Source organism: Vulpes lagopus, chromosome 9, assembly GCF_018345385.1.
Source record: "Vulpes lagopus strain Blue_001 chromosome 9, ASM1834538v1, whole genome shotgun sequence".
NCBI classification, from domain to species: Eukaryota; Metazoa; Chordata; class Mammalia; order Carnivora; family Canidae; genus Vulpes; species Vulpes lagopus.
In genome coordinates, this window is record NC_054832.1 from 52,644,661 (window position 1) to 52,921,776 (window position 277,116).

At 39.4% G+C, this 277,116-nt stretch overlaps 1 protein-coding gene, 1 long non-coding RNA gene and 2 pseudogenes across 7 annotated transcripts; 2 read left to right on the plus strand and 2 right to left on the minus strand.

Annotated features, from left to right (window-relative positions):
* Positions 1-20,302: 20,302 nt before the first annotated feature.
* On the minus strand, positions 20,303-52,983 carry ZBTB10 (zinc finger and BTB domain containing 10). 2 transcript variants are annotated; one of them, XM_041769160.1, is made up of 6 exons: positions 51,899-52,983; positions 41,561-42,446; positions 28,700-28,798; positions 25,938-26,009; positions 25,459-25,631; positions 20,303-25,192 (listed from the first exon to the last, which is right to left on the minus strand). In XM_041769160.1, exons 1-6 carry the CDS (start codon positions 52,877-52,879, stop codon positions 24,887-24,889), a joined length of 2,517 nt encoding a protein of 838 aa, XP_041625094.1. In that variant the 5' UTR covers positions 52,880-52,983; the 3' UTR covers positions 20,303-24,886. The 2 variants fall into 2 exon arrangements, with proteins under 2 accessions (XP_041625094.1, XP_041625093.1); XM_041769159.1 differs by having other exon boundaries at positions 25,833-26,009.
* A 718-nt stretch (positions 52,984-53,701) lies between these two features.
* LOC121498931 lies at positions 53,702-193,543 on the plus strand. 5 transcript variants are annotated; one of them, XR_005989948.1, is made up of 7 exons: positions 53,702-56,140; positions 62,259-62,337; positions 64,435-64,704; positions 76,090-76,245; positions 95,825-96,061; positions 101,582-101,616; positions 132,331-135,180. It is a non-coding gene; the product is annotated as an uncharacterized LOC121498931 (long non-coding RNA). The 5 variants fall into 5 exon arrangements; XR_005989951.1 differs by lacking the exon at positions 76,090-76,245 and adding an exon at positions 84,209-84,382; XR_005989950.1 differs by lacking the exons at positions 76,090-76,245; positions 132,331-135,180 and adding an exon at positions 193,163-193,543.
* On the minus strand, positions 104,963-105,459 carry LOC121498930 (annotated as a pseudogene).
* LOC121498929 lies at positions 180,032-180,490 on the plus strand (annotated as a pseudogene).
* Positions 193,544-277,116: the final 83,573 nt, after the last annotated feature.

Sequence of the window (277,116 nt, forward strand, 5' to 3'; positions counted from 1 at the left end):
TGCATGGAGCCTGCTTCTCCCTCTGCCTATGTCTCTGCCTCTGTGTGTGTGTGTGTGTGTGTGACTATCATAAATAAATAAAAATTAAAAAAAAGATTTATGTGCACTGAATAATTTCTGATGCTCTTTGAAAGTATTTGTGGCATGCATTCCTAATGATTTGGGGGAGGAAATCCATTTACATGTACATAGACTTTCTTTGGACCCCATCCATGGAAGGTTAGATGTGCAGATACTAGAAAGATATACAAAGTATAGAAAAGCCAGAAATGAAGGAAGTTGCTGGGTTTTTAAAAAAGATTTTATTTATTTATTTGACAGAGCACAAAAACAAGGGGAGAAGCAGCAGAGGCAGGGGGAGAAGCAGGCTCCCAGCTGAGCAGGGATCCCAGTGCAGGGCTGATCCCAGGACCACAGGATCATGACCCGAATTGAAGGCAGACACTTAACCAACTGAGCCACCCAGGTGCCCTGAAGGAAGTCACTCTTAAACATCTAATTATAGAACTAATGTTTAATGTTTAGTCTAGAAATGTATAGTATATATATATTCATACATATATATATGAATCAATATAATTCTTTTTTAGTAATTTCAAATTTTGAATATACTTTTACATACTTGCATCATGTATTTTTGGTGTTTAAATATTTAAATAAAACTTTTTAAAAAAAGATTTATTTATTTATTCATAAGAGACAGAGAGGCAGAGACACAGGCAGAGGGAAAAGCAGGCTCCATGCAGGGAGCCCGACGTGGAACTCGATCCCGGGACTCCAGGATCATGCCCTGAGCCAAAGGCAGACAGACGCTCAACCACTGAGCCACCCAGACGTCCCAAACATTTTTTTTTTAAGATTTTATTTGTTTATTCATGAGAGACACAGAGAGAGACAGAGACAGACAGAGGGAGAAGCAGGCTCCATGCAGGGAGCCCAATGTGGGACTCGATCCTGAGACCCTGGGATCACGGCCTGAGCCAAAGGTAGACACTTAACTGCTGAGCCACCCAGGCGTCCCTAAATAAAACATTCATTGATAGAGATGATGAAATGTATTTTTCCTGGGAAGTAGCAAATGCAAACTACACCAACAAAATATTCCACACTTGTGTTTATTCAAGCTAACACAACAAGGTAAAATGAAGACTAAATACTGTTTTTTTTAAAATTTGTATACGTCTTAAGACTCATTCTCTCACACGATTCCGTAACAGTGGAGGGATCATGGGGAACATTTTCCTTACCTTCAGGTAAAAGAATCTGACGTTTTACCAAGAAAAGCAGCATGTTAACTTTAGGATATGAAAAAATATCAGCTTTCCTTTCCATCACACAGAGAGCTGATAAGAGGAGGGATTGAGATAATGAGGAATAAATTCCTGGTACTCTGAATTGTCAAATTTGTAAATAGCCAAATACAAAAAAAAAAAAAAAAAAAAAGCCTAGGGAAATATTAAAACACATAAGCCCTATCACTGTACTTTATTTTTTTTTAATTTTTATTTATTTATGATAGTCACAGAGAGAGAGAGAGAGAGAGAGAGAGAGAGAGAGAGAGGCAGAGACACAGGCGGAGGGAGAAGCAGGCTCCATGCACCGGGAGCCTGATGTGGGATTCGATCCCAGGTCTCCAGGATCGTGCCCTGGGCCAAAGGCAGGCGCCAAACCGCTGCACCACCCAGGGATCCCTATCACTGTACTTTAAAAACAATCTTGCTTTGCTCCAAGTTACAGGCAGGTAGAAGCCCGTGGGGGCAGACCAGAGTTCTGATTATAATCACAAGGTCTATATTTCTAAATTATATACAGGGGTTAACACACTAATACCAACTCAACCACCTAGATTTCTGTTCTCCTCCCTCCGTCCTAACATAGAGTGAGGACCAAGAAAGGACACTGATTGGCCCCATCCTGAATTGTAGGGATAAAAAGGAACATTTAGGGGAACTGAACACCAGAATTACCACAATGGATTGAAGAAAGACAGAAGCTGTGGTGAGATTTTTTTTTCAAGCAGAGTTTTTTTTTTCATTGAAGTGTAATGCATACAGAAAAGTATACACATTTTACATATAGGTTTTGATGAATGTTCACAAAATGAAAACACCCCTATAACTATCACCAAGATCAAGAAATGAAACATAACATTTGAATTTTTAAAAAGTTCTCTTAGGTCTTAACTGGCTTCATTTGAGACTCTTTTGGGGCAGTATTCTATATGTACTACTTCAATAAATAAATTTCCTTAAAATGATAAAATTATAATCACCAGTGCTAGTAATCAAAGAGTTAATTTAGTCTTTTAAATAATAAATACAGAAATCTTTTGGTTTTCAAGAATTCTCATTCTAAGAAATATTCATTTAAAAAAAATAGAAGGAAGCAAAAAGGATGTGAAACTATTCTCAGAATTTAAATGTCTTCCCACCATTTGTTGCTCAGTAGTCTGCACTCTATCTGTCCCCGTGTCCTGGGGTTTTCTTCATCACCTTATTCTCTACAGTGCTATAGAATAAGCAATGACTTGATAATTATCTTTTATATGTTGCTGTATTTTTATTTTTACTTAGAAATAAAGTTATAATTGTAACAAATAATAGCAATTCCAATATGTTTTAGCAAAAGGGAAGAGGCTGTTTTTTTCCCAAGGAACTATTTTCTGTTTCTTTTTTTTCACCTGTCTCATATTTTATTGGTTAAAAACCAGTAACGGGGGCTCCTAGGAGGCTCAGTGGTTGAGCATCTGCCTTTGGCTCAGGTCATGATCCTGGAGTCCTAGGATCGAGCCCCACATTGAGCACTCTGCTCAGCCGAAAGCCTGCTTCTCCCTCTCCTATGCCTTCGGCTCTGCCTACTTGTGCTCATGCCATCTCCCTCTGTCAAATAAATGAAATCTTAAAAAAAAAATGTTTTAAATAAAAAACAAGTCACAGATTCTATCCTTACTTAAGAAGAGACCCGAGTAAGTATTCTCTAAAGTAAAAGTACTATATGTTTGTGTTAAAGTTTTGGAAATACCAAAAGAAATTATAAAGAAAATGAAATTGTCCACAATCCCATTAATCAGGAATAACCACTGCAAATGCTAAGACTTTCCAGGTTTTAATTTTTCTGTGAATATATATATACTTCTTTTGCACAAAATTAAGAACCTCTGTGAATATATACTTCTTTTGCACAAAATTGAGAACCTCTGCCAGTTACGTATACTGCTTATACTCACTTACCTTTACAATCTTACGTGTTTCTCATCAGAAAAACACATAACAAGAAATGTAAGTGAAGTTAAACTCACATGCTACTCAGTAGTAGTTCACCTTGAGCAGAAGAGGAAGGCTATAGAAATAGAGCATCTCTGTGGAACCAGAAAGAAACAAAACAAAAAGTCCTAATGGCCAACTCCACCTGCAAACCCATAGATCTCATTTGGGGAATGATAAATCTCAATAATAAGAACAGATAAAGAACTTAGTGGAGCTTTAGAGAGATTGACATTTTAGCCAGTTTCTCCACGAAGTGTCACAGGTACACACATAAGCTATACAACAAATGGGGAATCCCTGGGTGGCTCAGCGGTTCAGCGCCTACCTTCAGCCCACGGCCTGATCCTGGAGACTGGGGATCGAGTCCCACATCGGGCTCCCTGCATGGAGCCTGCTTCCCCCTCTGCCTGTGTCTCTGCTTCTCTCTCTCTGTGTCTCTCATGAATAAATAAATAAAATCTTAAAAAAAAAAAAGAAAATCTATGCAACAAGCACTTTCTGTATTACATTTTATCTCTTGTGGGAAATTAATAAGAGACCACCTAAGAAATCATTTAAAATGTGAGATAACTATTTAGAGAGTATTCTGAGATTATTCTCTAGGACTGTCTTTCCACAGTTCATGGGTTTCTCTGCAATTCATAAACATGAAGCACAGTTTCAAAGGTAACTGAATCTGTTAAAAAGCAAAGTTAGATTTTAACATGACAAATTCAGATGTCAAGACTTGTAATGGAGAAGAGGATATGACAATAAAATTGTTATCTAACTTGTTGGGACTGAAACCAAGGTGAAAGCGTACTAAACTCAGATCCTCTGACATGAATTTCTTCTAAATAAATTGCCAAGCAATCTTACTAACAATTTGGGGATTTGCTTACTTTAAGAGAAATGTTGAAAGGAAAATACAGGGCTATTTTAATAATTTTGAATTGAGGGTGGCCTTTCTTTTTCTTTCTTTCTTTTTTAAGATCTTATTTATTTATTTATTTATTTAATTTATTTGAAAGAGAGAGAGATAGAGAACATAGGGGGAGGAGCAGAGGGAGAGGGCGAAGCAGCCTCTGCTGAGCAGGAAGTCTGATCCCAGGACCCCAGGACAAGACTGAGCCTAACAGAGACTTAAGGACTGAACCACCCAGGTGCTCGGAGGAAAGCCTTTCTATACAAGACACTAAAGGCAGAAGCCTAAATTTAAAAATCCATACAGCAAAAAGGTAATAGATAAAACTATGTTAAAAAGGTTTTTTGACTGTATGTATTGTATCACAGAAAAACATATCTCTGTCCACTGCAGGGTTTGTTTTTTTTAAGATTTTATTTATTTATTTATTCATGAGAGATACAGAGAGAGAGAGAGGCAGAGACACAGGCAGAGGGAGAAGCAGGCTCCATGCAGGGAGCCCGATGTGGGACTCGATCCCAGAACTCTAGGATCAGGCCCTGGGCTGAAGGCGGCGCTCAACCGCTGAGCCACCCGGGCATCCTTGTTGTTGTTTTTTTATAATGTAATTAATTTGTTGAGCTTAATTCATTCTGTGCCTCGGACTATGCTGGCCAATTTGTAATTTGTTTTGAGTGGGATATGGATCTTGTAGAAACAGGCCTTTGTAATTACATCAAAATAACTTCTAACAAGGTTTTTATTGAATACCAAAAATTATACTTAATTGGGGTGGCAGATAAATTATAAGGATCCAGGCTAGCACTGCTCAGGAGCACTTACAGCCTTTGAAGACTCCCTAATCTAGATTTAAATTCTGATCCTATACTTGCTAGCTGGGAATGTATTTACCTTCATGACCTACAGTTTTTAAACCTGTGAAATGGACCTAAATATCCACTATACAAGGTTTATATGATGATTAAACAAGAAAATGTGTATTAGGACTTTGGCAGAGTACTTGGCAAACAAAACATTTCTGAGTACATGGTCACTATTAATGCTCAGTATTCCTTTGTAGCAGTTGCTGAATTAAAAAAATAGCAATATTTAAGCAGTACGAACTATAAAAAAGAAGCATGTACAGAAGCTTGGGAATGTGGCTTCCCAAGACCATAATACTATGGTAACGTCTTTGTCTTCAATATCAAGTCAATTTTGTCTCAGTAAAAGTATAAAAACATCAGGAAAATTTTACAAGTAAAGAAAGAAATGGAATTCATAAAATACACCACTGCATTCAGTGAACATGTTCAGTTTCTGGAAAAGCAAAATCATTGTGATTCTAGACCAGAAATGAAGGTGTTCAGCCTCCCTCTAAATTTTGTGGTTTTAGGATTTAGATTGGAAATGTATGACATTCCTGAGGGATTTTCTGTACCATCCAAAGAACAGTTTTCAAGAAGGTTAGTATCTAACTGAAGGAAACTTAGGTGTGACACTGATACACTTCTTGGCAGAAAATGAGAGCTTTGAAGGGAAGCATTCAGCTATAGAAGTCAGCAAGCTCTGGCCCAAATCTGACCTGCCGCTTGTTTTTGTATGATTAGCAAGCTAAGAAGAGGGAGAATGGTTTTACATTTTTAAAACGGTTGAAAAAAAAATTTTTATGGCATGTGAAAATTATATGAAATCAAATTTTGGTGTGCATAAGTAAAATTGTAATGGAACACAGCCACACTCATTTGCTAAAGTATTGCCTATGGCTATATTCCCAATGCAGTGACAGAGTGACCAGTTTTGATAGAAACCATATGGCCCATAAAACCAAAAATATTTACTCTTTGACACTTTACAGAAAAAGTTTGCTGACCACTCGACTCAAGGTAAGCTTAGGTGGAAAGAAATACAAATGGCTGTTTTAATAATTTTGAAGTAGAGAAGGTTTTTCTAAACATACAATCAGGGCGGCCTGGATGGCTCAGTGGTTGAGCATCTGCCTTCAGCCCAGGGTGTGATCCTGGGATCCAGGATCGAGTCTCATATCAGGTTCCCTGCATGGAGCCTGCTTCTCCCTCTGCCTGTGTCTCTGCCCCTCTCTCTCTGTGAGTCTCTCATGAATAAATAAATAAAATCTTTAAAAAATAAACACAATCAAGTATAAAGCAGTTGTTAAAATGATGAAGTAGACCTATATTATTAACATAAAAAGATGTTACTATGTGGTTACATGAAAAGAAGCACAGATTATAGAACAGAGCATATAATATGATCACATTGTTTAAAATATAAAAATAGATTAATCAACTGATTGATAAACCAATTGATAGATTATGACAGGGTGATAATTAACGTATTTTGCTACCAGTAGGCATAGACACCAAACCACCAGAACAGTTACCAGTGGTAAATAATATGCTTATTTATTGCTGTATATCCCTGAAAACCAGCCCTGGAAATAGACATATATGCATAAATGTTATTTGGAAGAATATACAATAAATGATAACAATGACTGTTTCTGAGTATTGAGATTATGGGGAATTTTTCATGTCTCTTTTTATTTATTTGTACATTTCTGTATTTTCGTGCATGTGTGTGTGTGTGTGTGTGTGTATGTGTGTGTTTAAGTAACAGCATCATTACCCTTATCAGGAAAAAAAAGAAGCTATGTTTTTTTTTTAATTTAAGATTTTATTCATTTATTCATGAGAGAGAGAGAGAGAGAGAGAGGTAGAGACACAGGCAGAGGGAGAAGCAGGCTCCATGCAGGGAGCCGGATGTGGGACTTGATCCTGGGACTCCAGGATCAGGCCCTGGGCCGAAGGTGGTGCCAAACCACTGAGCCATCCAGGGATCCCCAAGAAGCTATGTTTGTTTGGAAAATGAAATAAAGCAACCAACTGATCAAAGAGCACAATTTCCATAAGCTCTGAAATGGAAATGATCTTTGTTTCCTAAAATAATAAATGCTTTGATTTATATATGATTTATCATATAATATTCCGATTAAAATAAATGTTTATTGGAGAAAATTTGGAAAATATAGTAAGGGATAAAATTTATCCAAAAGTTAACATTTTTGTGTATTTATTTACAGTTTGTGTCTTTTTGTCTTAATATTTAGATAAGATAATACACTAAATTATCAAATATTCTTTGAAAATATTACTTGGTACCTAATATATTTATTCCTACATGACTGGAATATGTTTGTTTTTTTAAGATTTTATTTTTAAGTAATCTCTGCACCAAGATGGGGCTTGAACTCACAACCATAAAATCAAGAGTTGCATGCTCTACCAACTGAGCAAGTCAGACACCCCTATTCTTTCTTATAAATAACACTTTGAAAAACATTCCTGTATAAAAGTCATCTCTGCTGTGGGACAGTTTTCTTGAAGTGCTTTTGGGGGGCATAAACATTTTTTAATAACTCGTGAAACATATTACCAAATTGCTTTCCAGAGAGTCTCTTCTAGGAGTCATGATAATCTCAATTAACCTCATACTTACTAATTTAGAGTATTACAGTTTTAAGAAATAACATGATCCATTTCCTAGAATCTTTTATCTTTCACCAGTTACACTGAATTATTTTTGTTTGCTTATTTGCCATGTAAATAGTATTTTGATGGCAAGTGCTATTACCATAGCACTATCCTTTTTTTTTTTTTTTAAAGATTTTATTTATTTATTCATGACAGACACAGAAAGAGAGAGAGAGAGAGAAAGAGAGGCAGAGACACAGGCAGAGGGAGAAGCAGGCTCCATGCAGGGAGCCCGACGTGGGACACGATCCCGGTTCCCCAGGATCACGCCCTGGACTGAAGGCGGCGCCAAACCGCCAGGCCACCGGGGCTGCCCACCATAGCACTATCCTGATGATAGTTATGCAATAAATTATGGGCCAGAAATTTTATGGTTAAGGAAGAATTTTTTCTGTAACTCTCTTAATTTCTGTAGATTTTTTTTTTCCAAAAAAGTGATGGCCATCTATTAATCCACCACATGGGAGTATTCTGATATTACAGTATTTTAATTTCAGTTGTTTGATCCTGGAGACCTGAGATCAAGTCCCACATCGGGCTCCCTGCATGGAGCCTGCTTCTCCCTTTGCCTATGTCTCTGCTTCTCTCTCTCTCTCTCTCTGTGTGTGTGTGTGTGTGTGTGTCTCATGAATAAATAAATAAAATCCTTAAAAAATAATAATAATTTCAGTTGTTAAAGTGATAAAGAACTTTTGGTATTTATCTTAGGCCTAGATCATAATCATTATACTAAATCATTAAGGAAAAGAACTATATCAAACATTGATATTTGCCATTGATATATATGTCTATAAGTTAACATTCAAAAGGGCTTTTTATTTCTGTGGAATATTTTCCATGCAGTTAGTATGTGGTAGCATCAGATAACTGCAGTGGCCTGGTTGTTTACTTAAAAAAAACACAAGGGCCAAAAAAAAAAAAAGAAAAGAAAAGAAAAGAAAGAAAGAAAGAAAGAAAGAAAACAACACAAGGGCGCCTGGGTGGTTCAGTTGGTTAAGTGTCTGCCCTCCACTCAGGTCATGATCCTGGGGTCTTGGATGGGGTCCTGCTCCCTGCTCCTCTGCTTCCCACCCCTATGCCCCTCCCCAGTGGCCCTCCCTCTGTCCCTCCCCCGTGCTCATGCTCTCTTGGGCACCTGCTTTCTCTCTCTCAAATAAATAAAATCTTTTTTGAAAAAACCAAACACACACACACACACACACACACACACACACACACACACACACACACAAACAACCAAAACTTTAACTTTTAATGTTTAGGCTTAGATGCTTTAATAAAGCAACTTAGAACTATGAAGGGGAGCAATCTTTTGAAACACATGTAACTAAACCTTTCTCACCGAACCTGAAGTGCTACCAAACACCATTTAATATAATCCTGATATCAATATATATATATATATATATATACAGAATCCTGATATCATCTCCAGTCTTAATTTATACTGTTTCTTCCTACATTTCTAAAATCTTATCCTAGAATCACATAGTTTTTTAGTTGGCTTTTCTCTCTCTACTTCATGTATGCTACCAATCCTAATTAACATTCTTCCATGTACTAGAATCACTGGCTTTGGTTGACTTTTTCAGTAAGCCCTGATCAGCTACAAATAGGAAAGCTCTTCTATTTTCTCATTTGACAAAACAAAAACCAGGAGAAAAGAGGCACACGGAGTTCACTATACACTGCAACCATAGATCTTTCCAACACCCTCACCAGCAGAAAGTGGTTCTTTCAACTCTCTTCAAAGAAATTCCTAGTTGGAGAAAAAAAAAATAAAAGAAATTCCTGGTTGGTAGCATTGTCATTGGACCCAGCCACTATGATTCATTCCCTTCAGCACTGCTTAGTGATTTCTACTTTTACAAATAATTGGAAAGAGAATGCATCAAAGATAGCTTTTAGGGAGGAACTTTTTATTCATAGAACATTTAATACATACAAACATTTTTATGAACAAGGATCTAATGGGTTGCATAATAATGGTCATGTGAAGATCATTCCAATATACTAATGTGTTTGTTGAATGAATGTTAAATAATTTTAACATTGGCCCTGTCTGCCTCAAGTGTGGGAGAGTGGGGGGATGGCACCTTACATTTCCCGAGATTTGAATCCAAAGTCTGTCACCTGTAGCCATGACCCCTTGGGCAAGCTAATATCCTTAAGCCTCATTTGTAAATAGGGATAATAAAATGCTTAATCTTACTGGTTTTTAAGGATTAATGGATTAATATTAGAAAATATTTAAAGCAGAGGCTGGCATATGATAAGCACTTTATAAATAAAAGCTACTATTATTATCACCCATGAATATTTTAAAATTAAGTTGGCAGTTAAAATTAAAAAAAAAAAAAAAACAAAACACTAGGCCAGGACACCTGGGTGGCTCAGCAGTTGAGTGTCTGCCTTTGGCTCAGGGTGTGATGAGTCCCACATCGGGCTCCCTGCAGGGAGCCTGCTTCTTCCTCTGCCTGTGTCTCTGCCTCTCTCTCTGTGTCTCTCATGAATAAATACATAAAATCTTTAAAAATTAAAAAAAAAATTTAAAAACCCACTAGGCCATGAAAGCACAAGGAATAAGATAAAAGTAAAGCTGTTTTAGAGGTCTGGTTGAGGGCCTAGGGCCCCACCTACTCTACACCAGCTAACTCCACACCCAGAGAGGCATCTTCAAAGAACCCCTACAATCCTAGAGCACAGTTTGAAAATCCCTGAAGAAGGTTATTTAGAAGGACAATGCTCCTCTTTTGAGGGTTGCTCTGCATTCTTAGCCAGTTAGCTTAAATAAGAAAGGTCATAGGGCAAAATGGTCAAATTTAAGGTAGAGAGTGATACACTAGGCAGTAAATTTACACGGTTACCATTAGAATAAAACATTTTTAATTGACATTATTTTTGGCAAATAAGATTAACATTCACATCAGGTTAGTCTGAGGATGAAGTGAATCCTTAGCTTTGTATTTATATCTAAAACTGGATATAGTTGAAAGAAGTTAGCCAAAGATCAGAGAAAGGTAAACAAGGAGCTAAAGTAGTACCCGCTGAGATGAGGGTAGACAATGTGTGACTGCCTGTCAAGCACAAATGCAAAAAGAGAAAATACAATGTTCAAACAATGGATTCACTTTGAAAATTCACGTTACAGGGACGCCTGGATGCCTCAACGGTTGATCATCTCCCTTGGGCTCAGGGCATGATCCCGGGATCTGGGATCGAGTCCAGCATTGGACTCCTTGTGAGCCTGCTTCTCCCTCTACCTATGTCTCTGTCTCTCTCTCTGTGTCTCATGAATAAATAAATACATCTTTTTTTAAAATCCACATTATATATACTTTTACTGTATTATTTATTTTAAAAATGAATATTGTTACTAGCAATTTTTTTTTTGTTACTAGCAATTATCCTACAAAATATTTTCTCTTTAAGGATGGATTTTAAAATAGAAATGCTTTGGCTGTGTTTGAGGAGTTCATGCTAATTAGTTTAGTCACTGTATAATACAATAGTATTATGGTAATTTTGATCACTGTGAAGAAAAAAACAGGGACACCTGGGTGGCTCAGCGGTTGAGCATCTGCCTTTGGCTCCAGGCATGATCCCAGAGTCCTGGGATCGAATCTCATATTGGGCTCCCTGCAGGGAACCTGCTTCTCCCTCTGCCTGTGTCTCTGCCTCTCTCTGTGCCTCTCATGAATAAATAAAATCTTTTTTTAAAAAAAACAAAGAGTCTCTAATAAAGCTAAAGAAACATACCTAATCTGAATAATAATGATCTCATATACCAAATGGACACATTAAAGGAAAATTCTTTTATTACTCACCAGATTTACTGCTCAAACATATAAAGTTCACATGAAACTCCATCATTTATTCTGAAAACTTTCTAAATCACATCTTCAAATAATGAAAATTTTTGCTTGAGGAATCATCTTTCGAATATAGTGCACCTCGTGAGGCTTATGTAAGTCCCTTCTCCTGTGTCCATGAATGAGAAAGCCACATAAATGAGTTGTGGCTTTACTTCTTAGAAGCCTTGGAAAGCTTTCAACTCTGAAACTAAAATATCAAAGGGCTTAAATATATACCATACTCTCATTATCCATCCCACAATGAAAATACTTTTAAATATTCTTAAATTATTACACTAGAACTCAATTATATAGTCTTTAATTTCAATTGCTTAAGACTTGGCTTTACTGTCAGGCTTGAGTTTGGGTTTCTGCATGTACTTGTGGCTAAAAAGTAAAACTGATGCTGTTTTTTTAAGACCTGCAAAATGCAATTGTCTTATTGATCATCTCCAACAATGAATTATGTTAATAAAGGTGAGAATATAAGAAAAAAGATTCCATTAAAAAGCAGGACATTAATGACAGTATGATAGATTTGGAAAATTCTCAAATCAGATTTTTCAAGTCACTTCCTTTATACATGCACAAAACAGACATATATAGTGGCAAACAATCTAAGTCAAAATTTTTATCTGCTTGCAGAAAATACTATACATCTGCATCATTTATGCTTAGTTTCCCCAAAATGGCCATTCAAGATCTAGATTAGAGTCACAGCAATACTATAAAGAAACTGCTTACATTAAACTTAAAGCTATAACCAGTTGGCATGTCAGTAAGTGATAAATGCTTAAAGAGTGAAAACATCCTCATCTTCTCTCATATCCATAAATGGCTGAAAATGGCAATGACATTCATCACCTACTCAGGATTCTCAGATCTCTTCTAGGATTTTTGCTGAGACAAAGATGAAGGATATGGTGGTAACTTTCAAACAGCATGCAATAAACTTTACAAAATGTGCTTTTCTAACTATTTTAATGGAATTTCCTGATTCATATTTCTAAAGTTCACACGTTGAAGAAAAAATATGCTAAGGAGCATTCAGTACCTAATGGCTACCCTAATAAGGACAATATTCTCATTCTTCCATCAGTGACATAAATGTACTAGGACTGTACTCATAAATTTTTTCAAAATAAGTATAAAAATAAAAGCAGCCGTAATTATAAATCTATCTTGCTGCTTAAGGAGAGGACTAGTTTGGGCCTAAGGGACCTGAAGTTTTATAAGAACTTAATAAAAATGAAAAATTTCTCCCTTCTTTTAGAATATGATCTAAAATGCGATTAAAGGAAAAAGTAACTCTCATCCTCTTTGTAATACATTTTATAAAGGGAGTTAAATCGTTAAATTTATACATGTTAAAAATTACACTGCATTTAAAATCAGTTAATTATAAAATTCTTGAAAGCCCAGGATTAAGCAACATTTAAATTTTTATATCAAGCTGCAAACTTAACCTTATCTTGGAGAAGCAAGTTTAATCTATGTTAAGTGTTCCATACCAGTGCCAGCCAATTAATATTCTACTTTATGAGAATTATTTTGGATGCTTTTCCTTAAAAATCTTTTTTTGGGGGCACCTGGACGGCTCAGTTGGTTGAGGGTCTGCCTTCGGCTCAGGTCATGATCTTGGGGTCCTGGAATGGGGCCCCACATTGGGCTCTCTGCTCTGCGGGAACCTGCTTCTCCCTCTCCCTCTACCGGCTGCCAGCACCTTACCTGCCCTCCCCCCCGCCCCCCGCCCCGGCCCAGCTTGTGTTTTTTATCAAGTGGATGAATAAAATCTTTTTTTTTTTTTTAAAGATTTCATTTATTTATTCATGAGAGACACAGAGAAGGAGAGGCAGAGACACAGGCAGAGGGAGAAGCAGGCTCCATGCAGGGAGCCTGACGTGGGACTCGATCCCAGGACTCCAGGATTATGCCCTGGGCCCAAGGCAGATGCTCAACCGCTGAGCCACCCAGGCGTCTCAAATAAAATCTTTTAAAAATTAATTTAAAAATAACTCTTGGGGATCCCTGGGTGGCTCAGCAATTTAGTGCCTGCCTTGGGCCCAGGGCATAATCCTGGAGTCCTGGGATCGAGTCCCGCGTCAGGCTCCCTGCATGGAGCCTGCTTCTCCCTCTGCCTGTGTCTCTGCCTCTCCTTCTCTGTGTCTCTCATGAATAAATAAATAAAATCTTTAAAAAAAATAAGTTTTGGGGCATCAATTTTTTATATTAACTATTTAATTCTTAGCCTTAAGAGTGAGATGCTAAACTGGAAAAGGGTAAACAGCATGGGTTTCTGATATTTACAAGAATGAAAGTATATAATACTGATTTTAGGAATGGGAAAAAAAACCTTTTTAAGACTATTTAACTTATTTGAGAGAGAGAGTGGGAGTGGGGAGGGAGGGACAAGGAGACTCTGCACAGAGCCCTGTGCAGGGCTTGATCCCATAACCCTGAGATCAGGACTCGAGCTGAAATCAGGAGTTGAAGGCTCAAATAACTGAGCTCCCCTAGGAGCCCCTAGGAATGGAAAAATTATAAGCTCCTAAGCACTCTTCAATTATGGTATACTCACCCCTCTCTTCCAATTTCGACTGTTATGTAGACTATTACATGGAAGGATGAGAATCTGTGAATTAAGAGATGGAATAAGCGAATTTCAACTCTACTCAGTTTAAAGACTAGAGAAGCATCTCCAGCTAATATGACCTGCAATGTGAGGTAATGAGCTGGAGATGAACATTTATGGAATGAAATCAAGCAGAGGTGGGGTAAGCATGTGTAGAGTACTTGTTCCTAAGGTTACTACAGTTCAAAGAGTCTATTGGTCTGTCTAGTTAACAGATACATACATGTTAATTGATGTTGATACAGTAATAGTCATAAGTGTTAACATGGTTGGATGCATTAAATATCTTTGAAGAAACCAACATAGTTTTTCTAAAGGTGACTTAGCTATGCAGTATCAGCTCATGGTGCCACCCCATACAGTAAAATGTTAAATCTAAAGACTCTTGAGGTCATCCAAGAGACATTAAAGAACTACGACCCAAATTAGGATTGTGATTAAAATCCCTTGTTTCTAAACAATGCATGGTGTCACTTAAACCAATATTTGTAACCTCTGAACAGCAGTCAGTGATGAGAGTCACCAGGGCTTGTCATTGTGATCACTTTTGCTGAATTAGAACATCAAGGGGAGGAACACTGGGAGAGTGCCCTACATAGAACTTCAGGGGATACTAATACTTATGGGGTCAAGTAAGAGAGTCATATGAAGGAAATTAGTCATTAACAGAACTAAATGCTGCAGAGATGAGGATGTTGCAATGAGTCATTAGTGTCCTTTATGCAGTTTCACTCAAATATTGAAGTTGCAATTGAGATTGGAGTGAATGGACTGCCCAGAGAGTATAACCTGCTGCATTCTTGTGACTATGTTCTTCTCAGAGTTGTATCATGTCCTTTCTGAATATATTTGATGCTGATGGGTCAGTCTTATTAGAAGAGCGACAAAAACTTCCTAAATTTAGAATCAGACCTCTGTTCTGATTAAATTGGGCTTTAATAATAGGAACTCTTGGAACCATTTGAAGTCCACGTTGAAACTTTATTTTTATTGATTTTTATTATTTTTTAAAAGATTTCAAGAGAGAGCACGCACCCACACAAGCGAGGGGAGGGACAGTGGGAGAAGGAGAGGGAGCTGAGCAGGGAGCCTGTACTTTGAGCAATCCCAGGGCCCCCGGATCATGACCTGAGTTGAAGGCAGACACCTAACAGACTGAGCCGTCCAGGCACCCCGGGACTGTGTTTTAAATTTTTTTTTTTTTAATTTATGACAGTCATACAGAGAGAGAGAGAGAGAGAGAGAGGCAGAGACACAGGCAGAGGGAGAAGCAGGCTCCATGCATTGGGAGCCCGACGTGGGATTCGATCCCGGGTCTCCAGGATAGCGCCCTCAGCCAAAGGCAGGCGCCAAACCGCTGCGCCACCCAGGGATCCCGGAACTGTGTTTTAAATAAAAAATTTGACTATGAAGAATTGTGTTCTATATTGGTTCATTTGACAACGTATTTAGTAAAAGCCTCCTGTTGCAAGAAACTGAGCAATGTAAGACCACAGGACTATCTTCATAGGGCTTATGATGGGGAATTAGTATGTCTGAAACAATGACAGATTTCCAGTTCGGTAGTCTTCAGTTTTGAGAATATTTCCTCAGGGCTTGAAAGTATTTTTCAGGTCAGACACTTTGGCTCATTTACTCACAAGCTTAGCATTTTCAAGCTATGTTCAAGATGACTGAAAAGTCTAATTTACTGACAACTTTTATGAATGGAGCTATTAATGAGACTCCCAAATAGTTTACATTCTAAAGGCTATGTAAAGTCAGTACTTAGATTGAGGCCTGATGTAAAATAAAAGCATCTTTTAATATGGGATAAAGTGGAAATAAAAAGGCCTAAATTAGACAGTCCTACTGTCTAATCAGAGCCAAGATGGTAAGGTTTTCATCCTTCCCAGCTAAAATGGTGCCACCAAGGTGTGAGATCTTGTTGCTATGCCAGGTCTGTAATTCTGGAAGGAAAAGAATTCATTGATATTAAGAAGGCACATCATTCTTTGATGTATCTACTGCAAGGACAGAGATAGCAAGAGAGAGAGAGAATGAATGTGGAGTAAAGCGAGAATTTAATAGATCAGGGGTCAGCAAAGTGCAGCCTACTGCCTAATTTTCTAAGTAAAACTTTATCAGAACACAGCCACGCTAATTTACATGTTGTCCATGGCTGCTTTGATACAACAGCAAAGTTGACTAGTTGTAATGGGAACCTTATGGCCCGCAGAGCCAAAAATATTTACTATCTGGTAAAAAGCTTGCTGACTCCTGCAATTAGAATCCTGACCAAAAAGCAAACTGTAATACAGGCAAACGTGCAAAGACAGACTGAAGTTTGAACACTGATTAGATATTTGATATTGAGACTCTGTGAGGTATAAATACTATGCTAAAGAAAAAAAGCTGCATCAAAATGGAGTATGATACTTACAGGCTATGCCTTTCCCTAAGAATTAATTCGGAGTGTGTGTGTGGGGGGGGAGAACTATATAGAAGCTTGCAATTTTATCCTTTGAGAAAAGGGGATATTCTTTCCCTATGCCAAAAATAAGTGGACTGAACATTAATCCCAAGGGCCTGCAATTGTACTGCTTTACTGGATAGGAAAACTCTAGGTTCGAGTAACTTCATCGTCTCTCCCAACCTCCACAGAGGAGGTAGACAGTTTCCCTGAGTACGTAAATGGATCCTCTGAAGAAAGAGCTTGCCTAATCTTACAGACTTGTCCAATATAGTCCTGGTCCTACAGAACTAGGAGGCACCTAGAAAGTAATATATTCCTATCTCAGAAGAGATAACAAACATTTGTTTGCCACTTAAGACAGAAATATTAAGGTCCACACAAAAGTTATATGGGAAGCAACTCCTTTTCCTCTGTAATTTTAAGATATATCTTCAAGGTACAAGTATTTTCTCATTTTATGTTGAAGGGAGACAATACAAAGTGCTGTGTATGCATTTTCTTAATCTGCACCACTTTATATTTTTAGTTATCCTGTCCACAATTCCCAGTCCTTCCTAAAACCACTGAAATGCAGTCTTTTTGTTCCTTGCTAAATTCTGAATCTTTTCCCACTGCAAATCTGCTTGTAGTAGATGAACTGAGAACAGGAGTGAGGTCATTATCGGTCACAGGTAACCAATTTTCTCACAAGTGAGTCTTCGACATTTATCTGTTGAATAATTTATAACCAAGAGAGGAATCCATAGGCTAAAATAGGAGCTCCCATTTGGAGTAGGGTATAAGTCACTGTGTAAGTAGTAACAAAGAAGGGCCAGAAAACAGACTGCGGTACCAAGTTATCTACCTTCAGAAGGCACAATAGCCAAAGTTTAGAATGAATGGCTCCAAAAACCTGCCTGAAATCTAATGTAGGATTCTAACAAACATCTTTAAGCCTATGAAACAAAGTCCTAAAAGCAAATTTAAGAATGCCAATAAAAAAATCCATGCCAACACAAAAAAGGGTTTCAAATCTCAATTGCCATGGGTGAGGGTAATTCCCTGGACTCAGTACCTAGACTTCCTCTTCTTTGGAATGAGCTAATTGATTTAATGCTTTTGATGGCAATTACTAGAAAAACTAGTGCGGTAAAACCTACTTTGGAGAATTAATTACCCGTGTGTCTATGTAAATGCCAACATCCCAGTTTAGGAATCCAGGTCTTACCAAGAACAGAGAAAAGGGTGAGGGTGGCATGGGTGACATAAGTACTAAGTTCCATCTTCCACATTAACACACATTTGTCTTTCATATGGTAAAATATAAATGCCCACTCTACACAGCTCTCTACAAGACAAAAATCATTACCAGCAACAAAAGCATCAAACCTAAATGCTTTATTGCTACATTGTTGCACTCTACATCAAGGTGAAACTTTCTCTAAGGTTTTCACATCTTCCTTATATACACTGAATGTTAGACATTTAAGATATTAGTGGTGACTATACCAGTCATTATTTCCAAACAAAACATTTTGTAGCAAACAGCTAATACTTAAAGCTTGTCACTAAGTATTCCAAGTTATGTGGATGGTGTTAAAAAAAATCAAAAGGCTACTTGCACTGAGACTTCTATAGTAGTATTTGCTATAGGTTGGTGTTTGGTCATGATGTCTTCAGATACAGTCACCTGGGGGAGTACTGAGTAAAGTCCCGAGGGCTCCTCCATACTCTGTGCTTGTAAACCAAATTAGCGTGTTAACTATATGCCACTAGATACTAGCAATATCCGTAAAAATAGATGTCACATCTTTTAATAGTCATTTAGTGAACAACATGTTTTCCCAAATCTTCAATCACTTATTGAACAAGTTTGATACAGGTAAAGAAATGAAAGTTCAGAAATCCTAGATCCCAAAACGGATTGTAAAGTCACTGTAGGAACCTCTCTGGGGAATCAATTCCTTATTGCTCTTTCAAAATTTTCCAACCAGAAACATTCTGCAAATATCTTGCAACATTTTATGTTTTCTTACTGACTATTGAGACAGTGGGCTAAGATGATCTTTCACTAATATTATAAAACATAACATATGCTTGGATGATAGTAATTTCTTATTGCCAAACTTTGGCTGTGTTGGAAAAAAGTATCTAGCTGGCAGTCACAAGTATGGTATCAATAGCATATAAAGGAGGCACAGTGCAGTCATACAGCCTATTTTTTAAAATTCAATTTAATGAATATATTTCCTGTTCATTTTTTAATTTCCTTCTTTAGCTCAAAATTCAGAAAAAGTTATGACAAAGACTAAGGTCTGAAGGACCTTTAATTTTCTCATCTAACCATGGATCCAGTAATGTAACTTCCTACACCACCTTCCAAAAATTGGTCCATAAAGCTAAACATCATTTCTAAATTTCCAGTGTTCTTTTTTTGGTGTCAAATTTATGCATGATTTTGTCAACGTTATTGCTAAGCAAAACAAAAACCTAGTTAACTACAATGGTCCAAAAACCTACACACACACACACACGTTTAGGTAGAAATGTTTGGTCTGTATTATCTTAGCCAAAATGTTTGTCAGGTATTCTTTCACTTTCCCTAGAATACTTCAACAATAGGAGACTAGGTTTCTTTCCCAAGCAATCACATTTCATCTTTTGATAATTATTAAAAGCTGCTTTTTTAATCTTGAGACAAGTGGTCCAAATCCTTACCTCTCAAAGCCATAGAGAATATATATCTAATTTTTTAAAGACTTTATTCATGAGACACACAGAGACAGAGAGACACAGGCAGAGGGAGAAGCAGGATCCGCCTGGGGAGCCCGATGTGGGAGTTGATCCCACGCCCCTGGGATCAGGACCTGAGCCGAAGGTGGACACTCAAAACACTGAGCCACCCGGGTGTCCCGTATGTAATTATTCTGCCAAGTGACAGTTTTTACAATTTTAAAGCACCGTGCCGGGCAGCCCAGGTGGCTCAGCAGTTTAGCGCCTGCCTTTGGTCGAGGGCCTGATCCTGGGGCCCCGGGATCGAGTCCTGTGTTGGGCTCCCTGCAAGGAGCCTGCTTCTCCCTCTGCCTGTGTCTCTGCCTCTCTGTGTGTCCCTCTCATGAATAAATAGATCAAATCTTTAAAAAATAAAGTAAGACCCTGTGCCTTATGTGTTACATGGGCAGCCTTCTCCAAACACGACTCACTTCTTTAGTAAAGTGTCTAGTCATTTCTATGATTTCCTTTGTTCTATTACTGCCACCACCACAAATTACTAAAAGAAAAAAAAACAGAAAAATGTATTGTGTACTATTAAAGTTTCAAAGAGTTGAAACATACTTATAATTCATTAGCCTGCTAATATGCAGTAAATATGGGATAAAGTAGCTTACCTTTTTTTTTTAAACATACATTTATTCATTCATGAGAGACACAGGCAGAGGGAGAAGCAGGCTCTCTGTTGGGGAGCCCGATGCGGGACTCAATCCCAGGACCCCAGGATCACGCCCTGAGCCCAAGACAGATGTAAACCTTAAGTACAAAGATATCTGAATTATACACAAGTCAAAGTTTACAAAGGTGTTCCCCCCTACCCCAATTAGTCTAACTAAATCAGTACACTTTCAATGCAAAGAAATCTGAATTAAATGTCAGAGTCAACAAAATTCACAAAGCCAGAAGCAAGTTTAGTGCTCACAAGTTTATATTTTTAGGTTTGATAAAGATTCTTGTGTATTTTCTAAATACACAGACAAAACAGGTTTGGAAGTTTACATACATGTCTTAGGACACTTATACTAGGTAGGTAAATTACATTTAAAAAAATTGGTCTTCGTAAAAGATCTTCCCAAAGAGCTTTTACAAACAGCAGGCAGAAGAAAGCGTTCTTTTATGTTTACAGTGTTTAAAATGCTGATTCTCCCATTTCATGATGGCCTCAACCATCCCTCTCCCCTAAACCCAAAATCTTGTTCTCAATAGCCAGTGTACTCCAAATTAAGTACCCAATGTCATAAAATCCAGGGCTAAAAAACAACTTGTAAAGTGTGCTTATCCCTAACACATTTTAAACTATCTAAAACTGTTCGACTTCACTTGAAAGCAGGGATACAGCAGGAAAAAAACTTTCCACTTTAAATCCTAAAGTGACTACAAAAAAACACCTGTTAGTTCTAAGCACATATATTATGTATCATAGTTAAGTTTAAGGATCTGGGTGACTGAACGGCACAAAAACTGGGGTTCACATCTAGTTCTTCATTTCAAAACCATCCTTTCAAAAATAAAAACGCCATGGCCAATTAATAGCATGTGCTACACTGAGGTCAGGTATCTTATTTATAGTCAGGTGACAAAACTGCTGTACTCAGAGGAAAAGAGTGATAAGGATATTTAGGGGACGAAAGATGAGGCGCTCAAATTCCTAACAAAGATGGTTTACAGGGAAAATAGGTCTCCATACACAAACTCCTTTAAAGCACTGAAATTTTATAAAAGTTGTTCAATGAGGCAGTTAATAGAGCCCCATAAAAAGAGCATGGGCTTCATTCAAAATCAAATTTGGTCAAAACCCAGCTCTACCATTTAGTACCTGTGTTATATTGGGCAAGTTACATTATGCAAATCTCTTGGAGCCTTTCTTTTCCATAAAATGGAGACAGTAGCACCTACCTTATTGGGAATTAGATAAAATGTAAAGCGCAAATGGCACATGTAGGCACTGGGGGAAAAAAAGTAGCTTTTGGAATATTATTCAGAAAAATAAACTTTAAGTTGACAAAAATCCTAAAAATATAAAGTTTACCAAAGTTTTGAAATTTAGGATATTTTCAAACTCCTCTTCCATCACACTTTTCCCCATGTTATACTACTCCAGTCATCTTCAGGCATTTTACACTTTATGAATATAGTTTTCCCAACCCTGATGCTTTCACTTTGTTTCTCCCCCTTTCCTCTTGGTTCGCATCCACTATTAAACTAGGATGTATTAGGCCTCTATTATGTACCAGACTGTGTTTGAAGCGCTTTACGTGAATTAACTCCTTCATCTTACTCTTCTCCATCAGGAGGGCTCTGCCAAACCCACCTAGTGTTTCCTCCCCCCACCAAATTTCAAGGCTATTCATTAGTGTTCAGTTTCCCTTTCCTACATTTTTTTAAGCTCTTAATTGCTAGGGTGCTAAAATAAGCAAAATATCTAGTGAATATGAAAAATGAGGGCCAATAATAATGACAAAGCGGGGACCATATGAAAGTAACTGTCTCTGAGAAGCCTAAGAATACATGATCTTAGTTTGGATGAGAGGGTCTGTTACTAGAGTGAATAGAAAAAGTTTATATTCTTCTTCATTAAAATTACAAGCTCTAAAATAGGTTTCATTTAAAATATAAGTTACAAGAGAAAAATTCAGCAAATGTGTGACACATAATTCTGCCAAGGCTCCACAGACAAAATTATGAGTATATCATTGTCACCTCTGAGACCAATCATAAGTTCTTACTATCTATCAACTTCCTGAAATTGTACTGTAAGTCAGAAAAAGAATATACTTAAAAAAAAAAAATAGAAACGTCCAGTAGTATACCTTAGTACTAAAACTATTTTTAAAAAAAGACCTAGAAGGGAAAAGGCAGTCCCTTGAGATCATGAAACAAAATAAGTTAGGCAGTCAGCAAGTAGAAAAATCTGTCAATTCTGTTTCTGGTAAAATGCTTACTTTAAAGAAGAAATTTTTATATAGGCTGAGGCTAATATATTCAGAGTATAAACATTATTCCTTTGGATTACCTTTCTAAAAACAAACTTTTAAAGTATCATATTTCAGTTGACTAAAAATATAGCCAAATCTGTCACAACACAACATAAAAGGTAATGGACAATTATAGAATATTTTAAATTAACAGTAACAAGCCATCTACATCAAACCTTATTTCCAACTAAAACCAAAACAAAAGCACAACAATCCCGTAGTGTACCAAGTGTGTATTTCAATTTACTGTATGCAATCTAACAAAAATTTGGTCATAATTTACCAGATATACATAAATGATTTAAGTAGTAAAAGAAAATTCAGTTTAAAGAGAGTTAAGTTCATATCTTGAGGAAAAGTAAAAGTACATTAAGAATGTAAAGCCAAGTCCAGTTTCTATGCAATAAGTGAACTGTAGTCTAATAAAGCAGATTTAGGTGATTTTCAGATATATATCTTTTCTCTTTAATATATATTTATATATAGACAGATCTACCAATTGTAAACTATGGTTTATTTTAAAGGAGGGGGATAAATGGGACGAAAGAAATCTTTATACTATACTTACATATTCACAAAGCAGAACATTTTACGTTTAAAATACTTTTTCATTCATAGTATCTTTGCCCAACTAACGTCTACTTTGGACCCCACCAGAATTACATTATACTCATTTGTCTAGAACACTGAGAATAAGATGTACTCTTCAGTCTTAAACAAAAATCAAACCAAACTATTCATGTCAGTTTTACAGTTATGTAGAAACTACAATAAAGTTTAGATGACAAAAGATGTATCTAACCATTGTAACTGTACTTTATATCTTTGATTTATCCAAGCAGAAACAATGTCTAACATTAAACCATTATACTACCAAAACTGGAGACGAGAAAACTTGTCTCTTAAAAAAAAAAAAAATCAATCTTCAACTTTGATCAGATGGAGCACCAAAAGGATTATGTCTGTCAAAGTGTACTTTGCAATTTTTCCACACAAATAGCACAATTTAGTGACCTGATATAAAATAGGAAAATATACTCAATTTCTTTTTAAAAGAAAGCTGAAAATATGATATCCCTCAATCTTATATAATATACAATGTTCCTGATAAATGTCATGCATGTTAATTTAATTGTGAAATGCTGCTGTGAGTTCAACAATCAGCTAATTCATCTGTCAGGAGACTAAATAAATATAACTTCAATTTTATATCACCTCTTGCACCCTGAAGGATTTTAGTCAACAGAACAATCGTAAAGCCTATTTTATTTTGTAAGATTTTTTGCAGACTGTTGAATCATAGTGACTACCAGAAAGACTATATATGAAGATGTAGTAACTTTGAGGAATTGAAAAAATAATTATCTATCATAATTTCAAAACACTCAATATCCCGGTAAGTATCAAACAAAAGAGAATTCACTTTTTGTGTTATTTTTAATGGTAAAAAGGGCACAGGAGTAAAAACCTGATATTTCACTTATATTGCATAACAAGCTAACCAAACTGGACATGGAGGTCAAATTACGAAACAAATCATTTTACTTATTGTTTCTATGACTTTTCTTTTGATTAGATTTCTCTTTTCAAATAGGACTGAGGTATAGTACACTGGCAAAAATAAAAAGAGGCAAACAAGAATAGTGCCAAAGTAGCAGATACTCAAAACCGAATACCATGTCAGAAGACGTCATATAATAACCATTTCAGATTAGAGCAGCAGGAGAAAGTTATTTCTAAATCATAATCATTTTAGTGGTATTTGTCAACTTCGCCACGTTAACTTTGTAACATCATTTCTTCATTTGTGAAGTAGTAAAATTCATGTCAAAAAGGAAAGGGGGAATGGAGGAAGTCAGTTAGTTCATTCCAATAAATTACCTCTCCAGTTCTTATAAACATGCCCATCAGCACAAAATTGAGAAATAATACCTAAGACTAGAGGAGACTTGGTTTAAGTTATGAAGCAAATTAAAATGGAAAAATACAGAAAAGTAGAACCAATGGGGTTGAAAAGGCCCCTCCCTGAAAATCTGTATTAAAAAAAATAAAATTAATAAAAATAAAAATAGAAACAAAACTCTACTAGTACAAACTAGCCTGAGTGGTTTGATGGACAGAGTAATTGGGTCAGCTGTCACTGTAGTCTTATAAATGGATTTTCTTCATTCATGTTAAAGTGGCACATGAATGTAAGCTCTTTAAGGATAGGTACTATATATTCGTAGGACCCAAATAGTTATTGTATATCCTATAAATAAAAAATATTTTTACTTTGATAACTGACTGAAGATGTGGGGACTCCATGTAATCCAACCACAAGGTTGTTTGCTGTACAGTCCTGTGCAAATATAAAAAAAAAAATTTTTTTTGCTATAAGGCTTTTTGACCCTACAGTTTTCACAGCAACATAACTACCATCCAGCATGTACCATATTTTGCAAGCCTTCAAGTTCAACAATTCAAATTGTCGATTCATATTATGTCCAAATGCAGCATCCTTGAGGAGTATAGGTCAGTTAATCATCTAGAGACATACAAACATCTCCTGATTCATCCCATCGAGATGGATCATTCTGATCTTCTCCATCATCAACCAGCTCTTCATCAGCTTCTCCTACTTCATTCTCCTCATATTCTTCATCCCGAGGGAAATCTGTGTCCTGTCCCTGATCTACACCTTCTTGTCCTCCTGGTTGTGATTTATCTGCACAGTCTACACAAACACCATAGCGTCGAGATCCATGTCTTATTCCAACACTGGCTGCTAACATGAAGATCTTCTTACACACCATACATTTGTATTTTTTATCCTTTTTATGCACCTAATTGAAGGGGGAGAAATCCAATATAAGGACAGTATAGACAATAACGCATTTGAACCAATCAAATTAAACCACCTGTTTAACAATGGTTGAATGTATACCCTTGTTTTTCTATATGAAGCTCAGTTCATAAATCATATTCTTTGTTTAAAACAATTTGTTTAATAATCCAAGTTCTCTAAATTTTAGGTAACAATGTTAAAATACCTTAAACTTCACTAACATACAGTTTATATTAAAGATCAGTTATATTTAAAGTTACTTACCAGGGAATGTCTTTTCACATGTTCTCTGCGAGTAAACAGTTTTCCACAAATATCACAGCTAAATGATCTGACTCCCGTATGAATGAGCAAATGCCTTTTTAGTGTTCGTCTGTATTTGGCTACATAGCTACAATGAGGGCATTTTAACTTGTTCATGATTAGAGATGATTCACCTTTGAAAATAAAAAAACACACACACACAAAAGCAATTATATATTAAACAGAAAACTTGCTATCAAAAGTTTGTCTGTCCCTGAGAATAGGGATTATAGGACTACCAGTATTTTGATTTTTTTAAGACCCAGAATATGGAAGCTTTTAATTGTGAAAAATCATTTTAAAATTCTGCAGATGTTTAGTTGACTAATACTTGCCATTTTCCCAAGTTTCTTGTTTTGGCCAAGATTCGGGCAATAATCCATACTTGAAATCGTTTGAAGCACCTGGTATCAATCCATACTTGAAATCATTTGAAGTACCTGGTAGCAGTCCATACTTGAAATCACTTGAAGGGCCAGGCATCAAGCTATACTTGAAATCATGTGAAGTACCTAACAGAAAAGTGATTTTAATGTAATTATGGTAATAAAGATATTTCTTATTAGAATAAAACAATATAGGACATAAAATTTATTATATCTATGCAATATTATGATAGAACAGCTCATTATAAATAGCTGGATAAAAATCTCTACATTGTAATCTAAAACCGAGACGTCTTCATACTTTATTATCCTAATCGTAATACTCTAATTACAGGCATCTTAAATAGAAAAACTAAAATTTAAAATACTACCAGAGAGAAAAATTTGGTAAAATAAATGTCAATATTTAATAGTGCATGGAGGCCACATGAAACTTTTAAGATTTTATTTATTTTGAGAGAGGACAGCACAAGCAGAGGAAAAGGGAGAAGCAGGCTGCCAGCTGAGCAGAAAAGCCCGATGTGGATTTCTATCCCAGGATCCCGGGATCTCGCGACCTGAGCCAAAGGCAGACACTTCAACTGAGCCACTCAGGTGTCCCAAAACTTCTTTTTTATACTATATTTCAAATATATTCAAAACAGAACTCTCTCTTAATAGTTACTTTTAATTATTCTATCACTTGAGACTACCGCCCTGAAGCCCAGCTTTGGAACAGGAGAGCTCTACATTGCCCCCAAAACAATCACATAATCTTGTCTTAAGACTAATCAGTATGGGGCGCCTAGGTGGCTCAGTCGGTTAAGCATCTGCCTTCAGTTCAGGTCATGATCTTGGGGTCCTGGGATTGAACCCCACATCTGGCTCCCTGCTGCTCAGTTGCCTGCTTCTCCCTCTGCCCCGCCACTGCTTGTTAGCTTTCTTGCTCTTAAGTAATTGAGTTTTCAATAAAGATATTAAATCTCTACCCCTACTTCATTGTTCTCATTCTTTATAGCTGATACAAAAATTCTTATGGTAAAAATAATCTATTGTACAACTCACAAAGACCACTCTTCAACCATATTTCTAAACCAAATATAAAATACTTATACCATTAGCAATTTTTTGTACAAGGAAAAAGTCTTCAAGATTCAACCCCACTGTTAACTGCTCATTTCAAAACTTTTTGTTAATTCTTTTCAACAGTTGGGAGAAACCACCTTAAGGCAATTTCTTTTCTTCAGAATTAGGGCTTAATTTTGGTCAGTGCATACATATTATATTCAGAAGCTTCTGAAAGCTTGAGTACTTCTAGCCACCCCCTGCCCATTAATTTAAGGAATTCCAATGCTATGAGAAGTTGAATCAATGAACATCCATATTCCTTTTGTGTGCCTTTGACAAATGTTAATTTTGACACATGTACTTTCTCTGTGAACACACACTTTTTATGTATTATTTACTCATCACTTTACCTCTCAATATATAGCATTTATTTTCTAGAACCTTCTCCTACATAACCATAGTACTTTATCATATCCACAAAATTTAAAATTGTCAAACTATTATTTAACCCATACTACACAAATTCCAAACTGTTCTTCAAATGTCCCCCTCTCCCTTTTTAAAGACTTTATTTATTCATGAGTGACAGAGAGAGAGAGAGAGAGAGAGAGAGAGAGAGGCAGAGAGAGAAGCAGGCTCCCTGCAGGAAGCCTGATGGGGAACTCGATCCTGGGACTCCAGGATCATGCCCTAAGCCAAAAGCAGATGCTCAACCGTGGAGCTACCCGGGTGTCCCTCAAATGCCCCTTTAGTCATTTTAGAACTCTGATCAGTCATCAAGATTGACCATGCATTTTGGCAAGTATACTATGAAGGTGATGTTTTGTGCTGGCTAGTGCGTTACATGTAGAGGCATGGTATCTCTGCTGCTTTCATTATAAAGAAATCTTTTCCTCTTTGTTTAACTGAAGTTATCTGGGATGATAGGGAAACTATGTGAATATACTATAACAGCCTTTTGCATTGTGGGATAGCCAATCAACAGTGGCTTAATATCCATGGATGATTTTTTAAAAGATTTTTTATTTATTCATGAGAGAGACAGAGAGATAAGACAGGCAGAGAAGCAGGCTCCCTGCAGGAAGCCCAATGTGGGACTCGACCCCGGAACTCCGGGATCACTCCCTGAGCTGAAGGCAGATGCTCTGAGCCACGCAGGTGTCCCTCCATGGATGATCTTGAATTATTTCCTGTGGGGTATTTTTCATTTCTGTCATTATGTATTTATTAGCTTGGCATTTTTCTCTAAAGAAAGTTTTTCCCCTTCTTTATACTTACTTTGTTCTCTGGAATATTTATGGATTCTCTGCCTCTATGTGAAGGATACTTTTCCGGAAGTACAAATGACAGAAACATCACTACTATAGAATTAACATTTTCTTTAGATTACCATACTATTATTTTACATCAAAGCCAATTAAAATACGTTAATCAGCCAACTGGATAATTACCATTTTCATCCTACGTATATACTAGCAGGAAGCCACCAGCCCTATTAACTTAATTACTTTTGGTATTTAAGAATTTGAAAAGCTCTAAATAAATGGCTCTCCCAAACAGTAAGAAACACCCATCCATTTGTATTTACCAGGTTTCCAAAGTCTTATCATAAACATAGCTACCATGGATCCAAAGTATTTTCATATAATACTCTCCCTTAAGGGAGAGAAACTGCAATAGGTCCTTAAACATGTACACAATCACTTCCCAATCTTCAAATCCTCTCAAACATACTCTTACTGTACTTTTGTAAATCCTACTATACCTACCAGCATCACCTCCATCCTGACTGGAGCCGGCTTCTGCCAATAAATTTGTATTCACATTCCTATCACAATCTGGCCCTGAGAGTAGAGCACCATCCAGATCTGAAAAGGAGATGTACAATAATCTGTTACTTACAACCACACTATAACCATCATCAACCACTCCCTGCTTGGTAGTTTCTTATGCGGACTAAATAGAAAATTATCTATCTGCAAGTTATAATACCTACTACGTGCTTAACGCGATTAAGGCATAAAATCAGACATGGTTTTCAGCCACAAGAACAAGCACACACTCGAGAGTAAGAACAGTGTACTGAATAGGAATAAGCTTTAAGAGGCAGGGTGAATTAGGTTACTGGCTATGTGAGCATGTGCCTCAATTTCCTCATATGCTTCCAAATAGTTCAGATTTGATTAAAAAAAAAATCAAGTCAGATAATCCAAGTCAAGTGTTACAAATTACAGCGTTTGGCACCCAATGACAGCTGCTACTAAGCACATGTATAAAATGTTACTGTTTCTGTATTGATTCAGAAGTGAAAAAGACCAATTAAAGCTAGAATAGTAAAGGAAGATTTCAGAGAAGATTAATTCCTTAATCTTAAAATATGGAAAGGATGTAGAGAGGCAGCTTAAAACAAAATACATACTAATGAGATGAATGCTTTTGGTTCCATCTGTTAATTTCTTTTAAATCTATTCCATCCTTTCTATTTCATTATCACTGCCTTAATTCAGAGGTACCCATCATTGTTCCCTTGGATTAGTGAATTACTAAAATAGTTTCTTGGTATCCTTGCTTCAAAACATAATGCTCGTACTTCTGAAACATGAATCCTAAATCTTCAACAGTTCACCAGAGCTTTTAGGCTTGCCCTCAAATTCCTTAGTTTAGAATACAAGGTCCAAATATTTGGGTTTCTACTAGTGAATCTAGCATCATCCCATTGGTACTATCTACTCTCTCAAATGTTATGTGAAAAATATTTTTAAAATGCCACTTTTTATGGACAATCTTTCATCTCCCTGTCACTTAAGACTCATGTTTGATATTACCACCCCCACCACTCTGGCTTCCCAACACCAAGATTAAAATAATAAAGGAAAAATTTTTTTAAATTCTGTTTACATAAGCAGGTATTGAATTCAAAAAATTGGTGGGCAAATGAAATAGAATGCCACTCAGTAATGGTTCTAGTGCATAATTTTAAAACCCCAAATCACTTAATAGATCTAGCACTTATGTTCTAAGAGACCAGTTGGATTACATCATAATGGCACAATAGAAGGAGATCCTCAAGCAGGCATAGACAGGTCAGAGTGCTACAGATTAAGGTGAGGATTTTGGCCTTTACTCTTAAAAGTAGTAAAATGATTTTTAAAATGGCATTAAAAAAACTATTCCTGGTATCATATGAATGAATTAAAGGAGGAAAAGGAGATATAGGGAGACTAGTTAGAAAGCTCTTTATAGAAATTCAGTTGAGAACTGATGGTGGCCTTGACTTGGTTGATTGTAGTGGCAAATGGGAGGAAAGTAGATTGTTTGAAGCAGAACTAAGAAGTGCTTGGTAAGACTGAAAATGGGAGAGGCAGTGTTTGAAGGCGGGAGCGAAGTTTCCATCTTATACCAATGGCAGTCAGGGAACTCTGAAAGAGGACCAATTTTCGGTAGTTAAGATATTTAGTCTGACAGACCTTAAGAGGTAGTTTGGATAAGCTCTAGATACTGCCTGAGACCTGGTCTCAGCTCTGTCACATCCCAGGTGTGTGAGTCGTGAAGCACATTATTTTGCTTCTCTAACATAGTGGTTCTCAAAGTATAGCTCCTAAATCAGCAGTATCAGCATTATCTGGCAACTTGCTAGAAATAGAAATAGTTTCAGGTCCCATCCCAACCTACTGGATCAGATACTTTGGAGGTGGGGCGCAGAAATCTGCATTTTAAAACACTCTCTAGGTGATTCTGATTGCCTACTAAATAAAGACTGAGAACTGTTTTATTGTAAAGGCAGGGAAATTATCAGGAAAAGAGCTATGCTGCTTTTAATTTATTATTATTATCTAAGACCAAATGAGATAATAAATGAAAAGTGCTTAGCTCCTTGCTTGGTATGTAACAAGGTCTCAAAATTTTAACTTTTTTTTTTTTCACTTAAGCTCTGAAGTGGAGAAATCAGTACCAAAGGCTATATACATACAATGCTTAAGCTGGTGATAAAAATGAGTTTTCAGGATGTTTGGTAAATAAGGTCATGTAAGTAAACAGATGGTGACCATGAAGAAAAAACTGTGACCAATATATTGAGGAATCTTAGCATTTAATAAACTGTAAAATGATGCAGAATTTAGGAAAAAAGTATTTCAAGGAAAATTCCACTCCAACAATGCTGCCAAAAATTTAAAGTAAGGATTGAAACATGCATTACTTTCACCCAATAAATGCTGAGCACCCAGGAGGCCAGTGATGAGGCCAGATGATGAGGTCAGTGCAACGGACTCTAGTAGATCAGTGGGGCAAGGAGAAAAAGTAAGAGTGGCCTGTGTTGTGAGCAGAAATGATGAATTATGATATATAATACAATTTGAGAAATTTGGTTGCAAATGGGAAGAGTGAGAAAGCCTTTTTTTTTAAGGTGAAAGTACAACATTTAAACGCTGAAATGAAGAAGTCACTAAGAAAAGGAGAAGTTAAAAATACTAAAGAAATTCAACGAATTTCTGGAATCCAGAAGCAAATGTTTAAGTACTTAGGAAAGGGATCCCTGGGTGGCGCAGCGGTTTGGCGCCTGCCTTTGGCCCAGGGCGCAATCCTGGAGACCCAGGATCGAATCCCACATCGGGCTCCCGGTGCATGGAGCCTGCTTCTCCTTCTGCCTATGTCTCTGCCTCTCTCTCTCTCTCTGTGACTATCATAATTAAATTAAAAAAAATTTTTTTTAAGTACTTAGGAAAGACAGCAAAGACAATCAACATATAGGGAGAAGTCAGAAGACAGATACTTAATGTCATTCATCTGCCAGCATTTATTTTCTCTGTAAGGTGTAATATTAATAGATGAGGTTATTGCCTAGAATAAATGTGCTGAAAGTCAGTAAAATGAACAAATATTTCACGTGTAGAAGAGGAACAGTAAATAAACTCCTTTACCTGTTTCCTGAGAGGTGGGAGGGATACTGGTTAGGTTTTATTTTCCCAGCATTCATCCCAATGTATGACAAAACACTTTTCAAACAAGGGTTGTTAAATGTTGGTTTGAATACTCTGCCCTCTGCAACCTCTATTACTAGTTCAGTTTTAGTTAATGGTTAAAGAAGAATAACTTGTTTTCTGGTATATAGTAAACACAAAAACATACCCTTAAACTGAAAATAGTTAATTGAAATTTAGTGGCTTTTTTTTTCCTATGAAAAGCTGAATATATTTCAATAAATAATTTAAATCGTTCAAACAACTGTACTAGGTTTCCAGCTTTTTAAAAAATGTCATTATTCTGGAGTGTACAGTCTGCTCAGAGGGCACTTCTTAAAATTCTGCCAAGTGGGTTTGTAAATACAGACAGGGTGTTTCTATTTATGTAACATTCTATAGTGATTTGTTGAGGCTTCCTCAGCTGGTTCTTAAAATAGACATTTCCTGTCTTCTACCCTACCTCTTTAAGTATTAGAATTTGTGATCTTTAATCCTACACCAAACACAGAATACCTCAACCTGAAAGCTTAATAGATGACAAATATATTTTTCCTGTTTACAAGGTTTCTTCTGGAAAACAAATTCATAACTATGCTACAGATATCAAATCTCTTTTGAAAGATACGACGTGGTTCTTGATTTCAAAAACAAATCTCAGAATAGGTGAGCTTTTCCAGGTTGACAATCAACTTTCAGAAATAGCACACTTAACTCATGAATCAATACAGACGTGGTATCATTGTTGTACCTTATTAGAAACCAGCCAAACTGCCTAGCAACTCATTTCTAATCAGTTGATCTAAGTGGGATAGAAATGAGGCAACCAACCATTCACTTGAAACAGAAATTAATTTTGCTTTAGTAGGAAGAGAAAGCAGTAACTCTTGGTCATCTTTTTCTCCAAAATTACAGGATTAAAAAATAAACTCAACTATACTTGGTTTTTGACATTCGTGACCTTCCCATGAAAATCTGTCACTTGATTTAAACTTAGCAAAATAGAAGACCTTTTTGAAGAGCTATTAAAACAGTTTCAGGAGGTAACTATCTACACTAAAGGTATGGACCTGGCACACACACAAATCAAAAACAAAAAGAAAAACAATCTGCCATACTAGAAATGAGAGTGAAGAAGTTAAAGTACATCCACCTTTAATTAACCTTCGTAGTGATAGGAAGGTTATACTTTTTTTTTTTTTAATTTTTTTTTAAATTTTTTATTTATTTATGATAGTCACAGAGAGAGAGAGAGAGGCAGAGACACAGGCGGAGGGAGAAGCAGGCTCCATGCACCGGGAGCCTGATGTGGGATTCGATCCCGGGTCTCCAGGATCGCGCCCTGGGCCAAAGGCAGGCGCCAAACCGCTGCGCCACCCAGGGATCCCGAAGGTTATACTTTTTTGCTAATGAACAAAAATAAACCTTACACTCTACGTTAAATCAGCATTCACTTTACTAATTCCTTTATTTAATAAAACCATTTCCAAAACCTCAAGTCTACCTAGATATCAGCTATCGTTCTTTATAGTTAGTACATTTTTGTCTATCCTTGAAAGCAATCTTCTCTTCCGGTTCATTTAAAAATATTCTGATTAACCATGTTTTGCATGTTTTAAAAAGATCTTTTTCATAGATTTAAAAAAAATCAATTGAACAGTAATGAAAAAAGAATGAGGCTAAAAAAAAAAACAGTATAGTAAATCTCTCAAAATTTATACCAACTTTTTCTCCCATAAAAATAGAGTGGCAATGTTTGCCCACATCACAAAGTTGCTATGAAAGTGACATCAGTAAATGAAAACACTAAGTAAAATGTAAAGTACAACATAAATCTAGGTGTCATCATGCTAGGTTAATCTTGGTGCTGATGGTTATACGTTTCTCTTGGACCACAGCAGGTTTGCAATGCTTCCAAGTCATCTGGTAAGATAATATAGTACAGCACCTGCTTGTTAAGTGCTAAACAAAACTAAGCTGGGAATAAAGAAGGTTTCCCTGACCATTTTATTTTGGTTCTCAAAATTGCAGAACAGAGGCAAGTGCAAGTGCAAGTGCAGACTTAGATTTTCTTAAATGATAAATATTCTTGAGAAGAATGGAATAAAGATGACCTCAGAAATCAAGGTTTTAGAAATAACTCCATTGTACAAAAAAAAACTCAGAGATTCAGTCTATCCCCACTTTCATTTTCACATAAATATGTCAACATCAAGTTTCTTTTCTCTGAAGACAGTTTCTGAACTTTTCCTTTTTTTATAAACAGATAATTTTTCCTCTTCATTCACTGCGATCAGGTTTTTCCATTTTTCATTGGAGTAAATTCACTTACAAATTTGCTATATAAAGCACCCTTGACAGTTCCTGTAGCACCCCAGAGACTAAACATATAGTTTCCATTCACACCCCACTGACTCAAGTGACTGCTCCATCTTAGACTACACTGTTTCTTCTTTGCACTACTCAAACAAGGGTGTTATTTCTGTTCTTGCTAGTCCTTAAAAGGTCCACCCAGATCACTCCCCACCCCAATCTATTTGTTTTTTCCCAGAGGCATATTTTAAGGGACCAAAGTTCTAGTTAAAAACCTCCCATTGCCTCAGTCTGTAAAATACAATCCACAAATTTGCCATGTAGAACAAGGAGAATCACTATCTGGCCTAACCTATCTGCCAACCTCATTTCCCACCACACTCTTTTTTCTATTCGTTTACCTACTTACCCTGATTTCTTGCTACCTTGTCATCAGTGAATGCCCTTCTCCCTCTCCTGGCAAACACCTACACATGATCCAATTCTTATTACTGCTTTTTCTATGTAGCTTTCTCCAACTCTTCTGAGCAGCTGGGAACCTCCCGCTGCACCCCCTGCCATATGTACTATTTTAACATTTGTCACTGCAGTGGGTATGTTTCTACCCCACAGCAATCTTATGAACAAGTTCCAGGTAAGGGACTCCTCAATCTTGACATCAATATCATCTGGCAAGATGCTTTTTTGGGAGGACTTAAAATTTTAATTGCCAAATTCCCTATTATGATGTGGAAAGCTATTCTGGTATCCCAGAAAGTACTATTTTGTTAGAATATAACTTTACACTTTTGAGTGAAGATTTAAGACCAGCTTCCCATCCCAGAATATTAAGACTATGTCAGAAATCAAAATTTCAGTTTTGTAGATGTCTCAGGCATTGACACTGAAAGGATTTAGACAACTTGATACTCTCAGGCAGGACTCACAAAAAAGCTCTTATAACTCATCCACAAGGCTTCTTTAACACTCATCTGGCCACACAGATTCTATTTCTTTAGGGTTTTTATCTAGCAGGTTAATAAAAAATATAGTCATCTCGGGATGAATACGGCAGACAGGGGACATAAGAACACTAAGCAGAGGAAAAAAGAAGGAAAAAAAGATGGCAGAAAATTCCTACTACTGTCTAGTTACCTACTATCATCTTCCTAAGATTAAACATTGGAAGATTTTTAGAGATTAGTATATTCTACAGCCCATTAACTACTGGTGTACCTTTATTTTTTAAAATGAACATCAGGCCTTCAAACTACCATTTAACATCCAATTTTACTATTTTCTAAGAAAAGTGACTTAGCATTATCACTTGTAGCTCATCGTTCCCTAACATTAAACCAAAAGGATGTCTGAAAGGCAGAGCAGAACAGCTGGAACACCCTAAGATTTAAAAACACAACTAATCCAGATCCATAAATCTATCTGAAATGCTTAGAAGAAGATGTAGAATGCAGCAATTTTCAGATTTTAGAAAAGTAGTTAACTACAATACTCCCAGTGGGGTCTAGGGTAGCATCCTATAATCAGAACAGTATTTCTGCAACAAAACATGAATATTCACATTTAAAGGAATGAGTAAAAGATAAAAATAGCTGGGTTTGCTGCCAACTGAGTATCAGGTTTTGTTGCCAAAATGATTAAGAAAAAGCTCTGGGTAGTTTTTACTGGATTTCAAGATGTCAGAATTATGAAATTTTTCTTTCTTCCCATTAGAGACATTATGTGGGATACACTCAAGGCTAGTTATAGCTACAAAACTGAGTAGTAACAACACTGAGTCCAATGGCCACATCTCTTTAAACAAAGCTAAGTTCCATGGTTTTTAATCATATTTAAAATAGGTTTTTAGAGATTTTATTTTTTCATGAGACAGAGAGACAGGCTGAGACAGAGGCAGAAGGGGAAGCAGGCTTCATGCAGGGAGCCTGAAGTGGGACTCGATCCTGGGACCGCGGGGTCAACTCCCTGAGCTGAAGGCAGATGCTGAACCGCTGAGACACTCACGCATCCCTTTAAAATAGTTTAGATGGTAAATTTACATGGCATGGTCAAAAATATTACTCTCAAGTGTGATAGCCAGTTTTAAGAACTGTAAAAACTTAATCTTTCAGAAAACATTTTAAGATTCTGCAACATCTGAAAATAATGCCAAATATCAATCCAAAACATAGAAGTGCTGGTTAGTAGATAACTCAGGAGTTCACTATAAATAGAATAATTCATTACTTCAAATATGACTTAGAATATATTCTCTTAGAGGTATTTGGCTTGTGCATTCTGTTCTCAAGGCTGTCTTCTAAATACTCAAATTATGTGCTTTCTAACCAAAGCTAAATATGTGAAGCTGAAACCTGATTTCAACTCTACTTTTATAAGAATTTATAAGAACTAATAAAAATTTTCAAATGTTATTAAAAACTGTTTTCCCCAGAAGTACATATGAAAGAAAGGAACCTTTAGATTTAAAAGAACACTAGGGCAGACTGGGTGGCTCAGTGGTTTAGTGCTGCCTTCAACCCAGGGTGTGATCCTGGGGACCAGGGATAGCGTCCCGCATTCAGGCTCCCTGCATTGAGCCTGCTTCTCCCTCTGCCTCTCTCACTCTCGGTCTTTCATGAATAAATGAATAAAATCTTAAAAAAAAATTAAAAGAGCTCTAAATTCTTTGCTAACGTAAAATCACCTTGCATCTGAATGTTTGTATGACATTGAGAAAAAATTAAATCATCTATATAGAATTATATCAGCTTTTATTAAAGATACAAAACTCAATCATATAATCTACTGCTTCATTTCCTAGAAAATGTTTTTGAGGAGACTCTTTACTATATTACATAGTCTCAACTATATAAAACCCCACTGGAGAAATTCCTTTCAAAATTCAGTACTGGAGAAGTTTGTCATCCTCCAGAATTGGCATGTTTCCTCCTTTTGAGAGGCTGCTTAGTATTTTAGAGCCAATTAAAAGCTTAATTAGGGCAACCATATTAATACTCTTCAGTAGCACACTTAACTTCTTTACTGCTGTATTTTGTTTTGCTGATGTTCAGTCACTTCAAAAATGTTTGTTCAAAATGATGTATGTGTGCATAAATTAAATGTGTACACATCAAGAGCAATTATTTACAATAGGTGCAACTTACTGGTGTAAATGAAATAACAGAAAAATCTAGATTCAGAAAACCATGTTCCTTAACGATCACAGGGCATCAAAAGATCAACAATGAGATTAACGTGACTTGCTCTGATTAAAACAGCATGGGGCAGCCCCAGTGGCTGCAGCAGTTTAGCGCTGCCTGCAGCCCAGGGCGTGATCCTGGAGACCCTGGATCGAGTCCCACGTCAGGATCCCTGAATGGAACCTGCTTCTCCCTCTGCCTGTGTCTCTGCCTCTCTCTCTGTGTGTCTCTACGAGTAAATAAATAAAATCTTTAAAAAATAAAAAAATAAAACAACATGTGTGAACACACTATAAAAACGACTTTGGTGTTATATTTACTCCTACAATTTAATTTCTAATCTCAGATTTTTATATGCTTTACTTGCCTGAAATTTGTTTTCTGGTTGTGAATCAGCAAAACAAGGATTTGAAATCTTTATTATTACCAGAGTAATTTCATTAATGACACCTTTTTTCCTGTTTTATTACCTAGAATTCTTTCCTGACAGTTTTAATTATTCCAGAAGCTTCAATAAAACAGTAAAAAGAACAGAAGTTTATATCTAACCTTTCCTAAATTCTACTTTCAAGTATCCTCATATATGAAAAATGATTTGAAGCCAATTACAGTAGTGAGTCAAGTAACAGCTATGCAAGTTTAAGATAAAATCCACCTAAATAAAATCCCTGATATTTGTGGGTATACCTTATCTCAATATCTTAGATCATATCTCACATATTACAACAATAATTCCCTACAACATCAGAACACGAGCTTCAACATTATGTGGCAAGAAAATATTTAGAGTCTGTGGTTTACAGACTTTAGGCTTAAGAATCTGGGGAAGTCATAGTTCTTAAAGGGATTCACAAATCTGAATATGCCAAGCATTGCTCATAAATCATATCAATAACTTTCTATGACTTAAGATATTTACAGAGTTTTAAATTCACTTAAAAGCATCTATTTCACAGTGCATTTTCAATATTTTCTCAATAAATGGAAACAAAGTATAACCTAATGATGGTGCAGTTCATAAAAATGTTTGAAGTTTTAAAAGGACCCATTTTTTAAAAGACTGAGGCTACCAGTTCATTATTTGCAACATTTTAACATGAGACAGTCTTAAACATGAAACCTGCTCTATTTTTACTAGCTCAATGACCTTGAGACAGGCCTTAACCTTGATAAACACAGACCCACTGTGTTCTATATTGGTCAGAATTTGCCTGCAGAGTTCCACTTAATTTTGTACACCAAAATTTCTGGGTGAAAAACATAAGTTTGACTCTGAGAAAAAAATGGTAAAGGGGCTTGGAATTCACTTAGCCCAGAAGAAAAAGGGACCTCAGGGCAATATTTATTATCTGTAATATCTGAATAGTTGGTTATCAGGTAGATTAGAGGTTAGGCTCAGATTATACTACTCAAAAATGGCAGAATCATGAAGGAAAAAGAATGAATTTTGGCTCAATATAAAATAACTTCCTAATAAGTATCATTCTACACTGAAATGGGCTGCTTAAAAGAGTATTTTTTAAATTATTCAAACAAAAAGGGCAACCTGAGGCTATTAAGACTACCTTTCCCAGAATTTAGTAAAAAGCACCCTGCTGGAAAACCAATTTTAAATAATCTCAATAGTCTAATTTTGAAGGGATCTATAATGACAATAGTTGTACTTTTGTACAACTATTCATAATTATTCTATAAAATAAATACTACACTCTAAAGATGAAATTGAAGACAGGACTTTAATTTTTAGATCATGGTCACGTAAGTAGGGAGGTACAGAGATCATCTTCAAATCGTGACTCAATTTGGGTTGTCAGTGGATCTCAACCTGCACTTTCAGTGTAATCACCTACAGAGCTTATAAAAATTCCAACAACCAGGCAGTTTCTCAGAACCAATTAATTCCATCTTTACCAGAAAGACCAAGCAGGGACGCCTGGGTGGCTCAGCAGTTGGGCATCTGCCTTTGACTCAGGGCACGATCCTGGAATTCCCCCAGGTCGAGTCCTGCATCGGGCTCCCTGCAGAAGTCTGCTTCTCCCTCTGCCTGTGTCTCTGCCTCTCTGTGACACGTGTCTCTCATGAATAAATAAATAAAATCTAAAAAGAAAGAAAAGGAAGGAAGGAAAGGAAGGAAAGAAAGGAAAGAAAGACCCACCAAGCATCATGGTCTGCAATGTTCCCAAGTGATGTCAATATGCATCCAAGAAAAATTAAGACCCACTGCTCTATTCCAAGGTTTGGCAATGAAGGTTTACTAAAGCATATTCATGTTCATTTGTGTTTACTTTATGTCTGGGACCACTTTCATGCTACAATGGCAGAGTTAAGTAATTGACCTAATGACCAGCAAAGCCAAAAATATTTACTGTTTGGTCCTTTACAGTACAATTTGCTAACTCCTGGCTCTGTATTATATCCTAAACATAATATTCTTATAAGATCTCCTTTTTCTCTCATTCAGTGAGATTCGATTTAGAGGCACTAAAAAGTTGCAAAAAGTTCAACAGCTGGAATACAGCACATTACTGATAAAATCAAATGTCAGTTAAGCAAGGTTCAGACACCAAAATGATACCCATAACATAATAGAATTCTTTTATAAGATATAAGAGATAAATTGAAAGCATGTAAGGCTAGAAATTTATCATCTAACTAATCCTTCAATACAAACTCAGCTGAAGGGGTGCTTGCAGAGTTAATAGCTAGTAATGTTATTTTTAAGGTATGCATTGGTTCAACAGTAATGCTTCTTTGAATCACTCCAATTTATATGTGGCATTAAGAATTGGGCTATAAGCTGATTAGTTTTACCAATTACTACCCCCCAAAACCTGCTTATGCCTTAAATCATGTATGTGTTTGTGTATTTAAAAAACCCCACAGGGTTCCCATTACACTGTTAAAAGATTAATCTCTGTAGCAGAAAAACAATGTAGCTTATTTTTGAGAATTGCTTCAAAGTCTTCTATAAGAAAAGTTAAGCCAAAATAAAGTGATGCTAAGAAAACCTACCCTTAATACTTTAAAGAAACTGCCTCTGGGATTTTATTATTAAACAACAGTCAATAAGTATGAGGGAAAAGATCAGTAAATAGTATTCATCATGCAGGCATGTTGATTTCCACCTAAGTAAATCTGAAAACCAATGAACACTAAATTCAAACCTAGAAAACCAAAACATTTCACAGTACTAAGGCATTCTGCTTTTTTGAGAACCAAAAACAATGATTCTTTTTAATGAAGTACTCCACCCCCAGATAATCATCATCATGTAAATCAGACACTGAATAGTTAACAAGGCTTTGAGAGAGCAAAGCAAATATTAAATCATAAATGACAGTGGTAGACATATACCTCAAGTATGGGGTCTGCATAGGAAAACCTCAAATCCACTGCGCTACTTCTTCAAATAAAATTTAGGAAAGGACAAGTTTCAAATCTTTCTATTTATACTCTGTAACAATGGTCCCCTACCCCATTTAAAAAAAAAAAGTCCACAGTAGAAATGTGATATGCTATGATTTTGTACATACGCTTTTAGTTGTATTAGTGAAGGGAAAGGTCTGAGTCCCCTCTTTAACAAATGAGAATGAAAATGAGGCAACAACAAAAAAATGAGGCAACAGTGGAACAAATTCAAAACATTTCAGCTTCTGTAATATGTATAGTAAGAATAGAGCAGTAGCTCTAAACAAATAATAATCCCACCATCATTTTCAAAATTCTATAAAAACACTTAAATGTTTAATTACAAAAAAAAAACTGGAAATAAGAAATGTTAGATCTCAAAAATATTCTGAAATGACAAACTGATTATGTTCCAATTAAGATTACATTATTTTATCTTTTCCAGCACTGGGTACAAAAAAAGGGATCACAGCGCCAAAGATCAGAGAAATCAAAGAATTATAAATGAAGAAGAGCCCACAGGGCCACTTAATAATGTAAGTTAAAACCTGATTATTAACACAAACTTTGAGAAACACATGCTGAGAGGAAAAAAAAAAAAGATATATCAAAATTATACCAGTAATTTTCTCCTTTTTATTATGAACACTCAAATTTAATATTTGTGTATTGCATTTATGGTTTAAAAAATACTTTGAAAATATACTTCAAGATTATATGCAACCATAATTCATAAGAATGAAAATGGAGATATCTTTGTATATAAACCATTTACCTGGTTCTTCCTTGATGAATGATAAATCTTCTTCTGGATAGGCAACAGGTGGCTGCATCACTGAGCAATCTTCTAAATTTGTTTCATTAGGTGGTATATTATAAATAAATCTCTTTGTAGTTTGGTTTTTCCTCCTTGTTTTGCCAGTCTCTTGAATTCCCTGGGAGCCCATATTATTCCAAATAAACACTTTTGTTTGACCTTGAGATTCATTTTCAGCCAAATCAGGTGAACCATCCTGGACCCAACTACTGTCATTCATTTGGTAGTTTTCTATTTGGCCCTCGTCGACGTTACAACCATCATTTTCAATTTTTACGTTACTTGCCAAATTGGTAAGATTCCGTGTTGCCCAAAAGCTGGCAATTTTTTGATCCCGTGATGAAGATAGACCATCTCTATTAACTGGTTTTCTATTATTATAGTCCACAACTACAGACTCTGGAGCTTCGGATTTAATGCTTATATTTAAGGCATCTTTAATGAAATTTCGGCAAGTTTGAACAACTTCACTCATCTGAAGATAGCTGGCCACTGTCATCACTTCAATGGCATTTTGGCTTGTGAGCACCAGGTTACCAGAATACAAGAAGTCCAAGATGACTGAAAAACCTTGAACTGCAGCAATATCTAAATGGGTAGTATTGTTTTGGTTAGGGCTTTCTTTGTTTGAAAAGCAATATAAAGTCTTAAAGAAACGGCTGCCTGCAACCAGGATGTTCTTATGAGCTTTAAAGATTTTTCCGCTCACCACGATGCTGACATCGCAAAGAATACCTTTCTTTCTTTGTTCATTTAGTTGTCGAAGAAGTTGATAGCAATAAGAGTTCTCATTTGGCCTACTATTAAAGTCACAGTACCCCTCCTCTGATGGTATTTCTGACTCCTGTAATTAGATGGAAAACATTAATATTAAATTTTATTTCTTTAAATCCCCAAATGAAGGAAAATATCAATATAACTTTTTAAAAAGCGCTAATCAAATACACTAATTCATTAGCAATCATGTATTGAGTCTGTAGCATTCACAATCCCAAATATTGAGAAGAAAAGTGTGAAGAGCTTGGCACAAGTCACTATTATAAGGGAAGTCAAACATCTGAATGAGGATCAGCAGGATTTCATTTAACATGTATCATGTATAATCCAAGGACACAGATTAACAATTATTTAAAATTAAAATAGCAATTACTTTTTTATGAAAATAAAGTTTCATATGTAGAAATCAAATTAGTTTGCCTCTTCTCTTTAACTGCTAGGAGATGCAGTGGTCTTTTTTTTTTTTTTTTTTTTTTGCAGTGGCCTTTCTGACTGAACTTAAACATGTCCAAGTTAAAATGCTGGGTATTAAAAAAAAAAAAAAGTTGGGTATTTTTATCCTATTTAACACTACTAAAAAGGTAAATTTTAGGTATTGGCAAACATCCAATCAAGTAGTTCAGGTCAATGAAGTTAGTGAAATCTAACTAAAGATAAAGTTAAGACCCTGATAGGGAGGGGGGGAAAAATACCCTGATAGGAAAATATATTTCAACTATAGGAATATCCACCTATATAATTTCCCAATCAATTTTCAAAATGACTTATCTTTTTAGGGGCATAAATAGTAAATATAAGGTAAAATTCTTGAGGTCAATTCCTTTCTGTTTTTTTTTTTTTAAAGACTATTTTTTTTTTAAAGATTTTATTTTTTAAAGTAATCTCTATACCCAAAGCGGGGGGCTTGCTTGAACTTACAACCCTGAGAACAAGAGTCACATGCTCTACCAACTGAGCCAGCTCGGCACCCTGGCACTCAAAATTCTCAGTTTATAATTTTCTTTCCTATCCATCTGACATGTATTCATCATAGTTCTGTTTAGCATCACTAAAGTTATGGTAATTCCTATAAAATAATAGCACATTTTAATAATATCCGTTAGATAATTTTTTCCAATCAAATGTGCTTAGATATTTCCAATAGAAATGACTGAAAATGCCGATCTTAAGTGTTAAAAAAAAAACCATATTTTCTTTGTATAAAATATTAAATACAGGCCATTTTTGTAAAATAAAGACACACACTTCTATGACTATATGGCATGGGGAAAAACATGGAAAGGTACATACTCGATTGTAAACACGCTGAGAGGACTGATATTCTTGGAGAGGAAGAGAGGAAGGGAGACTCCAAGAAAAAAATTGAAAGGTGTTGGGAACAGAGTTAAGACTGCAAAAGAATTTTCATGGAAATAATATTTTAATTGGTGGTGAGATTCCTAAACAATCACAAGTCCATTTAACCCCACATGGGTATGGCTAAATTACAAAAATATTAGGTTTAAGTCTGAGTACTAAACACAGGAGGCCATACATACAATAATTTCAATTCCCTTGAAACTAAACCAGGTCACATGGTTCATTTAAGAAGGAAAATATCAGAATTCCACGTCCCTTCAGTATTCCACAGGGGTAATGGAATAGTACACAGATAACCCTGCGAACCTGGGGTATATGATCACTATTGAAGAATGCATGGTAAGTCATTGAAGAATGCATGGTAAGTCGAGATTTTCCTTTTCGTTTCCAACTGACCCTTGGCAATCTATTACCTTGTGAGTGGTTCAGGCCCCTAATGCCCTTATACTGTAACACTCTATTCCCTCACATTCTTGATCATACAAAAAAGCCTCATGCTCTAAATTAGCTATTTTTACCTCCTATGTAATACCCCATCTTCAAAAACTGGTAAGAGCCAAGATCTGAGTCAAATAAGCAAAACAAATAATTCACATCAAAGTTCCAAATTTTTGCTTTTGAAGGTGTGAAGGAAGTGCGATTAAAAAAGACTGTTTTAACCTTAGAGCTCACATAAGCCAGTATGTTGTGAAATATCAAATGCTTTACCAAAAGGGAATGAAAAATCTGTGAATATATAAAGAGCAAAAAAAAAAAACAATACTAAAAACACCTACAATTAATGCTACAATATAATTTTCTTTTTTAATTTTTATTTATTTATGAGAGAGAGAGAGAGAGAGAGAGAGAGAGAGAGAGGGGCAGAGACATAGGCAGAGGGAGAAGCAGGCTCCATGCACCAGGAGCCCGACATGGGATTCGATCCGACATGGGATTCGATCCCGGGTCTCCAGGATCGTGCCCTGGGCCAAAGGCAGGCGCTAAACCACTGCGCCACCCAGGGATCCCACAATATAATTTTCTATAGAAGTATCATACTGTTTACTTGATGTCCCTTTTGAGACTATTTGAATAAAACTTTTTACTAATTTGCTTATGCTTGCCCCTCACTAAAGAAATATCCCAAGTTGAAGAATCTTCCATTAATGCCGGCCTGAAACTAAGCTCTGCTATGCATGCCATACCTGCTCAGCAAAAAGCTCACTTGGTTCAAAGTTCCGATGTTGCAATAACAGTATAAATACTTGGAAGAAACAACAATTTTAAGCACTGATCAAAATTTGGCAGTACATCATGAAGTATTTGTGGAAGCAGTGAATCCACCTGGAGTTTATACATCTGGCAGTTCAAACCTTTCAGAAGGAGACTATGTCTAACTGTAGCAGTCATTTTTAGGCTATGGTCACTATGTTCTGCATTTTCTGGGCCCGTCCCAATTTCTGAAGTTCTCAGCCATTATCAGACCAAATGTCCTAATTCTTAAAAATAACTCAGACAAAAGCCTATCCACGAAAATATTTGCCCCTTCTATTTTAACACAAACTATACAAATCAAACAAAACTATTCAACCACAATTTTTTCTCTCATTACTGTTTTACAAGAATAATGTTCTTTGCTTTTATGAGCAACACCACCAGTTTCTTTTTCACTACTGATTACAGCACTGTCCCTTGTTTCTGTAGCACCTACTAAATACGCTCTTCACAATGAAGGGATCCAAGTCAAGAGTATGTGTACTCTCAGAGGGGAGTATTATTTGGGCATTTGGGTAAAACAGAGCTTAAATAAGCACACTGCATTAAAACAAACTGCTGGTATTTGCTGAACTAAATAAATTAAAATCTTATCTAAACAAAAATCTTTAAGTAGTTCCTTAAGAACTCATACCATCTCTGTCTCTGGTTCCTTCTTTAACATTCTGAATGTGCACTCTGAATATATGGATAACATGAGTTCGCTGATATGTAAAAATATACTGATGAAAATATTCAAGTGTTTCTAGAACTGGTATTTTCAGATGTTGGGAAACTTTTCTGTTCCTTTTCCCAAAATGGAAAACACAACTTAGCCCTGACATTAGTCTAAAGATTTTAGGAAAATGGACATTCAGACTTCAAAAATCAGACAATGTTACAATCAAAGGTTCTACAAATGTGAAAAGTCTTCAAGCCTTTTATTTGTGAAGATGCCCACAAGTAAAATTATAATTTTAGATCTGGAACAGACCTTAGAATGAGCTCTTCTAAAATTATTTAAATCAAAAAATTAAATACATAACATCTTTAAATTTACTTCCAGAGAAGCTAAAAAAAATAGTATTTTATTCAGAGGAAAAAGCTAAGGGCTCCAATATCCTGACTTCACTCAATTATTAATAAGCATTAAGTGAATGCCTACTTTAGATAAATTCTACAACTGGGGGCCCAAAATGAGTAAGTATAGTTCACAACTTGAAAATCACTAGTGGGCAAGACTCTTAAGGTACTATAGAGTGTAACAAAGTTATTAGGAGAGCAGAGAGGAGGTTTATCTCGGAGGGCAGTGGTGGTGGGGTGCTTTTTGGAAGCAAGATCTGAGCAGAGCAGAAGATGAAAATTGAGAAGGGAGGATGAGCATTCTAAGTAGATAAAGCAGTATAAAAGGAAACAAGACCATCTTAGGGCATCCTCACAATTCCAGATTTATGAAACAACCTCAAGGTGGTCCCCCCATCAAAGCCCAAGAAATTCAAGTATACACTTAAGGAACATTTTTTGAGGCAAAGGTCTATAGCTTCCATCAGTTACCAAGAAATTCAAATTCCCCCATAAGATTAAAAACCACTATGACAGGTGCCTTACAGAGCTTTTAAAGCAGTGATCTGATTGGCTGGGAAGATGTAAGAGATGGCTATATGACAGTAAAGTAGAGGATTAATATCAGGGAACTAAAACTAAAGATACTGTGACCAGGGGGAGGTAGTGTTAACAGTGCAACAAATTTACAAGAAACCAGGACCTTAACTAACCTACGATGGATAAATGTTAAGGGAAGGGGAGGGGGTGATGAGTCAGAACCTGGAAAAGTATCTGGAAGATAAAAATCAACAGAACTTGAACGATCTGGGACACCTGGTGGCCCAGCGGTTGAGCATCTGTCTTTGGCTCAGGGCGTGATCCCAGGACCCAGGACTGAGTCCCACATTGGGCTCCTTGCAGGAGGCCTGCTTCTCCCTCTATGTCTCTGCCTCTCTGTCTCATGAATAAATAAATAAATCTTAAAAAAAAAAAAAAAAAAAGAACTTGAACAATCAACTAGATGGAGGTTGGAGAACCATAAAGTCAACCTTCAGCACCTCTAGTTTGGGATGCCAGAAAATGCCACCAACTGGCAGAGAACCCAAGACCACCATCCAATCTTCTCCTACCCTTATGAGAAAAAGAGTTGGAGAGAGAACTTCAGTTGCAAACAGTGAGTTCATGTGTCGTCAATCCACAAAGGATAAGAAAATACTATTTAGGTAAAAAAATCAACAAGTAATTAGTATTTACTTTCCCTACCCAGGATTATAGTCCTTTCAATAAAGGGATTAGCAGGAAAAAAAAGGCATTTCCAATGCAAAACATCCAAGTGTAAACGGAAAGCATTAAAAAACAATCTTTATTACTTTTGTTGCAGCAGCCCACTGGAATGCTATATTGAAAGAGTAAAAACATTCCACCTCCAAATCCAAATCTTAGGGAAAAAATGGGAAATTCTAATTCTATAGGTCCAGTGGTGGAAATCTTCAGGTGTTTTTAACCTCCAGGCTATTTTAGATTATCAAAGCTATACTTTTTTACCAGCTCTCTTCTCAAAACATAACTACACAGGTATCTCTGAACAGCAACATATTTTCTTCGTGATCCTCCCATTTAAAACTGCTAGTTTGCCCATTTTAGCATGACAAAAGACCCTCCATAGTTCATTACCTATTCAAACCTGATTTTTCATCCTGCTCAACAACCAAATTAACCACTTCTCAGACACATCAGTTTTATTTTGTTAATGCTGCTTCCAATTGAAGTGCCAGGAATGCCCTTCCTTCCCTGTTGAACACCTATTCATGTAACACAATGAAGTTCAAGAGCCAATTATATAAGCTTCTCCCAAACTTTACAAGTAGAATTGATGACATCCTTTAGTGTTTTCACTGTAACCTGAAGATACTTCTAAAATGGTACATGTCATTTTACTATATCTGTCTCTTCTTACCCAGTCATAAGTTCTTTGAGAGCAGAAGAAACGTCTCACAAGTTTCATCTCCAGTGCTTTGGATCTACCTAATGTAAGTAAATTTAAGAGGAAGAAAGAGGAAGAAAGAAGCCAATCCTAGATCGGCTTTGACTATAATGGATAGTCGAAGACACTACTAAAAGGTCAGAAACACGAGGGAAATGAACCAGCTCAATCAAACATAATGAAAGTTAGAACCTATATAAATAATATTACACAAAAGGCTTATTTCCTGGGCCAGACGTTCTTTATTTGAAGTAGCCTACAACCCAGTGTGGAGTCCTAACTCGCAGGGCTTTGAACTCGACCGTGAGATCTAGAGCCCAACACTATCAATATTTTCAGACTTTCTTCCTAAATTGTTAAAAACAAAAAAAGCCCTTAAGCCTTATTTTTGTCAAATAGAAAGCTGGTAAACCACCTCACTTTTGCTTTAGTTGCTGACCAACATATTTTCACTAGTAACGTCAATCAGATCACTGATTTAAACTCAATATTTACTTTCTAGAAAGATTAATGAAATTTATTAATAGTTTCAGACTTGGTCAACTGGCAAGAGGCGACAAAATGTGTGATCTACACTATGAAAATTTCACAATTGGGTAGAAAGTGATCCAAACCAAGAGACAGTGGTAACCACTGTTATTAAAGCAATTTTAAAAGTCCTCTGGACCAAATGGTCAAATCCTCTATGAGCTAATCATTGAACTCCCCTCAATATAGACAGTTATTACTCAAATAAAAACTCTGTATCACCCTTTACATCCTTATAAAGAACATAGGGCTCTCTCTGAAATAGAATACTCAGAAAACATTCTGAGAGCATATTTTAACTCTTCCATGAGCAGTCTTGACAACCAACACCCAATTAACAGAAGAACAACAAACTTTTAAGGAATGTGCTATTAATTCTTTGGTCCGATTTAATGAAAAAGAATTTTTCTTACTTTCAGAAAGCCTAAGAAAAGTAACACTTAGTGAAATTCTAAGATTTAGCCAGTCTCCTCTCAAAAATCATCCCTCTTAAAAAAAACAAAACTAAACAAAAACTGGGGAGGAGTTGAGGGGAATAAAGGGTGTGAACTACCCTTAGCCTCAAACTGAGTTCTTGCCTGAAGAACTCCAGAATTCTCATTTTCAGGACAGGAGAAAGCTATTGTAAGGTATTCTTATGAAGTGGTGAAAGAATTTGAATGGATGAGAAAGTCTCAGAATGTTCAGAAAACTAGATGGCCAGTCTCTGAAGGTATGAAAAGGAGAACTGGTTTATTCTCCTGAATTAGGATTGATGCCATGAGATAAAGTGGTTTCCGAACTGTCAAAATTTGTAACGCTGAGACATATGATACCAGGCTACCAAAAATACTTGTTATAGCTATCAGTAACAAATATACATAATGATAATAAACAATGGTTAGCATTTACTAAGCGCTGGCAGATATACTTCGCACATACAGGGGAAGTACAAGTTAACTCATTTGCCTGCCAAGAAAGATGATTAGGATTCAGGTCCCCCTAACCTTAAGCCCAAGAATGCTCTTACAGATTGTGTTATACTGCCTCCTGCAGGTAGTCAAAGGCTACAGGGCAAGGGGGAAGAAAAAAGGCCAACTGAACTCTGCCCATATGAGTAAGTCAATTCTAGAACAGGTCACTCATGTTAACAAGACAAAGAGATATGTTGGTGGTACCTGCGGTAACACTAATAAGGTCAACACCCAAACTAACGTTACAAAGAAAAATGGAAAAAATAGGATCAATTCAGAGTGGAAACATCCAAAATCCAATCGAGGAAACCAATATATATCCTTAGATATACAATTTCCTAAATTTACTAATTGTCCTCAGCCTAATGAAAAGAATGTCCTAAGATGGTGTGCAGATTCTACCTATAAAAAGATTATATTTTATCTTTTAAGGAGTCAAAGGGAAAAGGAGGGATAATTCAAAGATCAAATTTAGAAAAGATTTTACCTAGGGAATGAATCCCCTGATCCAGATGATAACGCCTAGGGGAGAAGGATACACCACACGAAATCTATCGTAAGGTTATCCAACTAATTCCCCTTCCTCTGATTTCAGGTTCACTAAGCAGCTAATTATATTTTGCATTCCCATTCAGATTGGTCTACAGGGACAGACTATGCTGATAAGAGTAACTGGCCCACTGTATGTTAAGAACATTCCTTCTAATTGTCTTTTTAAAATTTTCCGAATAACCGACCTGCCATTATTTAGAAAAGTACGCTTTCATTTTCACAAGTCCCCCATCTCCATCATCTCACAACTTATTAACTCTTTAAAGCCTCTGACTCTGCATCCATATAATAATAGTAATAAAAAAATAAGATAGCGGAGTAAAGAAGGTAATGTGTACTTGGCATACAGGACACAAGGAAATGTTATATTTCACTCCACGGCACAAGCTCACAAAGCTAGTAATTGTACAAAGCTGAGATCTGAACCCAGATTTATTTCAAAACCCATTCTTTTTCCATTACAACATCCCCTATAGGCTCTAGTCTCCGTTATCATCAAGGACTCTAAGGCTTAGGACAATTTACTTAACTTTTTGGGACTGTACATCTTTGAGTGACCTTCCTTGTAGGGCTTAGGCAACTAAAATTTGTGCAAAAACTATTGCCATTCTCCACTGGGAAAAATAACCCCATGCTTTAAAGTTAACTTCAGAAAAACTACCGTGCTTTGGGGGTTATGGGATAGCACCTAATTAACTCCAGTGTAAGTGTTCTGAACAGCAAGATTACCCCAATAAACACATAGCAGGACTAATACCTAAAAGCTGACTTTCTCAAGTCAATGACTGGCTAACCAATACAAAAGAATGAATTCCATCTACCACACAGGTTGTCTGAAAGTATTACAATGAGAACTGCTTGACATCTATTTTGGCTTGAAAAAGAATTACCAAATTGGCAAGCCTACTATCTTTAAACTGGAAATATTAAAACAAGAAATAACAACTAGAGTACAGCTTATCTGTTTTGTAACTGAGGATTTATGCTTTTCAAGGAGTTCAGTGAACACATCCTACACCAGCCTACTACCTGATAGAAATAATAACCTCATAAACATCTGCAAAGTCTAAAATAAACTGCATGTACAGGGAACTTTTAAAAAAAGGGATTTCAGAAAAATCTCAGCGCAAAAGATCTGGGTAGTAGAGGAAACAAGTAAAAACTCCAGTAGTTTACCAAAAGCATGCCTCTGGTAAGAAAGTTCAACAGAAAGTTCAAGGGAGAGGAATTTAGTAAAATTATTCACAAGGAGTGTTATCCAAATAGCTTCCTCTACATTTACATGCTGCTCTCATATTTCACATTATCCCGACCTGATGTAAAGAGTTTTCTGAGTTGAATGTTTTCCTGAAAGGGTTAGCGTCAAAGGTTAAGGAAATTGTTTAATTCATTCTTCAAAGAGTTGCCATATTTGACTTCCATCAGCACGCTGAACGACTATGAAACATTAAGGCAGCTTTTCTAAAAAATCACAGCTAATAAACATTTTTGGCCGCAAAGTCAACCTTTTAGGGTTAAAGCCTTCAACCTTGCTTTCTTAAACTTTAAGAACGCAAATCTGATGGACAAAGAATGGAGTCAAATAAATAAATAAATAAATAAATAAATAAATAAATAAATAAATAAATAAAATCAGCGCTACGGCTGGAAAATTGTCATTCCATCCCCCACCCCCCAACGCAGAGGAACTTCTGAAAACTTGTTCCCAGGCTCCCTAAGCCCCCCCTCCCGCCCCCCACGCATCAGCTCTCCGCAATGCCACGACGGGAACGATGCCTTCACCCAAGAAAGTGGTGGGGTTTTCTAGCCGATAAACCTCCTCCCTAAAAAGATCTGGAAAAAAGTAAGGAGCGGGATATACTGTACCTGGGCGTTGGCTTCGTGGAGTTTGTGCTCGGTAGAGACGTGGTGTCTCAGAAGCAGGGTTTTCTTGTAGTTTCGGGTCCCTCGAGAAAGCTCGTCGTGCCCCACCGGCGGAAGGTCCCCGCTTCCCCCGTCCTCAGGGGTCTTCTGGCACCAGCCGCAGGACATAAGGCCAGTATCCTTGGAATACCGCAGCCAGGGGAAATCTTTGAGCCAGGAGGTCTGGAAGGAGCACTGGAGCTTCTGCATCAGGGACTTGGGCCGCGCGAGCGCGAAGTGCTGGACAGTCTCTCCTTCGCCAGCGCCCACGCCGCTGCCCTCCGCTTCGTCCCCGCCATCGCCGCCCGACCGCCTGCTGCTGCTGCAGCTGCCGCCTTCCGCCCCGCTGCCGTCGCCCAGGCTCGCCCCCTCCTCCTCGTCCTCGGTGCTGTCGCTCAGGGACGCGCCGTCCTGCATCAGCTCCTTCCCCTCCAGCGCGTCCAGCTCCAGCTCCACGGCCGCGGGCCCTCGCCCATTGAAATGCCTCAGGGGCCACGCCGAGGTCTCGGGCCGGCCGCGGCTGCTGCCATTGTTGCCGAGACCCCCGCCGCCGCCGCCGCCTCGGAAGGCCAGAGTCCGACGGTTCCTCTCCGCTAGCAGGGGGCCCCCGGCGCCACCGCCGCCCAGCGAGGTGGGGCCGCCCGCGTCCTGGGGGAGCAGCGACTCCTTGGCTTCCTCGGCGGCGGCGGCGGAGGCCTCCGGGTCTTGGGGCTCCAGGCCCTCCAATTCCGCTTCCTCGTCGGCCCCCCGCCCATTGAGCTGCGGAGGCGCTAGCGGCTGGGGCTGTCTCGGCTGCGGCGGCTGAGGCCAAGCCGAGGCCTCCCCGCCCGCGTTATTGTTCGTGGAGCCGCCGCCGCCGCCGCCGCCGCCGCCGCCGCCGCTGGCGGTGACCAACCCGCCTCCTCGGAACGCCAGCGTCCTGCGGTTCATTTCACTGAACGACATGGCGCGCGCCGCCGCCGCCGCCGCCGCCGCCGCCGCCGCCCGGTGCCCCGGCTCGCGCCCGGCCTCGGGCCGCGTCCCGCGCGCTCCCCGCCGCTCCCCCTCGGCGTCGCCCCCGCCCCCGCCCCCGGCGTTCCGGTCTCGCGCGGCCCGGCCTCGCCCTCGCCCTCGCCCTCCCGCCCGGCCGCCCGGCTCGCGCTCGCTCCCGGGGCTGCCTCACGCGTCCGCCGCCGCCGCCGCCGCCGCCGCCTCGTCCTCCACCCCCGCCCCCGCGGAGAGCCCCGGGCAGCGTCCCGCGCGGAGAAGGGGGCGGGCGGCGGAGAGGGCAGCCGCGAGCCGGGGGGCGCGCGGGGCCTTGGAAGTTGAGAGGCGGAGTGCGGGGGGACCCTCCGCTGCCCCCGCTCTCGAGCCGCGCGCACACACACCGACCCTGCCTCCGGCGCGCCGAGGAGTCCCGCCGCCGCCGCCGGCTCCCCAGGCGCCGAGCGCGGGAGGCACGTTAGGCTGCCGGGCTCCGCCACATACCGAGCCGACAATAAAGCCGGCGGAGCGTTTCCGTCCGACCAGGCCCCGGCGGAGGTCGAATGGCAAATGAACAACGGACCGTGCGCCCACAATGCACCGGGGTAGCAGTAACCGCTGGAGGGGGAAAGGGTGGGGGCCGGGCTGGGGGAGGGGGGCTGGGCTTGGGGCTGGGCCGGGGTGGGGTGGGGGCGCCAGGGGACCGGGAAAGGGGCCGGGCCGCGCCTCCGGCCTGGGGGCGGGGGTGCGGCCGGGGCGGGGGGGAGGAAGTCGGCCGGGGGCCGAGGGGCGGGGGGCGGGGGGGACAAAAGGCCGGGCGGGCGGGCGGGCGGGCGGCCGGCCGGGGGTCTCGGCGCGGGGGGGGCGGGCGTGTGCGGCCGGGGCCGGGGCCGGGGCCGGGCTACGCGGAGGACAAACAGCTGGCGGGTGTCAGGGTCTGGCCGCCTCCCCGCCGCCCGCACGCACCTACCCGCGCCCGGGACGCACATTTTTTCCTTCTCTCGCCACGAGTTCACCTGGGACTTTGGCACTACCCGTGCGGTGGGGAGCTGCGCTTCCAGCCTTGTCATTTGCTATCGGGGGGGGGGCGGGGGGGCGGGGGGCGGCGCCCGAGGAAGTGAACTTAATTTTGTTCCTTCACAAAGACCGGCCCGGGCGGTGCGTCTCACGCGAGGAGGTTGCGGCCCCCGACACCTCCCGGCCCGCAGCCCGGTGCGCGCGAGGCGGCACCTCCGGCCCGAGGCGATCCTCATTTCAACAGAAAATGCGCCGCCCCGAGTGTCTTATTGCTGTGATGAAATGGAAATTTAAATAAAAGGTCGAACACGTGCGTTCGCTGGGAAGTATTGACATGGGTGTTACATCACCACCAGCCAATCAGAGGCCCGCAGTCGTGTTTATACTTTCTACAACCACCTTGTGAGTATTACAGTATGTCATAACGTTATAAATATTAGGCAGGGTTTTCCCCAGGAGCGGGGAGGAGTCGGCTCAAGACCGACGCCGTGTGCGGCTCCCGGGGATTGTGAAGCCGAAGGCAAGGATTCGTTATTAAGCTTTTTAATTTTTTTATTTTTTCGAATTGTTTACGTTGCATCCGGCATTTAGAATGGTTAGAAGAACAGCTGGAGCTAGGAATGAAAACTCAAAACCTCGGTCGAGTCTTCTCCCCGCCCCCCCCCCCAAAAAAATTAGGTTTTCCAACCTAGAGCCCTTTCTCCTTCTATATTCTTGACATTTTAGTATGCTCAATTTCGAAAATTCTAAAGGGTCTGGACTCGTTCTACTGTTTTTAACACGTGAAACTGAATCTTCAGTTACTTCTATTCAAGCCTATTTCAGGCTCAAAAAACAAAAAAAGACGTTCTCAAGCTATGGGGAGGCTCTTTGACTTTTTGAAGGAATATAGTGACGCTGAGAGTTCAATCGCAAACTAATAGGAAACATGTTCAAGACTACTCTTGAAAAAGGAAGGAAGGAAAAAAAAAGGAAGAAAGGACATTTATATGGCAGGTACACTTTTTACCTTAGTATATGTTAGAATGTGCATAGAAAAACTTGAAAATATGCGCAGACTCTTAAACTTACAAATTGTTTATTAGAGGCTTTAATCCTCTTCATTATGTATTGATAGGAAATTATATGTTTAATAAAGAGCCTGTGTTTTTTATTATTATTTTTTATTTATTTATGATAGTCACAGAGAGAGAGAGAGAGAGAGAGGCAGAGGGAGAAGCAGGCTCCATGCACTGGGAGCCTGATGTGGGATTCGATCCGGGGTCTCCAGGATTGCGCCCTGGGCCAAAGGCAGGAGCTAAACCGCTGCGCCACCCAGGGATCCCAAAGAGCCTGTGTTAAACAATTTTTAGGCCCTCTAGTTTTAGGATTCTGTTTCCTTGAAATTTCTATTTTTAAAATAAAGACATTTAAAGATCTGAATATGTAATGTGGAGTATGGAATATGGTATAGTGTCTCAAGATTAACGGATTTCCTCAGACACATTATAAAATACCAGTGGTATTAACGTTTTTCAATGGATAAACAGATGCATTCATATTGAGACTCATACTGTTGATCATATGATTCAATCATATATTCAATCAACTTCCTGTTAATTCACTATGATCTTAGTGTCTGTATAAGTGAACAATATTATATATCAAACAAAAAAATGTTAGTTCTATCTTAAGGTGAGATGTGATTTTAATGTAAAGCACAATACTATTAACCTGCCACAAAAAGATTTTGGCTTTGAGTTATTTTTCCAGTAGTAATCATATTGTCACCTGCCTACCAGTCAGTGATCAACAGCTTGAAATTCTGATTGAGATCCTCAGATCGGTACTGTTTGTGGTTTATTGTTTTTGTGGGTTTTTTTATTTATTTTTTTCCTTTTTATTTTGGATTTTTAAATTTTATTTATTATTTATTATTTTATTTATTTTTATTTTTTATTTTTATTTCTTTTAGTTGTTGGAAAGTCTGAGGGAGTAGAATTGTGACACTGACTTAATTTGTACCTTGGAGAAGAGAGGATTCTGCTTGCTTGGAGGCATATAATATGTCCCTTCCATGGATATATGGAAGAATGTTGTAATAATAACTGTACTTTGTCCTTAATGCATTTTTTCAATTCCAGGCACTTTGCAAATAAATGCATTATTTATTGTATTTTAACCACTGCTGCCTCCCCCATGAAAATAATTATTGAAGTTAATTGCTTACCTAGGATTAAGGTAATGGTAAGTGAAAGTGGACTTAAGAATTTTTATTTCAACTTTACAAATTGTTTTCACTCCCAAACTATTAAATTCATAGCTTTGCTTCTTTTTCATTTATATGTCTGGTACGCAATAGGCACTATGTAAGTTTATGCTAGTATTATTATTTTCGCTTTCTGGTAGCAATAGTCTCCAGAAGTGTTTGAATCCCTCTCTAATGGTGTGAATTGTGTCCAGACTGTATTTTTCTCAGGCATACATCTTACCTTCTATTTTGTAAAATCCACCTTTGTTTTCTGTCTGGAATTATAATTTAAACTTGGACGAACTATGAATGAACACTAGATTCAAATGGTACAAATAAATGACTTAAGTTCTAGGACTACTGAACTTCTCACAGCCAAATAGCACTGACTGGGGGGTGGGGTATGTTTATATTTTTATCATTTTTTCTGTATAGTTATGTATTCAGTTGTCTTTCTCTAAACCTTAAGGAAGATGGAATCAGAAGCAAAGTAGAAGAGCAGAGAACACACAAATGTCTCAAAACAGCCCTACAAGGGAACTTTGAGTAACAGAAGGGGATCTCCTGTTCTGTAAATGGAGTTTTTAAGAATTCCCCCACCCCTTCCAGTCTCCTGCTAGCAAGCAGGGATCTGTTCTCCCCTTAGCCCCTACATTTGCTGTTGGGGCTTCTACCATATTTAAGGGGATTCCCCTTTATGCTTACCAGGGGAACCCCTCAAGAATGGGGCATTCCCCAACCAATTTATCCCCTAATTTCACTTTAGGCTATGTAAAAGTGCTGTAGGCTACCTTGACCCTGTCCCACTATAACTGCTGTGAGGCTGAGATCCTATGCCTTGGTCAGCGGATCTTTGATAGCCAAACTTGACTGTCATTTGCTGCCTTGGTAGAGGCACGTTGCCTCTTTGAGGTTCTAGGGACAATGACCTATGATTCTGTCTGTGGGTTTGACATGTGTCATCCACCAGAATGAAGTATCTGAAAATGGTAACTGAGTGTTACTCACTCCTACAACCCCCTGCCCCAATCTCAGTTGGGTAATAGTAGACAATTAGCAAATGTTTGTTGAATAATTTATCTTTCCTTGCAATTTGTTTTGGTAGGCAACTTCTTCTGTTTCTTCTTTTTTCTTTCCTTACTAAGTAAAAAGCATATTTTTAAAGGTATTGAACTAATGTTTCCATTGCATTTACATTAAAAACAATCATATATATGCCATGGAATAGTCTATCTTAAAAAAAAAAAAAAAGGAAATCTTGCCATTTGCAACAGTATGGATAAAACTGGAGGATGTTATGGTAAGTGAAATAACCCAGACACAGAAGGAAAAATACTACATGATACTACTTTTATGAGGTGTTTAGTCAAACTCCTAAAAGCAGAAAGTGGAGTAATGGTTGTCAATGGTTCGGATGGGGAGAGGGAAATGAGAGATACTAAGTCAAAGGGTACAAAGTTTCAGTTGTGCAAGGTGAATAGTGTTGGACATCTACTGTATAACATAGTGCCTATATTTAATAATACTGTACTGTAGAGAATTTTGCTAAGAAGGTAGGTCTTAAGTGTCCTTATCACAAAAAAGTAATAAAGTGAGCAGTAGGAAACTTCGGAAGGTGATGGATATGTTTATGGCATAGATTGTGGTGATGGTTTCACAAGTGTATACTTATTTCCATACTTATCAATATGTATACATTAAGTGAGCAAGGTGCCTGGCTGGCTCAGTCAGAATAGCATGCCACTCTTGATCTCAGGGTTGTGAGTTCAAGCCCCACATTGGGTCTAGAGATTACTAAAAATAATAATAATAATTAAACTTTGAAAAATAATAGAAGAAACAAAAGGTTTAAGAAATATATACGTATAGCTTTTTGTAGGTTAGTCATGCCTCAAGAAAGGGGTTTAAGCCAAAAAAGCAATGATAATCCTGTAGTTGAATATAAATAATATTATTAACACCATTTCTGTGTAGCTTACAGTAAATTACAGTCTACACAACTGCCTTGTAAGTTAAATTAAGGCAAGTATTATTATCCTCATTTAACAGAAGAGGAAACTCAAGAACAAAAGTTAAGCAACTTGCTCAAGATTACGGAATGAGGCAAAAGTTGTACTTTATGTTTGAAGACAACCTCTAGTCTAGGGCACCCTTCACTACTAAAATACACATGATACACCATATCTGCATTATTATAGGCTTACACTGAATTTTAAGCTTTTTTTCATACTTTAAACATCTCACAGGAGAAAAAATAAGAAAAAAGATCACTCATTTCCAAAACTATCCGCTATTATGTAAATACAGTCTTCTTTTCCTGTGCCTGGCTAAAATTGTTTTTTGGTGTTTATGAATTGGGCTTTAGCATATTTGTGCTTGTATTATTAATATGATTTACTATGATTAAATATTTTTAGTGTAATTTTAATGGCTATGGATATACCATAATTGATTTAACCAGCCTGCTATTGTTGAACTTTCCATTTACAGGATTTTTGGCCATTATAAACAGTTTTTTATTGACTGTCCTTAAAACTAAAACTTTGTGTCTATTAGAGGATAAATCCTAAGGGAATTTCTTGCAAAAGGGAATTTCTTGTAAAATAAACATTTTAATAAAGTCATTAGTATCATTTGATTGTCCTCCAGAAATGCTCTCAAAAGTGTAAAAAGTACCAAGAGAAAATACAACTAGGGAAGTATTTTTATAATATTGGGCAGTGAAAGACCTAGTTCTAAGTAGAACACATAAACAGGAGCTTTAAAGAACAAGACGGACAGAATTAACTATATAAAATTATAAAACTTTTGTTTTTCAAAGACATAATAAAAAAATTTTTAGGTGTCCTGGGAAAAAGAAATCTGGGATAATATATGACAGTCAAAGGCTTAATATCCAGCAGCCCAGGTGGCTCAGTGGTTTAGCACCGCCTTGGGCCTTGGGCCTTGGGCCTTGGGCCCAGGGCATGATCCTGGAGATCTGAGATCGAGTCCCGCAACAGGCTCCCTGCATGGAGCCTGCTTCTCCCTCTGCCTGTGTCTCTTGCCCCTCTCTATCTCTCTCTGTGACTCTCATGAATAAATAAATAAAATCTTAAAAAACAAAGGCTTAATATCACTAATATACAAAGAGCTCTTACGAGTCAATAGGTCAAACATATATAGTAGAAGAAGAAGAAAAAGCACAAAAGACAGAAAACTATATAAGAAGAAATACAAATAATTAGAAAGTATGGGAAGATATGCAGACTTGGTCAGTAATCAGAGGAGTGTACATAAAAATACCAGTGAATATGTAATTTTCTAATTCATTAAAGGTATAGTAAAATAAATGGGAATGTAGAATAACTTATCTGGTAGGCTGTTTGGCTATATATGTACCAAAATAGAAAAAAAATATGTATCTTTTCACCCAGCATTTTCCTTTCTAGAAATGTATCATAGATAGGCATATTAAGGCATTTTCCTTTCTAGAAATGTATCATAGATAGGCATATTAAGGCAAACATATGCAAATCTAAAGAAACTGAAGACTTGGGGCGCCTGGTTGGCTCAGTGGTTGAGCATCTGCCTTTGGCTCAGGTCGTGCGTGATCCCAGGGTCCTGGGATCAAGTCCCATGTTGGGCTCCCCGCCGAGAGCCTGCTTCTCCCTCTGCCTATGTCTCTGCTTCTCTCTGTGCAAGGGTGTTCATTATAGCACTGTTTATAAGCCTAAAAAACTTAAGTTTCCATCAGTGTGGGGGCACATGCTTATAATGAATTGTTGACCAACCATTAAAAAGGTTAATGTGGTGTTTTATGAGTCCAAGGCTTATTGTTGAGTGAAAAAGGCTATATATTAACACATATAATAGGAATAATTAACTCATCCAATTAATATTTATTGATACTATGGTCCCTAGAATATATGCATAAGTTCATATGTGAATACTAGCAAGGAAAGTAGTTTAAAAGGATAAGGATGATCACCAGAATGGAAACAATAATTATCTCAGTAGCTGAATTTCAGTTTCTAAAAAAATTTCTTGACACACTTTCTGTACTGCTGTATATTGAGAATATAATTTATATTGGATATGCAATCCAAAAAAATCAATAAAGCTATTTTCATTTTGGGAGAAAAAGTTAACTTTGATAATTGATGACACGCTTTTTCCCAGGACTTCTGGGAAGGAGTATTATTCATTCCTCCCCCACCCACCCCACTCTCTGTGAACCCATTTTGCCTTGCCCCTAAAAGATAAACAAAAGATTTAAGAGATAAAAACCAGTGTTTCTTTTCTTAGAAAATCCCAATCCCTTTAAAACCTGATTTTTGAAAGTCTGAAGTTTACATGCATATGTTCAGAGAAGCACCTATCTCAGTAAACCGTACATTCTCGCCCTGCCCTCTAATCCATTCCTACAGTGAAGCCAGTAATCTTTTCAAAATGCAAATCTGATCCTATCACCCCACCCACACTCATGCTTAAAACCCTACAAAGGTCTCAGTTATTTTCTGTTGGTCTACCTATCAAAATGCTTTCTAAATGCCTGTAATGTCGAGTAGGCCTTTCATACTCCAGCCCCATGCCTGGTTTCCTCCGACCTCTTAACATTTTCCTCCCAAAGCTAGCGTTTTTCTTTCCTTCATGTTTGCTCTGATACCTGCCTGGCCTTTGTACAAACTGTTCCCTGTCAGTAATGTTTTCCCCTCCTTTCTCCTAATTAACTCACATTCATCCTTAGATCACTTCCTCAGGGCAGCTTTTCTTAATCACCCACACCCACCAATATTCAAATATCCTGTTGCAGATTCTCTCAGGCTTTTCTAATTCTCCTTTACAGCATTTGTCATAATTGCAATTTTTAAACATGTAATTATTTGATTATTGCATGTTCCCTCAATAAACCAAAACTACAAGAGAGCAAGGAATATTTCTGGTTTTGCTCAATATTGTATTTCCATATCTAGAAACAGTGACTGTGAACATCGCAATCAGTAAGGATTTGTCAAATGAATCAATATATGAATGTGTAAATTTGCAAACACTAGGTATACACAACCTTGAACTTACAGAATAAACTGATCAGAATAAACTAGAAGAAATACCGTAGATATTAAGTGTTGATAATATTTACGTGCTGTGCAATGTAAGGCATTTCTAAAAGTATACAGTTGTAGGAAGATTGAAGTCTTTAAGAACTAAAGCTAGTAAATAAAAATAATTCTTTTTTTTTTTTTTTTTTGATAAAAATAATTCTAATTACAACTACTACACCAGGTCATTAAAAATATACACAAATGAAATGTTGCTTTATCTGTGAAGTTACGGTTTTAATAAAAAATATTTGAAACTTCAGGGGTGGTTGGCTGGCTTAGTTGGTAGAGTGTGTTACTTGATCTCATTGTTGTGAGTTCAAGCCCCACATTGAGTGTGGAGCCTACTTAAAAAAAATGTTAAAAGATAAAATAAAATAAAATAAAAAATAAAAAAATTTAAATTTAAAAATTAGGTGAGTAGCATTTAAAAAAATACTTGAAAAATCAGAATTTAATGATAGCTGACCATTTTGTGATTGCAGTTTCTGTTTTAATCACAAATAAGGGTTAGTTCACCATTCTCTGAGAAAGATGAGGTAAAAAATAAAACACCTTCTTTGTATATGTGAGTTGTACAAAAATATATGATTTTTACCATGTGAATTTTTGTATCAGCTATAAAGAATGAGAACAATGAAGTAGGCGTAGAGATTTAATATTTATCTTTATTGAAAACTCAATTACTTAAAACAACGTATACATTATCAATTTTTTTTTCAAAGATTTTATTTATTCATGAGAGACACCGAGAGACAGGCAGAAACACAGGCAGAGGGAGAAGCAGGTTCCCTGTGGGGAACCCAATGCAGGACTCGATCCCAGGACCCCAGGATCATGCCCTGAGCCAAAGGCAGACGCTCAACCACTGAACTACCCAGAGGTCCTATGTTATCAATTTTTATAGGAGATCCATCCCAAATAATTAGTTTATAAATACTGTTTGGTTTACAAACTCATTTCCCTGATAGGTTGATTAACTAGACTCTGATCAGTAGCCGCAGATTTCACACTAATCCACCTCTTTCATAAGTTTACAGATACAAACCAGCTACCTTCAGAAGGATCAGGTGTGAAAACATGGAAGGGAGAAAGATGCCAGGGCCATAAAGGTACAGTATTATGAAGAAATGTCCTAAAGCAGGACATTCTACACAACTTCATGCAATCATTTCACAGGGGGCTTGAATTTCCAATAAGTTAACTTCCTCCCGCCCAAAATTTGGAGGTAATGAGGTAATGACAAGGTCAGAAAATACCACACTTTGAAGTTAATAGGCCTAGTCCCGTGCTCTTCAAACTGAGGTGTGCTCAGCTCTGGAGGTCTACAAGGAATTTCTAAGAGATGTGTTAGCAGTACATAGATGTTTTTTAAAAGAATTAGTAGTCAGGCTTCCAACTTCCATATGCACTGTTTTTCCAAAACTGAGCTGCTAAAGAACCAGTCTTCCCCTGCGCAATCATCCTTTTCCCCTTTCACCAAAAAAAGGCACACCTTTCCTCTAATCTTACTGTGTTAACATTGCCCCAGGACGGAAAAGTGGCATCAGAGACAAGTAAAATGTCCCTAATTACTTGGTAGCTACACTTTTGCAAATGGTTTTCAGCTTTAGCTTTCAACAAAACTGAAGAAGGACTTAAACCAAAGTGTCAGTTAATCATTAAAAGTGGTTTTCAACAATAGATCACTAAAGGTTTTTTACACATAACTTGGAGGGAGTTTAAAGAATCTTGTGACGTAGCAAAAACAAAACCCCTTCTATTCCCGTCATAATTTTTTGTGAACAAATATTCTCAGCACTTCTTCAGAAGAAGAAAAAAAGGAATAGAATGACAAACCCTTTCTCAGCCCAGCAAACATATTCTTACCACATTAGTTAGTTGAAGAAACTTGGCTAATTAAAAAATGTATTTTCAATACATGTTTATATCATGTTTAATATTAATACATTTATGTTGCTTTGTCCAAATGTGCACTAGTAATTATAATGGTAACTCATTTCAGGGTATAACATTTAGGATTATAGAAATTTTTAAAAATTGAATTTCAATTGATAATAGACTTCTAAGTTTAAATGTCATAAAACTGGAAATAGAATGGAAATAAAGAAATAATGTAAAGTTTTCAAATGTTAATATATTTTTAAATGAATGATGGTGGGTATTAAATAAATATGGAATAAGATTCCATTGGATGGATTTTCTAAGATATTTTATTTTGTAGTGTCAATATTTATAACATGTCAGGAATGACATTCATTACAACAATTTAAACTTATAATGAAAATATTTCAGGTGCTACCTTAAAAATGTATAAAAGGGTACATAGTATTTCAGAATTATTTTGGGGAGGACACTGGCCTATTATAGTGAAATGGAAAAAAAAACTAGAAAAATTTTCATAAAGTTAATTTTGTTCAATTTAAAAGATTATCTTAAATTATATACTTTCTCATTGTTTAGACTTAATATATGTTTTGAAATTTTGATGTTAATGGATGGTAACCTTATTTTTAATGTTCTTTTCTTCGTTTTTTCCTTAAAATGCTTTTAAAAAGTTATTTTTACTAACTCAACAAAATTCAAAACCCTGAGGGAACCACTGGTCTAATAGAATGTAAAGAGGAATGTTTATTTTATAAAACAATATTCTGGAATTACCGAGGAATGGAGATAACCAGTTTACTCCCTAGTTTAGTGAACATAGCCAACAAGCACTTTAGAGACTTTTTTTTTTTTTTTAGTTTTTATTGTATACTAAATATTTATTTATTTGAGAGAGAGAGGAAGAGGGAAAGGGAGAAGCAAACAACCCATTGAGCAGGGAGCCCAACATGGGGCTCAATCCTAGGACCCTGGGGTCATGACCTGAGCTGAAGGCAGACGCTTAACCAACTGAGCCACCCAGGTGCCCCCCAAATTGGTTTGAGATAGTGTCCAAAATCTAATATATCTCGAATATAGTGAATGAACCCAGTTTTGGGATGCCCCAACCTGAGTTATAGATCTGAGACCATATTATTTGAGTTCAACAAATTATTTCTATTTCTCAAAATCCTAAGCTAGTGGATCTTCTGAAGACTTTTATCATAAACTACAGATTACATACCCACCAGCCTCCCAGGTCTACTGAGAACTCAGTAGTCATGATGAAAATAATTTCATAAAAGATGTAATGATAATCTAAAAACCCTTAACACAACTTACAGAAATGAAGACGAAGCCCTTGCAAGCATTTGTGATCAACCAACATAAAATTTGCCTCAAACTTTGAGATATTACTCCTGCAACAAGAGCCATAAAGAATGGCCGCACCATTATGCCTCTGTTCTCAGAAGGAGTGGACCAGACAGCATGGGTGGAGAAGGAAAACTCCATAAGTGCCTTTGGATCAACTGCTCAAAGTTGTTGCACTACTTACTACTTGCAAGGGGTTAGCGGAGTCTTCTGCATGAACAAGGATAGTTGGCATGAGTGAGGTAAGTTGTTTTCCTTTTGGTGAAATGAGAATCAATTCATTAATTTTGGCTTGATAAGTTTTTTGACTGCTCTGAGATACATTCCCCCAGGCCAGTCACAGTCAGTGTTGTACTGTGCAAAGTTATTATGCCTCACTGGTCAGTGGAACAATTAGGCTCACTGAACAAGTACAATTCAGGTCCAGGCTACTTTTTTTCTTCTGTTCAAGGAACCTAACCTAACAACCGTGGGATTCTGTTGTTGACTCTTTAAATATTTCAGGATTTTCAGGTTTGCTCAAGAAACACAAATTATCAATTTGAGATTCAGAGACTTCTTCCTGCTTATGTGCTTGATACCACATTCGTTAATATATTTATGCCTACAAAGATATCCACGAATGATGGGCTTATGGTTTTACCGTAGAGGACTTCAGTTTTCATCTTCCAAAGACTTGAGAAAATTACTTTGTATCTCTAGACCCTAGTTTTCTCGTTTCTAAAATGGAGCTAATAAGGACACCTGGGTGGCTCAGGGGTTGAGCATCTGTTTTTGGACCAGGCCGTGATCTTGGAGCCCTAGGATCGAGTCCCACATTTGGTTCCCTGCATGGAGCCTGCGTCTCCCTCTGCCTGTGCCTCTGCCTCTCTCTGTCTCTGTATGTCTCATGAATGAATAAATAAAATCTTAAAAAAAATAAAAATAAAATGGAGCTAATAATAGAAAGGCAGTAACCTTATAAATGTGTTGTGAACATTTAATGAAATTCTATATGTAAAGCACTCAGCTCAGTGCCTAGCAAATACAAGCCAACAAATTAATTTATGCAATTCTTCGAACACTACATGCCAGGTAGTAGAGATGGGTACCAGAGATAAAATAGTGAGCAAGAATAGACAGTTCTGGGATCCGTGGGTGGCTCAGCGGTTTAGTGCCTGCCTTTGGCCCAGGGCATGATCCTGGAGTCCTGGGATCGAGTCCTGCATTGGGCTCCCTGCATGGAGCCTGCTTCTCCCTCTGCCTGTGTCTCTGCCTGCCTCTCTCTCTCTCTCATGAATAAATAAAATATTTTTTAAAAAAAGAATAGACAGTTCTTGCTCTCATGATGCAAGAGGAAGAGGAAGTTGACCATCAATAATCACGAAAACAAATGTAAAGAAGAAGGGAGGAGAGATGAAAGAGAAAAATGTGGTTTTGGAGCTTATAATAACACTTGGCATTTTGAGAGTGATCAGAGATTTCTCTGGGAAAGTGGTATCTGAAAGATAAGTAAGAGTTAACTCAGAGAAATGGAAAAGAGAGATAGCCTTCCAGCCTGTTTAGAGGCCTGGAGAAGAATGAGGCTTGGAGGATAGAAAGCAAGCACCAGTGGATGGAGCAGTTGAGGAGGAAGCAGGATGTGAGTAAAGGTAGGCTTGTGATGAAGTGGATGTGATCCATTGAAGAGCAGTTTTAAGTTTGTTTTTTTGATAAGAACAATGGGAAACTGCTAAAGGACTTTTGAATGCGGTAGGAAAAAGGGACAGCATGAAGCACCATGATCAGATATGGATTTTCAGATCATCTTGGCTGTAGATAACGGATAAGATGAGGACTAGAGGAAATAGAGGCTATTGTAAGAGATGATGAAAACTTGGACTAGATTCATAATGGTAAAAGTGGAGAGAACACAAATTTAAGAGATATTTTGAAGGGAAAGTTTATATAAGCTGGTGATGGATTGGATATGGGGATTAAAGAAGAGTAAAGTGTGGAGGATGACTCTTAAGTGTCTGACACCAATCACTAAAACAGATAACATCGAAGAGCAAAGTTTGGGGGTAAAGTTATGAATTCATGTTTGGAAATTTCATTTTGAGTCTCCTTTGAGATATTTATGAGAACAGGTTAAGTACACTAGAGCTCATAGGATATATATGTATCATAGATATACATATATGCATACACACATTCACATACATTTATGTCATCTGTGGATAAGTGGTGACTTTTGCACCTGTAAAATGGGCACACTAATCCTGCCTCACAGGAGTGTTGTAGGAAATTAGTTGGAGAAGATGCACATAAAGTGCCTAAGTATATGTGTCAATAATTGTGCCAGGCCAAGAGATGGAGGAAAAGGCACTAGGTCCAGTAGTAGCAAAGTGATATGGAAATGCCTAAGGAAATTATGCAGGGAGTGTCAAATGAATGGCAGCCAGAATCTAGTGTGATAAACACAAGAGTTTGCTATATACCACTCTTGAAGGTTGATCACTAGATTCTATCAGTAAGCTACCTAGGTGTTTTCTAAATGAGCAATTACTGAATCTGAAGTCTAGGAAGGCTCTTAGACTAGCTACGACATTAAAGTATTCAAGGCAAGTTTTCACGGAAATTCATGAGCATTTATTGAGGGTTGCTAGTCCAATGTGGAAAGGTCAATGAAAAATTCCTGGCGCTGAAGAGAAGTTGAATACAGAAAAAAGGGAGGTGGTATGTTCTAGGAGGAGTGAAGAGTACTGAGACTTTAACAAAGCACAGATCTGTAAAAGCACAGCCGGATGAAAGGAGTGAAATTCTCTTAGAATTAATAACATTTGGGGAGTGATTATAACAGGGTATGATAATGGATAGGTTAAGGGGCCAAATGATGGAAACCAAGTAAATAATGGGATCTATCAGAAAATTGTAAGCAGGGAAATGCTTGGACTTGCTTTTAGATAGAAAGGTTCACACCAAGATACAGACCAAGCATGGAATTGAAGATTGGAAGAGATAGGGTTATCAGTTATGATGCTATTGCAGTAGAACAGGTAAAAGACAGAAGCCTGATGTCCAGGGGGCATTTGGAAAGTAGTCTGGACTGGAGATACATACAGTATATAGACTATACTATACTATATAAATATTGTGGTATACCGTAGTATATGCTACACATACTGTAGTATAATGTGTATATACTATATACACTGTAATATCTATTATACATATAATATATAAATTATGTATATTATATGTGTATCCCCAAACATACTTGTTATGATTATCAGCTTATAATAGGTAATTTAAATCAATGTAAATAAAATTAATTTTAAGGACAAAGTGAAAAGAGAGTTTAAGAAGGACCCTCTGAAACAGCATCATTTAAGGAATAGGTATAATAAGAGGATCCTGAGGTCTCTGATCCAATAATCCTCATTCTTAAAAGTTCTTTATGTCTAACTTAGATATTTCATGCTGTAGCCAAAGTCTGTTTCTTCTCTCCACTCTCCAGTTAAGATAGAAAGCAACTGTTCATCATCTTGTATATAACAACCCTTCCTATGCTTGAATACTGTTATTAAGAAACCTGGTAGTCTTCTCTAACTTAGGCTAAATAATTTCTAGCTCCCATTTTCCCAACCCTTTAATCATCTCTGTGACTCTCTGTTGAATCCCTTCCACTTTCTCCACATCCCTCTTTGGCTTGTGGAGTCCGTTGCTGGATGTTGTGCTTTTGAGATTCACTTTGAGGATCATGGAAAAACTTTCTTAAATTTTTTATATGGTAAATTCGTGCATTCCAGTGCTATGCTTGGATTTGCTCCATGTCAAATACAGGATTTGTAGTAAGCCTGTTATTTTGGCTATTTGTGCCTAACTGGCTAAATTTTTGTATCTGTTGTTAACGTTAAATCCTTGTTTATTGTAACATTTCGAAGAGATCATTCTCAATACTGTGATTGAATGAAATATGTTTATGTGCCTGGTCTCAGTTTGGGTAGGAGGTAAAAGCTTTGTACTCCCACATACTTGCATAGGATGACATAGATGAAGCACATGTTCTTTTCCATCTTCCCTTTCTTGTTTAAGCTGTAGAATCAGATTAAAGTCTGAATGTGAAGGAACCTCACTTGTTCCACATATCTGTCCCCAATACTCCATTGTGAGCCCCCTCAAGGAGGAACTGAATTCTGGTTATCTTTATATTCTCACTTCACTTTTTTATCTCCAGGAAAATCACATTTGATGCCTGCCTTAGATCAAGTGTGAAAAGGGAAGGTCTTGACCAGCAATGGCAGTCACGTTCCATCTTGCTTGTCAGCTTCAATTGACTGATAGCAATTTAATTATTGCTGATTAGAAGGATTCTGCAGCAGAGTCCGAGATCATCAAAAAATATTATGGCAAATTAGAATTGTCGAAAATTAGAAATGTAAATTGTCATAGCAATTGTTTACCTTGATTGGACATGGGACATAGGAGAGGAGGCACAAGTAGCCCATATTTGCTGTTAAAAACAATATGCCTTCATTCCTATGCAATGCCTTGGTCCCAGACAAGTAATGGCCTACTTCTATGAAAAAGAAAATAGCACTTTGTTCAGTTTATAGATCATAGTGAAAACAACAGAAGATCTCAGAGGTCATGGCCCTACTTAAAAAAAAAAAAAAAAATCCACCCACTCATTTGGTCCAATTGCATAAGATCTATCTTTAGTAGCTCTTGGAAATTGTGTCAGTGCTAATCTGCATGGTTGCCACACATGATTCTAAAATGTCATTATAAGAGTTTTATTCATGGTTCTTTTCTTGAAGCTGCTCAGAAAATAGTTTTGATTTAACTTAAAAGAAAACAAAAATTGGAGTTTTAAAGACTAATCAATTCAGCTGCTACTTTAAAAGTTCCATAAGAAATCTTATGGAACTATTGCTAATTGTTACTTTGTTAGCATGTTGTCAAAAGATATATTAATAGACAACTGAATCACTAAAAATTTGGTGATATCTCTGCTAGACAGGTAGAGTTTGATAAAAAAAACTAAACTAAGAAGTAGAACAAACCTGAAGAATTATTATGTTAGAGGGTATTGTTGTGCCCCTGGAATGTAAGAGACAGTCCTGATGAACTGTCAATATATTTAATTTTAGATATTTTGTTTGTTTGTCTGTTGTTTTGTGCTTCTTCACTTAATATGAGCCTCCATCTCTAAGACTCAGAAGATAACCTCAAAGATACAGAAATTAATGATGAATCAAGTAGATTGATCCAGTCATGGGGGGTATTGGATCTAAAGTCCTCAGTTAATGGTGAAGATAAACACTCTAAAAGTATAACTTCACAGTGAGTTGAGAGGGAAAAATTCTCTTTACAATCTTTCTGAGTTGCTTGACCCATTGACATGATTTTAACTATCACTTGATAATGTCACTAAGTCTACAGCTGTACCTCAAAACTTTCTGCAGAGCTGCTGATTGGCTGCTACATCTATGCTTCAGTTACATCTCAGACTCAACAAATCTAAAATTTTTGAAGTCATTACTTCCTGTGAAACCTACTCCTTCTCCTATATTCTCTTTGTACTTGGTATGGTGCTACGCTTCACAACTGTCTTTATCTCTCCCATTTTCTGTGTGTCCCATATTCAATCAATCACCAACTTTTATGCATTTTACCTCCTAATTAGTTCTTGAAGTCTTTTGTCTTTAACTCTTCCATTTTCTGTGTGTCCCGCATTCAATTAATCACCAACTCTTAGGCATTTTACCTCCTGATTAGTTCTTGAAGCCTTTTCCTACTCCGCACCTCTGCTATCACTGTCCTAATTTTAGGCTCTCATCTCTCATTCTGAATACTACAGTATCCTTTAACTAGTCTTCTAGTCTCTGGTTTGGCCCTGTCATTATCTTACCATTTTTCTCTCCCTATTTAAACATTTCAGTGAATCATCATTGCTTGTGAGATAAAGTTCAAGCTCCTTAACATGGAATTCAATAATTCTATGATCTGGCCTCCATCTGACTTTCTGTTTTAATCTCTTATCATTTCTCTCCACTTCTTATCTTACTTTGCTCTCTAACAGTAGTGCTATTTCTATCTGGAACACCCTCCTTTCTACCCTCTTTCTCATCATTTGATTAATTACTAATTATTCTTTAATAAATAAAGCCTACCTCAGTTATTATCTCTTCCTAGAAAGTCTTTTCTACCTACCTACCTACAGATAGACACACACACACACACACACACACACACACACCTTTTTGCCTTCATAAATACTCAGGACCCCTACCTATCATTACCCTTACCACATTATATTAACATGCAGAGGTATGAATTTCTCTTCACCACCACGCTGCTACAAAGTCTCTAAAGGAACAGCATCTCTCATATTTAGTTTTGGACTATCCATAACAGACTAACATAGTGTCTTTCACTGGCAATTTTTCTGTAGATGTTGATTGAAAAAAATGACAGTGTATCATTATTAGTGCATGCAATAGAACACAATTACAAGCAATAATATCAACTTGAATTTGCAACAGATTATATTGATATAAATAATATAAAATATAGTGACTAAGCAAGGATAATAACTCTTGTTTGTACTTTTAAATCCCCTAGAAATCACTGAAACCTACAATTCAAGGGAATATAGCAAATATGAATAAGTATAATTATATAAGCCAAATTATCATAAATGACTAAGTAATATATTTAAAGGTTGCTAACCAAATTAGAACTATTAAATAACACACTTCTAAATAAAAGTATTTTGATCAAAAAAAACACTTTCCTGGAGAAGTACAAGCCCCTCTTAGAAGGGAAATCTGCAAAAATGTATTACTGTTATTCAAAGCACAGGACAATTAGAATCATCAGTATTACAAAAATAAAAAGAATTTCTAGTTATGCCCTATTCTTTCCTTCCTTGCTAGTCTTCAATAAAATACATCATTTGAGTTCTAAAAGTATATATTTTTCTCTCATTAATACAATTTCCATTTTGAATGAAAAGTTTTAAGTTAATTATAATATTTTTATTTTCCCTAAATTATCTCCTGGGCCTCCTCCCACCCACAAAAAGGAACCAAGATTCTAAAATAAAATGAACTGGATAACAATTTGTTGTTTGTGGGAGTCTTGGAATCTAGGCCTTCCCTTGCCTGGTAACTTTCCCTGTTTATTCCCCCAGGTTAATTATTTTTCCTGCCAGCATGTTTTATGGTTGTGCATGTTTTTAAATTGTCTACAAACTTGTGCAACAAGCTTATTGAAAAACCTTAAATCTTACAAGACAACTACAATTTTTTTTTTAAAGACAACTATAATTTGAAGGTCAGTTAAGTTTCAGTTTTGAAACCTTTACTAATATTTTCGTTTTTAGAAAGAAAATCATGAAAATACTTTGCTTATTTTGGAATACCTGGTGAATTTTAACGATTCATTCTTTGAATGTTTTGGTTATTGTGCATTCTGTTTTTACTAGACTATAAGTTATTCATATTTTGCTCACAGAAAATTATGCAAGCATATGACCGAGACTGAAATACCCATCTGCCCAATCTTGTTTGATTAGTAGGGATGTTGGATGAACGTTAGCGCCCTCAGAGACTTCAGTAAGAGGATACTAAGAAGTTGGAGGGGCCGCAGTTTTCCGTTAGAGGTCTTTGTTGTCTCATTTAATTTTTGCTGTAGATAAATTTAGAATGAGATCATTTAATGGAAAATTTAGTTTTCATGTCTAAGGGACAATCTGAGTAAAAGGTGCCTCTTTCTTGAACTCATATGAAACAAAAAGATGCTCTGTCTTAAATATGTGCAATTATGCCTCTGTGCTTCTTTCTAAAGGACCTGTGCCTACTTTCTAAAGTGTTATTATTTTTTAATAATAAATTTATTTTTTATTGGTGTTCAATTTGCCAACATACAGAATAACACCCAGTGCTCATCCCGTCAAGTGCCCCCCTCAGTGCCCATCACCCATTCACGCCCACCCCCCGCCCTCCTCCCCTTCCACTACCCCTAGTTCGTTTCCCAGAGTTAGGAGTCTTTATGTTCTGTCTCCCTTTCTGATAATTCCTACCCATTTCTTCTCCCTTCCCTTCTATTCCCTTTCACTATTATTTATATTCCCCAAATGAATGAGAACATATAATGTTTGTCCTTCTCCGATTGACTTATTTCACTCAGCATAATACCCTCCAGTTCCATCCACGTTGAAGCAAATGGTGGGTATTTGTCATTTCTAATGGTTGAGTAATATTCCATTGTATACATAAACCACATCTTCTTTATCCATTCATCTTTGGATGGACACCGAGGCTCCCTCCACAGTTTGGCTATTGTGGACATTGCTGCTATAAACATCGGGGTGCAGGTGTCCTGGCGTTATTTTTAACACTCATTCTCTTTCAGTTCGATAAAGTCAAAAATCTTTAGAGATTCAAGAATTTCATATAGGTTTATTTTTTTTAAAATTAACTTTTACAGTCAGAATAATAGTTCATGAATGTCAAAGGTTCTTAATAGATACGTGTTGAATGAGTAAACAAAGCAACCAGTCAATGACATGAAAAAGATGATATGCTTTAAAATTTTCAGTGTAATCTTTTAAATATGTTATTCTGGACATCTGTTGTTTTGTCAACCAAGTAATTGTTCTTCTCAGGTAGCCCCTCCCTTGATTCCTAACAGAACTGCCAGGTTCCCATGTGACACTGCTGGACATAGTGGTAGACACTTGAAACAAGCTGGTTCAATAAATCCCAGGATTTTTGAACTTTTGATCTAGAAAATAAGGTCAGTTGCTTTCTAATGGTTGAAATTATGAGGCATAAAGTCTGGCTGGTGTTAGTGGTAGCTTAGCAGTCTGAAATGTGGGCTCCAAATTAAAAGCTTGCTGTGGCCAAAGGTGGGACAATATGGACATCAATAAAAATAGTAAATGCAATGGATTGAAACAGTCAAATATGTTAGAATCGATGAGTTTATAATGCTACCAAGAAATACTAGTTGGGTACTTTAGCTAGGGAATCAACTCATTATTTTGAATACTAGTTAATAAAGGAAAAAATTAAGGATTTACATTGCCTTCCTTAAATTTACTGTACATTAATTAAGATAGTTAAATAGTTAATGAAGAAAATTTTAATCTATAGAACTATTCCAGCTAATAAACAGAGAAGGAATAATAGAACAGATTATCCTCAACTGCAGGCCCCGTGATGGGCTATTTGCAATATAAAATCTATTAGCCATCCGTGGTTATTGAGCACTTGAAATGGGGCTGGTCCAAAGCAAGATGTGTTATAAGCAGTGATGTGCTGGTAAATGTTTAATTACTGGCTATCTGAGATGGAAAAAACATGCTTTGTGATATTTGTTGTGGTGTAAATACTACCACCATAGCCAATGTTTAGCTATCAATGGGATGTCGTGAATGTAGAGTTCAGATGACAGCTTTCATGGGCCAGTGCAAGCAGGTTCTAACACATACCAGCTATGAATGGAAAAATCACAGGACTTTGAAAAATTATATGAAAGTAAGAATATAAAATATCTCAATCATTTTTAATAAGTGTTGAAATGATAATATTTTAGATATATTGAGTTAAATAAAATATATTATTAAAATTATTTTCACTTTTTAAAAATAGGGGTACTAGAACACTTAAAATTACATCTGTGGCTCATTATATTTATCTTGGGCAGTGCTACTATGGACAGTAATCATCACTAACTGCCAACATACCAGGTAGATAGGTAGATAGACAACCAGTTATTATGTGACTCCTGAAGGAAGTATATAACACCACCTATGAAGCAGCCTTTTCATAGAACCAACCCTGTTACAAGATCAATTTTTTTAAATAATTACTAGGTTAATAGGAAATACTGAAGTCAGAAGAACATGTTCAATGACATCATAGGGCTGTAGTCAGTAAAGTCTAGGATGTAGGATATACCGTAGGACCAAATTTCTTCAACAGATACGTACATTACAAGGGAGAGAAAGAGAAATGAAGGAGGACCTATACAATAAAAGAGACTTGAGAAACTGTCAACTGATTATAATTTGTAGACCTTACTGGAGTCTTAAACAAACATATTGTATGAAAGAAGTCCTATTACGAAATTTATGGGACAACTGGAAATTTGAACACTGACTGGATAGTTGATGATATGAAGGTTTTGTTGTTAATAGTTTAGATGTGATGATGGCATTTTTATTATTATTTTTTAAATCCTTATTTTTTAAGGATAAACACTATTTATAGATTAAATGTTACCATGTCTGGAATCGCTTCAAAATAATATGGGAGAAGATAAATGAGTGGGGTTATATATGAAACAAGGTTAGTCATGATTATTGTTGAAGCTTATCAGGCATAGTATGTTTACTATTAACATGTTTAAATTTTACCATAATAGAGTTTTTTTGAATTTGTAAAATAGTTAGGTATAAATGTATTTCCATCTTTTGTATATGTTTGAGCATTGGATCTCCTACGTACAGGAAAGTGTTTGAGTACTTAGAGGTATATGAATCCTTTGTCATTTACAAGGAATGTAATAGGTATCATGTATTATTCCGCTATATATGTATTTTTAGAGCAATAATAATATTCTTGGTGACTGTCCCCAAAAGTTATTTCTAAATTCCCATTTTACTTTTGTTCTTATGTTTTATGCCATATGTCAGTTTCTATTTCAAATATAACTATTTAGGCCTTATCTAACCTAATAAAGTGTAGGTTCTTAAAAAGAGAGAGAGAGACTTAAGAGATATGGTGATCAAATGTAATGTTTGGATACCATTTGGAACTCAATGCAAATTAATCACCTGTAGGAAAAAAAGTTATGAAACAACTAGATATTTTAATATAGACTGGACATTTGATGACTTTTAAAAGCGATTTTATTTATTCACGAGGAACAGAGAGGCAGAGACATAGGCAAAGGAAGAAGCAGGAGCCTCCCAGGGAGCCCAATGTGGGACTCGATCCTGGAGCTCTGGGATCATGCCCTGAGCCAAAGGCAGATGCTCGACTGCTGAGCCATCCAGGCGTCCCTGGATATTTGATGATGTTAAGAAAATGTTAATTGTTAAGTGTAGGGACACCTAGAACCAAAGTGAACATAAGTTGAAACCAAAGTGAACATAAGTTGATGATTGTTACAGCGTGTGTGTGTCCTAGATTGTCATAGCTAGATTAGTCCATTCACAGGATTCATTGTACTAGTCTTTCTACTTTTGTGTATTTATTTTAAAAATATCCCATAATAATAAGTTAATGGGCTCTGGCAATAGACTGCTTGGATTTGAATCCCAGCTGGGCCCTTGTTACGCTTATGACCATGAACAACTTACTCAGAGTCATCATCCTCATCCATAAGATAGAAATGTTATTTGTATCTACCTCATAGTATGAAAATTAAAGTAATTAACATAGAAGTAGGGAAGGAGGTAGATGTGAAAAGGCACAGAGATTTGAGACAGTCCCCCACTGTCTCACTGACTTGATGTGATTGAAGTCCTGGTGTCCAACTCCCCAAGCCCATATTACTCTCTTTAGGTCCCATAAAACACTCCAGAATCCTCCTAATCAGTTCCTCTTTTTACTCAAATAGGTTTAAATTTGTGTCTCTGTCTCTTGCAGCTTAAACAGTGCCAGCTAATAGATAAACATATACTTTCACTCTAATATCCTATGAATTTGAAGTTTGCTGTGTGTGGGCTGGGAGCAGCCTGTCTTTGACTGGTTACTTCTCTGGAGTTGCTACTTGGGCTCCAGGATGGTAGCCTCTCAGCTTGGGTAAGGGTATTTTATATTTAGATGAGAACTTCTTTTGTTATCTGATTTGTTTGATTGAGTCTTAAGATTAACTTGACTGCTCTAAAATATTATCTATCTAGATGTTTGTCTGTTTATATATCTGTCTATATATCTGTCACCTATTTTTAAATATTTCCTTAATTCAACAAATGTTTGTTGAGGGTTTTCTGGTGCTGGGTACTCTGGTAGAAACTGGGGGAGATGGCAGAGAAGAAATCAGAAGGTCTGTACTCCACGCATCTTATACTTCAGGGAGGGTATGATTTAAGAGTACATCTGACTGCACTAGCAGAAATTTTTCCTGAGCATGGAGATAGCTCTGGGTCTCACATAAAGTGAAGTTCACAGGGGCAGCCAGAGCAGGGCCAGAATTAGGTTGAAATGAATAGAGGTACTTACTTCAGGTGTGAAATTTGAGGAACTGCCAAAGGACTTGGTAATTAAGATGAATAATGGTTTACTGTTATTTGGGGGGAGGGGAGTGCCCTAAGGTTATTTATTGATAGAATAAGTTCAGAGAAAAATTTCAAAGCTTAATATTCAAACTTCACGGCATGTCATGATCTACAATTTCATTTAAATTAAAAGATTTAAGGTGGCTTTGATTCTTCCAGGAGTTGTATGTCTGAAATAATAATACTTTGTTTTTTAAAATTCTCTAGAGCCAGTTAACTTCCAGAGTATCATGATTTATTGGGGGACATGAAATTGAGACCATTTTTATCTCTATTTATTTTATCTACACAATAAATTACTGTAAAGATTAGTAGTATTTTATAAATGAATATAATTTATGGGACTACTCACTAAAAATTTATTTTTACTCATTGGCATGACAAATTTTTAAAAGTTTAGATCAGGGATTTGTAACTAGGAGCAATCTGGCCCCCACCCCCTCTTCCCAAGAGGGGCAGGGTCCCATACCTCCAGGATCCTCTCAAAAAAAAAAAAAAAATTGGGATCCCTGGGTGGCGCAGCGGTTTGGCGCCTGCCTTTGGCCCAGGGCGCGATCCTGGAGACCCGGGATCGAATCCCACATCAGGCTCCTGGTGCATGGAGCCTGCTTCTCCCTCTGCCTGTGTCTCTGCCTCTCTCTCTCTCTCTGTATGACTATCATAAATAAATAAAAATTAAAAAAAAAAATTAACAGAGATCACTATTACTATTCTCAGCCAGTGAGTTTCAAATCTTCCTTACTCACAATGGGCTTATACAGCACATCCCCTACCTCATTCTTCACCTGCTTACTTCTGCAAATTGAATTTATGATATTCATTCCGCATACAATACTCCTTCCAGCTGGGGTCTCAATACCACTAATTAATCCCAGTTTCTTACTCACTTTGGAAATACGGCCAGTCATTCTAAAAACCTTCATATCTCTCATAAGCTAATACAATCAGTCATCAAATCCTATTTATTCTATCTCCTAAATATTTCTTGAACCCATCCCATTCTCCCTACACAATGAGATACATTGCCAAGTCTCATCTGTACTGTTGTAATGACCTCACCCTTGACCCCTCTGCCCCTAGTAGTCCTTCTGCATTTAAATTGATTTCTATCCAATTTGTTTTCCACCAAGCAGATGTAGTGATTTCTTTAAAATACAGGTCTGGTGTTGTCCTTCTCTGATTTAAAACCCTTCAATTCTTATTCATTGCTCTTTGGGTAAAGCCCCAAATCTTTAAGTCCCTGTGTTTTTTCATTCATTCTATAAATAATTGTTCTAGGTACCACTTTCTTTCAACTTATTTGTAGTTCTTGTTTATATTTCTCAGGATATCGTTCATAACCAAACAATTCGTAAAGTTTTTTTTAATAATAAATTTATGTTTTATTAGTGTTCAATTTGCCAACATATAGAATAACACCCAGTGCTCATCCCGTCAAGTGCCCCCCTCAGTGCCCGCCACTCAGTCACCCCTACCCCCTGCCCTCCTCCCCTTCCACTACCCCTAATTTGTTTCCCAGAGTTAGGAGTCTTCCATGTTCTGTCTCCCTTTCTGATATTTCCTACCCATTTCTTCTCCCTTCCCCTCTATTCCCTTTCACTATTATTTATATTTCCCAAATGAATGAGAACATATAATGTTTGTCTTTCTCCAATTGACTTATTTCACTCAGCATGATACCCTCCAGTTCCATCCACGTCGAAGCAAATGGTGGGTATTTGTCATTTCTAATGGCTGAGTAATATTCCACAATTTGTAAAGTTTAAGGTTTCTACCCAAACTTGCGTGCTAGTCACTGTACACCTACCACTTACTAGTTGTGGGGATTTAAGGCAAGTTAATTAGTTATATAATTAGAGGGCTATCATGAGGCTTAAGTAATAGAAGGATAATAAAACAATTCATAACACCTAGTTGGAGTTCCATGAATTTTCTTTTCTGTCTGGCTTCCATGGTTAAGGAAAAGGGACTCAGTCCTTGTGCCCTCCAGGGTGTGATTCTGAATCCCTTTTCCCTAAACACTAATCAGATAGGTCTCTGGGCTGAAATTCAAAGAGATCTCTCCAGTTTTAATCCCTTATTAACGTAATGAGTAATTAAGTTTTTTGTTTGGTGAGTAAAAATTGGGCCTGAGTTCAGTAATTTAGGCTGTTATCTATGTGCTTAACAAAGGAGAAAATTATAATTTTCTACAGATCTTATTCCATCTTTCCCACAACAATCAAATACAAAATCAACTTAGTGGTAGGATATGGAGTTGATTCTTGAGCCTGGAAGCCCATCCGTTAAGCTGTTCTGCTAATGCAGGCATGAAGTGAGGAGGGCCTCTTGGCAGGACTAGAGAGAGGGGAGAGACAGGAGAAATATCCTAAAGGGAGGCTTTTTCTGATGATTAACCTAAAGTAGCTACTCTCTATTTACCATTTTGTTCTAATTTTCCTTGAAGCACTTAGCATTATCTGACATTTTTCTTGTTTACTTCTTTGTTTATTAACTGTCTCCTTCCATTAGAACGTAAGCTCCAAAAAGTAAGGAACCATGTGTGTTGTCTTTGCTATTAGAGACCTAGCACCCAGAGCAAGACATAGCATAAAGTAACACTTGGTATATTTGTGGAATGAATAAATTGTTACTAGAAACAAGAGGCAACCAAATATAGTCAAAGTAATTTCAAAGTTTAAAGTGTGATCAAGGTAATAAAGTACCAATAACAAGGAGACATATTCTTATAGAAGGAGTAAGGAGGTTTTTATTTTACTTTGTTTTCTTGTAGGGGGAGATATGAGTTTTAATAGTTTTAGACATGTTGAGTTGAAATGGTGGGAAATCCTGAAAGGTGAAAATTTCCAACAGATGGCTATTTACACTATGGGATTAATTTTTTTTTTTTTATTCTATTTTTTTTTTAATTTATTTATTTATGATAGTCACAGAGAGAGAGAGAGAGGCAGAGACACAGGCGGAGGGAGAAGCAGGCTCCATGCACCGGGAGCCCGATGTGGGATTCGATCCCGGGTCTCCAGGATCGCGCCCTGGGCCAAAGGCAGGCGCCAAACCGCTGCGCCACCCAGGGATCCCTGGGATTAATTTTTAAATTGAGATTTAAACAAAACAAAACAAAACCCTCTTCTGGTCCAGGCTCTGTCCTAGGTTGTAAGGACAAAAGATGAACAACAAGCTTTACTTTGGGGGCCCATAACTAACAGGAGGAAATAGATAACCAATTATGATATAAAAATAAAAGTTTCAGTAATATAATGATAGACAAAGTGAAATGGGAACACAGAGGAGGGAATATATTATAGAAGTCCAGGATGTCTTCCCAGGGTGAAAAGATGAGTATTAAGTTCTAGGAAAATAAAACTGGGAGGAAAGCCCTGAGTTTGATAGTAGTATTCATGTATAACACATGGTATATGCTCCACAAATCACTGCAGGTGACCAGTGGGCATGAAGTAAGGTACTAGTTCATTTAAAAAGAGAGAATCCATATCATTGTCTATTTTGCTGATATTAGCAACCATACTTCTATAGAATTTTTAGTAATATAAGAAAATGTTTTTACTTAGACTGTTTTTAAAAAGTAGAATATAAAATTATGCACACAATTGGATTCTAAAGATTTATTTTTTTTCATTTAGAGTTTCCAAATGCCTCACAAAGGGAATATATTAATCACGCCTCTCCCCATTTATAACCAACACGTTTACCAAAGTAGCAGAAATAAAATAGGAAAACAAAGAAATGGAAGAGGGAGATATATAAGAATATTAGTCATAATTGTCTCAGAATGGTGAGGTTATGTGTGATTTTTGTTTCCTTTATACTCTTCTGAAATGTCAAGTTTTCTACATGGAACTATAATTGAAACATGAGAAAAATAGATTCCATTTACTTGCTCATTAATTCATTTAACAAATAAGTATGTGTTTAGCGCTTATTACGTGCTTAGCACGTGCTAAAATTAGAAGCTTGGAGGTTATTTAACATAAGCAATTTGTTTGAGTTATTAGAAAGACTCAGAGAGGGGCACCTGAGTGGCTCAGTTGGTTAAGCGACCAACTCTTGGTTTTGGCTCAGGTCATGATCCCAGCGTCCTGGGATCAAGCCCCAAGTCAGGCTCCCTGCTCAGCGGGGAGTCTCCTTGTCTCCCTCTCCCTCCAACCCTACCCCTACTAGCATTCTCACTGTCTCTCAAATAAATAAATTAATTAAAAAAAACAGAACTCCTAGGACATATGACAACCTTAGGTAGATAGGTAGTAATCGGACTCAAACAGGGATCACTCTCCTCTGGTTCTGGACTTTCTTTTTTATCATCTTAACACTGTGCAGGAAGGAGTGATTTGACCAACCACATAATCAAATAGCAGTATGTCCCTTACTGGATATCCTTCCATAATGTATCCCTTGTTACACTAACTTCACATTCTGCATTCAGAAGTTCTGTTTTGTAAATACCATTTCTCCATTCTGAAACTTTTACAGGCTGCTCTTTCCCTCTTGGAAAAATAAATAAAGTTTGGACTTTTCTACCCTGACATTCAAGGCCTTCTTTAGTCTGGTTTTTGCATATTTTTAATATATTACATTTGGTCTGCTCATTGCTTATATACCGAAAATAACAAACTTATCATGTGTGATTTTCATGCTCCATGATTATTCTCAGCTTTCCAAATATTATTAAGTAATTTTCTCAACAGAGGTGTGTGGTCAGAGGGAAAGACAGCTAGTGGCTAATCAATGAACAGGACTTAACCTTAAACTATAGAACATAAAAGTTTAGCTTCTGTTGGGTCTCTACTTAACAGGTGTATGATCATTGGTAAATAATTTTGTCTTCTTTGAAAAGCCTATGCACATTATAGGATTATTGTTCATTTCTTCACTTGTAAATTCTCATGTAATGAGTTTTTTATTACATATTTCCTATTCACCAAGCTCTGTGTTGGGGTCTGGGCATTCATCAGAATCAGATGGGCATAGTCTCTGTGATCCTGGATGTTCAGGGAAAAGACAAAAGCACCGAGTAAACTAGTCACTACAAATTGTGACAAATATGAAGAAAACAATATGAGAGCAAGAAAGGGAAATTAGGAAAGAAATAGTATGATAATATTTTAGCAAAAAAAATGAGGGGGAAGTAGCTTAGCTAATGGTAGGGAATAGGTTTTTTAAGTAGAATATTATGTACAGAACCCTGAGATGGGAAAGGCTTTGTAATACTCGAAGAACTAAAAGAAGACTCTAGCCAAGAATGAAGTGGAGAGGACAATGGTATGAGATATGCTGGAGATGGTCAGGGACCAGATCCTTAGGGCCTTACAGGCCATAATAAAACATATAAATGTTATTCTAAGGGTTAACAGATAGCAGGAGGGTTTTAAGCCAGGGAATGACATAACTGATTTACATGGTCTTACTTTAAATGGAGAATGGAATGAAGAAAAATCCAGTAATTGTAACCCAAGGCAGCAATAATGAAGGCCCAGACAAAGGAGTGACAGTGAGTATAGGTAGAGAGAAAAGGAGAGAGAGAGAGAGAGAGAGAGTAGACATACTTAAGACATATTTTTGGAGGTAGAAATTGTGAGGACATTATAGAATAATGAACTGGACAAATTAAGTAAACTACAAAGTACTGTGAACACTTAGAGTTTTACCGCCACCCCTCTGGGCCTTGTGGAACTGAGAGGGCAATAAGGATTTCTTCTGCTGCCAGTGAGGCTTTCTTGTGTCTGCTCTTTGTATACATACTGGATCACGTATCCTATCCAACTAAATCTGCTCTTCTAAAAAATTTACCTTTTTCTTAAACTCATTTATTCAAAAACTATTGAGCTCTTAGCATAAAGGTAAAGGATTTGAATATAAGTTGATCCAAAATATGATTTATATATTGTTTTCATTCAAAGATATTCTTTAAATACAAAAGAAGCTCCTTTATCAAACTATGAGAATTGTGTGCTGGCATAAGCAAAGTATGTTGATGGAGAATATAAAAACAAAATCATAATTTGCACTAGAATTTAAAGTTGCAGAGACTCAGTATTTCTATATCTAACTAAGGAATAATGAGCTGTGTAAAGATTATTAAAGATGACCATTGCATAGAAATAGGTCTTTGATTTTAGAATCTTTATTTTACCAATAAAATGTAGTACTGTAAATTAATCTTAGTGAATTTCCCTACCTTAGTAAGCTCAAATATGCTTCTAGACAAGTCCCCCTACCTACCAAAACAAAATGAAAGATGCTTTTTTTGCTCCAGTTTAACCTCATTGTTCTTTGAGGAGGTCCTGAATTTCAAATAGATCCAGTCATTCCAAAATAATGATAAAATCTAACCAATCTACCTACTTCAAGTTCTAGCCTTTGTTTAAAGTAAGTGGATTAACATTTTCATTGTTGGGATTTTCTCCAATCTAGGTTTGATAGGTTATCAGCAAAAAAAAAAAAAAAACCACCATGGCAGTCCTCCTTAGCTCATTCCCCTCACTTTATCCTCCCATTCCTAAACCCTTTTCTTTCTTATAAGATCATAGGATTCTTTTTTTTTTAACAAGGCAATGGTCTAATACCTCCCTTTAATCACAGTTGGAAAAGTTTTTCTTTGTTGAGAAGCTTTTGACAAATGTTTGCCTAATATTATTTTTAAGTGCAGATGTCTCTCTAAATTTTTTAATATGGAGAGCATTAATGATTTCTGTTCTTTCCCTATCACTTTTTTTATTTTTTTTTTTTTTATTTTTTATTTTTTTTTATTTTTTTTTTTAAATTTTTATTTATTTATGATAGTCACAGAGAGATAGAGAGAGAGGCAGAGACACAGGCAGAGGGAGAAGCAGGCTCCATGCACCGGGAGCCCGACGTGGGATTCAATCCCGGGTCTCCAGGATCGCGCCCTGGGCCAAAGGCAGGCGCCAAACCGCTGCGCCACCCAGGGATCCCCCTATCACTTTTTTTAGAGCACTTGTAGTACGAGACAGACCAAAATAAAATTTTCAAGAGTTCATGCTTCTAACCACCCCAAGGGGTGGCTCACTGGTCTCCTTGTGCTTCATGCCTAAAGTTGTCTGTTTTCCTATGTAATCTTTTTCACTTCATTGGCCCCAAAGGAGCAAGTAACCTAAGTCCTTTTAACACGTCTATACATGTTATTTGGGAATAGGAAGACTGTTTCAATGCCATGATCAGTCCTTGGCATCAATAGATTATACCTCCTTTTCTTTTTTCCCACTTCTTCATGCTCTGGTCAAGTATACATTCTCTCTCTCTGAATGTTTCCTAGACACTGAAATGTATAGCTTACATAATTTCATTATCTCACCAATAATGACAAATTGAAAAGCAATTATGGTAAATATTGATCTATGTTCTCTGATATGCAATGTAAAGTCATTTTATATGTGTAGATATATAAAATATATTCCATTTATTCCTGTCTCTCTTCCTCCGTCTTTTTTTCCTCCGTCTCTTCTGACCAGATCTCAAGTTCATATCAGCTGTTAGCAACAAGACCATTCCTTGCACAAGGAAACACATCTACATTCTGACAAAAATGGTCTTCTAGGAATGGCAGTTTTAACTTATATCGTTGACTTTCTAAGCCTTTCCCCTTGGAAGGTGCCGGAAGTTTCACTGTCAGCATGGGGATAAAGGTAATTGAGAACTTTTGAAACTGGAGAGGCAGTTACATGCAGCAGAGCTGGCCCAGAAGCAGCATTTCAGAGGGTGGGTTCTTTCCAGTCTGAGCTGGAGAATCTGAGCAAGAAGATACTTACTTAGCTTATCTGGGCCTCGGCTTCCCTTTCTGTTAAATAAGAATAATACTTTATAGGTTCAAAAGTATATCAGTGCACTTTATAAAATATGTTAATTGTTGCTATCACTCAGTTAAAAGTAAAGGCAACAACAAAGTTTTAAAAGTAAAGGCAAGGGGATCCCTGGGTGGCGCTGCGGTTTGGCGCCTGCCTTTGGCCCAGGGCGCGATCCTGGAGACCCGGGATCGAATCCCACATCAGGCTCCCGGTGCATGGAGCCTGCTTCTCCCTCCGCCTGTGTCTCTGCCTCTCTCTCTCTCTCTGTGACTATCATAAATAAAAAATAAATAAATAAATAAAAAAAAATAAAGCATTTAAAATAAAATAAAATAAAATAAAAGTAAAGGCAAAAATTATAAATAAAGAAATAAAAGTAGGAATTTGAAAAATCAAACTTTGGAGGCTCTGGTCCAACAATACCTTGTCCTAATCTGAATTTCCCACCTTTCTGTCATTAACTTGCTTTGCATTCCTCCTCTAAACATATGTGTGAAATAATATATATTCTCAGTTGTGTTTTTAAAGAGCTCTACAAATACCTAGAACTCATTAGTCATTCACAACTAGAATGTTTTAATGGGAAGTTAAGGCAACTACACTGAGAACATAGAGGAGTTTTATTAAGGAAGAACATAGCAATCATTAGGAAATACGACATTTTCAAGGAATTGGATCAGGCCCAAACAGAAGGAAGCAGTGAGGTCTTGGGACAGCACTGGGATCTTAGAGAATCACCAGCAGGAGAGAGAAACAGGGAGAGAAAGGTGGAGATAAGACAGACTTCACATCTTGTAGAATTTTCCTCTTTATGTAGAAAATGGGGGAAAGCTCTCTTTACTTCTCTATCCTCAGTAATTCTTCTAGGACTCAGAATTCAAGCAAGTAGTGTATATATATATATATATAAGATTAACCAGGTTTTTGTGCACTTGCCTAGGAACTCAACCATCACAGTGTTTCTGAAAGAAAAAATGTATTCCAACTTCCAAAGAGCCAACCCTCAAATGCATTTTTGGAATGCAATCTGTTTGAAAGTGAAATAACCAGGCAGCCTGTATAAGTTCTCTTTTGAAAGAGTTTGCAGTTAGAAACATATCAGCTTCTGTGAAAAACTGTTTTCTAATGGGGGCTAAATCTTTTGTAGCTATCTTATATACTTTCTGGAAGGAGATGGACTATAAATATATACATGAGGTGTATAGATTAAAACATTTAGGTAGATTTTAAGATTTTCAAGACATAGCTGTAGAATACTTTCTCCATATTCAGACATCCTGGAGATCTTTTTTTTTCCCCCATAGCCCTGAAATCAACTATTTACTTTAGGATATAACAGGCCTTTCTTAAATATATCTTAAGAATAATCTCATCTATAATAAATCATATCTATATGAAAAAAAGCTCGGCAAAACGTGTAATACTGTAGCCATGTCCATGGTTTATTAAACCCTCTCTGGAGTGTATAGAATCACTTATACTTACAATTTAAAAATTAAAATGGCAGGTTTGGGTGAAATAATTTCCAAGGTTCAACAAGTATTTGAACTTTTTCCGATCAGGAGAGTTATAACTTAGAATTTCTCCTATAGTAATTTTACTCAGATAAATGATATGAATAATGAATTATTCATTACTAAATTATGCCAGCCAACTTATTCTTTTTACACCCTAGCTTATGACTGCAACCCTAGTAAAATTCGTGTTCAAGAAAAGAGATAACATATCTTTCTTCCTAAGGGTAGTCACCCATAAGTAAGGTCCAAACCAGGACACTCTTCTCCAGAAAAATGCTAAACCAGACACTAAGCATAGAATAGGACTAACGTGGGAAATCCTGACTCTGGTACCCAAGGCATAGTTGTGCTTTGGCTGCCCAAATTTCCTGCTCAGCACGGTGTGATCTGAGAGGAGGTAGCGTGAATTAGTGCAAAGAACTCACTGACCCAACTGATTCAGGTTCTCTGCTAGAGAACTGACACATCATCCACCAGCTCTTTATAACAGGAAACTGGAGAAAGCTTTCCTTCACCTCCATCTTCCAACCACTGATTAAATCTTGCTATTTTCACTTCTTACTTCCATCCACTTCTATTCACTCCACTATCACTACCTTAGTTCAGGTCATCATTGTCCATCACCTGCATGATCACAGCAGCTTCCTATTGGCTTTCCATTACATCCTGACCCCTCCAATCCATTCTTCACATCAGTGCCTAACTAGTCTTTCTCAATTGATCATTCTCCTTCTTAAAATCCTTATTGGGTCCCCATTGTCCTCAGATCAATCTTTGCCTTGTCCTGTAAGACTGTCCATAATTGGATACTTCTCTCCAGCCTCCCCCTTCATCGCTCCCTGCCCACTCCACCTGCACACCATGCTTCAACATATTGAATTTTACCCAGTTCCTGGAATGCACCTCCCATTTAACAATATTTTGCTTAAACATTTCCTCCTCCATACTCCCCATTCTAGCCCCCCATCCCACTCCTGTGCCTGAAATTCCATCTTCATTACTTACATCTCATCTTAGAAAAGGCTACCAGAAAGCCTACCTCCCTGTAAGCCCCTAGTCCTTCTTATGCACTACCATCAAAATAATCTCTACTTCTCTCCTCAGAGCTCGTATTCAAACTGTGGGTTGCTTCTTTGTCTGAAATCCCACTGGACTGTGATCTCTGTGAGGGCCTGCACTTCAAGTTTTCCTATCCTTGACTTTCCAGCAACCTGTTTTACACAACACATCAAGAAAATCTGTTTGCTTCCAAAAATGCCAACCTGACTTTGTGCACATTCCTAATCCCCAGCTTTCAGTCCCAATTTTTATATTTTTTTTGCAGATCACAGTAAATAGCTAATCATACCATCTTGACTCATTCATTTTCTCCCATGCTCTAGGGCTTCTCCTTCAGTGGAAATGAATACCATGTACCTTATGAGTGCCTTAGGGCAAACAACATATGGAAAGGAAAATTGGCTTATTGCCATAAAAAACACAAACTCAGCAGATTTTTCTTTCCTCCTAAATTTAACTCAATGAAGAAAAGTGCTTACATCACCAAAGCTTCAGAGACCCCAGGGAAGTCACTGACAGCTGATTTCTCAATCTCTCCTCAAAGTACTGTAAAGGGCAAATGCCTCCAGTTTTAGGATCCATGCATTCACAAATTGGTGAAGGTGCTTAAAAATCATAAAATACTATGTAGAGATTCATTAAGACATGTTTATGATCACTATATTCTTATTTCAAATTTAAGACTGTCCTTCAAACACAAAAAGATATAGAAGCATAGGCTCCCCCTCAATTGGAAGAATACCCTGGAAGCACAAAAATTCAGCTATGTGAAATAGACAATGAGGATAAGTTAGAGCAAACAATATATATAGTGATTCAAGTATGAAGATGGCAACATCCATCCCTGGCTAAATGCAACCACTTTTCTATGAGCTCTATCTCAGGTCATACCGTTTTTAAAATCTCATGGCCAGACAACGACAAACTAGATGAAATGTTGTCATTTGGAACCAGTGTGCCCAGAGTTTAAAAGAAAAAATTTTTGCCCCTTGGATCCTAATTTCAGTAACTCATTTTTTCTGTGGATATTTATTTAAGGCTGGTTGAGAAGGGTGCTGTGATGGTCCAAGCTACTATCAATACATAATTGACTAGAGCTGTTTGAATAATTGATCATATTTTAGGTAACTGTTTAGTATACTAGTATTCTTTCTGTATTTTGAAATAATTCATTTTAGAAATTACTTAAGTATCTGGGAAACACAAGCGCTTACTTACATGCAGCATAGGTTAGCACTCACTGTATCTAGTAATTTAGATTGTGAGTAGCCTACCCTGTCCACTTTTTTCCTACTGCAATTAAGAGGAAATCTCATAATGTCCCATCCTGAGTGATCTGGTCTTGCCTGTTTCTCCAGTTCCACCTCGTTCCTTGCCCAGTATGCTGTATCCACACTGAACTTATTTCAGGTCCTCAAACACTTGAGAGTCTTACTTGGCTGGACCTTTTGCACATGCTGATCAGTCTGGAATGCTATGCTCTTGCCTCTTTCCTGGCTGGCTGCTTTATAGACCTTAGATATTAGTCTAAAAGTAACTTTCCTAGAAAAGCCTTCTTTGACTATCTGTTTCCTCTCTCCTATTTTTCTCTAACATAGCCCCGAGATTTTCCTTTCACAGGGCTCATACAATTTGTTACTATTTGTTTGTGTGTTGTCTCTTTCCTACTAGACTATAAACACCTTGAGAGCAGGAGCTGCATCTAACTTATTCATTATTGAATTCCTAGCACATGGCCTAGCACAATGCCAGGCTCTCAATATGTATTTATTGAATGAATGTATGAATACTGGATTGGAAAAATACACATAATGTTAGTTCTGTGAATTAGGAATTGCTTTGTATGGGTTTATATTCTATTAATCTCAACATATATTTAGAAGAAATATTCATATAGCATCAGTATTGAATCATACATACAAAGATATTCAGACTTACAGTAGTAAAGATGATTTTAAAATACTTTTGAAGAACACCAGTTCTCCAAGGATTTGTGGTCACTAGAATAGATGTGGAAGGTTTAGAAGATTGTGTTAAATCTTGCTTATACTGTGACATAGCCTGGAAATCATCTTAATCATGTTTTCATTCTTTCAGTCATTTTTTTTAAAGATTTTTATTTAATTACTTGACAGAGAGAGAGAGAGAGAGAGAGCGCAAGTACAAGCAGGGGGTGGGGAGAGGGAGCAGCAGACTTCCCACCAAGCAGGGAGCCCAACATGGGGCTGGATCCCAGGACCCTGGGATCATGACCCGAGCCGAAGACGCTCAGCCGACTGAGCCACCAAGGCACCCCTCTTTCAGTCATTTGAAAGAGATCCTTGGTAAAAATGTTTTCTTCCTGAGACTTTTTAAAGCATAAATAGTGTAAATTTTCTCTCTTCAAAAAGTCCAGTAAATTCAAGTAGTTGATTCTAATCAGTTGAGGTTTTTTCTGCACCTAACAATCACTGGTCTAATCTTTGCTTTTCTGTACTTATGTAAAAGCGTAATTTAACTTTCTTTAACTCTTACTAGATGCTCTAGAGACCAAGATGAGTTCCCTATAGTAGGCCATGGCCCAACAGGAAACATGCATAAACAGTTATTTATAATTCAGTGTAGTCAAGCGAGGGAGTTATGCTCTCAAGAACTACTTCAACCAACTTGAGGGCATCAGAGTCAGTTTCCTACAGGAAGTGGCACATAAAGTAGAACTTCAAGGGTGCATAGAACTAAACTGGGAGAAGTGGAAATAAAGGGCACAGCATGCACAAAGACAAGAAGCATTGAAACAAGAAGTATTTCACTGTGTTCCAGGCATCATAAGCAGTTCAGTGTCCCTGGAGCATAAATTTTGGAGGAGTGGAAACTGTTGAGGCTCGAGAGGTAGTCAGGGCCAGATGCAGGAAAGGGAGCTTGTATCTTATTAGGGCGCTTGGACTTTATACTCTAGGCCATGGGGATCCACCAAACGGTTTCATGGGAATTGTTAATAGTTAATCTCTCTGGGAATATATCCAAAGGAAGTAAAAACACTAACTTGAGAAGATATATGCACCCCCATGTTCATAGCAGCATTATTTATAATAGCCAAGGCATAGAAACAATCTAAGTATCTATCAATAGATGAATGGATACAGATGTTGTCATATATGTATATATATCTATATAGACAAATATACGGACACACAATGGAATATTACTTAGCCATTAAAAAAAGAGAAAATCCTACCATTTGTGACAACATAGACAGACCTTGAAGGCACTATGCTAAGTGAAGTAAGACAGAAAGACAAATACTATATACACACTTGTATGTAGAATAGAAAAAAACAAAACCCATATGAAGAGGTTAGACTTGTGGTTACAGAGGAGGAGGATGGGAGAGGAAGAAGGAATTGGAGGAAGGTGGTCAAAAGGTACAGACTTCCAGTTATAAGATAAATAGAAGGAAAGGATACGATGTATAACATGATGACCACAGCCAGCACTGCTGTGTGATAGATAAGGAAGTTGTTAAAAGAATAAAACCTAAGAGTTTTCTTTTTTCTTTTTTTATACTGTATTTATATGGAAGATGGATGTTATCTGAACGTATCATGGTAATCATTTCACAATGTATGTAAATCCAACCATCGTGCTTTATGCCTTAAATTTATACAGTTATGTATATCAATTATTTCTCAATAAGACTGGGGAAAAAATAGTTAATCTCCAAGAACATGTGAATTGAAAAATTTTATGTAAATTACTTTCCATTTTTACACTACTAGCAGTTGGAAGAGACATATCATGAACAAAAACTTCAAAAGATTTACAATTGGGCACTCTTAATTGTGTTTATTCCAAACACTTTCCACATCAAAACGGATGTTTAAAATGAATAAATTTGATATTGTGAAGTAGTCCATCTTTAGTCCTGATGTTTATTAAATAGAAAGATTCAAAAATCATCCAATTATTCTTGGAAAATGTGCATGAATGTGTGGTATTTGGAACTCTATTTTAGAACCCAAATGTCATAGACATCTGGACACAAAAATTATGCAAGAGAGACCTTTAGAAATGTGTTACTAATTATTGACTCTTCCCTGCAACAACACAACTGAGCCTTTGTTATACGCACTATGTGCAGTACTGCTATAGACTGTGGCTTTTCACATTATGGTTTATTTTCATAAGATATTTCTCATAACTAGCATCACAAAACACTCCATGGAGTTAAAAATAAGGCTAGTAAGCCTCACAAACAAATGAATTATGTTAGCAGTGATGAACAGACTAAACAATAGCTTAGGAAAAATTGTATAAGGGAAGTAGAAGAAATATGATCAAGCTAACTGAAAATATAGGCAACTAGGAAAATTCAGGGTGACTAGCTATAATGGAGAGGCCATGTGCAGTTGCAGAATCAGTAGAACTGGACTTATGACTTACCAAATATGTCTATTCATCTCTCTGTGCCCTAATTTATTATCCATAACAAAATGATAGTGCTTTGTAGTATTAAGGTCTTCTTCTATTGTAAAATATAGATTATAAAAGTTTAAAATACCATGAGTTCAGCTACTATTAAGTACCTACTATATGCACTAGGGACAGTTCTCAGTGATAGTGTCTAAGAACCAGGCAAGATCTCGGTTCTTATAGAGCTTAAATTCTAGTAAGGAGGAAAGACAAGCTCTTTTTCCTCTAGTTGGGAAAGAGCTATAAATAAAATAATTGTAGCTAGTAGCAGGAAAATAAGACAGGATCATATTCTAAAGAGGAACTGGGTGGTCTGGGGCAACATTACAGAGACAAGCAGGGAATGGCTAAGACCTAAAGAAAGAAAAGCATCCAGATTTGTGAAATCCAAGAGCCAAGACATTCCTGCTGGAAGTTCCAGTGCCAAAGACCTGGGTAGGAAACAGACTAGACTTCCTTTAGAAACACAGAGAAGCCAGTGGGGCTGGAATATAGAAATGAATGGAAGGAGGACAAGAAAAAAGGTAAACTAAGTCATGTAGATCCTGACAGACTATGGTAGGAAGTTTGAATTTTATTTTAAGTGCAATGGGCAGCACCAAGAGTAATTTAAGCTGGAAAGTATCATGATCTAATTTATTTAAAAATATCATGTTGGCCGCCGTGTTGGGGCTTCATTGCAGATGGCACAGTGAAAGCAAAGAAACCAATGTCAGAGGCTATTGTAAAATGCCGGGTAAGAGACAATGGTGACTTAGACTAGATGAAGAAAGAGAGGCCTGAAATATGTTGAGTGGTGATATATTGTTCTAAATCTTTGTATTTAAATGTCTTCAGTGTTAATGTGATATTTTAGAAGGTGGATCAGATTAACTCATAAATTTTGTAACCTTGATTTAAACTCAATGAAAAATGAAGGAGGTTAGTTAGGATAAGATTAATACCAAATAAATGTCATTTGCTCTGAAAATTTCTTTTTTTTTTTTTTTAATTTTTATTTATTTATGATAGTCACAGAGAGAGAGAGAGAGAGAGAGAGAGAGAGAGGCAGAGACACAGGCAGAGGAAGAAGCAGGCTCCATGCACCGGGAGCCCGATGTGGGACTCGATCCCGGGTCTCCAGGATCGCGCCCTGGGCCAAAGGCAGGCGCCAAACCGCTGCGCCACCCAGGGATCCCCCTGCTCTGAAAATTTCTATACTGAATTTGGTGCCATATGTATTTGGGGATTTTCACCCAGGTTTGCAAATAAAGAAAAATGGGGAATTTAGAAGAATAAATCATATATCTTTATGATAATTTGACCAGCATGGATTCCAGTAGAATTATATATTTTTAAATATGAATTTATTATTTTATGAAGCATTACAGTAGATATTTTCAAAAGATGGTCTCCTTACTTTGAATAATTCCCTCTAAGCCAGTTTGGCACAATTAAACAACTGGGACTATCCTTTAAAAATATATAAAATGTACCATTTCTGTTGCAGTTTCATTACATTTGTAAAGTAATACGGAAAAATAAACTGGCCAGTAACAGTAGAAAATCAAGATGTGGGGATCCCTGGGTGGCTCAGCGGTTTGGTGCCTGCCTTTGGCCCCGGGGCGTGATCCTGGAGTCCCGGGATCGAGTCCCGCATCGGGCTCCCGGCATGGAGCCTGCTTCTCCCTCCTCCTGTGTCTCTGCCTCTCTCTCTCTCTCTCTCTATCATAAATAAATAAATAAATAAATCTTTAAAAAAAAAAGAAAAAAAATCAAGATGTGTACTCAATTCTAAGAGAGCTAAGGAATAAAGGATGTTAAAATTACCTGCTTCTTATTTAAAGATATTAGCATGCTGTATCAAAATGTATAATATAAACATAGATACTTCTTAGGTTTACAAAATGTCATTTGTAGGCTGCTTACTTAAAACTTGGGAATAATTTTCCCATAGAAATAATATAACCTCCCAGGCCAGTCCAAAAAAATATGTTTAACCAGTATATCACTATGTAGTCAAATATTATTGAGTGGTACCATACGTTAAGGTTACAGGAAGCATAAGGGCCTCCTTATGTAAGAGGAATATGAAGAATAAAAATATTCCCATGCTTTCTCTAGATATAGGCATAACTCTGGAAAATTACCTTGCCATATAATAATTTTGGCAACTCTGCTCTGAAAGTACTGGCTCTGGGCAGCTCAGGTGGCTCAGTGGTTTAGCACCGCCTTCAGCCCAGGGCCTGATCCTGGGGACCGGGGATCAAGTCGAGTACCATGTCAGACTCCCTGCATAGAGCCTGCTTCTCCCTCTGCCTGTGTCTCTGCCTCTTTCTCTGTGTCTCTCATGAATAAATAAATAAAATCTTTAAAAAAGTCCTGGCTCTTATATTACTTGCACACCTACTAGTTAGTTGAACCCTATTTTGTATACTCCTCAAATTGCTCTTTTCCCTCAAATTATCTGCCTCCTCTACTCGCCAAATTATTCTGGTTTTTCTTCAGTGTCATTTAAAAGTTAGGAAAGCAATCTGACTAAACAACATATTAATCTATAAATGACTGGTCAATAATTAAACTTCAGAACTATGTGTACCTCAAAAATGGATGCCTATTAGCCTGACTGAATTCCTAACATAAATTCAGGCATTCTGGTAAAGTAAAAGGATTTTACACAATATGGGATAGCATATATTAAAGAGAAAAAGAATGGAGCTGCATAATTTTTCCTACTTTCTTTACTTCTAGAGTCTCAGCTCCATGTACAAATTCCTTGATGTATTTTTAACCAAGTTGGTCTTTATTACAGTTCTTTGAGTGGGTAATGCCCTGTTTACAGAAGAAATTGATATATCTCTACTTTTCTCAGCCATATATCAATAATCCATCCCATTAGAACATAGCCCTGTTGAGCTTTTTCCCCCAACCAGGGCTAAGTACCAATCCTTCACTCATCTAAGAGTTTTTCCCCTCCACTGAAATGGTTCTTGAAGTCTTTCACGTTTTCTATAAAGTTTTCCTAGGCAGGTCAGAGAACAGAGAACAGTAACTGCATATATGGTGTCACTCCGTCTGGAGCTGAAGACACCTACATCTTTGCCTCCTGTTTGGTGATACATAGTAGAAAGACCAGTTTTTGTGTTGGTGCTGTTACTAAGCTTAAGCAAATCATTTCCATTTTGTGTGTCTGTTTCCTTATCCAACTGGAAGATGGACATGTGTGTATAGGGAGTTGTAAGGGGTATGTAATACCTGGTCATCTTCTCTACCAAATTGATATCCAGATCAAATAAAATGATTTATGTGAAAACTCTTTGAATAAATAGAAAGCACTGTATTTTAAAACACAGCTATTTGTTGAGCTCTCACTGTGTCCTGGCAGTGTTCAGTATTTCTCTATGCTTTATATCATTTAATCAACAAACAAGAAGGTATTGGTAACTCCATTTTACAGAGGAGGAAATGGAGGCTTAGATCAGTTAAATGCCAAATGTCCAAAGGATGTGGGCAGATCACTATAGTCCTATGGCATGTCAGTGGTAGAGCTGGGCTGTGAACCCAGGCCTGTCTGGCTCCAGTGCCTGTCTCTTCACACTGGATTATACTGCAACCCATTCTACACATGTTAAGTCAGTATGAGCTGCCTCATTTATTTTTATGAACCCTACATACACTTATCCCTAAAACATACACTCTAAATCCAATTTATTAATTTTATGGTGACTTACTCTACCAATTTTGCTGTTCATGTGTTACATGTTAATGTACTCTGTAAAATCATAGACTTCTTTAAGGTCCATTTTCTCTAGCGTTATTTATATAGTTCTTAACACAGATGTATAAGCAATCTTTCTAAATATTTTATGATGAGGAGGAGGAAGAATCAAGAATCTAGGTTGGGGGAGGGTGAATGAATCTATTGAAAAGGGTTCACAAAACAAATACTCCTCACAGGAACAGCTGAAAGTTTTAATATTTCTAAGTGGCCAGCTATAGTATAGTTAAGCACCAAAATATGCTAATATTGTATAAAGATAATTTTAAAAATTGTGTGTGGGTAGTGAGTTGTGAGTCACATACTGAAAGAGGCTTAGCTTTTTTTTTTTGTATTATATAAATAATTGGAATCACATTTCAGAAAAGCGTCCAAAATAGAGCAACTAGGATTAAAACTTTAAAAAAATACACTAAATAATTTCTTTTTTCTTAGAAGCTGGCATTGATTTATATCTATATAGTAGATCAAAACCAAGTATATTTTATCTCTGTTATACAGGTGTGAACATAATGCAGATAATATACAAGTTATGCCCCTCAAGGCCATAAATAATTGTGGCCAACCTTGGACAAGAAGTCAGGCATCCCAAGAGTGGAATTAAAAAAAAAAAATGAAGTCAAGTCCTGAACTACACAGAGAATACCGGTACACACACTCTCTTCTGAGCCTCTGTGACCACGGAAAACCACGGGGGAGATGATGTGAACAGAGAGCCTCTCTTTCTAGCCTCTGGCAGTGAGTAATTCTACCCAATATAACTTTATGAAGGTCACCTCCCATCTTCTGCTTTTGAGTAGAGGCAGAAAGAGAAATGTTTTGAAGGGTCAGTATGAGAAAGATTCAGCTCTTCATGTTTAATTTTGTCTCTTCTTTAAAACGTCATCTTGGGACTGTAGTTGTAAAGACTATCATGTGTCAGGTATAGTCAATATCGAGGGAACTACCGTTAGGTACTTCGAGAATGCTATTGCCTAGGAATGAAAATCAAAAAGTGTAAAAATATGGAGGATAAAACCTGTCTTCTGTAGATGAAACAGATCGTAATTGAATTCCTGAGAAAACTGCAACCAGCCAAGTCTTAATAAGGGTGTTCGCCTTACTCCTCAATCTACCTGTAAGGTGACTGAGAGGAAGTGAAAATCCTAACTTGGCCAGGACGAAAGGCCAAGTAGCGAACGTCAAGAGTAAGAGGGGTGAGTTCTGAGGTCACTGTTTACTATGCACTGTCTAAACAAAACAAGATAAAACAAAACAAGTCAAAATTGTTAGCAGACTGTAAGAATCTAGGCAGTGGGAAAGACCAAACCATCTCCCCAAACAGACAGTAGGTAGTGTTTCTCCTACACTGGTCAGGAAAAAGTCATTTACCCTACCAGACACAGGGTGTCCAGGTCCTGAAGAATAATTGTACTCTGTTACAGTGAAGTCAGGGATATTTCATCTGACTTTTTTTTTTACTTCTTATGGTCTGGAAGAAATGTCTTATAAGCCTGGCCAGTTTCCCTTTGCTGTGAGTCCACACTCAACAAGTGGCACTCTGATTTCTAATTTTACCTCCTGTTTAAGGCAGGAGTACATAGGAATAGCAGGGTATCTAAACATGTCTAGGGATCCCTGGGTGGCGCAGCGGTTTGGCGCCTGCCTTTGGCCCGGGGCGCGATCCTGGAGACCCGGGATCGAATCCCACGTCGGGCTCCCGGTGCATGGAGCCTGCTTCTCCCTCTGCCTGTGTCTCTGCCAATCTCTCTCTCTCTCTGTGACTATAATAAATAAATAAAAATTTAAAAAAAAATAAATAAACATGTCTATATCTTTTATTGTTAATACATTTGCATTTTGTTTTATATCTCAAGCTTTTATGGCCGTTGAGAGTCATAGCTATACCTAATAATTTAGTCAATTCACGTTCATTTTCAAAGTCAAATTTCTTAGACACACCTAGACGTATCTGGACTAAAATCTAAAACACGTGATCAGAGCAGAATAAGGCAAGTAAGTTGGTCAGCTAGCTTTTCTCTATGATTACTTTATGCTATAACTCCAACAATAGGAAGAAGATTTTTGTGGTAAATGAAACAATCTTTTGTACTTCATGACTGAAGACAAAGAATGAGCAAATGCTATAGGTGACAGAGGCAATAAAGCTGTTTCAACTCCAGGCATCCATCTGGCTTTTGAAAACATTTGCATGTGGGGTGCCTGGGTGGCTCAGACAGTTAAGTGTCTGCCTTCAGCTCAGGTCATGATCCCAGGATCCTGGGATGGAACCCTGCATTGCAGGGGAGGGTCTCTGCTCATCAGGGAGCTTGCTTCTCCCTCTTCCTCTACTTGCCACTCTGCCTACTTGGGCTTTGTCTCTCTGTCAAATAAATAAAGTCTTTTTTAAAAAATCGCATGAGAGTTAAAAAATTTTCAAGTTGTCTGCATTCCCAATATCATTTAACATAGCTAAAGACTATTATACAATATTAAAGGATGCAATCAATCTTTAAATTATGTGTCCTATTTCATGTTAGACATTTTGTACAATGTCTGGAAATCCAAACTGAACAAGGCATACAAATAAATAAAACGATCAATGATAAATTGTGAGAGTGTGTACAAGGTGTAGTGATGGCAAGAGAAAGAGAAGTCCCTGCTCTTGGGGCTAAGAAAGCTCCCCTTGAGCTAGGTTTTGAAAGAAATGCAATGTACTGCTCTCTTGGCCTAGGAGGAGAAAGGGAATTCCAGGTAGAGGAAATAGCTGGGAACCAAAGCCTGGAAATTATGAAACAGATTGGTTTGCACAGCACATTGCTGGAATATTGTTTAAGCAATGGGAAGAGGTAGAAGGCATGCCTGTTAATGACTTGTTCAAGAGGGGGTTGGAGGGGTTGTTTGTTGATACTGAAAATAGGGAAACAGCATGACATTAAGAAAAGTATAGTTGTCATGACAAAAAGGCAAAGGTGAGCAGGAGAGAAGGAGAGCAACAAAAAGAGTGTAGGTCCTGAATTGAGGCAGTTGTAATGAGACTAAAAAAGAAAAGGCAGGTTTGAGAATGGTTTGGCAGCTAGAATCGGTAGGGCTTGGTGACAGATTGTATTTGGGGGCGAGAGAGGGAGGAACTAGCATAACGCCCAAATTACTGGCTTTGGAACATAGGGATCTTTTATTATATCTTTCTCTAAACCATTATACATTATTCATTGTGAGATTGAAGATGTGCCTTAGTCGGAAACATCATTCATTTCCGACTAAGGGAATCCCTAGATTAGAAATCAACCCCACCTACTCCCATCTATGCTTTTCCTGTCCATTTTGTGCTTTTCTCAGGAAACTATGAGATCTGGCTCCAGGGGAATAAAACAAAAACAAAAACAACATGTATAACTAAAACAGACCTATTGTCCTAGAGAAAGAAATATGAAAGCCAGAAGATACAATTAAACACATTTGGAATGCTTAGAACTAAGTGTCCATGGCTTTATCACAGACTGTAGCTGTACTCTGCCTGGGTTTCATTAAGCATAGAAACTGGCTTTCAATAGCAAAAATGTAAAACCTTGTTCAAGTTACAGGATAACCAGAGACTTGTGCTTGAAAATTTAGATATATATTAACAAAATTCCATCTTGACTTTTTCTATTGGATAAAAATAATAAAGCAAATATATAATATTCTAAATATGTATTGCATTCTCATATTAAGGATGTTTGAGGGTTAAAAGGTTTACAGGGATATCATTTCTCAGATTTTGCTCAGAGTGTCATATTGCTTCATATCTTGTCTCTGTGTGGCCATTAGGGAGGCATTCTAGTGTCATGGTTGGTAAACTAAGCCCTGGAATTAGATTGTCCCAATTCAAACACTGGGTCTGTCACTTATGCCTTTGGGCACTTCATCAGTTGCCTCTATTATCTTCTCTCTCTCTCTCTCTCTCTCACACACACACACACACACACACACACACACACACACATACACACAAAACTAATAATATCAACATGATCCCTGGGTAGAGCCCAGTTCCAATAGAAATACTAGACCGGATTTGACTTCAAGAAATATATGATCTAATTCAGTGGTTCTCAAGCTTTATTGGGCATTTGAATTACCTGGAGGGCTTGTTAAGACACAGATTGCTGGACTCATCCCCACATTTTCTAATTTAGTAGATCTGGGATGGGGATCAAAAGTTTGCATTTCTAGCAAATTCCAGGTGATGGTCTGGGGCCCATATTTTGAGAAATACTGATCTAAGTGAAAAGAGAATTCTTTAGAAAAAAAGAAGAAAGTCATAATAGTACTTAGAAGACATGAGTATACAGTTTGTCATGACACTGTTTAGGAAGCTAGACTATAGATACTGGGAATCCAATGGTTGATGAACCATTCGTTTAAGTGAGAATCACTAACTTTGTTTTAGTGGTAGGATGACCTTGAGTTTCCACCACTGTAGGAATTCATTCACATAATTAGAGTGTGCATTAGCCCCCAACTCAGAGAAACCAATTAATTCAACTTACCTTTTCCAGTATTTCAGGGTTTTATGCTTGAACCTGAACCAGACCAAAGTATGAACCACTAACTGGATATACCAGACTAATTTGTTGAACTTCAGAACTAAATTAAATCCCAGATACCCTTAAACCTTTCCCTCAATTCTGAACCAAATGAAAGAGATTTGTTTGTTTAACAAACAAACAAACAAACAAAAAAAAAAGTGAGCTGGTTCAAATTAGAAACAAAACTTTTAGTTTTTTTAAAACAATTGAAATCAAAGAATATATTTCCTAACACACCAATTCATTAAAAGTGAAAGGAAACAAAACAAAATGTTGTTTAAGATATTCCTATACTACATAATAAGTAGTTGACTGAAGTGCTAAAATAGTAAATCCTGCTAAGAGTCTGGGTCCCAGCAAGAAAGAGCATTCCACTCACAGGGTTCAAATCAAAACACTTTAATGAAAGACTCCTTACAGTGATGTGGGAAGGGATTTAAGGAAACAAAAGAGGGATGTTGGAGTATCAGAAGACTGGCAACAGCAGAAAATCATGACCAAGGGGTCTAAGAGGCTGAAGAAGAACATGGCCTTTACTCAGCCCAGTGAGAAGAGGAGGCATGGAAAAGAGGCTGTCAGGCTGGAGATTTAGGCCTGGAGAATGCCTCCCCTCCCACCTCTGTGTATCACAACATACACAAAATAGAGTTGCTAAATCAAGAAGGAAATGGAGAAGAAATACCTCAGCCTTTCCCTCTTCCCAGCCTCTGATCACTTCCTGATGCCTCCCCCCCCTGTCTGAACTGAAAATCTGGTGTCTGTGGAGTCCAGTGGAGCCCCGGTGACTGATCTGCAGGGGTCTGCTTTCTGACAGGGCAGGGCAAGTGGTGGAGGGCAAATGGAGATTGACCAGCACAATCTCTCTTTTTACTAAGATAATGCTAGACGTTAGATGAAGTATTAGTAACTGAGTTAATGTATGTAAAATTCTTAGAAAAGTCCCTGGCAATAAAGAAGCACCATACTCTCAAAGTTAGCTATTATTGTTGCTACAGGCTGCCACTGTTTTGTGGATAAGGAAACGAAGGCTCATGGTCTTTAAGCAACTTCTCGTTGGTTAGCACTAGTGACAGAGCCCATGCTCAAATCCAGGTTTTCAGATTCTAATTTTGTATAAATTCTGCTATGAAAAATGACTACCGTAACATACAAGGTAATGTGTTGCATGCATAATTAATTTTATAATTTCTTGCAGAAAAAAAAGCATCTTTACTCTCTGGACCTGACTAAAGAAATCTGAAACCAGATTAATACCTTATATAAAAAAAATAAAATAAAATGAACTTCATTTCAAAGATATTTCTGCACATATAATAATAGTTGAAGTAATAGTAATGATGATATTAGTAGTAATAGTAATAGCTGTTAAAATTTTTGAATGTTTATTTTATGTCTGGTACTATGCTATATTTCATGTCTTATACTAATATAACCACGGTATGGTTTTTTTAGTATATTGACACACAATGTTACTCTAGTTTCAGGTGTATTATTCTATGCTCACCACAAGTAGAGCTATCATCTGTCACCATACAATGCTATTACAATACTACGGACTATATTCCCTATGCTGTACCTTTTATCCTTGTGACCTATTCATTCCATAACTGAAAGCCTGTATATCTCACTTCCTTTTACCCATTTTGCCCATTCCCCTCCCCCCATGTCACCCATTTTTGATTTCCTGTTTTTCTTTATTTTTTTTCAGCTTGGAAATCATCCACTTGGAGGATTTTGCAATTGGTGAGTTAAATATGTTTTATCTGAGTCTGCTGGCCCTTGACTGACCATTTAAGGTTTTATAAAATCATTTTAAATGTAAAAAAAAAAAAAAAAAAAAAAAAACCCTCCCAGATAACAATATATTTTTTTCCCTATAACGGTTGGGAAACGTGTTTATCCCATTATCTTGCCATGATACAACATTAGCCCTAAGGTCATGAGTTGGCCATGCATTCAGTATTTGATTACATGAAATAAGACATCTTGAAAATAAACATAGCTAGCTTATTTGTGTCAAGTCAGCTCTTTTGGCAACAGATATTAAACAATGAGATAACCATTTACCCTTAGGTCTTTGCATTTTAGATTTTTGGAGTTTCAATTCATAGAAGGTATAATCAACAAGCTGAAAAGTAACATGTACATTTTCAGTCAGCTAAAGAAACAAACAAGAAATGTTTGTTTTTTTTTCCCCTGTGGGGATGTTTTCTACCCTGTCACACTATCTGTCAATTTTTCTCTGATGATGGAGCAGTTATCAGACAAGGGCACTCTAACCAGTGCCTCATCATGAAATTTCAGTTCTTTCTTGGCAGTCAAGTTTCAGAGTTGTCACTAAGAGTCTGTGTAGCAGTAGCATTAGAGAGATGGCTCTATTTTGAAAATCAACCGCATGAAAGAAAACAATCTTAGATGTGTGCCCTATGCTTCACTTCCTGTTTTGTCATCTACTTACAGCACGGGTTGGCCCAAAAGAAATTACCTAGTTATAGTATAAGTCGAACCATATGAAAATCCAATATTTGGCCAATAATTGATTGCTAAATGCCAATTTGATATCAGACGGCAGTGTCTTATGTTTGTCCTAATAGTTCTGATACTGATTGAAGCAGTCCATGCCCATGGAACAGTGACATTTCATTTGCAGCCTCTTATAAAATTCACACTGTTGGTAAACATATTGTCTTTGCACATTCAACAAATGAGGGTCACTTTTAATTTGTTCCCCTGAAATCTTTTGTTGAGGATTTCAGGCAAATATGAACATCCAAGAAATCTGTGCAGTGGAGATTTTAAGGTGTCTCTAAAGGGTTTATATGTGTAAAGTGTCTGACCAAATTCCTGGCATATGATAGGTACTCAGAATAATTGAGTCATTAGGTCTATCTAATGGTAATATAGTAGCATACTGTGTGATGTGGTCTTTACTTGTGACACGATGCTGTTACATGCATGATTTTACTTAGGGTCAATTTTCCCTAAAAACCTATTATTAAGACAGTCAACTGACACATCAGATCATGTTCCAAGTTTAAAGGGTAGTATTGCATTATTATATAAATACTCTTCCAGTTAGCAGAGAAGATGAAAAGAAAAAGAAAAGAATTTTTTTTAAGCATTTGTATAAACTGGATATTAGAAAATGTTATGGTTTATTTTTTCTGGTGAGATTGGTAGGTGATTTCTTACCAGTGCCTGTCTTTTAGTGAACTTGAGGAAATGAAATATGTGATTAACAAAACATCAGTATTTATAAGGAGTTTTGGAGAGCAAGATACTGATTAAGTAATTATAGTGTTATACTCCAATTCTCACTTATTGTTTGTACCCAAATTCTTATAATATGACAGGTTTACTCAAACTTACCCTGTAAGTTATTTTCTCTTTGATGTTACTATCACTGCTCTTAAATACAGAGGAAAATGTGTGATGCAACAGGCGGATGGGTAGATGAGTCAGCTGGCCGTGACAGCTGTACACATGGTCCACAGGTGTTTGTTTGGCTTTGGTATACTTTATAGGCAGAAGTTTTTAAAGGGTCCCACACCACTTTACAAATCTATTTTTTCTGCAGTTCCTTTGTACCAACCACATCTAGAGAACAGGCCCTAAATTTTAGAAGTTTTAACCTCCAGAGGAGAGGAAGTTGGTTGATTTCCTCAGCAGTTTGGAGCCAAGTCAGATCCCAGGACTTTGCAGGTGCAGATTTACAATGCAGATTAAATTTCAGCAGGTCTGCGGCCTGAAGCACTGCTTATTTAATAAATTCATTAAATGCTTTTAAATCTAAAATTAAATGCTTTTAAATCTAAATAAATAAATAAATAAATAAACAAATTCAGAGGACGTCCTGATGCTGTTGCTCAATGGACCACACTTTACTTTGAGTAGCAAAGACATTTCTACTTTTTTAACTTGCTGGTATCTTAGAAGTAATGAAACCAAGCTCAAGCTCACCACCTTCCTCCCAAAACCAGACAGTCTTCCTCTTGAGTTCTTATTAATTTGTACCACTATTGATTCTCCACCAAACCTCAGAGTAATGTGAGGCTCCTTATTATGCCTCCCACTATCACATCCAAGTCAGTTTTGAAGTTCTGATTCTCCACGCATGTGTATGAACCCCTTTCCTTACTTTTCATCCTGCTGCTGCTACCTGGACCAGACTCTAGGACATCTCATTCCTAACTGCTCTGTCAGGGCCTCCCATCTCCACTCCATCAACCCAGCTCCATGCACAACTGCCATTCTAAAAGCAGTGCTTATTTGTAATAATATTCTGCTGATAACTCACCTGGAATAGAGTCTAGAATACCTTTTTTGGAACGTCAAGGCCCCCGCTCCTGCTCTTCTTTTTCCATGCTGATCTCTATGTACATTCTTTTACGTGAACCTTAGGGCTTACCTGAATACCTTTGGTGCTTTCAGCTCTCCTGACTGTCCCAAGTTTCTGTGTGACTCTGAGAGTCATATAAATGCTACAAAATGTCATAAGTATCTAAAATAGCCTAGAGTGAACAGCTTTGTGACACAGGTGGCATTTCATTGGGCCTTGAGGGTAATAAGGATTTCTACAGAGATTATTAACTGTTTCTTCCTACATTTCTTTATTATTGGACTTATGTAATGGACACTCATCATTTAAGAAAAGAAATTCAGTAAGTTTAAATTTTCAATGAATAATAACAACAAAAGAGCATCCCTTGGGCCTCTGTTCCCATTGCACAATCCACAACCAAGCAGGTACCCCATTGCAACTATTTTTCTTGTTTCTGTTTTACACCAAGCTTCTCCCCAGGAGGGAGTGTGCCTTGTTCATCTCTGTATCTCCACCATTGAGTGTAGTGTGTGGTACAAGGTAGGCATTCAATCAGGAGGATCCAAGGTTTAGAGCCTGAAGTTTATACAATATAAGAGCCCCTCTTTAAGAAATAAAATTGAAATTTTTCTCTAAATTTTCAAAAACATAAGATCTTGAGAAATATATTGCTAGGGCCCCTTATAGAATCTCAGAAGGGTGGCATGCAAATGTGGGGTTGGGTGGTGGGGGGGGGGGGGTAGATTCCAAACCTTAAACTACTTTAGCTCCATAGTATAGCCACCTCTGCTGCATTATTTTTTTTTTTTCTGTTGTCATTGTTAGGTTAGTATTATTATTTTAATGAAAGAAAGATTGAGTGTTAATTCTAAAATAGAATATGAAAGGATTCATGGGTGCCAGGCAAAGATCATGGTCAGGAGTGCAGAATCTGCCTCCACAATGGGACCTCTTCAGTGGTACTTGCCTAGCCACTCATGTCTGAGTTCCCTGTAGCAATGACAGTAGTTGAAAAGCACTTAAGCTGCCAGCACCATAAAAGTCCCAGCGACACCCCATTTCTTCACATTGACATACTTGATGTAACACCAGTAGTAACCTCTTTGAAACACTCCAGCAGTGCCTTTGGGGTAAAATCCCACATCAGAATCCAGGTTGGCCGTTCTCCTAGTTTGACCTCCATGAGCTTCTTCTCCTTCACTGATGTGAATGACACCATCTTGGAGTCCTGGGTGTCCACTATCAGACTGAGTGAATCTTGTTGATTCATTTGTAATTTTCACATCCATGATCCTCTCTGAACATGGGGCATCTGACATACATCTGAGGGTGTTCCACTTTTAGGAAACCAACTTCCTTTAGGTTACATGCTGCAAGGGCACTTGCATTTCTTGGACTTAGTAGGAATTTCAGAGACCTCCTGGCATCATCTTTAACAGCACAGACTTTACTAACAAATGTTGCAGTGAAACTAGCAGTTTTCAAACTCTGTTTGTATTTTGAAATGAAAACATTGTCTTTATAACACCACCATTCTCTAAGTCTTTCAAAATGTGTTCCAAATATTTCCTTCTAATTGGAAACTTCCCTATGAAATCATAGAGTTTGAATTCAGTTTATATTCTTTTTGATGCTTTTCAAGGGCACATTCCTTATAGCTAGTTTTACAAGAGGGAACACTTCTTGTAAAAATATGAGAGAACTTAGTAGTTTCGTGTAATTAAAAATATATATGTGTGTGTGTGTATATACATGAAGTACATTTTGTATATATGTATTTTATTTTTAAGTATTTCAGAAAAAGTTTCTGAGATTCATTAATATTTGCTATTTGTGTGAACAGGAGTGGCTGAAAGGTACATTGGCCAGCATCTCCTTATCTAAAGTTGGTTCCCCTACTCCAGCTACGCTGTTGTCACCCTGTTTGTTGCATTCATAGCACTTACACCAAACTGTTACTCTCTGGCTAATATCTTTGTTTATTGTTTATCTAGGCACCTCTTAGATAATGTGTAAATACTCTTCAATGTCGACTGTTCTTTAATGACACTACTGGTGCAAAGACTGTCCCATTTCCCACCAGGTTTTTAGATTCCAGGTCTGCAAAATTCTGTTTGAGAAAAGAACTGCTCCCCCTGGTTGATTTGTGTATGCTTCTTGCATCAGCTCCAAAGGGTAAATTTATGAGAACCTTTCAGCCCCCTCTTCCTCTCAGCTGCCAGCTGACTCCTTCCCTTGCCCTTCTACTACCTCCTACTTAACACTTTAGTTCTGCCCTCCAAATAAATCAACCTGATAGTCCTTGAGTGCCTTTGTTCACTTCCTTTCCCCTGGATTGCTTTTCCCCCCAATCCTTGCCCAGCCCATGTGGAGGAAAAATTTTCCTTTTTAGTAGCCAGTTATCTTGGACAGACCTCTCTGAACCTCAGTTTATTCATCTGTAAAATGTAGATATTAAGGGTACCACCATAGGTGGTATCTCATAGTAGGACTTCAGTAAATGACAGCCATCATCATCGTTGTTGTTTTTATTATTAATTTCTTTCGGGCTTCATTTCTTTGGGTTATCTTCAGTAATTGTTTATAATTACTGATAATTTGAAAATAACTTTAGAATCATTTGTATGTTTTACCTTTTTTTTTTTTTTTTTTTAAAGATTTTATTTGCTTATTTGAGAGAGAGAGAGAGCACAAGCCAGGGGAGCAGCAGGGAAAGGGAGAAACAGGCTACCTGCTGAGCAAGGAACCTGATGCAGGACTTCCATTTTATGACCCTGGGATCATAACCTGAGCTGAAGGCAGATGTTTAACTGACTGAACCACCTAGATGCCCCTGTATGTTTTACTCTTTAGTTACGTTTAAACTCTTTGAAAGGACATCTACCGTTACTGCTTTATGTACACTGCTATGTGCATATGTGCTGTGTATCTAAAAGCAGTGGTTATCTGCAGTGGGATTAATCCATAGCACTTGAGGAGTGTCCTAAAAAAAGTACAAAATGTATCTTCTGCTTATTTGTGGGTATTCTGCTCTTGCTGTCTGTATAATATAAGTGCCTCTTCTAGATTTGAGGCCTTCTAGAAGCTTTCCCCAGTAAAGATAATAAGGGGAGAAACTTTTTACATCTCTACCTTCTATAAGAATTTCCCTCAATTTTTAAGTTATTTAACATTTTTTTAATTTCAAATTGTGCCTAGAGTTTCAAGATTTAATGCGAGATTTAATGACCCTACAAGATGGCCTTCAGAGAACTAAACCGGAAACAGCAAATCTGTAGAGTGGGTGATAGGATTAACCCACCCTAGGAGATGATATATGAAGTGGAAAGGATTAGGAATAGTCAGATTTTTTATCAAGGAGGGAGCAGGGTAGAGGAGTCATGAAAGCTGTTACCTAATCCATTATACTACATCCTAACAAAGAAAGAATATGTTAATTGAGAACTGGCAGGAGGTGATATTATGAAATCCTAAAGAAAGGAAAAGCCATTAATTAAAATTTTGGACAAAATTAAATCAAATATTCTTTTGGAAGGAGCTAGTCAAGAGATACTGAACTGACTACACAGGAATCATCTTTCTTTTTTTTCTTTTCTTTCTTTTCTGTTCTGTTCTGTTCTTTCTGGGGTGGAGCCTGATACAGGGTTCTTCTATCTCAGCACCCTGAGATCATAACCTGAACCAAAATCAAGCATCTGATGCTTAACCCACTGAGCCACCCAGGCACCCCAACCACACAGGAATTATGGACATACTCTGTAGATGGGTGAGGATGGCTCTGAAATTTGCATGGTCTGCATAAACTAACTCCTGAGACCATTCATCTCTCTTGGCTTCCTAAGCAACCTTCCGAAGATTTATTCAGCCTCCTAACACCTCTACCCACTGATAACTGGAATGCTCTCTAGAAAATTTCCTTCCTTCATTGGAAATTTGCACTCTAATTTAACCATAAGTTCCTTGCAGGGACAGATCCACAATTTGTGAGGGACAGATCCAGAATTGTAAACATTTCTGGAATTAGGAGGGGCTCTCTTTGAGAAAAATAATACAAAATGTCAAATAATGAAACTGCTTCCAGGGTGTTGAAAGGGACGAGCACAGGCAAGTGGGCCTGAAGCTTTACCTTCGTCAGCATCACAGTGAAGCCACTGGAGTTGGATCAGTGCGGGTTCTGAGAGACCATCTGCTCTGGGTGCACCATCCTGCAAAGCTGAGGGCCAGACCCAGGGAGCCCCTCAGCAGCAGCCTCTCTTTCCCACAGACTTTATCATCTTAATTATAAAAATTACAACAAAGGAATCAAACTCCCACTGTTTCTTAAAAGGATTTTGGCACTTTAACTTTTTATGACCCCTTCTACCTATATTATCATCCTGTTTGAAGATACAGAAACTCTCATTTCTTTTTTTTTTTTTTTTAAGATTTTATTTATTTATTCATGAGAGACACAGAGAGAGAGAGAGAGAGAGGCAGAGACACAGGCAGAGAGAGAAGCAGGCTCCATGGAGGGAGCCCTACGTGGGACTCGGTCCCAGGTCTCCAGGATCAGGCCCTGGGCTGAAGGCAGCGCTAAACCACTGAGCCACCCTGGGCTGCCCAAAACTCTCTTTTCTTAACTCTTCCCAGATTCTGTCCAGTTTTCTGTATTCCAAATAGACAGCAACATTACTACATAAAGTACAAAAGAGAAATCTATGCAGATATAACAGTGCCCAAAACAAGATTTAAATGTCTATGGACCAGAAAGAGGAAAACTTAGAGCAGTGGGCATGATGGGAGCCATAGTTTATATTAAGATGCATATCTAGAAAGCAGGGCGTCACAGACACAGCCCAACCCAGAGACTAGGAATTGAGCCATGTTCAATTTGGTCCAAAAGCTATTAGGCGGGATGGAGTAAGGTCGTGCATGGTGTGGGTGCATGAGTAGATTCATGGTGGCCCAGGTGGGGTGTCAGAGCAAGGTGAGTCCATGTGAAGTCCATGTGTAGTGTGTCCATGTGAAGGAGCTGTCTGGTATGGGGGTTGGTGAAGAGCGGTAGTTGTGTTAGCTACTAAGGAAACATTACATTGACTGATCAAGTAAGAAAATACTAAGGATAATGGTGTTGGGTTGGAATTGAAGATTGGGATGTGAACTCATGGTTTTCAATGGACAGATGAGAGAGAAAGAAAGGAGAGGTATTCAAATACATATATTCCTAGTTTTGTCCACTGAAAGGGACAAATGGCACCCCAATGGCATTGAGAATATCTAGCATTCGGATCTTAGTTGACTTCAGTACTGAGGGAAAGAAAGTACAAGTTGAGCTCAGAACCTCTTCTAAAACCTGAAATAAAAAGTGCTCAAAGAATGATGGGGAAAAAAAAAAAAGAATGATGGGGACACAGAGACCATCTTGAAGGGGCTCCTACTGGAAAAATGTGGGGTAATTTCAGCAAGAAAATGAATAATAATAGTACCAGACTATAATGCATTCAATAAAATAGGAAACCATGAGTTCAAACAGATATAAAAAGATAGTAAATAAATTAATAGTTTGATGAGTGATACATAATCTCAAAACCTCCTCACAAAATATTTATTAAAAGTAATTTCACAGTGCAGAAGCCAGCCAGCCAGGAACTTTTTTTTTTTTTAAGATTTCACTCATTCATTCATTTATTCATTCATTCATGAGAGACACAGAGAGAGAGGCAGATACAAAGGTAGAGGGAGAAGCAGGTTCCCTGCAGGGTGTCTGATGTGGGACTTGATTCCAGGACCCCAGAAACATGACCTGAGCCAAAGGCAGACCGTCAGCCACTGAGCCACTCAGAAGTCCCAACCAGACAGGAACTTAAACAAGTGATTGAAGTTAATGTCACCAGTAGTGGTACAAATACAAATCTGATGGCACTTGAATAGGATAAAATGAGAATGCATCATTGCTTCTGTGATATTCCTGCCTGAGATGTATAACAGGAACCTAATCATGAAGAAGCATCAGACAAATCCAAACTGAAGAATGTTATGCAAAATAAATGGCCTATGAATATTGCAAGTGTCATACTTACATAGTCAAGGAAAGACCAAGAACTGTTCCTGATTGAACAAAACTAAGAAGACATGATAACTAAAAGCGTCACCTGTTTTGCAATATCTGGATTTAGAACTGCCTCTTTTTCTTACAAAATGCATGCTCTAGGATAATTGGAGGAACTTGAATAGAACCTAAGAATCATATTAAAGTATCAATATTAATTTCCTGATTTAAATGGATATGTCTCCTATATATAGGAGAATGTTTTTGTTTATAGGAAATACACACAAAAGTGTGGGAGAATAATGGAGCATAATGTTAGCCAGTTACTCTCAAACAGGTAAGGAAAAATAGTTTTTTATATTGAAGGTATACATTTTCTCTGAGTTTGAGATTGTATGTATATTTATGTACTTCTTTGCTTTCGTGTGTCTAGTGTTTTGAATATCCATGTCCAGCCAAGTCCCCTCCAAATAGATTTCAGTAGGAACTATCAGCTGTGAGCAATGACCTTGGGAAAAGTGATTACTTTTGCCATGCTACAATGAGAAAAGCTTGTTTTTCTTTTTAATGACAATGCGTAAAATGCTCAAGATGCTTAATGAGATGGGTATCTTTGACAGGTCACCATGCCCCAGTCATACAGACTCAGCACTGCTACCCTAGGTAAAGGCCATCCTGCAGTATTTTCCAGAAGCAGGCACGCAAATGGTGGTAGGATGAGGGACACCAGTGATGCCTTCTTCCTCTGTAACTTTGTCACTTTGCATATCATGTGATCAGAAGAGCTAATGATTTTAATGATTTAATATCAATCCTAGCAGGTCCTCTTTTGTTTGATTCTTCTTTTATTCAACATATTTTTATTGTGCCCCACCCCACTATGTTACAGGTCCTATAGTAATCTTAGAGATACAAAAGTGAAAAAAACGCCCTCAACAGTTTCCACTGGGAACAAAGGAGGGAGTAAGATGAGGAAGCAAATATTTACTATCTAAAGAAGGAGTGGGACACATGGGGGAAACTGATGGTCTCTGAGGAAGGCTTTACAAAGGAAAGTATTATGAGCTTGGAATTAAGGAGTAAGGTTACTTCAAATTTTACCAAATGTTTAGAAATTTCAGTTATATTTAGGTGACTTTTTTGTATTTGGACAAAAAAGAAAAACTAGAAGGAAAAATGGGGGAAGGAAGGGAATAGGAAAGAAACAGCAGTTTTAAGGAAAATACCTAAAGAGTGAAAATATTGTGTACATAGCTTCAACTACACGATGCTACTAAATAAATCCTTTTAAAAGTAGATTTGGTTGGGGGACAGCTACATGGCTCAGTCGGTTGGGCATCCAACTCTTGTTTCAGCTCAGGATGTGATCTCAGGGTCATGAGACTGAGCCCCCTGCATTGGGCTCTGCACTTGAGATTCTCTCCTTTTCTTTCCCTCTGCCCTGACCTCTTCACTGCAGGGTGCTCTTTAAAATAAAATAAAATTTATAAGTCCATTTTTCAAGAGATAAAGAAGTAGATAAAATAGTGAGTTGTCATGAAACAAATAGATATATATTTTTAGAGCTTTATCTTGTGTTCTCAGGTACCTGTTATGATCTTTGTGTTTTAGTTTTATTTCATTTTACTTTTTTTTTTTTTTTAGCTCAAATCATTCTCCACAGGGTTCTCATTCCCAATTGCTCTGTCACTGCCCACTCCATCTCAGAGGTGATATTCAATGCCACTCTGAAGACTCCTGGCACTTGACTCATTTCTAAAGTTTCTTTTTAGTTTTAAATCTCCCAAAGCTGTAACTCAGTTGTCAGCCTGTGGAAATGGATCATTTGGCACTTTTGAAACTTTCTCAGTGATTTCCTAGGGACTTAGCTGTCCTACAGCTGATGTCTTCTGTGTCTGATCCCTTTGGGAATGCAGTGGACTAGGGGGCTCTTGGACTCTCCAGTAGTTGAACTATCTTTTTTAGTTTCACCAGAAACATTCTGGACTTTATCACTTCCTTTCCTTCTGGCCTGATATTTGAAAGCCACATTGGAGTTAACTAAGGGCCAGATGTCTAATGCTTTTCTAACAATCAAGTTACTGTGAACCAATGATGTAAAAACAGTCCTAAGCTATAATAATTCCCAGCTACACAGCTTGGTACTCCTCATTTTTAGTATTGTGACTATAATAAATGTAGGTAAGTATTGTATCTTCCTTATGTTATCATCATCATTTTTTTTTTTTTTTTTTTTACTTTTTTACATTTGCTTTAGAATTGTACTTCACTTTCTTTGAATTGTTTCCTATCTTTGGGGGCCAGGATCTTGTTTAGATCTTAAATTATTATTCATGGCTCTGAAGACTTTTCTGGATAAAAGTCACTTTATCTCACCAGAGAAAAACACTGTCCCCTCCACATGGAATGGAGTAAGCCCTCGGTATTCAGAAATTTAACATTTTTTGTAAAAATGCCTCAGAGGACTGTGCAGAAAGCATATAATTTTGCAGGAATGGAGTTTAATCTCAGGCACAGGGTAGGAAGAAGACACGTGTAGTGAGAAAAAAGATACGGAGTGAGTGAGATGGTGCACTTCTGGGATGCCTGGGGAAATAGTAAGCAAACCTGACCTTGCCATCTTCCTTATTCCTTTGTCATTCAAGGTAAAGATGGAGAGGGGGTGGAGTCCCCAGCACAGCACCAAGTTTGTAGATGTTTGGGGTCGTGAGGATAGGCATAGCATGAAGGCTTAGCACCAGATTCCACTCACAAGGAGATAGGGGGAATGCAGTGCCCAGGCTCCACTCATAATTTGGCATTGTTCTTGTTTTTGTATCATTGTGGCCAAGAGAAGTAAAGAATATTAATAAATTTTTAAGTGTGCATTATTCAGATTGACATCATTGTTACACATAGTATAATGGTTCTTACAAATTTGGGGATTTGGGAAGCTCTCTGGGAAAATCCTTCCAAAAGTCAAAAGTCTAGATTCTAGAGTCCACATCAAACTCAGTTATCTTCCTGTCCATTGGCACTGCCCCCAGTAACCCAATGACCCAAGTTATCATGGTAGTCACCTTGTAACCAGTCTCCCTGCATCCACTTTAACTGCTCCTGCCCTCAATTCCAGTCCATTCTCTTCAGAGATACTTGTTTTTTAATTGAAATTTTTATTGAGATAATTGTAGACTCACATGCAGTTGTAAGAAATAATACAGAGATCCTTCTACCTTTTGCCCAGTTTCATGCAATGGTAACATCTTGCAAAATTATAGTACAATATTACAACGAGGATATTGACATGATATAATCCTCCAGCCTTATTCAGATTTCCCCAGTTTTACTTGTATTCACTTGTGTGTGTGATGTGTGTATATCTGTAATTCTATATAATTTTATCTTACATATGTCCACCATCACAGTCAAGATAGGGAAGAGTTCCATCATGCGGAATCTTCTTGTTGCCCTTTTATTAACCACACCCGCCTCCCTTCTTCCCTCTATCCTCCTTCCCTAATCTACTCTTTATTCCTAAAATTTTTTCATTTCAAGAATATTAACTCAAGGAGAATCATATGACATGTAACATTTGGCCTTTTTTACACAGTATAATTCTCTGGAGATTCATCCAAGTTTCTGTGTGTGTCAGTCATTTATTCTTCTTCACTGTTGAGTAGTATTCCATGGTATGATGGATATACCCCAGTTTGTTTAACCAATGAACCATCCATTGAAAGACATCGGAATTGTTTCCGGTTTGGAACTATTAGAGATGAAACTGCTATGAACATTCATGCATAGGTTTTGTGTTAGCATAAGTTTTCATTTCTCTAGAATAAATGCCCAAGACTAAAATTGCTGTCTTGTGATTGCAAGTATTATTCTTTAAGAAACTGCCAAACTGTTTCCCAGAGTGGCTATACCATTTTACATACCCTTCAACAGTGTATGAGTGATCCAGTTTCTCCACATCCTCATCAGCATTTAGTGTTGTCACTATTTTTTATTTTAGCCTTTGTGACAAGATGTGTAGTAACACCCACTTGTGGTTTTAATTTATATCTCCCTGATGGATAATGATTTTGAACATCTTCTAAGTTCTTATCTGAAGTCATCAGCTTCTGCGCAGTGTCCCAGCCTCTCTTCCTACAATTCAACCTGTACTTTCTAGGTGACAAAACATCAGGACATGAGGCTGCAGGCTCTGGATTATGTGGGCTTTGTGTGTCAAGTGCTAAAGGAGCTTTGAAGGGTCTGGAGAACCTCATGACCATATCTGTATTTTGATTGTCCCACTGAGGAGGACAGTCAGGAAGACTGTGAGCCAGGAAGCTATTACAGGGAGAGGCATGAACTCAGGCAATGGCAAGGGAGAGAGGAAGAGGAGGTGGTTTGACTGATAAATGATAACTTGTTTCAATAGAACTCAATGACCAAGTGTAGAGGAACAAGGACAGGATGGGCAGGGAGACTGGAGGGCGGGAAAGACATCTGGCTTGGCTCCCTCGACTCTCTGGTGCTACTGCTCACCAAAACAGACCATTGAGGAAGAGGTGCCATTTTATGTGGAAAGATGTTAGGTGTGAGGTGCCTTACAGGGCAGCCAATGGAGAATTCTGATAAGTAGGTACATGTCTAAGTCTGGGTCTCAGATTGCACATAATTTAAAAAACAGTTTTTGGGGTGGGGGTGGGGGTGGTGCCTGGCTGGTACAGCATGTGACTCTTGATCTCAGGGTCATGAATTCAAACTCCACTTTGGGTATGGTGCCTTCTTACAATAAAAATTTAAGTAAGTAAATAAATAATCAAATATAATTTTCCATACACAAATCACTTTTAGAAGTGATTGTTTCACCTTGGAAAATTGAAAATGTTGAGACACCCAAGCTACTTTTGCTGTAGGCTTATGTTGGAAATTATGACCATCACAGATCACTTTGCATCCTTTGTTCAGGGCTATGGAAGAACAGTAAGGCTGGAAAATACTGATACTATAATTCCATTAGATCTAGGGAGACCAGAATACAGGACTAATTTTTTCAATGGAAACAGAACTAAAATGAACTGTAGAATTCTGCTCCTAGAGCAAGTGGGGTAATCTCAATTTAACTCTAGTGCACAGGACTTGGTAACTGATATTGTAACCTGGAGCATGAGAGTTCATTGGCATTGACATAACCCACAGTTTTACTGAGCAAACAATATGTGAAAAGTGGCCCACCACAGAACACACATGGGCTACTATTTGGTATTTGTAAGGAGGAGAACCAGGAGAGGATTCATGGAAGCCTAGACCACCACAGAAAACCTGAAGCTAACTGGGAACTTGCATCTGCTCCTAGGCCACGAGGGCAAAGAGCTGTGAGGAATAAAGCTGTCCTTTTTGGCAAAGAATACACTGTATCTTGTAAAGTCTCAGTGACAGGGATGCAAACAGCAGCTGGACTTGCCGGTAGTACCATTCAGCCAGGAAGTACAGTGAATACACAAAATCCAAAATGATTTCCATAGGTTGATCAGTTACACTTAACATTAGAATTGATTAATTTTTAAAAACCACACCACGAATAACAACAGCAAAACAAACAAAACCCTGCAAGTACAGATGAGAAAGATGTGGTCAAGTAGAAGCACATGTAAAAAAGACTGAGGAGTTTTGATTATCTCAGTATGAGTCAGCCGTGTACAATGAGGGTGCTGAAAAAGTTAACATGGATTTGAGCTACATTCAGAGTATTGAGGATTCGGGGCGGGGGGGACAGTTCTCTCCCACAGTATGTTGATAAAAGTGGGATTCTGTGTTTAAATTACATACATGGAATATTTAGTAAATGCTCGCTATCAATCAGGTTATGGGCTAAATGTTTCACATGATCCTCTTAATTCCACACAACAAGCCTTGGGTCATGTCCTGTTACTGTCTCCCTCCCATCCAGCGCGTGTAGATAAGGGCATCATCCCTCCATGGCATTGGACCTATATGTAATCTGGCTAGGGGCAGGTCTAACTCTTAGCTGGGAGCAGATTACCAAAAGCTTGCTATTGGAAAACAGCAGGCCAGTCTTTGGCCATACCACCCTGAATGCTTCAGATCTCATCTGAAAGACAGCAGGCCTGAAGGAAACCGGGAGCTGGGTTGAGAGGATCTAGGAAATCTAGCACATGAGAAACTGCTGGAAGAACAAACACTGTTCAAAAAAAAGAGAGAAAGAAATAGTTGAAGCACGTGAGTCAGAGAAGAGGAGTGAGATCATGCGGCACAGCCCCAGGAGGCAAAATAAAATCAGCTAGGTAAAAGAACACGGAGGTGAATCGGTCTACTTAAAGATAAATTTTCTGTTTAAAATAATCATGGATATCTAAAAATGGAACTGAGTGCCCACCTCTTCTGGGACTCTAGCAGGAAGAAAATGACCATCTAACGGGAAGAGGCCTCTGGACCCTCAATACAAAAGTAGCTAATGGTGTGAAATTGCCCTTTTCCCACTGCTTGCACAGAGCCCAGTTTTTTAAACAGTGAAAATATGTCTACATGACAATATTCTATAATCTGGTGCTTTATCTGGTGAAGAGAAAAGCTCAGGTCAGGTCTTAAACAGCAGGAAATACTAGTAGTAGTTGAGTATTGGAAAATTTAGTGCAGAGAAAATGGAGAGCAAAGTATAATTTCTTTTCAGAAGAAAACAGGAAGTTAACAACTGATTTATAGCATCAAAATGAAGATCTTGTATCTCCCTTGTTGCTTTGATAAAAATACTTTGATAAAGATATAATAAATGTATGATGTTGTAAAACAGTCTCTTAAAAGCAAAGTTAAGTAAGGGACTTCTACCAGCTTCTTCTAAAATAATTTAGCAGAACCTTCACTTAATGATATATTAGGATAACATATAATGTCATACAGATTCTACAGATGGCCTTTGGCTCTCTTTGCCGTACTAATCCCAGAGCAAACAAAAACCTCATGATTAGCGGTAGTATTTCCACTTCTCAGCAAACTTTCTTGAAAGAATAGATATTGATAAGAACAGCACTTAACCATTTTACTGCCCATTGTAAATTAACAAAAGTAAATTAGCAATTAAAACTCAGAATTATTCATTGCAAGATTGGCAAGCATTCTTTTTCTAGTGGTGGGGTTCTTTTTTTCTTATCCTAGAAGTCTGATGGCAGCCAGGTAGTATTATTCTAACTATCAATGTAAACTAATAATGAAATTAATCTTTCATATATTCTTTCATGTATATTTGTTTAGAAGTAAGAACAATTCTGTTAGTTACAAAGTTTTTTTTGTGATTCCAAGTTCAGGCTCAAAGCAAGGGTAACCTTGCACTTAAATATGAGAAGAATGAGAATTTGGTTTGTAACTAGTCTGGTTCCATTTCTTTTTGTTAGACCTCAGCAGTCTCTTCCTCACTGGCTTCTGTTATTGTGTGCTCAACACCCCACCTTCCACAAAGCAGAGAGGGATATCTGCCTAATTGACCAAGGATTGTCATTTCTCTTTGGATAAAATCCAGACTCCATCCCAAGGTTTAAGGTTGTGAATCTCAGCTCATGCCACTTTTCCTTTGATCATCATGCCCCAACCACATAGTTTTTTCAAGTCCTTGATAGTGCCTTCCTCTCTTCTACCCTACAGCCTTTAAATTTTCAGTTTCCTTTTACTCAAAGGAACCCCCATGGCCAAAGCCACCAGCCACTGCTTCTATCCCAATTACCTGTTTATTTCCTTCACAACATTTTTTTAATATAAATTTATTTATTTATTTTAGAGAGTGAGAGCTCAAGGGGAGAGGCAGAGGGAGAGGGAATCTCTAGCAGGCTCTCTATTGAGCGAGGAGCCTGACATGGGGCTCAATCCTATGACCCTGAGGTCACGACTTGAACCAAAATCAAGAGTTGGATGTCCAACAGACTGAACCACTCAGGTGCCCCTCCTTCACACCATTTAGAGCAACTTATAAATGCCTGTATTTGTTTGTTGGGTTGTTTTTATCTGACCCCAACTAGAGAGGTAAGCAGGACTCATATTGCATGAAGGTCATGTTGAGAAGAGACTTGACCCCAAAAGAAATGCAGAACCAGTGAAAAGTTTTAAACAAGAGAGAGAGAGAAGAATGAAATTATATTTGCAGTGGCTCTGGAGCAGAACAATTTGAAGAGTGAAGTTTGGAGGGTAACAAGGGAGGGAGCCCCATCAGGGTACTTACTGTTGGGGTAGCATAAGCTGGGAATGGTTAACATGAACTAGGGTGGAAAGAGGTAGATGGGTTTAAGAGATAGTTAGCATATTGCATCAACAGACTAGAGATTTTATGTAGAGAGAAAGAAAGAAGGAGAAATCCAGATGATACCAGGTTTCTGGTTTGGGCAACTAAGTGGATGTTGCCTTTCCTGCCATGGGAACATAGAATGAGGAGCACTCTTAGGAGTCAGTAGTCAGTAAAGTCTTCGTGGGATATACTGAGAGTGAGGAGAGAAGTGAGGGGGTAGCCCATTGAGAGTCAGAATCCCCCCGAATATATCCAGCTTAGGGATATATTCTATTCATATCTTTTAAAATATATAAACTAATATTTTTTATTAATTGCAATGTCAACAAATGGCAGCCAAAAGAGTATTAAGAGTATTAATACTTAGATCTAAGTTCATTGGGGGTGTAAGAAAGCATAGTGGTTAAGAAGTATGCCTGTTGTCAAAGTCAGTAAGAGTCCCAGCTCTGCACTACTTATCCATGTACTCTGTGAAAGTTGCTCTGCCTTTTGGGGTATCAGTTTCTTTATCTGTCAAAGGCTATTCTTTGACCTACTCTTGGTGTTATGCAGAATAAATGAAACAATCTCTGCAAGATGTTTAGCGCATGCAAAGTGCTGCATAATGTTAATTATCATCAATATCACCATTACCCTTTACTTCAAAAACATCTTCCTGTACTTTATTTATAGGAGAGGAAGAAACTACTAGCCTACTCCATTATCTAAGGGCTATTAATTGCCTTTCAAGGTGATTCCAGCTCAGATACATAACATGATGTCATAGAGGGCTAATTTAACTCCATTCTGGGTTTTGTTTTGTTTTTTTATAATATTTTTTGATAAAACTTGGGAGCAGAACTATAGACATTCTGACTAAATTTACACAGATGTCCACAAAAGGCTACAGTTACTTCACAAGGCAAAATCACCACCCGCCCCCATAAGATACTTGAATGATGTTCCTAGCTCTAAGTATACAAACTTTAGTCACAACTGAGACACAATCAAAAGTGAAAAATGTAGTAATAGAAAGACATCTGTTTGTGACCGTGTTTGAAGGCTTTTTTCTAATAGATTTGTGGTACTGCATGAATGGCGGAGATAACCTGCACTAGATGACATGACTACACAATTGGAATATTCTGCATCAAAGCGAATAAACTGTACAAACATTTATTCAGGCAACAGATGATACCGTTCTGAGAAAAGCTTCCCATTTTGTAGCTTTGTGCTATTGGAACACTATGAGTTATAATTAACTACTGATGTTCTTGTTAGTTCATTACTCTATGTGGTGTTCTACCCTTCTCTCTCTGTCTCTTTTTTTCCCCCTCTCTTTTCTTTTTTTTATATACTGTTTTAGATATAAACCATACTTTTCTTCTCCCGGGCAAGAAAATAAAAAACTAGATAGCAGGAAGGAATGAGTATTTGATTGAGAAGACAAGTAACAGATTTAAAAATTAATGTTCTTATAAATTTTGTTCCTAACATTTTTCTGATACTTGGTAGAAATTTGAAGGTGCACATATATGACGTCAGGAAATAGTTAAAAATTCATTTCCATTTGTTTAAGCAAGAAGAGTGGTTATCCAGTAAGCGGCAGCAAACAGCTTATATAGATTCATCTCTTCTGATTTCCTAACTCTCAGATTCTTATGAATGAAGCAGAATCATTGATCGAGCAAACGGAAATAAACTTGAAAGTAGAGGATGCACATTATGACTCTCCTAAGAAGCAAATATGAATCTGTCACTGCCTCTTTTCCAAGAAGTTTTTCAGGGCAATAGAGTGTACTGATGCATGAGCCCTCAAATGACAGCATAAGGCATTTTATGCATGACTTAATTCTTTTTTCAGACATAAAGAACAGATTCTGATGATTTTCTGTGATCAATTTAAATTCATAACACTGCATCACCAACATTTAGGAACTGCAGAGTACTTGTTTAAAGGATAATTAAAAGTGCAAAATGCTATATGATTGTCATGGTCACTCCATGTCCCAGATTTTTTAGAATAGTCCTAATTGCAAAGCTTCTCTCTTGTTATCCTTTAATTTACTCTTTTTTTTTTTTTATCAGACTGCATTTTTTTTTTTATCAGAATGCATTCCGGTTTAGAAAATATGTCTTTAAAAAGTCCACTGTTGTTCTTAGGTAGATTTAATATTTTTCCAGGACCAAGAACTTGTTTTTAAAATATCACATAAATTTTTAAAAATTATATAAAGCAAAGTAAATTGCATTCTTACAAATTATAGGAAAGCAGCCTGAATAGATTGGCTCTTGGCATAGACTGATTACTTTAGGAATTTTCATGTTATTGCAGTGGTATTAATACACTGGGATTTTATGAATGCCAGTTCCACAAGCACAACATGTAGGCACATGGAAGTATTTTTTTTAAAGATTTTATTTATCTGAGAGAGAGAAAGATCAAGGCAGAGAGAATCGTAAGCAGACTCCGAGCTGAGTGCAGAGCCCGACACAAGGCTCAGTATCCCAACCCTAAGATCATGACCTGAGCTGAAACCAAGAGTTGGACACGCAACTGACTGAGCCACCCAGGTGCTCCAGAAGTATTTTGTAAGGACATCTAAGAAGTACCCTTTTAGTTTAATTCAATTCTTGTTGCTGTTTCTTAGAATCTGAAAGAAAATGTTAAGTTCTAGAATGTACATGATACAAAGTTGCTCATCAGAAACAATATATTTAGACTACTCTTCATTCTAATGGCCACAAGATGCCCTGGAAAAATGCCTTTAAACTAGAAAGGGTCAAAATTTTTATGATAATTTTAATATAAAATTCCTATATTGCTGAAAACTGAGTTGGATTAAAAGTGAACCTCCAGATAGCCTCTGTAGAAATGCAAGCTATGAAACAATTTGAAAAGTGTATCAATTTCAAAATGCTTTTAAGTGAGTTTTGAAAAGAGGTGGTTTAGCATACAGAAATGCTACCTCCTTATTTACATTAAACTTACCAAAGAATTCAAAGCTTGTTAGGTATATTCTGCATAGACAGTCAATATGGTATGCTTTGCAAGTAATGTTGTTTGCGGATATTGTTTTAAGGATCATCCATTGTGTTTTTTAATTATTGTTCAAAACTAATACTTACTTGTCATCAAGTACTTTGCACCATCATTTGTCTGACACCTGCAACCTAACTCACTTTCCTACTTATTCTGTGTAAACTGGCTTACACAAAATGTCTCCATTCCATTCATCCTTTTTATGCTCTCAAGACTGAGGGCTTTTTAGGATGACATGGTTTGTAAACTGAAGAGGTCAGAGCTGCCAGATGATGGGCTGGAATATTGTTCCCTTACCAGAACTTTTCCTTCCCTTCAAGGCAAGGGGAAGATCCAGAGACATTTTCAGTGATTTTGTAGTTTCATCCTTATTTAGCTCAACAAAAATACAATGCTCATAATGGTAAAGTGGAAAGACCAGGGATTTTATAGTCCTACAAATCAGGGTTTGAGCTCCTGTTCTGTTACTTACTGCTTATGAACTATATTCAGGGTAACTCTGAGACTCAGTAGTGACATCTATAAATGGGGACAATACTAAGCTCATACAATTTTTCTTTTTTTCAAGATTTATTTATTTATTCATGAAGACACAGACTGAGCGAGAGAGGCAGAGACAGAGGCAGAGGGAGAAGCAGGCTCCTCACAGGGAGCCTGATGCGGGACTCGATCCCAGATCCCAGGGTAGCGACCTGAGCTGAAGGCAGGCTCCCAACCACTGAGCCACCCAGGTGTCCTCAAGCTTTAGTACCTGGCTCACAGTAGGCTCTGGATAAATGTTAGCTAATTTGTTTTAAAAAATTATTATAAGCAGATGAAATACAACATAAAAGGGAATATTGAAGTAAAACATCTTTTGTGCCCACACAGTATGTTACAATTGGAAAAGTATGAGATTTAGTGGCCAACCTGTCTTCATCAGATTTCCCAATCAAATGAGCATCATTTTTCTGATCTGTGAAAATAAGGGTGATTATACTGCCTCATGGAGTTATTGTAGTATAGTTAGGCTCAAGGTGTCTATATAATAGATCTTAGTTCCCTTTTTCTTCCTTATCCTTTAATACTCTTTTTTTTTTAATTTTTTTTATTATTATTTATGATAGTCACAGAGAGAGAGAGAGAGAGGCAGAGACACAGGCAGAGGGAGAAGCAGGCTCCACGCACCGGGAGCCCGATGTGGGACTCGATCCCGGGTCTCCAGGATCGCGCCCTGGGCCAAAGGCAGGCGCTAAACTGCTGCGCCACCCGGGGATCCCTAATACTCTTTTCATAGCATATTTTCTGCCCACTCCTTTTTGGACAGAGACCAACATATAATTTTTTTTTTCAACATATAATTTAATATCACTCTCATAATGTTTGAAGAATAAGAGAGTGGAAATCAAACTTGAACCAATTTAGATTCTTGCTTATATTTCCAGTAGGAGAAATATATTTATATTGACAGTAACATATTTATATTACCTGTGGGTCTACACTCCTAGGCAGATGAACTGAGGACCGTAATATGAATGAGTCAAAGATGCCCATAAGCTCCATAATTTCTGATTTGCAGCTGTTCTGATTTGCTGATTGCAGCTCATTCATTCAACTTATATTCACTAACTGCCTACTATGTACAGGCATTGTACTAAGGGCTAGTTATGCAACTATGAATAGAACAGTATTACCAAGAGAGGCATATGAGACAAATTATTATAGCAAATTATTATAGCAATATACATATATCTATATATATTCAATTTATTTATTTAAGAACCATTTGTTGAGTTCCTATGGAATATTGGGCACCCTTCTAGTGCCTTGGATACAACAGGAAAGAAGAGAGATCTAGTCCTTGAATCCATCAAGTTTATAATTTATTGGGAAAGACACATGATTACTCAAGTGGTAGCAATAAAGGGTTCTAATGGCGGAAGTATGGAGATCTATGAGGAAACTTAATCTAGTGTATAATCAAGCAGACCTTCTGAAGGAAGTAATGCTTAAGCTGAGAACTGAAAGACAGATAGCAGTTAGGCAGATAAAGAAAGAGGGATGGAGAAAGAAAGTTCCAGGTAGAGGTAATAGTGCATGGGGAAGGCCCAGGGGCCATAAGGAGTTTGGCATATCTAAGGACCTGACAAAAGTCAGATTTGACTAGACAGAGAATGTGAAAGAAGGGTTAGATACAGGTATTATGAAAGGACAGAAGATGCACTTAGCTATGCCCACAATGTCGGCGAAGGATGCCAAGAAGGGAGAGAATTAGAACTGAAGCATCCTTGCCAGCAGAACAAAGGAAGGTGTGAGCATGTCTCAGAGAGGGGTATTAAATACCCAAAGATGAGAATGAGACCACCACATTCTGGAACTGTAGCTCACAATTGTGATTTAAATGAGCATGGATAGTGTGGAAAGTGATGGGAAAAGACAGAGAGGGGTCAAATCATTAGGGACTTTGTTTTAGGGAAGTTGGACAGGATGCTCTAAACTAGGATGGGGTTCCAGAGGATAATTTTAAGGAGAGAGACAGATGTGCAGAGAATTGTGTGCCTGGGAATGTAATAAGAAGGGTGAGTTGCAGGGTAGGCCAGACCAGATATAAGACCAAATGGGAGGTTAGTGCCATCATTTAGGCAGGATATAATGATGGTATAAGAAGATGGGGAAATGGCAGGCTGGGGGTAGTATTCAAGATTTTTTATGTAGTGTTAGCAGATCTTGATCACTGATTATATGAAGAGATGATAAGCAGGTGAGAACAGGCATGGCTTTAATCATGACGCCAATGAAGAGATAACTGTGGAAGGAAGGTGATTTTGGAGAAAAGATAGATTTTTGCAGTTAAGGAGATAGTGAATTAAGGTGTCCATGGGACATCCAAGTGTGAACAGTCTGCAGTCAGAGGTATATGTTGGTCTGGAACTCAGAAGTCTGGATGTGGATTTGGGTGTCAGTGACAGTGACTGTCTTTTGCCCTCTCTCTCTCAAATAAAATCTTTTTTTTTTTTAAATGTTCATAATTAGTAGCCCTTCTTTTTTTTCCAACTGGTTGAGAGCTGCTGATCTGATCCAAAGAGGGCATGCATTGAAGAGAGCAACAGAAATGTAGAATGACTAATGCAAAGGGAAAATGGAAAGGAAATTGCCTAAAGGTCAGTTTTAAATGATTGAAATTAGACCTGTATTCTTCTTCTTCTTTTTTTTTTTTTTTAAGATTTATTGATTTATTGATTTGAGAGAGAGCAAGCACAAGGAGAGGGAAGAAGGAGAGGGAGAGGGAGAAGCAGCCTCCCCACTGAGCACAGAGCCCAATGCGGAGCTCCATCTCAGGACCCCAGGATCATTCTCTCAGCTGAAAGCAGACCCTTAACAAACTGAGCCAGCCATGTGGCCTCTTGTTATTTTTAATGGTGGTACAAGCAGACAACATTCTTAAGCAGACAGTGGGACAAAGTGGTTAGAAATCTGGGCTGCACATGATTTTTCTGGACAACAATACAAATTGGGAAGCATACCATTATTTACAAAAGTACCATGCAACGCATCCCATAGGTTAGTAGCTGTTGTGCCACCACAGAGGATGCAGTGCTCACTGAGCTGTAGGTAGACAATAATTATATAAACTCTGCGATGTTTATTGTCAGGATGCCCTGGGAGCTCTAAAAGACTCACAGGTTTGCAAATGTAATAAGGTTAGACCCCTCCAGAGAGCCATCACACAGTAACTTGGAAGGGCACACATATTTTCAAAATTAATTTTTAGGTCAGAGCAAGAGATAATGGGCGTGACCTAAAGTGTTAATACGGCAGGAATTGCCTGTGTCTGTTTTAAGGACATCATCTAACCCATCCAACCAGGCTCCTTCAATAATTAATTCTATTCCTGGGAGAGACTTGAAAATCCTGGTGAATGTGTATGGCTACTCCAGCCTAGAGAGGTTGGTTTACTCAGTGACAGGATTTATTGGATTTTAAAATGTTTTCCTTTTTGTGATTTTTCTGACCCAGAAATATGCTTTTTATTTTAGCAGCTCTCAAAAGAGCTGACTAAATGACAGTCTCCAAACAATCACTGTTAACTGTAAATCAAAATGTTATGTTTCCTCAGTTATGCTAAGATTCTTCAGTTTGTTTTCCTTCTATCACCAATGAAGTATAATCCACCACCAGAATGATGATTAAAGGCATTCTACCAAAAATATTTACTCCTTCCTGTGGCAAACACTTGTCATCTCCAACTTAAGTTGAACAGCCCTTGCTTAAGTGTCATTATGCTTGCTTCATGAAATACAGGCATCTGGAATTTATTCTCTTATTCTCTTTCTAATTATAGCTTAATTTATTAACTACACATTTTTAAAAACGGTTATTCTTAGTAGCTTTCACCATTACAAAATATACTCGAAGTATTCATTTCAAAATAATATTGTTTTACTCTTCTGAGGGGCAGATATCACACTTATTTTATATAATCTCTCTACATATACACAACTGTATAATTTCTAAAGTTATGTTTTCTAAAATTACCTCCCTACCCCAGCATCCCCCCATCTCAATTAAAAAAAAAAAAAAAAATCTCACCCTCTCATGGCAGTCTCTGCTACATGGCAGACCTTGTGATGACCTTTAGAACTGGAAGTGACCTTGGAGATAATTTTTTTTTTTTTACCTTGGAGATAATTAGTTCAATGGTCATCAACTTTGCAGCATATGAGAATCTCTTTAGGGTGCCTGTTTGAAGAGTGGGTTTGGAGACTCCAGTCCCAGAAATTCTGATTCAGTAGCTCTAGCGGTAGAGCCTAGGAATGTATTTTTTTAAAAAAGCACCCCAAATAGTTTTGACCCCATAGATTACACATTTAAAAACCCTAATTGCTCTAAACTCTTCTTTTTAAAAAAATTATTTATTTATTTATTTATTTATTTGAGAGAGAGGCACGTGCATGAGCAAGAGTGTCAGGGGAGGGACAGAGGGAGAGGAAGAAACAGGCTCCCTGCTAAGCAGGGAGCCCTACAAGGGGCTCAATCCCAGGACACCAGATCATGACCTGAGCCAAAGGCAGACACTTAACTAACTGAGCCACCCAGGCACCTCTCCTCCTAATTCTTCTATAGGTAAGGATGCTGAGGGTAGAAGATAAGGCTTGCCCATGATCTTTGGTGATCTGATTAATATAATTTATCATCAAAGTGTTTCCACAGCGGTTCTTGACATCCCTCTACTTTTATTCTAAAAGAACAGGAATCAGAACATGGTTGCCTTCTTATGAAGTTTCCATTCTTGCCTTAAGGGGTGAGGGTGGGGTTGGAAATTTTTGAAAAAATGCTATTGCTCTACAAAATAATCAAATGTTGGCATCATCAGAAAGCAACAACCATATGGGGCACCTAAGTGACTTAGTCGGTTAAGCATCTGCCTTCAGTTCAATTCATGATCTCGGGATCCGGGGATCCAGCCCTACATCAAGCTCCCTGCTCAGTGGGGAGTCTGTTTCTCCCTTTCCCTTTGCCCCTCCTCCTGCTTCTTGCATGAGCTCATTCTCTCTGTCTCTTTCTCTCTCAAATAAATAAATAAAATCTTTTTTTAAAAAAAGCAGCATCTTAAATGTATAATGTATAATGTTTTCATGTGGCCGTTTAACAATATTTGTGGACAGAGGGTAGACACTGCATGAATAAATTAGTACATGTGAATAAATGAATGAGTAAGCCAATGAGTTCTGCCCAAAAACAGGATGGAAAAGGTTCAGGTAGAGGGCTGACTGTCTCAGGGTACCTGAAAAGTCCCTATTTTACTCCCTAATAGTCAAAACCTCTGTCGGGTGGCAAGAGGAGAATTCATCTCTAGAAAAGGAAAAGCTTCTTAGTACAATTCTATTATCTTATTAGCTTTCTCTTTTATTATTTGTAAATAGTTGAAAAGTACTTGCAGATTTCAGTAGTTAAGGTATAGTATTGGGTTATAATTTAAAGGTTTTATTTAGGTTATGTTTAGAAAAGAGTTTCTCTTCCCTTTTTTTCTTACCTTCTGTGGGAGGTGGAGAAGGTATCACTGTGGGAGTTTTTCACTCTTTTTAACTAGTTGACTTTTGCTGATGAAGAGGTTACTTCAGTTTGTTTGGCTTTTTGATCTATCATGTTATTCATCTTTGGTTTTGCTTCTAGTCAAAATGGAAAGCAATTGTAGTTTGTCTTCCTTTAATGCTGAGAGATGACAGGAAGCTGGGTTTTATTTGTTTTTCTCTTTGAAGTGATACAGCTGAGTGAGCAGACGTAAGTGTTTCATTTTAACCAGCAATTTTGCTTAACCTCATAGAAATAGCTACTTCATTGAGAACTGATGGCCTGCTGGGCTTGGCTTCTGCAAAAATTATCAGAGGAGAACATGGAAAGGTAATAGGTGGTTCCAGAAAATACTGGAGGAAGCACACCAGTGACCAGAAATCCAGTTTGATTACGTAGTTATAAAACAAAGCAGACCTAATCAGACCATGCTCTGTGGGCCATATGGGCACAAGGCCTCCTCCCTATGGTCTCTAATCCTAATTTACATTCTCTACAACCAAAAATGAAAGAGACGACATGAACAAAAATAAAATAACTCCTCAGAGACTTTGTGAAGACTGCTCCAGGCAACAGCGTATCTATTAAAAGCGACAGCCTCTATGGCATTGAGAACCAAGAGCAGCACCAGGATGGAGTGGGGCAGAAGAGAGTACTCTCCAAATGGAGAGTCCAAGCCAGAATTGATCACAATCAGCATTTTTATGTAAAATCTTCACATTTTTTATGTTGACTCTTTCTTCCCCCACCTCCAAGGCTCCTGGACTGCAACTAAGTCTACATTTCTAAAGCCAAAGCCTTTGCCTCCTGGAGTCTAGAGTCTATACTCCATTTTGTAAATAAATTCTGGTCTCTCCCAGATTTCCATATCAGTCTATGGAATACACTTAAGAAAATATTTCTGATATAAGAATTGTATTTAATTTTCTATAAAACAGGATATAGAAGGGATCTCTTGGGAATAGAGTGGTGGAGGGAGGGGAAGCAAAGTCCTTGTTTGTGTATTATCCTAAGCTTAACAACAAAGGAACTCAAACATTTCCATTTACAATATTGATATTAAAAATGGGTATTAGGAAAGATACCTTCTTTCTCCACCTTAGTAAACTTTCTAAAATGCAGTCCTTAGGGCACTATCCTACTTGTTGCCTGTCAGTTGTTGTCTGTCTATAACTCCCTGTTGCTCTACAAAACTAAATCTGACCTCTTTAGCACAGCGTTCAAGATCCTTTTGTGTACAAGTATCTTTCTAGTCTCATCTTCGCTATTCTTGTTTGCACTTATCTAATTGAGCTAATACTTATGTATAATGAAATGCATAAGACTTAAGTGTACAAAGAGTTCTGAAAAATGAGATACTTGTGTAACCAACCTCTCCCTGTCAAGGTAGAGGACATTCCTTTTTTTTTTTTTTTGTATATTTTTTAATTGGAGTTCGATTTGCCAACATATAGTATAACACCCAGTGCTCATCCCGTCAATTGCCCCCCTCAGTGCCTGTCACCTAGTCATATCGTCCCCCCACCCACCTCCTCTTCCACTACCCCTTGTTCATTTCCCAGAGTTGGGAGTCTCTCATGTTGTGTCACCCTTTCTGATATTTCCCACTCATTTTCTCTCCTTTTCCCCTATAATCCCTTTCACTATTTTTTTATAGGTAGAGAACATTCCATCACCTCACAAGTTTCTCCTTTGTGTTGCCTTCTGGTTGATGCCCACTACTCTAATTCTCTGATTTGTATCTCCATAGATTATCTTTGCCTCTTCTTGCATTTCCTGTAAGTGCAATCATACCCTGTATACTTAATTGTGCCTGACTTCCATTTTCTTCTGTGTATCAATTGTTCATTTTTCTAAATTGGGAAGAAGTACATATCACATTGTATATATGTATCACAAGTTGTTTATCCTTTCTTCTTTAGGTGGGCCTTGGTTGTTTCCATGTTTTGGCTATCATGGATACAGCTGCTAGGGACATTCTCATGCAAGTCTTTTAGTGGGCATTTGTTTTTACTCCAATTGGGTAAACAAACCCCTGGAATAGAATATCTAGGTTTCTTTTGTAAGGAATTACCAAGTAGTTTTTCAAAATGTTTGCACCATTTCAATGCCCATCCACAATGGGTGAGATTTCCAGTTATTCTACATCCTCACCAGTACTTGGTTTCAGTTTTTAAAATTTTACCCTACGGGATATAATGGAATCTGTGGTTTTATTTTGCTTTTCTCTGATGACTAATAATGTTGAACATCTTTTCATTTGCTTTTTGATGATTTGTAATCTTCTGTGAAGTGCCTGTTCTAGTTTTGAGTGTTTATTGGGTTGTCTTTTTATTATTGGTTTGTAATTCGTTATATGTTCTGGATACAAGACTCTTGATAGTCTTGTGTTGTTGCCGTTTCATTTACTAATGGTATTTTATGATGAGCAAAATTTCAAACTTTAAATTTTTTATACAGTTAATCCATTTCCTTTTATGTTGAGTCCTTTCTTGGCACATTTTCTTTAAAAATCTGCCTACTGAAGTTTGCTAAATATTTTCCTATATTTTCTTCTGGAAACTCTCTATAGTTTGAGCTTTTAGTCCAAGACTCATCTTGAATTAATTTCAGTATATAATGTGACATAGGGACCATACTTCAATTTTTTTTGTACAAATTTATTCAGTTATCCCCAGCATAATTTGTTGAGAAGATATTCTCCCATTGAAAAAGTACATTTATAAAAATCTTTTGACCATGTAAGTGTGGGTCTGTTTCTAGACTCTATTCTGTTTCACTGATCTATGAAACTATCCTTGTCTGTGCCAATACCACACTGTGTTGATTACTGCCATATATTGTAATCTTATATTAAGTCTTGAAGTACAATTATGTGAGTCCTCCAACATTGTTCTTTGCTCTCAAGATTATTTTGGCTATTTTAGATCTTTGGCGTATCCATTTAAACTGTAGAACAATTTTACAATAACAACAATGTCAATTTTACAATAAAGCCTTTTCTTTTGGGTTTGTGACTAGGAATGCATGGAGTCTAAAGATCAGTTTGGGGAGAATTGACATTTTAAACCATATTGAGTCATTCAATTCAACAATAATATTTATCTTTCCATGTATTTAGTTCTTTAACTTCTCTCAGCAATGTTTTATAGTTTTCATTGTATAAGTCTTGTCCATAGTTGTTAAATTTATCCTTAAGTATTTAATATACTTTGATGCTATTATACAAGTTAATGCTACTATAAACAAAATTTTAAATATTTTCAATTTCCAATTGTCCACATAGTACATAGAAATAAATTGATTTTTGTATATTGACCACGTATTGTACAACCTTGCTAAATTTATTTGTCCTAATACCTTTTCGTAAACTCCTTAGGATTTTTTATGTGCATGATTATGTTACATATGAATAAAGACAGATTTTTTCTTTCATTTCTACCTATATGTCTTTTATTTCTTTTTCTTGTATTATTTTACTGACTAGGATATCTTATGTAATATTGAATAAAAGTGGTAAAATTGAACATTCTTCTTTGCTTTGTTCTCCATCTTAAGGGGAAAGAATTCAGTGTTTCAATAATAAGTATAACAGCTATAGATGTCCTTTATCAGACTCAGGAAATTGCTTTCTATTAGATTGCTAAGAATTTTTAACGAATAAATGTTAGAGTTTGTAAAACACTTTCTACATCTATTGAGATATGCATGTAGTTTTTCTCCTTTATTCTGCTAACATAGTAGATTATACTGATTTTTTTAAATGCGTACTCCTGGAGCAAACCCAACTGGGTCATGATATCTTTTCTATATATTTTTAGATGTGATTTGTTTATTTTTTCTTAAGAATAGTTGCATCTGCATTCATGGGGAATATTCACTTGTCATTTTCTTTTCTTGTGAAGTCTTTGGCTTTATAGATGAATACTGGCCTCAGAAACAGAGTTGGAAAGTGTTCCTTCAATTCTCTGTGTTGAGTTTGTGGTTTGGGATGGGTTTTTTACCAAATGTTTAATAAAATTAACCAGAAATTGGGCACCTAGGTGGCTCTGTCGGTTAAGCATCTACCTTCAGCTCAAGATCCCAAGGTCCTGGGATTGAGCCCCATGTTAGGCTCCCTGCTGAGAGAAGAATCTGCTTCTCCCTCTCCCTCTCTGCAGGCCCCCACCCCCGCCCCACCCTCCAGCTTGTGCTCTCTCTCACTCTCAAATAAATAAAGAACATCTTTAAGAAAAAGAACTAACCAGATATCATTGGGACCTGGAGTAGTCTTTTGGGGGGAGAGTGTTCTTTTGATATTTTTTTTTTCTTTACAAAAATTTCATTGAAATTCATGTGGGAAGGTTTTTAATAATATATTGAATATCTTAGATATAGAATTGTTCTGCTTTTTAAAATTTCTCCTTGTATCAGTTTTTATAAATTGTGCTTTTAAATAAAATTTTTCCTTTTATATAAATTGTTAATTTTTTGGAACTGCAGTGATATTCCCTCTTTTACATCTGATATTAGCAATTTGTATTTTCTTTCTTTTTTCTTGGTCAAACTTCCTATTAATTTTTTCAAAGAATCAACTTTGGCTTTGGTAATATTCTCTATTTTTGGTTACCTTTTTTAAGATTTCTGCTTTAGTATCAATAGAGTATTTCCTTTTTTCTATCTTTAATTTCCTTTGGTTTCCCTTGTTTCTTAATATAGAAACTTATTAGATTACTGATTTAAAACTTTAATTATCTTCTTTTTTTTTCTTTTAATTTTATTTATTTATTCACCAGAGACACAGAGAGAGGCAGAGACATAGGCAGAGGGAGAAGCAGGCTCCTCACAGGGAACCAGATGTGGGACTCTATCTCTGGACCAGAATCATGCTCTGAATCAAAGGCAGCCGCTCAACTGCTGAGCCACCCAGGCGTCCCTAAAACTTTTATCTTCTAATGTAAGCATTTCAAGCTACAAATTTTGTTCTAAATGCTGTTTTAACTATATAACACATTTTGTTACTTTGTGTTTTAATCATTTAGTTTAGAATAACTTTCAACATTCTTTGTGATTTCTTTTTTGAGCCAGGTGTTATTTAGAAGTGTGCTGTTTAATTTCCACATATTTGGAACTCTCTTAGATTTCTTGTCATTACTGATTTCTAATTAGCTTTGGGGTGAGGAATGTATGTAAGATTTCAGTCTTTTGAAATTGAGACTTATTTTATGGCCTAATATATGGTCTGTTTTGGTGCATATTCCATGTATGTGTATTCCCCATACAGAACACACACATGTTCTGTGGTTGTTGGAGGTAGTGGTCTATAAATGTCAGTCAGGTTAAGGTGGTTGATAGTGTTCATAAGATTTTCCATATCCTTTCAATATTTTTGTTTATGCTATCAATTACTAAGAGGGTGGTGGTAACATCTCCAACTGTCATTGTTTGTTTCTTCTTTTAATTTATATATACTGAAGGTTTATCATTAGTTGATCCATACTTACGATTGTTATGTCTTCTTGCTAAATTGATCCTTTTATCATTTTGAAATGTCCTTCCTAATTTCTAGTGTTACTCCTTATGGTCTACTCTGTTTGGCATAATATAACCATACCAATTCTTATGCTCACAATTTTTTTTTTCCTAGCCTTTGACTTTCAACATGTCTGTGCTTTTAGACTTAAAGTGTATCTTCTATGAACAGTAGATGGTTGAGTCTTGCTTTTTAACCCAGTCTATAAATATCTTCCTGTTAATTGGAAGGTTTAATCTGCTTACAAAAATTTAATTATTGATAAGGTTGAGTTTAGGTTTTCAATTTTGCTACTTGTCTCTATCTGTCCCATCTGTTCTTTATATCCCTGTTCCACCTTTCCTGTCTTCTTTTGTGTTCATCAAATCATTTTTCAATATTTCATTTTCATTTTTCTGTTGGCTTAGCTATCTGTGTATTTTTTCAGTTGTTGGATTACAAGACACATTTTTACCTTATTAGAATCTACTTTGAATTAACATAGTACCACTTCATGTAAAATATAAGCTTCTTGAAACAGTACAGTACCATTTACATTTATCTTTGCACTAGTTTGAATCTATATACATTATAAATCCCACAGAATGGCATTATAATCTCTGCTTTAAACAATAATGTCTTTAAGGAAATTAAGAGAAGAAAATATATATGATATTTTCATTTGCCCACATAGTTCACATTTTTAGTGCTCTCAATTTTTTACTGAGATCTAGATTTTCTCCTGATAACATTTTATTCAAGCTTGAAGAATTTCCCCTAGCATTTCTTATAATGAAGTCTGAATTTGAGTGGTATTTATACATGGATGTGGGGGCTTCTTTCCTCTACAGCTTCCTCATCTTTGAGATAATCTCTACAATTTCTAAATACTCTAGCACCTTGGAATTCTGTCTGCTGACATCTCAAGCCAAGTAGACTTGGGAAATATCCTAATAGAAATGCCATATAAACTTGAGTCTCACACAAGAGGTCCCATCTTTGAATGGTTTAATCCTTTTCAGGGTCTTCCTGCTTTTAGTTGCTCTCCAAAGTCTTCAGATAGTTGGTTTTAATATTCTGTGGAGAGTTTATAAATGTTATCTGTGGGAAGGCTAGTTTATTTTTTTTTTTTTTTTTTTTTGGAAGGCTAGTTTAATACAAGCTACTCTGCCGCGAGAGGAACTTACTATTCACTTACTACTCTATAGTAGGGGTTAGCAAACCTTTTTTCTTTTTTTGTAAAAGGCAGACTAATAAATATTTTAGGCTCTGTAACCCAAGAGGCAAAATTGAAGATATTATGTACGTATTTATAAAGACATAAATGTCCACAAAAATTTATTAATGAAATTTAAAATGTAGTAATAATTAAGTATAATTTTGTCTACTAATGAGAAGAATGGAATTGGGGAGTAATAACATTTTGCTTGATTGGGGCTCAATATTAACATTCTCTATAATTAAAATTGATTGCAGTTTTTCACCTGTTGATGCTACTCTGTAATGAGATTTTATGGATTTTATCTTTGAAATGTCTTTTTACAGAGATAGATACTACCAAATACTGTTATTAATCCATTAGCATACAATTTTAACTGAACATATTCATTGCTTAGAAGGCATTTACAGAATTCTCTTAGATTCTTTTCTTAATATTTGCCTTTCGACATGCCGTTACATTGCAAATTAATCACTTCTAATTGAAAGTTATGTAGAAGCTCCTCAATTGCACAGTTAAATTGATTTTGAAATATGGAAATTTCCTTTGGATCTTGTATTGAGATGCAAAGAACGCTGCTGGTTTTAGAACTTGGAAGATATACCTTATGCAAATTTCTGTAGAAATGGAGATCTTCCTTCTTGTTTCATTTTTTATAACATAGGAAGTATATAAAGCAACTTGACATTTTTCATGATTTAAACAACATTGTCTTCAAAGTAACTCTTCCACAGTATAAGTTTCACGTAAGAGAACGGTTTTAACTAGTAATTTTGGTTCAGTTTATTAATAAACATTATCAGATTCAAAGCAAATCTATTACAAAGCCACTTGGTGTTCAATAATAGTAGTTGAGGGTGGTTCTCATTCAGAAAAGAAAATTAGTCTTGTCCCTAAGCTTTAAAAAAATCTCAATAAAACTTTACTGTTAAGATGTTGAACTGCTGTGTAATTAAGTTAGGATGTTTAGCTTCTATTTCTGACAAAAATTCATGAAACTGACAACTGTTAAGTCCTTGAAAGCAAATGAAGTTCACTACTGACATTACTGTTTAAATGACACACAACAGATTCACAAACTTTCTTCAAAATAGCTGCCAATGAACAATACAATGAACAACCTTACCATTTTACAAACTTTGTCATTCTTTCCAACTAAGCCTTTTTATGCTGCACACATATTTTTATGACCGTCAGCTGTAACACATCATGGTAGATTCCACTTCAGGTTGTACTGAATTAGCATTTTCTCAACTACTATCTTGCCTCTTCTTTTCTGTGTATACTTTTCATAGAGGCTAATTCTTCAGTCACTTCAAACCTGACCTAGCTCCTTGAATAACCAATCATTAGGAATATGAGTAACATCTGTCAACTCATCAAAAGCCAAGGGAAACAATTCAAAATCATTTGCCTTATCTTTAAATTGGTTATTGACCTTCCTCTCCATGTCTTCAATTCCATAAGCAACTGCTCTCACAGAAAGGCTAATAGTCTTAAACATGGTTTGTTTGTGTTTTTTTGTATGTATATATTTCTTCAAATTCTGGAATCAAGCACAATTTAATTAACCTGTATTGGTAAATGGCTTTCTGCTTGAGTAACAAATCACTTGGGAAGTTATTTTGATTGCAGCCTCATTTTCATTTTTTGCAGATATTTTGCTGTGATGAGATATTCTGTTTTAAATTAAAAATATCAATTTTTTTCTGTTACTTTCCTATGAGTTGGAATGCTGAGAGGTTTAGCCTGGTGACATCAATGTATATTATATTCTTTTAGCACAACTATTCTGTGGTCCCGTAATAGATGCAGTGTTTTGCCACATAGTAACAAAATAATCCACATTCCACTTTGCTTTAAAACATAACATTTGAAACCTACTTTTCTCTTCTTTTTCTTGTTTTGACATGATAGGTATGTACTGGTAATAAACCTAAATGTTTTGGTATAATGATGTATGTGGCACTCATAAAGCTACAGAGTCAAAATTGCATCCTTGTTATTTACTGTACACTAAGCAGCAGTGAGAAGCAGTGAGAATGCCATGTACATTCTCTCTTTGAAGTACTCAGCTCTGCAGGTGTGGTGCAAAGGCAACCATATACAATATACAAACGAGTGTGTCTATGTTCCAAAAAGACTATTTTTGAATATGGAAATCTGAATCTCATATAGTTCTTATGTCTCACAAACTATTCTTCCTTTAATTGTCTTTGAAACACTTCAAAGTGTTGTAAAACTCAGTTTTAGTTCACAGGCCATTTGGAATATTTGGTCTGTGGGTCATATTTTGCCAACCACTGTTCTATACTAATCCTGAATCATTTAGTATTACTTATCCTTTTCCGCATTATTCCCTACCTCCATGCCTTTGCATATACTGTATCTTTCCCACTGGAATGCTCCTCATCTCTCTATCTTACTTGTGTCATTTTCTAAGACACTGGTAAATTATAATCTAGATTTTTTATATTGTTCAATAGCCGTACTTTTTGTGATTTTGCTATTGCAGAGCTAAGTCCAGAACGAATGTATAAAAGAGTAAAAATCTGTTACTTCACTCTTACCTAAATCACATACAAACAACCAGTTGTTTTGTTTTGCTTTTAAGTAATTAACTAGAAATTGTCCTGAGAGGGTGTGTGAGGTTTTCAGGATCAGAGGAAAAGTCCAGAAAAATATAGTTTACACCAAAAGATTGTGATGAGGGTTAAATAAGATAGAGAATGAACAGTCTAATCATAAAGAAGGCTGGTAATAAAATTAGGTTTCTTCTCTCTTTTTTCCTCTGAAAATGTTTGATTTTTAGAGCAAACTGGTAAAAGCATGTGTGTACTACCACACATAAAATTTAGCTTCTGGGCAGGAAATCTACATAGATTTTCTTATACCAGTATCATCTTTATCTACTAGTTAGATCTCTTTGTGATTCCGCTTCTATTTCTGTGAATAATGTATAATTTTCAAAATTATTTTTTTTAAGATTTTATTTATTCATGAGAGAAAGAGAGGCAGAGACACAGGCAGAGGGAGAAGCAGGCTCTATGCAGGGAACCCAATGTGGGACTCGATCCCGGGTCTCCAGGATCACACCCCGGGCCAAAGGCGGCGCCAAACCACTGGGCCATTGGGGCTGCCCTAATTTTCAAAATTATTTATTGGAATGTTTTAAAAACATGTAGAAAGAAAAGAAGGAACATTTCCTTTAAGACCCTCTTTGTATTATAAACCAATTTTGTCACAGATTTATGGCAGGCTGTAAAATATTGAGGTTTGCAAAGAACGTTGTTCAAGTTTTTGTCGTATGTAAGAAGCTGGCTCTTGGACTGTCAACAGATCTTACAGCTCTCATGCTGTAGGATGAAGAACCAGGAAATTAAAAGGACCATGATTATTATTATGCCATGGGGCACTAAAAGCAATCTCATAGTATCCATGAGAGGAAGGAGGATTTTTTTGGCCAAAAACATAAAACAACAAAAAAAGCACCTCACATCCTCATAAAGAGAACAAGACTGAATTCTAGCTGGAGTAATAAAATTAAATTAGGTCAAGGGGCACTTTCCTCCTAAAGCCTTCCCTGATCTCACCTCACCCATCTCCCTGCCAGAACATTACCACCTCTCTGTGCCTCCACCATTACCATATACGTGGCTTGGGCAGACTACATTCAAAACATGACTACTCTCCTCTGCATTTCCTTTTTTACATTCCTGCCTCCCATTACTGCAGCAAGCCACAACTGGGTTTGAATCACAACTTCACCACCTAACTCTCTAATAACTGTAGCCATGTCTTACTTCTAACTCTGTGTACCCAGCAACTAGTGTAGTGTAATAAATATCTGTGGAAGAGAGAAATAAAGGACTGAATGGATGGGATGAAAAAATAAGGGAAGACAGCTAAATGGAATCTCTTATGCTGATGGGCAGACCATGTGTCTTCCACAGCACTTCTTACTATCGCAGCTGCCACCACACACACCCAGGTTTTAAACAATGTGTATTGCTAAGTTCTCACTGGAGAAAGGAAAATTCAACGTTCAGTTATGACAACTGACAATCCATGTTAGATAAAGTGTATTGTGAGGTGCCTGGGTGGCTCAGTTGGTTAAGTGTCTGCCTTTGGCTCAGGTCATGATCCCCTCATTCAGCTCCCTGATCAGCAGAGTCTGCTTCTCCCTCTGCCCCTCAACCCCTCCTCATGCTCTCTCTTTCTCTCTTGCTCAGATAAATAAATAAAATATTTTAAGTGTATTGTGAGAGAAGGCACCAGTCTAGACAGAGGGAGTTGTGTGTGTGTCTGTGTATGTTTTCATGACAGGTTCTCCACTGATTTTATAAACAAAGGGAAAAAAGATCAAGAACAATAGGGAGGGATAGACTGGAATCATAGTAAAAGAAGGGCACTTACAACTATTGTTAAACATTGTGTTAAAAAAGGCAAATCTCCAGGTCACCTGGGTGGCTTATTTGGTTAAGTGTCTGACTCTTGATCTCAGCCCAGATCTTGATCTCAGAGTTGTGGGTTCAAGCCCTGTGTTGCGTCCCACGCTGGGCATGGAGCCTACTTTTAAACAATAAATACATCAAACTTCCAGTAAGCCTCAATTTCCATAGATACAGTCACCCAAAATGGTATTTGGATGGCTAGGTGGCCATATAAATTGTTTTCCCCCTACTTAATCATCTTGGAATTTCTTCTTCCTCCCCTTCCTGTTATCTGCAGCTACCTGCACATGGTCAAAATTATTTGCCTCACCTGAATGCCTAGACAGTCAGATCTATGATGGCAAGATCAAAGTATCAAAGGAAAAGGGAAGTTGGAAGAATGGCTTCTTGTGACACCCTCTTGCCCCTTTTGCTACCTCTCTGAATTCTGCTTTGGTGTCCTAGTCAGTCGCTAGCCTTTATACCTATGCTTCTTAAAGTGTGATCCTCATTGGACCATCTACATCAGGATCACCAGGGGAAGCTTATAAAAAAGGTAGATCTTTGAGCTATGCTTGTAGAATCAGAATCTCCAAAGTTGGGGCCTTGGGAACTATGTAAGGTTTTTTAGCTGTTTGTATGGCTTCTTAATTATTTTATTTTTTGAGGAAATAGTATATTCATGTGATTCAAAACTCAAAAAATGTACAAAGATATATGGTAAAAATTCTTTGCATTAATCCTGTTTCCTGCCTTCCCAGTTTTCCAATTTCTCTATTACAGACAACTACAGATTTATGTATTTCATTTATTGACGTCTCTTGGGAATCTTTTTATATTAGGACAAAGGAGTCTTTACATTCTTTTTTACAATGGCCTATTTTTCCATTGAATGGACATACCGTAACATATATGGTTTTTACTGTATTTATTTGTACCAAAATTTATCATTTATCTTTTTTGTTTGTGTTATTTACATACCATACAGACCTTAAAAATTATTTTATGAAGTCAAATAATCCATCTTTTCTCTTATGTTCTCTAGAGTTTGAGTTCTATTTAGCAAGATGTTAGGCATTTTCCTTGGCACTTTCACATATTATGTTATTTTCAAAGTGTTTTGCTGTATAATTCCAGATGGAAAATTCAACGGGATAAAATAACTACCTCCCCATCAAGTGTTTTAAATGTTCATAGCATTGCTGTGTCAATTTAAAGCTCTATAGGAATAGAAGTTCACCTATGTTAGTAATTTTATGGTTCTCTCTCTGTTTTTTAACACTTAAATCTTTTCTTCTGTGTTTTAATAAGCCCTCTGGATGATTCTTACATACATCAAAGTTAGAAAACCACTTCTTCACCAGATCTCTTATCTGTCTCCTCATCTCACCTCAGAAAGTTTCATTAAGCCTCAAAGATCCACTTTTATCACCACTGTGGTCTCTATATTTTCCTGTAAGAAGACTTAGTACGGTGTTAGGGAAAGCCCATTTCTTATGGTCTTACTGGCAGTGTCACTTAGACAGGGACATTGCTTGTCTCAGGAACTGAACTGAGATAACTGAATGTGTTCAAAACATCTTCACTACTCATGGTTTTGGTAGGTATTTTGACCTCTAAGAATTTCATTTCCTCATCTGTAAGACAGGAGACAACATTGCCTGTCTCAAGATTGCAGTGAAAGTTAAACAATACTATGATCTAAAGTGCACAGTAGAGGGCTTGATACACAGTGAGCAGTCAGTAAATGGCAGTTGGTATGAACAAGGTAGGCCAGAAGTTGTGAGGCTGTCTTGTGTCCCACACTGTACCAAGGGAGGAGATAAACACAGTTGGAAATAACAGGTGGTAACAGTGGAAAGGAAACAGGCTGGCCAATCCCTAGGGCTCAGAGAAGAAAGGAAAGAGGGCTTTTGAGAGCTGGCTAAAGACCCGGAATGTCCTCAGAGTTTTATGTTGGCAAGAGGCCTCAGCCTCCCACAGCTGCTCACCTACCAACTCTTTGGAATTTTAGATTTCAGGCACGAGATGATTTATGTGGTTGCTTGAGAGCAGTAAATAAATGAAGGGAAAAAGTGTCCATAAAAAGACCAATTTAGTAAAACTTCTGGTTTTTCTTTCTTTGTTGGTGGTACCCTGCCAAGACCTCCATCCAAACTTGGCTCACGGCTCCTCTGCTCTGTGACCCACAGCTCACTAGGGAGGTCACAAGCTGGTTATTATCCCATAGCCACACTGCTTATCAAGCTTTGCCCTTGTCTTCTTCAGTGTGAATGCTTGGGCTCTTCACTATGCAATGAAAATAAACAGCTATGTAAATGGTCTCCTGGCTACTTGATCCAAACCAATAAGGAAAACCTGCTTTACAAGCTTCCACTGAAACTTCTAGTAGAATAAGCAACTGATAATTCTACACCAAATGTCTGGCTTTTAGCCAGGACTAACAACTGTTCCCTTTTTGCAAGCCACATTCTGGTGACCATGGAGAGTCAAAATAGACATTTTGATTCTAGAACATTTTTTAAAGAAGGTGAAATCACAGTGCCATTATGCAAGCTAACTATAGGTTTGGGATGAAGAAAAAGTTAAAAACTTTAAATTGGTTGACTGCAAATCATTCACCAAAATATTACTGTTTTTCAAATTGTTGGTACTCATTGCTATTAGAATAGGGTTGCCACATTTAGTAAATAAAAATAAAGGGTGCCCAGTTAAAGTTGAATTTCAGATAAACAACGAATAGTTTTTAGCATAAGTATGTCCTATGTAATATTAAATATTTGTGATATTTAGAACATGAGACATACTTATGCTAAAAAACTATTTGTTGTTTATCTGAAATTCAGATTTCACTAGTTGTTTTGTATTTTATCTGGCAACTTCAATTTCGATGTATTTTCTTTATGATGCCAAGAAATATGAGAAGGGCAGGGTAACATTTTAAAATATGTGTGAGGCAAAGAATTAATATGTATTGAGTCCTTGATAGATGCCAAGCATTTTTCTAGGCACTTCAGATATTATTTTATTATATTATATTATATTAAATAATAATTTTCCTGTATAATTTTAGTTTGAGAGTACTCCACAGAATAAAATTATTGCCATCTGGATGGATGGATCTTTATAATATATAGAGTGGCAAAGTCCAAGATGAGTTGTATACTGTACTATACAATAGCCCTAAGAAGGATATTTATTTATTCATTTATCTTTAGGAAAAAAATAGTCTTCATCTTAAACACTAATGCCCTTTTTAGCAGCAGAACATATTAATTCTAACTTGAAAGTTAAATGAACTATTAACAAATTTGCTAATTATTCTTGCTTGTAGATATAATTATTTATTCAACTAACATTCATTGAGTGGATATAAGTGCCAGGCCAAGAAGCTGAGGCTATAGTCTCTGAACACATATCACTTACAGTCTGGTGGGGGAGACAGACAGTATGACCTTGGTTGCAGAGAGCCTCCTAGAGTGTGAACAGTACGCATTCCAAAAAAGTTCCCCACAGGCAGACAGTCAACTGTGTGAGAGCACCTCAAAGAATCTGTACACTCAGCACGTGAATTCAGATGACCCACTTGGCACCGTCTGGAAATCCTACAGAGTTACAATAGGAAGCACGTTAATAGACTTCTCTAAGAGTTAGTGTAAATATAATTTACAGGAATTGCCTTAGTGACTGACGTCAGACTACGTAACATGGGTACACATTGTATTCATTAGACTGGCAATGTCCCATTGGTAGATGAGATCTACTTGAGTGTGATTTCAGTCCTGTTTTTCAAATAGTCTGGCACAGGCAGACAGAATATCCCATGGTAATAGGTAGAATGTGATAGGTTTTCTGTTTTTTTGTTTTGTTTTGTTTTTTTTATGAAGGAATCTCATGGGCGTTCTTGTGATAACTGTCCTAGTTTGCTATGACATGCTTGACAACAAACAGTACACATTTTCTAAAAATGCAAATTTCATATATTCATTTGTGTGACTACTCACATATATACCACCTACAAATAATCACAAATCTTTTCAAAGATTAAAGAACCAGGAGCTACCTCACAACTGTAAGTGCTTGGTGTAAGATGCAGGGTATCTTAAACTCAGAGTTGAACTGATAACAGTGGCTGGTGTTCATGTTCTTAAGGTCTTATGTCCTATGAGTATTTGAGATACTAAGTTAGACAGGTTGATGCCAGGCATGCAAAGAAACTTGGCCACAGCAACTTCTTGCAAGATACATCTATGAAAGCAAGGGAAACAAAAGCAAAAATGAATTATTGGGACCTAATCAAGATAAAAAGCTTCTGCACAGCAAAAGAAACAGTCAACAAAACTAAAAGACAACCTACTGAATGGGAGAAGGTATTTGCAAATGACCTATAGATAAGGGCTAGTATTCAAGATCTATAAAGAACTTATTAAACTCAACACCCAAGAAACAAACAATCCAATCATGAAATGGGCAAAAGACATGAAGAGAAATCTCACAGAGGAAGACATAGACATGGCCAAAAAGCAAATGAGAAAATACTCCGTATCATTGGCCATTAGGAAAATACAAATCAAAACCACAATGAGATACCACCTCACACCAGTGAGAATGGGGAAAATTAACAAGACAGGAAACAACCAATGTTGGAGAGGATGTGGAGAAAGGGAAACCCTCTTGCCCTGTTGGTGGGAATGTGAACTGGTGCAACCACTCTGGAAAACTGTGTGGAGGTTTCTCAAAGAGTTAAAAATAGAACTGCCCTATGACCCAGTAATTGCACTGCTGTGGATATGCCCCAAAGATACAGATGCAGTGAAACGGCAGGACACCTGCACCCCAGTGTTTATAGCAGCAATGTGCACAATAGCCCAACTGTGGAAGGAGCCTTGGTGTCCATCGAAAGATGAATGGATAAAGAAGATGTGGTCTATATATACAATGGAATATTCCTCAGCCTTTAAAAATGATGAATACCCACCATTTTCTTCGACATGGGTAGAACTGGAAGGTATTATGCTGAGTGAAGTAAGTCAATCAGAGAAGCACAAACATTATATGGTCTCATTCATTTGGGGAATATAAAAAGGGAAAGGGAATAAAAGGGAAAGGAGAGAAAAGGAGTGTAAAATATCAGTGAGGGAGACAAAACATGAGAGACTCCTAACTCTGGGAAATGAACTAGGGTTGGTGGAAGGAGAGGCGGGTGAGTGGTTTGGGTGATGGGGTGACGGGCACTGAAGGGGGGCACTTGACGGGATGAGCACTGGGTACTATGCTATATGTTGGGTAAATTGAACTCCAATTTAAAAAAATAAAGAAAATAAAGCATTGAGACAACACTCCAGTTTCTTTTAAACTTAAAAAAGAAATTAACTTCAGATGATTGAGTTAAATATTTGGAGACATCAGTTTTTTAGATTCTGTAACTACTTAAGTCTTCCTTTTGGCACACTCTTTAAAGACACAATATAAGAGTATTTGAATATATCATTGAGGATATTCAAATTTTAATCAGTCTGAGTGTTCATGTGGCTAAAGCCTCTAGTGAGTTCACTCATGATATTCAGTGCCAGTGCCTTCAGTTCTCTTTCATTTCAGTTGAGGTGTGGGTGACCTGGAACAAATTCCAGGGTTTGGGTTACCCAGGACTACCTCCAATGTGTTTAGAGAGAGGAAGCCTGGTTAAGTGACAGTCTTAAGGGCAAGAAGTCATCAAAGGGCAGCATGCAGAACAAGATGTTAGTGTGTGGGAGAAGAATTCCTACTAGTTCTGCTTTGATGATAAGCAAGTGTGAGATGAGTTATAAACATGGGGCCATTCCCTTTTATCCATTGGGTGCCCTTCCATCTTTCCTGAATACATGCAGTGAATTTTGTCCTGATTTGCCATAACTCACTGTCTAGTTAGAATAAACCTTACTATTTATTTCCTCATTCTGATTGTATTTGCAGCTCTAATTCTAATACCAGTCAACTTTTTGGAAATCATCAACTTAGGACTAATTAAAAGCAAAATAATTACCAGACATCCTGCCACAGTGGAATTTGCTTTTTTCAGTAATCTATACAGAGTCTCAATTTAATTTTTTACAAAATAATTAATCTAGTTGACTAATCTTTCCTGTCCCTGTTTAATTTAACTCAACAAATGTTTATCAAAGGCCTGCTTTGCGATCTGACAGCAATGTTCAAATAGGTAAGGATTAGTCTTAGAATTTTGTAGCTTGAAGCCAGGAATAACTTTATAAATCACGTGGCCCATGTTCCTCAGTTTACTTACATAGAAAGTAAGTTTTAGGATCAGGCCACCTACTTTTTTTTTTTTTTTAAGATTTATTTTTATTTATTTATGATAGACATAGAGAGCAAGAGAGAGAGAGGCAGAGACACAGGCAGAGGGAGAAGCAGGCTCCATGCCAGGAGCCCGATGCGGGACTCGATCCCGGGACTCCAGGATCGTGCCCTGGGCCAAAGGCAGGCTCAAAACCGCTGAGCCACTCAGGGATCCCCTGGCCACCTACTTTAAATTACAAGTTACCATTTATTCTCTTTCAAAGTGCTATGTGTACTTTAAATGAAAGTTTGAGTTCATTCCAATCCATCTTTCCAAGGGAATGAGAAAGGGGATTTAGGACTAGAAATCACAGTATTGTCCTTTTTCTTCCTTGCTGGGAAAGAAAAGCACAACTCCCACCTCCTCAGAGGACGTGGAAAGGCAGTAAACCAGCTTCTCTCCTATATTTGCAGATGAGCTCATGCATCTCTTGGCTGCCTCTGCTCTTCTACCAAACCTTGTCTTTACCAATGCCTTATGTGGCTCACCTGCCAGGATTGTAGATGTTTTCATTACTGAAAAACAGATGGAATCCAAGGGCTTCACAGGAACAGATAAGAGCAGCATTCCCAATTGCACATTTTTCTAAGACATTCAGTTCCAGGTATATATTCCAAAGCAAAGTTTTTTTTTTCCCATGATCGTTCATGATCTCATCATTGGCTGCAATAGGAACAGAGGAATATTTTACCATTCAATCTTGAGAAATACATACATATAAATTATCCTTTTAAATCATATAGGTAAACAAAATTTGAAAGGGTAGAGATCCTTATGTTGTGAGTGGTTATCTGTGAATGTTAAGTTTATGGGTGACTTTTCTTTGAGATCTTGCTTATTTCTGTGATTATTTTCAATGAATAAATAACCAGGAGAAAAATTTTAAAATCATACTTCTTATGATTATGAAATTATGTTCATAATTTCTTAAAATTATGATGCTCTTGTCAAGAGCATACAGATGTGGTTGTAAGGGTAACTATATTCTCACCTGAAACTAATATACACTGTATGATAAACTAATTGGAATTTAAGTTAAAATTTGGAATAAATAAGCTCTCAAATGAATAATTTCAACACATCAACTTATATGTAAATCTGAATTTAACTTTAAATATAAATTTAAGATATGGCATTATAATAAAAAATTAGAACAATTATATTCTTTGTGCAGTGTTTATACTATTGCAGAGACAAAACAAGCAAACTGAATGGTTAAAAAGAATTAAAGACCTTGGAATACTATGAATCAAACAAATGTCTAGGGATGCCTGGGTGGCCCAGCGGTTAAGCATCTGCCTTCCGGCTCAGGGGTCCCACCTTGCACCCCCTACATGGAGTCTGCTTCTCCCTCTGCTTATGTCTCTGCCTCTCTCTCTCTGTCTCTCATGAATAAATAAAATCTTTAAAAAAACAAAAAGGGATCCCTGGGTGGCGCAGCGGTTTGGCGCCTGCCTTTGGCCCAGGGCGCGATCCTGGAGACCCAGGATTGAATCCCACATCAGGCTCCCGGTGCATGGAGCCTGCTTCTCCCTCTGCCTATGTCTCTGCCTCTCTCTCTGTGTGACTATCAAAAATAAATAAAAATTAAAAAAAATAAAATAAAATAAAATAAAAAAAACAAACAAATGTCTAATGATAGGGATTGGTTAAATTCAATGCAAGACTATAAGCCTATAAAGAAGGATGTTGTATATTTGCATATATTACATGAGAAAATGTCCATCATAAATGTTACATAAGGGGCGCCTCGGTGGCTCAGTTGGTTGAGCGGTTGCATTCAACTCAGGTCATGATCTCAGGGTCCTGGGATGAAGCTCCAATTCATTGGGCTTCCTGATAGGCAGGGAGACTGCTTCTTCTTCTCCCTCTGCCATTTCCCCTGCTTATGCTCATGCTCATGCTCTCTCTCTGTCTCTAATAAATAAATAAAATCTTTTAAAAAATTAATGTTACAGAACTTTATATGTAGTATGAACCCATTTATGTTAGAGAGCACTGAAAGGACATATTAAACTCTTAGAAGTATTTTGTTTTATTCTGAGGGTGGAATTACAAGAAAAATTTGACTTTCCTACTTTTATACTATGTTAGTTTGCTAGCACTGCTATAACAAAATACCACAGATTGGGTGCCTTAAACAATGGAGATTTCTCAAAATTCTAAAGGCTAGAAGTTCAAGGACAAAGGTGTCGGGAAGTTTGATTTCTCTTGAGTCCTCTCTCCTTGCTTTGCAGGTGACCACCTTCTCCCTGTCCTCACACAAGAATCCCTAGGTCTTTGGGTTATCTCCTAATCTCTTCTTATAAAGACATCAGTCAGGTTGAATTAGGGCCTTTCCTAAAGGCCTTATTTTAACTTAATAATCTCTTTAAAGACTTTATCTCCAAATGCAATCACCTGAGGTACTAAGGTTAGGACTTCAATGTATGAATTTGGGGAGTGAGGAGTAGCAGCACAAGTCAGCCCACAGCATATATTTTTGTATCTTCTTATTTTCCTCCTGTAAATGTTTATTAATTTTACAACCAGTAAACAACCATAAATATTCAACTTTGGAAAACACTATTCAAGTGAATAATAAATACTGTGTATTTCTGTCTTTCAGAAGGAAATGGTACCTGGATGATAGTTCTTATGTATGCTAGTATTTTCTAATGGCTGGGCTTGGGATTTCATTATTCATTTAATTTTATAATCATTACTATTTTATATTTTCTTTAAACATGGGTTGTTCAAGATTCTATTTTTTCTAAATATAAAATTCCAGTATAACTATGGACGTTAAACATAGATAAAATAGTATTAGCTAAATGACCTTATATAAAGAATATGACTTCTTACCCTTGAGTTCATAAAGTCATCATAATGATGATAAATTCACATCTACACTGGGATTATTTTGAACAAATCTGTTTCAGTGCCATTGATGAGTATGAAAAAGAGAGGTAAAATATCTAAGTTTGATTATTAGACCTGTAAATCACAGTCCTTCCTAAGTTTTATTAGTGATGCATTTTGTTGTCTAATATACATGCGTTATATTGCATTTGCTGTATTATGATATATAAATAAGAAAACTATTTTAGTAACTGGAAAAAGAAAAAAATAATTTCTTTTAAAATCCTAGGAAAGTTTGTAGTAATAGAGTTTGAATATTAAATTTTTCTATATATAATCTCAATTTCCTACCTAATAAGCTAAGGATTTATGTATGTATTTATACAAATTCAGCCCTATATACTATATGAGAAAAGATCAAGCTGTAGGTTTCAATTTTAATGTGCTTGCAGTCAAGTTGATGAGGGACAGATAACAAAAATGAAAGGGTGACTAGTACAAGGTCGTAGGTAAGTAATGGTAAATTATGATTGGTGTTGTAGGTCTAAGAAAACATAAAATTATTGTGGATTTGGATAATGGAAGGAGGATTGGAAAGGAGCTGTGACTAGATCCAGGCCTTGAAGGATTGGCAATAAAGAGACAGAAGGAAGAAGGAGGTAGGACTTTCCAGACAAGATGATAATATGGAGATGAGGGCAGGGATAACAGTAATGAGAATGATGCATTTTGAGAACAATTAGTACATTTTTGAGTGAGAGAGGATGAGAATATGATATAAAAAACAAAGCTGAATAAGTAGGTTCATGCTAAGTTACAGAGAACTGTAGAAGCAAGGGAGAGAAGTTTGGAACTGACCTCATTAGACAACTAGAGCCAATTTTTATTTCCAAGGAGGGGAAAGATGTCAAACGGAGATTAGAGAGACCCCACCCCCCACCCCACAGAAATATGTAAAGTCATCCAGAGGAAGGAAATTTTTCAGAGAAGACAACCAGGTTGCATTTGCTTAAGGTAAGTAGAGAAGGATAGTTGTAAGAGATATTTCAAAGGAAGAAATGACCATGATGTAATACAAAAGAAAATACTTATTTGACCCATCTTGTTCCCCAAACTCTGTAGCACCCCAGAGATGGAGACATAAATTCCCTCCTGATCCCAGTTTCCAGAACCCATTCTAATCTCAGAAATTAAATATTTCTTAGCCTCTAGACTAACACTCAGTGGTTCAGATCAGTCTCTCATAGGACCCAAGTTTGATTACTATAGTTCTTAAAAATTGAGCTTTTGACTTGATCCCTTATTAATTTCCTTTTTTAGAATCTTTTAATTACTCTAGTTCCCTTTTGGGATTGGGTCTTGCCTTGTTCTTGTCAGTTCCCCTTCCAAGAATAAATATGTTTTCCTTGAAATTAAAACACAAAAGCAAAAAAACCTGAAGAAAAAAAAAAAAACAAACCCAAGCCAAAATAGTAATATGATTATCTGAATAGTAAGATTACTCCTACTTTTCATTTTGCTTTTCTCCATTATATAAGCTTGCTTGATGAAGCATGTGGTTTATTTTTAATGCAACGATAAACAAAAGAAAAACATTTAAACTTAAATATTAAAGGGAAAAATAATTGGTTAATATGAGTTATTGCTTACAATACTAAAGTTGATGGTATTGTCATGATAAGGAACACATCTTGTCATAGGAAATAAAAAAAAGAAACTCATTTCCTGCTTATGGGTGAAGAGGGTGAGGACATTGCTTCATTCTTACAAATTCAGAGAAATCATCTGCCTTCTCAGTTCTCATTCTAACATTGAAATAGTGTTTTCTACATAAGCTTAGCCACAAGGGGCCGTGGGATAAGGCTGTGTGCCCTGAGGAGACAGGCTGGTTTCAGTCAGTAACTTGCTGGCATATAATACCCAGTTCTTTTTAGGCAGTACAAAACCTCTTTGACCTGATCTGACAACTATTTCCTGATGGTTACATCTAGGCCAGACACAGAATAGAAATTTGACCTGAGAAGTCTTCCTTTAAGAACTGATCTAAAAATACTTTTCTCCTCTGGTTTTGGAGGATGTTTCTCTCTAATGATGAGAACTCTGATGACATATCAGGGTCTTCACAGCTGAACCTTGACTACCCACTGCAGGGGAGTCAACTTAGAGTATACAGGTTCCACATTAGCCCCCATCCCAACTGAACCCTACATCCTCTCAGGGAGTATGGTATCACCATTAGGCAGTGATGTGGTAACTCTTGGGTAGAGGAAGGCAGTCTCTTTTCCCCCAGAAGAGCTCCAGTCAAAAAGGGTTCCTCATCATTTAATCCAGCAAGTCTCAACAATAGCCATACCTCAAAATCACTGAGCAGGTAAAAATATATCACTATCTAAGCTCCACCCATTTTAATTAAATCAGAATCTCTGGGAGTATGGCCCAACCATCAGGGTTGGTTTTTGTTGTTGTTGTTGTTGTTGTTGTTAAACACTGCATGGTTGAGAATCACCAGTGTAGGAAGTCAAGATCTTTCAAGGAACAAAACAGAATCGATGCAGTAACTCTGATCTGATATTGCATCTAGAAAACCCCAGTGTTCAGGAGAATCCTGGCAGAGTTACAATTCCCTGGAAGCTCACCTTGTATCCCATCAGACTTGCTTGCCCTGGCACCATAACTCTTGCTGCCTATTATATCCATGAATGACACTAGCCTATGTGACCTTGAGCCTATAGCTCTACAACTAAAATTTATGCTAACCTACTTGCCCCTGCCTGTGGCTAGATGCAAGTGCACAGACACACCCTTCCACCTGGGTTCTACAGGAAAGCATTAAATGCTACTGTGTTTGATTTTTCCCCAAATACAGACTCTTCCTTTCTACAACTTTATCTTTGGGATCTGATGTGTTTTGTATATAATTATATCCTGTCATGTCTGTTCACCCTAAAACCATTGCTCCATGGAGATCTTTGTTCTACTTTACTGGCTCCAAAATGAATCTAACCTATCTGGGCAGTTAGCCATTATCATCACTTGCTCACCTTTAAAATCACCAATACTAGTGTCACTATGACACAATATTAGAAAAGTATAAAATTTTTTATTTTTTTTAGAAAAGTATAAAATTTTTTAAATCTTTGTAGAATTCATTTAAATTGTCAACTTCTTTAAAGCAAATTCTTAATTAACTCTACCCATTGAAATTTTTTGCCTTATCTCTGAAAAATGCCAACAGTTCTCTATAAAATTTCAGACAGTGAATAAAGACAGAAAATTTCTGTATTAAAAAAAAATCTCAATCTTTGTGGATTCGATTTCCCCATTTTTAAAATGATGGGATTATGGGATCCCTGGGTGGCGCAGCGGTTTGGCGCCTGCCTTTGGCCCGGGGCGCAATCCTGGAGACCCGGGATCGAATCCCACGTCGGGCTCCCGGTGCATGGAGCCTGCTTCTCCCTCTGCCTATGTCTCTGCTTCTCTCTCTCTCTCACTGTGTGCCTATCATAAATAAATAAAATTAAAAAAAAAAATTTTAAAAAATAAAATGATGGGATTAGGGGCACCTAGGTGGTTCAGTCAGTCAAGCATCCAACTCTTGATTTCAGCTCAGGGCATGATGTCAGGGTCCTGGGATTAAGCCCCACGTCAGGGTCTGTGCTCAGCAGAGTTTGCCTGTCTCTCTTCTCTCCCTTCTTCCCCCTTTGCCCCTCCTCCTCTGCCCCTCCCTGGCCCCCCATGCATTCATGAATTCTCTCTCTCTAAAACTAATCAATCTTAAAAAAGATAAAGTAAAATTGAGGGGATTGGACAAGATAATCAAGTCCCATCTAATTCTCTGACTTTATGATCCATTTTTACAACTTATTTGTCCTCTAACCCACAGGAAACAATCCTGAACAATACATGCCAGGTATTATTCTTAACAAAACATATTTACCCATAAGATATGATATATTTTTTAATAAAGTAAAAACAAGCATTGTTTCTTTCTAATAAAATCAAAAAAGTTGTTTCAAGTCCTAGTTCTACTAAGTTATGTGACTTTGGGCAAGGTGCCAAGGTGGCTTAGTTTCCACATTTGTTCTTGTTAAAACCACTACCATTTACCTCAAAAAGTGTTGTAAATGTTGACGCACTTATGAATGAAATAGGGATTTATTTTCTATTAAGTGGTTGTAAGGAACAAATGAGATAAAATGACCAAAACTTCTGAAAAGCTTTTTAAAAAAAACTTTAAAATCTTTACCAATGTAAGATCTTTGTAACACATCTTAATTTACATATGTTTGACCTGATATAGGCACTTTCACATTCCATGTCTTTCTGAAATTGGAAGCTGGCTAAATAAAGTGATAATTTTTCAATGCAATCAATTCTTGAAAAACACACTTCAACTGGATTCTAACAGTATTTCACTCTGAGGAGTAATTTAGAGTGTCTGAAGTATGCTCACTCAAATTATCTAATTTTCATAAACAAATTTTCCCATTTTTTGCATGTGAAAACTGAGACCAAGTGTGGTTTTTCACTATGCCAGAATAGTTTTCTAAGTGCTCCATGTTTATGTGCTTATTACTAAGATCTCAAAAGAGATATGCAGTTTGTTTTTTGGTTGTTTTTTTTTTTTTTTTTTTAGTTCTAATCTAGAAGCTCAGAATCATGCATCTGATTTTAAAGTGGATTATATTACTACATATTTTGTCCACACCCATGGCTTTTGTAAACTACATTATGATTGTGTTTAAGAAACGTGCCATAAAACCCCATAGGCTTTTCTTCCTGTTGGGGAAGTAGGCCTCGATGCACGCCAAACTGGAAAATCATGTTATAACCATCCATACCAACTTGTCTGAAATCTAACTTGAGAAAAGGCTAATTGTAAATATCTCCAAAGGAATTTGGTCCTGAAAGAATGTGAAAAAATGGGCATGAACAGCTGGCCATGCCCCTTTAGGAAGGCACTCCGTGGCTAGTATCTATGTGGAGAGACCAGGAAGAGTCATAAGGCCCCAGGGAGTTTCCAGGGGTGATGACAGACCATCTCCTCCTCTTCCCACAAGATACAAGTGGGGATTTCTTCCATTGCTGAATAGTCCTGAGGACTTCCCCAGGCTCCTTAAGAGAAGGTACCAAAATGGAACTCCCCACTGCTGGGGACTCCTGAGGTTCTCTTTACATTGGAGTTCTTAACCCACACTGCATTTGAGAAACACTGGGGGACTTTATAAACTATATCCCTGGACTCCATCCCAGATAAATGAAATCACTCGGCTGGAGATGAGTGGTAGGGTCCAGGCTTAGGCTGTTTTAGAACCTTCTAGGTGAGGTTCATATATAGTAGAAGTAGAGAACCACTGCTTTAGGCTGTCTGCCTGGTCACCACAAGGGCCCCTGCACCCCCACTCTCATGATCAGAAAAATTGGAGCATATGAAGATTTGGGGTTTGGCACTCGTTTTTCTTTCCTATCCTTCAATAGCCCTTCTCCATCCTCTTCCCATGCCCAATGCTTTTACGTTCTATTTCTTTCTGCCTCTCTCCTGTATCTCCTCTCCTATAGACATCAACTCACAAGAAATTATCAGGAACCCATTTATATTAAAATATATAAAACTGATAACCTTAAATGACCATTCTATCAGTGGCACTGTTCCATTATTCATGTATACTATAGATAGAATACAGTTAAGGGAATAAGGCTTTAATATGCCATGGACAGTTGGACAGTGGGCTTTGGTGGAGCACCCCATACCACATCCTCTACTACACCCATGCTTCGGAAAAGTAGCATCTGTTTAGTCAGAAGATGCCTGCTCCCTTTGCCCTACTGGTCAGGACTCTGAGGGCTTCATTTGACACAACTGTATCTTGGTTGGATGCTCTTGGGAGCAAACTGTACATAAAATTAAAGAAGGGGAAACGAAAAAAAAGTATGCGTTGACTTCCAGAGATATTCTATATGACTTGAAAAGTGATCAGAAAGCAGAAAAATTCTGTTGTGCCAAGGACCAGCTCTCCTTTCCCTGAAAAAGGAATATTTTTGCCCTGAGCAAACATAAGGAGATGGGATATGATTCTAGTGTAAGAAACCAAATAAGTGTTTAGCTATATCCTACTTATCTGTGTGATAAACAGTCAAAACTAAACTGTATGTATCTTGTGTGGTTTGAATTGAAGCCAATAGATCAGCGAGAGTATGAAGGATGAGTCATTTCATGCTTCCATGATGTTTCACTGGAGAATGGGCACTGCTGCCCAAATGATGCAGCTTTAAAACAAACAGCAAAAGCCCCTTGGTCATCACAACCTCTTTTTTTTTTTTTTAATTTTTATTTATTTATGATAGTCACAGAGAGAGAGAGAGGCAGAGACACAGGCAGAGGGAGAAGCAGGCTCCATGCACCGGGAGCCCGATGTGGGATTCGATCCTGGGTCTCCAGGATCGCGCCCTGGGCTAAAGGCAGGCGCCAAACCGCTGCGCCACTCAGGGATCCCCATCACAACCTCTTTACATCAAAACTAGTACCGTGTTTACATCCTCTGGGAAAGTCACCACAGAACAAATAATGAGACTTTTGCGCATACAGCATAGCACTTATCAGAAGAAACCAAAAAGTCTGTCCTTTCAGAGTAGCTGGCTTCAAATATTTATTTATTAAATGCAGCTAATGTTTGAGCCCAGATTGCTTATTAAATATCAACTCCAGGATTTGAAATGTGACAAGCTAAATTAGTTATAAATGACATACGAGTAACGTGGGAGACTTAGCTATGTTGCTGACTCGCCCAAACGTTCTGAACCAAATTTCTGTTAGTAATGTATTGTCAGAGAAAGTGAGGGGAAAAGAGATACAGCAGAGAAATCTATATTCTGTCCTAAAACCTAGTGTGTGACTGATGAATGGCTGCCATGGTCAAGGATGAGAAGAGGACAAACAAACAATTGATACAAATACATTAAATTCACAGAAACTCTTCAGGACCTGACTTTATGAAACAGAAGCAGCACCAGCCAAGACATTTTTAGATGGCCCTTTTGTGGTAAAAATAATTTGAGGTTATTCTATTCTTAGAAGTTTGGAAGGAATCTGTTGACATATGGCTCTAACAAATTACAAACACCCCCAAATTTTTGTTAGGAAAACATACCGCCAACTGTGAAACGTGTGGCTCATTACTATTTGGGAAATGCTTCTGTAATAATTTAATAATAATAATAGCAATACTTTTAACTTCTGACTGTTTTATTAATACTATTTACCATATCCTGTTGGCTAACTTCACATTAGAGGTTTCATATTTACTATAATAATAATAATAATAATAATAATGGCATCTAACATTCATTGAATGCTGTCCATGTGCCCAGAATTGGGTCAGGGGCTTTGTGTGTATTATGTCATAGAATTGTCATTGTTTCCATTTTGCCTATGAGGAAAGAGACTCTGAGAAGTGAAGTGACTTACCCAATCATGGCCACTATGCATAGGCTGCATATTTCAGTTCCAGCTTTGTCTATTTTGCATATCTTTGCTTTTAACCACTACACTTGATTGTTTCCTCATAGAAATTCATCAGCAAACTAAGAAAATAAGGTCTAACTAAGCTATATCTTGGAAAATATAGACATATCCAGTTGGGTATGACTGAAATATTTCTCTAGCAGTTTAGACCACTTGGTAGCATTTTTTTTTTAATTTTGTGGGAGACAGAATAAAACAAGAAAATATACAGTATTTTATGGGAGAAAATCTTTGCAACTTTGAGGCAAGCAAGGATTTCTTGAGATACAGAAAGCTAAAATAATAAAGAAAAAAAGTTGATAGTTGAACTGCACCAAAAAATTTTAAATGTTTTTTCTTCAGCAGACACCAGCATGAAAATGAAAGCAATCTGTGCACTGGGAGAAAATGTATATAGTGCAAATACCTGACAAAGGACATGTGTCCAGAATATATAGAGAATTCTTACAACTCAATAAGAAACAATAACCCAATTAAAACCATGGGCAAATGATTTGAACTGATACTTTACCAAAGAAGATATATGGATGGCTGATAAGCAAATGAAGAAACACTTAACACTATTAGTCATAGAGAAATGCAAATTTAAACCACAAGGAGATACCACTACCCACCTACTACTATAGCTAAAATTAAAAAGGCTGAAAATATCAAGTGTTACCAAGGATGTAAGAGCAACTAGAATGCTCATACGTTACTAGTGAGAATGTAAAATGGTACAATAACTTTGGAAAACGGTTTGGCAGTTTCTTACAAAGTTAAGTATATACTTACCATATGACCCAGCAATTGTAGGGATTTACCCAAGAGAAATGTGAACATATCCATGCAAAGTTTTATAGATTTTATTTTATTTTAAAGATTTTTTATTTATTTATTCACGACAGACACAGAGAGAGAGAGAGAGAGGCAGAGACACAGGCAGAGGGAGAAGCAGGCTCCATGCAGGGAGCCTGACGTGGGACTCGATCCCGGGTCTCCAGGATCATACCCCAGGCTGAAGGCGGCACTGAACCACTGTGCCACCGGGGCTGCCCACCATGCAAAGTTTTATACAGAAACATTCTAGAATGTTTATTCAGCTTATAAGAGTCTCGACTTGGAAACAAATCAAATGGCCATAAACTGATGAATTAATAAATAAGTTGTGGTACATCCTTAAAATAGAATATACCAAGAAATAAAAATGAACCACTTATACATGCAATAATATGGATAAATATCAAAAAAAAAATGCTGAATGAGAGATACCAGACACAAAGAGTATATACTAGAACAATTCCATCTATATGAAATTCTAGGAGAGGCAAATATAATCTACAGTGATCTGCATGATCTATCTTTCTTCTCTACTGGATCTTTCCCATTAGAATAAAACATGTTGTTCTTTCTCCCACACCCAACCCAACATTAAAGAGCACATCAGCTGTTGCCTGGAGCCAGGGTTGGGGAGATAAATTTACTGCAAAGAAAGGGTCAAAAGGAAACTTTTGACCTGATATAAATGTTCTATGTCTTCATTGTGGTAGTAGTTACATGTATATAAGTTTGTCAAACCCATCAAAAGGCACACTTAAAATGAGTGTTTTGAATTGTATGTAAACTATAGCTCTGTGTGTGTGCATGTCGCACTTATTAAGTTAAATGTTAGCAAATGGTAGAAACAAAGTAAGGAAGGAGGATAAGGAATGCATGGGAATGTGGTTTGATGTCATTTTTAAGTAGGTAGAAGCAGGAAGACCAATTAGGAGGTTATTGCAATAATCTAGGAGAGAGATGATGATGATTTAGTTAGACCGTAATGGCAGCAGTAGAGATAGTGAAAAGTGACCAAATTTGGGTAGATGTTGAAGACAGAGACATAGGAGTCACTCATGAATTGTATTTGGGGGTGAGTAAAAGAGAGGAGTCAGGCACTAGTCCAAGATATTAAGCCTGAGCAACTGTGAGGATAACATTGAGATGGGACAAACCTTATGGGTGAGTTTTTAGGGAAAGACCAGGAATTCAATTAGGACATGTTAAATTTGAGTTGTATGTGAGACATCCAAGTAGAGATATTGAGTAGGCAGATATGAATCTAGAGTTCAGAGGAAAATTCTAGACTGAACATACAAGTTTAGAAGTCATTGCCATACATATGGTTTTTAAAACACCAGACTAGGGATCCCTGGGTGGCGCAGTGGTTTAGCGCCTGCCTTTGGCCCAGGGCGCGATCCTGGAGACCCGGGATCGAATCCCACGTCGGGCTCCCGGTGCATGGAGCCTGCTTCTCCCTCTGCCTGTGTCTCTGCCTCTCTCCCTCTCTCTCTCTCTCTCTGTGACTATCATAAATAAATAAAAATTTAAAAAATAAAATAAAATAAAACACCAGACTGGATGAAATCACCAAGAGAGTAGAAAGAGAAAAGAAAAGAGTTCCAAGGACTGAGCGTGTAGCACTTCAATGTCCAGAAGCCAAGGAGAGGAAGAGAAATCAGCATAGAGAGAGAAGGACGGAACAATGAGCAAGGAGGAAAACCAGAGTGTGCATTTTTTTTCCTTAGAAGACTGTTGGGGAGGAGGTGTTTTTATTTTTTTTAAGTTTTTTATTTATTCATTTGAGAGAACACGAGCAGGGGGAGGGAGAGGGTTAGAGTTTGAAAAGGGAAAAGCATACTCTCTTCTGAGCGGGATGCCCAACTTGGGGCTCAATCCCAGGACCCGGGGATCATGACCTGAACCAAAGGCAGTTACTTAACTGACTGAGCCACCCAGAACCCCTGGGAAAAGTGTTTTTTAAAAAGGGAGTGAATACCTGTGCTAAATCCTGCTGACAGATCAAGTAAATTGAGGACTGAGCTGACCATTGGATTTGGCAATGTGATGGTCAACAGTAACTTTAACAAGTTTGGTGGAGTAAGGGGGGGGAAAGCCTCATTGGAGAGAATTAAACCAAGTGTGTGAGGGAAGTAATTGGAGACAGCAGTGTAGAAAAAAATTTTAAAGGACTCTTGTTATAATGAGGGGAGTGAAATGGCCCAGGAACCAAAGGGAAAAGGAGGGATAAGAGAGGATTTGGGAGACAAAAAAGAAATAACAGGATTGATGCTGATGAGCATGACCCAAGAGAGAGAAGAATTGGTGATGCGGGAAAGGGGAGGGGTAACTACCAGTACAATGTCTTTGAGTTGGCAAGAGGCAATGGGAGTGTAGCAGACAGGCCATAATTTGAGAAACATAAAACAGGAAAGGACCCTCAATCAGACTTCCAATGACACATACGTTGTGATTCTCTGGGTGCTCCCAGTGTAGCTCTGGCTCGATATCTTCCAGATGTGGACCATAAAGGAAAAACCTCCCCTTGCTCAACTGAATGTCTGGCCTCTCACCCCACTATGACCCTGGCTCTCCATGCCACAAATCCTATTGCCAAGTTTCTGAATGTTGCAAACACCCTTCTCCAATTTATGGGATGTGACTTTTCCTTAAAAGTCGCAAATACACTTCTTTTTCTCCTAATTCTGACATTTTCATATTTGATGGATGTTGAATTATTCTCCCAAATAGTTTCTGGCAGGATAAAACCAAGTGAGCTTATTTTAGCTCTCCGTTGTTTTTCCTGTGGCATTTTCTCTTATGCCAACCCAACTAAGGAATGAGGTATGGTGGTGAGTGGCTGCTGCGGAGCTAGCAGACTGTGTTCCTAATCCAGGAGGTAGGTCAGGGAGCAGTCCTGTGGAGTCCACAAGAACCACAAAGTTAAAAAAAATACTTTGTAAACAAAGCCACTAAAAAAACAAGGGTTACATAAAGGCTCTGACCAGCCAGTTATATCATCTGAGATGGAGTACAAGAATTTTTAGCAAAAAAGCCCAAGGTATATGTTGTAGGATGAAGCCTTAATACCCTTGCCTAATCAGTTCAACCACTGTAGTAGTTATGCCTTGACTGCCAGGAGCATAAATATTTTGAAAGTCTTTGCCATTTTTATTATTTTAAGAGTGGGTTTCTAGTTTCCATGTGATAGAATTGAAGTACATGCTGCTATAATTACCTTCATATCTCTGGTTACTCTGCAGGGAAAAATATGGTTATGTGAATTCATTCAGAAACTTTAACAACAGCCTTCTATGTGTTAGGCATTGCACTGGCCAGTAGGGATTTTAAAATGATGAAGGCGTGCTTTCTGCTTCTAGGGATCTCACTGTCTAGTTGGGTAGACAAATGAGAAGTAAGTATGTGGTAAATGCAATGAAAGTGATCAGTAGGGTAGTAGACCTATCCATAGCCCACATGGAGAGTCTGTGCAGGCTGAGAGGCTGCTAGAAGTTTCATAGATGATGGAAACACCAGAAACCAAAGAGATGACAAGGAGATGAATGGGAAACCAAAGATGTTCAACATTTCTGAACCATAGAGTAGGAAATTGGAATGAGTTGAGACTTACAGCTGGAGAGGTAGGCAAAGGTAAATAGGGGCCAGCCTTGATTGCCACATGAAGGCATCAAGTAGGTGGTGAACATCTACTGGAAGCTTTAGCAGGAGAGTGGTGTGATCAAATCTTTCTTTCTTAATGAAGTAAGTAAATAAGTAGGCTCTACACCCAACATGGGGCTAGCCAGGTGCCCCTCAAATCTTTATCTTAAATTTCTGGTGAAGGAATTTTAGGAGAAAGTGTAAGTTGGATTGTCCAAGAGGCAGACCCTGAACCAAGGACTTGAGTTCAAGTAATTTTTTTTAAGGAAATGATCCCACAAGAAACTAGTAAGGAAATAGAAGAAACAGGATAAGGAGAGGCAAGAAGCCAAGCAGAAGAGCCGTTTCAAGTTAAGTCTCAGACAGCCTGATCCTGTGAGGAGCTCTGGAATATAAATTACACTACAGTTTGCCCCACCTTAAGGCAATGAGCTGGTTTTTGTGCACCCACGCCAGTCAGTTGTCCTCTACTGTCCACCCTGGGGGAAATGAAGATTCTTGGGTAGTTCCTGTTTTCCCTATCAGCTAGCAGTTTCATTGCCAAAGGACAGTCCTCTTTCACTTACAGGTACTGGCAAAGCATGCAGAAGCTGGGGGATGTAAAAAACTGAGCTGCTGAAAGAGATGGAAGCAATTTGAACGAAGCACCCAGAGTATCCACAAGGGAACTAAATTGGAATAATTTGTTTGTTTTAAAAATATTTTTTTTAACAAATAAGTAATTTGTTCAATAGGTAGCTATAGCTTCTACCCCATTCCTTAATCTTACCCCATCTCTGACTGTCATTTCACTTCTAAATGAGTGATGGTATCATCAGCATCCTTGGGCTAACTGAAGGGATAAAGGACAAAGTGATAATTGGGGATGAAGTAAGGGTAATGAGAGCACACATTAACAACTGGTAATGAATAACAATTCTTTTTTTTTTAAGATTTTGTTTATTTATTTATTTGAGAGAGAGAGAGAGAGAAAGAGAGAGAGAGAGAGAGGAAGAGAGAGCAGCAGAACCCTGAAATCCTGACCTGAGCTGAAGGCAGATACTTAACCGACTGAGCCACTCAGATGCCCCGAAAAACAAGGATTCTTTTAAAACATCTCCAACTTGCTTTTCCAAGTAAAAGAATATATAGAAAAATGACATTTATGTGGCTTGAGATGGGACACTAATTAAGAAGGTGCTGCCATATGAGGGTGAGGAATGAAAAGGGGCAAGAACTCCTCTTGGGCTCATCATACCCATCCCTTGGGAAGGGCAGCCAGGTGGGCTCTCCCCTTGGAACATTATGCCTTTTATTTTACACATAATGGCTGTGTCTCCAGATTAGGGGTGCTTGGGACTGGCTGACTTCCCACAGTTAATAATTACATATTGTTAGAGCTTCTGCTCATTAAATCTTGAATTGTCTAGACACTATCTAAAGAAACAAGGCCCTTTAAACACTGTCAACTATGTTGATTTAGCTGTGACTCATTTAGCATTTAGCCTTACATTGGTCCCAAATCATAATCTGAGATAAATATTAAGAGCAAATCTAGATCACTGGCTCTCAAAAGGGGTGAGGGAGTACAATTTTGCCCCTCAGGGAGCATTTGGAAATATTTGGAGATCCTCTGGGTTGTGCCCAGCAGGGGATTATTCAGATAGTGCTGTTAAGTATCTAGTGGGTAGAGGCAAGATTTACTGGTAAGCATTGCACAATGCACATGACAGTCTCCCTCAACAAATAATTATCCGGCCTCAAACGTAAAACATAACAAGGTTATAAAACCCTGATTTAGATAGGTTTGTTGCAGTTGGGAAACAATGCAACAAGAATAAAAACCAAAGGAGGAGAGAATATTGGAGAATGTCAAACTTGGAGTCAAGTAATGGTATCTTTGCTCCTCTAACCTCTCTGCTTGGCACCTCATCCTGTGTAACCTGTGCCGTTCGTCCATCAGAGTCATCTCAGAAGCCCATCTCCTCAAACATATCCCTTCCCTCCTTTGTATCCCTTTTGCTCTGTGGTGTATCTGTTAGGACATCGCCTTACTTTGCCTTATGTTAGTTTCTCCTTTGAAACCTGTCTCATTTCCCTCTCCATGATAGGAAGTCACACAGGGTCTCCAAGTTTGACATCCCCAATATTCCCTCCTTTTTTGTTGTTGTTTTGTTGCTTGTTTGAATCAAGTCAAAATGGATTAAATTTAATGACTTGCTCAGTTTATATCTAGCAATGGGATGAGTCAGAGTAGACAATGATGTTTACTCTTCGTCTTCTGGTCTGTCGTTTTCAGTCTTCTCCCTGGAGTTTCAGTGAACTCAGGGGAATTAGATGATCCTTATCCATTTCCCTTTTGTTCTACCACCAGTTCCCTAATAAGAAGTGGCCCCGACCGTGAAATTCTTTGGAAAACAAGTCCAGAACTCTAGTGAGTAGATGGTCAGTTAGGCATAAATACTGAAAGAGAGAATACTCCAAGCCTTATAATATTTAGATGGATGTTTTAAGATGGTGTGGTAGGCAGAATTATGGCCTTCTAATGATGTCTGTGTCTAATTCCTGGAACATGTAAATATGTTACATTATATGGCAAAGAGGAGTGAAGTAGCACATGGATTTAAGATTGCTAATCAGCTGACTTTGCAGTGGTTGATAAGCTTGGATTGGGGGGGGGGGAGTAGTATAATCACAGGGGCCTTTAAATGTGAAAGGGGGAAACACAAGAGTCAGTATCTGATGTGAGACCCACCATTGCTAACTTAGAAGATGGAAGAAGGGACCATGCATCAAAAGCAAGGAGAGGGGACACCTGGGTGGCTCAGCAATTGAGCATCTGCCTCTGGCTCGGGGCGTGATCCCAGATTCCCAGGATCGGGTCCCACATCAGGCCCCTTGCATGGAGCCTTCTTCTCCTCCCTCTGCCTGTGTCTCCGCCTCTCTTTCTGTGTCTCTCATGAATAAAGAAATATAAAATCTTAAAAAAATAAAAATAAAGAGAGTAAGCCACTAAAAGCTGCAAAAGGAAATCTGTACCTCCCTAGAGCATCCAAATGAAATCCATTCCTGCCAAATTTTTTATTTTGGCCCATTGAAACCCATTTCAGAATTCTGACCTCCAAAATCATAAGATAATAACATGTTGTTTTAGGCCACCCAATGTATGGTAATTTGTTACAGCAGCAATAGGAGACTAATACAGCTGGACACTTAAGTTTGTTGTCTATACAAATTGGGTGACAATTTTACAGCGATTTATTTTTTTAAAAATTGCATCCTATCATATAAGTTTCTGAAGTTTCTTCCCAATCACAAAATGTTCCTGACACAGGAGGGGAAGAAAATTAGAAAAATTTAAACTGCCACAATTAAAGACAAGCCTGAATCTTGTCAAGACTTTAATGACTGAAGAAACATGCTGGCAAGATGGCCTCATTTTCCAGGCTTTGTTTCTTGAGACTCCCAGATACCTCACATTCAGAAAAAGAGTAGGAATAAAAAAGATCGAGAGCTAAAAAAGAAAAACCAACTTTAAAATACTGTGCTTCCGGAGTACCTGGGTGGCTCAGTGGTTGAGCATCTGCCTTTGGCTTGGGTCATGATCCTCATCTTGAGCCCCTTGTCAGGCTCCCTGCTCAGTGGGGAGCCTGCTTCTCCCTCATGTTTGCTGCTCCCCCTACTTGTGCACACACTCTCTCTCTCTGTCAAATAAATAAAACTTTTTTTAAAATTTAAAAAAATAAACAGTGAATAGATGTTTAAAGAGTATCCTTTTGAAAGGGTACTAACCTGTTATCCTGTCTCTTTGGCACTGGTATTTGTGATGTGTGTGTGATAAGATTCATCTACAGGGGGCAGCCCAGGTGGCTCAGTGGTTTAGCACCACTTTCGGTCCAGGGCGTGATCTTGGAGACCCGGGATCGAGTCCCACATCGGGCTCCCTGCATGGAGCCTGCTGCTCTCTCTGCCTCTCTCAATCTCTCTCTCTCTCTCTCTCTCTCTCTCTCTCTGTGTGTGTGTGTGTGTGTCTTTCGTAAATAAATAAATAAAATCTTAAAAAAAAGATTCATCTACAGGGATATTTAAGGTCATTTTTCCCTAAACTATTAGGGTTTTGGAGTAATCTCTGACTTTTAGGAGCCTAAGAATATTAACTTATCTCCTTAGTTTTATTGTAACCACAGTCTTAGAAGTGAAGAGCTGTTTGGTTGCCATGTCAGAATCGAGTTGCATTTTAAATAGCCAGAACTTTTAAATGACTCTGAATCACTTAGTATTACAGTGTTGACATGTTATAGTATATGGAAAATATAAACAGACTAGCTTTCAAAAAAGAGATACCCCACACTAATTCTGGTAGTGCTCTGTTGTAAAACGTGTATATTTTATGATGAGTCTGGAGTGGAGAAGTTAGAATCAGAATGCAGTATTTTAGGTCTAAGATCTTAGTTCCCCTTCTTAATATGTAGTCAAAATTAAATGAGAAGACTCTAAGTTAGTAAAAAGTGTGCTGTTCAGTTTTTCTGGTGCTTGAATAGAATTGAGAAAGGTATTATATAGGAGTTTTCAAAGAAGAACCAAAAAGAACCCAATAGAACCACTGGTGGTTCTATTCCTTTTAAAGGATTGAAAATAGTATAAAAGTGAAGCTAAACTTTTAAGTTTTCAACAGAAAGGTATACATCTCAGTTCTATAAAAACAATCAACAGGGTTTGAATATAGGCATTTAACTGTAGGTGAGAATAACTGACAGAGATTCAAGCCCTCCTCCTGCTTCTCTAAGAAAAGTCAGCTACATCAGGGAAGTGAGGGAAACCAGCAGGAATACAGATGTTCAAAGAACCCTTTTCCTCCCCCCGCCCCTCCGTGGCAGTTCCAGGGGGTGGCTGGGGGCAAGGAGAGAAGGGAGATGGACTCTAGTTCCCTACAACCTCCCTTTCCCCAAAGTCATCTTCCAAAACAAAACAAACCTGCAAGCCCAAACTCTGTCCGATCAATGCAACTTCAGAACCAGCCGTCCAGTCCGCTTTGCTAGCTCCACCGGCGTCCCTCAGCCCTCCTGTATAGTTGGAGTCCTGACTGCTTCTCACTCAAGGACACAGTGAGGGGCAATTTGGTAGGCATGGCCCCGTGTTCTTGTGACACCTCATTTACACCTTGTAATAAAGAGTCATCTCTCTGACCTTGATAGATTATTTTTCCAGAAAAGTGAATTATTTATATCTTCTTATAGCCACATATGCTGCCCAGAAGTCACCCATTTATCTGACATGTTTTATTAAGGACACCAGATGTTCCTGCAGTAAGTTTTAGGTATCACACCCCCTGACAGAGTCTAAAGGAGAACCAGACCTTCAAGTGAATGTATACAGAAACTTCGTAAGCCTCTAAGAATGGAAAATGTATTTTGAGACATTAGCATACGGAGGCTGAGAATTGCCCATTTCTAACTCCTCACGTGTAAATAATAATTGATTCACATACCTTCTCTTCCCTGCCCACACCTCCCCCTCCTCCCTGCATCCACTCCCCGAATACTCCCCCCCAACTCAGGAGTTAATGAAAGTTATTAAAACTTGGAGTTTTACTGTCTATGTATCTGTTAAGTCAGGCTTTTTTGGACAATAGTTTACTTTGATTCTCCTGATGTCTACACAGGCCAAGGTAATTAGTCATTAGCAATTATGTGCTGCTAATTACCGCTAGTGCGAAGTGCCTGGGAGACGCCAACACAGGGTGTTAATAGCAATTTGTTTTGTGGGTTGGAGTGGTGGTTTGATTCCATTTCCTATTACATCCTCAGTACAGTGTATCTTAAGTGGCGTTGTAGATTGGAAGTGGCATTAAACTTTCAGCAGAAGACATCCTTCCCACTTGGACATTTTCATGCTAAAACAGCCCACTTGTCAAAACTCTTAGCTATCAGGGTGACAGATGTTACATGATACACAACTAGGTAGAAAGCTGGCATCTGACATCTTTTAGCTGTGCGGGCACACACGTCAATATGCCATAAAATGCAGACACTTCCCCACAGAATCTGGATAAACACTTCTTACTGCGCCTTTGCTGTATCAATTTGGAACAGATGGGTTGCTGTTTTTCTGATGTATTATGACAAGCAGCAGCAACTACTAATCATAGCACCAAGAACTGTTGGTGTCTAATGCTGTTCTTTTTCAATGTCACCCATTAAGTGACATTCTTTGCTCCTGAACAGAGAATAAAATTTTTCATTTTTAAAAAAGAGAGAAAAGGGACCCCTGGGTGGCTCAGTGGTTAAGCATCTGCCTTTGGCTCAGATCATGATCCCTAGGTCCTGGGATTGAGTACTGTATTGGGGTCCCCATGGGGAGCCTGCTTCTCCCTCTGCCTAAAAAACTAAAAATACAAATAAAGAGGAAAAGGATTAATTGATAGTTCTCAGGGAGAATGTGAGAGCCTTTAAGACTAGGGTTTTCCTCTTCTTTTCTCATGCTTTCAGATCTTGGTCTGCATACCACCATGTATACTGAATTTTGTACATTTTCCTAGGCGCCAAACTTTGAAACCAGGTACCTAGACAGCACGTTAAGGAGGCAGGGCCAGGGGATAAGGGTTGGTGTAGTCAGTGCCCATTAGGACCTGAAGCTCTCATCAGCACAATCAATCTATAGTCATTCACCCTCTCAGCACAGGGGCTATGGTTGGTCCCCTGCTTCCATCTACGTGCTGCCACTGAAGGACCTGCAGATTTGTTTTAACCTGGTTTTATTTCTCTTTTTTTCCCAAGATTTTATTCATTTATTCATGAGAGACTAAGAGAGAGAAGCAGAGACATAGGCAGAGGGAGAAGCAGGCTCCTCATGGGAAGCCTAATGCAGGCCTCGATCCTAGGACCTAGGGGTCATGATCTGAGCCAAAGGCAGATGCTCAACCACTGAGCCACCCAGGCATCCCAACCTGGTTTTATTTCTATACAAGAACACCAGGCGGTACACAGACTGAGATCTCCTGTGTGTATCCCCACAGCCCAACCTCATGTGGTGGTCCTGCGTCATACATGCCATCTAGGCGTCCCTGGCACCTCAAACCAAGCATATCAAATCACCAGAGTCTCTTCATCTGATTGGGTAGCAGAGGGTGGTTTGGGGAAATAGAGTGCCAGAAAAAGGAATCAAAGTTAGCCTAGAATGTCCCCGTGAACTCCCCAAAGCAGCCTTGCCTGTCCTTGGTACAGACTCCACTTTCACGGCGTGGGGGCTGCCCTCACTCCCCATCTGACTGCCGTGCTTCATGGGGCTGCACAGGTTTGTTTGCTTTTGAAAGAGAGTGTAACATGACTTCGTTTCTTTAATGACAGCTACACTGCCTACAAGCTGGCTGATGTCTACGGAATTCACAGAGTGTGAAGCGGGCCTCTGTGGGTCCAAAGGGGAGAAGAAAAACCACAGAGTGATTTATTGCCTCGAAGGCCCTATTCACAGATAATGGAGAGGAAGAAGCCTGTTCCAGATCCAGAAGGGGTGGCCTCTTGTCTCGCATCTAGGTAGTGGGAAGCAAAGGCAGTTTAGCCAGTAATTCCACGACATTAAGATTCCTTACTTATATCTAAAATGCAAAAATTCCACCTGGAATTCAGAAATCGTGTCCTGATAAAAGATGCAAAATTAAGTACAGTAGTTAATGGTGTGGAATTTGGAGTCAAACATTCATGCTCCAGCTGGCTCTGACAGTTGCTTGCTGCATGACCTTGGAAAAATTACTTAAATTTGGTTTCCTCATCTATAAACTGAGGATAACAGAATCCCATTTTACAGGGGCATTGTAAGAATCAAATGAAACGTTGTATGTGAAATGCTCTGTGTCTGACACAGAAGAAATGCTGCACAAACCAACATATAATTATTGTTTAGATTAATAAGGCAGGGGAAGGGGAAGAAATGGTGAAGGCAGGAAAAAGTATGATTTATTAAAAAAAAAAAAAAAGTATGATTTATAGAGGCACCTGAGTGGCTCAGTCGGTTGGTGGGCATCGTGGACTCTTGGGTTCAGCTCCAGTCATGGTCTCAGGTAGTGGGGATCAGCCCTGTGTCCCTTGGACCACTCAGCTCAGAGGCTGCTTAGGATTCTTTCCCTCTCTCTCTCCCTCCCCATCTGCTCCTCCCCTGTTCACTCATTCTCGCTCACTCGTGTGTGTGCACTCTCTCTCAAACAAATAAATAAAATCTATTTTTTAAGTATGATTTATATATGACCATGGTTACCTATAAAGATTTTTCCCTGAAGTAATTACATTATCTTGAAGATTCAGTAAATTCGACCTATCCCAAAAGGGGACTTAGAATTCCTTTGCATTCCTATCTGTGGGATGCAATCTGACATTTACTGCCACTTTATCGATTCAAGTTTGCAGAGACTTTTATCTATTCCAATGAATTTTGCCTAGGAGCAGGCTCCACTGTCTCCAGCTAATGCCTTAGGACGGCCTCCCAGAAGTAATATCATGACAGGGATGAGTGACAAAGGAGTTATTTCTCTTCCTCATTTTTTTTCCTTCTTCTTTTTAAGAGGTGACATAGCTATCTAGTAAAGCAGCCAGATATAAATATAAGTAATACTGGTAAATTTAAATAAATATTAAAGAACCCCATTCACAATTTCTTAAATGCAATAAAATTTAACTTTGGTTTCATCTCCATGCTTAAAGAGAACACTTCTTTTTGCTCACCATAAATCTTCACCTCTGGATATTAAAGGGTCAGCAATTTTATTCTGATAAATACCCAGTAATACCACGTAGCCCAGAAAATAGTCCTCACAGCAGCTTCCTTAAGTGAAGGAAAGGAAACATTTGATAATCAGATATTTTAGGGTCCAAGATTCAAATTTTATCCTCAGTACAAGCCTTTTCAATTTCACAAAGAAACAAAAAGCCTTCCAAAAAAAATACATAAATGTCAGAGAAAATTTAGTTAAAAAAATCCCTTGATTTTATTCAATTAGGTTTTGTTTTTTTTGTTTTTTTTTTTTTTGTTTTTTTTGTTTTTTTTTTTTTAAATTAACTTTTATTGGTGTTTAATTTACCAACATACAGAAAAACACCCAGTGCTCATCCCGTCAAGTGTCCACCTCAGTGCCCGTCACCCATTCCCCTCCATGTTTTTTTTGTTTTTGTTTTTTTTGTTCACACTTAAAAGACAAGAAGTAACCTTAATAATGCACTCTCTGTTTTAGAATACGGGGTAGCAGTTTTGTTTTTCCCAGTGTCTCCCCTGCTCTTACAGTTTTCTGATTCCTCATTCTATTTAAAAAGATGAGAGATTTTTTAAAAACAAAAACAAACCAACCAACTAAATAGTGTTTCTTAATATGATGGGAGCGGGTCATATTTTATTTTCTAATGAAACCTCTTTCTGCCTCACTGCAGGCAGCCCTCTACTTTATATACATTTCTATAAATGTGTTTGAAGATTAGATATGTGAATATGAAAAATCAGATTTACGTTGTAATAGGCTGACTGGTGGCCCCCAAAGACACCCACATCCTAATCCCCAGGACTTACAAATGTGTTACTTTACGTGACATCAAGTATTTTGCAGCTTAAAATTACATATGATTAAATTAAGGCATTTGAGCTACAGAGATTATACTGGATCATTCAGGTGGGCCCAATGTAACAAAGGTCCTTATGAGAAGGAGGCAGGATATCAGAGAGGAGAGGAGATGCTATATTGCTGCTGACTTTCAAAATGGAGCGAGGGGCCCCTAGAAGCTGGGAAAAGCAAGGCTCTCCCCCAGAGCCTCTAGAAGAAATGCAGTCCAACAGACTCCTTTTGGGCTTCTGACCTGCAGAAGTGTAAGCTAATCTATTTGTCATATTTCAACCATTACATATGTGGTAATATGTTATGGTAGCAACAGAAAATTAATATATATGCTATATGAGGATTTGGGATCCCAGAGGAATAAAATACATTATAAAATCTCTTAGAGTTCCCACTGTTGCTGCTGCTTTCAAGTACTGAAAGATTCTGAACAGGTTAGACTCTTCCCAGGTCCCAGGATGGGAGATGGCAGGGTAAAAGAAACCAGTCAGGCTGTCTCCTGTCATCCCAGGGCTTTACGAAGTTAAGCTAGGTATTGCCAAATCTGCCTCCAGTTCTCTCTCCTCTCTGCCCACTTGTGCCCACTCGTGCCCACTGCCTCTTACTCTGCCACATTTAGATCACAAGCAGTTGTGATCACTAACCAGCCTCATACTGATGGCCGGGGATATGGGCATGAAAGGAGTCTTTCTTCCTCTGACACCCAGCCAAGTGGTGCTCTGGTCTACCAGAGAATGCATACAATGCATACAGCTACCAGCTGAGCTACCCCTGGCGGATTTTCAAGCAAACCTGCCTTTGCTCCATGCCTACCCTTGAGAATAAGGAGGGAGGGTAAGGCAGGACAAGGGGATGATTCCTACCCTGGATGTTTTCCTTGTGTAAGCCAGCAAGCTTGAGGGCCCTCGGCATGCTTTAGAGGCTTGGCAAGCAGAATGTAGCGCAGGTTGGGGGCACAGGCGGGACCTGTCAAAGGTTTTAAACAAAGATGCATACTTGTTTCCACATTCACCCCAAATTTCTGCTCAAGGAGTAATGGAAAATGATCCAAAAGAACCAATTCAGAAAGTCTAGGGAATAAAGGCATAATTCATTTGATGTGGTTTGGAGACACTCCGGTCTGCCTCATAGCTGAAACTTAATCGCAAATATGGCCCTTGTCACTTTAAATATAGAGATTAAATTTTATAGTATTTTGTAAAGATCAGGATGCCTGGGTGGCTCAGTGGTTGAGCTGTGCTTTTGGCTCAGGGCATGATCCTGGGGTTCAGGGATTGAGTCCCGCATCAGGCTCCCTGAGAGGAGCCTACTTCTCCAGCTCTGCCTATGTCTCTGCCTCTCTCTGTGTATCTCTCATGAATAAATAAAAAAATATTTAATAATAATAATATTTTATAAAGATGGGGCATTAGTGTAGATAGGTCACATTCAAACTGGAGTCAAATCCTTTTCCCCTCCTAAATTTAATGATCTAGTAAGTTAGTCTCACAATCAAACTTATTCTATTGGCTTGAAATCTTTGTGTTAATGGGCTGCTGACTTTAGTACTAATGAATTAACCCTTTATACTATGCAAAGTGGTTTTATTACCTATTTTAGACTCTAGATTGCATTCTTAAGGGCTCAGATTTTTTTTTTTCAATTGGACAAGGAGAGGATTCCATATATTGAGACAAAACTTCGTTTCATGAAAGACAGAAGAAGATAATAGAAAGAGCCCTGATTTTATCATCAGGAGACCTCAATTCTCTTTGCTCTGCAGCTTCTTAGACACCGGCCAAATCATTTAACCTCTCTGAGGCTCTGTCCCTATTCATAAACTAAAATAATCATAGTGTCTATTTCTTGGGGTTGTTCTGAGGAGTAAATGAAATACACTATGTGAAATGTCTAGCATAATGCCTAGTACATGGGATGTACTCAATAAATATTAGTAATTCTTGATATTTTATTTTTATCACTATTATCTTTTTTCCTCTATCTTACTGAGCTATTTGGAAGCCAAATGAGGTCACTTCTTCCAAACATTTATTGAGTTTTTGCTATGTGCCAAGTATTACAATAGATGCAGAACACAGATGTGAGTGCCTTCAAGGAACTTGCACAGAAAAGGCACAATTTGATACCTATTAGGAACCATAGGAAAATCAACAGAAATAGAAGACAAGTTTATAGACAAGTCAACAACCTAGTTAACAAAAGTTAAGCACATGAAAAAGCTAGCCAACTCAATGTGTATAATTGGCATTATCTGTGTGGAAAGTCAGCCGAGGGAGGGATCAATGGCTAAAGATGTGTTGTTCACCCTTGGTGATGGCAAGAGATAGAGTGTGATGATCAATATTTATGGCTGAAGATGAGACACTGAGAGAATCATTTGCTATGATTCTACCCTTCTAGAAAGCACCAAGTAAGTGAACTTCAAAAGCTTACTTAACCCTGCTTTGTGCCCATTCTTCCAAATTCTGTTTTTCACTGACAAGCTTCTTTTTTTTTTTTTTTTTTTAAGATTTTATTTTGAAGTAATCTCTACACCCAGTGTAGGGCTCAAATTTATAACCCCAAGGTCAAGAGTCCCATGCTCTACCCATTGAGCCAGCCAGATGGCCCTAGACTTTTCTTATAAAAATAACTTGTGCTCATTGTAAAAAACTCAAAAACATAAAAACAAAATAAAAATCATATATAATTCAATACTACAGAAATAAGCACTAGGAATAATTTGTCTTTTTTTCAGGGAATTTCTTGAAAAGTTAAACTTTTACCTATGAACCTGAGATGTCTGCCAAAGTTACCCTTCACTCTGAGCTTATAGAGTAGATTGGCTCAAGGCCCCTCCCTCATCTCCCTGGAGTTGCAGTTCATGCTCTAAGATTGCTTCAAGTTCCCCCTGGGGGTTACTGTCTCTTAAACTGGCTCCCAGTTCTGATTCTACCGAATTTAATCTTAAATCCACCTTCTCAAGCTGTTCTTTTTTTCTTTATTCCCCACCAATCTAAAGGTGGAACTCTACCCCTATAGTTTGATTTTTCTTGAAACTGTCACACAAGACATTCCTATATTTAGCAGATTTTACCAAATGAGAAAATGGAAAAAGTTTATATTGAATATATGAGACTTACAGTTGAATATTAATATCCCTTTCCTAAAATCTTTTAATTCTAATTCACCAAGGAGTATTTTTTACCACCTCTCTGTAGGATCCAGCCTCTATCTTCAATGTTATTTAAAATTGTTTTGTCAAATGATACCAAGAGTGCATTGGGATTTTGATTGGAGTTGATTGGAGTTGTATATTAATTTATGGATGATTGATACATTTAAAGTAGTGGACATCTCATATCCTTCTACTTAGCCCCTTTTAGTCGCTCTGTTTCAGTTGTAAACTGGATTTTTTTTTAATTAACTGATGGCCATGTGTATGTACTTTAATCACTTTATCAGGTATTGTATTAGCCTTAATAGTTTTGTTTTGTTTTTAGTTTTAATAGTTTTTTTATTTAAATCTTTGAGGCACCACAGGTAGAAGGTAATATAATTTATAAACAGTGTGTGTGTTTTGCTAACTTATTTTCAATTTTTAGACCTCTTTTTCTTGCACTTGTGCATTGCATTAGGAATTTCAAATTAACATGAATAATAGCAATGATAGTGGGCATCATGGTCTTGCATCCAAAAATTTTAAAGGCTACTGTATAGTAGCAGCCTCCAGGTTCTCACTCCGCTTCTACCCCCAGGCTTCCTTCAAAGACATGCCTCCCTCCACCCTCTAACCAGAAATACAAAACTTAAGTTGCACTGTCCAGCCACTTCGTCAGCAGTTCTGATCACCTTTCACCTCTTTGCAGTATTTGATGATTGAGGACTCTTTCTTCAAATTCTCTCTTTCCTGGGTTTCCATGACACCACATCATCTTGGTTTTATTCTTTTCTCTCTTTTTTCACATACTCATCTGTTCTTTCCCCTTCTTCTCTTCCTTCTTTTTTTTTTTCCTTCTTTTTTTTTCTTCTCTTCCTTCTGTCTTTCTTTCTCCTGCAACAGCATTTGTTTTCTTCTTTCTCCTCCTCTCTAACCTCTTTACCTTAGGGAACAGTTCTTTCTCATGCACCGACAGCTCCAGCTCTTGACCTCTCACCTGAATGTGAATCCTGCCTGCCCATAACTGACTATTGTCTGAATGCCTCTACTAAGAGATTCTGCAGGATATGCTGATTTGTGTCCAAAATTAAACTTCTGATTGTTCCTCAAGTCCACTCCATCTTCTAGTTTCCCATTTCCCACACAAACACCAAAAAGATTGTATCTTAAAATTACTTTGGACTTATTTTACCTACATTTATACTCATTCCTAACTCCAGACCTTGGAGCTTGCTGCTTTCTCTACCTAGAATACTTTACTCCCTTCTATTTGCCAAATTTTATTCATCCTAAAAGGTTTAGTTTCCACCTACTTGTCTCAAGTGGCTGGCCATGACTACTCGTCCACATCGATGTCCTCCTTTCTGCATTTCCCTAGCACTGGCCAGTTCCACTTGTGGTGGCCATGGACACCCCTAGGAAGTGATGGGCCTGAATTCAAAGCCAGGTCTGTCTGATTCTAGGGTCAGTGCTCCTAACTACTAGGTCTTGTCCACTGATGTGTTTTAATAGCTGACTGAAACAATCTCCTAATAAATAGAAATAAATTTCAGATAAAACACTAGCCCTTCACTAAAAATTTAATATAGTAGAGGAAATGCATATGATGTATTATTTGTTCTTGGTATTATTTTAATTGTTTTTACAAGATGATGATACCATTGAATGATACCACCATTGAGAGGTGGAGTTACTAGTGATATTTATGGAAGCCTGTTTTGGACAGTGTTCATTCTTTGCTCATGTACTTCCCTCCATGGATCAGCCTTCGCTGGTTCCCCTTTGCCTAGCTAATTCCTACTCCTCCTTAAGTAGCAGCCAATATTTCACTTTTAAAGAAAGCCTTTTATGTCCCTCTTGACCCTCCCCCACATCACAACTGATTGATCTAGAAGAGAGTTTCTCAATCTCAGCACTATTTACATTTTGTACTGGATAGTTCTTTGTTGTGGGAGGAGGGGCTGTCCTATATGTTGTAGGATGTTTAGCAGCATTCCTTGTGTCCAGCCACTAGATACCAATAGCACCCTCTCCACCCCCACCAGTCATAACAATAGAAAATATCTCCAGACATTGCCAAATATCCCTTGAGGGGCAAAACTGCCTACAGTTGAGAATCACCAGTCTAAGATGGGCATGTGACCCAAAGTGGGTTGATTTGAGTTCTTCCCTGAGGATTTTTAGATTGTAATTGAAAAAGAGGATCCAGTCCTCTCTGAGTCAGGTCCTAGGTTGATGTGAGGCTTCGAGTTGATGGAGGCCTTGCTTCTTGACCTCTCACCTGAATGTGAATGTGGAGAGATCTGGTTTGTGGTAGGGATAATAAAGCCTACGTGTGGAAAAAATATACAAGACTCCTGGGGATATTCTAGTGCTTGATTCCAGTTGGTACCGAGTTCTTGCTATAGCTCTGCCTCAGAGCATCGTTATTCCAACCTTCTTTCCCTAAGCCAGTAAATATTAATACTTTTGTCTAATCAATTTTTGAATTGGGTTCATAACCCTTATAACCATAGGATTATAATACTCCTCTTTTGTGCTCCCTCAACAGTGTGCGCTATATTTACTTACCTGTTTCTATGACTAGACTATAATCTCCTTGGGGACATGAATTTCTCATTCACTGTTAAGTCCCAGCACCCAATAGGCAACTTGGCACATGGTAGATAAGCAATAAATATTTGTGGAATAAATTTAATTAATAAATAAATGGGTGAATGAATGAAGCAGGATATGTTATTCTCCGGGTCTCTCTTACTTCACTGCTTCCCATCCTTTATACCTCCAGAGGAACTAAGCATGGGCCCCTTGCATACTTCTTTTTTTTCTGAACACTGTTCAGGAACCACAGTGTTCAAAAAATCACAAGGACTAGTTACCATGGCCTCAAGGGCAATGCATGACTAGATGAATTCCTCTGGCAGTAAGGAAATAAGATGGAGCCAAATCCACCAGAGAAGAATCTGTGATGCAAGAGGCAGCACATGACAAGAGACAATCCTCTGGCAGTATGGCCTGAGATCTGTCTGAGCCAGCCAGGAAGGAATCCCAGTCATTATCAGAATCTAATGTAACTGTAAAATATGACCTAATTAAGAGGTGTGTCAGCAACAGATTGAGAGTGTTCCCTCATACTTCTTTTAGAGCAATAAACAGAAATAACAACTACATTCTAATGTAAGGGTAAAAATAGTAACCACCCTTTACTTATTTTTTTTTTTTTATTTATGATAGTCACAGAGAGAGAGAGAGAGAGAGGCAGAGACACAGGCAGAGGGAGAAGCAGGCTCCATGCACCGGGAGCCTGATGTGGGATTCGATCCCGGGTCTCCAGGATCGCGCCCTGGGCCAAAGGCAGGCGCCAAACCGCTGCGCCACCCAGGGATCCCAGTAACCACCTTTTAAAATTATTTCAAATTAATTGATGCACTCTCGCTGAGGACTCTCCCTGGAAAGTAGCATACACCAAATAAGTGGCCGCTATTGGTATTATTGATTGGATTTTGATTCCCAAAGTAGGTTTTCTTATTTTGGAAATCTTTTTTCTTGGGACGCCTGGTTGGCTCAGTGGTTGAGTTGTCTGCCTTTGGCTCAGGGCATGATTCTGGGGTGTTGGTATAAGTTCCACATCGGACTCCCCGCAGGGAGCCTGCTTCTCTGTTTGTGTGTGTCTCTCATGAAGAAATAAATAAAATCTTAAACAAAAAAAAAATATTTTTTTTTGGAAATATTTTTTCTTTTTCATAGGTGAAAGTCTCTCCACAGAAAGTCTTGGGAGGGAAATGATTTTGTTTTCTCCTAAATCTTCAATTAATTTACACTATATTTTTCAAAAGCATTTTATAAAATCCTCATACTTTCAATTATTATAGTCTAATGAGTGAAAGGCATTTTTCAAATGTCTTACTGTAAATAAATCTTATGTTAATAGCCAGAAGTAAAGGATCCCTGAAAAATAAGTTTCTCCAAAAAATTTTTATTCTATACCTGTGTCAGGCAAATTTATTGCCCTCGTGCAGCACACAGATGAGCAGCTGGAAAGGCACTGAAAATTTCTGCAGATATAATGGTAATACTGAGAGGGAGCACAAACTGTCTCCTAAGGGTCCAGAGGGTTGGTTCACAAAGCCTTTTTTGAGAATGGGTTATTTACACTAAAAGCTAAAGAATAGGGTAACTATGTTGAGCGTTGGGTTGGGAAGGTCTGGAGAATTGTGAGAGATGACAGAGAAAGAATAGAGCAGTAGGGGCCTGAACATTAAGCTAAGATATTCCAGGCAAAGTCCCAAGGTAAGAAGGAGTGGGACATTTCCATTTCTGGAATGGAAAGCCTGAGGGACAGAATGACATGCGATGAACCTTTACAACACAGCAGAAGGAAGATCACACACAACCTTGTGGCTCTTGAGGACTCAAGCTTTTATCCTAAGACCAATGGGAATTCACTGAAGAGTGTAAGGGGAGAAGAGACATAATCACACGTGCTTTAGTGGCAGGGTAAAAGATTGTCACAGAATACAAATGAAAGATGATGATACCTTGGACTTAGCAGCATTCTGTGGTGGTGACAGTGACAACTTAGGTAAGTAAATGGATTGAAGAAGTGTGTAGGAGATAGACTGGGAAAGTCCTGATGGTTAATAAATTGGAAGAGGAAGCATGGTAAGGAAGAGGTAGGTAAAGGATAAATCAATGACTTAACCAACTGAGTGGATGGTGGTGGCCTTTACTAAAACAGAGAACACTTGAGAAAGTAAATATTTGGAAGTAGGAAGACAATGAGTTCCGTTTTAGAAAACATTGAGCTCTGCATGCCTATTATGAAAAAGCCTATAGACGTATCCTTTTGACCGCTAGATCGATAGGAAGTTCTGGGAAAGTCTGGGAAGTTCTGGGAAAGTCTAGATTTAAGAATCCTTTTGACCGCTAGATCGATAGGAAGTTCTGGGAAAAGCCTTTGCCAGAAAAATGGATTTGAGAATCACCAGCATGAAGATGGAAATGGGAACCCCAACATCTTATGAGATCCCCTAAGGAGAGTTTTTAAAGTTTTTAAAGCAAAGGAACTCAGGATAGAGTCCTTCGGAACTCCCGAATTACATGAAGAACAGAGGAGAAAGAGCCATCAGAGAAAACTGAGAAAGGGCAACCAAAGTAGGTGGGCACCAGGAGACTGTAACGTCACAAAACCAGCAGAAGAGAAGGTGTCACAAAAGGGTGATCAGTTGCCTCAAACATACTAAGGAGTTGAGAATTAAGTCTAGATTTAAGAACATGTTAGATTTAGCAACATGGAACTCTTTATAGACCTTAATAAGAATATACTCAGACAAGCAGAGGCAATAATCTCTTAGGGAGAAAGTGAAAGACCTCTCGAAGCCAGAGTAGTTGTTTTTGTAGCAGGCTATGATTTATCTCTAGAGTGAACCAAAACGTCACTGTGGGAGCTGTGACTACAAGAAACCTACTGACAGGGGAAATGGAAGCATGTGGACAATTTATGTAGTGGTACTGCAGGCAAATTTTATATATTTCTTTTTTTTTAAATTTTACATATTTTTAAAAATATTTTTTAAAGATTTATTTATTTATGATAGACAGAGAGAGAGAGAGAGAGAGGCAGAGGGAGAGAGAAGCAGGCTCCATGCCGGGAGCCCGACTTGGGACTCGATCCCAGGGCTCCAGGATCGCGCCCTGGGCCAAAGGCAGGTGCCAAACCACTGAGCAACCCAGGGATCCCTTAATTTTACATATTTGAGAGAGAACATGCACATGAGCAGGAGGAGGGGCAGAGGGAGAAGCAGACTCCCAGAGAGCCCAATGTGGGGCTTGATTCCAGGACCCTGAGATCATGACCTGAGCTGAGGGCAGACATTTAACTGCCTAAGCCACCCAGGTGCCCTATGTATTTCTTTTATTGTACTATTTGTGTAATACTTTATAAAAATTTTTGTGGATATACCTTGGGGGAAAATAGTATTCATGGAGAAAAAGAGAATGTGGACATTTGGGAGGTGAGGAATGCAGAGGACGAAATAGGTCATTAGAAATAGAGCTCTTTGGCCATGTCTGATATAAGGGATAGAGCATCAGAGCAGTGCTATATGGGAACCTGCAGTTGGGGAAGGTGTGAAAGTGTTTAATATTGATATGAAGAAGCCACAGAGGGCAAGAGTAGAGTCCCAGGGAGAAGAGAAGACCTGGAGAGTGCAAAGTTCCAATAAAGAGTAGGATGCTTCAAAACAGAAAGGAGGTCCAGGGAGAAGAGGAAGGCTGTTGTCATGGTAGTTTGGCGACAGGAAGTTGATAGTGATCTAGTCAAACCACCCTAGTTTCCCTGGGAGGCTGACAGTGAGAATAAGAGGGGACAGCAGGTGGTTAAAGGAGGTGAAGAGAGTAGACAAGGGCTGGAATATGTTTCAAAGAGCTTTTTATTAAAGTAAGCATGGTTTGGGTCTTAGGAGCTTGTAGTCTTGTCTGTTCCTACACTTAGCAATTAAGTACCTACTCAGGAGCTTTGACATGGTTTACATTATACTCTAGAGATCAATTAAGAAAATGATACTAGTCTCAGAAAATTCATGATTGCAGTGGAATATACAAAACATTAATTACCGTTAACATATCTTTTGATTCGTTATATATATGTGATTACATTTTGACACTTGAAGTTATATTTTTAAAACTTCACATTGGCTTGCCACAGTTGTATGTTGGGCCTATGTAAGAATGTTCTTTTCATCAAAGTGAATTTAAGTGGATTTTGCCCCTGTCCTTTTGCAGTATTTTATTAGTTTTCTGCCATTTTCTAACCTGTGTCATAGCACATTGTTGTATATCCAATCCTTAAGTGGTTTCTACTCTCCTACCCTTCTGAATAAACTGCCCACACTAATACTGCTTTCTTCTCTTAACTCACTAATTTCCCTTTTATTTAACAGCAATAACTAATATATATTGTGTGACATACATGCATTTTTCATGACCTTCATAATCACTGAAAGATGAGCAAAAAAATGGGCTACTCTCCCAGTGAGGGGATGTGACCTCAGCTAGGGTAACAGAGGTGTGTCTGGCTTTAACAAAGCCTGATACTTAAACCCAATTGCCTCTCCTCTAAAAAAAAGTCAACTGAAGGGGAAATTATATTACAAAATGACCTTTTCAGAGTGCCAGGGTGGCTCAGTCAGTTGAACGTCTGCTTCTGGCTCCAGTCATGATCCCAGAGACTTGGGATTGAGCCCCGCATCAGGCTCCCTAGTCAGCAGGGAGTCTGCTTCTCCCTTTCCCTCTGCTTTCTGCTCTGTCTCTTTATGCTCGTTTCTCTCTCTCTCTCTCTTTCTCTCTCTGTCAAATAAATAAAATCTTAAAAAAATTTTTTTAAACCCAAAATAAACTTTCATTATGAAGATCTTTAATAATTATTGATAACAGCTCTTCCACAGGAGGCCTGCATGCCTGCACCACCATGTCTCTAGTGATCCCTGAGAAGTTCTAGCACATTTTGTGAGTAATCAACACCAATATGGATGGGTGGCAGAAAATGGGCTTTGCCATCACAAAAATTAAGGGTGTGGGGCGAAGATATGCTCATGTGGTGTTGAGAAAAGCAGACATCTAGCTCACCAAGAGAGCCGGAGAGCTCACTGAGGATGAAGTGGAACGTGTGATCACCATTATGCAGAGTCCATGCCAGTATAAGATCCCAGGCTGATTTTTGAACAGACAAAAGGATGTGAAGGATGGAAAGTACAGCCAGATCCTGGCCAATGGTCTGGACAACAAACTTCATGAAGACCTGGAGAGACTGAAGAAGATTCGAGCCCACAGGGGGCTGCACCACTTCTGGGGACTTCATGTCCAAGGCTAGCAAACCAAGACCACAGAGTGCTGTGTTCACACCATGGGTGTATCCAAGAAGAAATAAGGCTATAGGCCTTGTCTGTTAATAAATCATTTATACACCTAAAAATAAATTATAGATGACATTTATGTGCCTGGTGCTTTACTCTCAATTCTCATAGGCATTAGCTCATGTGACCATTCCACCATCTTTTGAGATAAGTACATTTATTAAGCTATTTTTTTAAAATTATTTTTGTTATTTATTTGACAGAGAGTGTGCACACAATCAGGGGAAGCAGCAGAGGGAAAGGGAGAAGCAGACTCCCACTGAGCAGAAAGCCTTATATAAGGCTTGATTCCAGGAATTTGGGATCATGACATGAGCCAAAGGCAGACACTTAACCAACTGAGCCACCCAGGTGCCCCAGGAGACCCAGATTCTAACCCTGCTTCTATCTATCACTAGCTGAGTCACAATCCTTAGACAAATCACTTAAATTCTAGGCCTTGTTTTTCCACATCTATTAAAAAAAGTAGAATTTTGCCATTCTTAATGTCCTCTTTATTTCTAAACTTTTACCTTTTCAAGTTATCAATAATATTTCTATGTGTCATGTCAGGAATACATCAATTGCATAAATTGGATGTATTGCTGAGGACCTAAAGCTAAAATCAAAAATTGTTTTCAATTGTTCTGATAAAGCACCAGCCTTATAATTCCTATCACTTGTCCTAAAAGAAAGAAACTGGGTCAACTGACCTATTTCAAGTAATAGGATTGGAGCAATTATTAATATGTAGCACTTGAAGTGATAACCCAGAAAACGAACAAACATTTCTGGAGCAAGCATTCTAGCAGGACATTCTGGGGGACCCAAAGAGATAGTCTTGTCCTTAATAATAAACTCATGGACAATTGAGGAAACAAGATCAAATCCATGAAAATTTAAATTGTTGATCGAAGTATAGAGTTGGAAAGGCCTTTTCACCTCATCTAGTCACAGATTCACAGAATGGGAGAGCTGGAAAGGATCTTCCATCTTCCGATGGGCCCACCTCTTCCCCTCCCTGTACCACCCCTCATTTGTGGCTGAGAAGACCAGGGGCAGAAGGGTAAGATCACCTGTCCACAGCCAGGCAGTGAGTTAATGAAAGAGCAGGGATTAGCCATTCAAGAGCCACAGTAGGTCAGTTTAATTGGAGTGGAGAACTCAGGCCAAAGAATGGTTGCCGATTGGGTTGTATCTTTCTGTATCATACCGGCACACTGAGAAGACCCAAAAAGATCTTCCTGGTGGAGAAGGGTTCACTGAACAGTGTAGACATTATTGCATGGAAAAGAGCCATTAACAATTACATTAAGCATGTCTCTGTGAGCTGATGTGGAGCAATCAGCATGCACTGTTTTTAAAAAAAAGCAAGGTGTACAACAGTGTGTGTGTGTGCACACGTGTGTGTAAATGCATAAAAACTCTCTGGACAGATAAGTAAAAACATGCTTATTGTGTTTGCAGGGAAGGAAATTGGACGTCTGAAGTACAGGTGTAGGAGTTGGATATAGTTTTCATTGTATGTTCTTTTGAACATTTTTATTTTGGGATCTTTTCCCTATATTACATAAAATTATCACTTTTTAAGAAGGTATTTTTGTCCGGTTTGAAAAGCTCTTTTTTTTTTAATTAGATAATTATTTTTTCTTTGGCGATAGATACTACCTTTTGGTAAAATAGTTGTCTGACTACAGAGTGTTAAGATCAAGGTTAATTGTACTGTTACTGTCTCATTCATATTCAAAAATGTTAGAAAGGGTGTGATATGCTGACATTAAAAGTTGACTTCTTTTCCCCTGTGCTCACTCTCCAAGCAGTGACTACAGTTGTTGAAAGGGTGCCAGATACTGTCACACACAACTCAGATGGGAATCTAAACGTAGCCATATCCTCCCACAGCTGGCTGAGGACTTAGTGTGTGCTATAAATAGCAAGGACAAGTACAATCAATCCTGCTTTCAAAATGCAGTTCATGAGATATTTGTAGAAAAGTGAACTTGATAACATATTGGAATCTTTCTGTAATGGAATTGAACTAGTTTAGTTTTAAGAACACAGTTGAACCCAGAGCTCATCCAAATCTACTTCATAAGCCCAGTTTTAGCAGGCTTAGACAGAGTCTACAAACATGTGGTTCTGTTCCTCCAGAGAAAGACCTTCCCAGCTGTTTTGGTTATGGAGGAGCATCTGCTCCCTCTGAGATAATGGTTTCAGGGCTTTTGTGAATGCATCCTCAGCCTCATAATTGCATTTTTTGGCTAGCTTTAGATTTTCTAGAAAGTAAAAAAGCACCTACCCAGTGGATTTATTTTTTAAATTTTTATTTATTTATTTATTTATTTACCCAGTGGATTTAAACCTTTTTTGAGTAGCAGAGGTAGCAGCAGTGACCTGCTCCTCTAGAAATTCTGCCCAGTGACTTGCCATTTGGGAAATTTTCCTGGCCCGCTTTGTAAACCAGAGTCAGATCCTGATGCTTACAGGTTCAAACTGATCATAAGGAACAAGTTTCAGATTGGCTCTACCTTGACTCCAGTTGCTTTCAAACACGGTGGTGGTTTCAGAACGACCTAAGGAATTTTAGGGAAAAGTGGGTACCTGGGTCTTCCCTGTCTCTAATCTCCTGAGCTGTGAGGAACCCCAAGGAGAGTAGGGCAGTGGAGAAGATGGGGGAATAGTGTTGTGGGATATAGGAGCATACTGAAGAGTGGAGCAGGGGCCTGCTCTTTCATGGCCTCCAGACCATGGTGTGGATTTTGATCTTTAGTCTAAGAGCAGAAGGGAAACCATTGGAGTCTTAAGGAGAAGGATTGCTCAGGTTTATGCTTGCTTGTTTTAATCCACCTGGCCATAGTACGGGGACTTGGTAGAGGGGACTAAGTAGATGGATGTAGCCCATTTGGAAAATCCAGGCATTCCCAATAGTGCATGAGTGTTCCTTTTATACCACATCCTCGCTAACAGCTGTTGTTTCTTGTGTTGTTGATTTTAGCCATTCTGACTGGTGTGAGGCAATATCTCATTGTAGCTTTGATTTGTATTTCCTTGAAGGTAAGTGGGGCTGATGAACATCCTTTCGTGTGTCTATTGGCTATCTGATTGACTCCTTTGGAGAAACGTCTGTTTACGTCTTCTGCCCTTTTTTTAATTGGATTATTTGTTTTGGGGGTGTTGGATTTTATAAGTTCTTTACAGATTTTGGATACTAGTCCTTTATTGGATATGTCATTTGCAAGTAACTTCTCTCATTTGTGGTTGCTTTTAAGTTCTGTTGATGGTTTCCTTCACTGTGCAGAAGCTTTTTATTTTGATGAAGTCCCAATAGTTTATTTTTACTTTTGTTTCCCCTGCCTCAGGAGATGTGTCCAGAAAAGAGTTGCTATAGCCAATGTCAGAGAAATTACTGCCTGTGTGCTCTTCTAGGATTTTTATGGTTTCAGGTCATAACATTTAGGTCTTTAATTCATTTTGAATTTGTTTTTGCATGTGGTGTAAGAAACTAGTCCAGTTTCATTCTTTTGCATGTGGCTGTCCAGTTTTCCCAACACCATTTGTTGAAGACATTGTTTTTTTCCCACTGGATATTCTTTCCTGCGTTGTTGAAGATTAATTGACCATATAGTGGTGGGTTTATTCTGGGTTTTCTATTCTGTTGCATTGATCTATGTGTCTGTTTTTGTGACAGTACCATACTATTTTGATGACTACAAAAGGAGGAGTGTGGGAGGATGGGTTAAATAGGTGATGGGGATTAAGGACTGCACTTGTCAGGATGAGCACCAGGTGATGTATGAAAGTATGTATGATGATGATGAATCACTATATTGTACACCTGAAACTAATATAACACTGTATGTTAACTAACTGAAATGAAAATAAAACCTTAAAAAAATCCAACCAGCGTGGCCTAGGAAAGAAGCAATAGAGTTAAAGAGGAGCAGATAGTTGGAGAGGTATCTAGAAGGTAGAACCAGTTCAGAGACAGTGGTGATTGATTGGATATAAGAAGGAGGAAAAAGGGAGGAATTGAGAATAGTTCCCAGATTCCTAGGATTCTGACAAAGACAGGAAGTTCTATGTCTGACTAGTCCTTCCTGGCCTGGCCGTGCACTGGTGCTGGCTGAACTTGCCCGGGGGCCTGGCTGAAGGCCACTCCTGGCAGTGTTTCATGAATCAATGGTTCACCAACCTGTTGTGTCCTAAAGGGCTGAGTGCCCACATAACCACAACCCTGGCTCCAAAGAATAATACCGTCACCGAATCTTTTGTGCCTTTTTTAAGCTAGAGAATGCAGTTTACAAGTGTTAGAAAGACATTTAATATTTAGAGACTCAATCACCAAGTGATATTTGGGGAAGTTTGTACTACATAGAAATAAAATTGAAAGTACAAAATTTCTAGAAAATTTTTTCAAATGGTTAAAAAAATAAAAGCTATTCAGAATTCTATCTTAATTCAGTTATTTTACCTTTAGGTGAGTGTAGGTATGTGTGTCAGACAATTTTGAAAATATGGTTGATCTTTCATATTTTTTTCTTAATTAATCCCTGAGAAGCAACATAATATCACCATGATGTGTATGGTTAAGAAAATAATTCTGTCTTGATAGAGTAAGTTTGATTTTTAAGGTGCAAATCAATAGTCAACAATTAGTTGAGTCTAGACAGATTGGTACTGGCCTCTCTTCTCTTGATTCCATGGCTGAAAAAAAAAGGTTCTAAGAGATTTAACAGCTCAGTGATGATCTTTTATAGTAAGAGTGAAGAGACCAAATCCCAGAGACTCCCCTTTGAGCTCCTACTTATTCTCACCCAGTGTTGGATAAATGCACATGTGCCCTCTCAACCAAGCCACGAAGAGATCATTCCCTTTGCAGAGGAGACTGTTTTATAAAAGAACTTAACAGCAGGCATTTTGAGTCCTCCATCTTACCTCTCTTTGTTGAAATAGCTTATACCAGTAAACTGCGGCTAATGAGGTGGTTTATCTGGTTTTATTGTCCTTAATTTTATTACCTGCCCAATATAATCTTGGCCCAAGCTTTCCCTGCTTAGAGGCATGGTAAAACCTTTATGTCTAGGAAAGCCCCACCCAAGAGGAGATTTTGCTTTCTTGAGTGTGGGCTCTGAGCCAGGCCTGTAGGCTGAGGTGCTGGTTTCTGTAACAGACTAATTTAGAAACTCTAAACCATTCTGTAATCTTATTTTCTGGCCCAGGTGGAGGTAGAAACAATCCAGAGAACAAAGATTAAGTGAATAAGCCAAAAGAAAGAGGCAAAGATCTATTTCTCCATCCCCCAAGGTTATCAGAATCTCCGTTTTAGATTTTACTTTTGCCTTAGCATTCAACCCCTGAGAAGGGTTCACAATCAGAAGGAGACATCAGTCATCTTAGAGTCATGGCTGGGGGCTGAGCTCAAGCGAAGCCTGTCACAGAAGTCAAATAAAGCAATTGGGCTAAGAACAGTGAGGTGGGAAAAGACACAAGCAGGTAGAAAATGGAGGAAGTGAAGTCTAATTTTCAGTGAGGAAGTCCAGAGCATTCCCTCCTCTCCTTCATCTGGCACCAGGCCCAACCTTGATGTCCTGCTGTTCCCCTTCTCTGAGGGGATCTCTCTCCAACACCACCACCCCCACATTCCTCCGACTTCTGGGGAGCAGGCTTGTCCACAGGGACCCCAAGTCCCTTCTTACTCCTCATACCCACAGACTGAGCTTTCATATGCAGCTGCAGTTACCACTTTAAGGAGCCTGGTGTTCCTGAACCCACTGCCTTTTGAACCCTTATAGAACATTCTTCCCGATACCTTTTATTTAAACACATGTAATAAAACACTTTTGGGTGCTAGCCTCTTATGTCAATTTGATTTGACTCTTGTCGCTCTTTCCCAACTACTCATGGGAAATTTGTTTTCTCTTCCTTCTTTGCTACCCTCAGCCACACCCCTGCTCTCTGGGGCTGGTTTGACCACAGCCGGCCACAGGCCAAGAAAACATGGGTGGGCGGGTGCCAGTCTCTGGCTGCTAGAAGCTGCTGAGGATAAGATGGGGGAGTTCCAGGGGTGGAGAGCCAAGGACGGTGCAGCCCACAAACTTTCTCAAAAAGCTGAAGGGAGGTTTTTGTTTTTGTTTTTAATTGTGTCAAGAATATTATGAAGTACTCATTCTGAATAAGAACAATATAGGTTGCTCTTGGAAAACTAATGCTAATAACCAATTAATAGTATCTAATTTCATTTGCTGTTTGTTTCCAAAAGATATGCATATATATACTTTATAAGCACAAGATTTTGGCGGGAAGGGCAAACAATTGTTTACAGTGATTACTTCTGAAGAAAGGATCAGGAGGGCACCTTTTTATTTTACATGCTTTTGTACTCTGAATTTTTTTTTTTACTCTAACGCATGTATTGTCACTATAATAAGCAAGTTTAAATATTTTTTAAAAGAAATGTTCATTTTCTGTCCCTTAGTGATTTGCTGAAAACCATTAATAAGATACTAAGTGGAAGTTGAGGCTGAAATGTAATACCATTTTTAAAAATGTTTTTAAGGATTTATTTATTTGGGGTACCTAGGTGGCTCAGCTGGTTAAGTGCATGCCTTCAGCTCAGGTCATGATCCTGGGATGGAGCCCTGCATCCATCTCCCTGCTCAGCGGAGAGCCTGCTTCTCCCTCTCCCACTGCCTGCTGCTCCTTCTGCTTGTGCTCTCTTTCTTTCTGTCTGTCAAATAAATTCTAAAAATCTTAAAAAAAAAAAAAAAAAGATTTATTTATTTTAAGGGGGAAGGGGCAGAAAGAGAGAAGGAGTCTCAAGCAGACTCCACATTGAGCACATAGCCTGTTGGGGAGCTCAGTACTATAACCCCCAAGATCATGACCTGAGCTGAACTAATAATTGGGTGCTTAACCAACTGTACCACCCAGGCACCCCTTGATGCCACTTTGAACACTTTGCATAGCTGTTATCATTGCTTTAGTTAATTAAAACTTAATCAAGATCAAATAAGGTAGTACTTTACAATACTCAGTTTATGAATGAGGAAAATAGGCTCAGAGAGGTTATATAATATTCACAAGGTCACTCTTGGGAGCTGACCATTTCAGAAGGGCAAGCTAAATAAACATATGTCTTGTCTGCCAACGGAATCCCCAAATCCTAGCAAAGTGCCTGGTACATGGCAAGCGGCATAAATACGTTTATTGAATAAATTAATGTCTAATACAAAGTTTATGCCATTAGCTAATACATCAAATTCCCCTCCAAAGTTATACTCATGTAGACAAAAGGCACTTTATCAGCATAGTCACAGCTTTAGGCGCAGGTTCTGAATCAGAATTGTATTAAAAAAGACCCAAAACTTAAGATAGCCCTTACCTCCTAGCACTGTACTCAGGTTTGGTCTCTAAAACTTTTGCTCTATACTCCCCACCTACTCAAGCAATAAAAGACATTTTTGTTTTTCCTATTTACTACCCTAGTATTTCTTTCATTCATTCCCTCATGAAATATTTATTGAGTACCTACCACCTGCAGGGAATTGTAGATAGAGCAGTGAAAAACACATTTAAGGAGCTGAAGGAGTTTCAGCACCACTAGATTGACTTTACAAGAAAATTTTTTTTAACATTTTATTATTTATTTATGAGAGATACAGAGACACAGGCAGAGAGAGAAGCAGGCTCCTCACAGAGAGCCCTATGTGGAACTCGATCCTAGAACTCCAGGATCACCTGAGCCAAAGGCAGACGCTTAACTGCTGGTCCCACAAGAAATGTTAAAGGGACTTTTCTAAGCTAAGATGAAAGGATACTATTTAGTAAAAAGAAAACATATGAAAATATTAATCTCACTGTAGGAGATCCCTGGGTGGCTCAGTGGTTTAGCACCTGCCTTTGGCCCAGGGTGTGATCCTGGAGTCCTGGGATTGAGTCCCACATCGGGCTCCCTGCATGGAGCCTGCTTCTTCTCTGCCTGTGTCTCTGCCTCTCTCTGTGTGTCTCTCATGAATAAATAAATAAAATCTTAAAAAAAAAATCTCCCTATAAAGGTCAATATATAGTTAAATTCAGAATGCTCTAATGTTGTAGTGATGGTGGATAAATAACATAAATTTAGTATGAAAATAGCAAAGCATTAAAAATAACTATAATTATATAGCTATAATAATTTGTTAACAGATACAAAAGATAAAAAGAGATTGTGACATCAAAAACATAAAGGGGAGAGTAGAAATGTAATGCTTTAGTATGTGTTCTAAGTTAAGTTGTTATCAGCTTAAAACAGACTATTTTAAGATGTTTTATGTAAGCCTCATGGTATCCACAAAGCAAAAATGTACAGTAGATACATAAAAGATAAAGAGAATAGAATCTAAGCATGCCACTATAGAAAGTTATGAATTTGCAATGAGAGGAAGACAGAAACAAAGGAATTATAAAACACTCAAAAACAATGAAAACATGGTAATAAGTCCATACCTACCAATTATAATTTTAAGCGTAAATGGGCTAAATTCTCCAATCAAAAGACATAGAATGGGGATCCCTGGGTGGCGCAGCGGTTTGGCGCCTGCCTTTGGCCCAGGGCGCGATCCTGGAGACCCGGGATCGAATCCCACATCGGGCTCCCGGTGCATGGAGCCTGCTTCTCCCTCCGCCTGTGCCTCTGCCTCTCTCTCTCTCTGTGACTATCATAAATAAATAAAAATTTAAAAAAAGTTAAAAAAAAAAAAAAAAGACATAGAATGGCTCAATGGGTTAAAAACAAAAACAAAAAACAAGATCCAACTATATGCTGCCTATAAAAGACTCACCAGCTTTAAGGACACATATAGACTGAAAATAAAGGGTTGGAAAAAGATATTCATTCCATGCAAATGGAAGCCAAAAGAAAGCAGAAGTGACTGACTTATATCAGACAAAATAGATTTTAAGCCAGAGACTGTAATAAGAGACAAAAAAGATCATTATATAACAATAAAGGGATTAATCTGGCAAGAGGAACAGACTCAAAGGGAGAAATAGCAATATAATCGTGGGGGACTTTACTACTCCATTTGAACGAAGGATATATCATCCACACAGAAAATTAACAAGAAAAAAATGGACTTATACTATATGTAGACTATTTGAACTTAACGGACATTTACAGAACATTCTATCCAACAGCAGCAGAATATATATTCTTCTAAAGCATACATGGAGGGATCCCTGGGTGGCGCAGCGGTTTAGCGCCTGCCTTTGGCCCAGGGCGCGATCCTGGAGACCCGGGATCGAATCCCATGTCGGGCTCCCGGTGCATGGAGCTTGCTTCTCCCTCTGCCTATGTCTCTGCCTCTCTCTCTCTCTCTCTCTCTCTCTGTGTGACTATCATAAATAAATAAATAAATAAATAAAATTAAAAAAAAAATAAAGCATACATGGAACATTCTCCATGATAGATCAAATGTTAGGCAAAAATACAAGTCTTAATACATTTACAAAGACCGAGATCAGATCAAGCATCTTTTCTGACCACAATGGTATGAAACTAGAAACACAATTATAAGAAGAAAACTGGGAAATTTACAAATATGTGGAAATTAAACAGCATACTACTGAACAGCCAATGGGTCAACAAAGAAATCAAAAGAGAAAACAAGGGGCACCTGACTGACTCAGTCGGAAAAGTATGTGACTCTTGATCTCAGGGTCATGAGTTTGAACCCCATGCTGGGGGTAGAGATTACTTAAATAAACAAGAAAGTTTTTAAAAAGAAATTTAAAAAGGGGCACCTGGGTGGTTCAGTGGTTGAGTGTCTGCCTTTGGCTCAGGTTGTGATCCCGGGGTCCTGGGATGGAGTTCCACATCAGGCTCCTTGCAAGGAGCCTGCTTCTTCCTCTGCTTATTTCTGCCTCTCTGTGTCTCTCATGAATAAATAAATAAAATCTTAAAAAATAATTTAAAAAATAACTTGAGAGAAAATAAAATGTAAATATACAAAACTTACCTAATAAAACAGATCCCTAAAAGAGGGATATTCATAGCAACAAATGCCTAGATTATTAAAAAAAAAAAAAAAAAAAAAGTCTCAGGGCACCTGGCTGGCTCCATAGAGCATGTGACTCTTGATCTTAGGGTTATAATTTCAAGCCCCACATTTGGTATAGAGATTCCTTTAAAAAACAAAAATAATAGTAATAAAAGATCTCAAATCAGCAACCTAACCTTATACTTTAAGGAACTAGAAAAAGAATAAACTAAGCACAAAGTTAGTAGAAAGAAGGAAATGAAAATACTTTCATTTCTCTTTGGATCATATAAATCTTTTATCTTTTACTAACAAAAAAAAAAAGGAAATAAATGAAAGTTAAAAAGAAAATAGAAAAGTTCAATAAAACTAAGGTTTGTTTGAAAAGACAAACTTTGTCCAGATTTACTAAGAAAAAAAGAGGACTCAAATCAGAAATGAAAAAGACATTACAACTGATAGCACACAAATGCAATGCATCATAAGAGACTACTATTAACAACTGACACCAACAAATTAGACAACCTAGAAGAAATGGATACATTTCTAGAAACACATAGCCTACCAAGGCAGTCAGGAAGAAATAGAAAATATGAACGGACCAATTACTAGTAAGGACATTGAGTCGGTAATCAAAAATCTCCCAATAAACAAAAGTCCAAACAGACGACTTCAATGGTAAACTCTCTAAACACAGAAAAATTAATACCAATTCTTCTCAACAAAAAATTAAAGAGGAGAGGCATGTGGCTGGCTCAGTTAAGTGGAACATGGGACTCTTAAACTTGGGGTTGTGAGTTTGAGGCACATACTGGGTATTAGAGATTACTTTAAAAAATAAAATATTTACAAAAACATTTACAGAGGTAGGAACACTTCCTAATTCACCTTAAGAGGCCAGCATTACCCTAAATATGAAAACCAGAAAAGAACGTTCCAAGAAAAGTAAATTGTGGGCCAATATCCCTGATGAATATGGATGCAAAAATCTTCAACAAAATATTAGCACACTGAATTCAACAATACATTAAAAGAATCATATACCATAATCAAATGGGATTTATTCCAGGCATGCAAGAATGGTTCAATATCCACAATCAATGTGATACATCACATTAACAAAATGAAGGTTAAAAATCTCTAATCATCTCAATAGATGCAGAAAAAGCATGTGATGAAATTCAATATCCATTAATGATTTGAAAAAAACAAAAACCCACAACCCTTCAACTGGCTAAGAGGGAAAATACCTTAACATAATAAAGGCCATGTATGACAAGCCCACAGGGAAACTCAGACTCAATGGTGAAAAGCTAAAAGCCTTTCCTCTAAAATCAGTAACAAGTTGAGAATGCCCATTCTTGCCACTTATATTCAACATGAGGCTGGAAATTCTAGCACAGCAATTAGGCAAGAAAAATATAAGATACTCAAATTTGAAAGGAAGAAGTAAACTATTCACACTATATTATATAGAGAAAACTCTAAAAACTCCACCAAAGCTCTGTTAGGGATCTAATCAACTAATTCAGGTATAGAATACAAAATCAAGACATAAAAATCAGTTATAAATCAGTTATAACTATACACTAGTTATGAACTATTGGAAGAAGAAATTAAGATATAATAATCCCATTTACAACAACATCAAAAGGAATAAAATTTAACCAAGGAAGTGAATGACCTGTACAGTGAAAGCCATAAGACATTAATGAAAGGAATTGAAAAAGATACAAATAAATGGAGATATTCCATGCTCATGGATTGGAAGAGACCTCTGTACTCCCATGTTCATTCCAATATTTACAGTAGCCAAGATATAGAAATGATCTAAGTATCTGTCAAAAGGTGGCTGGATAAATAAAATCACACACACACACACACACACACACACACAGAGGATTATTTTTCAGCCATGAGAAAGAAGGAAATCCTGCCATTTGCAACAAATGGGTGGTTCTTAAGAGCATTATGCTAAGTGACATAAATCAGACAGAGGACAAATAGTACATCTCATCCCTTACATGTATAATATTAAAAAAAAAAAAAAGTCAAACTCATAGAACCAAAGTAGAAAAGTAGTTGCCAGCATCTGAAGGGTGGTGGAAATAGGATGGAATTGGTAAAAAGATACAAATTTTCAGCTATAAGATGAATAAGATCTGAGACTCTGTAGTTGATATCATTGTATTGTGTAATCGAAATTTGCTAATAAAATAGAACTTAAATATTCTCATAAAAGAAAAAAAGTGAGGTGGGTGCCTGGCTGGGTTAGTCAAAAGAACATGTGACTCCTGATCTCCGGGTTGTGAGTTTGAGCCTCATGTTGAGTGTGAAGATAAATAAATAAAAAATTAGAAAAAAAAGTGAGATGATAGATGTGTTAGTTAAGTAGATGAAAGAATCCTTTCAAAACGTCTACATATGTATCAAATCACCATAATGTACACTTTAAATATCTTACAATTTTATGTCAATTATGTCTCAATAAAGTTGAAAATGTATAAATAAAAGTATCAAAATAAAAGAGACAATAACATAAGTTGACAAGAATATGAAGATGAGGAGCTATATTGTTCTGCCTTCTTGTCGGTGAGAATGTAAAATGGTGCAGCCACTTTGAAAAATCATGGCAGTTTCTTAAAATGGTGCACATTATTTTACCATATGACCCAGCATTTCTATCCCTAGGCATCCAACCAAGAGAAATGGAAGCATTGATCACACAAAGACTCACACAGGAATGTTCTCAGCAGCATTATTCATCATAACCAAAAAGTGGAAACAATCCAAATGTCCAATCAGCCTGTGAAGAGGTGAGCAAAATATGGTATGGTCACACAATGAAATACTGTTCAGCAGTGCAAAAATGCAAGACCTGTACTTGCTGCAACATGGATGAACTTCAAAAACACTGCAACGTGAGAGAAATCAGTTACAAAAGATCATATATTATGGAATCCCACTTAGATGAAATGTCCAGCATGGCCAAATCTATAGAAAGTAGATCAGTGGTTGCCCGGGGCTTGCGGTAGAAATGGAAAATGAGATCTTACCAGGGTGATGGCCAAGTTCTAAAATCAGATCATGGTGATAGTTGTACAACCAGGTATGTTAATAATAAAAGATAATTTTTTAATAAAAGATAATCGTGTATTTAAAACTGGTGGGATCCCTGGGTGGCGCAGCGGTTTGGCGCCTGCCTTTGGCTCAGGGCGTGATCCTGGAGACCCGGGATCGAGTCCCACATCGGGCTCCCGGTGCATGGAGCCTGCTTCTCCCTCTGCCTGTGTCTCTGCCTCTTTCTCTCTCTCTGTGTGTGTGTGACTGTCATGAATAAATAAATAAAATCTTTAAAAAAAATAAAATAAAATAAAACTGGTGAGTATTACGGTATGTTCCATAACTCAATAAAATTATGTTTAAAATATTTTATTTATTTGTGAGAGGAGGAGAGAGGGGGTGAGGGAGTGTGAGCAGGGAGAGGAGCAGAGGGAGAGGGAGAAGCAGGCTCTCCGCTGAGCAGGAAGCCTGATGTGGGCTCGATTCCAGGACCTTGGGATCATGACCTGAGCCGAAGGCAGGCACTTAACCCACTGAGTTGCCCAGGCACTGCCACCACCCCGCCACTGCTTCAATAAAATTATTAAGAAAAAAAGATTTGGAGACTTTTGGTCAAGATATCACGGTGAGTTCCCTCTATAGAAACCAACTCCACCATATAAGAGCAAATTAAGACAAAAAGTTCAAAGCAAAAAGTTACTAGAAAAAAACTTCTTAAACTCTTTTATAGAGGGGCAGCCCCGGTGGCACAGCCCCGGTGGCGCAGCGGTTTAGCGCTGCCTGCAGCCTGGGGCGTGATCCTGGAGACCCTGGATCGAGTCCCACATCAGGCTCCCTGCATGGAGCCTGCTTCTCCCTCTGCCTGTGTCTCTGCCTCTCTCTCTCTGTCTCTATGAATAAATAAATAAAAATATTAAAAAAAAAATAAACTCCTTATAGAATCCCATAGTAATTTTTTAAAGATTTACTAAGTAGATCTCTGTAAGAATTTCGAGATTTGGTTTTTAAGTTTCCATTCAGTCATCATGAGCCAGATAAATGAAGAAAATTTCCAGTCAAATTTCCAACTATATTTTCTTGATAGAGAGGAAGGGAGGGATGGGATCCCAGTGAAGGAACAGTGTTTACCTTCTGAAATGTGTTCCTTCTTTCTGCATGGGACACCTTTGCCCTTTTGACAGACCTCTGATCTGCTCTTCTATCCCTCTCCCTAACTTAGTTCAACGGGCCTCACCCTTGGTTGGATTTTCTCTGTCCTGTGTCCCCCATCTTTCTACATATAGACCAGCTTGCTCCTCCCCGGTTAATTTGCCTTTGTTCTCTGGTTCCTTTTTTCTGTGCCTCCTTGCCTCTTCTAGTCCTTTTTCTAGTCCTCCTTGTAAAGTGAAGAAATAGAGATAAATATCCTAGTCCATTCCTTGGAGTCCTGTGTAGTTCTTCTGGCCGGTGGAAGGTGCTGGAATGTGACCAGCACATTCCAGTCAACCTGAACCCAGTTAGGGAAGAATGAGCCCTTGCACAATTAGGGGGAGTGTTTTATGGCCTGTTATTGTTACTCTTACATTGTCAGACTTTTCAAAGAAACAGAGGATTAATTATTGACAAAGTTGAGATGAAACTTTCACTAAAATACTTCACACTTAGGGGGAAAAGGAGACCTAGAAACCAAGCATTTCGAGGAATTAAAAAAAAAGTATCTCCCTTTTTAATTTTTCTCAAACACTCTAAAATTGAAAAACAAGCTGTGTGTGAGAGAGAACTATTAAAACTTTTCAAAGTGTACTGTAACTTTGTATCCTTTTTTCTAGCTATAAATATATAAATGAATAATAAATTTATTCTAACATCTGATCTTTTTTTTGCAGCCTATAGAGGAACTTTCATGAATAATCATAAATTTCCTTCACTTCCAGTGTGCTGTGTGAAAAGAACATTCCATAAGAGAGAGATTATAATCATTTGGTGATAATTACACAAAACTCTGAGTCATTAGACTCTATTAATTGTCTGAAATATAACTAGAAGAAAAATAAACATCGGGAGGAAATCTAGCATGACTACAATTAAATTTAATTATGATCCCTCCAGTCTATAGGGAAAAAAATCTCAAAGTCAGTGTTTCAAAATTGATTTAATTAACTTTTAAGTAACTTTTTAGTAATGTTTAAATAGCTTTTTAGTTATTTAACCAGCTAGTAATCTTTGTTCTTTATTTAGCTGGATATGACTCCAAAACTTTTACCCCGTGTTTTCTGATACCATTTTTTTTTAAATCCGTGGTGTTCATGCAGTTAACATTTGATAGGAATCCACTCAAGTAGAACACTTCCACAGGAGCCAGCTGCTCTGACCACCATGCCCAGGCAAATGGCTGCTAAATCTACCCAAAGGCCAGGGCCTCGGATCCTTTCTCAGCAACTTCTGAGTCATCACCTGCCTTCCGTCACCTTGAGCTGCACACACCCACACCCCAGATTCTCAGTTCTTCCTGCCCTAGGTAAACACACCCATCCCCCAATTTGGGGTCCTTTCCAAATCTGAAACAATCTACATGATCCCACCCTTCCTGTTCTCCAGGCCACCAACAACATCAACTCAAGTCTTGTGTGCCTCCCTTCTGAAATGGCTCACATCCTTCCCCCTGCCCATCCTTCCTTTGCATTTCGTCTCTGCACCACCTGATATGTGTCCCCCGACCCCCCCGCGGCTTCCCTCCGAGGATTCCCACTGGTTATCTGACCTCCAGGCTTCCTTCACCTCAGTCTACCAGGCACTCTGAGACCAGAACACTCTCTCACAAGCTCCCACACCATCTCACTCTTGGCCTTCAAATGGCCCATGAGGCTCTTTTGCCTGGTGGACAAGTTAACTTCCTGTGCCTGACATCCAAGAAGTTCTGGGCTCCAGATACACCGCTGTTCCAGGGTTCACTCTCATGGAGTTCACACCGCTGTTCCAGGGTTCACTCTCTGTCTTCCCTACTGGGCATTGTCAAGCATCTCTATCTGCTGGCTTTGACCTGCTTTGAACGCCCCTCCCCAGGAAGCATTCCAGAAGAGTTTGCCTTCGGCAGGGAATGATTTCCAGCCTCACCTTCATTCTTTTAGCAATGAGCTTAAACTTCTCTTAGCATGGCCTTTTATTTTTAGAGCCATACCTTTCCCCCCTGAACAGACTGAGAACCCCACAAGGGCAGGCAAAATGTTTTCTTCCTCTTTTGACATAATAGATGACAAAATACAGTGGAAAGAATATGGGTTTAGAGCCAGTGGAGTATGAGTTTGAATCTTAATTCCACTACTTACTAGTTGAATTTTCTTGAGGAATTTATTTACCTACTCTGAGCTTGTTTTCTCATCTGTAAAATGGGGATGCTAAGTAATACTAGTATTAGCCTTAAGTGAGAATAAATGGGTACCATCTACATTCAAGATACATCCTTCAAAAAGCGTTTGCTTTACCACTTCCCTTTGTATGTCAGTGTCTACATTATGCTTTATACATAGTAAGTGCTCAAGTATAATAAACACAAAAGGATCTTGATATGTGTCTGACTTGGGTTGGTAGCCTTAACAGCTCCACTCTCCCCGCAAATGAGGCTCTTAGTGCACAATCTGAATGGCCAAACCTGTATTCCTGTAGGTCTGCCCTAGTGGTTTTCAAAGTCCCCCAGAGTTTCTCATTTATGTAGTCCAGGGTGAGGCCGATTAAAAGCTCCCTAAGTAAAAAAAAAAAAAAAAAAAAAAAAAAAAAAAAAAAAAACGCTCCCTAAGTAATTTTACTATGTACTAGAGTGGAGCATGACTGGCAATCCCTCAACTTGATTATTTGAGGGAAAAAAAAATCTGCCTGTTTTTGGTTTCAGTTTCATTTTAGTTCCTTTTTATCCATTGCCCTCACTATAATGAAACCCTCCTCGGGGTGCCTGGGTGGCATGGTTGGATAAGTGTCTGCCTTTGGCTCAGGTCAGGATCTTGGGGTCCTGGGATCGAGTCCCACATCAGACCCCCAGCCCAGCAGTGAGTCTGCTTCTCTCTCTCTTCCTCTGTGCTCACTCTCTCTTAAATAAGTAAAATTTTAAAAGAAAGAAGGAAGGAAGGAAGGGAGGAAGGAAGGAAGAGAGGAAGGAAGGAAGGAAGAAAGGAAAGAAGGAGAAAGAAAGAAAGAAAGAAAGAAAGAAAGAAAGAAAGAAGAAAGAGAAGAAAGAAAGAAAGAAAGAAAGAAAGAAAGAAAGAAAGAAAGAAGAAAGAAAGAAAGAGAAAGAAAGAAAGAAAAGAAAGAAAAAGAGACACTCCTTAAGGTACTTCCCAGGCCCCACCTGAGCCTAGGCTGGGAACTATGCTCTGGGAAATAAGATAATGAGAAACATATATAAAAAACACAGGGATCCCTGGGTGGTGCAGCGGTTTGGTGCCTGCCTTTGGCCCAGGACGTGATCCTGGAGACCCAGGATTGAATCCCACATCGGGCTCCCGGTGCATGGAGCCTGCTTCTCCCTTTGCCTATGTCTCTGCCCCTCTCTCTCTCTCTCTGTGTGTGACTATCATAAATAAATAAAAAAATTTAAAAATATATATTAAAAAAAACACAGAGGCTATCAATGAAGAAGCAATGTGTTCATATTTATCAATGTATTTTTTAAGACTTATTTTTGAGAGACAGAATGCAGGAGGAGGGGCAGAGGAGGAGAGAGAGGGACAAGCAGACTCCTTGCTGAGCGTGGAGCCAGAAGTGGGGCTCCGTTCACAATCCTGAGATCACGACCTGAGTCGAAATCAAGAGTTGGTTGTTTAACCAACTGTGCCACCCAGGCACCCCTGTTAATGTATTTTAATACAGACCTCACAGCTATTATCTTGCAGCCACTGAAGTAATACCTGCCACTAAGTTGACTGCGATGGATGATATATATTGATCTGTGTGTCCTTTTCTCTATACTCACTCAGTTTTCCTGTTTTGTTATGTTTTTTTTAAGATTTTATTTATTTATTCATGAGAGACACAGAAGGAGAGAGAGGCAGAGACACAGGCAGAGGGAGAAACAGGCTCCATGCAGGGAGCCCAACGTGGGACTCGATCCCGGGTCTCCAGGATCACGCCCAGGCCGAAGGCAGGTGCTAAACCGCTAAGCTACCAGGGCTCCCTCAGTTTTCCTGTTGTATTGGTCAGGATTTGGATGGAAAGAAGGGGAGAAGAGGGACAAAAAAATGTATCAAGCTACTTTGGAACCTCAGAGTACAGGAGAATCACCTAGAGCCTTTGCTGAGGATCCAGTAGTGAACACTGGAAATATCTGAGTTCAGGAGAGTAGTTAGACCAATAGTCAAAGTGATAGTTGAAATTATGGGGTAGGTGTGGATCTCCAAGAGATTAACGAAAAAGCGGCTGATAGAAGATAGAGAATAGAAAGGTTCTATAACCAAAGTACTAGGAGAAGAAGAAGAAGAAGAAGAAGAAGAAGAAGAAGAAGAAGAAGAAGAAGAAGAAGAAGAAGAAAAGAGTAGTGTCCTTGAAGACGTGGAAAGGAATTCCCAGATAAGTGGTCAGTGGTGCTGAAAATGTAGATTCCTGGGTCCCACTCCCAGAGATTCAGATTCAGTCAATTTGAGGCAGAGCCCTGAAATTTACACTTCCTACAATGTACGTGAATTTGATGGAGATCCATTTTGAGCAGCACTGGTATGCCTTGTTTTGTAAATAAGTGAAACCTCCCCCAAAACAAAATGCTTAACATAAGTTCATTTGATATCCAATTTCTCTTATATATTTCTAATATTGACTTTTTTAAAAAAAGATTTTATGTATTCATGAGAGACACAGAGAAAGAGGCAGAGACACAGGCAGAGGGAGAAGCAGGCTCCCTTTGGGGAGCCCGATGCGGGACTCGATCCCAGGACCCCAGGATCATGACCTGAGCCAAAGGCAGACACTAAACCACTGAGCCACTCAGGCATCCCTAATATTGACTTTAGCATGTGGGAGACGACAAATTATCTTTCATTGCCCAAAAACTTGGCTCACATTAGAAGAAACATTAACCAAATTAATTCAAAATAACATCAGGATAACTTGAACTTCCCTTCCTCTCATTACACCTACAAAATCCAGAACTGCTCCTTCAGCCCAAAAGGAGTCTATTCCAGTAGGGATGGGAAAAGGTAATTTTCTTTGATGGTATACAGGATTTAGAAATATAGCAAACAAAGCACAGATGTGACACATGTTGTAGTACTGACTGACTTCCTTTGCACTATTATGAATAAAGTCTAGGGTGTACCTGGGTGGCTCAGGTCATGGGATCAAGCCCCACCTTGGGCTCATGGGGGAATCTGCTGGAGATTCTCTCCCGCTGCCCCTCAACCCTGTGCGTATGCGTGCAGACTCCCTCTCAAATAAACAAGTCTTTTTGTTTTTCAATGTCTGAGATGGTAAATACCATAGCAAAAGGGTGATCAGGAACATAGTTTCATTCATTTATTCATTCATTCTTACCTCTATTCAACAAATATTTATTCAGTACCTATTATATGTCAGGTACTGTTAGGAGATTTGAGTATGAATAAAATAAAGTTCCTGCTGGTATAATAGCACCACAATGGCAATCACATAACAATATATAAACGTGTCAGATAAGTTTATCCAATGTTATATGTCAAATACATTTCAATTTTAAAAATAAGTGAGTAAAGTTCCTGCTCTCAGGGGGTTTGCACTCCAAATAAGTCAGCACTTCCTACAAATTCTTATTGAGTGCATTCAGTGTTTAGGACAGGGAGCCAGACGTTGGATTAGGAGGATTAGGTGAGATGCTCCATTTGGAAGTGATGACAGCCAAGTACTCGGAAGACACTCATGTATTACGCACTCTGCTAGGGTTTTCAGGTACAGGGATTAGCATGACTTGTCCTGACACCCTGGAATTGGGAGCACAAGAGATAAACAACTAATTCTAATGTGGAGATATACATTGAGGGAGCATGGGCTGGTAAGAGATGAAGCTGGAAAAATACACTGGGACCAAACTGTGAAGACATTGAATGCCATGGTTAGGGGCTCAGACTTCACTTTATTGGTTGTGCAGCCTTAGAAGGTCTTGGAGTAAAAAAGTGGCATGATCAGACTTGTGCTCTGGAAGTTAGCTGGAGACAGGCCAGTTAAGAAGCTATTATAATAGTCTAGGCAACTGATAATGAAAGCCAAAGCTAGGATTGTGACAGTGAAGATGAAATGAGAAGTCAAATTCAAGCCTTCCAGAATCAGAAATGGCAAGATACATAAGAGGAAGGATGTAGGGGGGGAGAGGGAGGAGGAATTGAAACTCATAAGACCTAGCTTGAGTGATTGTGTACATGGGGAGCCTATTAAACAAGCTAGAAATTAGGGGAGGAGAGCTCAGTTTGAGGCATGGGAATGAGGGTTGAAATAATGACCTGTTCCAGTTGGCTAGCTGTGAAAGGTCTAGTTGGAGGATTTATGAGCAGTTGAAAATACAGGTCAGGAGTTCAGGAGCAAAGTTGAAGCTGGACATGGAGATAGCAAGAGATAGGTGAGATTATGGGAAGAAAATAGGTGTCCAAGGGCTAAGGTAAAAAAAAAAAAAAAAAAAAAAACCAATGAGGGGCTCCTGGATAGCTCAGTCGGTTAAGCATCTGCCTTCAGCTCCAGGCATGATGCCAGGGTCCTGGGATGGAGCCCCACGTTGGGCTCCCTCGCCTGGTGGGGAGCCTGCTTCTCCCTCTGCCTCTGCCCCTCCCCCGCTTGTGCTCTCTCCATCTCTTACTCTCTCTATCTCGAATAAATATAATCTTAAAAACAAAACAAACAATGAGAGAGAGCAGAGAGGGGGTCCGTGGGTGGCTCAGCAGTTTAGCGCTTGCCTTCGCCTCAGAGCATGATCCTGGAGTTCCCAGATGGAGTTCCACATGGGGCTCCTCACAGAGTGCCTGCTTCTCTGCCTCTCTCTCTAATAAATAAATAAATAAATAAATAAATAAATAAATAAATAAATAATCTTTTTTTAAAAAAGCCTATGAGAATATAGAAGCCCTCACCCAGCCTGGGCATCCTAGAGGGAGCAACATCTCAGCTGAACATGGAGGAGAACAAGTTAAATAGAAAAAAGGGAAGGTGGAGAGTTCTCAACTCTGGAGATGAGAGAAGGCCAGTGTTTTCTGTGAACTGAGGAACTGTAATGCAGCCAGAGGAATGGGAATAGGGGGAGTCTGGGATGTGAACAGAGGACAGACAACACAGGGATCTGACTCATAATAGTTATAGACTCATAAATAGCAAACACACAATGCCATGTGCACTTAATATATTTTGAGAATTTGAGTTGCATTAGTGAATCTTTACAATAATCCTGGGAGCTAAGTACTACTAGAATTGACATTTATCTAATGGCCATGGTGGTTCATTGACAGGTTTTGAGCAAGGAATCGGTGAGAGCAGGGTGTCCCTCCAGGAAACATGGAAGTCCTCATCATCACTCTCCCCAGCCAGCCTCTCCCTTGACCTTCTTTACCTCAGCTCTGTACCACTGTCCCCCCAGTCAATAGGCTAGAAACTGGGGAACCCACCTGCACTACCCACTTCTAAACACTTACTAAGCCTTGCCAATTTTGCCCCTAGTTCTTTCTGCTCATTTTCACCTCCTGGATTCAGAGCCTCCTGTCTCTCACGTAGACTCTGCTACAACGTCCTCACTGGCTCCTGGCCTCCTCAAGGTCTATTCCCTTTCTTTAAATCTGTCTCTCTCTAAAATGCAAACGTGACCACACAAGGCCCCTACTTTAAACATACCATGCCTTCCCTGGCCCAGGAGTGCAGCGCAGTCAGGACACTCCCATTGTTAGAGTGGCTCACTTCCAAGACAATGACACACCATGCAGGTGACATGTTGACACCTGGAGTGTAACCAGCACTCACCACCTACCAGGCTCTGCTCTCAGCCCTTTCCCCAAGTTAACTCAATCCTCACAATAATTGTCCATGTCAAAGTTGGGGAAACGGAGTCAAGGGAAAGTTAAAGAACTTGTCCAAGGACACAGAGTTGATAGGAACTGGGATAGGCCCCTGACTCCAGGGTGTATGCCCTGAACCTCCACCTTAATGTGGGGAAAAGAGAGAAAAGCAGGCCTAATGAAGTGTGGGAGGAGAAAAAATTAAATAAAGCCTAATAAAATTTTGAGCTGATTCTGCTCTGACAGCTGCTGCATCTTCTTCCCCCACCTGAAGGACACGTGTTCCAAGTATGGTTCCTCCACGTGGCCCTCGAGAAGCCCTCTGAGTCCTCTCTGTCCTCAGCTGGCTCTGCGGCCTTCCAGTTCCGCGCCCTGTGTCTAGCGCCAGCCCTCTGCCTGAGTGCACTCGGTGAGGTGGCTCCCCCTTCCTGCCTTCCTCTACTTCTCCTCCAGGCTGGCAGCCCACTGCCTAGCCCAGTGGCCAGAACAAGATCGTACCACCAAAATCACGTGGCAGATAGACCACGGGCTTGGCCTGCTCCTGCAACCCACCTTCGATATTTTCCCCCTCTATTCAGTTTTACAATCTTATACCAGTATCACCACTCAGGTTTTTTGAGGGTTTTTTTTTTTCACTGAAATTGACAGAGACAAGGTCTAAACGAGTTGTATTCATTTAGCAAGTCTATTTTCTATCTTTTTAAAAAAATATTTACTTATTCATGAGAGATACAGAAATAGGCAGAGACATAGGCAGAGGGAGACGCAGGCTCTCTGCTGAGCAGGGAGCCTGATGCTGGACTCAAACCCAGGGCCCTGAGATCATGACCTGAGCCAAAGGTAGTCGCTCAACCACTGAGCCGCCTAGATGCCCCCAGCAAGGCTTTTTTCAAGTCCTTCTATATGGTAGGTACTGTGCTAGGTGCTGGAATAAATAAATGCCATAGACTGGTAGACCATAGACATAAAAGTTGGCTCCCTTTCATGGCCACGCTAACACGGGACCCCAGGGAAACACAGCTGGTGCTGCCCAGCCATTTCCACAACACGCAGGGCACACTTGGTTCACTACACAACACACAAGATTATAATTATCTGTCTACCTGTCTGTCCTCACTCTAGACCAGATCTCCTGAAAGCTGGGACGTGCTCTTTCCTCCTTATATCCCAAAGCCTAAAGTGATTATCTGTGGGATGGAAATGAATTGGAGGACTTTCCAGCAATAGGGCACTCAAGTGCTATTAGATGCGCAAGATGTGAGCTATGGGCCCAGGTCTCCCGCCCTCTTACTTTCCTCACATGAGCTCATGTAATCGTCACGAACGGATAAGGCAGGAACCAGTTCTAGCTCCACTTCCCAAAGGAGGAACAAGGAAATGAGAGGGTAAGTGACTTGGCCTAAGACAGTCTTCCATGCGGAACACCGTGTCTTCCTCAGGTTCCGCTGTTGGTCTCATTTTCACCTTCATTTAGCTATAACCTGCCCCTCTCTAATCCTACCAAACTCTCCAAATGTAACCCTCTGGCACGTCGTGTGCTTGTTTGGAGAAATATTTCCAAGCATGTTGTCATTAGAATCTTCTACTCCCAGCAGAAGTCAGAACAGGAGAGTAAATTTCTATTTTATGCTCACACACCAGGTTTAAACGGAGACCTGTCTGTGTACATACTATGGACATGTGTGGGGAGGGGTCAGGAAAAGACATTTTTCAAGCAAAATCAAATTTCTTTCATGTAGCCAATTCATTTTGGAAGCATTTAAATTCCGGTCACCAAAAAAAAAAAAAAAAAGCTTTTGTTTCTTGAGCTATTTTGTTCTTCCTCATTAAAGGAAGAAACTCTTCCCCACACCCCCAACTGGATTTAGATAAGCCTAGAGCCAAAACCACTCAGTAGATTGCAGAACAATTGGCTTTCAGGTGGGGCCTAATGAAAGACTTGAATTCTTAGGGGTCACCTGAGTGTCTTTTGCAGCACCTCCCTCTGTTCTCCCTGGGGAGGGGGGGGGTGTTTCTCTTGCTCTCTCTCCCCCACCCTCATTTATCTATGTAAAGTTACTTCAGAGACTACTTGCTGACTCCCCCCACAGATATCCAGCCCGCAGGGCCCACCCCTCCCAACCTCCCCCTCAGCACCCAGGATGTGTGCCCATTGGGCCTGTCACTGGGCCAGACACTGAAGACCCAGGTGGGGCAGGGCCTGACGGGCAACTCTGCTGCCTTTTTCTGGGAAATCCCAGGTGTCCTCACCGGCCTCCCTCTACCCAGTCCTCCAGCAATAAGCAGCAAAGCAAGCCAACTTTCTCCAGCCTTGGACTTTGCTCCCGGGTGTCCCGCCCCCAGTTCCTCTCTGCCCCTTAAATGCTTTCCACTCTGGGCCTGCGAGTACCAAAGCATACCTTACATTCCATTTCCATACCCTACTTTAAAGATACTCTAAAACATAAAGTTGCAACAAACTTTTCAATTACTAAAAACCCAATATTTTCCTTTTTTTAAAAAAAGATTTTTATTTATTTATTCATGAGAGAGATACACACAGAGAGAGGCAGAGATACAGGCAGAGAGAGCAGGCTCCATGCAGGGAGCCCAACGCAGGACTCAATCCTGGGACTTGATCCTGGGGACTCCAGGATCATGCCCTGGGTCGAAGGCAGGCACTCAACTGCTGAGCCTCCGGGCATCCCCAAACCTAATATTTTCCAAAGACAAGCACCAGTAACTTTGTTAGTATTAACTTGAAATGTCATAGCATATATAGGTTTTGTTTAAATTTGTTCATTCACCTCATATTTTTATTGAGCATCTATTATATGTCTGTCTGGTATGGTGTTACGCACTATAACGGGCTTTTTGTTTCAAGGAGTGGGAGGCTCCCCAGGGAGACAGATGAGTGCCAACACGAAAGTCCCCAGTGTGAGATTTGGGGTGGGTTGGCATAAGGGTGAAGGCAGCCTAGGAAGGGCTTCCGAGGTGCACTCTCCTGGCAAACGCTGAATTGCACTGGGGCTTCAGCTTCCAGTGTTTCTTCCTGGGACATTTCTTATTCCATGGATTCACTTGCTCGCTTGCTCACTCATCACTCACTCCCTCAAGTCTCCCCTTCAACAGATGTTCTTGGAGCCCTGCCTGTGTGCAGGCCCTGTTCTAGGAGCTGGGGAAATGGTGGTAACAGGATGGGGCTGACATTCTCATGGCGCAGGAGTCAGGAGGTAGAAATGGAAACAAGCAAGGACAAAATGAGCTCAGATAGTGCTAAGAAGATGTAAGAGGGCAGTAGCTAGAGAGCACCTGGAAGTAATGGGGGCGTCTTTCTTCAGAAAGTAGGGGCAGGATGTGGGTCTGAGACCAAAGGACTAGCAAGTCCCCTGTACAGAAGCAGGCTGAAAAGCGAGGCTGTGCAGAGGCCTGAAGATGGCAATGAACCCCGCACAATGGAGAAGGAAGACCAGGGCTCTGGGGCCCAGGGGGGACAGGCATTGGAGGGGTGAGGCCCCAGATGGGATGGGTCAGGTTGCAGGGGCCTGGTAGGGACAAGTTAATACTAATGGTGACAACTTTGGGGGTGTGTGTGCAAAGCTGGACATTTTCGGTTCATTTTTTGGTAAACAGATTATCAAGCTTACTCTGTAGAGGCTCCTAACTACTTTGTAACATGCCCCCCCCCCTCCCCGGGGAGGTGGGTATTCTGATCCATTTTGGGCAGGAGAAACTGAGGCCTCAGCTGCTGAAGTAGCTTGTCCAAGGTGATGGGCTGACACGTCAAGCCTCAGGACTTGGAACGCAGCAATGGGCCTCGGGGGTCGTCACACTGGACTAGTATCCCAGGCTTCACAGTGGCCTGAAGACCCATTATTAAATGGGGTCTCTCTAAAAACAGAAGGGAAAAAAAAAATCCCTGCCCCCTTCTGCCTCCAACAAAAGTTTTTCAAATTCTCAGAAAGCACTCCTTTGTCCAAGAGTCAGGGAGACTCTTAAAATCATTCACACATTCTTTCAATAGGTTTATCCCGAGAGGCAAACAAGTGTTGAGGCCGCCTTGCCCGAGGCCTGGGCACGTGCTCCCCGCGTAGTGTTTGGTTTTGTTTTAAATGCCGGTCAGTCAAATGCTCCGAAGACTAGAAGCCTTTCTTTGTCCTACTTGGGGACTTTTTTAGAAATGTAACTTTTGGCCTGGTATCTGTGTCCTTTGAAATTCTGATTCACCCTCACAGCGCCTCATCAGTATTCATGGTTCTCCTGAAGAAATGCACTTGTCCCCGTCGGAGCTGATCCGCCGGACAGATCTGCGGAGCGCTTAGCCCCCGGGCCTGGGGCCTCGGTGCTGCTCCCCGGGCGGCGGGTTTGAAACGCAGGCGGGGGGGGGGGGGGGGGGGGGTAGGCGGGGAGCCAGGAGGGTCAGCCCGGGTGGCTCAGCAGTTGAGCGCCGCCGTCAGCCCAGGGCGTGACCCTGGAGACCTGGGATCGAGTCCCACGTTGGGCTCCCTGCATGGAGCCTGCTTCTCCCTCTGCCTGTGTCTCTGCCCCTCTCTCCCTCTTTCTTATGAATAAATAAAATCTTTAAAAAAAAAAGGGATCCCTGGGTGGCGCCTGTCTTTGGCCCAGGGCACGATCCTGGAGACCCGGGATCGAATTCCACGTCGGGCTCCTGGTGCATGGAGCCTGCTTCTCCCTCTGCCTGTGTCTCTGCCTCTCTCTCTCTCTCCCTCTGTGTGTGTGACTATCATAAATAAATAAATAAATTAATTAAAAAAAAAAAAAGAAATGCTCAAAAAAAAAAATGCAGGCGGGGGTGGGGGGGGTGTACCTGGGTGGCTCAGCGGCTGAGCGTCTGTCTTCTGCTCAGGATGTGATCCTGGGCCCTGGGTTCGAGTCCCGCACCCGGCTCCTTGCGCGGGGCCTGCTTCTCCCTCCGCCTATGTCTCTGCCTCTCTCTGTGTGTCTCCCACGGATGATATCTTTAAAAAAATAAAATACGTCAAATGCAGGCGGGTCCTGACCCAGAAGGTCCGCCCTCCCCACGGGATGGTTTGGGGCCGGCGGGTGGGGGACGCCCGGCCCCGGCCCTCCGACCTGGGCGCCGCGGGGCGAGGCGCAGGGGAAGGTCCGCGCGGGTTCAGGGAGCCTCGCTGAGGGGCTTTGCGGCCGGGAGCCGCCGACACGAACCGGTTTCCCCGTCGGTGGTCCACACGATCAGCACGCACCGGCCCAGACGCAGCGCCCGCGTCCACGCGGCCGGGGGAGCGCCCCGGATTCCGCGCGGCTGGGTGGGCGGCTCTGCAGCGCCTTCCCGGCAGCGGGGCACGGGGCTGGCCGCTCGCTCCGCGGCTGCGGGGCTCCGAGGGCCCCCTTGTGGGTGCAGAGGCCGCTCACCCAGCCGGGGCGCCCCCCTCCCCCCGCCTAGCTCCTGCCCCGGGGACGCCGGCCTGCAACCCCTCCAGATCTCAGGGCACCTCCGCTCCCCAGGGGCGTCGCCAAGGGAGCCCGCCCAAAGCCCCGTATGAAATACAGACTCGACTTGAAAAGAAAAGAAAGGCTGCCCTTTTTATAAGCTGCAGGGGCTACTCATTCCTTAAATGATCAATTGGGTCAGTCAGGTCTTAAAGCAAGAATGACTGTCGCCAGTCTCCCGCGTGAGCTGGTCTATGCTCTTACCCGCATTTGACTCGAGTCCCGGGTTCCACTGGTGGCACAGTAACCGTTTTTATTTTATAGGCTACAAAATTTAAGCAGCATAAATCAACCGTCACGGTAGAGGCATGTTCCTCTGTTATGCTGTGCTGTGCATTGGAAGTTTTTGGAAATTAAATGATTTTTATCTTCCTCTCCTTCCCTCCCCCGCCAACCCCCCCAAACCCAGTAGCTGTGAGCAGCCTCCGCAGAGGGCCTCCCGGGAGACTCCCTCTCACCAGTGTCCAAGCAGCCGGCAGCTGGCTCCCTGACCCCAGTCTTTCTGTCCCCACTGGAGACAAACCCTCCTCAGTATACCTTCCTTCCAGCCCTGTGCCCGCCCAGAAGCCTCCGGCACCTCCTTCGAAGCCAACCAAATAAGCCCCAAACTCTGAAGCCTGCGGCTGAGGATCCCTTTCCTGGCCTTTTCTCCTGTGCTGGGTGACTTAACCTCTCTGAGCCTGCGTTATTCACTTAAAAACTGTGGCTCCTGATGCCAACCTATCAAATGTGTTTTAAGGATTGCAGGGGACCTAAGGAAAGACCACCCCACAGGCAGTCGGGCACATGGTGAGTTCTCAGAAAATGCAACAAAATGCAGTTTCTCTTTCCACCTCTTGAACAGACACTCCGTTCCCCACCACCCCCACCCCGGCCAGCCACCCATTAGATTATTTATTCCTAAATCGACTGAGCACTTTCCTGACTGCCCACTTGCTGGGGTCTGCAGTGGCGCTCAGCCTTACATCCCCACACTTGTCTGGACGTCCTTTCTTTGCTTGAACCTTCCCTTCATTTGTGCGATTGTCCCATCAATGTCCATCTCCTCCGTTACACTGAAAATTCTGTAAAGGGCAGTGGGTACAGTTGTGCTTGTGGACCGTGTAGCCTCACTGGTGTCCTCAGCAGGGCCTGATGCACACAGTACATTTCGGAGGCTACAAGCCCAGTCTGACATATCATTACTTCCTAATGTTTTCCATTTTTCCCCCACCCAACTCAGCTGCTGGTCTGTTTTAACACAACTCACAGGGTCTCATTCAACAGTTACTTATGAAATATTACTACCCTCCTACAGTGGCATCACATGTTTTCAGTGTGAACCTCTGTGGCTTATAAGGATCCAAGAAGAAGAGAAAGAATGAAAGGAAAATAACAAGATAATGAGCAGCGATGTTCTTAGGCAATGAAGCAAGCAAATCACCACCCCGGCTGATTGAAGTGATAATGAGTAACTTTAAGGATCCCAGAGCCAGGAAGGTGAGGAGGCATTGTGTCTCCAAGAAATTACAGAATTAACTGCCCCCCACCCCCAAAGCCAGTGCTGAGTTAGTTGATCATAAATGCAACCACAGACTATTTTTAGACACTGATTTTTAAGTATTTTCAGGGGTCATTGTGACTTGGCATAATTTCTTCAAAACCTAACTACTACCAACCCCATAAAATTAAATTCCACTAAATTATAAGCACTTGGAGGCAAAATCAGGGTCTTTTAAATCTTGGTATGGTCATAAGTCATAAAGATGGAACAATTTAGAAATCAATGTATCTTCTGTGATAATCAGCCAACACTCTCTTGTAGAGAATGCTCTTTGGCTATGTATCAAAGCATACTGAATTAATATACATTTGTCAAAAATTGGTACTATTTAGTCTCATCAATGAATTTAACATTTCAAACACGGACTTGTAAAGACTCCATTGTGCTGTAAGTATGCTATATTTTGCCAAGTGCTGATAACATTTTTGGCATAGTTTCAGTTCTTAGTGGAATTATATATTTATTACCTAAATTACATAAGCTATCCATGCTTACTGTAAAAAAAAAAAAGGTATAGACTTACACAAAAAGAAGAAAAAATCATATAAGATTCAATTACCCAAAGATAGAGGTTATTAATATTTTGTTTTGTAATTATCCATACTTTAAAAAGTCTGTGTGTGTGTGTTCTCTCTTAATGAATACTTTAAAATTACATTGATGGTTATAAAAATGAATCAGAGAATGTTAGCAATGAGCGACTGTAGCCTAAGCCCTTCATTTGACAGTTGCAGAAACTGCAAGATTCTTTCCTGAGGGTATAACATGGCTGGACTATAATTATAGCAGCTTTGAAAATATGAGGCCTTTGAGTCCCAGAATATAATTCATGTTTTTGCTTGTTTAAATCACAGTGGCACAGGACTCCACAGACACTTACTATGTTCTGGAACAACAACAAAAAAATATACAACAGGACAGAAAGGAGGAAATTAGATCAATGAAGGTTCATGACAGTCAGATGCCCTTATCAGATTGATAATGAAGTCACTTACTTGTACTAGAAAAGTGCTTTCAACCAAGAATCAGAAAACTACATTGTAATGCCCACCCTATTAGTGACAAGACTTGTGACTTTGGTAATCTCTCTGTGCCTATTTCCTCATCTGTAAAATGGGAAGTATCCCATTTTCCATTCCTATTTTCTATAAACCAAATGAAACAGAGAATGTGAAAGTATTTTTAAATGTAAAGTGTCATACAAAGTAAGGTTGCAGGTTGTTGAAAGGGAGCAGAGCAGCACTAAATGCATAGACTCGTGGTCTAACAAATCATAAATCTGTCTTCCCAGAGGCTACAAAGCTCTTCCCAGCTTGGTATCCCTCTCAATTTGAATCGATGCTGTGTGTGTGTGTGTGTGTGTGTGTGTGTGTGTGTGAGAGAGAGAGAGAGAGAGAGAGAGAGAGAGAGAGAATGGGGGGGGGGGAGATTTTATGTCACTATATTCATATTTCCTTCACACAGTTATCACATTGCATTGTCATTCTTGGCTTCTATTTCTGCTTTTCCCACTAGATAGTAAACTCTAGAATGATGAGGAGGTTTGGGTGCACTTTATCCCGGCTCCCCATCTCCATCAGCCCTCCCTGAGACCATTTTCCTCCACTCCTTCACTCAGACTTTGCTAACCAGATTACCTCCCTTGAGCCCTTCCCACACCTATACTTCACCCCCTCAAGAAGTTTTAGGAGCACGATTAACCCCCTTGGTTTTTATATTTCCAGCATCTAAAATAGTGCCTAGCAGCGAACACTGTAGACAGTCAGTGAAAGTTGGTTAAGGGATGAATGAAAGAGAACTCATTTATTGGATCAGTCTTTAAGAATGCTCTCGTCCTGTCAATCTAGTCCTCTTTATTTAAATCTTTGAAATCTGATCATGGACAGTTTTGGTTTGATTGTTCAGGAAGGGCCATGACTTGCAATAACTTGTGATTTGCTGAAGAAAGAATGAAAATGAGGTGCAGGACTGGGCCGGGGTCAGGCCCTTACCTCCTGGGCTAGCCAGCCCAACCCCTCACCTCCTCAGCATGACTTTGTTTTCACAGATTCTGCCTCTGATGTGTTCAAGGAAGCTCAGAATCTACCTCTTCTGACTCCTAAGTCCAAGTTCTTTCTTCTTATAGCTCTCAAAAGGATTAGTATTTTCAAAGCGTTTTGTTATTTCATTTAACTGCCACAACCCAGTGAAAGTGGGTACTATTATCATCCCCTCTACCGATAAGGAAAGAGGCTATAATTTGCTGAAGGTCACCCGGCTAATAAGTGACAGAGAGGACCCTAGAAATCAAGTTCATTGCCTCCAAATAAATGTTCATTTCTCTGTAACATAATTTAATAATGTTGGACCAAGAAACCACCAATACATTTTTTAACTATATGAAGAAACAACAAAAGTTAGTGGAAGGATGGGGCAAAGGAGGCACTGGGATCAGTTATGTGTATAAAATTCATTATGTATGGAAACACTTTAGAGACTTAATGGACTTATTTGCTGGTGGTATTTATAAGACTTTGGAGGGCATGCAATTATATCTTATAGTCTCAGAGTTTAACACAATGCTTTCCATAGTAGAGCTCAGAAAAAGTCTGTTTCAATATGCCTGGAGACCACTGGATGAGTTTATTGGGTAACTCCTGGCATGGCAGGTAGTTGAGAATAGGCCTTGTTAGGAGAGGTCTGTATGATCTGGTGAGTGGTGCAGGGAGGCTAAAGGATGGGATGCAGTTCTCTGAAGCACAGAGTGACACATCCTGGAGACCTCATCCCTGGGAGATACCCCGGGGCAGTGGAATCCAAACCGAGGTGGTCCCCAAGTCCAGGAAGGCAGCATGGGCAAAGAAAAAGCCCTCCGGCCTCTCAGGCTAGGGCCTGGCTCTCTTTCCAGCTGTTTTCTTTGGATTTTAGTTTCCTCATCTGAAAAATGTGAAGATCCCTTACAGCTCCACTTAATAGAAAAATATTAACTAAAAATAGTACAGATGAAAAAAAAAAAAAATAGTACAGATGGTATGCAATCTACAGCTAAAGTCATTTGACAGGTGATTTCGTAAGTTAGCATTTTGGTACAGTTTACAGGCTCTAGAGACAGACAGGGTGTGTATCCCAGCTCAGCTACTTACTGTGTGTATGATGTTAGACAAATTACATAGCCCCTCGGGGCTTCAGATTCCTCTTCTGTAAAGGATAATAATTCCTACTTCATAAGGTTATTAGGACAATTAAACAACTTTCAATGTGCTTAGACCAGTGATGACATATATGATAGAGTGTTAGCTATTGTCGCTGGCATCAGACCTGTTGTAGTTTCATTATCTATGAAGGATTAGAAAAATACAAGAGTAAGAACCTGCAGTAAGTCAACTTTTTAATTAGTTTGAAGCCACAGAGGCTGATGGACATGTCTGAAGTGTTGATCGAGGGCACGGGAAAAATGGGAAGTGATAGGAGAAAAGACCAAATGCCTGACCATTGCTACAGACAGTAACCAGAGTCAGGAAATATTTATCAGAAACGCAAGAATAAATATGAACAAGTAGCTCTTTAAATAGTGTAATTTCAAAATACTGGCAAGGATAGGAAAAAGAAAATGACTTTTATTTGGAACAGAATACACTCTCCAAAAATAGACCCTCACTTATATGGTCAATTAATTTTCAACAAAGGTGCCAAGCTAGATAATTCAATAGAGAAAAGAGTCTTTTCAATAATAGGTACTGGAACTACTCGATATTCTCTATGGAAAAAAATTAACCTTGACCCTCACTTTACACCTTACAAATATTAACTCAAAATGGATCATAGGCCTTAATGTAAAAGCTAAAACTAATTCTACTTTTAGAAGAAAATGGTTGTGACATTAGATTAGGCAAAGACTAAACAGGACACAAAAGCACCAATTCTAACAGAAAAAAATGATAAATGAACTTCATCAAGCCTAAAAATTATTGCTCTTAAGAAAAAGCCACAAGACTGGATATATTTTTGCAAAACATATATCTGACCCAATTTATGAAAGACACAACTCAATAATAAGACAAAGAATGTAATTTTTTAAAATTGGTCAAGATTTGAACAATAACTTCACCAAAGTTACATGAATACAAACAAACATGAAAAGATGTTCAACATCTCGTCAGCAGAGAAAAGCAAAGTAAAATCATGAGGAGATATTTTGAAGGGATGTTATTAGAAACATAAAACTTTAGAACTGCTATAAAGCTATACAGTGGCATCATTCTTTAAATTTGGGTCTTTTCATACAATGAGGTAAATATATTATTCGAATGATATTCATTAGATTTTCTTGAACACCTTTCCTCAAAATGTATATAAATATATTTCAAATATATATGTCATTTATAAACCTGCTTTTCTTTTTTTCTTTTTTCTTCATCTGAAGTTTTTCTTTAATAGGTTTGCTGAGGTATAATTTACATACAATAAATTTCACCAGTATTTTTTCTTTTTTTTAAAAAAAAAAAAGATTCTATTCATTTATTCATGAGAGACACAGAGAGAGGCAGAACATAAGCAGAGGGAGAAGCAGGTTCCCTGTAGGGAACCCAATGCAGGACTTGATCCCAGGACCCCAGGATCATGACCTGAGCCAAAGGCAGATGCTCAGCCACTGAGCCACCCAGGTGCCCCACCCTGCTATTTTTAAAATTAGTTTTAACTCCTAAGTTTTTAGTGGGAAAAAAAAATCAATGAAATACAAACCCACAGGAACAGCTAAAATTTAAAGATTGGCAATAGCTAATGTTGGCAAGAATGTGCAGCTACTGGAACTCAAACATTGCTCGTAGAATGTAAAAGGATACAGTCACTGTGGAAAATATTACAGCAGTGCTTTATAAAGTTAAATATATGCATATGAGCCAGCAGTCCTACTCCTAGGTAACTACTGAGAAGAAATGAAAACATATGTCCACCAAAAAACCATATACATGACTGTTCATACAGCATTATTCCTGATAGCCAAAAATTAGGAACAACCCAGGTGTCCAGAAATGGGACAATGGAGAAACAAACTGGAATCTCCATAAAGCAAAACATTATGCAGCAATAAAAAAGGAATGGACCATGACCGTGTGAACACCTTGGATGCATCTGAAAAATGCTGAATGTAAGAAGCATAACACAAAAGGGCACATACCGTAGGATTTTACTTGCACAAAGTCTAAAACAGGTGAATTTAACCTATGGTAGAAATATTTGAAATATCAGTTGCTTCTGCAGGGATGGTTAGGAGGAAAAAAACTCCCAAGAGACAGAGGTCAAAAAGTGTCTAAAGAAGCTCACTGTTCCCTTCTTCCTTTACCTTACATTTTAATGGCTTAGTTGCCATTCAGGTAGTTTCTTCAAGTATCTCTTGTCCTTGTCTCAGCAGATTTCACCTCCTATACTGGCATTTTGATCTTAGGGAGTTGACAGTTTGATGAATAAGGAAGGTAAAGAATTCATTAGAGAGACACAATCTGGAATAATATGTCTTGCTAACCTTCCAAATGTGTCCTAGGGGTCAGAAATCCAACTGGTCACTGTTTTAGAAAAAGTACTAATAAACTAGTACTATAATAACATCAGCAGACCTCAAAGAGATCCTGAAAGCTAGGATAAAATATATGACATATAATACCATTTTTTAAAAGATTTTATTTATTCATGAATGACATAGAGAAGCAGAGACCCAGGCAGAGGGTGAAGCAGGCTCCCCATGGGGAGCCTTGATGTGGGACTTGATCCCAGGACCCTGGGTTATGACCTGAGCCGAAGGCAGACGCTCAACCACTGAGTCCACCCAGGGGTCCCACGTATAATACCATTTATGCAAATTTTAAAAGCATACAGACAACGCTGCATTTCGATTGTAGGCATGTATACTAACAAAAGTATAAACCTACAGACAGGAAGTATATGTCCTAACTTCAGTACGATGGCTACTTCTGGGGAGAGAGAAGAAGAAGCCTGGAGAATAGTACAAAGGGGATATTAGTTACATCTAAGTCTACTTACCACCTATCCATATTAGATATCTGAAACAAATAAGGAATGTCATTGAAATATGTTAAGTTTGGGTTGGGGGGGGATATTCCCTAACAGTACTCTCTCGGATTCTCTGTGTGTTTGAAAGTTTTCAAAGTCAACCCCAATAGGAAAAGTGAGACAGACGCCAGTCTTGTGGGCCTGGCCTCCCTGCTCTGCTTCTGGTAGCATCTCTCCCAGCTCTTCCTGCCTTGAGGTATTTAACAGAAAAAAAGAAAACGATGTCCCACCACGAGCCTCCTTAGTAGCATCTTTGTGAAGGCAAGTCTCCTTCCTCCCCTAGCAAGGGTTCACAAGAAAATCTATTGATAAACACGTCTTCCTTTTTTTCTGAATATCAACTTCTATCAACCTATATAATTCCTAGGAAATGGAGCTCTAGCCCAGTACAGTTCAATTCAAACTGGTCATGTCTGAATCACTTCATTCTTTGGAACTTGAGCAGAGCCTTATAGGTCCCTTCCAACCTGGAGTTTCTAAGATTGATTCTTTTTTTCAGAAGATCTTCCAACTTATGAGATGCTTTTCTCCTCAACCACCAATACAGCAATGCCATCGCTGACACCTTTAGCTTTGGATTTTGTTTTTAGTTTTAATAATGCAGTCAGCAACTTAACCGTTGGATGCTACTCTTGTTGCAAACAAAACGACGATCAAAAATAAACCATTTAGGGATGCCTGGGTGGCTCAGCGGATGAGCATCTGCCTTTGGCTCAGGGCGTGATCCTGGAGGCCTAGGATCGAGTCCCACATTGGGCTTCTGCATGGAGCCTGCTTCTCCCTCTGCCTGTGTCTCTGCCTCTCTCTGTCTGTGTCTGTCATGAATAAATAAATAAAATCTTTAAAAAAACAAAACCATTTAGGGGCGCTGGTGGCTTAGTCGTTTAAGCATCTGCCTTTGACTCAGGTCACAGTCCCAGGGTCCTGGGATTGAGTCCCGCATCGGGGCTCCCTGTTCAGTGGGAAGCTTGCTTCTCCCTCTCCCTCTGCCACTGCTCATGCTCTCTTTCTCTTTGTCAAACAAACAAATAAATAAATGAATCTTTTTAAAAACCCATTTATCTGGAAGCAGCATCTAGAATTTTCAAGGTCTCCCTTAATTATCAGTGAGTGAGGAGATGGCTTTATCCGGGACACTGGGATGATTAGAGAAAGCACAATGTGCTATTACCAAAGAAGAGGTCAGGTTCCAAGATGGGCATTAGCTTCCATCCAAATCCACTACCAGTGTTAGCATTCATTGGTGATGGTTCAGCTGATATGAGTGTCCACGTTAAGTATGTGACTTGCATAGTCACCTGAACCTCTATTTATATTTTTTTTTCCGGACACATATCACGTTTCAGTTTATTACTAAAATAAACTTATCATTTACTTATGATTTTGCTTGTCTGCCTCTCTGTTCCAGAATACATCTCCAAGAGAGCAAGGATCTCAGTCTGCGCCATTCACTGATGTACACAGCAAAGATCCAACCCGGGTGTCTATGGCACAGCTGGTGTTCAATGACTAGCTGCTGAATAAATGAATGAATTTCTGCATCTCATAATCCCTCTCTGCCAAATTATGGTCTTAATTGATAAAATGAATATAACCTCTCTTTATTGAAAGCTTACTACATGCCACGCCCTGCTCTGGGCACTTTATACCTCTTTTAATGTCTCAATGGCCTCCTGTGGACCAATGTTTTTGTTCTACTTTGCAAATCAGAGGAAACCGAGACTTGGGGTAAGTGAACTGCCTAAACTCGTGCAACTGCCAAGATGCAGAGCAGGGATGAATTCTAGTCTGCAGAACTGCCAAGCTGGCTCTCAAACACCAGCTTGCATGCCCACTATGTACGAGGGCTCTGTGGACAACACCAGAGCCTGCACTCCAAGTCAGGGCTAGTAACCTCCCGGTGTCCAGTCATCCCATTGACCTTTACCTGCTCTCCTTCCTTCGTTGCACATGGCATGCTCACAGGAAGAAAAATGGGGCTCCCCTCCTAGGTCCACCCATGTCCCCACTTCCACCGCCTGGCACGGGCCTTGTCACAGCGTCCTGCTGGTTCACATGGTGTTGAATTAATTATCAGACACACTCCCTTCTTGAAGTCCAGATGAAATCATGGCCTTCTTAGAATCATGGTTTAGGGGGGAAAGCTCGAGCTTTGGAATCACACGGTCCTGGGTTCAAATGCTATTTCTGTATTTGTTACCTGTGGGACATTTAAATGTTATTTGATCCTTCTGGGCTTGGTTTTTTCCACTGGTTAAATGGAAATACTGATGTCTTGAGAAGTTAAAAACGATTCTTGCGCTAACCATGCCCCTTCTCTTTCACAAGGAGACACAAGGGACAAGCCGGCATTCTTTTTCCCTGTCAGGAGGTGGAAGTATAAAGAAATGGCACTTAAGATTTCCACAGTAATTTGCCTCATCTTGTTTGGGCCCTGCTTTGTGGGGGATGGGACTCAGGATGAGGAGAAAGGAATTGGAGTCGTCTCTCTTCAAGCTCCTTCTGCCCTGGGGTGTGAACTTCCGGTGTGAGTGGTGCAGACAGGAGTGAGGGGAGAAGAGGGAAGGAAAACTTGGGGAGACTCACCCAGATTGGGAGTTGCCACAAAACAACCAGAAGGGGGTTCACTTTTTCTTATTGATTCATAGAGCTATTTATATATTCTGGAATAGTTATTCTTTTATCTGTTATAAGCATGTAAATACCTGTGGTTAAATCTTTTCATTTTTTTCTTGGCATTATTTGTTGTTTAGTTGTGTAATTACTTATTGTTTTCCAAGTTAAGAAAAGGCAAGTAAAGTCCAGCGTTAGCTTAAGAAAAAAACCTGGGTAAGTGGGCTTTTAACTGGTAAATGAGTGTCTAGTAGGCTATTCCTTTGTAGCTATTCTTTTTTATGTTTTGTGATATTTCACAAACTAAAAATGAAAAAAAAAAAAAAACAAAAACCCTTTGGCCCTCGTTCCCCTCACCACCAGGCCTAAAAGAGCTAGCTACACAAACTCCTTTTGTTTTCCCAATCTTAAACATACTTTATTGAAGGCTATCGAACACAGGATAAGAAAACATCTAAAAACGACTTTGGAATTCTGGGGACATTCTTGGTGGAGACACCCAATCACAGGAACCGCCCCAGGCCAAGTTGTGAAAGAAGCTATGTGTCTCTGGGCGCCTCCATTCCTGAACCCCCACCCTGTCCTTTCAACATCTCCTCCCCCCAGGCACCTGGCAGCCTCCTTGGATTCCCAAAGTCACCTCTACCTGCACGAGACACACATTCTTAGTCGCACAAAAGGAAGATTTGCTAAAAGTGGACTCAGCCCCAGAAGTGTTTACATTTTGAAACCCTTTAGAGAGTGGGCAGGAAAAGTCAAAGGGAACAGCCAAGATTCCTCAGTGGGGTCTCTCAACAGCCATCACAGGAGGCCCCGGGAGACCTCTCCAGAAGGGCCAACTGGGCTCCAGGAGTGGAGAGACCCTGTCTTGTTCAACATCGGAGCCCAACTGGCAAGCCGGCCCCCCTGGTGCTTTGAGGGAAGCAAACAAAGAGAGGTCGAATGAAGCCAGCGACTTCCTGTCAGTTTAGTTCTGTGCCAGGCACCCAGGCAAGCATGTGGGATGCGGCCATGAGGAGAACACAGGGACCCTTCTCCTCAGGGATCTTCCATTCTGCGTCCGTGTTGATGAGGGAAGGGGGATGAGCGCCTTGAGAAGGTGTATAAATAAAATAAGCAAACGTATATCATCTGTGACAATAAATGCCTTGGAGATAAACAGAGCAGGAAAGGGGCCCAGCAGGTCGGCGGGGAGGGGCTGTTGCACTTTGACGTAGGAAGGTCACCGCGTCATCAGAGCAAAGAAGGTGGACGTGAGGCCTTGTAGGGAAAACAGAACAGCGAGTGGGTGCATCCCCTCAGCCCTCCGACGTTCCCTGTCTTTGAAGGCCGGAACCTCTCAAGTTCTGAGGAGACACTCTGCTGTGTCCTGCTTCAGTAGTTTGCATACACTGTTCCCTCTCCCTGCCACCCACCCGCCTGCCTTCTGCCTGGCCAATTCCTGCCTGTCCTCCAAGACCCATATCAGATGCCACGTCCCCTCCGAAACCTTCCTCAGAGCCTCCAGGCGCTTGTCGTTGCCACTTCCTTTGCACTCCCATCCTCACGTCCTACTAGAAGCTCTCAGTACTTGTCCTGGGGCTGCACACGTGTGTCGCAGAGCCCTGGCCACCAGGGCTAAGCGGTTACTATCGTCATCGCCGGTAGACGTATAAGGAAACAGGTTCTAACAGGTTGAGTAGCTTGGGCCCGGTCACCAGCCGGCTTGGAAGCAGGACGTGAAAGTCAACAACCCACGCTCCAGAGCGAGCCCCCCCCCCCCCCCCCCCCCCCCCCAGTGCCGGGAGCCTCACCCTGCATTCGTGTCAGAATTCGCTGCTCTTCCTCGATTCACTTGAGGACAGACACCATTGCTGTTTGAGCGGGGGAGGGCTTAGTCTGGGGAGCATTAGGTAAATATTCGTTCAGTGAATAGAGGGGTGAATCAGTCACCAACAGTTCAGGCATTCGTGTGGAATGTATTTTGGAGCTGGGGCCTTCCTGTGCCACCTAATGCTACCCTAGAGGTGACTGCGTGCTCGGCCTGACCCCACCAGAACCAAGCTGTGCTGGGGCTGGGATTCCTTGGGTGTTCGGCTATAGCCTCCTTTACGGGGTCCTTTGGGCGCTCTGAGGTAAAGTGGTTTGCAAAGCTCGGGGAGCATAGGTCGGTGATGGAGCAGCAGGGAGTGTGGGTGGCAGCACAACCCTCGGGCCCAAAGGCCCCTGAGCACCCCAGACCCGGGTACTCAGCCATTCTCTCCTCTGCTTCCTGATTGTCCCTGAGTTTCTGTCCCAAACACATAGGCAATCTTGGGACCCCAGGTCTCTAGGCAGGACGTGAGGAAAAGATGGTTTCTCCCAATCTTTCTGGAAAGGTGGAAAGTATGGTTTTCTCTTGGCTGGTCCCTAAGAAAATAAAAGAGATGCTATGTCCATACTCCAACAGGGGAGAAAAAGAAAGGAAGAAGGTCTAAGGGTGACCAAGAGCAAGGGACTAGGTGTTCTTGAAGAAGGCGACTTGCTCATGGAGGATTCGTCCCGGTTCCTGGTGGGCGACTCTGAGATGTCTAGTGACTCAATCCCCTGGGTCTAGGGGAGGAAGATGCTTGTGCTTCTGGAAATTGGAGATTTTTTTCTTCCAAATCAGGGTAAGGAAATATTTCTGTCAGATATTTTCGCTTCTAAGGGGCTCTCCATAGTCAACATCTCAACGTTAAACTCTAGGTTGCTTATTGTCACTGCTCCACCCCCCTCATTCACTCATTCAACAGTATTGAGCATAAGTATGTGCGTATGCCTCAGACGTGGAGAAACCATGGCCAGTCTTCAGAGAGGCTCCAGCCCAGACTGGGAGATGGTTGGTGAGCGCGGAAGCAGGCTTGGGTGCCATGATAGTTGTCTGTCAGGCCTCACAGCACCCGAAACAGGGGAGAAAGTCTCCAAAGATGAGTCGTGGGCGAGCAAAGACTTGGAAACAGTTGAGCCATTTTTCTTTGCTGGGGGCATTGGGTGGGAGAAGAATCCTGGCCTGTTTTAAACGGCATTATTTTATTGTTTAAACTTGAAAGCAATTCATGATGTCTTTAAGGGGGATGGAAAGGCTGAGGCAAGAGCCCTGAAGGGTTCATTTCCACAGAGGCCTGGCACCCCCCTTCTGGGGTGGATAAGATTTCAGGTCCATGAGGAGGTGGGGAGAAGTGGGGACACCCCACCCCGCACCCCCACCCCCCACCCCCACCCCAGTAGAGGGTGCCTCCCTGTAAAGCAGAAGTGTCGCGTTAGATATTCTCTCCGAGGTTAAATCTGAGTGCTCTCATTTTGCAACTCAGCCCTATCACCCATTTTCATCTCTACGTGCTTTTATGGTATGTTATCTTGAAAGTTGAGGGTTTGGGATCAGAGAGCAGGGAGTCAGTAAAGGTAGGGTGGGGGTGAGTCAGGGAGGCTGACGATGAGGGAGCACTGTGGGGTGAAGTGGGGTGAGAAAGGAAAAACATTTGAAAGGGGGGCTCCTCCCCACTGGTGACCAGCGTTTCATCCCTGGAGATGATGACGGATAACCAGCATCCCCAAGCTATTCGTGTAACGCTGTGGCCCCGCGAGGAGTCCCAGGCTTCATGTATCAACCTTGAGTGTGGGCCAGCCCGTGTGTGCTTTCACATAATGCCTGCACCGAGTTTTGAAGCAGATGCCTTCAAACTGTACCCTGAAAGTATAGATAAGTAGAGTAAAAACAATTAACCTTTGTTTAGAGTCCTGCGATTTATAAAGCAGTTGATTAGCTCATTCCACCCTGGGCATGGCCTTCTGAGCTGGGCAGTGCCACTCCCTACGTCTTCTTGGAGAGGAGAGTGAGACCCACATGGAGTTAGAACAATTATCCCCGGTTCTCTGCCTGGTTGCTGCCAGACATAAACAGCGGGACGCAAATATCAAGGAAGAAAATGAAGGGAGAGTGAAGAATCCACTCCTTTTGGTGCAGGTGGGCCAGCAAGGCCCATGGTACCCACTTACCCCAACCTGCAAAATGAGAGGGTCACCCCAAATGTCTGGTGCAGTGAGTACATATCGTTCCCTGCTCTGCGGCTACCCTCTTCTCAAGATCTGAAGACTATGAGGAGAATAGATTTTCTGGCCATGACTGTTCCCTTTAATTCTGCTTAGAGCCAGCTCTGCAAGACACAAACCCCCCTCTGCGGCAGTTGGAACTGGCAGGCTTTGCCAGCATAACAGTTATTTTTATTTATTTATTTATTTATTTATTTATTTATTTATTTATTTATTAAGATTTTATTTATTTATTCATGAGAGACACAGAGAGAAAGGCAGAGACCCAGGCAGAGGGAGATGCAGGCTCCTTGTGGGGAGCCCAATCTGGGACTTGATCCCAGGACCCTAGGATCACGCCCTGAGCCAAAGGCAGACACTCAACCACTGAGCCACCCAGGCGCCCCTGTAACAGTTATTTTAAAGAGCAGCCTTCCCCACCTAGCTCCCATGCAGGGAGGGGTGTGACTCAGCAGACACCCCAGGTGGAGCAGGGGGTGAGGAGGGCACCACAGTGTGGTTCAGGGTTTGTCTCAGGTCCCAAGGCCCTTCCACCCAGGAACAGTGAACTGAGGCTTCATCTGTGGACTTGTGCCCTTTCATGGCCCCAAAGGGGCTTCCACCCAGACCTCAGGCTTGGACAGGATCCTAACTATAAAAATATAACAATTTAAAAATAGAAAAATAAATATAAACTTTCTTTCTCTAAGAAACACGAGTCTATTATATAGAGTCTCTATTATAGCCTCTTTCTCAAAGAATTTTTGGAGTTTACACCCTCCCAATTGTACTACAAGGTAAATTCAAGGTGAAGTCTCAGAGCCTAATGTGTTGCTTGTTGCTCAGAAAGTTTTTATTGACCAAGGGACCCTCCCCATCCCCAACCGCACACACCTAAGGCTGAAAAGAAGTTCAGGGAGGTGAAGCAAGGAAGACTAGACTCTTCTCCAATATCTGCAAGTGGGGATTTTAGAGTCTGATGAAGGCTGCTATGGTTTGGGGTATACTAGGACCCATTCGCCCTCCCTCTCCTCTCCTCCCTTCCCTCCCTCCTTTGGTTCCCCTCCCTTCCCCTCCTCCCTCCCTCCCACTCTTCTCTTTCTCTCCCTCCCTCTTTCTCTCTTTCTCTCTCTCTCTCCCTCTCCCTCCTTCCTTCCCTCCCTCCCTCTTTCTTTCTTAATTGGGAAAATATGAGCACATGTGGTAAACTGAGAGGGACTAGCAAAAAGGGACAGATGCTATTTATAATTGTCATATTTCATCAAACCCAATATGCTATCAATTTGAAAAAGAATATTTTATATATCACTAAGAAGGAAAAGATGTTGCCACATTACGACATCCCGTCCTGATTTCAGAGATGTTAAAGTGGGGAATATGTGCAATATATTCAATGCTTTAAAAGCACTACTATGTCTCTCTGAAAGTCAAGCATGTCGTCATTAACGACATATTAGTATTCATTTAACAAACCCTAATTTAATGTTACTGTGTACCAGGCACTGTTCTTAGTATCTTATAAATAATAATTAAAGTTAATTATTGAAATCCTTGAAAGAAACCTGTGAGATAAGTACTGTTATCACGCCCACTTAACAAATCAGGAGACTGAGGCATTGAGAGCTTAAGAAATTTTCCCAAAGTCCATAAGTAGCAGATCTAAACTTCAAACTCCGGTCATTGCCCTTGGGGTCTGTCTCTTCTCACCACTAAAGTATGTGTTGGCCTACAGTAAATGTTGGGTGAATAAATGAAGGAGTGAGTCAGTGAATGAATGACAAAAAGAATCAACACTGGATTTCAAGCCCAAGACAGCATGAATGTCTCCCTCTGTCCCCTCCTCCTCTTAGGAAAAGGATCAACCAATCTTCCTTAAGTTCAAGGTCTTAGCACAAGGATTAAGTTCTAAAGGAGGTGAGAAAACAAGAGGAGGGAGTGGGATATGGTATACAGGAGGGAAAGAAAAGTTGCAAAATAGTCATGCTGACTATTTTGTACTTGTAACTGTGCCATTCCCCTAACAGGAGCCTAATGATTTATCAGTAAGTTCATCTGGGCTGTGACGAAGGATGGTATTCTGGGAGAGAGTGCCACCTATTGAATGACCATCACCACAGCTGGAGAATTTCATCCAGGCCACCCCAGACATTGGGAGAGAAGACAAAACAGCTGCAGAAATGGACCTAAGTCAAGAAAGCCAATCTCCCAACAAATGATCTTGAACCTAAAGCTAAGGTCTCTTCCAGCCCATGCAGATGGTAATACGCTGGAAAGCCTTCTTTGTAAGAGGTTAAAGAATCTGGGACAGGGGGGATCCCTGGGTGGCACAGCGGTTTGGCGCCTGCCTTTGGCCCAGGGCGCCATCCTGGAGACCCGGGATCGAATCCCACATCGGAGCCTGCTTATGTCTCTGCCTCTCTCTCTCTCTCTCTGTGACTATCATAAATAAATTTTAAAAAAATTAAAAAAAAAAAAAAGAATCTGGGACAGACCTGTTTGGCCCAAACGATGAGGATTCTGCTGAATTCCATGGCTTGAGTCGTACAGTGTTGAGTCCAGGTCATTTCTGAGCCACAGGCTGCTACAGTGAGCACAGAGGTAAACCTAAACTCTTGAGAAGGAAAAATACCAATGATTGAGTCTCTACGATGTGCTTTACAAAAGCATGAATTTCACCTTTGTTCATACAGTAAATATTTACTAAGCAGTTACTAGGTGCCGAGCACTGTCCCTAGACGTAGGGAAAATAGCACTGAACTTACACCAGGGCAGGAGGAGCAATGGACAGAATATAAACAAGGGCTATTGTCTTTCAGGCAGTAATAAATGTTGTCAAGAAAATAAAACCAGCAAATGGGGTAAGAGTGGTCACATCACTTTAAACTCCCAATGATCTTGTAGGATAATATTACTATTCTCCTTCCACGGGCTCCTAGAGGCAAAGTTTTAGTTCAAGTTCAGCTCAACTCAGGTGTGAACACACGAGGGAGCCACGGAGCAGGCAATGATTTCATTCTCTGCCTTTCTGAATCTAAAACTGTCTGGGGGAGGGAAGGTACCCGGGTGGCTCAGTCGGTTAGGCGTTGTGATCTCGGGGACCTGGGATCGAGCCCTGCATCTGGCTCTCTGCTCAGTGGGGAGCCTCCTTCTCCCTCTCCCTCTGTCAAATAAATACAATCTTTGAAAAAAAAATGAAAAGAAAACTGCCTCTCACCACCACCCAAGGCTGTGCGGGAAGAGTCAAGATGGACCGGCAAGATACAACATCAACATTGGCCTGTTGTATCAGTGATCACCTCTGGCTTGTCCTAAGAGTTGTTTGCAATACCGAAACGTCTCTAGCAGGGCGCACAGGTACACACACGTGTGGGTGTTTACACGGATGCCCAGCAGCTGACAGCCCTTGCTCATCCAGAGCGCCCTTCTGAGGGGAGAAGACATCAAAGGGCCTTCGTTGGCCCTTACTTTCCGCCACAGTCGATCAGCCAGGGAGGCTTGGACTGACCTCGTACACCCCCAAGAAATGTGTATAACTTTCCTCTGACACAAACCTCATCATGGAAGAGGATATGTGGGCTTCCTTGTGCTTGCACGGTCAAGTGTCATTTCCAAGAAGCTGGGAAGAGGAGCCCTGGAGCGCGTTCCACGGTATGGTTGCTGCCAAGGTGTCTGGAGGACCGAGAATCTTGGGTTCCCTCCCCGGAGCAAGAGGCGGCCCTGTGTGTGGGGGGTCGGAAGGATGTCGCCATCTCCTCTGAATGGCCGAGGCAGGGTCTTCACATTGTCAGGGCCCCTGTCAGACAGCCCTCGGAAGCCGGAAGGGACATGTGTTTCCTCACCTCCTGTGACTCCTGTCCTCTGAGGGCGGGTGGCCTCACAGGCTGCTGGGGACAGAGCGCCTGAAACCCCTTCAATTCACATTAAGCCTTGACAAATGTATATGGTGGTTTCCGACCCAGAGAGGACTCCGCACCCTACAGTTGGGCTGGGTCAGGAGAGAAGTGCTTGGCTTGACAGGCCCAGCTGCCAGTGACTTAAAAAGCTGACTCTCTCGGGCTCACAGATAACAAGTAGGAAATGCACGGTTGATAGACAGGCCCTGGGCGCACGGCTGTCCTTGTGCACAACAGGGTGACCCGTACAGCCCCAGCGGGCCGCTGCCTCCGTCTGCCCCGCCTCCCGTTTGTTACCCTGCAGGCTGCTTTCCTTCCACAAAGTGAGACGTGACTTAATGTGTTTTTATTGAATCTGAAAATGGCTACGAGCATTTTGGAGAACTAACTCATTAGAAAATGTAAAATAACCAGAGCAGACCTCTAAAGTGCTTTTTAAAAATTATGACATGGGCTGATGGTGCCAATGCTTCACTCTGTCAGCCTCAGCCTTCTCTGGATCATTCGGGATTATCTGTGCCCTGCTGTCATCCTTGAGGAAATAGATCCATAAACATTTTCAAGGCAAAACCGAGTTAAAGCCTGAAAGAACACTGGGCTCCCCTGATAAGATCTGCGCTGTGCAAAGCTGGGTAGATAGTGCTTTTGCACAATTTCCCCCTCTCTGGCCCTACGAATCCTCGACCCCGGTACCCAGTGTTGCCTCCTGTTCTTAAACAATCTTTTTATCACTGGGTTTTGCATCAGATGCAGTAAACAGTCTAGAATGCCCCCAAATGTAACCCCTAAGAAAGGGCACTTTATTTCTCTCTCGTATGGTCCTCTAACTGCCCTGACACTCAGAATGTTTCCAAGTGACCATAGCTTTTATTTTTTCCTGTCATTCTGTTATCCTGGGTCTTTTAATGTAGATCTCGTGGTAACGTGGCACCTTGTTATCTCAATGTCTTGATCTATGGAAATGTATTGATGATGACAATGACGATATGTTTCCCCTGAGACATTTCATTTATGAGGCCAGCATTTCGTGGAGAACTGGCAGTGCTCGGCCAGGAGTGGTTCAAAAATCCGTGGTAAATAGGCCAGGTGAACAAGACTGGGAAAAGGACAGTCTGAGGAAGGCTTGGAGGCATGCCAAATTCAGAGTAATGCAAGCACTCTTTTGCATTTTGAACAGAGGGAGCAATTTGAGGAAGGTCTTGGAGGCATGTCAAGTTGGAGAAATGCAAGCCCTGTAATTCAGCGAGGCATGGATGGAAGGTACACCTGAGGAACGTTAAGAAGTGAGGTGAGGGGACCTGGGACGGAGGTTAATTCCCTCTCGTACAGCAGTAGGACAGAAGATCCGTTGCCTTTGATTGCTAATCAGAAGTCCTGTTAGACTGATTCATTTACCTTGGAGATTTATTTATTTATTTATTTATTTATTTATTTATTTATTTATTTATTTTAAAGATTTTATTTATTTATTCATGAGAAACACAGAGAGACAGAGAGAGAGAGGCAGAGACACAGGCAGAGGGAGAAGCAGGCTCCATGCAGGGAGCCCCACGTGGGACTCGATCCCAAGTCTCCAGGATCACACCCTGGGCTGAAGGTGGTGGTAAACCGCTGAGCCACCCAGGCACCCCTACCTTGGCGTTTTAGACACGTGCACGCTTGCACACACACACACACACAGACACCCCTACGTTTCCCTACATCTCTTTACATTTGGGAGGTGAGTTAAAAGTTTAATCTTTAAAAATTTTACTTTTATTTTTAGTTATTTGACATATAAAAAGTGTATGGAATGAATGTATATAACTTGATGAGGTTGGACACAAGTGTATACTCGTGAAATCATCACCACACTCTCTGCCATTAACCTTGCTTTCACCCAAAAATTTCCTTCTACCCTCTTATTTATTATTATTGGTTTTATTTTATAATCCTTATTTCTGATCAAAAAATAACATGCCTTCTCATCACTAGGAATGTGATTATGGCACGTGGAAAGACTGATATTATACTTGGAACCACTTGATATATTCATATATTCATAAACTCTGTACGTTTTTGGTTCTACACTTTGGCTTATAGGCTCTCTTTCAAAATTATCTTTCCATCCTAAATAGTGGAATATATAAAGCATAAAAATATATATGTATACATCTGAGTTGACGCTTAGATTATTCGGTATAAGTAGCTATGTGGATTTGGGGGAATTTTGAGAAATTTGAAAAACTAGATGCGCAATAAAATAGACATTTAATTAGCTTCTAATTAGAGAAACCAACGGACAATAGCCTGTAAAAATTGTTCATTGTTCAAATCCCCAATGTGCGAAGCTGCGGTTTACATGCCAGCCCTTTGCACAGCAGTGGTTCTGAGTAATCTCCCTCTAACTGGTGCCCATGGCTCTCCATCTGTCGATACATTACTGTCTGAATTTCTATAGGGAAGGCATATTTTTAAAATCCTTTCTTCCCTTTTGCATTTCACTGTGATTTTCTACTGAAGTGATGTTAATTTCAGCCCAGCAAACTGTTGCCCCCAGCCTGTTAGGAATGGGGGGGGGCACTTCTGCAGGTCCTTTTTCTGATTATCATAAATTATGAGGTGATATGGACAAGGTCTAGTCAGATCAGTATGACCAAGACAGCTAGGGAGGGAACAAAATGGGGATTTTTTGGTTTTTATGTTTTAAATTTTATTTATTTATTTAACAGAGAGAGAGAGAGCATGCAAGTAGGTGAAGCAGCAGGCAGAGGGAAGAGAGAGAAGCAAGCTCCCCCCTGAACAGGAAGCCCAATGCAGGGCTTGATCCTAGGAACTTGGGATCATGACCTGAGCTGAAGGCAGATGCTTACCTGACGGAGCCACCCAGGTGCCCTTCAAATGTTTTTTTTTTTTTTTTTTTTTTTTAATGGAATAAAGGATAAGCTAGGCATCTTAATTTCCAGACTGCATAAGGAATCCACCAAAAAAAAAAAAAAAAATTTCAGTGAAAATAATACAGATCACATTACTTTCTCATCAATGAGAGTATCTCATAATGACCAACATTTTTTTTTTAAGATTTTATTTATTAGAGACAGAGAGAGAGGCAGAGACACAGGCAGAGGGAGAAGCAGGCTCCATGCAGGGAGCCTGACGTGGGACTTGATCCTGGGTCTCCAGGATCACACCCTGGGCCAAAGGCAGGTGCTAAACCACTAAGCCACTGGGGCTGCCCAATGACCAACATTTTGGTGAAAATTCAGAGATAAGCAAAGCCGACATGGAGTTTGGGTTACTGATAAGCAAATAAAGACAAGAGGTACCAAATCCAAGTGCTTATAGCACAAGTAAGCAAAGGAAGAGCTGAAAGAAATCGAAATATAATCTGAAGGCTTCTAGCTTCCAAGAGAAAAGAATATTTTTTAACAAGGATAGAAATTTGTGGCAGGGGGCGCCTGGGTGGCTAAGCTGTGAGTATCTGCCTTCAGCTCAGGGCCTGATCCCAGAGTTCCAGGATGGAATCCCACATGGGGCTCCCTGCAGGGAGCCTGCTTCTCCCTCTGCTTTCTCTCTGTGTCTTTCATGAATAAATAAATAAAATCTTGGGATCCCTGGGTGGCGCAGCGGTTTAGCGCCTGCCTTTGGCCCAGGGCGCGATCCTGGAGACCCGGGATCGAATCCCACATCGGGCTCCCGGTGCATGGAGCCTGCTTCTCCCTCTGCCTGTGTCTCTGCCTCTCTCTCTCTGTGACTATCATAAATAAATAAATAATTTAAAAATAAATAAATAAATAAAATCTTAAAAAAGAAAGAAGAAAAAAGAAAGAAAGAAAGAAAGAAAGAAAGAAAGAAAGAAAGAAAGAAAGAAAGAAGAAAGAAAGAAGAAGAAAAAATTGTGGCAGGTGTAGGAAAATTGAAAATGGAAAATCTATAATTGAAATAACCACCACTCACATAAAGCAAAGCAATATTTTCTTGACATGGGCAGGGGAAAAGATAATCATAAAAATAAGAATAGAAATTTTTATATACCCATATTTAAATTTAAAGTACACTTTTTACAGGTATCTGGATGGCTCAGTCGGTTAAGGTCCAACTCTTGATTTCAGCTTAGCTCATGATCTCAGGGTTGTGAGATTGAGTCTCATGTGGGGGTCCCTGCTGGGCATGGAGCTTGCTTAAGATTCTCTCTCTCCTTCTCCCTCTGCACCCCCCTCCCACTGCCCATGCAGGCTCTCTCTCTAAAATAATAATAATAATAATAATAATAATAATAATAATAATAAAGTACACATTTCAGAAATCAAATCTCAGCCCAGTCTTTTAGGGTTTATTAGACAGGATGTACATGCATATATACAAAGTATTGGTGTTTAATGGATACGCAATCGCCCTCTTTCATTCGCTTCATCTGACTCCCACAAAGTCTTTTTCTTTTTTTTAAGATTTTATTTATTTATTCATGAGAGATACACAGAGAGGCAGAGACACAGGCAGAGAGAGAAGCAGGCTCCACACAGGGAGCCCGATGTGGAACCCGATCCCGGGACCCCGGGGTCACCCCCTGAGCAGAAGGCAGATGCACCTAACTGCTGAGCCACCCAGGCATCCCTCCCACAACGTCTTTTACTCCTACTTACAACAGGCACGATCCTTGGAGGGTATCCTGTAATCCTGTGATGAGATGCTGTGTAACACTGGTTTTTAATGCAAGGTCAGTTCTTTCTCTCACTCTCTTCTCCAGCATTTTGCTTTCCTCCCCCTCTCACCCACTCATTTTACAGAACATAAATTATAATCTGGGGGAGATCACACAGTTAATACACGTCAGAGTCAGTTTTCGATCCCAAAACTTGTTGCTTTTTTTTTTTTTAATTTCAGTATATGCATCACACCTGCACTTTTTGCCACCACCTCTCAACATGGGGCTCCTCTCGAGGTACAAATACCTAGTTGAGTGCAGGTGCACCTTGTATACCGCACAATCCAGGCTCCAGTCACAGCATAGTTTTTCAGAATGTCTCCCCTTGCCCAAGCTGTGCAGTGTCAACTCACTTGGTCATGCATAGTGGCCTGGATTAGGCCCCCTCCTTTGAGCCCCCGTGGGGTCCTGTACACAGTCATGGCACTGACTGCATTATGCTGTAGGATATTAACGAGTGTAATGTATTGTATTTGATGTGTATGTGTCATCTGTATGTCCTGCTTCCCCTACTTAGGGCAGAAATGATGTCATTCCACCCAGTGTCCCATCCTCCCTGATTACTAGAAACTCCAGGCTTCCTCAGCCTTGTCAGAGGCCCTTGTGGGCTATGACCCTGAGTGCCTTGGGTGCACATGTGTGTAGAGAGGGGTAGCCCTGGCTACTCTCACCTTGCTGCTGAGGCCAGAACTGAGGCTGGATGGCCCCCTACACTGATGCTGAGGGCTCCAGAGGATGCTTCACGGTACTGCCGCCGCCACCATCACTACTGAAGTCAGAGGCCTGATGTGGCTGATGAGGTCTGACAAGTGTGGGGAGAGGCTGCTGGGGCCTAGCTTCCTGCCCAGTGGCAATAGCCACCACTCACACAAAGCAAAGCAGTATTTTCTTGACGTGGGCAGGTGGCACGCTACTTCCCTCAGTGTCTCACCCAGCCAAGTTGGCTAGCGATCCTGGCCTTACAGCGTTTTCAACGCAGCTCTCAGGAGGCACATGGAGAAGGGGGTGTAGGTTCCATGGACAGCTGCAGATCCAACCCCCCCAATCCTTTTCTGATCCCAACTCTTGGGTGCAGAGGCCACCATACTACCTGCCTCCGTCACCCCACCCAGGGGCTTCCTACCAGGCCCGTTTTCTCCATCAAACAAAGTTTAAGGAATTTGAAGTAAAAAGGAAAGGGGTCAAGCTCTTGGTCCCGTTCTTCCCCAGCTAAAATGTCATCCCTCCTCTTTACACTGGTCTCCCTGGCCCGGCCTCAGTGCACAGATGACCCAGAGGAAATTCAGGAGCATTTACCATATCAGCATCATTTCCCTCCTGGTTTCTCTACATTTCTGTAATATACTGTTTAAAGTCTATAATTTCCTTTTTGAGTCAACATCTTTTGGCCATGTTAGGAGAAAAACAAGAAACTATAGTATGAGGCTTCAGGTCACTGAAGATGCTGGGATTGAGGTGGTCAGCCTGCGGTCCTGGGGGTGCCTGGGATCTCAAGAGCGGTCTGGGCAGGCTTTAGAATAAGTGATAGAAAATGAACTGCTGTTTAAAAATTGTAGTAAAGGGGTGCCTGGATGGCTCAGCAGTTTGGTGCCTGCCATTGGCCCAGAGCATGATCCTGGAGTCCCAGGATCGAGTCCCACATCAGGCTCCCTGCATGGAGCTTGCTTCTCCCTCTACCTCTCTCTCTCTCTCCTCTCTGTGTAAAAGGAAGGTAGATGAAGGCCAGGGTGCTGAGGGCCTTGAATGCCAAGCAAAAAAGTGTGGAATTTATCCAAAGGGCCAAAGTTTACCATGAGTATGCGGTCACACCAGTATGCCCCACAGTGGGTTATAAGTGAGTGGAGGTAGTGACCCACTTCAGGGAGGTTGGGGGTGCCTGGACATCCCAGAGTCCCAACACACTTATTCCTGTCTCTATACAGATATCATAGTCTACGTTTGTCATGGCTTGGAAATGTTTGGCTGTCACGGCCCTAGGACAATGCAACGCTGAAGATATTTGGGCACTCGTGTAATATTTTGAGTTATGATCTTATTTTTCTCCCCAACAGAACTATAAACTTCTCCAAAACAGGAACTCTGTCGTCTTTCTACTGTTGTCTCCACTCTGCTGCATGGGGAGAAATTCTTGGTTATTTGGTTACATGAATATTATGGCTTTGAGACACCAGACATCGCTAGGGGCTCCTGGGTGGCTCAATCGCTTAAGTGTCCAACTCTTTTTTAAACATTTATTTGACAGAAAGAGAACACAAGCGGGGTGGGGTGGGGTGGACAGTAGAGGGAGAGGGAGAAGCAGATTCCCCCACTGAGCAGGGAGCCCAACATGGGGCTCGATCCCAGGACCCTGGGATCATGAGCTGAGCCGAAGGCAGATGCTTAACGACTGAGCCACCCAGGTGTCCCAAGTGTCCAACTCAGGTCTTGATCTCAGAGTTATGAGTTCCTTTTTTTTTAAGATTTTATTTATTTACTCATGAGAGACACAGAGAGAGGCATAGACACAGGCCGGGGGAGAAGCAGGCTCCCTGCTGGGAGCCCGATGCGAGACTTGATCCCACAACCTCGGGATCACGTCCTGAGCCAAAGGCAGATGCTCAACCACTGAGCCACCCAGGTGCCCCTGAGTTCAATTCCTATGTTGAAAATAGTAAGTAAATAAACCAAACATGACTACCCTGCTTACTTCCAGGAAGGCCTAGAAATCATACAACTCCAAGTAGGACTAACTCAAAGTGGTGGGTCAGAAAAAAATGCTTCCAAGGAGTGTGAAAGCATGCTGGTGGTCATGTTCAGAACGGCCAAGAAAGAAAAGATCAGACGGTCTCAAGAGGTGAGTAATATAGAAGAACACTTCTCTGGGTTAAGACTTGGGCTTTTGTTCTTCAAGAATCAAGCCTGACTACTTTGCCTGTTAGAAACCTCCTGACCGTAATTCTAATACATAGTGTCAGGGGAACAAAAACTTCCCCCTTAATATTTCTTTATTCTTAGGTGGGGGCGGATTATGAAGTTCCACTTGAAGATAAAGGAATAGGACCCCCCCACACACACATTCCTTCTAAATGTTAAACATGAAGTTACCGTCTGGCCCAATAATTCCATTGCTAGGTGTCTACCCAAGCAGAATTGAACCATACAACCAGATAAAAAATATGTGAATATTCATAGCAGCACGATGTATAATATAGCTAAAAAGTGGAAACAACCCAAATGTCCATAAACTGGCACATGGATAAGATACTGTACATCCAGACAGTGGGACATGATTCAGCAGTAGAGAGGACTTCCAGCTACAGCTTGAAACCGTGTTGGTGAACCAAGTCATTCAGAAGAGACCATATCTCGTATGACTCCATTTCTATGAAATGTGTAGAGCAGTCAGATTTATGGACGGGAAGTAGATTAATGGTTGCCTAGGGCTGAGGGGTGTGGGGGAAATGGGGCAGGCAAATGGTAATGCGCGAGGAATTTCCTTTGAGATGATGAAAGTGCTCTAGAAATCAGATTATGGAGGGGCGACTGGGTGGCTCCATCGGTTGAGCATCTGTCTTTGGCTCAGCTCATGATCCTGAGGTCCTGGGATGGAGCCCCACATCAGGCTCCCTGCTCAGCGCGGTGTCTGCTTCTCCCTCTCCCTCTGCCCCTCCCCCCCACTGGTGCGCTCTCTTTCTCAAATAAATAAAATCTTAAAAAAAAAAAAAGTAAGATCAGATTACAGGACAGTTGCACAGCTCTGTGACTATATCAAAGGCATGGAAAACAAGTTAAGATGGTGCCACAAATGAAAGGATCCGACCACTGGGAAGGAAGAGCTGCTCCTGCTCAGCAGGCAGGGGGGCTCCCTGTATTTCTCCCAAGGAGAATCCTGGTAGGGCAGGTGAAGGAGGGCGCAGGCAGGCGGAAAGGGCTGACACTAACCTTACGGAGGAGGACAATGAGCACCAGGCTAGTTAGTGGGGGAAAAGGGGGGGTGAATAGAGTAAATGAGTGCTCGGAGGGAAGGACAGGGGTCTGGCAACACACTGCAACCGCCTCCCCCCTCCTTTCCTCCCCTCCCCTCCCCTCCCCTCTCCACCTCCCCCCCTTCCTCTGGCAACACACTGCAACCAGCTCTCCTCCCCTCCCTCCCCTCCCCTCCCCACCTCCCCTCCCTTCCCTTCCTCTGGCAACACACTGCAACTCTCCTCCCCTCCCCTCCCTTTCTCTGGCAACTCACTGCAACCAGCTCCCCTCCCCTCCCTTCTCTTCCCCACATCCCCTCCCCTCGCCTCCCCTCCCCTCCCCTCTCGGGGTCTTGGTGGGCTCCCTAGCAGCCCAGAGCTCCTCCTGGCGTGGACACCTGCTACACCGCCGTCCTCTCTCCTTGAAAGGCAGGTGCAAAGCCCTCGCCTGAGGATCGGGTTTTCTGAATTGGGATTTGCAGGTGTGGGGACTGGGTGTGCGCGCAGGGTTGCGCCCTCGGGCAGTAGAGGGCGCCGTGGGCACGTAAAGCCGGGCCGCGGGCGCGGGCGCGGGCGCGGGCGGTGGCGTCGGTCCGCAGGGCGCCGCCGACCCCGGGTTTGGGGGCACAGTTGCCGGTTCTTGGATGATAACCTGAGCACGGGCCACTGCAGCAAAAGGCAAGCAAACTCCTGCAGCACCGTGCGTCCCCAGAGGGATGATTTATTGAGCCGGCCTGGACGTTTCTTTCATCCGGTATTTCTTGGGCGCCTACCGTGCCGAGGGCTTACATCACACCGGAGGGACCCTGCGCTGCGCTCGCAGATTTGAAAACAGGAGAACCGTATTCTCCACATCCACACTCCTCGCTGGAGCTCAGAATCCAGGAGAATTCCGCTCAAGGAGGCGGTGTCGTCAGGAAACACCTGATAGAAAAGGAGGGCGGGGAGCCTGGGTGCTTCAGGCCTTCAGTGCCTGCAGTTGGCTCAGGTCATGACCCCAGGGTCCTGGGATCGAGCCCCACTAAGGCCTCCCTCTGCTGGAGAGCCTGCTTCTGCTGCTCCTCCCCTCCTGCTCTCTGTCCCACCTCAGTCTCTGTCTCTTAGATAGATGATAGATAATTAATTAATTAATTAATTAATTTTTAAACAAGAAAAAAAAGAAAAGGGAAGGGGGGAAATTGTTGTCTTTTTCATCTCACTTCCCTGCCAGCTAAAGGGCATGCAAGCATAATAGCCAAATTTATTTAGTGCCCACCGTGTGACAGGCATTGTTCTAAAAGCTTTACAACAACGATTCGACAGTGTGGTCTGTGGGCCAGCCTCAGATTGTTATAGGCACAGAAATCAACGGGCACCCCAGAATCCACATTTTAAAGAGATTTTTTAAGGGATCCGTGGGTGGCGCAGCGGTTCGGCGCCTGCCATTGGCCCAGGGCGCAATCCTGGAGACCCGGGATCAAATCCCACATCAGGCTCCCGGTGCATGGAGCCTGCTTCTCCCTCTGCCTGTGTCTCTGCCTCTCTCTCTCTCCCTCTCTGTGACTATCATAAATAAATAATAATAATAATAATAAATTTAAAAAAATAAAGAGATTTTTTAAAAAAGATTTTATTTATTTATTCGACAGAGAGAGAGCATACAAGTAAGGGGAGAGGGAGGCAGAGGGAGAAGCAGGCTTCTAGTTGAGAGCCCGAAGTGGCACCCAATCTCAGGATCCTGGGGCGGTGACCTGAGCTGAAGGCAGCCGGTTAATCGCTTAATTGACTGAGCCACCCAGGTGCCCCCACGGTTGGGATTTTTTTTTTTAATTTTTTTTTTTAATTTTTTTATTTATTTATGATAGTCACAGAGAGAGAGAGAGAGGCAGAGACACAGGCGGAGGGAGAAGCAGGCTCCATGCACCGGGAGTCCAATGTGGGATTCGATCCCTTGTCTCCAGGATCGCACCCTGGGCCAAAGGCAGGCGCCAAACCGCTGCGCCACCCAGGGATCCCGGTTGGGATTTTTAACTCAGGCAAAGTAATTTCCATGCTCATGCTCTTAATCACATTGCTTAACTTTTTTTTTCTTCTTTATCTTCTCCCCTGAAATGCATAAAATGGACATAATAACTTTTCTAACTTATGGTCATCTTGATTAAATAGATACTTTATAAATACAATTGAGACACTTTAGTTAAAAGAACTTTTTATGGGTTAGTTATACAAAGTGAAGTCTAAGCATTCTTTTCTTGGGAGTGCTTTTTAACCACAAGTACTTTATATCCTAAGTCTGTGTTTTAGGTCTACCTCACATACCTGTAACACACCAGGCACACTTCCACCCCCGGGGCCTTTCCACATGCTCCACGTATCTGCACACCACCTCTCTCACCACCTTCAAGTCTTTGTCTAAATACTATATTCTCAGGGGATCCCTGGGTGGCTCAGCGGTTTATTGCGCCTGCCTTTGGCCCAGGGCGTGATCCTGGAGTCCCAGAATCGAGTCCTACATCGGGCTCCCTGCATGGGGCCTGCTTCTCCCTCTGCCTGTGTCTCTGCCTCTCTCTCTCTCTCATGAATAAATAAATAAAATCTTTAAAAATAATAAATAAATACTATATTCTCTCTAGAGCCTTTCTTGACTACCTGAAGTTATAACTGTGTCTTGTAAAAAATGATTCAGAAAGCAAAGAAGTTTTCCTAAAACTGAAGCAAAAGAGAAGGCTTTTAAAGCCAAGAAAGCTATGCAGAAAGAAGTCAATAGCCAAAAGAAGAGAAAGATCTAGACATCTTCCACCTTCTAGTGGCCCAGAACACTGCAACTCTGAAGGCAAGTCATGTACCTTCAGAAGAGTGCCCTGGGAAGAGTAAGCCCAACCACCACGCCCCCATCGGCGGCCCTTCGCTTCTGAGTAGGTCATGAAGAAATGGAGAGCAACAAAACACAGTGCTCACTGTGGTCGTCAAGGGCACATCCAGACAGCTGTGAAAAGACTCTCCTACCTTGATGTGCCCAAAGTCGACACCCCGACAAGGGAAGAAGGCAAACCCTAGACTAGACCTACCATGATGCTTTCAATGCTGCCAGCGAAACTGAGATCATTTGAATGGAGCCCAGCTCATTGGTTTTATTTTTTTTATTTTTATTTTTTAAAGATTTTATTTATTTATTCATGAGAGACACAGAGAAAGAGAGAGGCAGAGACACAGGCAGAGGGAGAAGCAGGCCCCACGCAGGAAGCCCAACATGGGACTCGATCCCGGGTCCCCAGGATCATGCCCTGGGCTGAAGGCGGTGCTAAACCCCTGAGCCACCTGGGCTGCCCATGGTTTTAAATATATTTCCATTTTCTGTGACCAAAGAAAAAATTACAACCGTGCCCCCCACAACACACACACACACACACACATCTTATTCCTCTTCTCTGATTTGTTCTTCTTGGTAGCACTTTTTATAGCTTGATAAATGTTATTTTTTATGTGCTTCTTATTTCTTTTTTCCCATTAGAATATAAATTCCCATAAGTACGGAGTTTTTTGCTCGTTTTGCTCACTGTGTACCCCTCCCTACTCCCTCTCTTAGAAAATTACCTGGCACAATGTAAGTGCTTTATATTTATTGAATGAATGAATAAGTGCATGGTTCCAACCTGACTGCTGTTCTTAAATTTCTTAAGATGTTGGGCCATGTTTTACTTTACAGATTTATATCTCAAAATTCTAGTAGCGTGATTGGCAAAATAAATATTTATAGAAATGGAATTATTGTATTGACAGCATATTTATAGAAGTTTATACTGCATGTTTAGGTCAACAGCATCCTTTTTTCTGTTGCTTGGAAAAGATCAAATAAAATCTGTGGATATTACACCACAAGTCATAAGAGCAGCCCACTCAGCTCTAAGAGTATAATTATATATTGTGTATGTCACACCTATAGTTTTGAGAATTTCATACTCGATAGGCAATTTTTATTTGATATGTGAAAATTTTAGTAAGCTAGTAAAGGTATCGCTTTTTACTCTTTTTAAGATTGATTTTATTTTTTTAATTTTAACTTTTTAAAAGATTTTGTTTATTTATTTATGAGAGAGGCAGGCTCCCGCAGGAGCCCAATATGGGACTCATCATACTCTGAGCCAAAGGCAGACGCTCAACCGCTGAGCCACCCAGGCGTCCCTATTTTATTTATTTATTTGAGAGAGAGAGCAAGAACATACAGGGGAGAAGAAACAGAGGGAGAGGATCTCAAGCAGACTCCACACTGAGCACAGAGCCTCACATGGGGCTTGATCCCACAACCCTGAGATCATGACCTGAGCTGAAACCAAGAGTTGGACACTCAACCAACTGAGGCACCCAGGTGCCCCAAGGTAGCATTTTTTACTTAATGCTATTGAGTACTTTAAGAAGTTTCTCTGTGTGTTAAAGTTATAAAACTGTTATTTGATGTAGTAGTTGCTACGGTAACCATCTTAATGAGCAATTAATCATGTGAAATCAGTGGAACTTATCCATGTGTAAAATTTCAACTCCAGTGGTTCAGAAAAAGACACATCATTATTTTCATGTTTTAAAATGAAATTCAAATTTTAGTCACATGGAAGGGTCAAATATGTCAAATCTCATTTCTTAATACGATATCTGATTTGCATTTTAGGTCTTATTGGGGTTTCTCGGGCACTCTAAAAAATACTTTTCTCTTTTCCTTATGAATTTCAAACCAATAAAGAAAGAGATATCGAAGTCTGGAATAGAGATAAAATTATCCATCTTGTGATTGGCAAAACTGAATCAAGGACAATAGCTTGAGTTTTTGGTCACAACCCAGTCCATTCCAAGCCAAGATCATGGGATGACTTAACCTGGGAGAGATTCTGAAAACTCACTCAGAATCACCCCCCTTTGAGTGCATGTGCCTTGAGCGCTAGTAGCAGGGAGAGAGGAATGGGCCTTTTAGAAAGCAGCTATACCTGATGTCACTATATTTACCGTAAGATAGAAGTGGAAAAATGAACCAAAATACAACCATTTTACAGCCACCTGGAAGAATTAAAAATGGAGCCATGCTAAGTCAGGTCTTCACAGTCACAAACACAGAAGCCCCTCTTCATCATCTGGGGAGGATCAAGTAAAGGACAAGGAGGCAGGCAGATGTTCTCTTCTCATTATATTTTTTTACGTAACTTTATTAAAGTGGGATATATGTTAGTGTACCCTATATGCAGAAAAATACACAAATCATAAGTTCAATAAGTCTTAACAAAATAAACACACCCATGTGACCAGCACCCAGAGCTTAAAAAGAGAAGAACAATATCCATTATTCCAGAAGTCCTTCATATGCCTGCTGATCCACAGGCAACTTAATTGCATGATAAAACAAAGTTCAAAACTCCTTAAGGGACTACAACAAAATCCATCATACCTACATACATCATAACTACATACATCATTTTGTAGTTTGTTGAACTACAAAAATTCAACAACTAGGAGCCAATCAAAAATTATCATTCATAAAAAGAAGCAGGAAATATGATCCATGACCAGTAGATGAATCAAGGGAAAGAGATCCAGAAATGACAGACAAGCAGACACTGAGATGGAAATCAGCATGTGGATGTTTAATAGAATGGACTTGGGATCCACACCGAGGAGGGCAGTGAAGGAAACCGACTCAGGCCAAGGGGGAGCTAGGCTGGGATGCACTCACCCCAGAGGCTTCAGTCAACAGCAGAGGGAGCTCTGAAGCTGGGCCAACTTTAAAAAAAAAAAATTTTTTTTTTATTTAAATTCAATTTGCCAACTATAGTATAACACCCAGTGCTCATCTCATCATGTTCCTCCTTAGTGCCCGTCACCCATCCCCCCAACCAACCTCCCCTTCTGCAACCCTTTGTTTTCCAGAGTTAAGTGCTCTCATGGTTTGTCTCCCTCTCTGATTTCTTCCCATTCAGTTTTCCCTCCCTTCCCCTATGATCCTCTGCACTGTTTCTTAAATTCCATATGAGTGAAACCAAATAATAATTGTTTTTCTTCTATTGGCTTTATTTCACTAAGCATAGTACCCTCCAGTTCCATCCATGTGTATGTTAATGATATGTAGTCATCCTTTCGGATGGCTGAGTCACATTCTATACCACATCTTCTTTATCCATTCATCTGTTGAACGACATCATTGGGCCAGCTTTTTTAATTGTCTGGAGTTGGGCAGAGGGGGTCAGGCCTTTATGGACCTGTATTGACCAGTCAGTCATTGGTTGATGACTGCCACTGGAAAATGGTGTAACCATGGGTAAGGAGGCGCTCTATGTATATGGCAAAATCCATTACATGGGCTAAGTTAGATTACTGGGGGTGGGGGAGGGCAGAATGGTTCCCCACCAAGAGTCTTGTCAGGGCAGAGCTCTCTTCTCTTAAATCTTTCTGCTTGGAGGAAAGATCTGTTCTTGGTGATGTCTTATGTAGGGAGAGAAGAGGCCAAGAGCCTAACTGAAGTGCTGCCAACAAAATGAGTATTTCTTAGGTAAGCAAATCTTGGAGAAGTGTCTGAACACAGCCAGGGGAAGCCTTGCCAACACTGTGTGAATACCCTATGAAGAGCTATCGCTCTGGCTATAGAAACTGAAGCCTAAAAAAAAATGTTTTCCCTTTTTTTCCCCTCTGTCTTTTTCCCCCTTAACCTCTGGCCCCTTTCCACCTCCTTTCCATATGTTATTTTCATTTCTCCACTTATAATTCATTTTTTTTGTACCAGCTTCATCGAGATATAATTTACACACCATACAATTTGCCCACCCATTTAACATGAACAATTCAACGTTTTTTTAAAAATTATATTCATAAAGTTCGACAACAAATGCTGCAGCCAATTTTAGAATATTTCCATCATCCCCCCAAAAAACCCTTTGCCTTTTAGTTCTATCGTTAGCCAATCCTCCCATTTCTCCGAGCCCTAGGCAAATACTAATCTATTCCTTATTTCTACAAATTTGCATATTACAGGCATTTCATATAAATGGAATCATATAATATGTGGTCTTTTGTGACTGGCTTCTTTTTCTTATTAGCGTTTGGCATAATGTTCTCAGGGTTCATTCAAACTGTAGTATGTATCAGACCTTCGTTTCTTTTTAAGGCCAAATGATACTCCATTATTTGGATATACCATATTTTGTGTATCCATTTATCAGTTACTGGGTATTGGGATTGTTTCACTGTTTTGCTGTTATGAATAATGCTGCTATGAATATTTGTATACACGTTTTTGTGTGGATGTGTATTTTCATTTCTCTAGGAGTGGAATTGCTGGATCATACAATAACTCTGTGTTAAACTTCTTGAGGAATTGCCAAACTGTTTTCTAAAGTATCTTTACCACTTTATATTCCCGCTAGCTGTGTATGACGGGTTTGATTTCTCCATATCCTCACCTACACTTGTTATTATCTGTCTTTTTAAAAGGATTTTATTTATTTATTTGAGAGAGAGAAACGTGCGCATGCATGCAAGTAGGGAAGGGGCAGAGAGGGAGGGAGAGAAGGAGAATCTCAAGCACACTCAGGGCTGAGTACAGAGTCCAATGCAGGGTTCAATCTCACAACCCCAGGATCTTGACCTGAGCCAAACTAAGAATTGGACACTCAACCAACTGAGCCATCCGGATGCCCCCTATCTGTCTTTTTGATTACAGACATCCTAGTGGGTATTAAATGGCAATTTTTCATGGGTTTGATTTGTATTTTCCTGATGACTAATGACATCAAGCACCTTTTCAGGTCCTTATTGGCCATCTTTATATCATCATTGGAGAACTGTCTATTCAGATATTTTGCCCATTTTAAAAATTGGGTTGTTTTTTTATTATTGAGTTATAAGAAGTTTTAAAAATATGTATATTCTAGATACAATTTCCTTATCTGATATGTAATTTGCAGAAATCTTCTCCCATTTTGTGTATTGTCTTTTCACTTTCTTCATTTGTCCTTTGAAGCACAAAAGTTTTTAATTTTAAAGAAGTCCTGTTATCTTTTCTTTTCATTTTTTTATATTATTTTATGCCTTTTTATTTTTATTTTTATTTTTTATTTTATATTTATTTTTATATTTTTATTTTATGCTTTTTTATATTTTTATTTTGTGCTTTTAAAATATTTCTTATGTTTTTATTTTATGCTTTTAGTGTCACATCTAAGAAACCATTGCCAATAAGTGGGAAATATCAGAAAGGGAGACAGAACATGAAAGACTCCTAACTCTGGGAAACGAACTAGGGGTGGTGGAAGGGGAGGTGGGCGGGGGGTGGGGGTGACTGGGTGAGGGGCACTTGAGGTGGGCACTTGACTTCAGATGAACACTGGGTGTTATTCTATATGTTGGCAAATTGAACACCAATAAAAAATAAATTTATAAAAAATAAAATAAAATAAAATAAAATAAATAAAATAAAATAAAATAAAATAAAATAAAATAAAATAAAATGAAAAAAAACCATTGCAAAATCCAAGGTCATGAAGATTTACTCATGTTTCCTTCTAAGAATGTTGTAGTTTCAGCTCGTATGTTTAGATCTTTGATCCATTTTTTAGTTAAATTTTGTATATGGTATGAGGTAGACATTTAACTTCATTCTTTTGCATGTGGATATCTTCTTGTCTTAATCTCACTTTTTGAAAAGACTATCTTTTGCCCATTGAGTAGGCTTAGTGCACTTGATAAAAAAATCAATTAAATATAGATACAGGGGCTTATTTCTCTCTCAATTATATTCTATTAAGCTATATATCTATCCCTATGCCATTATCATACTGTCTTGATTACCATTACTTTTACTTTTGAAATTGGAAAGTATAGGGGTCCTCCAACTTCGTTCTTTTTCAAGATTGTTTTATAATTCTTTTTTAAGTTTGAAACATGCTTTTCTGTCCTATATACCAGGAAATATGTGAAGGGAGTAAGACAGGACTGGTCAGCCAGGAGAAAGATACACTTAGAGAAGAATTAACAACGTATACTGAAGATTGTGATAGGACAATTAAAGATACTAATAAAAACATAACAGAGAAACTTAGCCAAATCTTGGAATTATGAAAGATGGACTGAAGAGCAGAGGTTCAGACTGAGAGCTGGGCAGGATGAGGAGATAGCCAGAAAAAAAGAAACAATATGCTGCATGTCAAGTCATTTCAAGGAATGGCTTTTGTGAATCCTGGGACCAGGGTATAGCTGTAAGAGACCAAAGTTCAGGAAACCTTTAGGAGAGCGCAAGAGTAGAGCAGTATAAAATGAGTCTAGAGCAGGAGGCAAAGTAAGACCTACTTTTATCTCAAGGACATGAGGAGTCTTTGTGGGCTTTGAAAGAATGTTGGGAGGGGATTGGTTTACATGTGAAAGGACCACTGGCTGGCAGTAGGTAGAAAGGGCAACATAAAGAAAGGAAAATCAGTTAGGGGGCTTTGGAAGTGAAAGATAATATGATCCAGACTATAATGGTGCAGGGTGTGGGGGTGGGGGATTGGGAGGTGGAAAAGAAAGTAGAAAGTGTGACACAGAGTCTACAGGACTCAGTGATTGCTCAGATGTGACAGATAAAGGAATAATGGAGACACAGGAATCAAAAGTGGCTCCTAAATTGTCAAATTATGGAACTTGTGTTTACCCTGAGTATCCTGTAAATACTACGTAAAAGTTAACTCCAATTAAAAAAATAATATGGGAAAGTGGAATGTTTCCTTGAGAATAGAAATCCCTAACATGGGATCCCTGGGTGGCGCAGCAGTTTGGCGCCTGCCTTTGGCCCAGGGCGTGATCCTGGAGACCTGGGATCGAATCCCACGTCGGGCTCCCGGTGCATGGAGCCTGCTTCTCCCTCTGCCTATGTCTCTGCCTCTCTCTCTCTCTCTGTGTGACTATCATAAATAAATAAAAATTAAAAAAAAATCCCTAACAAAGTTAAGTTGCCTGTAATTTGTGTGGTTTCTAAGTATTGGGGGTTTTGTTTTTTTTTTTTTTAAAGACCACTCTGGGAGCACTTGGGTGGTTCAATCAGTTGAGCACTTTAGCGTCTGACTCTTCATTTCAGCTCAGGGCATGATCTCATGGGTCAAAAGTCTGCTTAAGATTCTTTCTCTCCCTCTCCCTCCCCCTCTATGCCTCCCCTTGCTTGGGTATGTATATGCCCACTCTTGCATGCTCTCTCTTATATAAATAAATCAATAAAATCTTAAAAATAATAAAAAGACCACTCTGAGTGATTCTTATTTTTCAAAAAAAAAAAGCAGGTGCAGCCAAGTGAGAGGTAGTGACCGTAGGAGCTCCTGGGTCCCTAGATAGTGTACCCCACAACAGATAAAACAACTTCCCTCCAACTACTCTTGCCTCCTTCCTGGATTACCAGGACATTACCAAGTGGTCTTCTACCTTCCGGCCTTGTCTTTCCCAACGGTCTCCTCTATCACTGCAGTGCAACTAGAATGATTTTTCTTTCTTTTTTTAAAATTCTTTTTATTTTTTTTTTAGAATGATTTTTCAAACAGGTACATCTCAGCTTGTCACCTCCTTTGCATAAGACTTTTCAGTGGCTCCCATTGCCGATAGGACAAAGTTTAGATCTTTGACATAGTTTTATGTCTCTGTACAATCTGGCTCCTGCCTAATTGCCCTCTTGCCACTTCCTCCTTTACACTCTAAGCTCTAGCCTCACTGAATTGTCCTCAGTTCCTTCAATGTTCTGTGCTCTCTTTCTCACCTCTTGGCTTTCTTTCACATCTTCTTTCTTTGCCTTGCTACTATGCCTACTTATATTTCAGGTCTTGCCTTAGACGTCACTTCCTTGGGAAAACCTTCCCCTCTTCCATTTTGAATCTGGGTTAGGGATCTCCCCTTGTTCAGAGGCCTTTAATGTCTCATGTTAATTGACGTGATGGGACCCAGCTCTCTTTTGGCCTGGCTTGGTCCATGAATAAGTTGTAGACTATCATTAAGCATGAATGGACTGAGTTTTCTTCAAGTACTCTACAAGTATATTGGTTTTCTCAACTGTTGAGTGATAATGAGCTGGTACCTGCTGTATAGCTATGTACCAGTAAGTATCTGCTCTCCAGTGACTTGATTTTGCCAAGAGACAATGAACCTGAAGAGGATTTTGTGAAGGTTGAGGAGATGAATAGGGTGTTAGGTCTTACCAGAATGCCAACTCATATCCACTAGACAGAAGAATGGGCAGACAATCTCTAGAGCTCTACTTCATATTTATAGCCTGGGCAATTTTTTTTTATATTTATATTTATTTATGATAGTCAGAGAGAGAGAGAGAGAGAGAGAGGCAGAGACACAGGCAGAGGGAGAAGCAGGCTCCATGCACCGGGAGCCCGATATGGGATTCGATCCCGGGTCTCCAGGATCGCGCCCTGGGCCAAAGGCAGGCGCCAAACCGCTGCGCCACCCAGGGATCCCAGCCTGGGCAATTTTTAAAGCAACTGTATCCAAACCTCCTTGTCAATAACAAGGAATTGTTTTTAGGAAACCACTCATACAACACCCTGCACTAAGTACTGCTGCTTCCTGGCATTTCTTTCACCATAAAATCCCTGAAAAATGACTCCAAGATAGATTAATGAAGAGACCTGTTAACATGAAATCATTACTTATAAGCCAGTTAAAGGTGAAACAACCAGTTATGGCAAGCAATAAAAGTTGAGAAAGCTGATAGCAAGAACAACTGAGCTCTAATGTTCCTTTCTGGTAATAATTACCCAGCAAGCCAGTTATCTTTTTGGGTTACTTGGTCTTCAAGATAGTATTTGTAATGGAAGAACACCTGTCTTTCTGGTTTCTTTAGAAGATGACATGCATCCAGCTTCTCCAAAACTCATTATCAGTCTGTATACAACTGGTTTAAAAAATAAGGAAGTGGGAGAAAGGGAAGGAGAGGGAAAACACATAACTCACCGAAAGTCAGGACCTCCTCAAGAAGCTCTCTTCTTTGATCCCAAAACTCATGGTACTTGTGCAACTCTAGTTCCATATAATCATCAACTAACAGTGTTCTAACTGGAGGCATGCTGTTTCCTCAAACCCAAAAGCAGAGACCAAAAAAATGCAAACCTCAAATAATCCAATAATATTTGTTTCCCAGGTGATGGTGAATGGTATAGCAATATTTATGGTAGAACATCCATACTTAACAAGATCTCATTGCTCCCTTGTAAGGCTGCACACACACACACACACACACACACACACACTTTCTCTTTGAGGGTCAAACTCTGGACTGGGCTAGGAAGAGAGCTAGAAAGGATGAACAGATCCTACAGGGATAATTCATCATTAGGATAGGAGGAAAAAGGATTAATGGGCTGGCTCCTGTACTATGGTCTGGAAGAGAAAGGGGACTATTATCGGTCTAGGTTTGCAACAAACTGGTAGCAAGCTTGAGCCTTAAGGAATAGATTATTCAAGTGCATCTAAAAGGTGATTTCAGCATGGAGAATCTTTTTTGTTTGTTTGGTTTTTGTTTTTTAAAAGATTTATCTATTTGAGAGAGAAAGAGAGCAGGGGGCAAGGGCAGAGAAAGAGAGGGAAACCCAAGCAAACTCTGTACTGAGCGAGACTCCAATGCAGGGCTCCATCTCACCATCCTGAAATGATGACCTGAACCGAAACCAAGAGTCAGACGCTCAACCAACTGAGCCGCCCACGCCCCTCAGGTGGATAATCTTTAACAGAGGTTGCAATGGAAAGAAGGGACTGTCGTGTTGGGTGAAAAAGAATTAGCAGAAATAACATCATCAGTAACCAGTGCTGGACAAGAGTCTGAGCCATATCCTTGAGGCTGTCTGTGTTATAGTGAGCAGCTATACTAACTCAAGCTTGAACAGTAGCAACAAAGGCACATGGGTTGAAGGACAATGAGCTTTTGGGGGCAGCCATTGTGATGTGGCCTGGATCAAGAGTACTTGCCTGAGTTTCAGTGAATTTGCTGGGTATTTCCATATATACCGAGACAACCTGGTGAAACGCTGAACTCTTAAAGGCAGAACTTCCTAAACTTTTTCACATCTTGGCACACATTAAGTAACACATTTAGATAAACTTAAGATGCTACTCAATGCCAGAGACAGCCATCTTGGGAGCTTAGGCTGATTCAGATCCTGCTCGATGACCCTGAGGGCAGAGGAAATCAATATTGAGGTTAACCCATTTGGGGTACACTAGTTAGCTTAATTCTTGCTTAAATGCACCCAGTAAATTATCTGTGGGGAGACAATTATAAAACATTAGAAACATTGAGTGCGGCCTAGATCCAAAAATTTGTTTAGACCTGTCTTCTGAAACTCAACTTACCCTGGAAATCATCCTATTTTCTTAAATAATGGGCAAAAAATTTTAACAGTGTAGCATCAGCTATGTCCCCATATCTCAAGAGCTTTCTAGATCTAGTGGAACCATGGCTAATGATTAGAAAGTGAGAGGGAGTCTCTTCTTAAAAGTTGCCCTCTAGACCATTCTAAACAGCCAGATACAGAATCGACCAGATAAAAAGAACCATCGCCAGAAGAACCATGAGCTCTTTAAGTATCTTTGAACAATAACCTTCACTTTTACCAGCTTCTCCTTGGCCCCTAGAATAAGAAAACAGAGCTGGAAACACCTATCATTTAAAAGAATCTTCCTATGATTTTGTAGGGAAGGGAGGGGATTCATTGTGGTAACAAAAGGGTAAAAGCAGTTGGTTTAGAAGTGGTGCCAATAATTTGGCTGCATACTTCTCTACTTCCATCCTTTGTGCCACCTCATTTCAGAATCTCCAAAAAGTTCACCACCATTTGCTTCCTGAGCAAGTTCTTCCTGAGCAGGGTCAAAACCCACATCATGAGCTGAGCAGTCCCCCCACATGCCATCACCACCTTCTGTCTTGTGGCTTAGCATTGACAATTTGCCTCAAATTCAACTGGAGTCCATGGGTTTTGTGGCAAACAATTTTTTAATATAAATACTAGATGGTATAGTATGTTAACATTTTTAAGGAAATCCAATATATTATCTTCAAAATGGAATTTATGGTTCTGGAGAGACTTAACCCTTGAGTTTATTGTCTCTTCAGAGGAAATTCTTTTGAGAGAATCTTATTAACTGCACCAGGGGACTCCTTTTCATGGGAGGCCAAGGGAGCAGGTGGCTGAGCAGCTGGGAGAAAGAGGTTTCTTGTTTACATTGTGATCCCTCCATGGTTCACACTCCCTCAGGCCCTGGTTCTGGCCAAATAGTTCAAAGATGAATCATCAAAAAGGAATATAGGAAAAATAAAGAGGAAAATGGAGCAATATAAAGAAGGGGACAGAAATTAAATAGATAAAACCAATATCTAAAATGGGACCTATAAGAGACTAAAAAGACAATAGATCAGATGGTTAGAGCTAATATTTCCAAATTCAGTTTTAAGAATTAAAAAATGAAATATTTTGGCAGAAAATTTTCTAATATCTTATAAAATTAAGCTCCTCATATCTCACATCTTGGCACACATTAAGAAATATACTTATAGAATATATAGAATATATATCAAGAAATATACTTATTAGAATTTATCCTCCATTAAGTCCCATAAGTGTATAAAGATAAATATACAAGGATATCCAAAGTATTACATTTTTTAAAAAGATGTTATTTTTGAGTTATCTCTACACCCAACATGGGACTCGAACTCTGAGATCAAGTTGCATGTTCCACCGACTGAGCCAGCCAGGCATCCTGAAAGTATTATATTTAAAAATAAAAAATAGGGGCAGCCCGGGTGGCTCAGCGGTGAAGCGCCGCCTTCAGCCCGGGGCCTGATCCTGGAGACCCAGGATCGAGTTCCAAGTTGGGCTCCCTGCATGGAGCCTGCTTCTCCCTCTGCCTGTGTCTCTGCCTCTCCTCTCTCTCTTTCTCTCTCTCTCTCTAACAAATAAATAAAATCTTAATAAAATAAAATAAAATAAAATAAAAAATAAGGAGTAGCTGAGTGGCTCAGTTGGTTAAGGTCTGCCTTAGGCTCAGGTCATGATCCTGGGGTCCTGGAATCAATCCCACACTGGGCTCCCTGCTTCTCCCTCTGCCTCTGCCTGCAGCTCCCCCTGCTTGTGCTTGAGCTCTGTCTCTCTCTTCCTCTCTCTTTCTGTGTGTGTCAGATAAATAAATAAAATCTTAAAAATAAATAAATAAAAGAAAAATTAGATACACCTAAATTCCTATAAGATTTATTGAGCACCAATTAAGTTCCTTGCTAACGCTCACATCTTTATCCATGCCTAAGATCCCACCCCTTCTTACATTTCAAGGACTTTGCTCCTAGCCAAGTCACCAATATTTTCCTCTCAGTTGGACCAATCCCATTCTTATAAAACATGATGTCGTTGTCACCATTTAAAAAACAGAGAACCCAAACTCTTCCTCTACTTAATTGCTTTCCAATTGCTCCATCTCTCTGCTTAGCTTGAAAGTGTTTTCTCTCCCAGATATTTCTATTTCCCCACCTTTCCTTTTCTCTTTAACACTCAAATTTCTTTCTTTCTTTTTTATTTTTTAAGATTTTATTTATTCATGAGAGACACAGAGAGAGAGAGGCAGAGACACAGGAAGAGAGAGAAGCAGGGAGCCCGACGTGGGACTCGATTCCGGGTCTCCAGGATCAGGCCCTGGGCTGAAGGCAGCGCTAAACCACTGAGCCACCCGGGCTGCCCTCAGTGGGATTTCAACTCAAGTTTCTATCTCCATCACTCTCTGTAGGTCAAGGTCTCCATTGGCCTCCATCTTTGCAAATCCTATAACAATTCTTAGTCCTCATCTTAGTCCTCTCCTATCATAGGAGTTTGACTGAGTAGACCTTCATGAGACACCATCCTGTTATTTCTAATGACTACTCCTTCTTCGCCACTTTCCTGCTCTTTTTCTCTCCTAAATGTTAGAAGTCTGTAAGCAAGGGCTCTCCTCTAAGCCCTCTCCTCTTCTGTATTTGTATGTTCTTCCAAAATGACCTCACTCAGTCCTATGGCTTTAAATAACATCCATATGTTGATGACTTCTACATCTGTATCTCTAAACACAATAATCTTCTCATCTCCCCTGGGAGAACTCAATCACCTATGCAACATCTCTACTTGGATGTCTGATAGGTCACATTTAGTCTCAGCATATCCAAATCAGAGTTCTCCATTTTTCCCACTTCTTTCTCAAAACTCATCAGTGTTATCCCCAGTCATCCAAATGTTAAAGATGATACCTGGCAAAAGGCCAGAGTCGCTCATTTCTTTCTCCCTTACCGTCACCCTTCCTCCCATTCAATCCATCATCAAATCCCATGAGTTCAACACTTACTACAAAACCTTACTATATTCCCAGAACCTCAGTGAGTTATAGCTTCTCTCAGGAATAGATTGCTCTCTGGGCACCCTGCTTTTGTTCTTATTCCCCTATAATCCATTAGCTACTTAGCAGTCAGAGTGATTTTGTAACATCCTAGATATGTTCATATCACATCCCTGCTTAAAACTTTGTAGGGCTTTCTGTTGCTCCTAGAATAAATTATAAACCTCTTACCTAGTGATCTCTCATACCAGCCACTGTTCTTCCTTCCTGCTAGCTCCTTTCCAAACCCCACTGGGCTTCTCTGGGCTCCTTGAACAAGCCAAGTTTGCTCCCATCCCTGATACTTAGCACCAGCTCTACCCTCTAACTGGAATGTTCTTCCCCAGGTCATCATGCAGTCTGACTTTCCTATTATTTAGTTATCTACTCCAGTTCAAATTCTTGAGGAGATTCCTTTGTGACCAATGAAAACAAAACTTCTCCCGTTATCTATACCCTCTTACTGGATTTTATTTTCTCGTGGCACTTACTACTTATTTATTCACTTGTTTGCTTTTTTTAAAAAAAGATTTTATGTATTTATTCATGATAGGCATATAGAGAGAGGCAGAGACATAGGCAGAGGGAGAAGCAGGATCCCAGGATCACGACCTGAGCCGAAGGCAGATGCTCAACTACTGAGCCACCCAGGTGCGCACTTGTTTGCTTTCTTAATCCCTCTTTTACTGTGTATGTTAAGGTTGGAACATCATCTTTTTCAGTGAGGCCTCTCTAGAGCATAGAACAAAGCCTGCTACATAGTAGGTGTTAGTATTTTTTGCTTTTTATCTTTTAAAATTGTATTTATTTGAGACAGTGTGAGAGAGCATAAGCATGGGGGAGAGGCAAAGGGAGAGGGAGAAGCAGACTCCTTGCTGAGCAAGGGAGCCCAGTATGGGGCTTGATACCAGGACCCCGGGATCGTGACCTGAACTGAGGGCAGACGCTTAACCAACTGGATCATCCAGGCCACCCAATAGGTGTTAGTATTTTTTGAATAAATGCTGGAAATTTTTTCACATTTTATATTTAACTGAATGAAGGAAATAGCAAGCTTCAAAATAATATGTACAGTCAAGTTCCAATAATATTAAAACTACTAAATATCTTAGTATATGTTTATATTTGTATGATACATAAGATTTGAATGAATCCTTTGGAAAAATTTCAAGATGTATACTTTTATTGGGATGCCTGGTGGCTCAGTCAGTAGAGCATGTGGTTCTTGATTTCAGGGTTTCAAGTTGGATATAGAGATTACTTAAAAAATAAAATTTTAAACAAAGATGTACCTTTTTATTTAGATATAATTGATATATAACATTGTGTAAGTTTAAGGTATATAATCTGTTGATCTGATACATTTATATATTGCAGAATGACCAATACCGCTGTCGTGTTAGCTAACACCTCTGTCACATCACAGAATTATCATTTCTTTTTTGTGAAAAGAACATTTAAGGCTGAGTCTCTTAGCAACTTGGAAGTATATAACACAGCATTACTGATTATAATCTCTATGTTGTGCATTAAGTTTGGAGAACTTACTCATCTTCTAATTGCAAGTTTGTAGCCTTCAACCAACATCTTCCCAATTCTTCTACCCACCCCCCACGTGCCTGGCAACCACCATTTACTCTACAAGTTCAACTTTTTAAGATTCCACATATAAGTAATATCATAGGATAGTTGCCTTTCTCTGGTTGACTTTTTTTTTTTCTCACGGTCTTTGATCAGGTCTTTATTCAAAATTAGCTGTCCAAAATGATTAGACTTTTATGGAATAAACAAATCTAAGTTTTTAGGCAGCAGGCTTCTTCTCTTCCATGGTGTGTTTCTTTTCTGCAGGTTTCTTGTCAGCTGCTGGTTTCTTGGTAGCTGCAGCCTTTTTTCCTACCAAAGGTTTCTTCTGCTTTTTCACATCAACAGCCTTCTTTCCTTTCTTCCCTACCACAGGCTTCTTGCCTGGAACCCCCTTCTCATCTGATTTGGCTTCGAAGGCTGCTGCCACCTTATCCATCCAGAGTTTGTGATTCTTGGCCTGGTGAAGAATGGTGTTCCAGCGCATGGTCTTTGCATACGAGTTTAGCTTCAACATGATTCTTAGGTTCTTCAGTGGCATCACTTAGCATAATGCCCTCAAGGTCATGTTGTATGTTTATATATATATAAAATCCGGTATGTGGTATATATATAAAATACAATGTGATATATATATATATATATATATATATATATATATATATATATGTCTCCATTTATTGACAGTTCATCCTTTGATGGACATTTAGGTTGTTTTCATATCTTGGCAAGAATGAGCAAGAGAGAGAACATGAGCAGGGGGAGGGGGGCAGAGGGAGAGGGAGAAGCAGACTCCCCACTGAGCAGGGAGCCTGATGCTGGGCTTGCTCTAGGGACTCTGGAATCATGACCTGAGCCGAAGGCAGTGGCTTAACCAGCTGAGCTACCCGGATGCCCCTCCCATGACATATTCTTAAATGAAAAAAAGGGAAAGTTTTAAAATAGTGTGTAAAGTCCATGTCTCTTACTGTTAATGTCAATAAAATATCTTTACATATATATCTATACATACACCCAGATCTAGAGAAATATACATCAATTATTAACAATGATTAACCCCCCCCCCAAAAAAATGATTAACCCTGCTGATGGGATTTGGGGTAGTTTGCTTTCTACATTACGCATCTAAGCACAGTTTTACACTAACCACGAACTTGAATCTAAAAAAAAAAAGATATATTAAAAATAAAGTCATAGGGATCCCTGGGTGGCGCAGCGGTTTAGCGCCTGCCTTTGGCTCAGGGCTCGATCCTGGAGACCCGGGATCGAATCCCACGTCGGGTTCCCGGTGCATGGAGCCTGCTTCTCCCTCTGCCTATGTCTCTGCCTCTCTCTCTCTCCCTCTCTCTGTGACTATCATAAATAAATAAATTAAAAAAAAAGTCATATAAAGTAGAAATATTTAGAATGATAAAGATGCTGAAAGTCAATTAGGGAAAAGATTAAAACATAGAAGTTAAGTGATATAAACTTATGTTGAAATTAAAATGCATGGGTAAAATGTCAGACTCATGGGTGGAAACAAAAAGAATGAAAAAAAGGAGGAGGACTAGGCCAGGTACTGGCTCTCCTGGGGTAGAGGGGGAGCCTCTGAGCACAGCTAGGCTTGCCCAAGCCCTGTGTAAAGGAAGCACAAAACCCAGAGCCTAGTGCTTCTCTAACATAACCTGCATCAGAAGCATATGCCCCTCTTGACTCTGAGGGTGAGAAAAAAGTTCCACAGCTCCAACTTCATGTATATTTGGGCAGGCAGAGGGCCTAACATTAGCCTGTTTCCAGTACCCTTGTGCTGCTACTGGATGCCAAGGCCCACGTTGGTCTCATTCCTTCCTGTGCCCAAGGTCCCTAACTCAGGGGCTGGCACGTGATATGCCAATGGGAAGTGCTGGCTGCTGCTATTGGAAGCTGTGAAGCCAAGATAACTGCTGAGCAAGATGTACCAGCCACACGGAGCTCAGCCCGAGAGTCCATGTGACTCACCTGGGGAGCCTTGAAAGCCCTACCCCCAGAAATCCTGGCTAAACTGATCTTGGGTGGTATTGAGGCATCAGCATTTCCGAGTATGTTTTAGCTCTTTATTTGACATCATTTTAAATGTACAGAGAAGCTAGAAAAATTGTATAAAAAGTGCTATATACCCTCCTCCAGGATTTGCCCATTGTGGGGACACTTGGGTGGCTCAGAGGTTGAGCGTCTGCCTTTGGGTCAGGTCTTGATCCCAGGGTTCTGGGATCGAGTCCCATATGGGGATCCTCACAGGGAGCCTGCTTCTCCCTCTGCCTGTGTCTCTGCCTCTTTCTGTGTGTCTCTCATGAATAAATAAATAAAATCTTTAAAAAAAAAGAAGAAAATTAATGATTCAAAGTGCCTCCTGATCCTCAGACCCTCATTCAAATTCTGAATATTGTCCCCGTAATTTTCATTATAGGTCCAGGATCCGGCCACAGGTCATGTGTTGGGTTTAGCTACGACATCTTTTCCGCTTCCTTCAGTAAGCAATTGCTTTGCAGACCTTCTTTGTCTTTAGTTAACCTGTTGTTTTTTGGGGTGCCTGGTGGCTCAGTTGGTAGAGCATGTGATTATTGATCTGTGAGTTTGGGCCTTATGTTGACAGTAGAGGTTACTTATAAATAAATCTAAAATCCATCATTTTTTAAAGAATACAGGTTAGTAATCATTTAATTATCCACTGGTTTGGGTGAGTCTAATATATCTTCATGATTTACATACATCTGTAAGAATACCACAGAAGTGGAGGGGATCCCTGGGTGGCTCAGCAGTTTGGTGCCTGCCTTTGGCCCAGGGCGCGATCCTGGAGTCCCGGGATCGAGATCCGCATCAGGCTCCTGGCATGGAGCCTGCTTCTCACTCTGCCTGTGTCTCCTGCCTCTCTCTCTCTCTGTGTCTATCATAAATAAATAAATCTTTAAGAAAAAGAAAAGTGGGACGCCTGGGTGCCATTGGCTGAGCCGCCTTTGGCTTAGGGTGTGATGCCGTGGTTGGGTATCGAGTCCTGCATCAGGCTCCTCACAGGGAGCCTACTTCTCCCTCTGCCTGTGTTTCTGCCTTTCTCTGTGTGTCTCTCATGAGTTAATAAACAAAATCTTAAAAAAAAAAAAAAACCCACAGAATTGATGCTATGTTTTCCTCATTGCATTATATGAGGGGCACATGGTTTGCCTCTGGGGAATGGGAGGAGGAGAGAGAAATTCTCAAACTGAGCATGGAGCCGTATGTGGGGCTTGATCCCATGACCCAAAGATCATGACCTGAGCTGAAACCAAGAGTTGGGTGCTCAGCTGAAGGCAACTTTTTTTTTTTTTTTTAGTAGGCTCTGTGCCCAATGTGGAGCCCAACACGGAGCTTGAACTCATAACCCCAGATTAAGAGTTGGATCCTCAACTGACCGAGCCACTAGGCACCCTGATTTGTCTCATTATTGATAATGACATTTGTCACTTGGTGACATTTGTCACCACATTTGTCAGTGTGGTGTTTGCCAAGTTTCTCCACTATAAAGTTAACTAATGAATACTTTGTGTTCACTGATTAGTAAGTACTTAATAGATACTTTGTAGGGATATATTTTAAAACTTTTACTATAAGGTAGAACTTTCCTTTCTCCTTATTTATTTATTAAGGTTCTATTTATTCATTTAAGAGAGAGAGAGAGAGAGCAAAAGTGGAGGCGAGAGGCAGAGGGAGAGGGAGAAGCAGACTCTCCACTGTTCAGGGAGCCTGATGCTGGGCTTGATCACAGGACTGGGAGATCATGACCTGAGCCGAAGGCACACGCTTTACCATCTGAGCCACCCAGTTGCCCATCTCCCCATTTATTTATATTGTGATGTGTTCATGTACCCCTATTTAGTCTGAAATTCAATCTGAACTATTTTTATTTGATGTTCAAATTGTTTCAGAGTTTGTCAGTGGGAGCCCCTTTCAGCTGACTCCTGTTTCCTATGTTAGCTCTTCCTTACTTTGGCAAAACGAGATCACTCCACGCTCAACTTATATTTACTTTGTCCCAGATTTACATGTCCCAGCAAGACATCTCCCCAAGGAGCACTAGTTCCTTTTATTGGAGGAGGATATTTAGAAACCAGGATCTGGATGCTAAGTATGCTCGTTGCTACCAGGATGTTATTCTACCGAGAGACCCTCTAAGAGGAGCTTGAGTAGCAATCTAGTAGTTTTACTGCTATATTTCTTCATTTTGCTCATGGGCACCCCCAAGATAGCTCTCTGTACCACATATTTTCTATTTGCCCCACCATAGTTTACCTCTGCCCTGCTTTCTGCCCAGGAGGCTGAATGGTATGGACTATAATGATGCGTTCTTGGGTCTTCTGTCGCTGTGGTTGGATTTAGCCAATGAGGAGTCCCAGTAAGAAAAGAGAAGAGGAAATGAAAGGCAGGGTATTTATTCCCTTGCCTTCCTCACTGCAAGATCTCCTGGGGTTGGCTCTGTCCCTCCACGAGAAGTCCTCATTTTTCTCTGGGATACTAACTCTACACAGTCATCTCCTAAGTGTTTCTGGCAATGGTTCCCTTACCCCTTCAGGTGGTGAACCCCAGCTCCTAAATTCATACCTTTTTAAATAAGTCTGTGTTCAAATGGCCATCTGTTTCTTGTTGGGGTTCTGACTCATATCTTTTGGGTAAAAATATGGATGTTCCTAAATTGCTCTCCCTCTTTTCCAGTGATCCAGAAAAACAAGACTCGTAAAGCTGCAACTCTGGTATTAAAGCCTTCCTTTTACCGGGCAGTGGTCAGCAAACTTTTCCCATAGGGCCAGAGAGTAAATACTTTAAGCATTGAGTTTCTTTTCCAGCCACTCCATTCTGCCATAATATCACAAAAGCAGCCACGCACAACAGGTAAACAAGGAACTGGACATTCAACTCCAGACATTCAAATAATACTCCTACTGGGTTATCATTCAGTAACATGGTTGCTGTAGGAGTTCGTCAGATAGTCTTCACAAAGTCTGCGAACACACTATTAGTAAGCTCCATTTTACAGATTAGGAAACTGAAAAACATTGAGATTATAGCTTGCCATAAATCTCATAATTATGCAGTGGGGTAGTAGCAGTAATCCTCTGGTACCAAATTCTTTGTTCCCCTTATCACGCAAAGTTTCTTTGAGCAAGGTATTGTAGAGGCAATATTATTTTAGGGGATAATAGGTTAGTGAGATTTTTTTTTTTTTTTTTTTTAGATTTTATTGATTTATTCATGAGATACACAGAGAGAGGGAGAGAGAGGCAGAGACACAGGCAGAGGGAGAAGCAGGCTCCATGCAGGGAGCCCAACGTCGGACTAGATCCCGGGACTCCAGGATCACTCCCTGGGCCGAAGGCAGGCACTAAACCACTGAGCTACCCAGGGATCCCCCAGTGAGTGAGATTTTTAAGGCTAACAAGATTTGAAGGTTTACTGGAGATCATATCATGTATTTGTAGGCCTGATTCTAGACAGGGTTTCTTGCTATGAGATTGCATATTTTATGACAGTAAGACTCTAGGAAAGACAAGAAAAAGAAAAAAAGAATGATACTTGAGTTCTCCCCTAATGGGGTTCTTCTGATACCACGGCTAAATCAATCCATTTTGAAGATTTTATTTATTTATGAGAGGCACAGACATAGGCAGAGAGAGAAGCAGGCTCCATACAGGGAACCTGATGTGGGACTCGATCCCGGGCCTCCAGGATCACACCCCAGGATGAAGGCAGGCACTAAACCACTGAGACATCCAGGGATCCCCTAAATCAATTCATTTTGAAAGCTGTATCACCTTTAAACTAGTTAATTGTTAACCAGTTCTAGTTATTGTTAACCAGTTTGAGTTGGGCTTTCTGTCTTGTAAGACAGAGAATACCCCAGAGAATACTGAAAATACCCTAATAAACAGCCAAGGTTTCCTGCTGTTTATTGATTGAGAAGCCAAGAGAGAATTTTAGCAACCCCAAAGCTATTGAATGCATAATACCACAGATGTATGCTTATTTTCTCCCAATTTTGCTTTCTGCAATGTTGTGGGGTTTTCAGGAATAGGTCAATGTGTTTTTGCATAGTCAGGAAAATTTGTTAAATATTTTTAATTACCCAAATATTTTTTAGCTTGTCATAGACAACATAGGTTGTCTGAAAACTGTTCAAAACACAGAGTCAAAGGAGGTTATATAAAATTGGGCATTTTATCATCACCTTTTTTTTTTTTTAACTAATGGCTATTGTTTCAATGGTGAAATGCTAACTCTGTTATTTACAAAATTAACTTGGGCAGGGGACAGTTGACAAGGTTTTTAGTTTGTTTGCAAGCAAAGCATGACAATTCTGCAGCAAGAATACTGTTAACTGTTGCTTTCCAATAAGAAAAAAGTGGGCACTTCAGGAAGAAAATATTCCAAATGTTTTTCATACTTTGTCTAGTCTCTGAAGTTCTCTTTGTTCTGTTGGAATGCCTAAGTCAATGAATTCAGTATTGATTTATTTCAAAGGCCCAAGGGCTTGAGGCTTTGAGGGACAATGAAAAGAATTAAAGAAAGATTTTTCATAGACTGTATTAAGCCTCCAGGCGTAGAAAATGTACAAGTGAAAAGCGCATTGGAGACATCTTTGTTCCTTCTTAAAACATAGGAATAACTCTATGGCCAGGGTGGAAAGGTATACTACTGATTAATGACAAGATTTATAATTTATCCAGGATTTCTTATTTTTTTAAGATTTTATTTTTAAGTAGTCTCTACACCCAATGTGGGGCTCAAACTACCAACTCTAAGATCAAGAGTTTCATGCTGTACCAACTGAACCAGCCTGGCAATTCATAACTAGGATTTCTTAATTCCACCAAGTAAACCTAGACTCTAATATTGTGACCATATCTGTTTTTCATTGTGTCCTGCCTTCAGATTGCACACTTTTCTGGCTCTAATTGCACAGGTCCTAGCTTGTGCATACTGGGCATTCAGTAAATAGTTCATGACTGACTGGCTGGCTTAATTAATGAGAGAGTGCAAAACTAACTTAAGCATCCTTTTGATAAAATTATTACTTCCATGTACCAAATTAGACATGTTAAATATTTTGAGTCTATGTTTTCAATTACGAAAGAGTAGGGTAGTAAAAAGTAATAAATTCCAAGAGTGCTTGTTGCTGCCATTTAACATTCTACTGGAAATAATATATCACCTTACCATCAAGAAAAATTTTAACATTTGTTGAGTTCTTACTGCGTGCCTGGCAATGAGATATATTCTTTATCTGAAAGCAGCCCAAGTGTGCATCGACTAATGAACGGATAAAGAAGATGTGGGGTGTGTGTATATATATGCACATACCTATATGTAGAGAAATATTACTTGGCGGTAAAAAAGAATAAGATCTTGCCATTTGCAACAACACAGATGAACCTAGAGGCTATACTGCTGAGTGAAATAGATCAGAGAAAGATAAATACCATATAATCTCACACATATGTAGAATTTAAGAAACAAAACAAATGAACAAAGAAAAAAAAGACAAACCAAAAACGGACTCTTAACTGTAGAGAACAGATGGTTACTAGAGGGGAGGTGTGGGGGGATGGATGACATAGGTGAAGAGGATTAAGCGTACACTTCTCGTGATGAGCACTGAGTAGTGTGTATAATTGCTGAGTCACTATATTTTACACCTGAAACTAATGTAACATGGTGTGTTAACTACACTGGAATTTTATTTTATTTTATTTTTTTAAATTTTTATTTATTTATGATAGTCAGAGAGAGAGAGAGAGAGAGAGAGAGAGAGAGAGGCAGAGACATAGGCGGAGGGAGAAGCAGGCTCCATGCACCGGGAGCCCGATGTGGGATTCGATCCCGGGTCTCCAGGATCGCGCCCTGGGCCAAAGGCAGGCGCCAAACCGCTGCGCCCCCCGGGGATCCCTACACTGGAATTTTAAAAAAAGAAAGAAAACAGAGGCCATGTTTAGGACTCTGAAAATCATATTAAAAATAAAAATTAGGGGATCCCCTGGGTGGCTCAGTGGTTTAGCGCCTGCCTTTAGCCCAGGGTGTGATCCTGGAGTCCCAGGATCGAATCCCACATCAGGCTCCTGGCATGGAGCCTGCTTCTCCCTCCACCTGTGTCTCTGCCCCGCCCTTTCTATGTCTATCACGAATAAATAAATAAAATCTTAAAAAAAAAAAGAAAAATAAAGTAAAAATAAAAAGAGCTAGCTTTTAGATAGTTTCCCCTAGTTGTCTCCATTTAACTTGCTTCCAATTCAATTCTTGAAGTCCTATTTCTATTTCCCCTTCATGATTTGGACTCAGCTCTCCTAAACTGAACAATCTTTCAATGTCCATTTTTACATCATTAAATTATTATAAGTCTCTAATGTACTTGGTTTCCTGGTATTTCCCTCTACATCACTATTTCTTATTCATCCTATAATCTTTGGTTCAAGTGTCATCTTCAGGAAGTTTTTGTGTATTATCCTCCCCCTACCCTCTTTCTTTTCTTTTTTTTTTTTTTTATTTTTTATTTTTTATTTATTTATTTATTTTTTTGCTTTTTTTTTTTTTTTTAATTAAAAATTTTGGCACCTAGGTGGCTCCGTGATTGAGAGTCTGTCTCTGGCTCAAGTCATGATCCCGGGGTCCTGGGATCAAGTCCCACATCAGGCTCCCCTTAAATTTTTAAAAAACATTTTATTTATTTGTTTGACACAGAAAGAGAGAGAGCACAAGCAGAGGGAGCAGCAGGCTCTCCACTGAGCAGGGAGCCTGATAAGGGGCTCAATTCCAGGACCCTGGGATCATGACCTGAGCTGAAGGCAGACACTTAACTGACTGAGCCACCCAAGCACCCCTTCCCTCTACCCTCTTAAAAACATAATCCTTTTACAAAGAGATTATTTATCAAGTGACAGTATTCCTTCTAGTCTTTTACTATAACAAATATTTGGAGTTCGTTCAAAAACATTTCAATTAGAATAGTTCAATTTGTGTGCTTTTCAGTTATAACAACTTTTCAGGAACACATTTTTTTTTTGTACGTGAGAAAAGAACTGTAAGTTATTGCTTTATTAATGATATGTTTATATTTGAAAGAGAGATATAATTACTTGAACTTAAATATTCCGGGGCAGCCTGGGTGGCTCAGCGGTTTAGCACCGCCTTCAGCCCAGAGCGTGATCCTGGAGACCCAGGATCAAGTCCCACGTCAGGCTCCCTGCAGGGATCCTGCTTCTCCCTCTGCCTGTGTCTCTGCTTCTCTCTCTCTCTCTCTCTCTCTCTCTCTCTGTGTTTCTCATGAATAAATAAATAAAATCTTAAAAAAAATTCCATATTTGTTTAAACCATAACTATAAAAATTTAACCATAAATGTAAGGTTTTTTAGTATGGAAATTAAATAAATTCTCTTATACCTATCACCAGCTTCAGAACATTTTCTAATCAACATTTTCTAATCTGCAAATATTTTGAAGTATTAGTAATAAAAGGATGCCCATATAATTTATTATTCAAACCAGGATACTTTTGAGAGACTGAGAAGGGGTGTTATTAATAATTCCACCAGGAAAACAGGCAGAAACCAAATCTGTACTGGGGAAACCAGGGCATGTAATTAATTACCCTAGAACAAATTCATTTTTGTTATATTTAAGGTATTTAAAAATATACCTGGATGTAAGAAAATAGAAGACAGTTCTGACATGAAAGGAGACACACATCTCCTGTTAAATAGTTTTCTTTACTTATCTTTGTTCTGGACTCTTTGTATTGCCTTAAAATTCCTGTGGGTTGAAGCCCTAACTCTCAATGTGATGATATTTAGAAGTAGGGCCTTGGGGAGGTAATTAGGTCATGTGGGTGAAGCCTCACAATGGGATTTGTGTCTTATAAGAAGAGATACAGATCTCTCTCTCTCTCTCTCTCTCTTTTCTCTCTCTCTCCATGCCATATGAGGATCAGTGGGAAGATGGCCTTTTATGAACCAGGAAGTAGGCCCTCAACAAGGAACCGAATGCTCTGGCACCTTCATCTTAAGAGTTTCCAGCCCTAGAACTGTGAGAATTAAATGTCTGTTGTTTAAGCCACTTAGTCTATGATGTTTTGTTATGGCAGCCTGAGCAGACGAAGACAATCATGTTGAATAGAATTTGTATGGGCTTTTACTACTCTGAGGCAGAATTAAATCAAACATGTATTTTAAGAGCATGTATCTGGCAATAAATCTATTACTATAATCTAGCAGCAATGGAGTAATACTAACTGGCACAGCAGTTAAAGTGCTTGGGAGGAGAAAAACCTAAATGTGTGGCTGATGCCTGCCGACTGCTAGCTGAACACATTCCTCAGCCTCTCAGAGGCCCCTTTTCTTCCTTCACCCCATAAAATGGAGATAATAATAGAACATATTTCACAGTGTTCATGTGGACGAATGGGTAATGTGGGTAAAACACATTGTGAAGATTCAATGATGAGTATCTTTGTCTGCTTTCATCTCCTTGTCCTGTTGAAGCTCTTCCACAGCACAGGGACTGGCACCGTACACACGCCTGTGTTGGTGACTTTACAGGGAAGCTGGAGCGAAAGAGCCAAGGCTGCTCCATGGCCAAGACATTCAGCGGAGACACTCACCATGTACCAAGGACAGTGCGATGACAGGTCTTTTATTGTCCCTAGTCAGAGGATGTTCAAGTGTCATAACTTGAGCATTAAAAAAAAATTGCAACCTTATTTGCAATCAAAGACTGGTGAGATCTGAATGTATCAAAAGTAAATAAGGCTGGGGCACCTGGGTGACTCAGTCAGTTGAGTGTCTGCCTTTGGCAGGGGTCAAGATACCAGGGTCCTGGAATCCAGCCCCACTGTGGCTCCCTCTCCCTCTGCTCCCTCCCCCTGTTCACTCACACACTCTCTCTCTCTGCATGCTCTCTCTCTCTCTCAAATCAATGAATAAAATCTTTAAAAAATTAAGTAAAAATAAAAGTAAAATAAGAGTACTATTCACCTCAGAGAATTGCTATGAGAATTCAAGTATAAGGTGCAGCACAGTTTGGACTGATTCACTGCAGGCCTCAAAATGGTGGTTAACTTACAAATTTACTTCTCCTGGAAAACCTCCTGAGAGGGCACAGTGAATGGAGAAAAGTCACACCAAAGGCAAATCTTCACTGCCTCACATCAGCCCATGGAGGCTTCTTCCTGAGTGGCCAACACCTTATTTAATTAGCTCAGAGGATTAGGTTAATACTTAAATTTAAAAGATCCATTCCTGGGGCACCTGGCTGGCTTAGTCAGTGGAGCATGTGACTCTTGGTCTTGGGGTTATGAGTTCAAGCCCCATGTTGGGTGTAGAGATTACTTTAAAAATAAAATCTTAAAACATAAATAAATAAAAGATCCATTCTTGACCAAATGTCAACAGACAGGAATAACAAAAATGTTTTTAAAGAAAATTTCTTTTATGAGGTGTCTTGATTATTAGATTTCCACAGTTTATGAGTTTTGTTAGTAAAAAAAATTCTCTTCGTGAAATAGCTACCACATGTTTCATTTCTGGCAGTGACACATGAGAAAAATGATAACATTTTGATCTTTACTCATTGCGTTAATGGTACATAAGAGAAGAGTGCTTCAAAAACCTGTAAGTGCTGCTATCCAGTCGCTAGTATAGACACAAATAAAGATAAATCTTCTCAAAGGAAATTAACTGAAGCCAGCAGGCCATTAGCTAATCCTTCTGGAACACTTTATTGTGGTCCTATAGAGAAAGGACTGGAAGATGGACCCTTAAGATCTGGCAACAGGCAAGAGGTAATTATCCAAAGGAAAGCTGTTTGTTATGTCACTCCTCTGTTTTTTCAGTAGATAATATATTACTATTGGATTATATGAAGAGCTACGCAAAAATTTTTTACCAGATACAAACACCTTAACAGAATTATGAATATAGAATTGCGGTGCAAGAGGTGCATAAAGAAGAAGCTTCATGTTGGCGTTGGAGTCAGGGCACTGATTGTGTACAAAGCCATGAACATGGACAAACTGGGGAAGAAAAGCAGCAGAGAGAGAGAGAGAGAGAGAGGGAGAGAGAGAGAGAGAGAGAGAGAGAAGCTTCAGAGTCAACCAGATAAACAAATAGTGGCCTCATTATAGGTACTGCCCAGGATAGAGTACTTTCTCCTTTTCACACATGGCTTTCCTGACCCCATCCACCCCCCCCCCCCCCCCCCCACCCCCGGAACATGCGACATGTGGTGTTTCCCCAAATCCCCCCCCACCACCCCCTCCACCCCCGGAAGCCACCAGCCACCGACATTGACAGGAACTCATGGCGCTTCCGGAGGGTCAGCTCCTCTCCCGGGCCTAGGGTTCACTTTCCTGATCCCTGAATGGCACAAGGTTTCAGAGGCCCAGGTCCTAGAGACATGTTTTCATCCACACCTTGCATGTACTTCGTGCACCTTGGAGTATCACATGTGCAATCCGAACATTCCTGAAACTGCTGAGGGAGCCGAGATTCCAGTTGTTCTCAGAGGTCAGAGGCCACTCAGCCAGCTCAGCACCTGACTGGCGGCCCCAGCAAGGCAGAGGCCTTGCCTCTCTTCCTCCTCTCGCTTCCTCCCAACCCTCCTTCAGCCTGGCTTCCAAGAATATTCTCATCCTAACTTGAGCTGCGGGGAGCAGCCTGAGAGAGTCAGTTAGCTGGTGTTAGCAGTGACAAACAGCCCCAGGGCCCTACAAATGTCTCATTTTGGCTCCTTCTAAATTAAAACAAACAAACACAAAATATTCAACAGAGGATTGGAATTGTGATCCCATCCTTCACACCCATGGAAATGGGCAGTTACGGCTGTGCTGTGGGATTTCCTTCTGCTCCTTCTCCACCCCCTCACCTCACCCCTACTATGTCCTTCTTCCTTTCCTCTCCCCTTTCCCTTTCTCTTCTCTGCTTCTTTCCTTTTCCTGAAGCCCTGCAATTGCTGAAATCTCAAATGCCCGTGTCTCTTCCTTTCCAGGTTTCCTCCACACAAGATATAAATAGCATCAGCATTTTCCTCAGAAAGCAAGCTGCTTTCAAATCTGGCAAAAGCAGGCAATGAAAAGAGGTAATGTTTAAAGGAACTACATGCTCATTATTGGGGGACTTGCTTATATGTCCCTCTAAATTCCCATCTTAGTGAAATGGTTTTCATCAATCTTTAGTGAGGAAAACTTGGTTTGAGCAGAACTCCTGTCCCCAGCAGGGATTATTGCTTGAATTCCTGTAAGTAGGCAGAAACTCCAAACTTTAAAAATGTAAAACAAAGTTTTGGGACCCCTGGGTAGCTCAGCGGTTGAGCATCTGCCTCTGACTCAGGTTGTGATCCTGGGGTCCTGGGATGAGTGCCTCATCAGGCTCCTGCAGGGAGCCTGCTTCTCCTCTGCCTGTGTCTCGGCCTCTCTCTGTGTCTCTCAGGAATAAAATCTTAAAAAAAAAAAAAAAGGCAAGGAAAGTTTCAACCTCAATCAGTATTTTCATGAGCAAATGGTAATCAAGATAGAGTAAGTGGAGCAAGTCAACAACTCCATTGCAAAAGACTCACAAAAGAATTCCGTGTTACAGAATATGCTAATTATCCTTCCCAGTGGGGGCAGCAAGGCCCACCTGGGCTTCAGTCTGACACGTATATTTTTGTACTTTTTTACTGTTGGTCTTGGAAATGCCCTCAAGGACAACATGCTCTGGGTCTTTGTTTAATTCTCTGTAACAACTGGTACATTTCCAGCTAGGTCCTAAATTTTTCTTGAAGGTGATCAGTGGGGTGGTAGACAATAAATATGGCTCCTGGGCTCAAGACAATGCACAAAATCAACTCACATCTGATCCTTATTTAGCAAATGTCGCAACCACGCCCAAAACGAAACACACTCCCACAAACCAAATGGCCTCATTGTAGACAGTAAGGGGGGAGAATGCTGTCAAGACTCAGAACCTGGGTTCTGATTATGAAGTCCCCCTTCCCTCGTTTGTTCCACAGGCATGTATGGTAGACAGAATGATGACTTCTCCAAGAGAAGTTTCCTAATCCCAAAATCCTGTGAGTATGTTACCCTACACAGCAAACAGGGCTTTGTGGTTGTGACTAAGAATCTTAAGAGGGGGAGATTATTCAGGTGGGTGTGATGTAATCACCAGGGTCCTTACACAGGAAAGAGGGAGGCAGGAAAGTGAGAGAAGTGGCAGCAGAAGCAGAGGTCCAGTTGATGCAGGGGCCTTGAGCCAAGGAAAGTGAGTATTCTCTAGAAGCTGGAAAAGGTATGGCATGGATCGTCCACTAGTCTCCTGGAGGGACACAGCCCCTGCAGACCCGTTTTGAACTTCCGATCTTCAGAACCATGAGAGAATACATTTGTGTTGCTTTAAGCCACTGAAATGCTGGTTGTTACGATAATAACAGTAAACTAATACAGTACATTAATACCTTCCTTATAGGGTTGTACAAGGATTAAATGAAAAGACAAGATTAAACGTGAAGACTCAACACAGTACCTAGTATATAGGAAGGGTGGAAAAAAATGCTATTACCAGTCTATAAAGCATTACCCAAAACCATGTTGGATTTTCCAGAGCTCCCTGCAAAATGTAAGGAAAACAGACAAAGTATCTAAAAGCAGAGAGAAGAAGCTAGAATTTATTGATCTAGGTTGGCATTTTACACAATGGAAAACCCACAAGCCTGGGAGGTAGGGCCTCCCTAAACTCAGAGAGGTTGAGTCAACTGCCCACTGTCAACAGCTAGTAAGATGTTGAATCCATATTCAAATCCCAGTCTGAATTAAAAGCCCTGAAATTTCTCACATTCTTTTAGACTTTATAATAGAAAAAAAAAAAAGTGGCATTTCTACCTTGAAACACTTGTTTGGGTTAAGAAGACATCTTAATATGCCTTCATTTTCGAATAATTATTTACTACTCATTTGTGTGGAGTCGTATCCCAAGTTCATGATACAACAGTATGGTGATTGCTGCTTTGCGGGCCCTGCAGGGTTGTAGTAATAATAATTCACTTACTATATGTGTAAAAGACTTTTACAACTTAAAAAGCACTTTAAAAAATATGTGTAAAAAAAAATATGTGTAGATCCTTTCAGGAGTCTCATGATTCCAAAAAGGCAAGTTTTATTATTTCCTTTTGATAAGAACTCCGAGCATGACAAGCTGCTTTGCCCAAGGCACATGTCTACATGTCATAGAAATCTGTCTCCTGATCGAAAATTTCATGCCACGTCCATTACACTGGTTTTTGGGAGTGTCCTTCCCATCACGGTCTGAAAAATGATTTGCACACTACTTCCATCAGACCGCCTCAGCTGTGGTCAGCTGGCAAGCATGCATTTAGGCAAAGAGTCCGGAAACTGTGTGCTGAGCTCTGGAGTTATTTTGAGGTCAAAAGCCAGATCTTTCTATGCTGCACATTAAGCTTCCACAGAGGGAATTGGAGATTACTTCTGTGAAGTTTCGAGTAAAGTTTTACTGAAGGTCGTTGTATTTTATAACCTGCTTGAAACTCTGTGTTCTGTGTAATAGCTGTAAATTTTTCACATAATCATGGCAGGCTCTTCTGGTTTATTTTTAGTTCCAACGATGTAAAAAGAAAACAAAGAATATTTCTCTTTGAAGTTCTCCTGTGCGAATATAGTAGCCTCTCTTCTCTCTCCAAGTTTGGCAACCTGATTCATTTGTTTCCAGGAGTTTTTCTTTATACAATATAAATTCATTCCCATGGACTTGGGATAATTACACTTTAGACAATTCCCTTCCTTTGTAATTATTTACAGTTCCCTTTCCTTTTCGCAAGATGAACATAATGAGTCAAATAAATACATTTAATACTCCCATCATTTTCACAGAAGTTTACAGGCTGTTCTAAAATACAGAAAAACTGTTCAGGGGACTCCTAACTGTGCACTCACATTTTTATGATTGTAAGTATTATTGTATGGTCCCATTGATGTTTCTTGTATGTTTAAATCTTCATTTAAAAGAAACTATTTTGAGGAGCACCTGTGTGGTCCAGTTGATTAAGCAGCCGACTCAGGATTTTGGGATCAGGTCATGATCTCAGGGTCCTGAAATTGAGTCCTCCGTGGCTCTGTGCTCAGTACAGAATCTGCTTGAGATTCCTCTGCCCGCGGCGCCCCCCCTCATTCTCTCTCTCTCTTCTTCTCTTTCAAATAAATAAAATATTAAAAAAAAACTATTTTGAAATTCAAAATTCATTTCATTGTGTGTTTGGGTTTATTTTGAAAAACAGACACATTTCCAGTCTCCTCCTCCCCTCCTACTTATATGTTGTGCATTCATTAAAACTAACTTCTCAGTAGTTTTCTTTTTAGAAGTTTTGGATAAATTAATGGTTAAAATAGTAGAATAAGACATGACTGTTTACTACATATATACACACATTTTATTTATTATGTTAAAGATTCATTTGTTTATTTGAGGGGCAAAAGGAAGAGGGGAGAGAAATCCCATGTAGACTCCACTCTGAGTGCAGAGTCCGATGTGGGGCTTGGTTCCATGACCCTGAGATCACCAGCTGAGGTGAAACCAAGAGTTGGAGGCTCAACTGACTGGCCACCCAGGTGGCCCTACACACACATTGTAGCTGGTCATAGTCATAATATGCTGTTAGTGAAGCATTTTATAAACAAGCCACTGTATTTCATTCATTCTAAGATATTTTTTCAGTTTTACCATTATTGAAGTTGAGACATGTCTTACAATCATGTGGTAAGAAAGCATAGTGAGTTAGCAGTGTTTTTTCTCTCTGGGCTGAATGACATAATTAAGGTTAAATCTTTAATTTGGTAGCATCTTAAATTCAATTAAATACAATATATATCAACATTATTCTACATGCTTGCAGATTCCCTTGTCCAGTCCTCTAAGCAATCCCACAGTATAGGCAAATTATTCTCCACATTTCACAGAAGAAGAAATAGATTAAGGAACCTGCTCCCCGTTGTTTATCAGCGATACCATAGTCTGTGGCATGCTGGTAACTAGCTCTCATAGGATTGGTGGGGGGAGCTTTGATTTGTAGCATTTACTAATTTCCATAGCATTAAAACTCTCATATGGTCAACTTCAAGCTACCAAGATGAACATAGAATTAGGAAGATCTGGACAAAATTGGCTTTTGTGAGATGTGAGCGGGCTCAGGTGTACCACTTATATTATGTGTTCTTCCTGGGTAACCTTAACCAAATCCATGTCTTTGATATCACTCATATACCAAATACCACAATATCCAACTCTTCATTGGTTGTCTCCACTTGATGCCCTGCTGGCTCCTCTAGTCCGGTAGATAAATTGTACCTTTCTTATTACTGACAGTCTCCTTGAGAATCATTATTGAATACAGGAGAAGGAAATCTAGAATTTTGATAGCATGGTAGTAAGAACTGTGAAAGGCACCAGACTTTATCCCGCTTACAAGCTAGCAAATTAGCCTGCCATAGGTTTGTGGATGTTGTTAACAGTATTCCTGGATCAGAGACCAAAGGCTTTATATTATTCACAGAGAAAGAGTAGCCATGGCACTGACATTTCTTCTTCTTCAGCAGTGGCAGCAGTCTGAGTCCAGATTTCCACCGCATGATGTAGAGGCCTGAGAGGACAGTGGGTACCATTATAGGAGAAGGAACCTGAGTTGGTGGCCCTGAGTTCAAATCTTATAGGGCAGTAACCTTACCTGACTTTTGCCTTCAAGGAAACACTATCTATCTTACAAGGCTGTAAACAAACCTGCCCTTTGCTTGAGAGGAAACTCTCTCTGTCTTCCAAGAGTGCTCAAAATACAATTATCTTTGACAGGACAGTCTGGAACAAGATGTGCAGAAACATGAGAGACTCATGGAGAAGTTTCCGATGAGTATGCCACTCTGTCAGCCACTCTAATTAATCTGACTTACAGAGGTAAGGGCTGAATCCATTCATTTATTTATTTTTTGAAGATTTTATTTTTTTATTATTTATTTCTTTATTATTTATTTATTTTAGAGAGAGAGAGAGAGCAGGGGAAGGGGCAGAGGGAGAGGGAAAAGGAGAGAGGTAGAGTTCCTGTTGATCTTGGAGCCTCACAGGGAGCCTGACACGGAGCTTGACACAGGGCTTGAACTCACAACCCTGAGATCATGACCTAAGCCTAAATTAAGAGTTGGACACTTAACCAATGGAGCCACTCCAGGTGCCCCAATGAAGATTTTATTTTAAGTAACCTCTGCACCCAACATGAGGCTCGAACTTGTAACCCTGAGATCAAGAGTGGCACGCTCTACTGACTGAGCCAGTCAGTCACTCCCTGAACCCATTTGATCTATCTCGCACAGCATTTAATTAAGGCTACTGTCCACAGCATTCCAGTTGTAGCAGAATAGGGCCAGACTGCAGTAGCGACCACAATCATACCCCTAGGATCCTGGATACAACTAGCTGAACAAATTCCAAAAGCCATCAGAGTCTAACATAGCTTTCTGGCTTTCTCCTTTAGTTTCTATACTGACTTTTCCACTTGGCCTGAGGTATTAATACAGGTATACAGTAATACAGGTATACAGTATTAAAGGGTTTTTGTTTTTTTTAAAAGATTTTATTTATTTATTCATGAGAGACGCACACAGAGAGAGGGGCAGAGACACAGGCAGAGGGAGAAGCAGGCTCCATGCAGGGAGCCCAATGTGGGATTTGATCCTGGATCCTTGGATCACGCCCTGAGCCAAAGGCAGATGCTCCACTGCTGAGCCACCGAGGTGTCCTAAGGTACAGTATTAGACACTACACAGACTCTGCCTTGATCTGCAAAGAAGACATCTAGGGCAATTCATCTATGACAACCCTGGCCAGTCAATTGAAGACAATTTGAATGCCTTCCAGGGTCAACGTAATGTCAGTGATCACTTCAGCTAGAGTCAAGGACAAATTTTGAGTCACCTTTTCTAACTGGAGGATCTGCATCATAGGGACCACATCAATAATAAGTCAGTTAATCCTCTGGAATTTTCCAGAAGTAACCAAGCCTCATTTTGGAGAGAACTCTGCTGTTGTCTGAGGGTTACACGATCTACTTATGGTGTTTCCTTAGATACTTAAAGGTCTCTTATGGTTAACCCTAATGTGCAAGTCAACAATTTTTTTAGAGAGAGGCAAGTGAACCCCTAGTTTCCATACAGGAAGCACAGTCCCAGGAGCACACATGGTGCCCCCGGAAAGCAAGTGTTGTGTATAACTGTTAAGATCCCTAAATGGGACCACCAGCAGTCAGGGAGCACAGGTTGATAGGGCAGCCAGTGTGGCCTCCCAACTGTCTGGTGGGTTTCAGGGTTCCCAGTTCAGTCTGAGTAATTGAGGGTAGGCATTTTTGGAGGGTCTGCCTAAGAACAGTCTGTCCGGCCTGTTCAGTTTGTTCATATAACCAGTCGAGTGGCATTCTTCTGCCCCACTGAATGACAGAGTGGTGACCATAGAAGTAGAAGTGGAGAAGACATCCAGAGATGTTGACAGGGCTTTTTTATTTTTATTTTTCCCTAGGAGGTATAGAGACAAGCCATCTCCTGCTATTTTCAACAGACTTCTTGGCAGGATTAACGGGAGTGGTGCCCAAATAGTGGTTAGAGCTCATCAGTTAAATTTAAGACATTTGCAAAAATTTGGAAGAGGTTTTGTGAAGAAGACTCCAGGTGCAGTTCTCAAATATAAAGATCATTAATATCCTTCCTCTTCTGAGCCCCTTGGATCTTACAATGTTCCCCCCACTCCAAAAATCAGTGTACTCCATTCTAGTAGCTACAAATTTGCCTTTATTAGATCATCCTCTACTTGTATTTAGACCTCTCATCTAGAAGGGGCAGATGCAAGGACAAGAGTATTTTGTTTTTGGAGCAATTTTAGGTTTATAGCAAAATTGAGAAGAAGGTACAGAGATTTCTCATATATCTCTTACTCCCACATAACCATAGCCTTCCTCATTACAAGTAAATTTTTTTTTTTACAAGTAAATTTTTTAAAAAGATTTTATGGGATCCCTGGGTGGCTCAGCGGTTTAGCGCCTGCCTTTGGCCCAGGGTGCAATCCTGGAGTCCCGGGATCGAGTGCCGTGTCGGGCTCCCTGGATGGAGCCTGCTTCTCCCTCCTCCTGTGTCTCTGCCTCTCTCTCATAAATAAATAAATACATAAATCTTTAAAAAAAATAAAAAGATTTTATTTACTTACTCATGAGAGACACACAGAAAGAGAGATATAGACAGAGGGAGAAACAGGCTCCCTATGGGGAGCCAGATGAGGGACTCGATCCCAGGACCCCAGGATCACGCCCTGAGCCAAAGGCAGATGCTCAACCACTGAGCCAGCCAGGTGCCCAACAAGTAAATTTTTCAAAATGTACAGACACACTATGTCCCTACCCTGGCCCACATATCTAATGTAGGGGGACATGACGAGCAGTGTACTCACACAAGTGGTCATTAGCCTTATGGTCTAAGCCGTGTCAATCCAAAGAGATAGCTGCCACTTTTTTGCGTGTAAAGTTAAGACACTACTAAGGCCAGTCTGGCTGCATTCTGAATACACATTTTGCATGTCATCAGTGAGGCTTGTCCTTCCTACACTGTTAGTCATTGAGTCCATGTTGATCCTCCTCAGAATGAGAAGATACCATGGGAAGAGTCCCAAGGCCTTGATAGGTCAGGCATTCAGTTTCTATAGGAGCCAAATAATTGCTTCCAGTTGCTTCTAGTCAGAGGGGCAACAACTCCATGACCAAAGTGGTATCTCTACAAAGAGGCTGCCTCCCTTTGTCAAAGGCTCCCATGGGTGAAATCTTCAAAGAAACTTATGGCAGAAAGTTGTTATTAAAGTTGTGGGGTTCCAAGGGAACTAGTATGTCTGGCTTGTCTCTACCAAGATAATCCCCTCTGAACTTTATGATCATTTGTATTATAAGCATGAGGAATATCCATACCAATTATATAGCATCACTGGAAAACACAACAGTATATTGAGTAGCCCAAAGGGTGCTACCCAGAAGATCACTTTAGCTTCTTTTCCCTACCTTGAGCCATGCCACGAGCTCATTAGCTTAATCAGGACTCAGTTACCCCAAATTCTGCTTCACTCCTATTATTTCCAGTTATGTGAACCTGTAATTACCTTTTTTACTTAAACTCTCTCGAGGACTGTGGCTCTCCCTGTGTTTCCCCTCCCCAACCAGCTCCCATGATGTAATTGGATAAACACACAGAATTCAATATGGCTTAAAAAAAATAAAAGGAAGATTAAGTGGTCTATGGCTTTTCTTAAATAGCCAAAATCAATAAAGTGAGATGACTTTCAGTTAACATTCGGGGATTTACATGTCTACCTTCCATTAGCATGAAGTACCCTTTCCTGCCAATATCCATTTTTGCACATTTTAAAAGATGTTTATTTCATATTCACAGTCAGTCTTTTACATAGCTGAGAATATAACATGGTCATAATATTTTCTTAGGCAATTAAGTACTAATTACCGCATATTAAATCAACATTTCTCCAAGACTTGTTTTTGATTTCCTCGGTTTCCTGACCCTCCCCCAGTATATGTATCTAGTTTACTAGCACAGTTCAAGCATTTCTGTCTTTCTGCTGGAATATGATCACTTTTTCAAAGTTGTGGTGTCATATGCCTTCAGTTATTTGACTAATCAGGGAGCGAGAACTGCCCTTAGGAACACTTTGGGTTGAGAGAGTTGGCCAATAAAACAGGCCCCCATTAAGAATTTCAGATAAATAATGAATAATTTCTTTTAGTATAACATGTTGCTAGTATTGCAGGGGATATACTAAAAATTATTTGTTGCTTATCTGAAATTCAAATTGAACTGAGTGTCCCATCTTACCTTGCCACTCTAGACCCAAGCTACTGGGGACTCCTTCACTGGGCCCTGGGCTTTAGAAACTCCCCACCAGTGCCTCACCTCAGGGTGAGGAGTCCTTGGTGTCAAGTAGACATACTTACCTGCAGCTCCAAAATCTCCCACCAGGGCCTTTGGCCTTTTCCCCAAGAGAGTCCTTTTAAGTGCAACCCTAGTCCAGAGGGGTGACCTGGGGTGGCTGGCAGGAAAGTGTGGATAGGGAAGAGATATGTAGCTAAGCTGCTCATACAGAGAAGCATGCCAGGTCCACATGCACATAGGACAGAGCCCTAGGTGAAGAGACCTAGAAGAGAAAGCCAGGGCCTCCATTTATACCCTTGCTATAGGCCCCACAAATGTGAAGAGTGGGTTTGCAGATAGCATCTGACCATGCATACATTTTGTGTGCTTTCTGCTGGCTATCTGATGGGTAATGGGTACAACGAGGGCAGAGTATAGAGTTATAACGTAGAGCTACTATTTCTATCCTTTCCAGTACTTTTATTTGCTTCAATTCATCTGCTGTTTCCTTGTATAAATTTCACCAATGAATGAGTATTTGAAAAAAACTTGAAAAAAAAAAAATCCATGTCACCATTAACAACAACAACACTACAAAGTAAATCTAGTGTCTTTCTCCTGTACTGAGTGAGCCTTTTAAGGGATGATTCAGCTAAATGCACCCAGGTGCTCTGTTTAAGTGCTAGCTACTCTCCAGAGATTCCTCAGAGTGCTAAAACATAAGCTCTGTTTATATCAGACGTAACACAGTGTGAGTTGCAAGTGCAGATTCTGTTTGTCAGGGAAAAAAATTAGGTAGAACGAAGACACAAGAGAAAAACAGGCTTCTGTGGAAATATCGTGTACTAGGTTGTTTATGGTGTGAACAATGCTTATTTAACCTCATACAGAAAATTAAGTTAATATTTGCCTAAGGCTTAGGATTGCATGACCCTACCAGGCCAGATAGGGATTTTTAAATGGCACATTGTATCAGCTAGGATTGCTTTTGGCTCCATACAACAAGAACCCAGCTATAATGGCTTACAAAAAAGTCAGGCATCTGTTTTATTCCTGCAAGAAACAGGAATGCCACTGCAGACCCAGGTTCTCTCTGCCTTTCTACTCTGCCATCCTTGCTAGTGGTTCTCTTCCTCATGCTTGCAAGATGGCTGCTGCCCTTCTAGGCAGGAAGGGGGAGGGTGAGAGCAAAATAAAGTTGCCAAGTCTGTTTTCTTTTAGAATGATTTCTGGAAGGTTCCAGCTAGCGAACTTTGCTCTTATCTCCTTGGTCATTTATGTGTCAGAGAGCTATGCCCAGCTGCAAGGGAGCCTGAAGTGACCAGTGTTTCAGCTGGACACACTGTTATCCCAAACACTATTTGGGTTCTTGTAGGAAGGAAAATGGGAAAACTGGATACTGGGTAGGCTATTAGCTATCCCTGCCATAGATATGAATGTGCTTATAAATTCTTAAAAACAAAACAAAACAAAACAAAAAACCCAGGGATTTTTTTCCCCCTTAACATAGAATTACAGTGATCTAGCAAATTAAATAGCCAGCACAATTTTCAAGTGCTATTTATGTGTCCACAAGTTAGTCTATAGGTTGAGAGATTCTCTCTCCATATTTTTATCTCTATACAAAAGATCTAAACAGCAGTTAGTCAAAAATTCTTTACTACATTACAGAATTTTCTGCCAATCCCAAAATTGACTTTACTGTTACCTTCTAAAACTCATTTTTAAAAAGCCTATCGTGGGCAGCCCCAGTGGCCCAGTGGTTTAGCGCTGCCTTCAGCCCAGGGTGTGATCCTGGGGACCCAGGATCGAGTCCCATGTGGGCCTCCCTGCATGGAGCCTGCTTCTCCCTCTGCCTGTGTCTCTGACTCTCTCTCTCTGTGTGTCTCTCATGAATAAATAAATAAAAGCTAAAAAAATAAAATCCTATCGTTGTACATCTGTTACAAACACTAGGTTGTTGGTAGATACAATATAGCTTGTTTTAAAATTTAAACCTGAAAGCTGTACTTAAAATGTTTACTAAATGCATGGTATAATTAAAGGGATGAGGAGGTGACCAAAATGGTCCTTGACTGTCTAGCCTACGAACTACTAGGTTCTAACTCGGTAGGACTGTGAAACACCTGGAGCTATGGCTGCAGCAGGCTGGCTGGAGAGACGAATGCCAGGAGAGTGCACCGGAGAGAAGGCCCAGCGCCCTAGGAGCGGGAGAAATCAAACAGGAGAGCCCTCCCCCGGTGGGGGTACAGGGAATACGCTTCAGGGAGGAGACGCTGCACATACAGGCCGGAAGGAGCCACACTTCACTTATGGTGCGGTGCGATGTCACCGAGACAGAAAACGTGGAGTCCTTCCAGGTGACTACGGATGATTTTGGAAGCACATTAACAAAAGCCTCGTGCATGCGGAGTACTATACACTGCTGAGGTGGAGGTCGGGCCAGAGCCTCCAGGTACAGCACAGATGCAAAGTCGCCTCCCTCGCAGGCCTGGGTGGCTTATGCA

Excerpts from the sequence above, each read along its gene's own strand:
- ZBTB10 (XM_041769159.1), bottom strand. The coding sequence starts at position 52,879 with ATGTCGTTCAGTGAAATGAACCGCAGGACGCTGGCGTTCCGAGGAGGC. Across the intron at positions 42,447-51,898 it reads TCCACGAAGCCAACGCCCAG|GAGTCAGAAATACCATCAGA; the intron begins GTACAGTATATC and ends ATCTAATTACAG. Across the intron at positions 25,632-25,832 it reads ACAAGAAACTTGGGAAAATG|GTGAATCATCTCTAATCATG; the intron begins GCAAGTATTAGT and ends TTATTTTCAAAG.